At 50.2% G+C, this 288,358-nt stretch overlaps 1 protein-coding gene across 1 annotated transcript; it reads right to left on the bottom strand.

The window, feature by feature from the left end:
- Positions 1-69,945: 69,945 nt before the first annotated feature.
- On the bottom strand, positions 69,946-273,218 carry LOC138480684 (ras-related protein Rab-38-like). Its single transcript, XM_069612361.1, has 4 exons — positions 272,104-273,218; positions 110,859-111,091; positions 100,908-101,188; positions 69,946-76,105 (listed from the first exon to the last, which is right to left on the bottom strand). The coding sequence occupies exons 2-4, from the start codon at positions 111,058-111,060 to the stop codon at positions 75,956-75,958; spliced, it is 633 nt and encodes a 210-aa protein (XP_069468462.1). The 5' UTR covers positions 111,061-111,091; positions 272,104-273,218; the 3' UTR covers positions 69,946-75,955.
- Between the last annotated feature and the right edge of the window lie 15,140 nt (positions 273,219-288,358).

Here is a 288,358-nt window from a genome sequence, read left to right as displayed (position 1 = left end):
CACAGGCGAACCCTGCCTCCCCCAAGGTTCTGTCCAACACCCTTTTGAACTGAAACAGGCTTAGTGCTGTTCCATCGTTGTGCATCAGGAAGGGGGCCTCTTCCCCCGTGAGGCACCTGTGGGTCAGGTACCTGCTCACGCATCCTACTGGGCAGACCGGGCTGTCTTGCACCCCCCCCAATGTGATCATTCTGCCTTTTCCCATCTGATCGGTCTTGGACCTCCTCAGATATAAGCATAACTGCTCCCCCTGTACCCTTACATCACAGTTCCTCAAGAAACCCGCACCTTTCCCTTTTTTGTTGGCAGGCACCAGCTCGCTTACCCTCAACGCCCCAAAAAATGCAAGAGAGAAGGCTGCTGTGAACAATCTTGTCTCGTACTCGTCCATGCACACCACCCCCAAGCTCCTGATCAGTTTGTGCAATTTCCCCACATCTATGGGCCGTCTCTCGTCGGGCTTTGGCAATACCTGTTTAGCCCAACCTTTCATTGCCATGACAATATAATGCTCCCTCGTGGGATCAGGCATGCCCCTTAATTTGTAGAATTGAGCAATCGCCGCCAAGTGATATGCCACCCACGCCCTGGACCGTCCTTGGCTCCAGCACCAACCCACAAAGGCGCGCACCGGCCGGCCCTTTTCGCTCTCGGGCAGAATATTACTCTGAAAGGCCCTGAACCGTTCCCAGCAAGCCTTGTATCTCCGCATGGTGCCTGGTGCGAGAGCCGTGTCGATCAGTGCGCTCAGATCTCCCCAACCAGTCCCCACCACTGTGACTGAAAGGGCGTCATCCTTGCGCTCGCCTCCGGATGGTGCTCCCGGAACTTTCCCCACTGCAAACGAGAAAGAGAATCAGCGGCCCCATTCTTAACCCCAGGTATATGACGTACCCTGACTTCCGCATTCAGTTGCAGTAAGCACCTAGTCAATTCCCTGAGCAGCCCCAGTGCTCTCCCGTTTTTGCTTGTTCCCTGGTTGATAATCTGGACCACTGCCAGATTGTCTGACCAAACTAGCACCTTCTTGTCTTGCATCTGTCCTGGCCAGAGCTTGAATGCCACCACTATCGGGAACAGCTCCAGTACCGTAATGTCCCTAGTGATCTCCCTGGACCGCCATTCCGCCGGCCAAGCCTGCCCGCACCACCTAGAGCCCAAGATAGCACCAAAACCTAGGGCCCCTGATGAATCGGTAATCAGGTTCGGTCCATCTCCCTTCCCCAGAGGTTCCTTCCACACCAATACCCCGTTAAAATGTTCCAGGAAGGTGTCCCACATTTCTAGATCTTTCTTAACCTCTCTCCCTAGGCGCACGTGTTGGCCTGCGTGCTTCAAGCCCACTGTCTTCAACTCTATGCTTCTAGCGAATGCTTTACCTGGGGGGATCACTTTGCCTGCAAAATTTAAGCTGCCTGCTAAGGACTGGAGCTCTTTCAAAGTGGCTTTCTCCTTGCCCAACAATCCCGCAATCACTTCCTTCAACCTCAGTACCTTGTCACCCGGGAGCCTGCACACCCCCGCTACCGAATCAATTTCAATCCCCAAAAACACAAGTGATGTCACCGGACCCATCGTTTTTTCCTCCGCCAGAGGTACACCAAATTCCTTCATTAACCCCTGAAATACCGCCATGAGGTTCTTGCAATCCTGGGTCCCTTGGCCCCCCACAAACATGAAATCATCAAGGTAATGCACCATCCCCCCAACCTTGCTTCTACGCCTGACTGCAAATTCCAGGAATCTGCTAAACCTTTCAAAATACGCACATGAAATTGCACACCCCATCGGTAAACATTTGTCGTAGAAGTAATCCTGCAACACCTTGAACCCCAGCAAATGATGGCTGTCTTTGTGAATTGGTAGCAACCGGAAGGCTGATTCAATATCCGCCTTCCCCATGAGGGCCCCCACCCCCGCTGCCTTTACCAAGTCCACTGCGTCTTCAAATGTTGCATAATGCACCCTGCATTCTTCCCCCGAAATGCCATCGTTCACCGACTCCCCTTCGGGGAAGGACAAATGTTGGATCAGTCTGTACTGCCCCTTATCCTTTTTAGGTACCAAGCCCAATGGTGAAACCACCAGGTTTCCCAGTGGGGGAGTGCGGAAGGGGCCCGCCACCCTCCCCAATTGTACCTCTTTCCCCACTTTTTGTGCCAATATTTCGGGCATAGCTAGCGCTGATTTTAAATTGCAAGCCTCCTTAGTTCCTAACTGCCCCTGAAAGGGAATCTTAAATCCCCACCTGAAACCCTCCCATAACAGTTTTGCGTCACCCCTCTCGCTGTATGCATTCAAGAAAGGAATCATGGCCTGTAAACGTATGGGTGTGGGCAGCTCTGTTTCACTCATGCTTGTTTTTCTCTTTGCCCTTCGCGCTGCCCCTTGACTTGCCCTCTCGGCTGGAGGGGCTGTGTCTCCCCGTGCTCGCTGACTTTGTGTGTTTGAACCTACACGCATTACCATACGTGCACCTCCCTTCGGCGAACAACCAACATTCTGGCAACTCCCCTTGGTAACTGGGCCGGTTGGTCCAAGAGGAGTTCCCACGAAAGGACCCCCTCCCTTTCGCATATGCCCCCCTGCCCCTGCTATGCGCTGTTCTTTCACTTGCAATGCTCTCCTCCACTGGCCTGGCTGGGACCGATTTCGTGTCTATGCGACCCCCCACGTCTACTTCATCCCATGTCATTCCCGGCCATACCTGCATCTTAAGTCTAAAACCTTTATCGTAGTTGCTCCATGTATCCCCCCCATGCTTCAAGTATTGCTCGTGAATATACTGCTCATAAGCCATCAATGCCACGCCATCTTGTGGGAATTTTTCTAACATGATCGTGGCATAAACCCTGAACGCCCTCAACCACGTATGTATGTTGAGTTCTATCTTTGGCCTCTCCCTCTCCTTCTTCTCCCTTTCCCTCTCTGTGGGTTCGCTGAAGCCTTGTCCCGAGGGGGCCATCCCCAACAATTCCATAATGTCCATAAATTCCTTCCTCCAAACCCTCTCTTTGTATGCCAACGGGATATGCCATGCCAATGCATTGATCGCCACTCTGGCCGGTGCAAACCCTGGCATGGGCCTCCCGTATATTGTGTTGCTACTGGCCAGTTCCTGCCCCTGTACCTGTGCGGAGGCCTGAGCCCCCCACCAAGGTGTCCCCCCAATTTGTGGCGTGTAGATGGTGTTTGCCCCCTGCGTCGCCATCTGCACCGGGTTCCCTCCCATTACTGGCTGTCCTGCACCTGTCATTGGCTGACTCGCCCCCGAGCCCAGTTGCTCCGTGTTCCCATTCTCTCCTTGTATTCCTTTACCCCCATGTTCAAAGCATTCTTATTAACAGGCAACTGACAATTTGTACCCGTCACCCAAGCTTCCATGCATTCCTTGAACATACCTTTCACCATCTCCAAGGTGGTTGGCGCCTCCGCTGCTACCGCCGGTGTGGCTACAGGTGTGCTGCGTGGACCTCCCACTGGTCTTGGAGCCTCAGCAGGGACAGGTGCCGGGATGGCCTCAACCTCCTGCGCCCTCCCCTTTCCCTTGGGGTTGGTTTTTCTTTTCTGTGCTGCCGCCGCTTGCTGCTGGCTGTCCCTCGCTTTCTTGGTCATCACTCGTTTCCTTTTGGTGACCGGCTCATCCTCCTCCTCGAGCTCCTCGATGTCCAGCTCTTTCTCTTCCTGCGAATGCACCTCCACCCATGCCTCCTCGATGGGTGTAGGTGGGAACAAGAGTGGTGACCCTGCCCTCTGGCTGCGCCCCGCAACCTCAGCTCCCACCTGTGCTGCCATTAACTGCATCCAGTTGGTGCCATATTTGTCCCCTGCCCTCCTTGCCATCATTAAAAAAGCCTCCAGCTCTTCTTTCTGCTGGTCCTCTTGACTTTTTCCTTGCCTCTGCATCCTTTTTTTCCTTTAAGCACCGACCTTGCCAATAATGAATGACCCACCTACTGTGGGATTAGAACTCGAGTCGCCTGCCTTGCCAGGCCAAGTACTTTTCGTTTGTGCCACGGACTCCCCGCACGTGACTGCTTAATATTGCCCCTGAAAGGCCCTGCCGCCAGGAGCCGTACTACAGGAATGTCCCTCTGCTGCGGGATTAGCGCTCCTGTTGCCTGCCTTGGCAAAAACTTGTGCCCTCCTTGAGGCTCGAACTCGGGACCTTCAGATTATGAGACTGACGCGCTGCCTACTGCGTTACGAAGGCAACGTCCCTCGCCTCCTGCCGGCTGTGAGCGTGTAGCTCTCTGCTGGCTTTCAGCCCGGTGGATGGCCCCGCCTGCTTCCGGATCTTCTTACCGCCGAAGGCAACGTCCCTCGTCTCCTGCTGGCTGTGAGCGTGTAGCTCTCTGCTGGTTTTCGGCCCGATGGATGGCCCCGCCTGCTTCCGGACCTTCTGCCGCCGAAGGCAACGTCCCTCTTCCCCTGCCGGCTGCAAGCGTGTAGCTCTCCGCTGGCTTTCGGCCCGATGGATGGCCCCGCCTGCTCCCGGACCTTCTTCGCTGCCTCAGGATGTCGGCCGCTCCCACCTTCGTCGGCGCCGCTGCTTCTTCCCAGGAGTTGCCGTCTCGGTAGAAGCACGCCGCGGGGACCTCCGCTCTCCGTCGAAGCCTCCTTCCAGCGCCGCGCGTTTGCAGATAAAAAGCTCCCGCTCAACGATGATGAAGTCGATCAAACGAAGTCCTCCTCTCTTGGCGGGCGCCCGGCTGCTGGATGAGCTGCAAGTGCTCCCCAGCCGGGCGCCCGCCGTACTTAAGCGCCAAGCCACGCCCTCTTTCTTTGTTCCCCTTCGCGGGCTTTCGGGGGCTCTTGGCGCCCTTTCCTCTGCTCTTTCGCCCTCCTCTCGGGGGGGGAGGGGTAAGAGCGTGAAAAGGAGTAAGGCCCCTGCCCCGGTTATCGGGGTGCCTCCTCCACTCGCTGCTCTCCCCCTCGTCACCTTCAGAAATCTTCCTTGATCTCTAACCTACAGCGTTCGCTACACTGGCTAACCATAACGGGCAGAATCGATTTTAAAGTCTTGTCTTTAGTTTTTAAATGCGTTAAGAAACTGGCCCCATCACACTTATCTAAAAATAAATCCAGTTACCAACCAATCCGTCGGCTGTGGTCAAGTGTTAAATTGCTGCTGGAAATCCCGCCCTCCAATTCTGTGTCCAGGGGGGCCGCAGATTTGGAGTATATGGACCAGAAATGTGGAACAGTCTCCCCCTGAAGATCTGGGCCCTCTCTCCTTGAATTTCGTAAGGTCCTAAAAACCCACCTGTTTAAGTAAAACATGGCCGGGAACTCAAGGTTGAGACTCTTTGAATATAGGTGAGATTTGGAATGAACCTGGAAGCCTTTGCGCATCGAACTGGAGCCAAATCAAGCCCCTTATAAGCCAGAGAACAAGGGACCTGCTCCTCTTCGAAGCTTCAGAGCTAAGGGTGGGTTCTGCTCCTCCTCGAAGCTTCAAAGCTAAGCTTGGGTCCTGCTCCTCTTCGAAGCTTGAAAGCTAAGGTTGGGTTCTACTCCTCATCGAAGCTTGAAATCTAAGGTTGGGTCCTGCTCCTCCTCGAAGCTTCAAAGCTAAAAGCTAAGGTTGGGTTCTGCTCCTCCTCGAAGCTTCAAAGCTAAGGTTGGGTCCTGCTCCTCCTCGAGGCTTCAAAGCTAAGGTTGGGTCCGGCTCCTCCTCGAAGCTTCACAGCTAAGTTTGGGTCCTGCTCCTCCTCGAAGCTTCAAAGCTAAGCTTGGGTCCTGCTCCTCCTCGAAGCTTGAAAGCTAAGGTTGGGTTCTGCTCCTCCTCGAAGCTTGAAAGCTAAGGTTGGGACCTGCTCCTCCTCGAAGCTTCAAAGCTAAGGTTGGGACCTGCTCCTCCTCGAAGCTTCACAGCTAAGTTTGGGTCCTGCTCCTCCTCGAAGCTTCAAAGCTAAGCTTGGGTCCTGCTCCTCCTCGAAGCTTGAAAGCTAAGGTTGGGTTCTGCTCCTCCTCGAAGCTTGAAAGCTAAGGTTGGGTTCTGCTCCTCCTCGAAGCTTGAAAGCTAAGGTTGGGTTCTGCTCCTCCTCGAAGCTTCAAAGCTAAAAGCTAAGGTTGGGTTCTGCTCCTCCTCGAAGCTTCAAAGCTAAGGTTGGGTCCTGCTCCTCCTCGAGGCTTCAAAGCTAAGGTTGGGTCCGGCTCCTCCTCGAAGCTTCACAGCTAAGTTTGGGTCCTGCTCCTCCTCGAAGCTTCAAAGCTAAGCTTGGGTCCTGCTCCTCCTCGAAGCTTGAAAGCTAAGGTTGGGTTCTGCTCCTCCTCGAAGCTTGAAAGCTAAGGTTGGGACCTGCTCCTCCTCGAAGCTTCAAAGCTAAGGTTGGGACCTGCTCCTCCTCGAAGCTTCACAGCTAAGTTTGGGTCCTGCTCCTCCTCGAAGCTTCAAAGCTAAGCTTGGGTCCTGCTCCTCCTCGAAGCTTGAAAGCTAAGGTTGGGTTCTGCTCCTCCTCGAAGCTTGAAAGCTAAGGTTGGGTTCTGCTCCTCCTCGAAGCTTGAAAGCTAAGGTTGGGTTCTGCTCCTCCTCGAAGCTTGAAAGCTAAGGTTGGGACCTGCTCCTCCTCGAAGCTTCAAAGCTAAGGTTGGGTCCTGCTCCTCCTCGAAGCTTGAAAGCTAAGGTTGGGTCCTGCTCCTCCTCGAAGCTTCAAAGCTAAGGTTGGGGCCTGCTTCTCCTCGAAGCTTCAAAGCAAAGGTTGGGATCTGCTCCTCCTCGAAGCTTCAAAGCAAAGGTTGGGATCTGCTCCTCCTCGAAGCTTCAAAGCAAAGGTTGGGTTCTGCTCCTCCTCGAAGCTTCAAAGCTAAGGTTGGGACGTGCTCCTCCTCGAAGCTTCAAAGCTAAGGTTGGGTTCGGATTATTTAGATCAGAGATAGAGACATATATGCAAGATCTCTTTATATGAAGCTTAGTCTTGGCATCCTGCCGATTACCGCTCTTACTTCCAAATGGAATGGCTCTGATTCAGCTAGTTGCCCCATGTGCGGTGTCACCGAGGAGACAATTGCACAAGCCCCCTCAGCGGCTAAGGCAGTTATATTTGAGACCCGTACTGTTGGAGGCAGGTATTAAGACATGGGGTCACGCCGTAGAACTTTTGGTCCAAAGCCTCATCCCCTCAACGGCATGCTCGGTGGTCAGCTATTTGCACAGCGCATGGTTGCTGAGGAGAAAGAAAGCAGCTGGAGTATCTCCCTCCTGCTGTCCTCGGTGCTTTTAGGCATGCTAATGTCTACTAGTCTACGATCATCCAGGCCCTGTGTTCTTGTCACAGCCCTTTTTAGTGTTACATTTTAGCCTTTTATCTAAAGTTTGTTAACTGTGTTATTTTAACTGTGTGATTTAATGCATTTTATATATTGTGTAATGTATTCAAACCTGATGACTGAACATCGAATAAAGGTTTTGAAAATGGAATACTATTTTGTTTAATGTTTAACGAAGCTAAACATGAAAAAGGTAATTTACTATGGCGTCCCATAAAACACTTTAACAGTAAATACTAAATAGAGAAAACCTAAATGAAAATATTGGGACGAGAAGTGCCATTGTAGCAGGTAAGAATGGGCGCAGGTGTGGAAGGAGGGTGTCCTGCTCTTTTCTAAACACATTTTCACAGATGCATTTAGAGAATTCATTAGGAAGGGGCTGAGTTAGGCTGAGTTAGGCTGGTGGCTATTGAGCTCCCACTTGTAAAACAAAATACACACATTTGACACACAAGCTTCTTTTAAAAAAAACGTATTTTTACTTTCCTCTATAAAAAAATGCCTTTACATGTTTTTCCCCAAATAACCCAAGATTCTTGTGAGCTCTTTATTATCAGCCAGTGTTGTTATTACACTGACGTTTACACACAGCGGACGCCTGAGTATGTGCTCCCACAGGGGCAGAAACAGGGAGACGCTTGGAGGTGATGACACAGGGTATGTATGTAGGGGAAATGTCCCACAGTGAGGAGTTTCTCGACCTTCAAATGCTGACCGCTCGCTGCAGTCGAACCTTGGAGGCCTTAGTCTCTGGAAAGGTTGAATACGATCTGCGCAGGAGCAGCCCCGTGTACCCCCATACATAGTTACTCTTTATGCTGGCCAAGCTTCCGGAGTAGCGCCTCAGTGCCCGGGACCCTTCCCTCTATTGCCCACAGCCTCCTCGAGGATCATCGTTTCCACACAGAATCTTCAAGGAGAAGGTTTTGGGGGGCTGCTGTCACTAGATAGCAGATGGCCGGAGCCCTGGATGGACACTGCAGGCCCCTCCACTGATATCCTGTTTGAGAGTTAGGGGCACATTCTGAAGAAGGGGCGCAATGTGGGCTTCTCCAACCCTCATTGCATCGAGGGACACGTGCCTACCATGTATTCATCTCTTAGGAATGTTACTGAGTCGCTGCCTGTTTTGCCAGCCTGGGCAGGCAATCAGCTGAGGTCTTCTATATCCCTGCTATGGGATGCGCCTCGGGGTCTGTTGCGGCTGCGGGGGGTGCATGATGTGCGAGCAGGGTGCATAGACCGGCCACTCCTTTTCTATGGCCAGCAGTTCTTTTCTCTGTGTGCACCGCCATCTATTGCAATAGAAGTAATTAGGTCAGGCTTTGGCTAGAATGCTCATTGGGGATCATCGCCCCAGTTGTCAACGTCCCCCTTTTTTTTTAACTCTTTCCTGAGTAATGCTTAGAATGCCTCATAAAAGACTTCAACTGATGCTTTCTTCAGGATGGGGAGACTTTCTTATGGTCTTTAGTACACAAAGGAGGCCAGGTATTCCACATCCTTTGCAGAACCTGCAAAATGTAAGACCCTTATTATGATGTTTTATTGTTTCTCCATAAATAAATATATACGCGAGAAAGTATGCAACTTTCTTGAACCTTTCTCAGTATGTGATCTATGATCAGAAGTGGGCAAGAATATATCAAACTGCATTCTCTTATATTGATAAATTAGGAACACAGTGCTAAATGCGATTAACTGCTTAGATTCTGCAAACACCCGTATCTGATGGAGAGCATTCTTCATATGTAGTTTTGAAAGAAATATGGCCTTGTCCAGCGTTGGTATTAACTCAGAAATACTTCGTATTGGGGAATTATCTCCCAGTATTCCACTATGAAGACTTCTCATGTCTACACAAAGTCTCGGTGTGTGTGTATCTCTCTTTTGGGTGAGTACTACTGGATTTAGCCATTCAACCACTTCTATGGGTGCTATGAAGAAATGTGCTAGTTCTTCCGGAAGGTTCTTCAAAGTGTCCTGCGTGATAGCAGGTACATCACACACCTTGTATTTCATGGGCTTGGTTCCTTAACATAATATAGACCCTGCGTGAATACCCCTGAACACATCCAGGGATCGCGCTGATCAAAGCTTGACTTCCGATAATGTGCCGTCTGTTAGAGTCATGACTTGTTCATCCATGCACAGGTGTATTCATTGCATTCGTTACAACGGACTTCTGGCAGGGAAGCATTCTCTTTCACAGTGCATTGTAAGGACACACATTTCACAGAACTTGTGCTGTATGCACGCAGACCATCGGTGTGACCTTTCAAGTTCCCTAACCTGTGGATTTCTGTTTGTTTTTACAGTCCATTCTTTTCCTACTTTATTAGGCTTCATCACATGTATTATCTTGGGCATCTAGTTAATTGTATTTGGCAGGTTTTTAAACACCCTTTCTGCTTAAATGCCAGGACTAGTTACTAATTATGCTCGTTTCCTTGTACACCATCCATCCAGTCTTTGCATGGATGAAACATGATCTCGCTTTGGCGCCACTGTATTTGTGAGTCCTTTTGGTTTTGCGCAGCATTAATCCATCCCAGCTCGCCGCCATTGTTATGCCTTGTTTCCATGAACAAAGAGAATGGTGTGTAAGTGCAAGTGCAGAGCATGTGTTCCTCTTCTCAAACCAAGGGAGTTATTATACATCTTATATTTTGCTTCATTAGCTGAGAACCAATGTTGTAATTAATTAATAATGCAGTATTTTATCAGCTTCCTCACAGGTCCTCCTAGTGAAAAATTACTTGGAGTTCATGGAAATAAAAACACATCTAGCTCCCCCTGGTGACCAATTACATGAACTTCATGGCTGGAAAATAACAGCTCCCCCTTGTGAAGAATTAGATGAAGTGCATGGTCATAAAATTACTTCTAGCTCCTCCTTGTGACCAATTACATGAACTTCATTGCTGGAAACTATCTAACAGCTCCCCGTTGTGAAGAATTACATGAAGTGCATGGTCATAAAGTTAATTCTAGCTCCTCCTTGTGACCAATTACATGTACTGCATGGCTAGAACCAATCTCACAACTGCTCTCTGTACACATTTACATGAACTATATGGCCCGAAACATTCCCTCAGTGCCTCCGAGTGAGCATTTACACAAACTGCATGGCTAGAAAAAATCCCAGAGTGCCTCTGTGTAAGCATTTACAGGAACTGCATAGCTAGAAACTTTTCCACAGTGCCTCTGTGTGAACATTTACAGGAACTGCATAGCTAGAAACTTTCCCACAGTGCCTCCGTGTGAACATTTACAGGAACTGCATGGCTAGAAAAAATCCCAGAGTGCCTCTGTGTAAGCATTTACAGGAACTGCATAGCTAGAAACTTCCCTGCAGTGCCTCTGTGTGAACATTTACAGGAACTGCATAGCTAGAAACTTTCCCACAGTGCCTCCGTGTGAACATTTACAGGAACTGCATGGCTAGAAAAAATCCCAGAGTGCCTCTGTGTAAGCATTTACAGGAACTGCATAGCTAGAAACTTTCCCACAGTGCCTCTGTGTGAACATTTACAGGAACTGCATAGCTAGAAACTTTCCCACAGTGCCTCTGTGTGAACATTTACATGAACTGCATGGCTATAAAAAATCCCAGAGTGCCTCTGTGTAAGCATTTACAGGAACTGCATAGCTAGAAACTTTCCCACAGTACCTCTGTGTGAACATTTACAGGAACTGCATAGCTAGAAACTTTCCCACAGTGCCTCTGTGTGAACATTTACAGGAACTGCATAGCTAGAAACTTTCCCACAGTGCCTCTGTGTGAACATTTACAGGAACTGCATGGCTAGAAAAAATCCCAGAGTGCCTCTGTGTAGGCATTTACAGGAACTGCATAGCTAGAAACTTCCCCACAGTGCCTCTGTGTGAACATTTACAGGAACTGCATAGCTAGAAACTTTCCCACAGTGCCTCTGTGTGAACATTTACAGGAACTGCATGGCTAGAAAAAATCCCAGAGTGCCTCTGTGTAAGCATTTACAGGAACTGCATAGCTAGAAACTTTCCCACAGTGCCTCTGTGTGAACATTTACAGGAACTGCATAGCTAGAAACTTTCCCACAGTGCCTCTGTGTGAACATTTACAGGAACTGCATAGCTAGAAACTTTCCCACAGTGCCTCTGTGGGAACATTTACAGGAACTGCATAGCTAGAAACGTTCCCACAGTGCCTCTGTGTGAACATTTACAGGAACTGCATAGCTAGAAACTTTCCCACAGTGCCTCTGTGTGAACATTTACAGGAACTGCATAGCTAGAAACATTCCCACAGTGCCTTTGTGTGAACATTTACAGGAACTGCATGGCTAGAAACGACCTCACAGCTCCCTCTTGGTAACAATTACATGAACTTCATGGCTGTAAACTGTCTAACAGCCCCCATTGTGGACAATTACATGAACGGCATGACTAGAAACCCTCACAGCACCACTTTGTGAAGACTTAGATGGACTGCATGGCTAGAACCTAGCTCACGCGGCTTCCTTGTGAACATTTCATTGGACCAGTTCGCTGTAGGAAACCTTAGAGAGTTCTGTTATGATCTGCTACGTGAACCTTTGCTCAGCTTACATTCTGATTGGCAGTGAACTGTCACTGGGCCCCCACCTGCCCTCCTCCTCATGATTAATTTAAAGAATGATGGACTGTAGATGAAACCACTTCAGCACTGGGTTTGGGGGGTAACACCGCCCTGAGCTTAGGTTACGGAATGGACACTACGGTGCTGACCTGCACTGTCAAACAGGGGAGGGGTCCCCCAGCTTTACCAGAGTGCTTAAATAACAGTAAAGAAAACATGTTGAACTCTACATGGACTTTGGAGTAAAAAGACCTTCACCTACCAATTTACCACAGGGACGCGCCTACCAATTTACCACAGGGACGTCTTGATGTAATATACAACATTAATAACAAAACCAAGACTGACTCATGGGGTTCTAAAGCCATTTTATGTATTGATTAAACAGAAGGGATAATTATCAAGTTACATCATGACACGTGCACCACAGGAAAGAGAGGACGCCCATGGATATATTACTGTTTGCCTGAATCCATTAAACTGGAGGATCTGTGTGCAGAAGTGTTTTGTCTATAGGCCTATGGGGCAGGCAGTGTGTACTATTAAGAATCATGTATGCATTCCCAGGTGATACACGACCCGCCACATAGCGCCTGGTAGGAAACTTCCAGTCTCATACTACCAGAGAACACGGAGTAGAACTAGAGAAAGGGTCTCCCTCTGGGGGGTCAGAGGTATACATGCGCCCCCCACGCTTCGAGCAAACACTACCAATTCCAGCCAGCACCTGTGTGGCTGTGCTAGGTGGTACGCTAGCGCTCCCAGCAAACACTACCAATTCCAGCCAGCACCTGTGTGGCAGTCATAGGGACTATGCTAGCACTTGGCTAAACACTACCAACTCCAGTCAGAATCCGCGGGGCGGCAATAGGTGCTACGCTAGTGCTGCCAGCAAACACTACCAATTCCAGCCAGCACCTGTGTGGCTGTGCTAGGTGGTACGCTAGCGCTCCCAGCAAACACTACCAATTCCAGCCAGCACCTGTGTGGCAGTGATAGGGACTATGCTAGCACTTGGCTAAACACTACCAACTCCAGTCAGAATCCGCGGGGCGGCAATAGGTGCTACGCTAGTGCTGCCAGCAAACACTACCAATTCCAGCCAGCACCTGTGTGGCTGTGCTAGTTGGTACGCTAGCGCTCCCAGCAAACACTACCAATTCCAGCCAGCACCTGTGTGGCAATGATAGGGACTATGCTAGCACTTGGCTAAACACTACCAACTCCAGTCAGAATCCGCGGGGCGGCAATAGGTGGTACGCTAGTGCTGCCAGCAAACACTACCAATTCCAGCCAGCACCTGTGTGGCTGTGCTAGGTGCTACGCTAGTGCTGCCAGCAAACACTACCAATTCCAGCCAGCACCTGTGTGGCAGTGATAGGGACTATGCTAGCACTTGGCTAAACACTACCAACTCCAGTCAGAATCCGCGGGGCGGCAATAGGTGGTACGCTAGTGCTGCCAGCAAACACTACCAATTCCAGCCAGCACCTGTGTGGCTGTGCTAGGTGCTACGCTAGTGCTGCCAGCAAACACTACCAATTCCAGCCAGCACCTGTGTGGCAGTGATAGGGACTATGCTAGCACTTGGCTAAACACTACCAACTCCAGTCAGAATCCGCGGGGCGGCAATAGGTGGTACGCTAGTGCTGCCAGCAAACACTACCAATTCCAGCCAGCACCTGTGTGGCTGTGCTAGGTGCTACGCTAGCGCTCCCAGCAAACACTACCAATTCCAGCCAGCACCTGTGTGGCAGTGATAGGGACTATGCTAGCACTTGGCTAAACACTACCAACTCCAGTCAGAATCCGCGGGGCGGCAATAGGTGGTACGCTAGTGCTGCCAGCAAACACTACCAATTCCAGCCAGCACCTGTGTGGCTGTGCTAGGTGCTACGCTAGCGCTCCCAGCAAACACTACCAATTCCAGCCAGCACCTGTGTGGCAAACGCCCGATCGTTACCTCTTCCTCGTTTGCATCTTGGTAGTGTAAGGCGCATCGAGTCCTTGGATCGTGTAACCTTAGTTACATTTTCCAGGGTCAATCTTTCTTTTAAATATTGTGGCAGTTTTCCATGTAACCACTTCTGTACAATAGTGTTTATTTTGAAATATACTCTAGCTTCTACTGGAAGCCAGTGGAGCTCTCTTCTATGTATGGATACTGAGTCCTGTCTTCTGATCCCCTTAATGATACGTACCGCATAATTCTGGAGTATCTGCAATCTGTTTACACATCCCTTATGTGCTCCAGCCAAATGGGCATTGCAGCTGTCCAATCTGGGCTTATAATTGCTCTCACCAGTGTGGTGCAATTAGCTGTCGATACATAAAGCTTCACTAGCCGAAGCAGCCTGGTGTGATGTTGGGCTTTCCGAACTACACTGCTGACATGCGCTTCAAAGCCCATCTATGGTTCGAACGTCATCCCCAGGGTCTCGACTTTGAGTGCTACTTTAATGTACTGATTTTCTATAGAAAAGCCCTCATACATGGTGGAGAGTTTAGCGCGCGACTGTGTAGATCCAAAGATCAGAAATTCTGTCTTATTTGCATTTAGACATAGACCGTTTGCGATCATCCAATCTTGTATGGCCTCATACCCTTTTTAATGCTTTCTAAATATTTTTCGTAGACATCCCTCAGTTACAAAATCAACTGGGTATCATCGGCGTAGTTGGTAAAGCCCTCTCCCTGTGCATCCAAAGTGTGACATAAGGTACGACAAAATATATTGAACAATATCGGGGATAGACACGCTCCTTTTGGGACAGCACATTTGATGGACTCAGACTGAGAGCATGCCTCAACCCAGTCTACTCTAGAAATCCTCTCAGAGAGGAAGGGCCTAATCCAATCAACAGCTCCCTTCGAGCACCCTCCATATTCTGCAAGTTTAGCCAGAAGCGTTTCCTGATGCACAAGGTCAAAAAGGCTGCCGACTAATCTAACAGCATCAGTGTCCCGCCTTACTCCTGTCCACGATGTTAAGCATTTCTGACTGTAAATGCAGGAGCGCCGTCTCTGTGCCATGAGAAGATCTGAACCCTGATTGTCTCGGGTGCAGGATATCGTAACTTTCCACAGGTTCTTGCAGCTGCTTAGTAGCAACTTTATAAACCATTTTCAATACAAAAGGTGAGTTCGTTATTGGTCTGAGGTTCTTGCAGTCTTTATAGTCCTGCCCTGGTTTCTTTAGCAGAGAGGTGACCGTCACCTTCTTCACTAATGCTGGTACATAATTATTAGTAAAAGTGTCATTAGCAAAGCGTAATAAAAAAGGAGTAAAAATGTCCATATTTTGAAGGATAATTCTTCAGGGGATAACGTCCTGTGAACAAGTCGTGGGATGCATAGTTCGAAGAACCTTCTCTAATTCAGATCTAATAATAGTTTTGAAAGTAAAAGGGGGAGTATTCGTCTGCCTTATGGTTTCCACACCTGCAGGCACCGACTTAGATGCAAGCCTAGCTTGGTTTTGTACAATACTAGCCTGAGCGATCCTTATTTTTCTGGCGAAGGCCCTTGGAACTCTGCCACATTCTTCCTGTCAGGGGTCTGGATTATTTGTTTGAGGCTGAGGTTTTTCAAAGGTCCACAGAACTTCAAACAGTTTCTTTTTCTCATTCTTTGCATTCAGGATTTGAGTATTAAAATGTTCCTGTTTCGCTTTTACGATTTCCTTCCGATATACTTTGTCTATCTCTTTCCTTTTCTCCTTACTCTCCTGTGTCTGTACCTTTTGCCATATTCTCTCTGCTTTCCTTTTTATTTCTTTATACTCTGCCAGATCAGCTGTATACCATTTCTTCCTATTGGATCTTTTTCTAGCAATCTTCAGTTTGAGCGGAGCAGTCTTATCCAATAGCTTAGTTATTTATTTATTACATGTATATAGCGCGCAGACAGCCCGGGGGCATTGTGGCACTGTTACTTGTAAGGAAAGCTTAGTTACAATGGATACAGGTTGTGCCTTGGGTTAACAGTGAGGCAGTGACCTGTGATCAGATATAGGTGGTGTCATACCACGTAATGCATCATACATGAACATTCATGAAGGCTAGGCATATGTTTGTTAGGTGAACAGGGTCTTTTTCATGGCTTTCCGAAAGGCGGCCAGTGAGGGTTCAGAGCGCAAGGAGCTAGGGAGGGTGTTCCAGTGTACGGCAGCGAGGTACGGGAAGCTAGAGCCCCCTGCTCTGGCTCTTTTTACCCTGGGTACTGAGAGCATGCTGGCATAGGGTGACCTGGTGGGTCTTGTGGAGGAGACCGGGTGGATCCTCTGGGAAAGGTACATTGGGGCGGCAAGATAGACGCATTTGTGGGTGATGCTTAGAGCTTTGAATAAGATCCTTTCCTTTATGGGGAGCCAGTGGGATGCTTTTCTGGCAGCGGTGATGTGCTCTCCCTTGGCAATGCCTTGTGCAGCACGCAGGGCATTGTTCTGTATTGGAGCTTCTCAAGGTTTTTGTTGGAGGTCCCTAGGAAGAGACTATTGCAATAATCAAGCCGCGAGCCAGTTATGGCCCTGGCTATGTTAGTGCATGTTTCTTTTGACAGATAAGGTCTGATTGCGTTAAGGAGTTTTGCCTGGTAAGCAGCAGAGGAGGCAATGGCGTTTACTTGTCTGGTCATGGATAGGTCGGAGTCTAAGTAGACGCCTAGTGTTTTTACTGTGTCTAGTACTGGGATCCTGATTGAGTCAATAGTGAAGTGACTAAACTGTGCGTCAAGTTTTTTGATGGTGTCAGGGGAGCCTACGAGTAGGAGCTCAGTTTTGTCGGAGTTAAGGCAGAGGCCGTTGATAGCCATCCACATTTGGATTGTGTTGTAGATGTTGTTGAGGGTGGCAGAGTCCGTGTCATAGTCTCCTGTCAGGGTGAAAAGGATCTGTGTATCGTCGGCATAGTTGGTGTAAGAGATGCCCATGGCATCAAGGATGAGGAAGAGGGGGCGGGTGAAGATGTTATAGAGGGTGGGGGAGAGGCAGGAGCCTTGGGGCACCCCACATAGCATGATGGAGGGTGATGTCGTGGCTAGGTCAGAGAAGACCTGCATGGTCCTGCCTTGGAGGAAGGAGGTGATCCATGTGGTGGCTTCTTGAGAGAAGTTGGCTGTGGAGGAGAGGTGGTGGTAGAGGATGTCGTGGGATACAAGATCAAAGGCTGCCGACAGGTCCAGGAGAAGGAGCAAGACAAGTTTGCCTTGGTCCCTTAGTTATGCTTTGTTTATATTTCGCTGCTAATGTGTCTGAAGTATCTTCGTCTGCGGTAGAATCCAGAAGCTTTTAAAGGCAAATGTCTACATCAGATGCCTTACTGTTGTTAAGGTTTCTACTCATCACTTTTTCTATCGCATTTTTTCTTTGAGCGAGAAAGGTGGGGAGTTTCATAGGAAAATTAACAAAAAAGTGGTCAGACCATATACATGGTTCGACAGTCAAAGGGGCAATCGCTACGTTTGTTACCACCACCCAGTCCAGGGTATTCCCCTGTATATTGGTGGGTTCCTTACTCAATATCATAAAGTGGTTATTCTGCAACAACTGTTCCAGCCCCGGGGCACCCACATCAGATTCCTTCCCAAATGCCTATTAACGTCGCCCAATGGAACAGAGGAGCCATTCGGTTTATTCATAGTGGTTACAATTTGAGACATTTCCTCTATAAAGTTTGCCATATCATGGGGGATGACTATATAATTATATAATATTTAAACAATTGTTGGGTGTGGGTGTCATGTTTATGCACATCATTTCACAGGCTGCGCAACACCTTGGCGTCTGGAAGAACGCTAGCTAACGTTTGACTATGATGGCCACTCCTCCACCCCTGCCCAATGCCCTGTTTTGGCCAAAGAATCTACATCCTTCGGGAGTGGCTTGATCAATAATAGGGCCACTAGAATCTCGCAACCAAGTCTCTGTGGTGCACATCGTGCACCCCCTCACTATTCCTTCACAGTTTCCACATAACAAAAGAGTACCACCCCTTGATATTAAGGAATACTTTTTTGTAATTATTGGCGTGTAATTGCTGATTGTTTTAGGTATAGTGCTGAACGTCATACGTTACAGGGTGAAGCAAAATCAAATTGCACAAAAACGCAACAGCAAGTCGAAATTCTTGCATGTCCAGCTACACAAATAACATAACACATTTACTACTGTCGATACACCAAAAAACCGACAGGGGTCATTAGGCATGAAGAAGTGGAACAAGGATACAGAATGTATATCGGTACAAAACTGTGAAAGAACATTTGTGACACTGTGGTTGGAAAACAGTTTGTCTACACCAGGGTGTTTCGGCCATATAAAAGGGCTATGTGGGCCTTTTCCTTCTTATGGCCTTCATCAGGACGGGGAAGACAATGTTGTCAGTGATGTTCAGATATAGCTGAAAAGATGAATGAAATAACGTGAGGGAGTACTCAAGGCGTGATTGCAGTGTGTGAATAAATCATTCAGTGACTCATAAGTAGCCAGTAGACACAGCTTACCTGTGGCACTTAATTGAGGCCACAGGCGTAATCGAAAAGGGAAATATTCAGGGACCTGTAGTGTCTCATAAATCACAGTCACATTGGACACCTATTGGGAAAAGGGGAAATGTTTGAATAGGGGAGCTGTATCCTCTAGGATTCCCCAAAGATTATATATGGGCACTGATAGGTAGTGCATCAGAAACGATGTGGCGGACCCGCACAGAAAAATGTGCATGCATACCTATATGTAGGTAGCGCTGAAGGTGCGGTCACATCGGGTATGTCACTGGACTAGATCCAGGTGAACGGTCTCCTAAATGGAGGGCACAGTGTCAATAGAACTGACTGCTAAAGCACCGTACAGTCCGTACATGCAACCAATAGTAAAAACAGAAGTCACTAAGTACCTGTTGCGGCATTAGTCCATGTCTGGGTCTGGGAGGACAGAGGATCCCCCGAGATCTCGTTAAGTAACGGAGGAGAACTGGTGCAAGATGGTTAAAGCTCTCTCGCTCCAGTGGCAAGCACGGCAGAATCGCGATGCGGACGCCGTTGCTAGGCCACGTTGCTATTAAATACCGGCAGCCATCTTGGAGTGGGGTACCCCGTAGGCTGCGTACAACTGGACATATCTGCCAAAAACGTGTGCCATAACACAAGTATATTCATTATAGTGAGTTGTGTATTCAAATGTATAATTGTAGTGGTTTAAAAACTGGGTGTATACACCCGTTGCCATGGTAACTGTACAGCGTTGCATCCCGCTGTCATTTACAATAATGGGCAGATGTCTGTCTAATAAGTGTAAACCATTATGTATGCACAGATGGATAGACGTGGTGAGCACAGAGCCAGTGTGTATGTGCGGGGCCATAGTGATGGGAAAAACCCTTCGGTCGTGTACAACTGGGCACACCTGCCAGAGGCGTGTGACATGACACAAGTTTAATAATTGTAGTGAGTTTTATACTTAAATATATAGTTGTAGAGGTTGAGGCCCGGGTGCATACGACCGCTACCATGGTAACAGTACAGCTTTGCAACCTGCAGTCAACTACAATAGTGGGCAAAGGTCTATCTAGTGAATGCGAGTGAGTGTAAAACATTATGTGTGCTTGAATACACTGGCTCTGTGCTCACCACGTCTAGCCATCTGTGCATACATAATGGTTTACACTTATTAGACAGACATCTGCCCATTACTGTAAATGACCGCGCGATGCAACGCCATACCGTTACCATGGCAACGGGCGTATACACCCGGTTTTTAAACCACTACAATTATCCATTTGAATACCTGTGTGGCAGCACTAGGTGGTACGCTACCGCTTCGAGCAAACACCACCAATTCCAGTCAGCACCTGTGTGGCAGCACTAGGTGGTATACTACCGCTTCGAGCAAACACTACTTATTTCAGTCAGTATATGTTTGGTAGTGATAGGTGCTACTCTGGCGCTTCCAGCAAGCACTACCAATTCCATTTGACCCCTGTGGGGCAGCGATAGCTGGTTCGCTAGCGCTTCGAGCAAACACTTACAATTCCAGTCATCACCTGTGGGGCAGCAACAGGTGGTACACTAGCGCTTCCAGCAAACACTACCAATTCCAGACAGCACTTGTGAGGCAGTTGTAGGTGGGACGCTAGCACTTCAAGCAAACACTACCAATTCCAATCAGCACCTGTGTGGCAGCGATTAAAGATCAACAATACCAAAAAAAAGAGAGTCGGTCAGAGGAACCCTCTTCCTAACCCCACTAGTATTTCACGACCGCTAATCAAAGGTGGCCTGATCAATGAAAGATCCTTGATAGCACACGCTACGGACGTAGCCGACCTGATCACTTCCAATCAATTAGACTTCTTGGCAATAACTGAGACGTGGCTCCATGCAGCTGCTGGTCCTTCTCTCTTACTTGCTATACCTGATAAGTACATTATCTTGAGATTAGATAGAGAACCCTCCAGAGGCGGTGGCATTGCCTTCATTGCCAAGTCTAGTCTGGGACTCAGAGTATCCATACAACCTCATGTCATGTCATGTGAATTGCTCACAGTGAAACTACCCCTCACGAACTTGCGTGCCTTAACCTCGCACCTGATATATAGACCTCCTGGTCCCATTGACTCCTTTGTAGAAAACATTACAATTATACTATCTGCGAATACTAAACTCACCTCGCAAATTCTAGTATGGAGACTTCAACCTTGGTCTGAACGACCCTAATGATCAGCATGCCTTGGCACTGACCAACACCCTCACAGAACTAGGCCTTACGCAAAGGGTCAATCAGCCCACTCACGTAAAAGGCAGAACCCTAGACTGGGTGGCGGATCTCAATTGCGAGACAACAATTACGTCCATCGAACTTCACACTTGGACAGACCATTATCTACTGACGTTCACCATCCAAGCTAGCCCACTACCCATCAAGAATGACCTGATAGCTCCTCCACTCCTCACCAGAAATAAGCTAATGCCTCATCTACGTCCCCTCTGCCCGTCATCTGAGACCCAGCAATGCCAGTAGATTTATACAACTCTACTATCACACAAGCCATAGACAGCATTGCACCGCTCACACTGTGCAAAGGCAAACCTAGAGCCCACCTGAATTCTTGGTGTACACCTCAACTCAAAGCCCTTCGAGCAGAAAAAAGGAAAGTTGAAGCCTTGTGGAAAAACTTCCCTACAGTGCATAGCAAAGATAACTTACTGAAAATGACAGCCAGAGGCAAAGCTGAAATACTACAACCCAAACGCGACACCTACATCCACAGGTTTAACAAAGCTAACTCTAGCCCTAGAGAACTCTTTGTCGTCCTTAGAGAACTGGAAGCCCCTATCCCCCCTACGGACACCTGTAATAAGGATCAAACATGGAGTACCAATATCCAAAATGCATTGTCTAATAGGATCTCCCTCCTCCAAACTAAAATAGCTGATGAGAAATGGAACCTTCCTAAATGAGGCACCTATCAGAGAATCCAAGTTAACACCCCTAAAGCAGCCTAGCGTTTCAAATTTACCCAAGTCACTACCCAAGAGGTTGAAGATATCATAGCTGTGCTCAAACCTTCAAGATGCCAGGGAGACACGTGCCCGGCCCCTTTAATCAAAGAAGCTGCCAGAGACTTGGCTCCCTTCATTACCACTCTAATCAATGCCTCATTCCTAATGTGTACCGCCCCTACTAACCTTAAGGATGCTTGGGTCCTACTACTGTTAAAAGAAACCTCATTGGACCCTAGTATCCCAACTAACTATAGACCTATTACAACAGTCCCTTTTCTATTAAAGATTATAGACAAAGCAGCCTATCCCCAGATACAATCGTACCTGGAGACCAACAACCTTCTAGGGCTTCGGCAATCTGGATTTAGACCGCAACATGGCACAGAAACAGCTCTGATTGACCTGAAGAACCAAATTGATGAACTTAAAGACAATGGGAAACCTGCCCGCTTTCTCTTACTAGACCCATCAGCCGCATTTGATCCAGTGGATCAGAGTGTTATGTAAGCATCTGTCCACAGCGGTCCATTTCTCCCAGGAAGCAACAGCTTGGATTCAATAGTTTCTGAATAATAGGCCAATGGGAGTGTTTTCACATTCGGCCTCAGCAGTCCCCACACCAATAACTTGTGCAGTACCGCAAGGATCTTGTGTATCACCGATGATGTGCAATGTCTTCACCAAGCCACTGTTTGATGACCTAGACCATCTGGGTGTCACCTACACGAATTACGCAGATGACACCCAGATCCTCATACCACTAACTGGAGACTACGATACGGACCTGGCCCTAGTTAGCAACATCTATCCTATCATTCAGGCTTGGATGGCCTCACATGGCCTGTGCCTGAATGATGATAAGACTGAGCTCTTGCTCCTAGGAGCATCGGCCAATCTTAATAAGCTTAGTAATCACTACACATCATTCAACATCGACGGTATTGACATTAAGGTGACAAAGGAGGTAAAAACCTTTGGTTTCTACCTACACTCAGCACTAAACGTGCGCAAGTAAGTTAACGACAGGGCCTCAGCAACAGCATACACCTGCAAGCTGATCCATGCCTGTAAACCTTTCTTATCTACAGAGAGTTGCATTACCCTAGCGAGAGCACTTATTCTCTCAAAACTCGACTATTGCAATGCACTCTAGCTAGGTGCTAGCAAATACATTGTCAACAAACTGCAAATACTACAAAACAATGCACTTGGAACGGTGCTAAGTATTCCCAGAAGGCAACATATCTCGGAGGCCAGGAGAAGAACAACTGCCTCTCAGTTAAGGACAGAATTTAGTTTAAAACTTTCTCACTCACCCATTTGTGTCTAACCAATTCAGCGCCCAAATACTTAATGGAGAAAATTATCAAAAGTTCGTCAACACGACCTTTCTGCCTAAACATCCCCAGCTTTAAACTGAAAAAAGCAAGGGATAGCCGTTTTCCGGTTATGGCCGCCCACTTATGACACCCTTAAGAACAGACCAGTCCTTCCTTAGCTTTAGGAAAAGTACCAAAAGTTGGCTATTTACAAAGGACTCTTGATGAACTCTAGGATGCCCACTGATTACTCATCACACCAATACACTGCTTTATCTATGTAATCTATACTTATTGTCTATTCCCTGTGTTATAATGTAATGATGTGACTGTAACTACTCTTATGTGCAACGTGTACATTGAAAATGATCTGTAATACACCGAGATACCCCTGGGTTTGGTGCGCTATATAAATAAATAAACAAACAAACCAATTCCAGTCAGCACCTGTGTGGCAGCGATAGGTGCTACGCTAGCGCTTGGACCAAACACTACCAATTCTAGTCAGCACCTGTAGTCCACTCACATCAAGGTGCTACTATAGATCTTTAAAGCATACATCAACAATTCTAGTGAGCATCTGGGCGGCTGTAATAGTTAAGCACTTCACTGGCAGTTACAGGAAGCACCACCAATTCCATTGGGCACCTGCAGGGCACTCATTATTAGGCTTTACACTACAAGAAGCAGATCCCAGTAATTCCACTGAGCGCCCGTGGGGCACTCACAGTTTGGCACTTAACATGCACTTCGTGGTGCAGACGCCACCAATTTCAGGCAGCACTAGTGGGAACCCACAAGTATGAAGGGACGGTTTATAGTGAAAATGTTGACTGGAAAAAAGGCGAAAAAAAGAACGCAGAAAAAAAAAAAATCGAATTTTTAAAAAAAAATGTTTTTAATGGGGGGTTCCCCCCCAACCCCCTTTTTATTTTTACTACCTAAACCCAAAAAAACATACAAATTTACAAAAAAAACATTCAGATTTTTTTTTCGACATTTTTGTCGACATTTTTGCATTCTGTTTTTTCTCTCCATATTATCACTGGATAAGGGACTACTGAAGTGCTTTGACGCAAACAGCAACACATGCCATGAGCACCTGTGGGCACTCATACGAAGGCGCTACTAGCTGTTAGGAAACACTGGTAGGTAGTGGTCCTCTAAAGACTGGCCAGCACGCCACCAGAAAGCAACCTGACTCGATGTATCATGTAGAATGCCTCTGGGAGCATTGGTGAGGCTACTCCCTGATGCCAGTTGCTCTGCACAGGTGAAACCCCTTGAGAGGTCTTCCTGTATGTCAGGGAGTGACATGTACACATGCTTCAGGTCCTCCCATCAAAGAGTAGAGGGGCACCACTGGTGCTTTCATAAGGAGCCCCTCGGGCTCTGGGGCATTGAGCTCTCCTCACCGCGAACACCCCCAGGCTACGGTCACCACCCCTTGCCCCCCAAAGGGGTGGTTCTTCCCTGTTCCAAATGCCAACTTTCCAAAGCTAACCTCCCTCAGCAGCTATTTGCACACACAGCTGTCACTCAATCATAGGTCTTCCCTCTCATACGCCATTGTGAATACAATGCTGCCCCCTGCTGTTCAGAATGGTCCCTTATCTCTGTGAAGATCCATGAAAGGGCACCGACTTCAAGGAAAGGCCCACTTCCCATGGGAAACCAGGGGGCTAGCCCACAGCACCCCTTGTGGGCGCAGACTGGAACTGCAAGATTGCAACCCAGCAAGGCTTTGTTGGCTAGTTACAACTGCATCACCACACATCAGAAACGGAACAAGTGCGTGCTGCTTATTGCCCCAAACCGCTCATCATTGGTTTCAAGTATTTTAAAACACCAAAGCCAGTTTCAGAAGCACTCAGGACCTCTTACTTCCGCGAGTTGTGCTAAAAAACCTACGCGACAACATTAATAGTGTCTCCATACGTCAATTCATTTTGTGGAAAGGCTCTTATAGTGAATTAGAGATCATTTTTTTAATGTATTGACTTATCTATTTATATTGCGCCGAAGCCCGCGGGCAATTAATCTTGTACACAAATATTCAATGTGTTGTTCAGGTGCTCCGGGGCCCACCTGAAAAAATCTTCTGCTGTTATGGGCGACAGCCTTAAATATTTTACCAACCAAGATTATTTCTACTCTTAAATTCCAAAATGGAAGGTCTAGTTCTGATAACAAAACATGGAGAGAGCACCATCAGGTGGCACCAAACAAGTCTCTAGGAAAGCAACACAGGCAGCCGAAGCCGCCACTTACAACTCCAGGGGAGCTGACGCCAAATGTGATACCAGGAACTCTTCTCCATCCTGCGAGAACTCGAACCCCCACCCGCTCCCCGCTGACTTCTCGAAAGACAACACTTGCTGCTCCAGGGTACAAGAATCCCTGCGTGGAAAAAATGAAAACTCTACAAGATGAAATCCAGGCCAAACAGCTCGCCGTTCGCTCTACACCTAAGTGCCCCTCATGCCCCCCACCCGAACATCCCTCTCACCCCTTCCCCTGTTTAACTTCCAGCCCCACACTGAGCAGGAAGTATCCAACAAAATAAAAGGCTGCCCGCCCCGCTCCGCTCCTATTTTATATTTGTATTTTATTTTATATAGCGCTTTACCCCAAAGCGCTATACATAAGAAAAAAACAGTGCAAATAATGAAGTCAATATTTAAAACACAAAGTATTTCAGCAATTGAAAAATATCCTCATTAACCAGATAAAAGAAGATGGGATCGTAGAGAGACCCGAAAGGATTAATAGGCAGTGATAGAAAGAACAGGGAGAGAGAGAGAGAGAGAGAGAGAGAGATAGAAAGAGAAAGAGAGAGAGAGAGAGAGAGAGAGGGACAGAGAGAGAGAGAGAGAGAGAGAGAGATAGAAAGAGAGAGAGAGAGATAGAAAGAGAGAGAGAGAGAGAGAGAGAGAGAGAGAGAGAGAGAGAGAGAGAGAGAGAGAGAGAGAGAGAGCATTCCAATTTAAAGGTGCTGGGAGAGAAAAAGACAGAAAACGAGATTGAGTACAAGGAGGAGAGGGAACTACAAGACGGTTTTGAGAAGCAGAATGAAGGAACGAGAGGGAAGACAAGTGAAGAAAGAGAAGGAGGAGCAAAACCATAGAGAGCTTTGAAAACCAAACACAAATGTTAAACTTTTTAACGGTGATGAAAAGAAAGCCATCCAAGTTGAACCAAAGAGGACGAAATAGAGTCACAAGGAGCCAATTGGCAAAGGACATGAATAGAATCGTGAAATACAGATTTCAGCGGAGCTAAACGAGACATAGGAAGTCCAAAGAGTGCAGAAGAACAGGAAAAAAGTTATGGCAGACACCAGTAGCTTAGTGGCTATGTAAGTCATAAAGAAACAAGCTTTCCAGATGTTGTACAAATGAAATCGACAAGAACGAGCAAATAGTGAAATATGATGACATGCTGAATATACAGAGTCCAGAACAGAAAGAAGAGCCGTCACAGTAGAATATCCTGGACGAAACCTAGATTGAAAACGAGGGAGAATAGAATTTTGAGAGATGAAAGTAGAAACTTGTGTATAGACTATGCTCTCAAGACTTTTAGAAAGATATGGAAGTAGTGAAATCGGACGAAAATTAGAAGCAGAAGATACATCAGCAGAAGGTTTTTTCAAGATAGGAACAGTAGTAGCATGCCGGAATGACGACGGAAAAATAGAAGACAATAAGCAAGAATCAAATAAAAGTGTAAGATAAGAGCCAAGTGAAGGGTAGATCTTAGATATAAGTGCAGATGGTATAGGATCCAGAGGGGAAGAAGTAGGGTGAGCATGAGCAAGAAGACGAGTATCTTCATTAGTAATAGGAGTGAACCCTGTAAAGGTTACCGTAGCAGATTCCAAAAGAGGAACAGAAGATAGAGAATTATCCTGAGTACGAGAGAATTCAATAGCCGATCGAAAAGAAGAGCCTTTAGCAGTAAAGTAAAGCGCAAGATCTGTGGCAGTGAGAGAAGAGTTGATTGAGGGATCAGGAATAGGAGAAGAAAGCAGTCGAGAAAGAGTTTGAAAGAGACGTATAGGGTGAGAAGACTGTGAGTGAAGTAGGTCGGAAAAGTAAGTCTATCATCAAAGACCGTGCTGAAGCGCTCGCGCTCTTCATCACCGCAATCATCAACACCTCACTTTCCTCAAGTTGAGTCGCAGCCAGCCTCAAAGATGCTAGGATCCTCACTCTACTCAATAAACCTTCTCTAGACCCAGCCATTCCAACCAATAACCACCCCATCACCACCATCCCACTCATCTTAAAAATCCTAGATTGAGCCGCCTACCTCCAGATCCAACTCTACTTAAAAGGAAACAAAATCCTCGGACTCCGACAATCAGGCTTCTGCCCAAGACATGGACCAGAGACCGCCCTGCTTGACCTAAATAAACAGCTGGATGATATCAGAGACTCTGGCAAACTACCCCTTCTCCTCTTGCTGGACCTTTCCGCAGCCTGTGGCCTTCACCATCATTGATTACCAAAACCTCTGCCATCACCTCACTACAACTGCCAATTGTTCCCCTGCTGCTACCAACTGGTTTGCCTCCTTCCTTGCTGCAAAAAAAACCACCCATGTCTTCACCGATCATCATGCAGACCCCCACCCATGCAACGTGCGGTATCCCGCAAGGATCCTGCACATCGCCCACCCTCTACAACATACACACGAAACCCCTCTTTGACCACCTTCATGCACTTGGCATTTCATACACAAACTATGCGGACGACACCCGAATCCTCCTCCCACTCTCAGGAAACTACCAGCAAGACACCGCAACCATCAATTCCATCTACGACATCATACAAGAATGGATGGCATCACATCTCCTCTGCCTCAATGACGACAAGACAGACATCCTCCTTGTTGGCACACATGCCACTATCCGCAGACTTGATCCAGGCTACAAAGCCTTCACTATTGATGGGAAGTCTATCCCCATTTCTGCCTCTGTCAAAGTGTAGGCATCTACCTAGATGCCACCCTTGACTTGTCACGTAAAGTAGATGCTATCGCCTCCTCCGACGCCCGCACTTCCAAACTCTTGAATGTCAGTGGACCCTTCCTCTCCATGAACAATCACCTCACTATAGCCAGAGCCGTTATTAGAGTGAAACTTGACTACTACAATGCTCTCCTAGCAGGCAGCTCTGCACGAAACCCGTGCAGACTCCAAATCATTTAGAATAACGCCCTACGCTCTGCCCTAGGGTTTTCTAAATACAACCACATCCCTGAAGCCAGAGGAAAAGTGCACTGGCTACCAATACGCAAACAAATCAAATTCAGTACCCTCCCCATCGTTCACCGATGCCTCACCAACATACCACCAGCCTACCTACCACAACGCATTGAAAAATACCACCCGTCACGCCTGGCATGATCCTTGAACGCTCACCTCATTAAAGTGCCCACCTTCAAACGTAGAAGAGCTGATGGCGCTAGCTTTCCAGTCACAGCTGCCAAATTCTGGAACGATCTCCCCCTGACCCTCAGAAATGAACCCTCTTACTGGGCGTTCAGAAAGAACCTAAAACCCGGCTCTTCCCCTGTTAGGCAGAATCCAGTGCAGTTCCCTTTAGGGATCACTACACCAGATTAGGACTACAGGTGAGAGCACTAAATCCCCATTTGGTATCAGTCTGTACCACAAAGATATAGTTGGTAGCCGTGGCTGAGCAGTCAGACTTATCTCAAGAGGGAGATGAGCAGTATTCAGGGTTTACACAATAGGCCCATTAGACTATAGAATAAGGAAACACTGACCAAAGCTTTGTATTTAAAAAGTATATATATATTTATTTTATACACTTCTAATAAAACACATGTATCACAAGTATCAAGCAAGTTAAGTTAAGTCAAGGAAAAATATACACACTCCCTATATGAATTGTAGACCAAGTGAACCAGAGTGAAAACTGAGCAAAACGGCACAGTGAAAACGACACAAAAGGGATCCTCTAACAATTCCTCACAAGGGAGGGAAAGCACAAGTTATTCAGAAATAGGTTCTTATACACCCTAGCAACTCTTCCCATCAGTTGTGAACCAGTTCAGCAAGTCAGTGCATCAATATAAGCAATACTTAAAATGAATACTGAGCAAAATGGCATTTCACAATGGTTATGCAGTGGGAAGAAAGAGAAGTTATAAGAAAGGGGTGCACCACACAGTTTGAATGGAGAATCAATCTCGAGAAGGCAGATCTAACAAATGTGACCAGAGTCAGTAGGCCTGTGCCAGAGTTAGTGGCATAGGGCAAGGGCCCAGGAGCAAAATGTTCTTGTAGCTGCAGTCAAGTCTTTGGTTAACGATATTTGAAAAAGTGGTTGCAAAGGTTGAAAAGACAATGTTAAGAGAGAGGGGCGCCAACCCAACAGGTAGGTAAAGGATTTAAAACACCTTTAGCACTACCGCGAAGAAAGGGCGGCCTGGCGGAACAATGTACCTTAAAATGAAGAAGTGGCTCCTGCGGTGGCGGTTGTTCCTGGTAGTTCCTGCAGTTCGGGAGATCCAGCAGAGGAAGAGATGCTCTCGTCGTGGAGGAAGGTTCGAGTTACTGCACTACCCAGGGATGAAACCAGCCACGGTGCTGCTCGACGAATAAAAGGTACGCTCCTTTAAATCGTGGTACGGGTGGACTGGTGCCTGGCTAGCAGGCCCTTGAGTACAGGGTACGGGAGATTCGACCAAGGCAGGTCCGGGAAGGCGATTGGCAAACTGGTTGGCCCCACCAGCTCAAGGGAAGAAGGCTCTTGCAGGTGAAGATCTCTCGTCGTGTGGAGAAGAAGTGGTGAGACGCTGCAGCAGGGCTTCACCGGTGGTTTAGTCGTTGCAGATGTCTTTGGCTTCTCTCCTCTACGGCTTCTTAGTTCCAGCGGCGATGTCTTGCTCTTTTAGTCCGCAGGACCCTGCTTTTATGCAAAAAGATCCCCATTCATACAGCTTAGCTGTCACTCACACAGTGGAGTGGTCATCTTGGCGGGAGACCCTCCAGCCTATCAGGATAGAGTGCGACATGGGTTGCTGAGGCAACCCTGTCCAGGGGTCCTACCCCCCCTCCCACACAATGGACCCACTCCAGACTCAGTGGCGCCGGAAGGAGGGCTTCTGGGCAGAAGCCCGCCAAACTGACGAACAAAGGATCCCCGACCTGGGTTAGGATTGTAGAGAAAGACACGAGAAAGAAGTTATATTAAAGTTCTGGCAAATAAAACCTACCGGGAGCAAAGTTAATATTAAAATGCACCGGCTTATGTTAGAGGCTGTCAGAAAAAGTGGTAGCCTCGAACAATGGGAAAATCCCATAGAGAAATATTTGCAGTCGAATATTTATGGTAGTAACCACTGCCACCAGCCAGAAACTTTTGAGAGAGGTACTGTAGGGTACACTCTCGAAAATGAACATAGGGGAAAAACGATTAACCCCTTCCAGTACCTGACCAGGCGTTCCTTAGCGGGACCCACTGCAGACCTCGTAATATGGCAGCCCGGAATGAACCGTGCCAGTCCCACCGGCACCGTTCATTCCGGGGCCGCCAGGGTCCTAATGAGGCCCACAAAGCTTTGGCAATAAAAAAACAACACTATTTATGTTGCCTCAAGTGGCTTCACCGCTGCTTTCGACAAGGTCGATCAGAACAGATTGTGGCACAAACTTTCACTGTGAGAAATTGCATTTATTTATTTATTTATCCATCAGGGCACAGAAGAGGGACAAGAGGGAGACAAGAGCACAGGATCATGGTTGCGGCGGTGTACTGTGGGTTACTTGAATAGGACCATTTTCAGCCATTTCCTAAAGCTCAAAAGGTTAGATTTTGCACAGAGCTCTTTTGGGCGTTTATTCCAGGCTTGGGCTGCCTGGACCGGGAACAATCTACCATACCCTCTGACTCGACTACTACTAGGGACGGCCATACATATACCGTTGCTTGACCTAGTTACTCTCCCAGGTATGTGAACCTTAATGCCATCTGTTAGGTATCCTGGGGCTTGTCCGAAAAAAAAATTTATGAACAATAGTAAGGGCCTTAAAGGGAGTCCCAGCTTCTACTGAGAGCCAGCGCAAATTTATCCTATGGCCAGAACCAGGTGTGTGTCTAGGCACGCTTTTCACAATGCATACGGTATCATTTTGCAACGCCTGTGGGCGCCCCAAATCTCCCTTATAGCGCAAATGTGCAGCGCGCTGCAATTGTCAATCCTCTGCATGATGAGCGCTCTGACCCGAGTGGTGCAGTTAGCGCCGGAGACATAGGGTGTGGGTAGTCGCAACAATCTAAGGTGGTATTGAGTTTTATTAATAACATTCGTAATGTGGGCGTCCGAGCTCAGTGATGCTTCAAAGACAACCCCCAGGCTCTTTACTTTGGCGACTGTAGGGATGAAGCGTTTGTCAATAGTCAATCCAGCGTACATATGCTCAAGTTTCCCTCGAGCTTGAGAAGAGCCGAAGAGCAACAACTCGGTCTTAGCTGCATTCAAAAACATTCCAATGCTTGCCATCCAGTTCTGGATTGAGTTGTAAATCAGAGATACTGTAACGCTCACCTGACTCCCACGGGGGCGCTGGCCTGGTTCGCGCTGCTGCGACCTCGTCTAAGGTGATGCGCAGGGTTCGGAAGACGGACTGGACCGGGACCCAGATCTGGCTTGTCTGACTCGCAGAAGTATCCTTCTGTAGGTGAGAATAGGGGGTTAACTGTCTGCGGGGTAATGCAATCGGCCTCCCCCTTACCCCTCTCACCCTCCTCAAAACCCTTCTGTGCTTCCCCGTAGCATCTCACCTTAGGGTCTGGAAGGACGAGCTCTCCATCCTGCTTCTGATGCAGGGGCGCGTTGGTATCCAGTTACGTCACTGGATTTTCGGATGGGTGAGAACCAAACTTGCTTGGCTTCCAGGTAAGTTTTTCTATAAGTGGTTCCCCTTGTGTCCATGCATTAATGTTCTAATGCTAGTGTCTTTTTCCGCATAGGGGCCGGGGTACGGAATGCCGGGGAACAGGCACCGACCCTAGGTGAGCGGTGAAATCCTTGTGGAAATCAGGTAAGTCTTTAATGAGTGTTTTGGTAATGTCTTTTCATTCACTCATTAACGTTGATGTCTTTTTCCCCTTAGGGGCCGGGGTCCGAAAATGCCTGGATGCGGCGCGTACCCGAAATGAAAAGGGAATGACCCAACAGGTAAGTCTTGACATTGAGTTTTAGCTTCCCTTTTCTCTTCTTTCTCTCACCTTTGTTCTTGTCTTTTTCTCCCTAGGCGCGGGGGCGCGACTGCGAATCTGGATGGTCGCTGCTGAACATGGAGGCGCCCGGTAAAGGTGAGTAGAATGCGGCGCTGCAGCGATCGATGCGATGTGCTTTTAAAAATAAATGTCTTCCTTTTCAGGATTGTCGGCGAAATGTCTCTGGGATGCAGTTTTAGCAGGTGAGGCCTTTTCCTTCTTCTGTTCTCTTGTTCCCTTCCTTTGCAGGTGATTCAGGATGCTGGCAGGTGTAGCAGAAGTCAAGATGCAGGAGCAGATACGGTGAGCGTCCAGCTGCTAGATGCAGAACAACGCGAAGCACGTGTGGCTGATCGGGTGTGGTTTAAATAGCCTTGGAAGAAGTTCCTAGAATGTGTCCTTCCTCCAATCAGGTATGTATCCTTCCCCGACCACGCCCGGGTGGTAAATGAGTCCCACAGGTAAAGTAGTTCCTTTCAGGCCTCAAGGAGGCCGGGGTTCTGCAGCATGGTCTGCATCAGGTAAGTGCACCCAAACACTTTCATAATGAGCCTGGCGCCTATGGTGCCAGGACTGACGTTTTCTATGAGCCTGGCGCCATAGGCGCCAGGACGCTGTCCAAAGGGCCCCTATAAGGGGTTGCAGGGACCTTCCCCGGGGACTTGATGTCCGCTTTCGGGGACGCAGGGTCTGAGCCGGCTCCCCGGGAGCGGGCATCGTGACAGCACTCCCCCCCAAGGCCCCTCCCAAGGTTGTTCCCTCCGGGGGTTTTGGTTTGTTTGGGAAGAGTCGGTGGAATTTCCTGACTAATCGAGGTGCATGCACATGGTCACTGGGTTCCCATGACCTCTCCTGAGGTCCCTACCCCTTCCAATCAATTAGGTAGAAAAGCTTAGACCTAAACATTTTTGAATCTAAAATGTTCTTCACTTCGAATTCGGGTTCACCATCTATTTGAATAGGTTCTGGAGGTTTGAGTAGTCGGGTTCCGGGTACCACTGGTTTCAGAAGTGACACATGAAAAACAGGGTGAATTCGCATATTAGCTGGTAAATCAAGTTTAACCGCTACTGGGTTAATTATTGCCGTAATAGAATAAGGTCCCAGATATTTTGGGTTAAAAGTTCGAGGCCCTTTGAGCGGTAAATGTCTGGTAGCTAACCACACTTGATCCCCAATCTGATACGGAGGTGCTTCACTCCGATGTAGGTCAGCATTCTCCTTGTATTTTCTCTTGGCTTGTTGTAAATGCGTGGTTGCCTCTTTGAAGGCTCGGGTAATGGTAGAATGCAGATGTTCTACTGCAGGCATTCCGAGGTTCTGAGGTGAGTCAAGGTTTGAGGTTCGAGGGTGATTATTATATGCGTATTCGGCTATCCAAAGAATGTCTTTCCAGTTGCTTTCAGATTGCTGTAACATACACCATAAGTATTGCTCAAGGGTCTGATTTGTCCTCTCGGTCTGACCATCGGTCTGAGGGTGATGACTGGTCGATAATCTTACGTCGATTTGTGCCATTTGACAACATTTGCGCCAGAAGTGGGAAATGAATTGGCTTCCCCGGTCAGAGATTAGTATAGATGGGAATCCATGTAGCCGAACAATATTTTCAAGGAATTCTTTGGCTAGGACAGAAGCTGAAGGTAAACCTTTCAAAGGAATGAAGTGGGCCATTTTGGAAAACAAATCCACAATTACCAGAATGGTATTGTATCCCGAACAAGGAGGCAAGTCCGTAATAAAATCCATTGATAGGGTGTGCCAGGGTGCTGGCGGTATGTCTAGAGGTTGAAGGAGACCGGCTGGTCTTTTCTTTTGACCTTTATTTTTGGCGCAAACACCACAGGACATTACAAAAGATTTAACAGCTTTTCGCCAAGAGGGCCACCAGAATTGTCGTTTCACCTTTTCCATTGTCTTGGCAATACCGGGGTGTCCTTCTATTAATGTATCATGATAACCTGAAATAACTAGTTCGTGTAAATCCTTGTGCGGCAGGAATAAGCGTCCTTGGTAATAAGGTAAACCATTATCTATGGTAAAGTCTGATCCCTTTTGTATCCAATCCTGTAGGACTGTAGGGTCCAGGAGTTGTTTCACTCTGACTTGAATGTCTTCAAGCGTCTGTAACGAAGTCATACCTAGAATTCTCTGTTCGGGAATTATTGGTACTGGTTCTGAGTTTGTATCAGATTCTCCCATTCCAATTCGGGATAAGGCGTCTGCTTTGCCGTTCTTGCAGCCAGGTCGATAGGTAATCACGAAATCAAATTCGGCGAAAAACAGAGCCCATCGGAGCTGCCGTGATGACTGAGCCTTGGCGGTTTTCAAATACTGTAAATTCCGGTGATCAGTGATCACTGTGATGGTATGTCGAGCGCCAAGCAGGTAATGCCGCCAGGCTTTAAAAGCGGACTTTATGGCTAAGAGTTCTTTGTCAGTGATTGCGTAATTAATCGCTGGTGCCGAGAATTTTCTGGACCAAAATGCTACGGGATGCAGTTGGCTGGTTTCAGGATCTCTTTGAGACAGAACTGCTCCCATGGCTAGGCTTGATGCGTCAGTTTCAACGACATACGGGAGATCTGGACGTGGGTGTTTCAATATAGGTGCGGAGGTAAAGTTAGCTTTTAAATCCTGGAAGGCCTGCTCGGCTTCTTCAGACCATTCAAAACGTTTATTTTTCCTCAAGAGTGCAGTAATGGGTTGTACTATGCGTGAAAATTCCGGGATACACCTGCGATAGAAATTGGCAAAGCAGAGCATGCTTTGAACCCCTTTTACAGAGCTAGGTGATGGCCATTTGAGGATGGCATCCACTTTTCTTGAGTCCATTCGGACTCCTTTGGGTGTCACGATGAAACCGAGAAACTCAACTTCTGTGGTATGGAAAACACATTTCTCCAGTTTAGCAAATAGTTTGTGATGGCGCAGTTTTTCCAGAACTGCCCTAACGTGTTTTCTGTGATCAGATTCCGAAGAGGAGTACACTAGAATATCATCGATATAGACGACAACACAAACATCGATGAGTTCCCGAAGGACATCATTCATGAAGAATTGGAAGGCAGCAGGCGCATTGCACAACCCGAAAGGCATTACCTGGTATTCGAATAATCCATATTTTGTACGGAAGGCTGTTTTCCATTCGTCGCCTTCTTTTACTCGCACCAGATGATATGCCCCCCGGAGATCTAACTTGGTGTATATGCAAGCGTCCTTCACCTGGTCAAGGAGTTCAGGAATCAGAGGCAGAGGATAACGGTTTCTAACTGTTATCTGGTTCAATGCGCGGTAATCGATACAAGTTCTAAGGTCGCCTTCTTTTTTAGGCACGAAGAACAAAGCCGAGGATGCCGGGGACTTTGACGGGCGAATAAAACCATTGGCGAGGTATTGATCCAAATATTGTCTCAAATGCAGGTTCTCGGGTTCGGTAAGGGCATAAATCCTGCTACAAGGGGGTTGTGCACCGGGCACCAGATCGATTTGGCAATCGTACGATCGGTGAGGAGGTAATGTGTTGGTAACGAAGACGTCCTGAAAGTCCTGGTATTCCGGAGGTAATTGCATGGAGGCAGAGGTTACAGATGCTAGATTAATCTTCAGGTTTTCTGGGTAGCAGGTTTGTGCACAATCCGGGAAGGTTATTCTCTTAGCTCGCCAATCAATTCGAGGATTATGTGTCTCTAACCAAGGAATTCCAAGAATAACCTGAAACTGTGGAGCCTTGATTACATCAAACACAACTGCCTCCCGATGGCCGTCAGGACCAATAAGAGTCACCTCAGTAGTGGAATGTGTTACCGGTCCAGAGGCAATTTCAGTTCCATCGACTGTGGTGATGACATCTTTGCTGGTTTTAGGACGGAGAGGGCGGTTAATCCTAGAGACCAATTCATGATCCACATAGTTTCCAATAGCCCCACTATCGATGTATGCCTTTATTGCATGCAACCGCTTAGGCTTTTCTGGATCTACGAGAACCATTGGCACAATGAAATGCGAGGTCTGAGAGTTAGTTTTCAAGCTCGGCAAGCGGACCCCTATGCTTGTCGGGCTGAGTCGTTTCCCGAAACAGAGTCTTCATGGTTTTTATCAGCCGCTCCTACCGCTTTTCGGGGCGGGTTTGCCGGGCAATCTCGTAGAAAGTGTCCAGAGTTCCCACAATAAAGACATCATTTTAACTGCCGCCTCCTTTCACGTTCCTTTTGAGTTAAGGGTTCTTTAACCCCTCCAATTTGCATAGGCTCAGAGACATCAACTCCCTTGGGGTTAGCGTGGGTCTTGACCAACACCCGGGTCCCAAACCTGGACCGATCTGTTTTTCTGTTTTGAAGTCTGTGATCCAATTGGACCACTAAGTCTATATATTCTGTGCATTCTTGGGGCGGATTTACAACTTGGGCCAAGACATCTTTAAATTCTCCGCGTAGACCTCGATAAAATAACGTGACTCTTTTATCCTCTGGCCATCCCGTTTCCACAATTAGTCTATTAAAGGTTGCAATATAGGATAGGAGGTCCTGATTGCCCTGTCGCAGGGATAGAAGTTCGTCATCCAGAGCCTGCCCCTGTGAATGTCGAGCAAATAACCTTTCCATGCTTGCTTGAAATCCTTGAAAATCACGGAGAATCGGGTCATCTTGAGTAACCAGTGGAACTGACCAATCGGCAGCGCAGCCGCTGAGATATGACAATACAAAGGCTACTTTGGTCTGATCATTAGGGAAGGCCCCAGGTCTGCATAGGAAGTGCAAACGACACTGATTCATGAATACGGCGAATCGTTTGGGGTACCCAGCAAAGCGTTCAGGTGGGGCCAGCGGCATGTTTCCAGGTAGATTAATCTGCACAGGGTTACTGGGAACCACAGGAGTGGGGTTCCCTCTGGAACAGGGTAGAGGAGTTTGTCCAGCTTGACCTTGCAAAAGCTGTCTGGCCAGGCCATCAGTTCTTCCCTTTTCTCTTCTTTCTCTCACCTTTGTTCTTGTCTTTTTCTCCCTAGGCGCGGGGGCGCAACTGCGAATCTGGATGGTCGCTGCTGAACATGGAGGCGCCCGGTAAAGGTGAGTAGAATGCGGCGCTGCAGCGATCGATGCGATGTGCTTTTAAAAATAAATGTCTTCCTTTTCAGGATTGTCGGCGAAATGTCTCTGGGATGCAGATTTAGCAGGTGAGGCCTTTTCCTTCTTCTGTTCTCTTGTTCCCTTCCTTTGCAGGTGATTCAGGATGCTGGCAGGTGTAGCAGAAGTCAAGATGCAGGAGCAGATACGGTGAGCGTCCAGCTGATAGATGCAGAACAACGCGAAGCACGTGTGGCTGATCGGGTGTGGTTTAAATAGCCTTGGAAGAAGTTCCTAGAATGTGTCCTTCCTCCAATCAGGTATGTATCCTTCCCCGACCACGCCCGGGTGGTAAATGAGTCCCACAGGTAAAGTAGTTCCTTTCAGGCCCCAAGGAGGCCGGAGTTCTGCAGCATGGTCTGCATCAGGTAAGTGCACCCAAACACTTTCATAATGAGCCTGGCGCCTATGGCGCCAGGACTGACGTTTTCTATGAGCCTGGCGCCATAGGCGCCAGGACGCTGTCCAAAGGGCCCCTATAAGGGGTTGCTGGGACCTTCCCCGGGGACTTGATGTCCGCTTTCGGGGACGCAGGGCCTGAGCCGGCTCCCCGGGAGCGGGCATCGTGACAGATACCCTCTCTGTGTCTGTCTCATTCACTCTTTGCTGCAATCTAGATTTCTGCGCTGTATACTTTTTCCAGGGATTTCCACGTATCCTTGTCAGCCTGTGACTGATTTTTTCCCCCTCGGTCTTCTTTTTTCGGTTAGTCAGAGCTGCAGTATACCATTTCTGATTATTGGTCTTTTCTCTAAGGGTCTTTGCTGTGATAGGCGCCACCTGGTCCAATAGGCTGGTTATTGCCCTATCGTATTCTAATACCAAGAGGACCAGGGAGTCCAGATCAGATGTAGAATCCATAAGCCCTTTGAGGCATTGCGCTATAATAAATGTTATTATAATTCCTACTGATAACTTGTCTCAAAGTAATTTTTTTGTCTGCTATAAGTCGGAAGGGTCAAATTAAATGTAACAAAAGAGTGATCTGACCAGATACAAGGACCGATGTTCAAAGGACTTCAGATCAGGTTTTTACTTGCAACCCAGTCTAACGCATTGTCCAATTTATGTGTTGGTTCTTTACTTTGAATTTCGAACCCACTTGTCTTAAATTATTGTGCCAGTCAGGTGGCTTCCGTGTCTTGGAGGTTGCCATACCAGTTGTTAAAATCGCCTAGCACAAGTGTAGAATTATTTGCTTTATTAAAGGATGACAAACGGTCATCAACAAATAGCGGCATATCATTGGGGGGCAATATGATATGATATGATATGATAGGTTCTTTATAACGCGCTTAATACCCAGAGTGCGGACCCGGGGATCGAACCTGTGTGACTCTGTGTCGTCTTGCTTCCGAGGCAAGCATGTTGCCCCTGAGCTATCCTTCCGCTAGACAAGGATAATGTCCATACAGTTATTTAGGGTAGGGGTAATCTTCAGTAAGATGATTTCACAATGTTTACAGCTGATGGGTGCTTGAAAGAAATTCAGGTCCTCACGAACCACAATAGCTACTCCCCCCTTACCAACATCTCTATTCTGGGCAAAGAAGATATAGCCTGGAGGTATCTCACTAGGGTTTATTCTAACACTAGGATCCAAATGTGATTGAACTCACATGGTGCCCTTTCCCAGCCTATCAACCCCATAAAAAGATTGAAACAGGAGTGCATCTCACCCCCACCCCCCACTGCGCTTGCTCAATCTATACTTGGCCAATCTTGATCTTACTATGAAGAAAACGAAAAACTTCCCAGTGAAAATTTGCCGGTATTGATACCGCTGGGTTTCTGAAGATGACAATCTCATTCTTATGGATCACACTCAATATTGGTCTGCAGAGAAGCCGAGATCCGGCTTGGAATTACATATTCGCTAATGGATTAACAATTAACTCTTCTAAGTCATATATAATGCAATTCTCAAGAATCTCCCCGAAGATTACGACTATTAAATGGCGCATGAATGGGTCGACTTTACTGGTGCTCAAAGAATCCACTTATCCGGACTTCAACTTAAATAATTCTGAAGCCTCTATCGGCTTCAGCAAACCATAAAAGAATACATTGCTACCATTCATTCTGAAAATGTGTAAAACATATGAGGACGATAGTGGTTTTTCAACTTCTCCTTTACTTGACTTGTAATTACAGTACTTTTATATGGTACAGAACCAGTACCTAGGCTGTCCCGGGATATACTGAACACTTGGAAAGGTCTGATTTGGTGCCCATTTTTGCTACAAGGTGCCTGCCTAGTCTGGCCACCAGGGCTGGACTTGGTGTAGCATCTGTTTGCATAGTGGCTGTCTTGACAAGGTTGAAACTGTACATTTGTATGTTACGCACAGAAAAGAACAACTCATTGCCAATTTGGAGATTTGCTCCATAGGGCAATAGCTACTTTTTGACACTCTTCAAGAAATATTGTAATTTCTGAATGTGAAAATGTGATCTTGAAGTTAAAGAACCAAATGATACCAGCTACACACCACTCGCGGGGTTGAGAATGGAATACATTCATTAGGAAAAATATGAGGAAGTACAAAATAAACTAAAGATCATTGAAAAAGCGATGTTAATTAATGCACCATGTTACTTTTTGGAGCACAACTTCTCAACTTTGATCACATCCTGAAATCCAGCAAGAGGTTATTTTAGCTTCAAAATCATAAAAGATGGGTTTGCAAGATGGCAGCCTGCAGGAGAGGACGTGCGTGAGCGTCTCTCCCCGCCGGGCTGCAGCATAAGATAGATATAGAAGCTACGTGGCACAGCATTTAAAAAACTTCTCCACAATGAAAGGGGGAAACAGAGGAAGAACCTCACCGGGGGATACGGAAATACACAGTGGCGCAGCGTGTCTGCAAAAACCTCCGCCCAATGGAACACAGTGATATGCGGGAACCCATGCCAGCAAAGGGATACCAAGAGAGAAGGTAGGCGACGCCAGACAAAGAAATGCTCAGTTGGGGAGCAGGGGCAGCAGGTGCCAAGGCGAAAGAACAGAGGGGAAGCGGGAGCACGCTGGAGGTGAAGCGGAAATACGCGGCGGCCACAAAGTAGTGAAGAAGAGCCCATCCGAACTGAGGCACGGTCGCCTCACCCAACAAACAACCCCATATCCGGGAAGCAAAGCACCAGAGAAAAAAGCAGAGCTACCATTACCCCTACAACCCCCCCACCCCATGTGGGAAGGGAGCAAAGCAACCAGTGAGTGGGGGAATCTCAAGGAAACGCCCCGGGTGCGGAGGGGGGAAGAAGATGTGCTCGGTAGCAAAGGTGAGGGGCAGGGGGGGCCGACTTATGAATTTCCCGGGGGGGGTGGCACAAATACAGGAAGTGACATCACTGGCAGTTATATGACCGCAAATTTGCATGTAGTCGTCCACCTGGTGCAACGGCGCACAGGGAGGGAGGTGGGGGTGCCGCGCACAGCGCAGAACAGTGGAAACATTGGCTAGCATGCACTGCATATACTAAAGTCAAGTAAGAAGGAGATTTAAGCCACCGGGTTGCATTCCAGTAAGACATCACTACCCCTACTCCACCCCTCTATAATCGTCCAGGTTGTAGTAGCCCTCCCTCAAAAGGCAGAGCAACACAACTAGGATGGGAGAATGAAATGCTTGCTAAACAGAAGGTACAGTTGCAAGGTGGAGTACCACCACCACCAAGGAGAAGTTCCCAATTCAAGGGAAATGAGAAGTAAAGACGTGTGTGGTGCCATAGTTCAGTAAAACATCAACAATTCAAACTTACAATAGTGCTGCTGTAGATTAGCCAGCCACAAGTGACATTTGCTAAGATGTTACCTCTGGGTAACCAGATAGAGTTAGGGATGTAGCTTAATCTTAAACCTTTCAGTGGACACATCAGATGTGCTGCTGCAGTATAATGCAATCCTGGCTGAAGTATAATGCATTCCTGGCTGAAGTATAATGCAATCCTCGTTGAAGTATAATGCAATCAAGTGTGGTTTCAGACTTGGGGGGGAAGAGTATTAACTGCTTTTAACATTATAGTTTACCAGAAATTCTGGTAAAGTAGTGTACAATGTTAAAAAGCAGTTACCCAGGCTCACCCTGCACCCAGGTAATGTTTGGGATTGATAGAAGCACTTGCGTCTAAATGTTGTAGCCATGGTTGTCTCCATGTTTTACAAATTCCCACTTTCCTGGTTTTCAACATTCATTTGAAACACCCCTTATCCAAAAAATGAAGGAGTCAGTAAAAAAAGTACACTCCACTTATGCTTAATAACGTCTTACCTTCCAAGAAACGAGCAGACACCTCATTTGTCAGGGACTGCTATTAGAGGCCCTGGCAGGGCCAGTGCTATCACTAGGCAAGGTTGGGCGCTTGCCTATATGTTGGAAATGTTAGAGCTGCAAAATGCTTTTTTTATCACCCCCCACACTACTGCCTTGCCTGGTGATAGCACCGGTCCTGTTTTTAGTTACTGTTTGCAGTAAGGCTGGCTGCAGCAGCAGACCAGGTGGCGCAGTGAAGGTTGGGACTTGGCGCCGGGTCAGGGTCACGGTGGGTGAATGGACGTGGTGGCAGCGCTGGCACCTGTGCAATGTGCATTAGCATGCCACCAAGCACCACAAGTGCCCCCTTGACCAATCCGATCGTCAACTCAATGGTATGAATGCTGCAGTGCAGTGCGACGACCACGACGCAGGAGTCTGGACAGGTGAGGAGGACCCCTGGACCGAGGTGCCGTGCCGACTACACTGCCAACCAAATAAGTAGATGTACCCGTGCGCAAACCCACGTTAAACGCGCTCACTTACTTGCAGAACACACATGCTGAAAAACTACGTTGAAGGGACATGTGGCGGCTCAAGAATGGGTTCCACATCAAGCCCCAAGCAGACTATTCAAATCAACAAAGCCAGAGTCAGTGCCTGCGAGATATCTCAGCAAGATTGGGGGTGGGGGACTGGGGTGTGGTTGCTGAAGATGGCAGTGTGTCGGTGACGAGCAGCGCCGCCGCCAGCGACTGCATCTCTCTGGCACTGAAATCCCTTCACTGGCTCCCTGTGGCTGCAAGGATCAAGTTGTAGCCCTTCTGCATTGTCCACAAGGCTTTCTGGAGCCTTGAACCTACCTATCTGCAACGTTGCCTACCTAAATACTGTCCCTCACGAGCCCTCTGCTCATCTACCGCTAACCATCTGTGAGTGAGCCGGTTCTGCAAGCGGAGATTTGGATGGAAATCCTTATCCTCAGCAGGGGCCTCCCTCTGGAATAGCCCCCTGCCACCCTCTGTCTTGAGCCTGATCTCCTTAAGTTCCGGAAACTCCTTAAGACCTTCCTTTTCTCCTCTTCCTTCTCTCTCCCTCTCTCCCTCCTTTTCTCTACAGCTTGCTGACTGGCCGCCTGGTGTACCTCAAAGTCTCACAGGTCCCTGGCACCCCACCATTCCTCTCTTGCACTTGCCTCAGCGCTCTGCACTTACCTCACCCTCAATGCACTTGAGAAAGGACCCAAGAGAGTGGGTCTCTCTGCACTTACCCTAGTATCCACCGACTGGGTGCACTTGGACCCCCCCCCCCGGAACTGTCTGTGCACTTCCACGATCCGAATGCACCGTGTTTGAAGATTGTCTGTCTGTTCTCCCCTGTCTACCCCCCTTAATTACACTTGGTAAAACTGCAGAATTGCCGGCAGGCCTATTTGCTGTGTCTCAACTGTTAATTGTGTTATTTGCACTTACTCTGCCTGTGAAGACTATTATCGTCTCAGAATTTCAAGGGCTCTGAACGACTGTTGTTTTGTCCCCATGTTCCCACCCTCCTTGAGCGCTTTGAAGCACTTGCCTTGTATATAGGCGCTTTATAAATAAACATTACCATACCATACCATGACTTTGAGCGTGCTTTAGTCAAGCCTTACCATACAACTTTGTACTTGTAGTGGCTGCAAATGTTTTTTCAAAGCAGTCTTCTGAGAGTTATTCACTTAATTTGAGCTGTACGTGCTACTGATATAATAAGAATGTCTTACCAGGCGTGCCCACAGCCACTCAATTTATAAGCACTATGGTGTCCTTCAATGAAGTCCTGTTAAAACAAGCCTTGGCAAAGCCAACAGTTTTGACTTGTATATAGGTACTAGGCATTTGCCAGGCACGGCAGTTATATGCCCAGGTCGCCGCACCATTTGCACCTGCTACCATCAATGGCCAGTTTATACCACTACAGCAGGGCCTGGCAAATGCCTTTCCCATGTCTACAAAAAGGCCCAAACCATTGGCATTGCCAATGCTTGTTTCTTTTGTTTTCGTGGTATGGTGCCAAATCTGTCAGGGCACTTGGAGCTGCTGTTTTGAGCTGCCCCACATTCGTTTGTTGATTTCTTTTTATGCATGCTGGCCTAGAAGTCACCCCCTCCTGCAGGGCAATACACATCTCGTGAACACAAGGCTGTGGGGGCGCAGGGGTAGGTGGGAGGACGGTTCATTGAGAACGGTTAGAATCTGGAGTGGGGCGGCAATCTGACAGTTTGCCTAGGGTGGCAAAATTCTTGCACCAGTCCTGGGCCCTGGTACTCGCACCATTTTGCACCTGCTACAATCAATGGTCAGTTAATACCACTATGGCTGTGCTTGGCAAGTGCCTTTCCCCTGCCTGGACAAAAGCCCAAACCGTTGGCATTGCCAATGCTTGTTTGAGGTTACTGTAGATGGATGAAGAGAGAATTAAAGTGTGCAAAATAAAAAACAGCATTCACCGAAATATTCCAAATTGTGAACACTTGGGCAGTTCCACACCACTGCTGCCACCCAGGCCTGTTTCTTGGCCCGGGCAAGGCGGGCAGCTGCCCGGGGCGCAATTGCCCCGGGGGCGCAATTGCCCCAGTCCCTGCCCCTGGCTAGAGGGGTTCACATGTCTGGGTTTGTGGCGGCGATTGCCAAGGGCAGAGTTCGGCAGCGCCATAGCAGGTGCTGGCGCTGCCTCTTCTGACTGTAATGTCACGTAGTACAGAAGTACTACGTGACATTACGGAAGTCAGAGCAGGCTCCCAGCCCACCCCCACTGGTCCCTGTGCCCCAATGTGGTGCCCCCACTGGTCCGGTCCCTGTGTCCCAATGTGTGCCCCCACTGGTCCCCATGTCCCACTGTGTCCCAATGTGTGCCCCCACTGGTCCCTGTGCCCCAATGTGGTACCCCCACTGGTCCCTGTGTCCCAATGTGTGCCCCCACTGGTCCCCATGTCCCACTGTGTCCCAATGTGTGCCCCCACTGGTCCCTGTGCCCCAATGTGGTACCCCCACTGGTCCCTGTGTCCCAATGTGTGCCCCCACTGGTCCCCATGTCCCGCTGTGTCCCAATGTGTGCCCCCATTGGTCCCTGTGCCCCAATGTGGTACCCCCACTGGTCCCTGTGTCCCAATGTGTGCCCCCACTGGTCCCCATGTCCCGCTGTGTCCAAATGTGTGCCCCCACTGGTCCCTGTGCCCCAATGTGGTACCCCCACTGGTCCCTGTGTCCCAATGTGTGCCCCCACTGGTCCTCATGTCCCACTGTGTCCCAATGTGTGCCCCCACTGGTCCCTGCGTCCCAATGTGTGCCCCCACTGGTCCCCGTGTCCCAGTGTGTGTCCCCACTGGTTCCCTGCCCCACTGGTCCCCTTTTCACACTGTGTGCCCCCACTGGTCCCTGTGTCTCAATGTGTGCCCCCACTGGTCCCTGTGTCCCAATGTGTGCCCCCACTGGTCCCCGTGTCCCACTGTGTCCCAATGTTGTGCCCCCACTGGTCTCCGTGTCCCAATGTGTGCCCCCACTCGTCCCCGTGTCCCACTGTGTCCCAATGTGGTACCCCCACTGGTCCCTGTGTCCCATTGTGTGCCCCCACTGGTCCCCGTGTCCCACTGTGTCCCAATGTGTGCCCCCACTGGTCCCTGTGTCCCATTGTGTGCCCCCACTGGTCCCCGTGTCCCACTGTGTCCCAATGTGTGCCCCCACTGGTCCCTGTGTCCCACTGTGCCCCAATGTGTTCCCCCACTGGTCCCCGTGTCCCACTGTGTGCCCCCACTGGTCCCCGTGTCCCACTGTGTCCCAATGTTGTGCCCCCACTGGTCTCCGTGTCCCAATGTGTGCCCCCACTCGTCCCGGTGTCCCACTGTGTCCCAATGTGGTACCCCCACTGGTCCCTGTGTCCCATTGTGTGCCCCCACTGGTCCCCGTGTCCCACTGTGTCCCAATGTGTGCCCCCACTGGTCCCTGTGTCCCATTGTGTGCCCCCACTGGTCCCCGTGTCCCACTGTGTCCCAATGTGTGCCCCCACTGGTCCCTGTGTCCCACTGTGCCCCAATGTGTTCCCCCACTGGTCCCCGTGTCCCACTGTGTGCCCCCACTGGTCCCCGTGTCCCACTGTGTCCCAATGTGTGCCCCCACTGGTCCCTGTGCCCCATTGTGTGCCCCCACTGGTCCCCGTGTCCCACTGTGTCCCAATGTTGGGCCCCCACTGGTCCCTGTGTCCCAATGTTGTGCCCCCACTGGTCCCAATGTTGTGCCCCCACTGGTCCCTGTGTCCCAATGTGTGCCGCCACTGGTCCCCATGTCCCAATGTGTGCCCCCACTGGTCCCCGTGTCCCACTGTGTCCCAGTGTGTGCCCCCACTGGTCCCCGTGTCCCACTGTGTCCCAGTGTGTGCCCCCACTGGTCCCTGTGTCCCAATGTGTGCCCCCACTGGTCCCCATGTCCCACTGTGTCCCAATGTGTGCCCCCACTGGTCCCCGTGTCCCAATGTGTGCCCCCACTGGTCCCCGTGTCCCAGTGTGTGCCCCCACTGGTTCCCTGCCCCACTGGTCCCCTTTTCACATTGTGTGCCCCCACTGGTCCCTGTGTCTCAATGTGTGCCCCCACTGGTCCCAGTGTCCCAATGTGTGCCCCCACTGGTCCCCGTGTCCCACTGTGTCCCAATGTTGTGCCCCCACTGGTCTCCGTGTCCCAATGTGTGCCCCCACTCGTCCCCGTGTCCCACTGTGTCCCAATGTGGTACCCCCACTGTTCCCTGTGTCCCATTGTGTGCCCCCACTGGTCCCTGTGCCCCATTGTGTCCCAATGTTGTGCCCCCACTGGTCTCCGTGTCCCAATGTGTGCCCCCACTGTGTCCCAATGTGTCCCATTGTGTGCCCCCACTGGTCCCCGTGTCCCACTGTGTCCCAATGTGTGCCCCCACTGGTCCCTGTGCCCCATTGTGTCCCAATGTTGTGCCCCCACTGGTCTCCGTGTCCCAGTGTGTACTCCCACTGTGTCCCAATGTGTGCCCCCACTGGTCCCTGTGTCCCATTGTGTGCCCCCACTGGTCCCCGTGTCCCACTGTGTCCCAATGTGTGCCCCCACTGGTCCCTGTGCCCCATTGTGTCCCAATGTTGTGCCCCCACTGGTCTCCGTGTCCCAATGTGTACTCCCACTGTGTCCCAATGTGTGCCCCCACTAGTCCCTGTGTCCCACTGTGCCCCAATGTGTTCCCCCACTGGTCCCCGTGTCCCACTGTGTGCCCCCACTGGTCCCCGTGTCCCACTGTGTCCCAATGTGTGCCCCCACTGGTCCCTGTGCCCCATTGTGTCCCAATGTTGTGCCCCCACTGGTCCCTGTGTCCCAATGTGTGCCCCCACTGGTCCCCATGTCCCACTGTGTCCCAATGTGTGCCCCCACTGGTCCCTGTGCCCCAATGTGGTACCCCCACTGGTCCCTGTGTCCCAATGTGTGCCCCCACTGGTCCCCATGTCTCACTGTGTCCCAATGTGTGCCCCCACTGGTCCCTGTGCCCCAATGTGGTACCCCCACTGGTCCCTGTGTCCCAATGTGTGCCCCCACTGGTCCTCATGTCCCACTGTGTCCCAATGTGTGCCCCCACTGGTCCCTGTGCCCCAATGTGGTACCCCCCACTGGTCCCTGTGTCCCAATGTGTGCCCCCACTGGTCCCCATGGCCCACTCTGTCCCAATGTGTGCCCCCACTGGTCCCTGCGTCCCAATGTGTGCCCCCACTGGTCCCCGTGTCCCAGTGTGTGCCCCCACTGGTTCCCTGCCCCACTGGTCCCCTTTTCACACTGTGTGCCCCCACTGGTCCCTGTGTCTCAATGTGTGCCCCCACTGGTCCCTGTGTCCCAATGTGTGCCCCCACTGGTCCCCGTGTCCCACTGTGTCCCAATGTTGTGCCCCCACTGGTCTCCGTGTCCCAATGTGTGCCCCCACTCGTCCCCGTGTCCCACTGTGTCCCAATGTGGTACCCCACTGGTCCCTGTGTTCCATTGTGTGCCCCCACTGGTCCCAGTGTCCCACTGTGCCCCAATGTGTTCCCCCACTGGTCCCCGTGTCCCACTGTGTGCCCCCACTGGTCCCCGTGTCCCATTGTGTCCCAATGTGTGCCCCAACTGGTCCCTGTGCCCCATTGTGTGCCCCCACTGGTCCCCGTGTCCCACTGTGTCCCAATGTTGGGCCCCCACTGGTCCCTGTGTCCCAATGTTGTGCCCCCACTGGTCCCAATGTTGTGCCCCCACTGGTCCCTGTGTCCCAATGTGTGCCGCCACTGGTCCCCATGTCCCAATGTGTGCCCCCACTGGTCCCCGTGTCCCACTGTGTCCCAGTGTGTGCCCCCACTGGTCCCTGTATCCCACTGTGTCCCAATGTGTGCCCCCACTGGTCCCGTGTCCCAATGTTGTGCCCCCACTGGTCTCCGTGTCCCACTGTGTCCCAATGTGTGCCCCCACTGGTCCCCCTGTGTCCCAGTGTGTGCCCCCACTGGTCCCCGTGCCCCACTATGTCCCAGTGTGTGCCCCCACTGGTCCCTGTGTCCCAATGTGTGCCCCCACTGGTCCCCATGTCCCACTGTGTCCCAATGTGTGCCCCCACTGGTCCCTGCGTCCCAATGTGTGCCCCCAGTGGTCCCTGTGTCCCACTGTGCCCCAATGTGTTCCTCCACTGGTCCCCGTGTCCCACTGTGTGCCCCCACTGGTCCCCATGTCTCACTGTGTCCCAATGTGTGCCCCCACTGGTCCCTGTGCCCCAATGTGGTACCCCCACTGGTCCCTGTGTCCCAATGTGTGCCCCCACTGGTCCTCATGTCCCACTGTGTCCCAATGTGTGCCCCCACTGGTCCCTGTGCCCCAATGTGGTACCCCCCACTGGTCCCTGTGTCCCAATGTGTGCCCCCACTGGTCCCCATGGCCCACTCTGTCCCAATGTGTGCCCCCACTGGTCCCTGCGTCCCAATGTGTGCCCCCACTGGTCCCCGTGTCCCAGTGTGTGCCCCCACTGGTTCCCTGCCCCACTGGTCCCCTTTTCACACTGTGTGCCCCCACTGGTCCCTGTGTCTCAATGTGTGCCCCCACTGGTCCCTGTGTCCCAATGTGTGCCCCCACTGGTCCCCGTGTCCCACTGTGTCCCAATGTTGTGCCCCCACTGGTCTCCGTGTCCCAATGTGTGCCCCCACTCGTCCCCGTGTCCCACTGTGTCCCAATGTGGTACCCCACTGGTCCCTGTGTTCCATTGTGTGCCCCCACTGGTCCCAGTGTCCCACTGTGCCCCAATGTGTTCCCCCACTGGTCCCCGTGTCCCACTGTGTGCCCCCACTGGTCCCCGTGTCCCATTGTGTCCCAATGTGTGCCCCAACTGGTCCCTGTGCCCCATTGTGTGCCCCCACTGGTCCCCGTGTCCCACTGTGTCCCAATGTTGGGCCCCCACTGGTCCCTGTGTCCCAATGTTGTGCCCCCACTGGTCCCAATGTTGTGCCCCCACTGGTCCCTGTGTCCCAATGTGTGCCGCCACTGGTCCCCATGTCCCAATGTGTGCCCCCACTGGTCCCCGTGTCCCACTGTGTCCCAGTGTGTGCCCCCACTGGTCCCTGTATCCCACTGTGTCCCAATGTGTGCCCCCACTGGTCCCGTGTCCCAATGTTGTGCCCCCACTGGTCTCCGTGTCCCACTGTGTCCCAATGTGTGCCCCCACTGGTCCCCCTGTGTCCCAGTGTGTGCCCCCACTGGTCCCCGTGCCCCACTATGTCCCAGTGTGTGCCCCCACTGGTCCCTGTGTCCCAATGTGTGCCCCCACTGGTCCCCATGTCCCACTGTGTCCCAATGTGTGCCCCCACTGGTCCCTGCGTCCCAATGTGTGCCCCCAGTGGTCCCTGTGTCCCACTGTGCCCCAATGTGTTCCTCCACTGGTCCCCGTGTCCCACTGTGTGCCCCCACTGGTCCCCGTGTCCCACTGTGTCCCAATGTGTGCCCCCACTGGTCCCTGTGCCCCATTGTGTGCCCCAACTGGTCCCTGTGTCCCAATGTGTGCCCCCACTGGTCCCCATGTCCCACTGAGTCCCAATGTGTGCCCCCACTGGTCCCTGTGCCCCAATGTGGTACCCCCACTGGTCCCTGTGTCCCAATGTGTGCCCCCACTGGTCCCCATGTCCCACTGTGTCCCAATGTGTGCCCCCACTGGTCCCTGTGCCCATTGTGGTACCCCCACTGGTCCCTGTGTCCCAATGTGTGCCCCCACTGGTCCCCATGTCCCACTGTGTCCCAATGTGTGCCCCCACTGGTCCCTGTGCCCCAATGTGGTACCCCCACTGGTCCCTGTGTCCCAATGTGTGCCCCCACTGGTCCCCATGTCCCACTGTGTCCCAATGTGTGCCCCCACTGGTCCCTGCGTCCCAATGTGTGCCCCCACTGGTCCCCATGTCCCACTGTGTCCCAATGTGTGCCCCCACTGGTCCCTGCGTCCCAATGTGTGCCCCCACTGGTCCCCGTGTCCCAGTGTGTGCCCCCACTGGTTCCCTGCCCCACTGGTCCCCTTTTCACACTGTGTGCCCCCACTGGTCCCTGTGTCTCAATGTGTGCCCCCACTGGTCCCTGTGTCTCAATGTGTGCTCCCACTGGTCCCTGTGTCCCAATGTGTGCCCCCACTGGTCCCCGTGTCCCACTGTGTCCCAATGTTGTGCCCCCACTGGTCTCCGTGTCCCAATGTGTGCCCCCACTCGTCCCCGTGTCCCACTGTGTCCCAATGTGGTACCCCCACTGGTCCCTGTGTCCCATTGTGTGCCCCCACTGGTCTCCGTGTCCCACTGTGTCCCAATGTGTGCCCCCACTGGTCCCTGTGTCCCATTGTGTGCCCCCACTGGTCCCCGTGTCCCACTGTGTCCCAATGTGTGCCCCCACTTGTCCCTGTGTCCCACTGTGCCCCAATGTGTTCCCCCACTGGTCCCCGTGTCCCACTGTGTGCCCCCACTGGTCCCGTGTCCCACTGTGTCCCAATGTGTGCCCCAATGTGTGCCCCCACTGGTCCCTGTGTCCGATTGTGTGCCCCCACTGGTCCCCGTGTCCCACTGTGTCCCAATGTTGGGCCCCCACTGGTCCCTGTGTCCCAATGTTGTGCCCCCTCTGGTCCCAATGTTGTGCCCCCACTGGTCCCTGTGTCCCAATGTGTACCGCCACTGGTCCCCATGTCCCAATGTGTGCACCCACTGGTCCCCGTGTCCCACTGTGTCCCAGAGTGTGCCCCCACTGGTCCCTGTATCCCACTGTGTCCCAATGTGTGCCCCCACTGGTCCCTGTGTCCCAATGTGTGCCGCCACTGGTCCCTATGTCCCAATGTGTGCCCCCACTGGTCCCCGTGTCCCACTGTGTCCCAGTGTGTGCCCCCACTGGTCCCTGTATCCCACTGTGTCCCAATGTGTGCCCCCACTGGTCCCGTGTCCCAATGTTGTGCCCCCACTGGTCTCCGTGTCCCACTGTGTCCCAATGTGTGCCCCCACTGGTCCCCGTGTCCCACTGTGTCACAGTGTGTGCCCCCACTGGTCCCTGTGTCCCAATGTGTGCCCCCACTGGTCCCCATGTCCCACTGTGTCCCAATGTGTGCCCCCACTGGTCCCTGCGTCCCAATGTGTGCCCCCACTGGTCCCCGTGTCCCAGTGTGTGCCCCCACTGGTTCCCTGCCCCACTGGTCCCCTTTTCACACTGTGTGCCCCCACTGGTCCCTGTGTCCCAATGTGTGCCCCCACTGGTCCCCGTGTCCCACTGTGTCCCAATGTTGTGCCCCCACTGGTCTCCGTGTCCCAATGTGTGCCCCCACTCGTCCCCGTGTCCCACTGTGTCCCAATGTGGTACCCCCACTGGTCCCTGTGTCCCATTGTGTGCCCCCACTGGTCCCCGTGTCCCACTGTGTCCCAATGTGTGCCCCCACTGGTCCATGTGTCCCATTGTGTGCCCCCACTGGTCCCCGTGTCCCACTGTGTCCCAATGTGTGCCCCCACTGGTCCCTGTGTCCCACTGTGCCCCAATGTGTTCCCCCGCTGGTCCCCGTGTCCCACTGTGTGCCCCCACTGGTCCCCGTGTCCCACTGTGTCCCAATGTGTGCCCCCACTTGTCCCTGTGCCCCATTGTGTGCCCCCACTGGTCCCCATGTCCCACTGTGTCCCAATGTTGGGCCCCCACTGGTCCCTGTGTCCCAATGTTGTGCCCCCACTGGTCCCAATGTTGTGCCCACACTGGTCCCTGTGTCCCAATGTGTGCCGCCACTGGTCCCCATGTCCCAATGTGTGCCCCCACTGGTCCCCGTGTCCCACTGTGTCCCAGTGTGTGCCCCCACTGGTCCCTGTGTCCCAATGCGTGCCCCCACTGGTCCCTGTATCCCACTGTGTCCCAATGTGTGCCCCCACTGGTCCCGTGTCCCAATGTTGTGCCCCCACTGGTCTCCGTGTCCCACTGTGTCCCAATGTGTGCCCCCACTGGTCCCCGTGTCCCACTGTGTCCCAGTGTGTGCCCCCACTGGTCCCTGTGTCCCAATGCGTGCCCCCACTGGTCCCTGTATCCCACTGTGTCCAAATGTGTGCCCCCACTGGTCCCGTGTCCCAATGTTGTGTCCCCACTGGTCTCCGTGTCCCACTGTGTCCCAATGTTGTGCCCCCACTGGTCCCTGTGTCCCATAGTGTGCCCCCACTGGTCCCCGTGTCCCACTGTGTCCCAATGTGTGCCCCCACTGGTCCCTGTGTCCCACTGTTGTGCCCCCACTGGTCCCCGTGTCCCAATGTGTGCCCCCACTGGTCCCCGTGTCCCACTGTGTCCCAATGTGTGCCCCCACTGGTCCCTGTGTCCCACTGTTGTGCCCCCACTGGTCCCTGTGTCCCAATGTTGTGCCCCCACTGGTCCCTGTGTCCCACTGTTGTGCCCCCACTGGTCCCTGTGTCCCAATATGTGCCCCCACTGGTCCCCGTGTCCCAATGTTGTGCAGTGTTATATTGAGTTTGGGAGTGGCGCGCGGGGTGCGGTGGGAGTGGGGCGCGAGGTGGGGGGCGCATTCCTAGTGTTTCACCCTGGGCACCAAATGGGCTAGAAACTACCCTGCTGCCACCACCCATAGTGTGACAGAGGCTGGGCCTTTGTGGGGCCTCAGGCTCTATTAGGAGCGTATTCGTAAAGAAAATAAAAAGCACACCCCTTCTTTTGTCTTTATAAATAGGCTCCTAATGGAGCCTGAGACCTCACAAAGGCCCGGCCCCTGTGGCACTAAGCATGTGTGGCAGGGGCCGTGGATCGGGTAATGCGAGCCTGAGACCCCACAAAGGCCCGGCCCCCGTGGCACTAAGCATGTGTGGCAGGGGCCGTGGATCGGGTAATGCGAGCCTGAGACCCCACAAAGGCCCGGCCCCCGTGGCACTAAGCATGTGTGGCAGGGGCCGTGGATCGGGTAATGCGAGCCTGAGACCCCACAAAGGCCCGGCCCCCGTGGCACTAAGCATGTGTGGCAGGGGCCGTGGATCGGGTAATGCGAGCCTGAGACCCCACAAAGGCCCGGCCCCCGTGGCACTAAGCATGTGTGGCAGGGGCCGTGGATCGGGTAATGCGAGCCTGAGACCCCACAAAGGCCCGGCCCCCGTGGCACTAAGCATGTGTGGCAGGGGCTGTGGATCGGGTAATGCGAGCCTGAGACCCCACAAAGGCCCGGCCCCCGTGGCACTAAGCATGTGTGGCAGGGGCCGTGGATCGGGTAATGCGAGCCTGAGACCCCACAAAGGCCCGGCCCCCGTGGCACTAAGCATGTGTGGCAGGGGCCGTGGATCGGGTAATGCGAGCCTGAGACCCCACAAAGGCCCGGCCCCCGTGGCACTAAGCATGTGTGGCAGGGGCCGTGGATCGGGTAATGCGAGCCTGAGACCCCACAAAGGCCCGGCCCCCGTGGCACTAAGCATGTGTGGCAGGGGCCGTGGATCGGGTAATGCGAGCCTGAGACCCCACAAAGGCCCGGCCCCCGTGGCACTAAGCATGTGTGGCAGGGGCCGTGGATCGGGTAATGCGAGCCTGAGACCCCACAAAGGCCCGGCCCCCGTGGCACTAAGCATGTGTGGCAGGGGCCATGGATCGGGCTGCTGGCACTAAGCATGTGTGGCAGGGGCCGTGGATCGGGCTGCTGGCACTAAGCATGTGTGGCAGGGGCCGTGGATCGGGTAATGCGAGCCTGAGACCCCACAAAGGCCCGGCCCCCGTGGCACTAAGCATGTGTGGCAGGGGCCGTGGATCGGGTAATGCGAGCCTGAGACCCCACAAAGGCCCGGCCCCCGTGGCACTAAGCATGTGTGGCAGGGGCCGTGGATCGGGTAATGCGAGCCTGAGACCCCACAAAGGCCCGGCCCCCGTGGCACTAAGCATGTGTGGCAGGGGCCATGGATCGGGCTGCTGGCACTAAGCATGTGTGGCAGGGGCCGTGGATCGGGCTGCTGGCACTAAGCATGTGTGGCAGGGGCCGTGGATCGGGTAATGCGAGCCTGAGACCCCACAAAGGCCCGGCCCCCGTGGCACTAAGCATGTGTGGCAGGGGCCGTGGATCGGGTAATGCGAGCCTGAGACCCCACAAAGGCCCGGCCCCCGTGGCACTAAGCATGTGTGGCAGGGGCCGTGGATCGGGTAATGCGAGCCTGAGACCCCACAAAGGCCCGGCCCCCGTGGCACTAAGCATGTGTGGCAGGGGCCGGGGGTCAGGTAATGCGAGCCTGAGACCCCACAAAGGCCCGGCCCCCGTGGCACTAAGCATGTGTGGCAGGGGCCGTGGATCGGGTAATGCGAGCCTGAGACCCCACAAAGGCCCGGCCCCCGTGGCACTAAGCATGTGTGGCAGGGGCCATGGATCGGGCTGCTGGCACTAAGCATGTGTGGCAGGGGCCGTGGATCGGGCTGCTGGCACTAAGCATGTGTGGCAGGGGCCGTGGATCGGGTAATGCGAGCCTGAGACCCCACAAAGGCCCGGCCCCCGTGGCACTAAGCATGTGTGGCAGGGGCCGTGGATCGGGTAATGCGAGCCTGAGACCCCACAAAGGCCCGGCCCCCGTGGCACTAAGCATGTGTGGCAGGGGCCGTGGATCGGGTAATGCGAGCCTGAGACCCCACAAAGGCCCGGCCCCCGTGGCACTAAGCATGTGTGGCAGGGGCCGGGGGTCAGGTAATGCGAGCCTGAGACCCCACAAAGGCCCGGCCCCCGTGGCACTAAGCATGTGTGGCAGGGGCCGTGGATCGGGTAATGCGAGCCTGAGACCCCACAAAGGCCCGGCCCCCGTGGCACTAAGCATGTGTGGCAGGGGCCATGGATCGGGCTGCTGGCACTAAGCATGTGTGGCAGGGGCCGTGGATCGGGCTGCTGGCACTAAGCATGTGTGGCAGGGGCCGTGGATCGGGTAATGCGAGCCTGAGACCCCACAAAGGCCCGGCCCCCGTGGCACTAAGCATGTGTGGCAGGGGCCGTGGATCGGGTAATGCGAGCCTGAGACCCCACAAAGGCCCGGCCCCCGTGGCACTAAGCATGTGTGGCAGGGGCCGTGGATCGGGTAATGCGAGCCTGAGACCCCACAAAGGCCCGGCCCCCGTGGCACTAAGCATGTGTGGCAGGGGCCGGGGGTCAGGTAATGCGAGCCTGAGACCCCACAAAGGCCCGGCCCCCGTGGCACTAAGCATGTGTGGCAGGGGCCGTGGATCGGGCCGCTGCTTGTTGAGGAAGCAACAGCCCGACCCTTTGGTCATTTATCCTCTTTTTTTTTTCTTTTTTCAAAACTGTGGATGCGCGCCCCCCTGGGCATGAGGCTGCGGCCCACCAGAGGGGCGCGCCCCACAGTTTGAATACCGCTGCCCTAAGCCATCCCCTCCAGGACCATACACCAATGAGTCCTAGAGGGGAGGGCTTAATAATCGCACATTTCCGCGATTATAACCGGCCGGAGGGAAGTGATGCAGTGATGGAAAGGGCCATCGATGCTGCATCACTTCTCTCCGGCCCGGGGGGGAGGGAGTGGGGGGCTCAGCTCCGACTTTATTTTGCGGGGGGGGGGCTCGGGCCCGGAGCCCCCCGTACTCGGCACCCCTGCTGTGGGGCCCAAGCATATACTGGCAAAAGAAAAGAAGGAGGAGGAGGAGCAACGAAACAATAAGAAGGCCCCAGCCACCAAGGAAAGAGGAGAACGTGGGGAGGCAAAAGTATCCCCCACAAAGGCAACTAGATTTAACAGGAGGATAAGGACTAAATAGCAAGACGAACTGGGAGACGGCAATAAAGGGGAAAAGAGACTCCAGGTGGGGGAAGCAAAGCAAAAACAAAAGCAGAGGAGGATCCGCCCCCGCACTCATCACCCTCCCCCCATGCACCAAATAGAAACAGGAGAAGAATGCCAGCGGGGGCAGGGACCAAGAGAGATGGGGGAAGCAGATCACCCATAATAAGAATAACCCCCCCCCTCACGGAGCCTTCGGAAGAGGCCCCCACAGCACTCACATGTCCAAGACAAGGGCGAAAGCGGCGTCAACATCTCAACAAAGCCCCCAACCAAGACAAGAGGCAAGTAGCCCAGGGAATATAGCAAACCCCAGAAGAGGGGAAACCCCCCAAAAACCAACTACAAGAGAAGAAGGCACCATGACGAGTAAAGAAGATATGCCGGGTTGGTTCAAAGAATCCCAAACTCAGCTTATGTCATCCTTTCAAACACAATTCAAGTCTCTGAAAGATGAAATGAGACAATCACCACAAGAACTCAAAAAAGATGTGGCCAAGCTGGAAGAAAGGACGGACACATTGGAAAAAGCTGGACAGAGCATAGAGGAAGATACACACAAATATGACGAAACACTGGACCACCTGGCACGCCTAACACATAATCTAGAAATCCAAAGTAAGGATTTGGGAAATCGCTCAAGGCGATCGAACATTCGGATAAAACACCTCTCAGAAGCGGTGGAGGACAAAGACTTAAAAAGCACAGCTCAACCACTTTTTGCAGAAATACTGGAAACGGACAAGGAGGAACTAACCCAAGTGGATATAATACATCAAGTAGGACCAAGAAGGACAGGAGAACCAGGAACCCGCCCAAGAGATGTCCTATTAGCAAAGACATTTTATGGCCAGAAAGAACATATCCTAAGGAAAGCAAGAGTGGCGGGGCAGGTGCGAATAAACGGAAACGACGTACACCTATAGCAAGACCTAGCACAGACCACGCTCCAATAAAGGAGACAGATGGGGCCAGTGGGGAAATTCCTAATGTCGAAGCAGATAAGATAAAAGTGGATGTTTCCCTTTGGCTTACTGTTCACATGGGAGGGGAGAAACCACAGGATTACAAAGTGTGAGGAAGGCGAACAGATTTTAAACATGCAAAGGGAAGATGGAGGGAACATAAGGGAACAATGAAGTGGTGAGGTAATCCGCAGGAAATCATGGGAATGGAAAACAGTAACAAGGAAAGGCAAAAGTTGGACATAGACGCACAGACGTGAGAGGAAGAGGACACTTGGAACACGAGCATACCGGCTGGAAGGTTACAAGAACAGGAGGAGATGTGGACATGGAAAATACCCAGGAAGAATGGGTAACACAATAACAGGTAACATATTATTGTGGCCCAGGAGGAAGGGGAGAGGGGGCACACCTTGGAACTGCTCATCGGGTTTAGTAATCCCCACGATGATCTCTCTGGGAAGGCACGAGGGCCAGGCACAACTGACACTCTGTCCGAGCATTCATACGAACCTGGACCCACCTCCGGGAAAGGGAGGGAGTGAGGGGGTAGTTCAAGTTGGGAGTTGATGTCGGGAGGTTGGGGAGTGGGGAGAGGGAAGGGGAGGGTAGGGAGGGGATCAGAAATGGGGTAAACAAAAACCACGGAATGGTAGACAGAAGGGAGGGGACAAAGGAAATCCATATGAAGGACCTTAAAGTACATATCATGCAAAAAAGGATAAGATGGTAGACTTTCTCTACTCATTCCCTCACTCCCCCTCAATTAGGAACCTCTGATGGTTTTTCCGGGCAGTACAGATCTTGACAACATAGATTGCGTGCAACATTCCAATTTTCCAAAAGCATTCTTGTTTATTCAAAATATTTAAATTAAAACATAAAATACTACCCTCACCTAACACAGTGTAAATGCTAACACTAACACCTACAGGATCTAAAAAAGTAGGCTTCAAATTATACACATACCCAAGACACAAACGAAATCATATAACAAAATACAAAATAGGTCTTGAGGACATAAGGGAGGATGAGGTAAGAAAAGCCATAAAGGATCTACCAGAAAAGAAACCCCCGGCCCCGGATGGATACCCGGCCCCGGATGGATACCCGGCCCCGGATGGATACCCGGCCCCGGATGGATACCCGGCCCCGGATGGATACCCGGCCAGCTTCTACAAAAAATACAGTGACATTCTGATCCCAATTCATACAAAATGATTTAATACATTTAAAACTAAGAGAAATATAACCCCCTCTATGAACGAAGCAAAACTAGTAGAATTCCGCAAACAAGGGAAAGACCCAACAACACCAGGGTTATAGCGACCAATAATTTAGATGCTAAATTATACACCAAAATACTCACTAAGAGATTGACTCATCTCCTGCCGAATTGAATTGGCCAGGACCAATTGGGCTTCATACCATCCAGACAAACATTGCACAATACTCGTAGTATTAGTCATCTAATAGACAAAACGGGAATAACCCAACACCCAGTAATTCTGGTGTCGCTAGACGCAGAAAAAACATTCAACATGGTCGAATGGTCAATGTTATTTAACGCACTGAAACATATGGGGTTTGGGATAACGTTTCTCAACATGGTACAGGCTAACTATGTGACACCATCAATTTGCATAACTCTAAACGGCATCGTAGCATTAGGATGAGGAACCAAACAAGGGTGCTCACTATCCCTGCGGCTCTACGCTATATATTTTGTACCCTTATTAATTAAGCTACGAGAATTAGATCAGCTGACGGGACTAGAAATGGCAGGAGAAGTACATAAAATGATAGAATTTGCAGACAACATGCTAGTAGCCCTGTCAAATCCGGAAAGCTCGCTACCGGTATTAATGAGAGAACTGGAGGAATTTGGGATGGTATCAGGACTAAAAATGTATAGGCAAAAATCTGAGATGCTAAATTTAACAGACGACCCAGAGGTAATGAACAGGTTGGAATCGAACACGCAGCTGAAGCAAGCGGAAAAGGGCATAGCGTACTTGTGCATAAATCTTACAAAAAAAGATTGAACATACGTATGGAGCGAATTATCTGCAGCTACTGGAAAAAATGAGAACAGACCTGATGAAATGGAACCCGCTCACATTAACATGGTGGGGGAGAATGACGACAGTAACGATGGCGACACTACCAAGACTAATGTATTACTTTCAGGCATTACCTATTAGTGTCCCAAAAACCTTTTTCCGCTCTCTGAATACGGCCATCATTTCATACATATGGAAGAGAAATCCTCCAAGGGTAGCAATGGGCACACTCACGGCACCAAGGAATAATGGGGGCATGGCATTAACTTCCTGCACTTCTCCATATACTACGAGGTGGCACAATTACAGGTCATGAAGGAATGGCTAAGGGGTGACCAACATGAAATTTGGGCAAGACAGGATAGGGCGGTCTTGGGAACCCTCCTCCAGGGAATCCTGGGGATCGACAAAAAGAAGAGACACCCGAATGCTAGGATCAGTGAGATACTGGGGATAGGAGTTGAGACTTGGGGCAGGGTAACGGAAGGGGGAGCACTTTCGTTGAAACCATCCCCATTTTGCCCAATGTTTGGAAACCTGGAATTTGAACCAGGAATGGACAAAGAGGCATTTGGGAAGTGGGAAAGAGTAGGTTGCCAGAAAATAAGGAACATGTTTCTGGGACAGTCACTTAGAATGTTCGAGGAGTACGTGCGAAATAGGTCTGATGGAGGGAAACTGATTTAAATATACCCAACTGAAACGCTGGCTAAGCTCCCTGACAATCAAAGAGGTAGCCACAAGACATTTGACGGCCTTTGAACAATTTATAACCACAAACACAGGATCAAAAAGCTTAGTATCCAATATTTACAAATACTTGATTGATCAAGAAGAGTGGGTTCAATGGACCTATATTAGGAAATGGGGGAAAACATTGGGAGAAATCATACCAGGAAGACAGTGGTAATATCTGTGGGGAACTATCCTCAAACGAACTTGCTCTATACAACTAAGGGAGATGTGGATTAAGCTACTTCTGCAATGGCACTATACGCCAGAGAGGATCCACACAATGTTTCCCCAAACACTGTCGGAGGGGATTTAAGGCTGTGGGAGACTGGCGACCCATATGGAAGAATTGTCCAACAATACAACCATTCTAGGGGAGATCAAGAAACAGATGCAAGAAGTATACCAGGGAACAGAACATATGGGGGACAAGATCTGGTTGTGTACGATGTGGGACTGGGATCTAAAACACCCACAAAAACTTAGAAAAGAGGGCTAATGACCCTGTTGATAGCGGCGTGGCTGGCGATAGCACAAAAATGGAAACAACAGACAGCTCCCACGATACAGGACTGGCTACAAAAAGTGTGGAACTTTGTGGCACTGGAATGGGTAACATACACAATCCAAGGGGACAAGGAGAAATTCAAACAGGAATGGGGCCCAGTCTTGACATACCTGAAAAGTGAGTATATGGTACAATGGTGCCCGCACAAGATCAGAATCATGGAATATTGTGATCTACTATGACCATTCAAAGAACAGATATCCCTTCTGGGGGGGAGGAGGGGGTGGAGGGAGTGGAGGGGAAGTTGGGAATTTTAAATGGTACGGTGCTATGTTGGGAGATGTAGTTGAAAATAATCACAATATTTGGAGAAAAATAACCACTAAAGATGGATTAATCCCTAGGAGCAGACACACTCCCTATCAATGTATTTAAGACCGAGCCAAGTATTAAAAGTTGTTTCATTTGATTAAAGAAACAGAGCCTCATTACGAGTAGCACGGTGAAAACAGGGTCATTACTGGCATGGAGGTACGAGCGGGTCCGTGCTTGTATGATGCCGCTAATAGCGGGTGATTACGAGTGCGTGAGCACGCACGAACCCCCAGGCCGGTAATGACCATATCGCATGTCGCTAAAAGCCCTCCAACCCCCCGATAGCGCCATCACGGCACCCGCCGATACCGCCACCGCCTAGGAGGAACCCCTTAATACCGATCCAGTAATAACAACATGCTAATACCGGGCTCGTAATACCGGACCCGGAAGTAACGTCATCGCGTCGGAACGGGAAATGCGCCGGCGGCCATCTTTAAAAACACAATCCATTGGAATCCTCCCAAACCACCAGTTGTTTCCAGGAGAGCTCAGTGGCAATACATTCATTATGTCTAAGGCAACCCGGAAAACCACCCCCCGCCTACGGAAACAGCACTTTTCAGATGTTGAATTAAACATGCTTGCGGACACCTTTGCCGCACATGCTGATGTGATCAAATCACAGAACCTGAAGCGTGAGGTGCAGCAGCAGAAGAAGGACATCTGGCAGGAGGTCGCCTGCAATGTCTCCGCTGTTGGAACCACCCCACGGAGTGTCAAGGATTGCAGGAAGAGGTGGGATGACCTCCGCCTCAGGGTCCGTAACATCCTTGCAAGCAACAGGAGGGAGGCCATGGCCACAGGCGGGGGTCCCCATTCTCCTGCCAAACTGACCACCTGGGAAGAGACGGCAAGCATCTTCATAAATCCGGAGTCCATCGAGGGATTTGGGGAGATGGAGACGGGTGTGGCAACATCACCAGAAGGAGGTGAGTGACCCTGCAGGTCCCTGTAGGGGAAACCATGACGTAGCACAAGTGATGTGGAAGAGAGTCTAGGCAAGGCAATGCATGTCCCATCACCCACATGATCATATTCAAGTACAGATGGAGGGCCAAACCCTGCCAGGCAGAAATGCATGCTGAGTGCCAATCCCATAACCAACACACAGCCAACACACATGGACCGTGCCTATGTAATACATCACACAAACCCCAATACAACGGCATGCCACCTGCCATGCAGTAAATGCCAAGATGCCCCCTCATACTACCCTGTATGACACACCTGTAAGACATGAATGCATGAATAATGAAATACTGCACAGCACCATAGAATGCATCTGGCATGTAACACCATCACTGATGCCCTGCATCTCTTCTACCCCCCACCCCCAGGCACTGATGGAGAAGATGCCAGCCAGGATACCACCACAAGGGCATCCACGTCCCGGCCACAGAAAACGGCAACCGACACCACCACATCCGGGGCAGCCTCGCAGCTCACACCTACAGCCAGTGCGCCTGACACCATCGACACTCAGCTGCCCACACCCACACCAGTGGAAGGGGAGGCCCTAGAAGCACTGGCCACCACCGAAGATGACTTGGAGGACAATGTGGACCAGGAAGGAGTCACGGATGTGGCATGTCCACGCACCCCAAGCCCCGTGTCCACCCCCAGCCCCAAACTCAGCCCTCATCCACCTACAGCAGTGCTGATCCCTGCCTGCACGATTCCGACCTGAGCCCCTTCCCCGAAGACAGCACTGATAATGCAGGCCCCGTGACAGAGCCACCCACCACTCCTGCTCCCACCAACAGCCTTGAGTCACGGCTGGTGAGGGTGGAGGCCCGACAGGAGTCGATGTTGGAGCTCCTGCACCAATACATAGCGGATGGCGAGGACACCAGGCGGGAGATAGCCACAGCTATAGCGGGGACCACAGCCAACACAGCCGCAGTCACTGCCACGTCAGTGCTAATGAGAGACTGTCTGGGGGCCATCACACAGGTACTGACATCAATCCTGCTGCACATGCAGCGGCCACGACTTGCAGCAGGCGTGGGAATCCCCACCGACTCCTCATCAGCCACCACACCTGCTTCCTCTGTCCCCACCAGCCCTGTGCGTCCTACGAGAAGGAGTGCGAGGCACACTGAAATGCTGCCCCCGGAAAGCAAGAAGTCCCGCAAATAGTATGGGAGGACAATGGGAGTGGCTCACATGGTGTTGGGGTGAATGGGGCGTTGGGGGAGTTTATTGGGGGGTTTGGGAGTTCACTGGGGGGGTTTGTAGTTTACTGGGGGGTTTGGGAGTTCATGGGGGGGTTTGGGAGTTCACTGGGGGTTTGGGAGTTCACTGGGGGTTTGGTGGGGGTTGTCACATTTTTGCAGTTTGAACCAATACACCCGTTGTGAGAAAAAACATTCAATGCCTGGACTTTGTTCATTTCGTGTGTATCCATTTAATGTATGACGGTGTTCAGTGCCCAACTCCCAACATTCCCTATGTGCATGTCCACATGGACCCAGTGTGTCACTGACACATGTCTATCAAAGTCCCTGTGGTTCAGAAGTATTCGTGAATCAGTGATTGGCGTGCTGCATGGCCATCCTGTGCATCACGTACTGGCAGGGGTGCTGCTTCACCTCCATCTCCATCCTCATCATCCTTACCCGGTGCATGCATGTCAATGTCAGTGGTACATTTCTCCGGATGCACATGTTGTGCAGCATGACACAGGCCATGGTGATCTTTGCCACCTTCTCAGACCTATAAAGGAGTGCTCCACCAGACCTGCTTAGGCAGCGGAACCGTGACTTCAACAGGCCAAAGGTCTGCTCAATCACAACACGGGTACGGGTGTGCACACGATTGTACTCCTCCTCATGGCTGTTCTTCGGGTTCCGCACAGGGGTAAGTAGCCACGGCCTCAAGGGATATCCTCCATCACCTGCAAGCAGATTCAAATAGGTGTGTGACACTCTGAACTGCCACATTCAGGGAGCACGGTCATGGCAGCAGCTATTTGGTTCTGGACATGCACATGTCCCTGTACGTATGCACGAATGTTACCTAGATGCATTCTATACTGCTATGAGGTGTGGTAGTCTGGATGGCGTTCAATAGATGATGCAGGGTGAAATCATGCATGCTGAGGCGGATGTACTGTGCTAGTGCAACAATGTTTAGCCTCCCATTAATGCTGTGTATACTACACTGTGCATGGTCACACTAGCCACATTGGCACAGTAGCGATCCTGTTTATTCATGCATTGCTTGACATACACATGGTGGTTAGGTTGTGATTGATTGATTGATATTTTATTTCTATCGCGCTCGTACACAAGTGTTTCAGAGCGCAACAAGGCAAGGGAGGGGAACAGGGGAGAACAAAACAGCGATCTTACTAGGCCCCGTGACATTGAGAACGCGCAAGTGCATGGGAGAGGGGGATGGGAAAAATGCATGGAAGGGGGGAGAGGTGGAAAGTGCGAAGTAGAGGAGAAACAGAAAAATAACAATAAATAAATGATAAAGGCAACAAACAGTGGTAGTGCTTATTTCTTTGAAAAACGACTGACCCTGAGTTTGTGCGTCTTACATACGTTAATTATCAGATGTGTGCCAATGATGTGTCATGTTGGGGTTGGGAGGTTCAGGTCAGGTGTCATTAGCTCTGCGTGCATTCTCCACTCACCGGCCATTCCCAACCAGGTGGGGTATGCATCCCCCCCATTCCCACCCAGGTGGAGTATGCACCCGCCCCATTCCCACCCAGGTGGAGTATGCATCCCCCCCAATCTCACCCAGGTGGAGTATGCATCCCCTCCCCAATCTCACCCAGGTGGAGTATGCATCCCCTCCCCCATTCCCACCCAGGTGGAGTATGCATCCCCTCCCCCATTCCCACCCAAGTGGGGTATGCGTCCCCCCATTCCCACCCAGGTGGAGTATGCATCCCCCCATTCCCACCCAGGTGGAGTATGCATCCCCCCATTCCCACCCAGGTGGAGTATGCACCCCCCCCATTCCCACCCAGGTGGGATATGCATCCCCCCCATTCCCACCCAGGTGGGGTATGCATCCCCCCATTCCCACCCAGGTGGGGTATGCATCCCCCTATTCCCACCCAGGTGGAGTATGCCCCCCCCATTCCCACTCAGGTGGGATATGCATCCCCCCATTCCCACCCAGGTGGAGTATGCACCCCCCCATTCCCACCGAGGTGGGGTATGCATCCCCCCCATTCCCACCCAGGTGGAATATGCACCCGCCCCATTCCCACCCAGGTGGAGTATGCATCCCCCCCAATCTCACCCAGGTGGAGTATGCATCCCCTCCCCAATCTCACCCAGGTGGAGTATGCATCCCCTCCCCCATTCCCACCCAGGTGGAGTATGCATCCCCTCCCCCATTCCCACCCAGGTGGGGTATGCAATCCCCCCATTCCCACCCAAGTGGGGCATGCATCCCCCCATTCCCACCCAGGTGGAGTATGCATCCCCCCATTCCCACCCAGGTGGAGTATGCTTCCCCTCCTCCATTCCCACCCAGGTGGGGTATGCATCCCCCCATTCCCACCCAGGTGGAGTATGCACCCCCATTCCCACCCAGGTGGGATATGCATCCCCCCCATTCCCACCCAGGTGGGATATGCATCCCCCCATTCCCACCCAGGTGGAGTATGCACCCCCCATTCCCACCCAGGTGGGGTCTGCATCCCCCCATTCCCACCCAGGTGAAGTATGCATCCCCCCCATTCCCACCCAGGTGGGGTCTGCATCCCCCCATTCCCACCCAGGTGGAGTATGCATCCCCCCCATTCCCACCCAGGTGGAGTATGCACCCCCCCATTCCCACCCAGGTGGGGTCTGCATCCCCCAATTCCCACCCAGGTGGAGTATGCATCCCCTCCCCCATTCCCACCCAGGTGGGGTATGCATCCCCCCATTCCCACCCAGGTGGAGTATGCATCCCCCCACCATTCCCACCCAGGTGGAGTATGCATCCCCCCACCATTCCCACCCAGGTGGAGTATGCATCCCCCCCATTCCAACCCAGGTGGAGTATGCATCCCCCCCACCATTCCCACCCAGGTGGAGTATACATCCCCACCATTCCCACCCAGGTGAGTATACATCCCCCCCATTCCAACCCAGCTGGAGTATGCACCTGCCCCATTCCCACCCAGGTGGAGTATGCATCCCCCCCACCATTCCCACCCAGGTGGAGTATGCATCCCCCCATTCCCACCCAGGTGGAGTATGCATCCCCCCCAATCTCACCCAGGTGGAGTATGCATCCCCTCCCCAATCTCACCCAGGTGGAGTATGCATCCCCTCCCCCATTCCCACCCAGGTGGAGTATGCACCCCCCCATTCCCACCCAGGTGGGGTATGCATCCCCCATTCCCACCCAGGTGGAGTATGCATCCCCCCATTCCCACCCAGGTGGAGTATGCATCCCCCTCATTCCCACCCTGGTGGAGTATGCATCCCCCCCATTCCCACCCAGATGGGGTATGCATCCCCCATTCCCACCCAGGTGGAGTATGCATCCCCCCATTCCCACCCAGGTGGAGTATGCATCCCCCCATTCCCACCCAGGTGGGGTATGCATCCCCCATTCCCACCCAGGTGGAGTATGCATCCCCCCATTCCCACCCAGGTGGAGTATGCATCCCCCACATTCCCACCCAGGTGGGGTGTGCATCTCCCTATTCCAACCCGGGTGGGCTATGCATCCCCCCATTCCCACCTAGGTGGGGTATGCACCCCCCATTCCCACCCAGGTGGGGTATGCATCGCAACACATCCCTACCCCAATGCACTGCCATGGCCCACTCAGGCAACTCACCAAGCAGCCAGGCACGTGGTCCGGCATGTCGCTCCATGTGACGGGGTAGCGTGGAGTTACGCAGCACCATGGCATCATGTGTTGATCTGGGAAAATCTCGCGCAGCAATGTGTGATGATCTTGCTGGAGTCACATATCCTCTGCACATTGATGGAGTGGTATTGCTTGCGATTGCGGTACACCGCCTCTACGGCATGGGGGACTACCAATTCCACATGGGTGCAGTCGATGGCACCGACACACTTGGGAATAAGAAATACCAGAGAGTGAGTCTGATTACCCCTCTTTCCGTTGCCCTAATGTGTCAGCGTAACGCTCACAGACTAGACACAGCCCAGCTTACTACTATAGGACATCATGAACCCAAAGCAGACACTTAATTAGAAAAAATAAGTTCACTTTTAATATTTGTGTGGATAAAAGCAGGGGGCGACAAATGCCCTACAAACAACATGACACAATTAAACAATTGAACAAGACATAGTTTGTTAAAAAACTTTGTTTCACTGTGACTAAACAAGGCACAAAAGTACTCATCGAACACGGGGGTGCAAACAGACACAAAATGCTTTGTTTGTATATGAATCCCACAGTTAAATCATGAGGGTATTACAGATAGATGTCGACATGTTTCGGCCGGTTTTTTGTTTCAGACACTATCTCTAGTGTCTTAGATCTCTCTTTTCTTAGGCCATCTTCAGGACGCGATTCCTTCAAAAGGTCAACAAAGACTTTATACCCCAGAGTTGATCAGCATAACCACTTTCCCACTCTGATGGCAAGTGACTGCAATGCAAGAAGAGGGATAATGATTGCCCTAGTTCAAGTGGGTGGTTTAAACACACACTGTGCGTTTTTCCGCACTGTCTCCCATGCTCAGTATCAGGAAGCTATAAATCCATTAGCAGTCCAGGGAAATGCAGAAATCATTTCACGAAGCGGCTATTATTAATTCTCAAATGCCGAGTGTTTCAGTGTGAATACTGGAATGTTTCTTGCCCCAGTTGCGAGGAAAAGCTTAGTCACACCCTGTTGAATTGGTGCTGACTGCCATTCGCAGAGTCAAGAGACTCAAGTGAATACAAGTCCTCTTCACGGAGCTACAGGGCATGCCGGCCAGTGCATGGAAGCCTACTTTGGTTGCGGCTATCTCCTGGGAAGTCCGTGGTAGGGATATGTGGGTGCTTGCGTGCTTCAGGAGGGCATCCAGCACTTGGGTCAGCATGCGTGAAAATAGTGGTTGCGATATGCCATGCAGCTGGCCCACTGTGTGCTGGTAGGTGCCTGTGGTCAGGAAGTGGAGCACAGATACCACCTTTAGTAGAGGGGGGATGGCAGTGTGTATTTCTATCAGGCTCACAATTTCATTGTGTATCATGTCCACTATGACGGTGATGGTGTCCCGGTCCAACCGGTACAGGGTTTGGATCTGCTTTGGGGTTAGATTGAATGGACTGGGTCTGATGCGAGGGATTGGTGGCTACCTACGTGGTACAAATGGCTGCACTGGTGGTAATTGCTGGGCCAGTCTCACCCTCCTTCTCCTGCTGCGTCTCCTCTGTGCTGCCTGTTGTTGCTGCTGTAGTTGTTGCTGTAGTTGCTGTTGTTGTTGTAGTTGCTGTTGTTGCTGCAGTTGTAGCAGTATAGGCATGTCCTGCAGTGCCATGATTGCAACAGCTAGTGGTAGCATTTTGGTGTAGGAAGGGGTGTGGTGTATGGGTGTACTCCTTTTATACTGGGCCAGACTCCATTGAGTCCACCTGTGGTGATTGTGTGCACCTGTGGCAGTTGGCTTGATTGCTGATTGCTGATTGCTGTTTGCGGGTGGTCCGCGATGCCTGTATGGCTGGCATCGTGCAGCCCCTAATTACCGCCTTCGGGATGCCGGTATTTACATGCCCGCATGGGTTGTGATGTCCTCCAGTTACCGCCATGCCAGTATTTGCTCCCTGAAGGGGCGCGTGTACGTGCCCATGCCGGTATGAGGGCGCACGGTACAGGCGGTGGCGGTATTGGCAGTTCGTCGGGTCGTAATGACCCAGACCCGTTAACGATGCCGCTATGACCATTCCGCCTTCCTTTTCTCATTACCTCCATTCTCGTAAGGAGGACCACAGAATATATCCGCCCAAGCTGGAAACAGACAGTTCTAGTTCTCATATTTAAGAAAAGGTGGCATATCGCAACCCCAAATTATAGACCAAGTTCTCTAATAAATATCATGTCAAAAGTATATGGGACTGTTTTGCTGAATACATAGAAAGCAGGGTTTATGAACACAAATAACAACTTCCGGAGAAGCTGACGTCCGAAAGGATTTGTCCATCGCTGATCAGGCTTACTACTTGTATCCAATATTATATAAATCTGTGCTCTTAAAGGATGAAACCATTTATATTGCCTTCATTGACTCCTGTACTGCTTTTCGTAAGGTAGATAGGCAAATATTATGGGATATTTTAGCACAAATTGGGGTGCTGCCACATTCAATTAATGTAGTTGGGAGGCTGTATGCGGACAATATGGCAATGGTAAGATGCAGCTGCTGTGGGGAGACTACGGGCCTGATTCATTGAATTATTTGCACGTAAAATCGGGATCTTGTGCGTCAAACTGTGTATGGAACGCTGCTCGTCGATTCATGTAACCGACTGCGCAGGACTTCTCCGGGACTTGCGTGGAGTTTGCGCATGCTTGGCACAGCTCTGTGAGCGATTGAGTGTCTTGCGTGTGACTCCACGCAGGGGATGAGCGTGGCCTGTATAAGGGGCCGAACACACAAAATTGGGAAGAACAAGCCAGAAAGTGGGCGTAACGAGGAATGGATCGCAGGCAGGCCATAGCACATCCACAAATGTGCACGGCAAAGCATATTTATGGATGTGACTGCGCAACATCCCACCTGCGAAAAGCCCAATCCCCGCCACCCGGAAGCAGGCGTATGGACTTCGGCCGAGTACTTGCAACTCTGGAGGTGAGTATGCATGTCGGATTTAGGGGTGCGTGCATACAAATGGGGTTTCGATCGGGGTGGGCGTATGCAGCGTAGCAGGATGCATGGACTTTTTACGGGAGTTCGCACACAGTTTGACCGGGTTTGTACATGCTTTCTGTGAAACTGTATGCATGTCCTTGGGGTTCCGGTTACAGGGCTGTTCCGGGAGCGACTTGCGTATACGGTTACTTTGCAGAACCAATTCTATGAATACGCGGGACGCGCATTTTCCATTCTGCACGCAGGCTCACGCAGTGTCGTTCTCGGCATGCAGCAATTGTGCAAGAAATGTGCACTTTTCCATGAATCGGCCCCTGTATCATTTTTTACTATGAAGAATTGCTTTTGCCAGGGCTATGTCTCAGCCACTCTTGTATTTCTTTTATGTACCAATGGTGTGTTAGAAAAAATGTCATATTAGACACCGACGCAACAATGATAGGCAATCAAAGACGGGCCTCTTTGTATATGCAGAATAAGCCGCTGTATTTCCGAGACGCCCCTCTTGGCCTAATAGGCAACTGGAGGTGGTCCCGGCCTTCTGCAAGGAGCGAGATTAGCCAAACCAAAACTACTTTTATCATGTAATGCTCTGAGGCAGGAACAATGTTACTGGAAGCTGAGGGTTAAGGGGAGGAGTTATACAGAAGAAAAGAAATAGAAGAAGGTCCTGTGCCGGAGGCGGGGCCTCGTGAAGTAAGTACTGGGACGAGGAAGAGTGGACAGCATCTAAACCCCAAACTCTTTCTATGGAGGTTCCCGACTGTCACAAGTCAAGTGGTTTGACGATCTGGTTAAATAATATAACTACAGGGTTGTGTCCAAGCAATGCTTTTCTGGAGCATTACAACACAGTCGAAACATCACCACACATTAGAAACTTGTTTTCAAACATTTATTCTTTGTTAAGACTTTACACACATTAACAGCATTTCGAAAAACAACACGTTAAGCAGCTGCGGGCATTAATGCACAGGAAGTCGTTTCAGAATAGTAACCACGTGCCCAGAAATGTGCTTATCTCGCCATATTATTTCCCAACCCAAGTGGTATGCAAGGGCTTTGCAGAAAAGGCCATAGACACGTAGACACTACAACATCAACACAAACACTCTGGGGTGGGAGGGTCTGATGCAGGGGGGGACACTCACACCCACTTTCCATCAGGCAGAGTAATCACTGAATGCCCCCCCTCTTACAGGACATGACCTTCCTGAAACCCCTAAAATACTAGAGACCTCTCGGGTTTCCCGGGGCAGGCCTGAGAGGCCCCCCAGGTCTAATTCTGTTTCCCTTTAGATCCTGGGACTTCTTGTTTATTCGCACCCATCAAATATGTAGGAAAACTACAATTCCCAGAATTCCAAGCAAAAAACGGGACTGTGCAGCCTTCTCACGCAGGTCCCCGGGAAACTGGAGACATTTAATATTATTTTTAATATTTAATGATACCTGCCCTTGCAGCTAAAACCAAGGGATATCGGGGAGGGGGGCTTAATCCCCCATAAGGACTCCTGCTCCCACACTCTTAACCAGTGGCAGCGTTCCTGAAACACTGACCTGCTTCCATTCTCACAGAAATAGAAGTATTTATTCACTAAGAGTAATGCCATAAACTATCCCAGTGCTCCACCTTGTGGTCATTTACCCGAACTGCTTGTCTTTAAACTACACAGCTCCAGTTGTGATCACAAGTATTAGAATGATTTGACTGTAAACTACCCCATAGCGCCTCCTTGTGATTGTTACCAGAACTGCATGACAGAAGCCCATTTTACAACAACCCCGTGATCACTTTACCTACTAGACCTGACCTTCAGGACTGCAGGGGCCACAATGGACTCATAGTCCTCCAGCCTTCACCATGGGGTAATCTAGAATAATTACAAGACTGTCCACTAACTCACAGCGCCCCCTTGTGACCAGTGACAACAACTCCAGGCTGTAAGTTATTGCATCTCTTCCAATCCTTATCGCTGTAGGAACTACTTTACTCTTGAACCCCTTGTGATATGCTACTTAAACTGAATGACTGAGAACTATTGCACAACTCTTGTGATCATCACTAGAACTGCCTAACAGCACACAGTCAGACAGCGCCTCTTACGGCCATTAGCAGAACTGAATGTCTGTAAAGTATTGTACAGCTCCCCCTGGTGATCATCACTAGAACTGCATAACAGCACACAGTCCCACAGCTCCTCTTCTGGCCATTAGCAGAACTGAATGTCTGTAAAGTATTGTACAGCTCCCCCTGGTGATCATCACTAGAACTGCATAACAGCACACAGTCCCACAGCTCCTCTTCTGGCCATTAGCAGAACTGAATGTCTGTAAAGTATTGTACAGCTCCCCCTGGTGATCATCACTAGAACTGCATAACAGCACACAGTCCCACAGCTCCTCTTCTGGCCATTAGCAGAACTGAATGTCTGTAAAGTATTGTACAGCTCCCCCTGGTGATCATCACTAGAACTGCATAACAGCACACAGTCCCACAGCTCCTCTTCTGGCCATTAGCAGAACTGAATGTCTGTAAAGTATTGTACAGCTCCCCCGGTGATCATCACTAGAACTGCATAACAGCACACAGTCCCACAGCTCCTCTTCTGGCCATTAGCAGAACTGAATGTCTGTAAAGTATTGTACAGCTCCCCCTGGTGATCATCACTAGAACTGCATAACAGCACACAGTCCCACAGCTCCTCTTCTGGCCATTAGCAGAACTGAATGTCTGTAAAGTATTGTACAGCTCCCCCTGGTGATCATCACTAGAACTGCATAACAGCACACAGTCCCACAGCTCCTCTTCTGGCCATTAGCAGAACTGAATGTCTGTAAAGTATTGTACAGCTCCCCCGGTGATCATCACTAGAACTGCATAACAGCACACAGTCCCACAGCTCCTCTTCTGGCCATTAGCAGAACTGAACGGCTGTAACCTATTGCACAGCTCCCCCTGGTGATCATTAATGCCAATAAGACTGAGATTCTACTCATCGGCACTCCCACTCCCTCCTTCCCTGCTGCTCTCTGGCCGGCCTCTCTGGGCCCTCTTCCTGCTCCTACCTGCAAGGCAAAAAACCTTGGGGTCATCTTCGACTCCACACTCTCCTTCTCTCCTCACATATCCGACGTATCTAAGAAGTCACACTACCAGCTACACCTCCTCAGAGGTATCCTTCCTTTCCTCTCCTTCCCCCAGAAGCTCACTGTCTCTAGAGCCCTGGTTCTCTCTAAGCTGGACTACTGTAACAGCCTCTATCTTAATCTGCCCTCCTCTACTCTCCGCCCTTTGCAACTCATCCAGAACAGGACTGCAAGACTTGTCCTTGGCCTCAAGCCCAGGGACCGTATCTCTCCAGGACTGAAATCACTACACTGGCTTCCAGTGACTGCGAGGATCAAGTTCAAAACCCTCTGCATTGTCCACAAGGCCGTCTGGGGCCTTGGGCCAAAATACCTTCAACTCTCTCTTCCTAAATATCTTCCTTCTTGAGCTCTTCGCTCATCCGCCTCCAACTCCCTCAGGGTCAGCCGCTTCTCCAAACAACGCGTTGGGGGCAGATCTCTTTCCACTGCAGGGGCCTCCCTCTGGAACAGCCTTCCTACCTCCCTGAAACTTGAGGAGAACCACCTCCGGTTCCGGAAGCACCTCAAAACCTTCCTCTTTGCCTCCGCTTTCTCTCCCCCTCTAATACTACTGAAACTGCACTGAATCTGCAACTGGGCCATTCACCGTTCTCGGCCCAGCCACTCTCCCCTGCACTGCCTCCACGGCAACCCCTGCACTACGGGACTGTGTCTGTATCCATACAGCCCCCGTTCCCAGCACTTGTCTGCACTTACCTCGCACTTGCCACCAGCTGGCCCTTGTTATTTATCCTGTATGCTGTATGCTAATAACCCTGTACTGCACTTTCCCCTCTCCCTTTCCCCCATGCACTTTTCCCTTCCCCTCTACCCTTGCACTTGCGCGATCTGAATGACACCTGGCCTAGTAAGATCGTTGTCTGTCTCCCCTTTCCCCCCCCCCTGCCTCGTCGCGCTTTGAAACACTTGTGTATAGGCGCGTTACAAATGCCTTATCATATCATATCATATCATATCATATCATATCATATCATATCATATCATATCATATCATATTACTAGCATTGCATAACAGCACACAGTCCCACAGCTCCTCTTCTGGCCATTAGCAGAACTGAATGTCTGTAAAGTATTGCACAGCTCCCCCTTGTGATGAGTACTAGAACTGCATAACAGCGCACAGTCACACCGCTCACCTTATGGCCATTAGTAGAACTGAATGGCTGCAAAGAAATTGCACAGCTCCCCCTGGTGATCATTACTAGAACTGAAAGCCTGTAAACTTTCTGAAAGCACCATCTGGTGTCCATCTGACTATTGTTCTATGAGCTGTCTCATAGCGCCACCTTGTGATCATTTCTAGAACTTCTTGACTGTAAACTCATCTGACACTTATTTGTATTTACTAGGATCAATGCCCTGCAAATAGTGTCTCTTGTTAACCAGGACTGTTCGTTTGTGACCTACCAAGCCAGCTCCCAGTGGTGACCATTAGTGCATCTGCAGGACTGTAAACTAACAATATCCCCTTGTGTTCGTTACTACAGAAGGGCAACAGTTAACTCGCTCACAGCCGCTACCCGCCTCCCACTTGTGACTAATGTCTTAACTTGCAGGACCGTGCGTTATCTCTCAGCTCCCCCTAGTGATACATGTGTAGAACTGCAGGTCTGAAAACTATCCCACAGCTCCCCCTGGTGGCCATTTACTGGAACTGCATGCATTTGTTTTATTACCAATAACTTCTATCTTTGTGCCACTCTTGGATAATACAAAACACATTGGCACTGCCATGATTTCTGATTGTTCGCTGCACATAAACATTCCTAGCCCATTTTGGTGCCGCTATCCAACAGATATAAACAATTAAATGCGCACACATTAAAATGTAGACGACATCAACCCAGTTGTGTTGGTGTGTCATTGATGCGTCCCACCAGACACACTGTGTTCTTACTAGCTGTACACAGTTCACAGTTGCTAAGATTCCTGTAAATATCAGAGTAATATCCTTATCTTTATATAGACCGATGGCAGATAACTGGATGGAGAGAGACAGGTCTGGCCCTGGTATGTGTGTCGTGCCAGCAGATCAGCCGCAAGTAGAATCAGGACTAGTCCTAAGAATGATATCCGTCCTTCACAATTTACTGAGATATTTACCCTTTCACTTGGATAAAAGTACAGTTCACACAGTCAGGTTAAAAATGTTACAACTCAGATTGTACCGGAACTTTGAACCCCAGTCTTTGATAAAATGGGGAACCGGCCCAGAGGTGTCACTCTGCTGTAGGCCATAGCGCTGAAGCGCAATGCCAGGCGCTCCTGGTAGCCCACTCTTCTGCGCTCTCTCGGTGATGGCTGGATATGCATTGTATACTGGACGCCTTAGAATAAGTTACATAACAGACACTCTGGAAAGATCCTATACAGAAAACCTTGCATTCTGGGCTCATCTTTAGGACCTGCGTCGAGTACTTTACATCCTCATGAATTGGTGGTATTAGGGGACTACCCTTGCACCAAGACCCCCACACAATATTTTATACGTCTATACTCTGTTACACTGAGGCTTCTGCCTCCCAGGCTGTGGAGGAAGGTGCGAGAGCACCGCCTTCCTGCTGTCAATTGGACCTTTCATTCTGACCAAAGTCTGACAGCCATTGCTCTCAATAGACCAGTTATTTATTTATTAACATTTATAAAGCACGCATCAGCCCACCATTTTACACAGGTCCAGGTCCCATTCACCCAATTAGCTGCTTTGCTGCCACTCGCCTGTGCATTAAATCTGGCCTGTTACTCATAGAGTCCACATGGTCTCCAGCTTTACCCTTGCTTATAAAGCCCAGTGAGCTATCCATGGCCCTGGCCTTTGCTGTCGCGCCCTCACAGAGGCTCACGCAGGCGTATCCCTCTGCACCAGCACGTGGCACGTGGCACAGCGTAGATTGCAGAGAGCCTCATGCTGCAATAAGCAAAGGACACAATGAGACACAATTCCAAAGCCGTTTGGATATTCTGAGTGAAAGCACAAAATGTGAAAACGCAACAATGGGTACATTCATGTGAAAAAAAGCTTCAAAATATAGTGGGCGAGAGGGAAACACCCCCCTGCGCTCCCAGTGGAACAGGACCAGTTTGAAAGTGTCAGTTCATGATGACGTCAGGAGCAAGGCTTTATTCTGGTGTTAGCTCCTGAAGCTGAGAGAAGCTTCTAGAACATGTTCCACTGATGTTACTTTATTGTGCTCCTCTGAAGCCCTGCGGCTGCGCGCAGAGCTCTACTGCCACCACACTTGCTGAACACCCACCTGCAATGTCCAGGAGAAAGGGTTGGAGGTCAAAGGGCGCATATTGTACTGCAGGACAGAGGTCAGAGGGCTGGGGGTCAGAGATCACAGGCACCGTGGATGTCAGAGGGAATGGCTAGGGCGTTTGGGCCTAGAGGCTGGATAAGAGATGCCAGGTCTAAGAAGAGAGGAGGTAGGGATAGAAGTCATGGGTCTCTGTGCTGTGATTGGAGGATACGGGGTTAAAGGTCAGAGGTCACCAGGATGGAGGTCAGAGGTCACCTACCTGTTGCTGAGGTGAGGTAGTGATTGAAGGATGGGGAGCAGGGGGCACGGGGCTGGAGGGCAGATGTTTAAAGAGCTAAGGCTTGAGGTCGTGGGACAGAGGCCAGGGGGGCATTGAGAATGCCGGAGAATCGAAGAGTGTAGGGTTGGAGGTCAGAGGTCACAGGGCTGGAGTTCAGAGGGCACAGAGCATCAGGTCCGAATGCTTCTGCGCTGTGGCTCAGAACTTTCCACAGTCGGAGCAGTGCTGGCTCTTGGTTTTCACGGTGTTGAGGGCGATGTTGGGGTCGCGCCTGGAGTCGGTCCCCTCCTCATTGGCGATCATGTTCTTTATCAGGCAGCCCACCGCCTCCTCGATATTCAGGTTTTCCTGGACAAAAGAGAGAAAAAAAGAGGATCTTTTAACCAGCAGAACCGGAAGTACAGGGATCAGCTTCCTGTGGGGGACAGAGGATGGGACGGAATTACTATTGCTCTGCAGGAGTGCAGCCCCACACTACTACTAAACCAGCAGTGATCAGGCCCAACGTGAAGGCTGCCCCTCCCCCCCGCCTCATCAAGGCCGCGCAGGGCCGGCTGTACTCCTCAGCAACCCGTACATATACTGCTAATGACCATGTAACTAAGTAACTAAGCTTAGCACTGTAACAAGTGCCACGATGTCCTCGGGCTGTTGCGCGCTATATAAATACGAATAAGCCAGCCAGAAAGCAACCATAGTCCTGGGGCATCAAAATACAAGAAATGTCCAATCAAGTTTCTATAAGACAATAGGACTGAACCAAACGGATACTCCCTTAAAAGCACTAGCAACCCACCCCCCTAAGGAAACACACGGACCATGCAGGCGTTTGGGTGACAAGGGACCTCCGGGGAGAGAAGAGCAAGGGTGTGCAGACAAAGAGGCTTCGCAGCAACTTCAGATTCAAGCATTTGCCTTCTGAGATATAAAGGGGGGCTCTAATGTGACGTGGGCACATGGAACAAGGTGAGAGGAACAGGGCCACTGTTTTATACCTTCCATCTTCTCTCAGGGCCTCAACAGCGTCCTGCCAGAATTCGTGGCGCTTTCTGGTAAATATGCTGGATTCAAGTTGCTCGTGCCACTTCGATGAGATACAGAAATGCGGCAACTCAAAGAGTTGGCAGTGACTGGGGGCTTCAAGATGCTCCGGGCAAGCAGTGATGTGCAGAACCACATGGTCCTAAGGCCTCACAGACTTCACCCCAACAAGGCCCAGTGAAATCTCCTTTAGAGGGCTTTCTTCAGGATGCCTCTTCAAGAGGAAGCCAAAGATGATTCAGTCAAGGGTGGGGGTGGGGGGGGGCATCTCACCCACTTATATAGTCAACTTGGCACGCTGATTGGTCCGTTCCAAGGCTTCTGTAAGGTGCCAGTCAGTCGCTAGGGTGTCACCGGCTGATGTGAGCTCCCAGAGTGCTTTGTCTGCAGGAAGTGAGGAGGGCTCACAGGAAGGACGTGTAGCCTAATCATTTTCAAGATGGTGGGCCCCCTCTTTTGGGCTCAGCCCCGCCCCTAAGCCGCACTGCGCTGCTCCCCTCCCCCGCCAACCTTAGAAGAAATAGACAATTGCAGTAAATGTCCCCCGGGGATCAGCAGATGCTGTCATCTGTCGGGCGGACTTTCCACAGGGAGAAGAAGTAGCAGAGGGAGAAGAAGTAGCAGAGGGAGAAGAAGTAGCAGAGAGATGAAGTAGCAGAGGGAGAAGAAGTAGCAGAGGGAGAAGAAGTAGCAGAGAGAGATGACGTAGCAGACGTAGCAGAGGGATATGAAGTAGCAGAGAGATGAAGTAGCAGAGGGAGAAGAAGTAGCAGAGGGAGAAGAAGTAGCAGAGGGAGATGAAGTAGCAGAGAGATGAAGTAGCAGAGGGAGAAGAAGTAGCAGAGGGAGAAGAAGTAGCAGAGAGAGATGACGTAGCAGACGTAGCAGAGGGATATGAAGTAGCAGAGAGATGAAGTAGCAGAGGGAGAAGAAGTAGCAGAGGGAGAAGAAGTAGCAGAGGGAGAAGAAGTAGCAGAGGGAGATGACGTAGCAGAGAGAGATGACGTAGCAGACGTAGCAGAGGGATATGAAGTAGCAGAGAGATGAAGTAGCAGAGGGCGAAGAAGTAGCAGAGGGAGAAGAAGTAGCAGAGAGAGATGATGTAGCAGAGAGATGAAGTAGGAGAGGGAGAAGAAGTAGCAGAGGGAGAAGAAGTAGCAGAGAGAGATGATGTAGCAGACGTAGCAGAGGGAGATGAAGTAGCAGAGAGATGAAGTAGCAGAAGGAGATAAAGTATCAGAGGGCGATGACGTAGCAGAGGGAGATGACGTTGCAGAGAGAGATGAAGTAGCAGAGGGAGATGACGTATCAGAGGGAGATGACGTATCAGAGGGAGATGACGTAGCAGAGGGAGATGAAGTAACACTGTTGGGTGTTGTGAAGACATTGAAATCAGCTTCGTCTCTTCTCTGAGACCCTTTCACAGCTCCGCAGTAAAACCAGTTCCTACCGGCGTTTGCTCCATGTTGGCCCAACATTATAAATACTTCTTCAGTTTGCTTCCATTCCTTCTAGTCTCAAATGGGGGCAACCCCGGCTCTGCTAAAAGGCCCCCCTCTGCACACTGATGCCCTGATGCCCTGCCCAGGAGAAGCCGCTGAAGGGCGCTTGGCAGGGCTACATGCATGTGGTGTGGTCCATGTGGAGGGCTTCTGAAGTGTGTACCAGCCGGAGAGCCGCACTGAGGGGGTAACAGAGAAACTCGGAGGCAGAGAGTGGGGGGTGAACTGGGCTGGGAGGGGCGATGCCACCTGTGCACCATTCCTTCAGGAGCAGCACCTGCAGGGCACCCCCCAATCGCGGTGCCAACTGGCCATTGCATGAGGTCATTTATACAACCTCGGGCAATAGGTGTTTGGCGAGTGTGCCCTCGGCGAGGAGTGGCCATCCACCCAGAGCCTCTGGCGATGCCCTGTGCCTGGCAATGAAGTGCCAATGGCATTCGCCTGGCATCTGCATGTCATACATTTAGTCATCAGGGAATACTCGATTATAGACGATAATATGGTGCATGGTCGGAAAGGCCCACTTAGTAATGAACTCTGGAGGCCACATGATTCTGTTTCATTCCTTTTAGGAGGAAATAGGGTCGATTTTTTTTTTACTAAATGTGGAGCTTTGTAAATATTGTATTTATAGTAGTTAAAGATTTTGTAAGTGTTCTACTTTTCGTGTAGAAAGTTTCCTCTAAACTAAAATACATGCTAATAAAAAAAATAATTCGGAAAGTGCTGTTATAGAGCAAGTGTCCCCATTAATGTGGGGGTTGTGGGGTGCAGGTGATAACACAGAGGGAGGCCAGGAGATGCCAACAGGTCGAGGGCACCCAGGTGAGCGTCTGGCAGCTCATCATGAGGTTGGGGGGTGCTCAGGGGCAATCCGCTTGTCTTGGAAGCAAGACAACGCAGCGCACTGCGCTTAGAAACCAAGCTCTCGGGTATTAGGCGCGTTATGAAAGAACAATTATACAAATGATAACATAGCATGGACCGGTAAGGAGTGGGGAGCAAGTCACAGTCATGGTTCGACAGAGGTAAATAAGGACTGAACCCCCAGCTTCTAAAGCACCTCTTTGGGAACCGCATCGACCAATGGGTTATTCTGCTCTGGGGGGTGTTGGGTCTAATATGGGGCGACCTTTTCCCTTTGTATGGCCTCTTGACTTTTCCTGGCCCAAGTCTTGCCCATTACCTAAGCACGCGAGTCTACCAGGGCAGGTGCTTCCAATGCCCTCACACAGAGCTAGGGCCAAGACCAGCTTGCATGCCAATAAGGGCCCCGCGCCCACTGGGTTCCTGCGTACAAATGACGTAGGAAGTGGGGAGCCCCCACCATGCCGCCCCTTTCTAAAATCAGCCGGGGGTTATGTCATTGCTCTGACACACGTGACCCCCAACCCAGGCCACACGCCTCTTTCATTCCCAAGGTAGCCACAAGCCAACCCCTCACCCCCCCCCGCCGTCCCCCAATGTCAATGGGACACGAACAGCATCCGTCTGAGTAGATCCCCTTAGTTCAGGTTTTAGGGGTGATCCCGGGGCTCCAGGAGACGCCCCTGTGCGGGCTTCTTTCATATGGCCTGCATCCCCAGCCGAGCAGCCCCCGCAGGGAGCCTGGGGGAAAAGCTCGTGGCTCACCCCCAGTCTCTGGAGCGACCGCGCATGCTGGGTGGGGTCAGTCCCACGGTGCCACCCATGGGTCTGCGCAACCACTGTGCACCGGGACAGCACCCGTGTGCCTCCATGCTCACGGTCACACGGTGCTTCATCAGCCCGACCAAACATCAGGCCAGAGGTGACCACACAGCTAGGCTAACAGTACCCAAAGGCCTCACACGCTGCCACAACATGGCCAGCCCAGGCCAAGGACACAGGCCACACAACCACCATTCAGGAATCCAACCTTTCAACGGGGAATGTGAACGTGGAGGTTACAATGATGTTACAGCAAGAAGGACTCAACTGCAGGCCCCCCGATAAGCAGTGTACAATGCTTTCAACAACAGCGGCTAACAGCTGGACAGGTGTCTGCCAGGTGCCTCTGACTGCCCTGCTGGATGCCGATAACAGCTGCACAGGTGTCTGCCAGGTGCTTCTGACTGCCCGGTGCTTCTGACTGCCCTGCTGGATGCCAATAACAGCTGGACAGGTGTCTGCCAGGTGCCTCTGACTACCCTGCTGGATGCCAATAACAGCTGGACAGGTGTCTGCCAGGTGCTTTTGACTGCCCGGTGCTTCTGACTGCCCTGCTGGATGCTGATAACAGCTGGACAGGTGTCTGCCAGGTGCTTCTGACTGCCCTACTGGATGCTGATAACAGCTGCACAGGTGTCTGCCGGGTGCTTCCGACTGCCCGGTGGTTCTGACTGCCCGGTGCTTCTGACTGCCCTGCTGAATGCCGATAACAGCTGGACAGGTGTCTGGCAGGTGCTTCTGACTGCCCTACTGGATGCTGATAACAGCTGCACAGGTGTCTGCCAGGTGCTTCTGACTGCCTGGTGCTTCTGACTTCCCTGCTGGATGCCGATAACAGCTGGACAGGTGTCTGCCAGGTGCTTCTGACTGCCCTGCTGGATGCCGATAACAGCTGGACAGGTGTCTGCCAGGTGCCTCTGACTACCCTGCTGGATGCCGATAACAGCTGGACAGGTGTCTGCCAGGTGCTTCTGACTGCCCGGTGCTTCTGACTGCCGTGCTGGATGCCGATAACAGCTGGACAGGTGTCTGCAAGGTGCTTCTGACTGCCCTACTGGATGCTGATAACAGCTGGAGTGTTGTCTGACAGGTGCCTCTGACTGCCCGGTGCTTCTGACTGCCCTGTTGAATGCCGATAGCAGCTGGACAAGTGTCTGGATTCTGATAACAGCTGGACAGGTGTTTGCCCTGTGCTTCTGACTGCCCTGCTGAATGCCGATAACAGCTGAACAGGGGTCTGGATGCTGATAACAGCTGTACAGGTCTCTGCCAGGTGCTTCTGGCTGCCCTGCTGAATGCTGATAACAGCTGGACTGGTGTATGACAGGTGCTTCTAACTGCCCGGTGCTTCTGACTGCCCTGCTGAATGCCAATAACAGCTGGACAGGTGTCTGCCAGGTGCTTCTCACTGCCAAGTGCTTCTGACTGCCCTGCTGAATGCCGATAGCAGCTGGACAAGTGTCTGGATTCTGATAACAGCTGGACAGGTGTTTGCCCAGTGCTTCTGGCTGCCCTGCTGAATGCCGATAACAGCTGAACAGGGGTCTGGATGCTGATAACAGCTGGACTGGTGTATGACAGGTGCTTCTAACTGCCCGGTGCTTCTGACTGCCCTGCTGAATGCCGATAACAGCTGGACAGGTGTCTGCCAGGTGCTTCTCACTGCCAAGTGCTTCTGACTGCCCTGCCGAATGCCGATAGCAGCTGGACAAGTGTCTGGATTCTGACAACAGCTGGACAGGTGTCTGCCAGGTGCTTCTGGCTGCCCTGCTGAATGCTGATAACAGCTGGAGTGTTGTCTGACAGGTGCTTCTGACTGCCCAGTGCTTCTGACTGCCCTGCTGAATGCCGATAACAGCTGGACAGGTGTCTGCCAGGTGCTTCTCACTGCCAGGTGCTTCTGACTGCCCTGCTGAATGCCGATAGCAGCTGGACAAGTGTCTGGATTCTGATAACAGCTGGACAGGTGTTTGCCCAGTGCTTCTGGCTGCCCTGCTGAATGCCGATAACAGCTGAACAGGGGTCTGGATGCTGATAACAGCTGGACTGGTGTATGACAGGTGCTTCTAACTGTCCGGTGCTTCTGACTGCCCTGCTGAATGCCGATAACAGCTGGACAGGTGTCTGCCAGGCGCTTCTCACTGCCAGGTGCTTCTGACTGCCCTGCCGAATGCCGATAGCAGCTGGACAAGTGTCTGGATTCTGACAACAGCTGGACAGGTGTCTGCCAGGTACTTCTGGCTGCCCTGCTGAATGCTGATAACAGCTGGAGTGTTGTCTGACAGGTGCTTCTGACTGCCCGGTGCTTCTGACTGCCCTGCTGAATGCCGATAACAGCTGAACAGGGGTCTGGATGCTGATAACAGCTGTACAGGTCTCTGCCAGGTGCTTCTGGCTGCCCTGCTGAATGCTGATAACAGCTGGACTGGTGTATGACAGGTGCTTCTAACTGCCTGGTGCTTCTGACTGCCCTGCTGAATGCCGATAACAGCTGGACAGGTGTCTGCCAGGTGCTTCTCACTGCCAGGTGCTTCTGACTGCCCTGCTGAATGCCGATAGCAGCTGGACAAGTGTCTGGATTCTGATAACAGGTGGACAGGTGTTTGCCCGGTGCTTCTGACTGCCCTGCTGAATGCCGATAACAGCTGGACAGGTGTCTGCCAGGTGCTTCTCACTGCCAGGTGCTTCTCACTGCCAGGTGCTTCTGACTGCCCTGCTGAATGCCGATAACAGCTGAACAGGGGTCTGGATGCTGATAACAGCTGGACTGGTGTACGACAGGTGCTTCTAACTGCCCGGTGCTTCTGACTGCCCTGCTGAATGCTGATAACAGCTGGACAGGTGTCTGGATTCTGATAACAGCTGGACATGTGTCTGCCCGGTGCTTCTAACTGCCCTGCTGGGTGCTGATAACAGCTGGACAGGTGTCTGCCGGGTACTTCTGACAGTCCTGCCAGAATCCACATCTCTCCAGAAGGAGAGAGGTGGATGCAGGGATCAGGAGAGAGGTGGATGCAGGGATCAGGAGAGAGTTGCAAGCAGGGAGCAGGGGAGAGGTGCAATCAGAGAGCAGGGGAGAGGTGCAAGCAGAGAGCAGGGGAGAGGTGCAAGCAGAGAGCAGGGGAGAGGTGCAAGCAGAGAGCAGGGGAGAGGTGCAATCAGAGAGCAGGGGAGAGGTGCAAGCAGAGAGTAGGGGAGAGGTGCAATCAGAGAGCAGGGGAGAGGTGCAAGCAGAGAGCAGGGGAGAGGTGCAAGCAGAGAGCAGGGGAGAGGTGCAAGCAGAGAGCAGGGGAGAGGTGCAAGCTGGGAGAAGGAGAGGCTAGCTTCAGTTCGTTGTGCAGTTCCAGAAGAGCAGGAGCTCTTAACCACTGGTGGAGCAGGGCCCCCCTTCTCTCAGACGTCTACCAATCTGAGGTAAGCCATTGGAGAATATTGCATTATAAATGCTTCCCGCGACCTGCAATCCGCCTTCAGAAGGAGAATCGCACCCTAATTTGCTTGGGCAAACAGTGGCTTGTATCCGACACACGGCCGCTCCATTTATGAGCATAAGTGAAGAAAGTGCCTGCTGCCAAACAGCGGGATGCATTGGCACTCACGAGGCACGGACCCCTTCCAAGATGGCCGCCCTGCACTGCAGGCCCAAGCTCCCTTCCTGTGCGTGTCCCTCTTCCACTCAGGCCACCTCCTCCGATTGGCCAGTGGCTACATGTATTGGCCAATCACACGCGGCCGGCAGGGCGTTAGCCGGCCCCACTGAATGAAGGACATTACCCTGTCCTGCACCTGTCCACAACCCTCGCCTACTATCCCCCCCTGCCCCCACACCCCCCTGCCCCCCCAGCAGCACTGCCTTCATTGGGCCTACAAGCCTCTGAGACCAGCATGCCCGCGCTCATGCCCAAGTACACGACTTAGCATGTCTTGCAAGGACGCCATGTGCACATGATTGCAATGATTCAGTAACATACACTGCCTTAGAGCTCCTCACTACAACGTGGCAAGCCCTGGGGTATGCCTGCTCCTCCCTATTCATTCTGCTCCTAGGTAATGCATATTTAATGTTTTGAATTTAGGAATACTAAGAGTGATAGCTACTAATCTGGGAACATGTCTCCAGCCCATAGAACTTAACCCACACGCACCAATAATCTAGCAGTGCCTGCCCTAGTACCCATGTGTGCCTCTAGCATCAAAACGTTATGGTACACTAACCCATCAGAACAATACATTGCTAAAGCAATCTAATCCCAGACTGCCTACTCGAAGCTGTGCTATTATTGACTAGGCCACCATATTGCATATTGTTACCCTGCACAGTGGCAAGACTTGCCTAATTTGATCTAGCCAGCCCAGGTCTAACAGCACCAGCTCCAGTAACCACCTACACTGCACCTTTCAAATGCACCCTCCCATGCACTGGCCAACGTCTCCACCATATCTATGCACCTCAACCTACCCCATCCATTCTTATACCATAATCATTACACTCGCCTTCTGGTCCATCAACACCATGTCACATACTCTCTTAGGCCTCACGCTGCCTCCAATTCACCACCCCACCACACTCTGTTCTTCACCGAACACCCAACCTAATACACATGCCACACTACTATTTGACCACTCCCTCTTCATCTCCAGGCTCTGCAGACTCAGAGCCTGCACCAAGCAACAAATCACTCTCCGCAGCACCCCATCTAGCATTAACAACAGAAACAACAGACTTAGCTCTCACACACCACCCATTCACTCACTACCACCACACCATAAGACTCTCATCACCTACTGCATTTCTCAATACATCTCACATATCACCCATCTCACTCATACACACAATCCATCTCCCATCTCACCACCCAGCCCAAACACCATCACTCCCACCCATCCTCTCATAACCACACCTAAACCACCACACATAGACTTGAACTGCGCACTCATCAACGCCCGGTCCATCCCTGCACATGCGCTAGAGCTCATCCATCTCATCACCACCCTCAAACTAGACTTACTAGCTATCTCAGAAACCTGGTTACATGAGGCATCAGGCCCATCACTGACCCTCGCTCTCCCCCAAGGATACACCATCCTCAGACAGGATCGCAAAACATCCAAAGGTGGAGGTGTAGCCCTCATCTTCAAGGACTCCCTCTCCATCAGACTCTGCAACCAACAATGGAAAAACAACGCGGATCTCCTCTTTGCTAAACTCTTCCTCTCCCCCAACTGTACAATAAATATTATTGTCACCTACAGACCTCCAGGAACAGCACTATACTACCAAAAACACCTCCTCCAAATCCTAGGGAATAATATGAAAAGTTCTACCAAAACTATCCTCCTTGGCAACCTCAACCTGGGCCTACTTGATCCCAAGGATAAAGCTTCCCCCCCCCTAGCCAAATAACTCCCCCACATGGAATTCATACACAAAATCGCCAGTTCCACTCACTGCAAAGGGCGAACCTTAGACTGGATCACAGATCACAACTGCACCTCATCCATTTCCAACATTTCAGCCCTCCCATGGACGGACCACCACTTCATCCAGTTCACCATTACCACACACTAACCGCAATCCACCCTCCTGCGCACCACCTTCCAAAGCCAGAAGCTCAAAAAAATGAACCAAAAGCAACCTTGCACCACTCCTTAATACCCCAGAACTTAAACCACCTTTTAGCAATGATCCAACTATTCTGGCTATCACCAATGCTAAAGTGCTCAACCAAGCCATCAAAGCCATAGCCCCACTAGAAAACAAAAAAGAAAAAAAATCCATGCACTCTAACTCCTGGTTCACAGAAGAACTTGCCTCCCTATGCATCAAGAAGTGCCAAGCTCTATCCAACTGGCAATCCTCGCCCAGCCAATCCACTCTAATTGAATTCAAAAAAATATCAACTGCATATAAAAAAGCTATTTTCCATGCAAAATCTGGATCCTTCAACCAAAGAATCACCCAAGCTAATTCTAAATCCAGAGAAATCTTTAAGATGTTCAAAGATCTTACCTCCCCAACCACCACCCCAGATGACATCATCAAAGACAAAACCTGGTGCACCAATATTCAGGATGCCCTCATCAACAAGGTAAAAATGCTCAAATAAAAAATATCTGATCAACGCTCAGCCCTTCCTAAATATCATGACCCACCTCATCCCACATCTCCTAAACCTAAACTCTCGCAAACACCCCTCTTTGATTTTCAAAGAAGTCACAGAGACTGAGGTTACCAACCTCATCAAACACATTAAACCCCCCACTTGCAAAGGGGACATGTGTCCCCTTACTATCATCAAAGAATGCACAGACTCACTCACGCCTATCATAACAGCTTTCACTAATGCGTCGCTCTCATCAGGAGTTTTACCACAAAATCTAAAAGCAGCCTGGGTTTGCCCTCTCATAAAAAAAACAACTCTAGACCTCACCTGCCCCAACAACTACCGCCCATCACAACGCTTCCCTTCCTTCTTAAAATCCTGGATAAAGCGTCCCACATACAAATCCAACAATACCTGGAAGACAATGCCATCTTAGGTAAAAGACAATCTGGCTTCCACAAAGGACATGGGACTGAAACCGCCTTCTTAGATCTTAAGAACCAAATAACCAAAATAATGGACACAGGCTAACGTGCACTCCTGCTCCTCCTAGATCTCTCCGCTGCGTTTGATCTTGTTGACCATGATATTCTCGCCTCCCACCTCACCAACGCAGCCCAATTCTCTGACAAGGCCACCTCATGGATAACCTCCTTCCTAGAAGGAAGGGCAATGAAAGTCTACTCTGACCAATCCAATGCAGATCCCATCACCATCAGCTGTGGAGTATCCCAAGGATCCTGTACAGCACCCACACTCTATAACCTGTTCACCAAACCCTTATGATCAAGATGAAACAGCCCTCCACCAAATATACACCACCATTCAAACTTGGAGGGCAATCAATGGCCTCTGCCTAAACGGGGACAAAACTGAGATTATCACCCGGGGTCCCAACGAAATCCTCGCCAAACTAAACAAAAAATACACCCATTTCTCCATTGACAACACAATCATACCATTCTCTACCTCGGTAAAGACGCTTTGTGTCTAATTAGACTCTACTCTCTCAATGACTAGACAGGTCAGTGCCATTTCCTCTGCCTCTGCCCACACCACTAAACTCATAACGTCAATTAAACCTTTCTTAACCACTCAAAACTACTTAAAACCCTCATATCTGGAAATACACCTTAGGTTTACCACTATCTATGCCAAATGCTATTGTCAGACACGAATTGGGTCTCAATTCGTTATCCACTAGATACAACTGGCGTTTACTATTGAATTTTGCAAAAATGATGTTTCCAGCCAAAAACTCATTATACATGGGGTTAAACAGAATGTTAGTGAGTAATAATCCACCTTCTATGGTTCAATTTAAAAAACGTATGTTGTTGTTGGAAAAGATTAACCTCCCTGCTGAAGATCTGGAGCTTTTTCAAGGGAAGATTAAGACAAAAATATTGCAATATGATTGGGCTGAAAGACATTCCTCATTTGCTGAATATTCTAAATAAATGTATTCATAAGCAATTACCACGCATGTCTTATATAACACTGTGCCCTTGCTCTAATGTCCGTCGAACTTTTATGTTGTTCCGATTTCATCTATTCCAAACACGAGTCCGAAGAAAATACTGGCATGAAAATGCATCTGACCATAGTAATGAATTGTGACGCTTATAGACTATAAAACACCTCTTTATTTACTGCATTCACTTTGAAAACGATCGTTGTAATGTAATGAATTCTTTTCTACAAGCAAATACGATCTTAGCTAGAGAATGGATTTGGATAAAATGTATGTGGGGATCCACTAACGCTTCTATAATCAAAACAACAAAGCTGGCAAAGATTATTGAGAGCGAAATTGAAAGAGTTATTTAACTATCCATATGTATGGGTACAGTTTTATACGGGTGTATGTTGTTTTTTGGATAATGTATAATACATCATATATGTTGTTTCTGTTGTTTATGGATTATTTTGTTTTTATTCTTTAATTGTAATCTATTTATGAATTGGACTATGAATTATTTGTAAAGGTCTTTTTGACTAAAAACAAAGTTTTATAAAAAAAAAACCTGCTTGTCCATAGCCAGGGCCACAGTTGGAGCCAGACTTGACTATTGCAATGCCCTTCTGGCAGGCACCTCCACTAAGATCATTAACAGGCTCCAAATCACACAAAACAACACTCTCAGGGCAGCTCTAGAAATCCCCAAATACGACCACATATCCCATGCCAGATGCGACGCTCACTGGCTCTCAGTCAAGGAAAGGATCCATTTTAAAATCCTCACGCATAAATGTATCAATCTTTCCGCCCCATCATACCTCACTGATACACTATCCAAAAACACTTCCACACGACCCACAAGAAGTCACCGTGCTAACCAACTCTGCGTCCCATCCATAAAAAGAGCCAATGCCGGAGGCATCAGCTTCCCCCCCGTAGCTCCGAAACTCTGGAATGCCCTCCCTAACACACTCAGAGCAGAGCCTTCCCTTCTAACATTCCGCAAATCACTTAACACCACACTCTTCACATAACCTCCCTTACTCTGACGTCTTGTCTATCACTCTGAAGAACCTAACCACCGTGACATATCTGCCAGCGTACTACCTAGAGTTGCTCCGTTAACCCCAAGATAAGAGTATAGAATGCAATCTATGCCTGCTTATACTATGTAACCGCAAAATGTATCACAAACTTGTAAGAATCTATGTAACCACTATGAATTCCTTTGTATCCAGAAATGCTCTCATGTAACAGCGCCACGATGGCCCTGGGCTGAGGCACACTTTAAAAATGCGAATACATAAGTAAATAAATAAGGTGCAAGCAGAGAGCAGGTGAGAGGGGCATGCAAAGAGCAGGAGATAGGCGCATGCAGGGAGAAGGAGAGAGGTGCAGGCAGGGATAAGGAGAGAGGTGGATGCAGTGAGCAGGAGATAGGTGCAAGCAGAGAGCAGGAGAGAGGTGCATGCAGAGAGCAGGTGAGAGGTGCACACAGAGAGCAGGTGAGAGGTGCTTGCAGAGAGCAGGAGAGAGGTTCATGCAGGGAGCAGGAAAGAGGTTCAAGCAGTGAGTAGGAGAGAGGTGCAAGCAGGGAGAAGGGGAGAGGTGCAAGCAGAGAGCAGGAGAGAGGTTCAAGCAAAGAGCAGGAGAGACGTACATGCAGGGAGAAGGGGAGAGGTGCAAGCAGAGAGCAGGAGAGAGGTGCAAGCAGAGAGCAGGAGAGAGGTGCAAGCAGAGAGCAGGAGAGAGGTTCAAGCAGAGAGCAGGAGAGAGGTGCACGCAGAGAGCAGGAGAGAGGTGCATGCAGGAGGAAGGAGAGAGGTGCAAGCAGAGAGTAGGAGAGAGGTGCAAGCAGAGTGCAGGAGAGAGGTGCATGCAGGGGGAAGGAGAGAGGTGCAAGCAGGGAGCAGGAGAGAGGTGCAAGCAGAGAGCAGGAGAGAGGTGCAAGCAGAGAGCAGGAGAGAGGTGCACGCAGAGAGCAGGAGAGAGGTGCATGCAGGGGGAAGAAGAGAGGTGCAAGCAGAGAGTAGGAGAGAGGTGCAAGCAGAGTGCAGGAGAGAGGTGCATGCAGGGAGAAGGAGAGGGGTGCAAGCAGGGAGCAGGAGAGAGGTGCAAGCAGAGAGCAGGAGAGAGGTGCATGCAGGGGGAAGGAGAGAGGTGCAAGCAGGGAGCAGGAGAGAGGTGCAAGCAGAGAGCAGGAGAGAGGTGCATGCAGGGGGGAGAGAGGTGCATGCAGATGGAAGGAGAGAGGTGCACGCAGAGAGCAGGAGAGAGGTGCAAGCAGGGGGAAGGAGGGAGGTGCAAGCAGGGAGCAGGAGAGAGGTGCACGCAGAGAGCAGGAGAGAGGTGCATGCAGGGGGAAGGAGAGGGGTGCACGCAGAGTGCAGGAGAGAGGTGCATGCAGAGAGCAGGAGAGAGGTGCATGCAGGGGGAAGGAGAGAGGTGCAAGCAGGGAGCAGGAGAGAGGTGCAAGGAGAGAGCAGGAGAGAGGTGCATGCAGGGGGAAGGAGAGTGGTGCACGCAGAGAGCAGGAGAGAGGTGCATGCAGGGGGGAGGAGAGAGGTGCATTCAGGGGGAAGGAGAGAGGTGCACGCAGAGTGCAGGAGAGAGGTGCACGCAGAGAGCAGGAGAGAGGTGCATGCAGGGGGAAGGAGAGAGGTGCACGCGGAGTGCAGGAGAGAGGTGCACGCAGAGAGCAGGAGAAAGGTGCATGCAGGGAGAAGGAGAGAGGTGCAAGCGGAGAGCAGGAGAGAGGTGCACGCAGGGAGAAGGAGAGAGGTGCAAGCTGGGAGCAGGAGAGAGGTGCAAGCTGGGAGCAGGAGAGAGGTGCAAGCAGAGAGTAGGAGAGAGGTGCAAGCAGAGAGCAGGAGAGAGGAGGAAGTGGGAGCAGGAGAGAGGTGCATGCAGAGAGCAGGAGAGAGGTGCAAGCAGAGAGCAGGAGAGAGGTGCAAGCTGGGAGCAGGAGAGAGGTGCAAGCTGGGAGCAGGAGAGAGGTGCAAGCAGAGAGTAGGAGAGAGGTGCATGCAGGGGGAAGGAGAGAGGTGGAAGTGGGAGCAGGAGAGAGGTGCATGCAGAGAGCAGGAGAGAGGTGCAAGCAGAGAGCAGGAGAGAGGTGCAAGCTGGGAGCAGGAGAGAGGTGCAAGCTGGGAGCAGGAGAGAGGTGCAAGCAGAGAGTAGGAGAGAGGTGCATGCAGGGGGAAGGAGAGAGGTGCAAGCAGAGAGCAGGAGACGAGAGAGGTGCATGCAGAGAGCAGGCAAGGGGGCTGATCCAGGGGAAGAGCTGATCTGAGGGCAGATCTACCAAGGCAGTGTCCTCATGAGAAGAGACACAGGCGTGTGAGCATCCAGGTGTGATGACGGAAGAGAGGTTTTACAGGAATAACTCTGTACACGCACATAGAACGACAAGAAATAATAACAGATATAATTAGACATGAAATTCCAAGTAGTGTGAAAGGCGCGAGACATGACTCCTTCACTGTTTCTGGGAGCATTTACTTGGCCTGAGTGAGGGCTGTTTGCAAGCGCCCCCTCCAGATGGCGCGTTCCGGGGGTCGGTGCTCGGCAGCGTGTGTGCACGTCATGGAGGGGATCTCCAGCGCCCTATGTTCTGTTAGAGTAAAGGTCGCAGAGGACCCACAAAGTTGGAAAATCATGGGCAAAAGACACGTGCTTCTTGCGTGTAGCATTTGCCACGCACTGCACTGCCTGCAACGCTCTCGCTATCTAAAAGTGATGACGGAAGGGCGAAGGAAATGGAGGAGGCACCCCAATAACCAGTGGTCGAAGTGTACAAAAAGAAGTAGTGGAACTATGTTTCCGGGCCTGCACCCGCTCCCCGCAAACCCCATCAACCCACGTCCCCTCCCACACACAATACACACCCCCAAACACTTGCGCCTGCTGGTTAAGGGAACGTTCAGTGCAGTGCACTGAAAGTGCAAGTTTCAACTTCTTCCTACACATTTATTTTAAAATTAAACCATTCCGGAACGGTTTCTTTTTAAAATAAAAGTAGAGGAGCACCGCTCCCGACAGCTCCCGCTCACTTCGACCGCTGCCAATAACCTGTGTGAGGTCCTTCTCCTCCTCCCTGCCCCACCCCCTCTCTGGGTAAGGGGGCGGGTGCCCGCCAAAGCGCGGCAAGTCAGGCAAAAGCCCGAAGGGCAAACAAAGGAAAGGGGCGGGGGATGCCCCATATAACGGGCGCCCCCCCCTCCGCAGCAGGCAGTTCTTACAGCCCCAGGGCCCTGCCAAGGGACGCCCGCCTGAGACAAAGGAAGGACGCCTGCCGGAGACAAAGGAAGGACGCCCGCCGGAGACAAAGGAAGGATTGCAGCCAAGGGACGCCGGCCGGAGAAGGGAAGGATTGCAGCCAAGGGACGCCGGCCGGACACAAGGGAAGGATTGAAGCTAAGGGACGCCCGTCGGAGACAAAGGAAGGATTGCAGCTGAAGGACGCCGGCCGGAGACAAGGGAAGGATTGCAGCCAAGGGACGCCGGCCGGAGACAAGGGAAGGATTGCAGCCAAGGGACGCCGGCCGGAGACAAGGGAAGGATTGCAGCTGAAGGATGCCGGCTGGAGACAAAGGAAGGATTGCAGCTGAAGGATGCCGGCCGGAGACAAGGGAAGGTTTGCAGCCAAGGGAGGCCGGCCGGAGACAAGGGAAGTATTGCAGCAAGGGACGCCGGCCGGAGACAAGGGAAGGATTGCAGCCAAGGGACGCCTGCCGGAGACAAAGGAAGGATTGCAGCTGAAGGACGCCGGCTGGAGACAAAGGAAGGATTGCAGCTGAAGGACGCTGGCCGGAGACAAGGGAAGGATTGCAGCCAAGGGACACCGGCCGGAGACAAGGGAAGGATTGCAGCCAAGGGATGCCGGCTGGAGACAAGGGAAGGATTGCAGCCAAGGGACGCCGGCCGGAGACAAGGGAAGGATTGCAGCCAAGGGACGCTGGCCGGAGACAAGGGAAGGATTGCAGCCAAGGGACACCGGCCGGAGACAAGGGAAGGATTGCAGTCAAGGGACGCCGGCCGGAGACAAGGGAAGGATTGCAGCCAAGGGACGCCGGCTGGAGACAAGGGAAGGATTGCAGCCAAGGGACGCCAGCCGAAGACAAAGGAAGGATTGCAGCCAAGGGACGCCGGCCGGAGACAAGGGAAGGATGCAGCCAAGGGACGCCGGCCGGAGACAAGGGAAGGATTGCAGCCAAGGGACGCCGGCCGGAGACAAGGGAAGGATTGCAGCTGAAGGACGCCGGCCGGAGACAAAGGAAGGATTGCAGCTGAAGGACGCCCGGCCGGAGACAAGGGAAGGATTGCAGCCAAGGGACGCCGGCCGGAGACAAGGGAAGGATTGCAGCCAAGGGACGCCGGCCGGAGACAAGGGAAGGATGCAGCCAAGGGACGCCGGCCGGAGACAAGGGAAGGATTGCAGCCAAGGGACACCGGCCGGAGACAAGGGAAGGATTGCAGCCAAGGGACGCCGGCCGGAGACAAGGGAAGGATTGCAGCCAAGGGACGCCGGCCGGAGACAAGGGAAGGATTGCAGCCAAGGGACGCCGGCCGGAGACAAGGGAAGGATTGCAGCCAAGGGACGCCGGCCGGAGACAAGGGAATGATTGCAGCCATGTGAAGCCTGCCAGAGACAAGGGAAGGATTGCAGCCAAGGGACGCCGGCCGGAGACAAAGGAAGGATTGCAGCCAAGGGACGCCGGCCGGAGACAAAGGAAGGATTGCAGCTGAAGGACGCCGGCCGGAGACAAAGGAAGGATTGCAGCTGAAGGACGCCGGCTGGAGACAAAGGAAGGATTGCAGCTGAAGGACGCCCGGCTGAAGGACGCCCGCCGGAGACAAAGGAAGGATTGCAGCTGAAGGACGCCGGCCGGAGACAAAGGATAGACTGCAGCTGAAGGACACCGGCCGGAGACAAAGGAAGGATTGCAGCTGAAGGATGCCCGCCAGAGACAAAGGAAGGATTGCAGCTGAAGGACGCCCGCCGGAGACAAAGGAAGGATTGCAGCTGAAGGACGCCCGCCGGAGACAAAGGAAGGATTGCAGCTGAAGGACGCCGGCCGGAGACAAAGGAAGGATTGCAGCCGAAGGACGCCGGCCGGAGACAAAGGAAGGATTGCAGCCGAAGGATGCCCGCCGGAGACAAAGGAAGGATTGCAGCTGAAGAACGCCCGCCGGAGAAAAAGGAAGGATCGCCGGAGACAAAGGAAGGATTGCAGCTGAAGGACGCCGGCTGGAGACAAGGGAAGGATTGCAACCAAGGGACGCCCGCTGGAGACAAAGGAAGGATTGCAGCTGAAGGACGCCGGCCGGAGACAAAGGAAGGATTGCAGCTGAAGGATGCCCGCCAGAGACAAGGGAAGGATTGCAGCTGAAGGACGCCGGCCGGAGACAAGGGAAGGATTGCAGCCAAGGGACGCCGGCCGGAGACAAAGGAAGGATTGCAGCCAAGGGACGCCGGCCGGAGACAAAGGAAGGATTGCAGCCAAGGGACGCCGGCCGGAGACAAGGGAAGGATTGCAGCCAAAGGACGCCGGCCGGAGACAAGGGAAGGATTGCAGCCAAAGGACGCCGGCCGGAGACAAGGGAAGGATTGCAGTCAAGGGACGCCGGCCGGAGACAAGGGAAGGATTGCAGCCAAGGGACGCCGGCCGGAGACAAGGGAAGGATTGCAGCCAAGGGAAGCCTGCCGAAGACAAAGGAAGGATTGCAGCCAAGGGACTCCGGCTGGAGACAAAGGAAGGATTGCAGCTGAAGGACGCCGGCCAGAGACAAAGGAAGGATTGCAGCCGAAGGACGCCCGCCGGAGACAAAGGAAGGATTGCAGCTGAAGGACGCCGGCCGGAGACAAAGGAAGGATTGCAGCCGAAGGACGCCCGCCGACAAGGGAAGGATTGCAGCCAAGGGACGCCGGCCGGAGACAAAGGAAGGATTGCAGCTGAAGGATGCCCGCCGGAGACAAAGGAAGGATTGCAGCTGAAGGACGCCGACCGGCCCCTCACCGCAGAAGAGTTTCCTGCTCCAGAGTTGGTTGCTGAGCCCAGGCGCGGAAGGGCCAGGTTCCAGTTGGGGTCCTGCTCACTATGGCCAGCAAGGAGTTTCCAGTTCTTGTGGCGTTTTGTAGGAGGTTTTCAGTCGCGGAAAGGGAGAGAGAAGGTCTGGCTGGAGGGAAAGTAACTAATCCGGCGTTGGTGGGGCTGTGGGAGTGGTGTCACAGGGCGCTGGGCCGTGTTTAAGTTCAGGGGTCCAGGGTCCCAGGCGGTCAATGCAGGACAATATAATCGGGTTGCGCTGCAGAAGTGACCTCAAGCAGTGAAGGGAGTGTAAGGTGCACCACCGGCTAGGTGTGATTGCAGACAGGAAGCGGGTCAAGGGCCCCTAGGCTGGCAGCACGTCAGGCACATGTCCGTTATCTGCTGGGTGGACCAACCCCCCCCAGCAATGTTGGAAATCATGTGGCCAAGGTTCTTCAGCAACAGGGGTCATTTACATGCGTTTCCCAGGTATGTTGGAAGGGGGGTGAAAATGTTGCACATTGGTTGCTGTGCTTTCAAGCAAGTCAACAGCGGCGCAGCTTTGTCTTAAAGCTAGAAATACCAATCGGCAGGTGAGATAGCTCAGCACGTTACTGTGCCTGCTGGGTAGCGTCAGCGGTTTGGGCAAAAGCGCCACGGCCCATGAAAACATGGCCCAAGTTAAATGGAATTATTGAATGTAGCGGTTGCCCTCTGTTGGATAAGTTGGTGTCGTTGAAGAAAGGAAGCGGTTTATCGGGCGCACCTAACTTCCACCCTCAGCACTGGATTTAAGATTGTGTCGGGCACCGGGGTTGTTTTGGCTGGTACGGATGGCCCACGAGTGTTTGCAGGGGTTGCTCTTCAGGGGGGATTATGCATTGGGAGGCATGTATGCCAGAGTTATGTTTTTATTGGCGCTAGCACAATGAGGGGAATTAACATTATGCGTATTGTTGGGTGAGCCGAATGTTGGATGACAGATTGAAAGAGGAACGAAGGTAGGGGTGAGAGTATGGACCCCGGCTCCCGCGAATCCTTGCATTGGGAGGAGGCCTCTGCTAGGTACTGTAATAGAGGTTTAACGTTTGGGGTAAATGCACGTGGAAGGACAGCCAACGATGGGGGCAGGCCTGGCACTAGGAAGGTTGTTTTGCGTTAATAAATGTTAATGTGTCTGCCAGTGGGATGTCTTTATTAGTGACCTGCGGGCCGGAAGGGAGTGTGCAGGCTTTTCTCAGGGCTGCTTTAGCCCCGGGGGCGCAAACTGGTGCGACTTGGCGCAGAAGATGGTATTTGTCGAGCCATGTTGCAAAGGCTTTACAGAATGAGAAGCCCAGTTTTCAAAATATTTTTGCACAGGAGGAAGATTAATGTGGCCGCGCACGCGCCGATATGCTTGTTTTGCACTGTGTTGGATGGTGAATGCATTGGAAACTTTAGCTTGGGGGCTGCTCTTCACTACTGCACAATGTGGCTAGCAGGCAGGATGTGTGTGTGCCAGAAATGCACGACGGAGGTGCCTGTGGGAACTGGCTGGTGAGATGCGGGCGCGGGCATAGTAGACGGACACTGGCGCATAGCTCGCACCCATTTGTGTCGCAAAGGTGGGTGACAACACCCGATTTTAATTTTGGCGGGTGAGAGGCCCATTGAAACGAATGGGCGTACATGAGGCTTGGCGGGTGAGTCAGCTGTTTACAAGGCGGGTGAGTGGAGAGCTATGCTAGCGGAATTACGGGAGGGGAAGTTAATAAGGTTAGTCCATGTTCCGCCCCATCCCACGGACTTCAAACACCATAATGCAGTGGTCATTCACTGGTAGATGGGGTGCAACTCGAGCATAAATAAATGGTTGGAACTTTGAGGGGAGAAGGGTATTGGCGGATTGTGTGCATCAGGGCAGCAATAATCACGCAGCCTTGCTTCCGGGTGAACTGCACTAGAGCAAGCACAGACATGCAGCACACAGCGTGCTGTGGCGGATTAGCCATGCAGCACACAGGCAGACTGGAACCAAAGCAGTGTGGGCATCAGTGGCAAAGCGGCCTACACGGAAGGAAGTTCTACCGAACGGGGAGGGTTGTTTTTCTGTTGGGAACCACTTTCTGAATAGTGACAAAGGGTGAGTTGTTGAGAGAATGAGGTACGAATTGTGGCTAAGGTGAACCCGGGGAGAGGAATTGGAGGCCTCCAGTACTACTTGGTGTGGGGGGAAAGAGAGTGGCCCAGGCTGGCAAAGGGCTAGTAATTTCTCTCTTGTGAACCCGTGAATATTAATGAAGGGTGAGTTTTTCATATAACGTGACGCGCATTGTGGTTTAGGTGAGGTAGGGGTGAGAAGTTGGAGGGCAGCCCCCAGCACTACGGGATGCAGGGGCACAGAAAGTGGGCCAGGTGGTACAGTCATCAGGGAGCAGGCTACTGTCGATTTCAATGGAGATGTAACTTGCAGATTTATTGCCGGGCATCCATTTTGCCCCTTTATGCTTTTGGGGGCGTGCCTGCATATGGCCACGTACAGTGCTCAGCTTCCCTCGTCGCAAATCGGAGTGAGGCCATGGGAGCCTTTATATCCCCCCCCAGTTCAACCCTGGGGAAGACAGGAGCCACGAACGTGTGTGTGGGGGGGGGGCGTGAATGCGACCCACCTGCCAGTATGCAGGTCAGGGGGTTAGTGGTACAGCACTCTCTCAAGCTACTGCTCTTAACCACCTAATTCACGAGAGGGCAAGTTCCCCAAAATGATGGCAGGGCTTGCGATGCCGGGGCGATAAGCTTTCTGCCTTACCATTGCGGTGCAGGGTGGGGTGCCGGTACCTATGTAGAACTGCCTTGCAAGAGTGAGCGCTCGCTTTGACATCTGTGCAGAACCGGTTGCCACAGGTTCGGGTCCCGGCGGGGCCAAACTCAGCCGTTCAGTAATAATAAGGAGCGCGCAGATACCTGATGGTTCGTAGCACTATACAAGTGCTGAGTTATATCTCGCCTGGTGAGCAAGACGACACGAAGCAGACCAGAGTCGAGCATCGGGTCCGCTCAGAGAAACTTCAGGGTATTAAGTATGTTATCAATAACTCATCATTTTATATACCAACGGGATTCATTTAATGGGGGAAGTGCATCAGCTTTCAGGGACCCCCCTGGGTATATCTGATTTGGCCGGGGGGGGGGTGCGGGGGTGAAGGTTCATGAGGGGCCCAGGTGAGTTACTGATCTGTCGAGGTGGATCTGCAAGGGGGTTCCCCCACAAGGCAGGTGTGCCAGGTGTGAGACATGGTGGGGTACCGCATCACTGCGAGGTCTGGTAGTTGTAGGGGCACTGAAGCACGGGAGAGTGCCCGGGCTACCCATTGAGCTGCAGAAGGGAACAGGAAGGCTATGAATACATGCTCAACTTGTTAGAGATTGGGCACTGGGGCCAATCAGTTACAAACCCCAGGGGCGCCAGGCCTATTAACATAGCACATGGGTACACATGAGAGGGAGGAGATGTCTAGAGATTTATTGGGGCCTGGGCTGGAGCAGCTTAGCAGGAAAGAAAGGAAAGACGGAGCTAGAAAGACACAGAAGCTGGCAATATGCTGGGAAAAGTGGTCTGCAACGTGGCCATCTGGTGATGTCACAGGGGTTAGTGACATCATCCACTGGGTGTTGATCATTACCCGCCGGCCTCCAACCACTGTGTGTTTATTACAGAAGAGGTGCGGAAGCTAAAAGGATAGGATGGAAGGACTCTACCGGTTTGAAGGGGACCAAGCTTTTTTGAGCAAAAGACTGCACCTAGTGCACTGGGGTTGAATTATGGAAGGTCTTCACGGTTTGTAGGCATAAATACTGGCCGGACCGGCTATTGGGAAGCAGAGATATTCACAGGGGTAAGCGCATTCTGCATGGGTGGCCCAGGGGGAAAAACCTTACCGCATTACAATTGCAGTACTGGGTCACAGGTTTTCGCAGGATGCTGGTTACCATGTAGAACTGCTTAAAAGGAGTGAGCGCTCGCTTTTGACATCGGTGCAGAACCTGCACACAGGTTCACATCCAGGAAGGGCCAAACACAGCCTTTCGGGAATAATGAGCAGTGCCCAGAGGCAGGAGGGTTCCTAGTCCTGTAAAGAGGCTGAATTATTATCTCACTTGGAGAGCAAGAGGGCACGAAGCAGCTCAGGGTCAACCGCTGGGACGGCTCGGTGAAACTTCTGGGTATTAAGCGGGTTTTAAGTAACCTAGCACCGCATATACCAGGGTATTCAATTACCCTGCAGTATATTAGGGTAGGGAGAGGGGCCGTACATGATAAGTAAACTGGAAAGGGGGAGCCTCTCTTTTAAAAAATTCAGAAGTGGCGCATACGGGACAAGTAAAAATTCGGCGGACAAGGGAGCAAGAATGCAGAGGTAAAATGCGAACAAAGGACTAAAAAACCGGCTTCACCCATCAAGAACGGCACTCCCCAGTCAGTAACTCCTGCAAGGGCAGGCAGAGCAAGGTTAAGTTGGGGGGGAGCCTTACTCTAATAAATGGGAGAAGAATTTCTATGGGTGGAGTATGTCGGGGAAAAGCGACCACAGAGGGGGTAAACTAGGAGCCGGTGGTTTGAGTTCATGCAAGGAAAGGTGGTAGGGGCTGAAGGCTCCCCAGGCCAGGTACAACGTGGTCGTAAGTGAAGCACCGGGTTGAATATGCAATAGAGCTGGTGCATGGGTCAAGCAGGGGGCATGGAACATTTTACAAAAATTGGGCGCAAAGTGCACTAAGCTCCTGGAGAGGTGTTTCGCAGTGCAGGCAGGGGCTGAGGTAGGGGCTGAAACTTCCCCAGAAGAGGCACAAAATGGTCAAAGTGAAGCCCCTGGTTGAAGTTACAAAAGAGTGAGTTTACTGGCCAACAGGGGGCATGGTAAAGTTTACAAAATTGGGGCAAAAAGTGCACTAAGCTCCTGGAGAGTTGTTTCACAGAGTGGGCATGGGCTGATTAACACAAATTCCCCAGAGTACGAGCTAGGGGAAGGCAGACAGTTGTCAGCAAAGGGGTTGGAGCTCCTTGGTTGGAATTCAGTACAAAACTCTTGGAAAGGTAAAATGAGGAAAGGGAGGAGCCACGGTGGACGGTAACCCACCTGTGGCGTGGCGGTGTTTGGGCGACCAAGCACAAGAGACAGACTCCGAATGAGCCAGGAGAAAGCTGGAAGGGTCTTCGCTCTTTTCGGACCAGCGCCTCTTGGGAGCCTAAACGGCACGGGCGTCTGGTGGTAACAATAAGGGCTCAGCTTCCCCCAAAGAAACGGCGCTCTCCCCACCCAAGAACACCTGCAAGGGCAGGCGAGGCACAGACACGAAGGGTTGGGAGAGTTGTGCCTACGGAGGACTTTGTGGAAAGAAAAGGGGGAAGCAGGTTGTTGGACACGGAGCAGTCGCCGCATCTTCAGATCTATTCTCACTAATGTGTACAGTGTTTTTTATGATGTTGTGAAAATAAATCTGCAGCCTTTTTATGCCAAAAAGAAGACAAGTCTCATTCTGCACGTTACTTGGGGGACAAAGAATGGGCATGTACAATGTTATTGGTGCAAAATGGACAGATACACGGGTTATTGTTTTTACATCTCTCCCCATTACCAACCCCAGAACCCCTCTTTTTCAGATATGCCAGAGGCCCAGAGGCCATGCAAAGGGCAACAGGTCATGGTGCAAAACACAATAACATAACTGAACATGATCATCACGTGGGCCACAACAGTGTCATCTTGTTTTCATTTCCACTAATTAAGACCTAAAATGAACAGCATATTCGGACCCTGCAAGGGTGCTCAGCCAATCAGGCGGCTGGAAATGCAGGCGAGAAGACACAGTGTACCACCCACATTTTTCAGCCACACAAAGCACTCCCCATCCTTCCCCCACCCCAAAGACATCCAGTTCCCTTTCGCCACTGCCTCCTTCCCACTTACCAGCTGGACAGCAGCTTTGCGCTCGGGTCCCAATGCTCCTTCCGCCCTAAGGCGGCGGCCATCCTGTTTTTTTAACGGGAGATTGAAAATTGGATCTTGAACTATTTTCAACCCGGGCAAATCCTGGGGTGCAAATAGATATCACCCCCTTGTCGGGGGCAGTACATGGCCGGTAATGGCCCACATTACGCTGGGGCCTGCCTAGGCTCGGGCTGCTGTGCCATTACTGGCCATGTACCCACACCGACGCGGGGATGATATGCTATATTTTTGGTAGCATTTGTAATAGTTATGCTAATACAAGGCAATGATAAGGCCCCGATTTACATCTCTGAGGTAAGTAGAGTAGAGGGTGTATAGTTTGTACCTTTGCTGAGGTCTCGAACCAGCCGCTGAAGCCGTTGTCGCGGCAGAAGTGGTCGAGTCTGGGTAGGTCGGTGCCGAGGCCTTCGGGCAGCTGGTCGCACTTGTTGGCCAAAAGGATAATGGGGATCGGCTTGCCACTCTGGAGGGAGACCTTGGCGTCCATATCTTCCTTCCACCTGGGCACGGCCTCAAAGGTGGATGCCCGGGTCACATCGAAGACGATGAACGCGCCGACGGCCTCGCGATAGTACAGCCGCGTCATGTTCCCAAAGCGTTCCTGACCTGTGAACCAAGAGAAGAGATGAGAACCCAGAAGAAGACCTACAGCTCAACAAGCCCATACACAATGTCACTGTTTCAAAAGGTTAATCAGGGCACGCGAAGACCACCTGCACCACACCTAGAGAGGCGACGTTCACCCACTCCACCGGCCCCCGTTGTGAGTTTGGCAGGTTTGCCACGTTACTGCGGCTCATTTGGGGGTTAGGGTCTCATTGGACTCCACTGGGGTTTGGAGGATTTATCCCAGGTGGCAACTCTGCCGGTGCTAAATCATTCTAGCCAAGTGCCTTCCCACCTCTGCTGTTACAGAGCGGAGCGGTAGGAAGGGCAGTCGTTCTGTTTTAATGCGCTGCGTACCCGTAACATTTCCCTAGACTAGCTGCAAAGGAGTAGATTCTAGAGGCATTGTGGAGCTGTCACCCTCTTTGGTGATCCTGTTGCTGCAATGTCTTTCTCTCAGCGGCACTGCGTAGTTCACCACCTAGGGCTTATCAGGCTGCTGAGTGGTGGTGGGGCCCAAGCACTCCAGGTAGCAGCAGCAGCCCTATTCCCTTTATCTGTTTTTTTTCCTTCCGGTTGATGAGGATCCGATAACCCAATGGTGCATAGACCTTGTGGGCGTGGATAGTTCTGCCACCCCATGTCAGTAGGGGCTTGGCTCTCCCATTGCGCACTGTGTTGAGTGGCCGTGCCGGAGAGATCGGGAAGGTTGGGTAGCGTTGACACACCGACGGCGGCCCGGTAGAGTAGCGGGATGAATGCTTTGTGACAGGGCTTTTTGGGCCCTCTCTTGCTTAGCCGTCGGCGAGCCACGCCCGAGGTGGTCTGGCTGTACACGGCTCATGTACACAGTAGGGGAATTCAACAGCAGTACGCCGCGTTCCCAGCAGCGGGACAGCGGATTCACGACCACGCGGAAATGGATCCGTGTAGCAACCGCCTGATCGGCAATGTTGCGGGGCAGAGCTTCGTCCAGATGAGGCCTACCCACCTGTAAATAAGGACACACACACACACACACAGTGCTGCTCGTTAGAGGTCCCTGTGCTCACTGAACCTTGTCACAGGAGCCGCCCCATTTATTAACTAACATAAACATTGCTATATTGCCAAAGAGCTACGTTCTAAATCAATAAAGGTCCTTATAATTGCAGTCACATATAATAACCACAATCACTCGTAACTTGGTGGTGCACATCTGTTTTAATAGGTAAACAGGTGTTTCGACCTGAACACCTCAGGTCTTCATCAGGACTTGCTTGTAAATATTATGTGTGGCCACTTTTAGATCCACTAAGCAAAGTTTAAATTGTATTGATCGGCCTGTATCTATAATGAATGTTTTCCACGCTGTCCTTTTAGGTCTTAATCTAGAAACTCAACTTCCACTTTTAAAGATATAGCATGGATTCCAAGAGCTAGAAGTGTGAGGAGAGAGTCAGAGTTTTAGAGTGAGAGTGAGTGTCATAGAATGAGTGAGAGAGTGGGACAGATGGGATAGAGTGTGGGAGAGAGGGTAAGGGAGAGAGAGAATGTGTGTGCGTATGTGAGAGATGGAGACTGAGGGAGTCAGAGTGTGAGAGAGAATGTGTGAGAGAGATCAAATGTGAGAGATTGAGTGTGAGAAAGAAAGAAAGAAAGAAAGAAAGAAAGAAAGAAAGAAAGAAAGAAAGAAAGAAAGAAAGAAAGAAAGAAAGAAAGAAAGAAAGAAAGAAAGAAAGAAAGAGTGAGAACGCTTGAGAGAGAGTGTGAGGCTGGTGGTCCAGTCCAGGATATTTACCATGGTTATTCATGGCCTTTCCATAGTTGGCAAGGGATAACCATGGGTGGTCCATGATTTCTACCACTGTTATCCATGGTAGATATCTCACCGCACACATGGTCTTCCCTATGCAACCACTGAGAGACCATGGATAATCATGGTAAATATCCTGTACCACCTGTGGTTATCGCTATTCAACCACAGCGATACCATGTATAACCATATATGCATACTGTATATAACTAGAAATATAAATGTAAATAACTTAACTATTGTACCCAGTATATATATTGCTGATGACTCTGTAACTAAGACTGTACCTGTAACAAGTGCCACGATATCCCTGGACTGCTGTGCGCTATATAAATGTTAATAAAACAAACAAACAAACAAACCATGGTAAATATCCTGGATAACCCATGGTCATCCATGACCAACCAGAGAGAAACCATGAATAACCATGGCAAATATCCTGTACCACCTGTGGTCATCGCTATCCAGACCCAGCAATACCATACATAACCATGGTAAATATCCTGTACCACCTGTGATCATCCGTATCCAACCACAGAGATACCATGCATTACCATGGTAAATATCCTGGATAATCCATGGTCATCTCTATCCAACCACTGAGAGACCATGGATAATCATGGTGAATATCCTGGACCACCCATGGTCACATGGTCATTCTCATCAGACCACTAAGAGATCATGGATAACCATGGTAAATATCCTGGACTTGACCATCATGGGTGGTCCTGGATATTTACCATGTTTATCCATTGCCTCTCTATGGTTGGCCATGGATGACCATGAGTGGTCCAGGATATTTAGCATGGTTATCCATGGTCTCGGTGGTTGGATAGGATTGACCTTGGGTGGTTAATGATTTTTACCACCGTTATCCAGGGTAGATATCACACCTCATCCATGGTGATCCCTATCCAACCACAGAGATACCATGCATAACCATGGCAAATATCCTGGACCACCCACGGTTATTCGTATTCAACCACTGAGAGACCTTGGCTAATAATGGTAAATCCCCTCGACCACCCATGGGCATTGTTATCTGACCACTGAGAGACCATGGATAACCATGGTAAATATCCTGGACAACCCATGGTCAACAGGGCCAACCATGTAGAGTCAATAGATATCACAGAAAGCTGGATCTCATGGTCCTTGCTGGACAACCATGGGGAGAACATAGTCAACTTAAGTAAATAACCACCCATGGTCATTTCTGGCTGACCACACCGAGACCGTGGGCAGCCGTGGCCAATAGCGTGGTTGTTCCTGGCTGCTTCCAGAGAAGCAACAGATAACGAGGCTTGCCAAGCGCCAAGAAAGCAGGGTTCTGTGAAGCACACCAGGCTAGTTTTGGGGTCTCTGGATGTATTAGGCCATCCCTGTTCTTTAAGAGCTGCTGCCTCCCCCCTCCCCCTCCGGTTCAAGGTTGCACCTGCTTTTCAGGCTTCCTGTACTTGCCCAGGCTCTGATAAGGAGCTGACGGCTGCAGCGGCCGAGGGTTGATAAGACCACAGGAAGTGCTGATGGCATCACAGGAAGTGGAGATGGTGCCACTGAAAGTGTTAAAGCGCTGAACTGTGGGAACTCCAGCCCTAAACCGGCGCGCGAGCTGCGCTGCTGCCAGTCAGGGTGGGGGCGCCACAGCTTTCTGCGGGCTGCTGTACTAGATTTTGCACCAATCAAGGGAAATCATGCTCTCAGGAGTAGACTCTGGCCAATCAAGGGAAAGCATGCTCTCAGGAGCAGACTCTGACCAATCACGGGACAGCAGGCTCTCAGGAGCAGACTCTGACCAATCACGGGACAGCAGGCTCTCAGGAGCAGACTCTGACCAATCAAGGGAAAGCATGCTCTCAGGAGCAGACTCTGACCAATCAAGGGAAAGCATGCTCTCAGGAGCAGACTCTGGCCAATCAAGGGAAAGCATGCTCTCAGGAGCAGACTCTGACCAATCACGGGACAGCAGGCTCTCAGGAGCAGACTCTGACCAATCAAGGGAAATCATGCTCTCAGGAGCAGACTCTGGCCAATCAAGGGAAAGCATGCTCTCAGGAGCAGACTCTGGCCAATCAAGGGAAAGCATGCTCTCAGGAGCAGACTCTGACCAATCACGGGACAGCAGGCTCTCAGGAGCAGACTCTGACCAATCAAGGGAAAGCATGCTCTCAGGAGCAGACTCTGACCAATCACGGGACAGCAGGCTCTCAGGAGCAGACTTTGTTTGGGGATCCACAAAACTTAAAAAAATACCAAATAGACTCATTGCAACGTTTCGCAAGGCTTCGTCAAGAATGGGGCGTGTCATGGTGGGAGGGGCGTGTCATGGGGGGGGGTGCATTTCCATTTGCACACAGGGTTCATGAACCCAGGTAGCAGATCTTCAAAAATGCCTGCACACCCCAACAAAGTGAGTGTGACATTTAGCCAGGAAAGGGGCTGTTTTGTGAAGCATATGTGCAGCCGAGGCAAGGTTCCTCCTGGGTATCACGTCAGGCTGTGCCCTGTAGGGCAATCGGTGTGCTTGGGGGGGTCTGGCGGGGCCAGGGGATCACACCACACAGAGATGTGGCAGTTATGGTTTATCTAGGAAATGTAACTGCCATGTTTTGCGGGTTTATTGTTTTGAGTGGCAGTGCTAGTGGAAACAGAGCCACTGGCTGCACCTATACAGCGGTGAAGCCTAGTGTTGGGGTGCCAATGATGTTGAGTGTTAAGGTGCAAACATCCGGCCCTAATAGACTTATTCCCTAGTGCACGCCGCCTGTCAGACACCACAGACGTGATCTTAACACACTGCACAACTTTCACAACAGTCGCTTGAAATGGCAGCTAGCTCCCATCCACGCCCCAGTAAATGGAGTCTTGTGCACTGTTATGTTTTGTTTCCCGGCCGATGCGTCGGCAGGAAACAGGAGAGAAAAGCCTCGGGCGGCAAAGCCCCACTGCGCAGCTCCAGTGGGAGCAGTGATGATACGGACACGTAGGTGTTGCTGTCCTGCCCCGGAACTGCCCCTGCGGAGTGGGGGCGGGGCTTTTATTGGTGACGCCTTACGTCACCACCTAGCGGGACGTAAGGCGGATAAAACATTCCTCCTTTTTTCCAACAAAACATTAACAAACAGTGATGTCTTTAACAGATGCTTCACACAGTGAGTTCGGTAGCCCCTCGGGCTGGTCTTCTACCACTCATAGTCTTTGAGTCTTTCAGGGGGTCTGGGCACAGTTCTTAGGGCATACTGTCCACCGCTGGGTGCTATCCCCTGACTCACATTGGGTTGCTCACCTTCATTGTTCGCCTCATCTACCTCTGGTTCGCTCGGCGGCTCTTCCCCTCTGCCGTCCATGGTCGCTTCGTCTTCCAGATGGTAGCGCTCCTCTTCTATTTGCGGGTCTTCTTCTTCCACTGGTTGCGGGTCGCCATCCGCCCACAGGTCTTTTGGTTCTGTCTTGAACCAAGACGCGTTTCTTGTGACTTGTCTCTGTCCCCTCTTGGCTGTTATCATGGTCCCGTGCCTTTGTGTTATGGTCCATGGGACGGAGTCGTACTGGGTGTCCAGCTGTGACTTGGATGGGTTTCTCACCATTACCACCTGGTCATCGACTCGGTGATGGGACCTCTTGGCGTTCCTCTTGATGCTCATGTGTTTGTTCGCCACGGTCCTTCTTTGTTCAGTGCGTGCCCTGTCATAATTGTCCGTACCCCTGCTCGGGTGGTGTGGAATGGATGAGATGATTATGGTTCCGTACATTATGTCCGCCGGTGGTATCCCTGTTGTGCTGTGGGGTGTTACTCTATAATTCCTCAGGAATCTGTATAAATCCACTCTCCAGGGGCTTGAGTTGACGCGAGACAGGCGTACAACTTTGTTGATTGTTTTCATAAATCGTTCCACGTCGTCATTGGCCTGCGGCCATCTAGGCATTATGTGATGGTAGTGAATGTTGAGGTCGGTAGGGTATTTCTTGAATTCCTCTCCTTGGAACGGTGGACCATTGTCACTCCGGATCTGCCGTGGAAGGCCCTGAGTGGCGAACATTTTTTCCATTGCGGGTATGACCACCTCTGCTGCCGTGGAGGTTACGATTTCAACTTCAGGGTACCTGGAGTGGTCATCAATTCCCACCAACAGGTACGTGCCCTCCTGTATCTTGCAGAAATCTATGCTGATGGCGTCCCATCTGGAGGACCCCCACTCTGCCGATAGTATGGGCTCGGGATTGGGCGGGGCCCACGTTATTTGCCATGGGAGGCATGATGTGATGAGCTGCTCCACTTTTTCATCGATGTGTGGGAACCAGATGCGGTGTCTTGGTTCTTACCATTCCCTGGTGACTTTCGTGCGTTAACGCTACGACTCTGTCCTGCATGCTTGCAGGGATGACAAATCGGGTCCCTCTTAGAATGAGCCCTTCTTCTGTGATTGATAGGTCTTGTAAAGATGCCAGCGAGGAATTCCTTGGCTTCAGCCGCGCGATTGTGGATATTCCGTAGGAAGGATTTCCATTCACCAGAGATGATTGTGTCTTTCACCAGGTCGCAGCATGGATCGGCTTGCGTGGCCTCTACAATGTCTTCGATGCCGATGGCTCTTGGTTTCATTGCATGGCCAAGCTGGCCGATGTGTTCTTCCGTTTCTTCCGCCACGTGTATCTCCCCCGGTGTGGCCGCTCTTGGGTGCCTGGACAGGAAATCTGCTGGGTTTCTACTGCCTGGTTGGTAAGCCAACTCAAAGTCATATTGTTGTAGGTGTAGTAGCCACTTTCCGATTCTGGCTGGGGGGGTGTGATGAGGAGCCAGTGAAGATGGGGAGGAGTGGTTTGTGGTCCGTGTAGGCCTTGAACTTTCGGCCGTACAGGTGTAGATAAAAATGGCGGCAGCCCCACAGCACTGAGATTGCTTCCTTTTCACTGTGGGAGTACCGTTGCTCCGTCGGTGTCAGGGTGCGGGAGGCATATGCGATCGGCATTGGCTCTCCTATGTTGGCCACTTGTATGAGGATAGCTCCTAAATCCACTGGGCTGGCGTCAACATACAGTTCAGTCGATAATGTGGGTCGTAATATGCCATGGTGGTGTCTGCCTAGAGTGACGCCTTGATTTGTTCGAATGCTTCTTGGCAGGTGGGGCCCCACACCCATTTCGTGCTGGCCTTCGTGAGTTCCCTTAGGGGTTCTGATAGTGTGGCCAGGTTGGGGATGAACCTTCCACAGTAGGTTGCCATCCCTAGAAAACTGCGTACCTCTGTTAGTGTGGTAGGGGGCGAGGCAGTCTGGATATCCGCTACTTTTTGAGGTTCTGCAGAGATGCCTGCGCCGTTAAATGTGTACCCAAAAAACGAGATCTCTTCCTTTAGGAACTCACACTTGTTCTTGTGGATTGTTAGACCAGCACTCTGTAGCCTGCTGAGTAGCATGTGGAGCCGTCGTACATGCTCTTCCTTACTCTCTGCGTGGATGAGGATGTCATCGCTGACCTTAAGTACCCCCGGGATGCCACGTATCACCTCCTGGATAGTTTGCTGAAACACTTCGGCCGCAGAGGAAATTCCGAAGCTGAGCCGTTTGTATCTGCGTAGGCCTATGTGAGTGGAGAACGTTGTGATGTACCTGGAATCCTGGTGGAGTTTCAGTTGGTGAGATCTGGCATTGAGGTCAACTTTGGAGAATATGTTGGATCATGTGAGGTCCGCTACTCTTTCATCGAGGGTTGGGGTGATGTGTTGCTTCCGTTTTATCGCCGAGTTGGGGAGGCGCATGTCAATGCATATCCTCACTTTTCCAGGTTGTTTGGGTTTCTTGGTGACGACAATGGGTGACACCCACGGTGTTGGTCCGGTCACTTCTTCAATGATGCCAGCTTTTTCAAGTGCACAGAGCTCTTTCTCCACCTGGTTTCGTATGTGGAATGGAGTCCTTCGGTGTCGCACTGCTCGTGGTTGGACGGACTCATCAATGGGAAGTTTGATGGACTTTCCTTTGAGGCACCCAATCCCCTTGAGGAGGTTCGGGTACTTTTCGAGAATGCTGTCAATGTCTCAGTAGACACTCAATTCATGCGTTCACGACATAGATTTTGGACTGCAGTGACCTGTCACTCTTGCTGAGTGTGGTCCGGAATCATCCGACTATGGGCAGTGGAATTTTGCACCCATACGCAAATAGTAGTGTGTCTTTTTTTTTCAGGACTGGTGGGGGCCGTAGTCTTCTGAATGCGGTTAGTGGCATGACGTTAACAGACGCCCCAGTGTCTATGGTCATTAGCGTATCTTGCCTTGGATGGCTACTTGGCATCTCTGTCTTCTCTGTTTTTTTCTGGGCATCATGTCTCTGTAGTTCAGTGCTGAGACCAGGTATACTTTTTTTCCTTTTCTCCATTGCTCGTTTGCGGCTTCTTGCTGGGTGTGTGTCACATCGCCCCCTTCCTCCTCGGTTGACGAATTGGCAGTCTCGACTCGCTGAGCACTGGCTTGTTTCTTCTTCTTTCCCGAGGTTTTTTTTGGGTGTTTGGGGTTGTTGTGGCATCCCAGATGACCTGCATACTTTCTCATAGTGGTCCTTTCTGCCACATGCTCTGCATGTGGTACTTTGAGCCGGGCAGTTACGTCTTCCGTGGCAAGGACCTCCGCACCACCCGCATTCCATGGGCCCCAGGGTTCTTTGTTGCCATCTGGGGTGTATGCTGTTTCCACTGGCCTTGTCCCTCGAGTATTGGCGGTTCGTGATTTGGGCCACAGTCACATCGTAAGTGCCGGCTGGAGTTTCTGCAGGGTCGTGCCCATGTGTGCTGCTCTGGCATGTGTCAACTCCCTCTGGTGGCCGAGTTCCAGGATTCTGGTCAGAGATATGCCTTTTTCGCTTATCACCATTCTCCTTAGCTTCTCTGAGTGTATCCCATTGATAATCTGGCATCGGATTTCATTTTCAATGTCAGTAAATTCACATGAGATCGCGAGTTTCCGGAGCCTGGTGTGATAGGCATCCATTGTCTCGTCCTCCAGCAGGACGTAAGGCGGATATAACATGCACTAGTGGTGAGTGTGACCTGCACGGCATCACAAGAGTCACAATATGATTCACTAAATTTATGCGGCATGCAGACCTACACACTGAGGGCTACGTGTGTGCAACACATCTTAAAACGTGAAACTGGACATTGTGGAGGCATGTGTCCCAAATGCATGCTTCCTGTGAGTCTTTGGAAAGCCCAGCTGGTCGACATCCTTTCTGTGCATGAAAGCACCCACGACGCGCCTCCACATTTGCCATGAGTGTTCGGGGATCGCTAGATGAGTTGCAGGCCCTATTTGGTTGAGTGTCATGGACGAGGTCAGAAGCTGCAGAGAAAACCCTTCTTTTAAGTGTTCCCTTTTCTTGCATCCTGACCAATCCAGTATTGGATGGTATGTGATTGTAAGGTGGGCCTGGCCTGTGACATCCCACAGCAGGACTGCTGTCCTCTATTCCAGCTGCATGGGTGGCACGGCTTGACTCACTGTGGTTTCCATCGCCTGTGTGTGTGTGGTGTGTGCTGCTGTGACTCCATCCTAGTTATAATGACGCAGTTGGGTGTAGTCCTTCCTTATGACCTGCAGTGTGCCTGGCAGTCCTATGTTCTCTTCTTGGTGCTTGCAGGGCACACCGCCTCCCTCTTTTCACACATGATGAAGCGCTGTCGCCTCTCACATGTGATGTGCCAGGTGTCTGCAGCACGCCCCCATTGTTGTGTCGCAAGGGCTACCTGTTTATCTCAGCAGTGAAGCACAGGTCATTACCATCCTCGTGTCATTGATGTTACTCCTTTTCACCCGGGCTTCCTGGTCTAAACCCTACCACAGCCCTCCCCAATGGTGTCCAAAGTGCCTCCCCTCCTCACCTGCAATGTCCCAGAGTTGGAGTCGAACGACCGTCTCCTGGTCCCACTTCAGAACCTTGAGTGCGAAGTCCACACCAATGGTAGCACGATAGTGCTGCGAGTAGACCTTGTGGACGTAGCGCTGGATGATGGACGTCTTGCCCACGCCGAGGTCCCCCACCACCAGCACTTTACACAGGTGCTCCTTCGAGGGGGACCCCATGACACTTGGAAGGCCTTTATTGCAGCAGGTCCTAAGTAGACAGACAAAAACCATGGTCAGTCTTTCTTTACTCATCAACTCAGTTCAGTAATCCTTCAAGACACTTCCCTTCTCAGAGTGGGACAACCTTACCCCAGGCCACCGATCCTTCTAGACACTGCCCTTCTCTGAGAGAGGATAACCTTTCCTCAGACAACCTTACCCCAGGCAACCAATCCTTCTAGACACGTCCCTTCTCTGAGAGAGGCTAAACTTTCCTCAGACAATCTTACCTCAGGTCACCAATCCTTCTAGACACTTCCCTTCTCTGAGAAAGGCTAGCCTTTCCTCAGTCAACCTTACCTCAGTTCACCAATCCTTCTAGACACTGCCCTTCTCTGAGAGAGGATAACCTTTCTCTCAGACAACCTTACCCCAGGCAACCAATCCTTCTAGACACGCCCCTACTCTGAGAGAGGCTAACCTTTCCTCAGACAACCTTACCCCAGGTCACCAATCCTTCTAGACACTGCCCTTCTCTGAGAGAGGCTAACCTTTCCTCAGACAACCTTACCCAGGTCCCCAATCCTTCTAAACCCTTACCCTCTCTGAGAGAGGCAAACCTTTCCTCAGACAACCTTACCCCAGGTCACCAATCCTTCTAAACACTTCCCTACTCTGAGAGAGGCTAACCTTTCCTCAGACAACCTTACCCCAGGCCACCAATCGTTCTACACACGTCCCTACTCTGAGAGAGGCTAACCTTTCCTCAGACAATCTTACCTCAGGTCACCAATCCTTCTAGACACTGCCCTTCTCTGAGAGAGGCTAGCCTTTCCTCAAACAACCTTACCCCAGGTCACCAATCCTTCTAGACACTGCCCTTCTCTGAGAGAGGCTAACTTTTCCTCAAACAACCTTACCTCAGGTCACCAATCCTTCTAGGCACTTCCCTTCACAGAGTGGGACAACCCAACCCCAGGTCACCAATCCTTCTAGACACTTCCCTTCTCAGAGTGGGATAACCTTACCCCGGGCCACCAATCCTTCTAGACACGTCCCTTCTCTGAGAGAGACTAACCTTTCCTCAGACAACCTTACCCCAGGTCACTAATCCGTCTAGACACTTCCCTTCTCTGGGAGAGGCTAACCTTTCCTCAGACAACCTTACCCAGGTCACCAATCCTTCTAAACCCTTCCCCTCTCTGAGAGAGGCAAACCTGTCCTCAGACAACCTTACCTTAGGTTGCCAATCCTTCTAGACACTCCCCTTCTCTGAGAGAGGCTAACCTTTCGTCAAACAACCTTACCTCAGGTCACCAATCCTTCTAGACACTTCTCTTCCCCGGGAGAGGCTAACCTTTCCTCAGACAACCTTACCCCAGGTCACTAATCCTTCTAGACGCTTCCCTTCTCTGACAGAGACTAACCTTTCCTCAGACAACCTTACCCCAGGTCACCAATTGTTCTAGACACTTCCCTACTCTGAGAGAGGATAACCTTTCCTCAGACAACCTTACCCCAGGTCACCAATCCTTCTAGACACTTCCCTTCTCAGAGTGGGACAACCTTACCCGGGTCACCAATCCTTCTAGACATGTCCCTTCTCTGAGAGAGGCTAACCTTTCCTCAGACAACCTTACCCCAGGTCACCAATTGTTCTAGACACTTCCCTACTCTGAGAGAGGCTAAGCTTTCCTCAGACAACCTTACCCCAGGTCACCAATCCTTCTAGACACTTCCCTTCTCAGAGTGGGACAACCTTACCCGGGTCACCAATCCTTCTAGACATGCCCCTTCTCTGAGAGGGGCTAACCTTTCCTCAGACAACCTTACCCCAGGTCACCAATTGTTCTAGACACTTCTCTTCTCTGAGAGAGGCTAACCTTTCCTCAAACAACCTTATCCCAGCTCACCAATCCTTCTAGACACTTCCCTTCTCTGGGAGAGGCTAACCTTTCCTCAGACAACCTTACCCCAGGTCACCAACCCTTCTAGACACTTACCTTCTCTGATAGAGGCTAACCTTTCCTCAGACAACCTTATCCCGGGTCACTAATCCTTCTAGACACTTCCCTTCTCTGATAGAGGCTAACCTTTCCTCAGACAACCTTACCCCAGGTCACCAATCCTTCTAGACACTTACCTTCTCTGATAGAGGCTAACCTTTCCTCAGACAACCTTACCCCAGGTCACCAATCCTTCTAGACACTTACCTTCTCTGATAGATGCTAACCTTTCCTCAGACAACCTTACCCCAGGTCACCAATCCTTCTAGACACTTACCTTCTCTGATAGAGGCTAACCTTTCCTCAGACAACCTTACCCCAGGTCACCAATCCTTCTAGACACTTACCTTCTCTGATAGAGGCTAACCTTTCCTCAGACAACCTTACCCCAGGTCACCAATCCTTCTAGACACTTACCTTCTCTGATAGAGGCTAACCTTTCCTCAGACAATCTTACCCCAGGCCGCCAATCCTTCTAGACACTTCCCTTATCTGAGAGAGGCTAACCTTTCCTCAGACAACCTTACCCAAGGTCACCAATCCTAGACACGTCCCTTCTCAGAGTGGGACAACTTTAACCCAGGTCACCAATCCTTCTAGACACTTCCCTTCTCAGAGTGCGACAACTTTACCCCAGGTCACCAATCCTTCTAGACACTTCCCTTCACAGAGTGGGACAACCTAACCCCAGGTCACCAATCCTTCTAGACACTTTGCTCATCAAAGCAGAGCCATCCTTTCTTCCAGAAACTAATCCTTCTGGTCAAAAACCTTCCCACAGAAAGTCTAATCTTTACTTAAGTCACCACTACTTCTATACACCATTCCTTTTACAGAGAGGGCCAGCTGAGGCCACCAATTCTTACAGACACCTACCGTCTTCGAGAGAAGCTAACCTTGCCTCAGGCCACTATTCCTTAAAGAATCTTCCCTTCTAAGAGCGAGAAGGCCTTTCCTCGGCCACCAATCTGATCCTAGACACCAACCTTCTCGGAGATGGACAAATCTTCTCAGATCACCAGGTCCTCCAGACACCAGCCTTATCAGTAAAGGGGCAAGCTTCATCAGGTGACGGACCCTTCTAGACTCTAGACTTCTTAGAAACTCTTCTTATGCATTCAATACTTGTTGACACTAGCCTTCTTGAATCCCTCTAGATACACTAGCCTTCTTAAATGTGCAGCCACACTTCTCAGGCCCCCAGTCCTTCTAGAAACACCAGCCTTCTTAAATGTGCAGCCACTCTTCTCAGGCCACCAGTCCTTCTAGAAACACTAGCCTTCTTACATGTAAATGTGCAGCCACTCTTCTCAGGCCACCAGTCCTTTTAGAGCCACTAGCCTTCTTACATGTAAATGTGCAGCCACTCTTCTCAGGCCACCAGTCCTTCTAGAGACACTGGCCTTCTTAAATGTGCAGCCACTCTTCTCAGGCCACCAGCCCTTCTACAAACACTAGCCTTCTTAAATGTGCAGCCACTCTTCTCAGGCCCCCAGTCCTTCTAGTGACACCAGCCTTCTTAAATGTGCAGCCACTCTTCTCAGGCCCCCAGTCCTTCTAGAAACACCAGCCTTCTTAAATGTGTAGCCACTCTTCTCAGGCCACCAGTCCTTCTAGAAACACTAGCCTTCTTACATGTAAATGTGCAGCCACTCTTCACAGGCCACCAGTCCCTCTAGAGACACTAGCCTTCTTACATGTAAATGTGCAGCCACTCTTCAAAGGCCACCAGTCCTTCTAGAGACACTAGCCTTCTTACATGTAAATGTGCAGCCACTCTTCACAGGCCACCAGTCCTTCTTAAATGTGCGCCACTCTTCTCAGGCCACCAGTCCTTCTTAAATGTGCAGCCACTCTTCTCAGGCCACCAGTCCTTCTAGTGACACTAGCCTTCTTAAATGTGCAGCCACTCTTCCCAGGCCACCAGTCCTTCTACAAACACTAGCCTTCTTAAATGTGCAGCCACTCTTCTCAGGCCATCAGTCCTCCAAGAAACACTAGCCTTCTTACATGTAAATGTGCAGTCACTCTTCTCAGGCCACCAGTCCCTTTAGTGACACTAGCCTTCTTAAATGTGCAGCCACTCTCCTCAGGCCACCAGTCCTTCTACAAACACTAGCCTTCTTAAATGTGCAGCCACTCTTCTCAAGCCACCAGTCCTTCTAGAAACACTAGCCTTCTTAAATGTGCAGCCACTCTTCTCAGGCCACCAGTCCTTCTAGAAACACAAGCCTTCTTAGATGTGCAGCCACTCTTCTCAGGCCACCAGTCCTTCTAGAAACACTAGCCTTCTTAAATGTGCAGCCACTCCTCTCTGGCCCCCAGTCTTTCTAGAGACACTAGCCTTCTTAAATGTGCAGCCACTCCTCTCAGGCCCCCAGTCCTTCTAGAGACACTAGCCTTCTTAAATGTGCCGCCACTCCTCTCTGGCCCCCAGTCCTTCTAGAGACACCAGCCTTCTTAAATGTGCAGCCACTCTCCTCATGCCACCAGTCCTTCTAGAAACACTAGCCTTCTTACATGTAAATGTTCAGCCACTCTTCTCAGGCCACCAGTCCTTTTAGAAACACAAGCCTTCTTAGATGTGCAGCCACTCCTCTCAGGCCACCAGTCCTTCTAGAGACACCAGCCTTCTTAAAAGTGCAGCCACTCCTCTCTGGCCCCCAGTCCTTCTAGAGACACTAGCCTTCTTAAATGTGCAGCCACTCTTCTCAGACCACCAGTCCTTCTAGAAACACCAGCCTTCCTAGATGTGCAGCCACTCCTCTCTGGCCCCCAGTCCTTCTAGAGACACTAGCCTTCTTAAATGTGCACCCACTCTTCTCAAGCCATCAGTCCTTCTAGAAACACTAGCCATCTTAAATGTGCAGCCACTCCTCTCTGGCCCCCAGTCCTTCTAGAGACACTAGCCTTCTTAAATGTGCAGCCACTCTTTTCAGGCCACCAGTCCTTCTAGAGAGACTAGCCTTCTTAAATGTGCAGCCACTCTTCTCAGGCCACCAGTCCTTCTAGAAACACCAGCCTTCTTAGATGTGCAGCCACTCTTCTCAAGCCACCAGTCCTTCTAGTGACACTAGCCTTCTTAAATGTGCAGCCACTCTTCTCAGGCCACCAGTCCTTCTACAAACACTAGCCTTCTTAAATGTGAAGCCATTCTTCTCAGGCCCCCAGTCCTCCTAGAAACACCAGCCTTCTTAAATGTGCAGTCACTCTTCTCAGGCCACCAGTCCTTCTAGAAACACTAGCCCTCTTACATGTAAATGTGCAGCCACTCTTCACAGGCCACCAGTCCGTCTAGAGACACTAGCCTTCTTACATGTAAATGTGCAGCCACTCTTCACAGGCCACCAGTCCTTCTAGAGACACTAGCCTACTTACATGTAAATGTGCAGCCACTCTTCTCAGGCCACCAGTCTTTCTAGTGACACTAGCCTTCTTAAATGTGCAGCCACTCTTCTCAGGCCACCAGTCCTTCTACAAACACTAGCCTTCTTAAATGTGCAGCCACTCTTCTCAGGCCACCAGTCCTTCTAGAAACACTAGCCTTCTTACACGTAAATGTGCAGCCACTCTTATCAGGCCATCAGTCCTCCAAGAAACACTAGCCTTCTTACATGTAAATGTGCAGTCACTCTTCTCAGGCCACCAGTCCTTCTAGTGACACTAGCCTTCTTAAATGTGCAGCCACTCTTCTCAGGCCACCAGTCCTTCTACAAACACTAGCCTTCTTAAATGTGCAGCCACTCTTCTCAAGCCACCAGTCCTCCTAGAAACACTAGCCTTCCTAAATGTCCATCCACTCCTCTCTGGCCCCCAGTCCTTCTAGATACACTAGCCTTCTTAAGTGTGCAGCCACTCTTCTCAGGCCACCAGTCCTTCTAGAAACACTAGCCTTCTTAAATGTGCAGCCACTCCTCTCAAGCCACCAGTCCTTCTAGAAACACTAGCCTTCTTAAATGTGCAGCCACTCTTCTCAGGCCACCAGTCCTTCTAGAGACACTAGCCTTCTTAAATGTGCAGCCACTCTCCTCGGGCCACCAGTCCTTCTAGAAACACAAGCCTTCTTAAATGTGCAGCCACTCTTCTCAGGCCACCAGTCCTTCTAGAGACACAATCCTTCTTAGATGTGCAGCCACTCTTCTCAGGCCACCAGTCCTTCTAGAAACACTATCCTTCTTAAATGTGCAGCCACTCTTCTCAAGCCACCAGTCCTTCTAGTGACACTAGCCTTCTTAAATGTGCAGCCACTCTTCTCAGGCCACCAGTCCTTCTACAAACACCAGCCTTCTTAAATGTGCAGCCACTCTTCTCAGGCCCCCAGTCCTTCTAGAAACACTAGCCTTCTTACATGTAAATGTGCAGCCACTCTTCACAGGCCACCAGTCCTTCTAGAGACACTAGCCTTCTTACATGTAAATGTGCAGCCACTCCTCTCAGGCCACCAGTCCTTCTAGAGACACTAGCCTTCTTACATGTAAATGTGAAGCCACTCTTCTCAAGCCACCAGTCCTTCTAGTGACACTAACCTTCTTAAATGTGCAGCCACTCTTCTCAGGCCACCGGTCCTTCTACAAACACTAGCCTTCTTAAATGTGAAGCCACTCTTCTCAGGCCCCCAGTCCTTCTAGAAACACCAGCCTTCTTAAATGTGTAGCCACTCTTCTCAAGCCACCAGTCCTTCTAGAAACACTAGCCTTCTTAAATGTGCAGCCACTCTTCTCAGGCCACCAGTCCTTCTAGAAACACTAGCCTTCTTACATGTAAATGTGCAGCCACTCTTCTCAGGCCACCAGTCCTTCTAGAGACACTAGCCTTCTTACATGTAAATGTGCAGCCACTCTTCTCAGGCCACCAGTCCTTCTAGAAACACTAGCCTTCTTACATGTGCAGCCACTCTTCTCAAGCCACCAGTCCTTCTGGAAACACTAGCCTTCTTACATGTAAATGTGCAGCCACTCTTCTCAGGCCACCAGTCCTTCTAGAAACACTAGCCTTCTTAAATGTGCAGCCACTCTTCTCAAGCCACCAGTCCTTCTAGTGACACTAGCCTTCTTAAATGTGCAGCCACTCTTCTCAGGCCACCAGTCCTTCTACAAACACCAGCCTTCTTAAATGTGCACCCACTCTTCTCAGGCCCCCAGTCCTTCTAGAAACACCAGCCTTCTTACATGTAAATGTGCAGCCACTCTTCACAGGCCACCAGTCCTTCTAGAGACACTAGCCTTCTTACATGTAAATGTGCAGCCACTCTTCACAGGCCACCAGTCCTTCTAGAGACACTAGCCTTCTTACATGTAAATGTGAAGCCACTCCAAACCACCAGTCCTTCTAGTGACACTAGCCTTCTTACATGTAAATGTGCAGCCACTCTTCTCAAGCCACCAGTCCTTCTAGTGACACCAGCCTTCTTAAATGTGAAGCCACTCCTCTCAGGCCCCCAGTCCTTCTAGAAACACCAGCCTTCTTAAATGTGCAGCCACTTTTCTCAGGCCACCAGTCCGTCTTGAGACACTAGCCTTCTTACATGTAAATGTGCAGCCACTCTTCACAGGCCACCAGTCCTTCTAGAGACACTAGCGTACTTACATGTAAATGTGCAGCCACTCTTCTCAGGCCACCAGTCCTTCTAGTGACACTAGCCTTCTTAAATGTGCAGCCACTCTTCTCAGGCCACCAGTCCTTCTACAAACACTAGCCTTCTTAAATGTGCAGCCACTCTTCTCAGGCCACCAGTCCTTCTAGAAACACTAGCCTTCTTACATGTAAATGTGCAGCCACTCTTCTCAGGCCATCAGTCCTCCAAGAAACACTAGCCTTCTTACATGTAAATGTGCAGTCACTCTTCTCAGGCCACCAGTCCTTCTAGTAAAACTAGCCTTCTTAAATGTGCAGCCACTCTTCTCAGGCCACCAGTCCTTCTACAAACACTAGCCTTCGTAAATGTGCAGCCACTCTTCTCAAGCCACCAGTCCTTCTAGAAACACTAGCCTTCCTAAATGTGCAGCCACTCCTCTCAGGCCCCCAGTCCTTCTAGAGACACTAGCCGTCTTAAATGTGCAGCCACTCTTCTCAGGCCACCAGTCCTTCTAGAAACACTAGCCTTCTTAAATGTGCAGCCACTCTTCTCAAGCCACCAGTCCTTCTAGAAACACTAGCCTTCTTAAATGTGCAGCCACTCTTCTCAGGCCACCAGTCCTTCTAGAGACACTAGCCTTCTTAAATGTGCAGCCACTCTCCTCAGGCCACCAGTCCTTCTAGAAACAGAAGCCTTCTTAGATGTGCAGCCACTCTTCTCAGACCACCAGTCCTTCTAGAAACACAAGCCTTCTTAGATGTGCAGCCACTCTTCTCAGGCCACCGGTCCTTCTACAAACACTAGCCTTCTTAAATGTGAAGCCATTCTTCTCAGGCCCCCAGTCCTTTTAGAAACACCAGCCTTCTTAAATGTGCAGCCACTCTTCTCAGGCCACCAGTCCTTCTAGAAACACTAGCCTTCTTACATGTAGATGTGCAGCCACTCTTCACAGGCCACCAGTCCGTCTAGAGACACTAGCCTTCTTACATGTAAATGTGCAGCCACTCTTCACAGGCCACCAGTCCTCCTGGAGACACTAGCCTACTTACATGTAAATGTGCAGCCACTCCTCTCAGGCCACCAGTCCTTCTAGTGACACTAGCCGTCTTAAATGTGCAGCCACTCTTCTCAGGCCACCAGTCCTTCTACAGACACTAGCCTTCTTAAATGTGCAGCCACTCTTCTCAGGCCACCAGTCCTTCTAGAAACACTAGCCTTCTTACATGTAAATATGCAGCCACTCTTCTCAGGCCATCAGTCCTCCAAGAAACACTAGCCTTCTTACATGTAAATGTGCAGTCACTCTTCTCAGGCCACCAGTCCTTCTAGTGACACTAGCCTTCTTAAATGTGCAGCCACTCTTCTCAGGCCACCAGTCCTTCTACAAACACTAGCCTTCTTAAATTTGCAGCCACTCTTCTCAAGCCACCAGTCCTTCTAGAAACACTAGCCTTCTTAAATGTGCAGCCATTCTTCTCAGGCCACCAGTCCTTCTAGAAACACTAGCCTTCTTAAATGTGCAGCCACTCTTCTCAGGCCACCAGTCCTTCTAGAGACACTAGCCTTCTTAAATGTGCAGCCACTCTCCTCAGGCCACCAGTCCTTCTAGAGACACGAGCCTTCTTAGATGTGCATCCACTCTTCTCAGGCCACCAGTCCTTCTAGAGACACTAGCCTTCTTAAATGTGCAGCCACTCCTCTCTGGCCCCCAGTCCTTCTAGAGACACTAGCCTTCTTAAATGTTCAGCCACTCTTCTCAGACCACCAGTCCTTCTAGGGACACTAGCCTTCTTAAATGTGCAGCCACTCTTCTCAGGCCACCAGTCCTTCTAGAGACACTAGCCTTCTTAAATGTGCAGCCACTCTCCTCAGGCCACCAGTCCTTCTAGAAACACAAGCCTTCTTAAATGTGCACCCACTCTTCTCAAGCCATCAGTCCTTCTAGAAACACTAGCCGTCTTAAATGTGCAGCCACTCCTCTCTGGCCCCCAGTCCTTCTAGAGACACTAGCCTTCTTAAATGTGCAGCCACTCTTTTCAGGCCACCAGTCCTTCTAGAAACACTAGCCTTCTTAAAAGTGCTGCCACCCTTCTCAGGCCACCAGTCCTTCTAGAGAGACTAGCCTTCTTAAATGTGCAGCCACTCTTCTCAGGCCACCAGTCCTTCTAGAAACACCAGCCTTCTTAGATGTGCAGCCACTCTTCTCAAGCCACCAGTCCTTCTAGTGACACTAGCCTTCTTAAATGTGCAGCCACTCTTCTCAGGCCACCGGTCCTTCTACAAACACCAGCCTTCTTAAATGTGCAGCCACTCTTCTCAGGCCCCCAGTCCTTCTAGAAACACCAGCCTTCTTAAATGTGCAGCCACTCTTCTCAGGCCCCCAGTCCTTCTAGAAACACCAGCCTTCTTAAATGTGCAGCCACTCTTCTCAGGCCACCAGTCCTTCTAGAAACACTAGCCTTCTTACATGTAAATGTGCAGCCACTCTTCTCAGGCCACCAGTCCTTCTAGAGACACTAGCCTTCTTACATGTAAATGTGCAGCCACTCTTCTCAGGCCACCAGTCCTTCTAGAAACACTAGCCTTCTTACATGTGCAGCCACTCTTCTCAAGCCACCAGTCCTTCTGGAAACACTAGCCTTCTTACATGTAAATGTGCAGCCACTCTTCTCAGGCCACCAGTCCTTCTAGAAACACTAGCCTTCTTAAATGTGCAGCCACTCTTCTCAAGCCACCAGTCCTTCTAGTGACACTAGCCTTCTTAAATGTGCAGCCACTCTTCTCAGGCCACCAGTCCTTCTACAAACACCAGCCTTCTTAAATGTGCACCCACTCTTCTCAGGCCCCCAGTCCTTCTAGAAACACCAGCCTTCTTACATGTAAATGTGCAGCCACTCTTCACAGGCCACCAGTCCTTCTAGAGACACTAGCCTTCTTACATGTAAATGTGCAGCCACTCTTCACAGGCCACCAGTCCTTCTAGAGACACTAGCATTCTTACATGTAAATGTGAAGCCACTCCAAACCACCAGTCCTTCTAGTGACACTAGCCTTCTTACATGTAAATGTGCAGCCACTCTTCTCAAGCCACCAGTCCTTCTAGTGACACCAGCCTTCTTAAATGTGAATCCACTCCTCTCAGGCCCCCAGTCCTTCTAGAAACACCAGCCTTCTTAAATGTGCAGCCACTTTTCTCAGGCCACCAGTCCGTCTTGAGACACTAGCCTTCTTACATGTAAATGTGCAGCCACTCTTCACAGGCCACCAGTCCTTCTAGAGACACTAGCGTACTTACATGTAAATGTGCAGCCACTCTTCTCAGGCCACCAGTCCTTCTAGTGACACTAGCCTTCTTAAATGTGCAGCCACTCTTCTCAGGCCACCAGTCCTTCTACAAACACTAGCCTTCTTAAATGTGCAGCCACTCTTCTCAGGCCACCAGTCCTTCTAGAAACACTAGCCTTCTTACATGTAAATGTGCAGCCACTCTTCTCAGGCCATCAGTCCTCCAAGAAACACTAGCCTTCTTACATGTAAATGTGCAGTCACTCTTCTCAGGCCACCAGTCCTTCTAGTAAAACTAGCCTTCTTAAATGTGCAGCCACTCTTCTCAGGCCACCAGTCCTTCTACAAACACTAGCCTTCGTAAATGTGCAGCCACTCTTCTCAAGCCACCAGTCCTTCTAGAAACACTAGCCTTCCTAAATGTGCAGCCACTCCTCTCAGGCCCCCAGTCCTTCTAGAGACACTAGCCGTCTTAAATGTGCAGCCACTCTTCTCAGGCCACCAGTCCTTCTAGAAACACTAGCCTTCTTAAATGTGCAGCCACTCTTCTCAAGCCACCAGTCCTTCTAGAAACACTAGCCTTCTTAAATGTGCAGCCACTCTTCTCAGGCCACCAGTCCTTCTAGAGACACTAGCCTTCTTAAATGTGCAGCCACACTCCTCAGGCCACCAGTCCTTCTAGAAACAGAAGCCTTCTTAGATGTGCAGCCACTCTTCTCAGACCACCAGTCCTTCTAGAAACACAAGCCTTCTTAGATGTGCAGCCACTCTTCTCAGGCCACCAGTCCTTCTAGAAACACTAGCCTTCTTAAATGTGCAGCCACTCTTCTCAAGCCACCAGTCCTTCTAGAAACACTAGCCTTCTTAAATGTGCAGCCACTCTTCTCAGGCCACCAGTCCTTCTAGAAACACTAGCCTTCTTAAATGTGCAGCCACTCTTCTCAGGCCACCAGTCCTTCTAGAGACACTAGCCTTCTTAAATGTGCAGCCACTCTCCTCAGGCCACCAGTCCTTCTAGAAACACAAGCCTTCTTAAATATGCAGCCACTCTTCTCAGGTCACCAGTCCTTCTAGAGACACAAGCCTTCTTAGATGTGCATCCACTCTTCTCAGGCCACCAGTCCTTCTAGAGACACTAGCCTTCTTAAATGTGCAGCCACTCCTCTCTGGCCCCCAGTCCTTCTAGAGACACTAGCCTTCTTAAATGTTCAGCCACTCTTCTCAGACCACCAGTCCTTCTAGGGACACTAGCCTTCTTAAATGTGCAGCCACTCTTCTCAGGCCACCAGTCCTTCTAGAGACACTAGCCTTCTTAAATGTGCAGCCACTCTCCTCAGGCCACCAGTCCTTCTAGAAACACAAGCCTTCTTAAATGTGCACCCACTCTTCTCAAGCCATCAGTCCTTCTAGAAACACTAGCCGTCTTAAATGTGCAGCCACTCCTCTCTGGCCCCCAGTCCTTCTAAAGACACTAGCCTTCTTAAATGTGCAGCCACTCTTTTCAGGCCACCAGTCCTTCTAGAAACACTAGCCTTCTTAAATGTGCTGCCACCCTTCTCAGGCCACCAGTCCTTCTAGAGAGACTAGCCTTCTTAAATGTGCAGCCACTCTTCTCAGGCCACCAGTCCTTCTAGAAACACCAGCCTTCTTAGATGTGCAGCCACTCTTCTCAAGCCACCAGTCCTTCTAGTGACACTAGCCTTCTTAAATGTGCAGCCACTCTTCTCAGGCCACCGGTCCTTCTACAAACACTAGCCTTCTTAAATGTGAAGCCATTCTTCTCAGGCCCCCAGTCCTTTTAGAAACACCAGCCTTCTTAAATGTGCAGCCACTCTTCTCAGGCCACCAGTCCTTCTAGAAACACTAGCCTTCTTACATGTAGATGTGCAGCCACTCTTCACAGGCCACCAGTCCGTCTAGAGACACTAGCCTTCTTACATGTAAATGTGCAGCCACTCTTCACAGGCCACCAGTCCTCCTGGAGACACTAGCCTACTTACATGTAAATGTGCAGCCACTCCTCTCAGGCCACCAGTCCTTCTAGTGACACTAGCCGTCTTAAATGTGCAGCCACTCTTCTCAGGCCACCAGTCCTTCTACAGACACTAGCCTTCTTAAATGTGCAGCCACTCTTCTCAGGCCACCAGTCCTTCTAGAAACACTAGCCTTCTTACATGTAAATATGCAGCCACTCTTCTCAGGCCATCAGTCCTCCAAGAAACACTAGCCTTCTTACATGTAAATGTGCAGTCACTCTTCTCAGGCCACCAGTCCTTCTAGTGACACTAGCCTTCTTAAATGTGCAGCCACTCTTCTCAGGCCACCAGTCCTTCTACAAACACTAGCCTTCTTAAATTTGCAGCCACTCTTCTCAAGCCACCAGTCCTTCTAGAAACACTAGCCTTCTTAAATGTGCAGCCATTCTTCTCAGGCCACCAGTCCTTCTAGAAACACTAGCCTTCTTAAATGTGCAGCCACTCTTCTCAGGCCACCAGTCCTTCTAGAGACACTAGCCTTCTTAAATGTGCAGCCACTCTCCTCAGGCCACCAGTCCTTCTAGAGACACGAGCCTTCTTAGATGTGCATCCACTCTTCTCAGGCCACCAGTCCTTCTAGAGACACTAGCCTTCTTAAATGTGCAGCCACTCCTCTCTGGCCCCCAGTCCTTCTAGAGACACTAGCCTTCTTAAATGTTCAGCCACTCTTCTCAGACCACCAGTCCTTCTAGGGACACTAGCCTTCTTAAATGTGCAGCCACTCTTCTCAGGCCACCAGTCCTTCTAGAGACACTAGCCTTCTTAAATGTGCAGCCACTCTCCTCAGGCCACCAGTCCTTCTAGAAACACAAGCCTTCTTAAATGTGCACCCACTCTTCTCAAGCCATCAGTCCTTCTAGAAACACTAGCCGCCTTAAATGTGCAGCCACTCCTCTCTGGCCCCCAGTCCTTCTAGAGACACTAGCCTTCTTAAATGTGCAGCCACTCTTTTCAGGCCACCAGTCCTTCTAGAAACACTAGCCTTCTTAAAAGTGCTGCCACCCTTCTCAGGCCACCAGTCCTTCTAGAGAGACTAGCCTTCTTAAATGGGCAGCCACTCTTCTCAGGCCACCAGTCCTTCTAGAAACACCAGCCTTCTTAGATGTGCAGCCACTCTTCTCAAGCCACCAGTCCTTCTAGTGACACTAGCCTTCTTAAATGTGCAGCCACTCTTCTCAGGCCACCGGTCCTTCTACAAACACCAGCCTTCTTAAATGTGCAGCCACTCTTCTCAGGCCCCCAGTCCTTCTAGAAACACCAGCCTTCTTAAATGTGCAGCCACTCTTCTCAGGCCCCCAGTCCTTCTAGAAACACCAGCCTTCTTAAATGTGCAGCCACTCTTCTCAGGCCACCAGTCCTTCTAGAAACACTAGCCTTCTTACATGTAGATGTGCAGCCACTCTTCACAGGCCACCAGTCCGTCTAGAGACACTAGCCTTCTTACATGTAAATGTGCAGCCACTCTTCACAGGCCACCAGTCCTTCTGGAGACACTAGCCTACTTACATGTAAATGTGCAGCCACTCTTCTCAGGCCACCAGTCCTTCTAGTGACACTAGCCGTCTTAAATGTGCAGCCACTCTTCTCAGGCCACCAGTCCTTCTACAGACACTAGCCTTCTTAAATGTGCAGCCACTCTTCTCAGGCCACCAGTCCTTCTAGAAACACTAGCCTTCTTACATGTAAATATGCAGCCACTCTTCTCAGGCCATCAGTCCTCCAAGAAACACTAGCCTTCTTACATGTAAATGTGCAGTCACTCTTCTCAGGCCACCAGTCCTTCTAGTGACACTAGCCTTCTTAAATGTGCAGCCACTCTTCTCAGGCCACCAGTCCTTCTACAAACACTAGCCTTCTTAAATTTGCAGCCACTCTTCTCAAGCCACCAGTCCTCCTAGAAACACTAGCCTTCCTAAATGTGCAGCCACTCCTCTCTGGCCCCCAGTCCTTCTAGAGACACTAGCCTTCTTAAGTTTGCAGCCACTCTTCTCAGGCCACCAGTCCTTCTAGAAACACTAGCCTTCTTAAATGCGCAGCCACTCCTCTCAAGCCACCAGCCTTCTAGAAACACTAGCCTTCTTAAATGTGCAGCCACTCTTCTCAGGCCACCAGTCCTTCTAGAGACACTAGCCTTCTTAAATGTGCAGCCACTCTCCTCGGGCCACCAGTCCTTCTAGAAACACAAGCCTTCTTAAATGTGCAGCCACTCTTCTCAGGCCACCAGTCCTTCTAGAGACACAAGCCTTCTTAGATGTGCAGCCACTCTTCTCAGGCCACCAGTCCTTCTAGAAACACTAGCCTTCTTAAATGTGCAGCCACTCTTCTCAAGCCACCAGTCCTTCTAGTGACACTAGCCTTCTTAAATGTGCAGCCACTCTTCTCAGGCCACCAGTCCTTCTACAAACACCAGCCTTCTTAAATGTGCAGCCACTCTTCTCAGGCCCCCAGTCCTTCTAGAAACACTAGCCTTCTTACATGAAAATGTGCAGCCACTCTTCACAGGCCACCAGCACTTCTAGAGACACTAGCCTTCTTACATGTAAATGTGCAGCCACTCCTCACAGGCCACCAGTCCTTCTAGAGACACTAGCCTTCTTACATGTAAATGTGAAGCCACTCTTCACATGCCACCAGTCCTTCTAGTGACACTAGCCTTCTTACATGTAAATGTGCAGCCACTCTTCTCAAGCCACCAGTCCTTCTAGTGACACTAACCTTCTTAAATGTGCAGCCACTCTTCTCAGGCCCCCAGTCCTTCTAGAAACACCAGACTTCTTAAATGTGTAGCCACTCTTCTCAGGCCACCAGTCCTTCTAGAAACACTAGCCTTCTTAAATGTGCAGCCACTCTTCTCAAGCCACCAGTCCTTCTAGAAACACTAGCCTTCTTACATGTAAATGTGCAGCCACTCTTCTCAGGCCACCAGTCCTTCTACAAACACTAGCCTTCTTAAATTTGCAGCCACTCTTCTCAAGCCACCAGTCCTTCTAGTGACACTAACCTTCTTAAATGTGCAGCCACTCTTCTCAGGCCACCGGTCCTTCTACAAACACTAGCCTCCTTAAATGTGAAGCCACTCTTCTCAGGCCCCCAGTCCTTCTAGAAACACCAGCCTTCTTAAATGTTACTCTTCTCAGGCCACCAGTCCTTCTAGAAACACTAGCCTTCTTAAATGTGCAGCCACTCTTCTCAAGCCACCAGTCCTTCTACAAACACCAGCCTTCTTAAATGTGCACCCACTCTTCTCAGGCCCCCAGTCCTTCTAGAAACACTAGCCTTCTTACATGTAAATGTGCAGCCACTCTTCACAGGCCACCAGTCCTTCTAGAGACACTAGCCTTCTTACATGTAAATGTGCAGCCACTCTTCACAGGCCACCAGTCCTTCTAGAGACACTAGCCTTCTTGCATGTAAATGTGAAGCCACTCCAGACCACCAGTCCTTCTAGTGACACTAGCCTTCTTACATGTAAATGTGCAGCCACTCTTCTCAAGCCACCAGTCCTTCTAGTGACACCAGCCTTCTTAAATGTGAAGCCACTCTTCTCAGGCCCACAGTCCTTCTAGAAACACCAGCCTTCTTAAATGTGCAGCCACTTTTCTCAGGCCACCAGTCCTTCTAGAAACACTAGCCTTCTTACATGTAAATGTCCAGCCACTCTTCACAGGCCACCAGTCCGTCTTGAGACACTAGCCTTCTTACATGTAAATGTGCAGCCACTCTTCACAGGCCACCAGTCCTTCTAGAGACACTAGCGTACTTACATGTAAATGTGCAGCCACTCTTCTCAGGCCACCAGTCCTTCTAGTGACACTAGCCTTCTTAAATGTGCAGCCACTCTTCTCAGGCCACCAGTCCTTCTACAAACACTAGCCTTCTTAAATGTGCAGCCACTCTTCTCAGGCCACCAGTCCTTCTAGAAACACAAGCCTTCTTACATGTCATGTAAATGTGCAGCCACTCTTCTCAGGCCATCAGTCCTCCAAGAAACACTAGCCTTCTTATATGTAAATGTGCAGTCACTCTTCTCAGGCCACCAGTCCTTCTAGTGACACTAGCCTTCTTAAATGTGCAGCCACTCTTCTCAGGCCACCAGTCCTTCTACAGACACTAGCCTTCCTAAAAGTGCAGCCACTCTTCTCAAGCCACCAGTCATTCTAGAAACACTAGCCTTCCTAAATGTGCAGCCACTCCTCTCTGGCCCCCAGTCCTTCTAGAGACACTAGCCGTCTTAAATGTGCAGCCACTCTTCTCAGGCCACCAGTCCTTCTAGAAACACTAGCCTTCTTAAATGTGCAGCCACTCTTCTCAAGCCACGAGTCCTTCTAGAAACACTAGCCTTCTTAAATGTGCAGCCACTCTTCTCAGGCCACCAGTCCTTCTAGAGACACTAGCCTTCTTAAATGTGCAGCCACTCTCCTCAGGCCACCAGTCCTTCTAGAAACACAAGCCTTCTTAAATGTGCAGCCACTCTTCTCAGGCCACCAGTCCTTCTAGAAACACAAGCCTTCTTAGATGTGCAGCCACTCTTCTCAGTCCACCAGTCCTTCTAGAAACACTAGCCTTCTTAAATGTGCAGCCACTCTTCTCAAGCCACCAGTCCTTCTAGAAACACTAGCCTTCTTAAATGTGCAGCCACTCTTCTCAGGCCACCAGTCCTTCTAGAAACACTAGCCTTCTTAAATGTGCAGCCACTCTTCTCAGGCCACCAGTCCTTCTAGAGACACTAGCCTTCATAAATGTGCAGCCACTCTCCTCAGGCCACCAGTCCTTCTAGAAACACAAGCCTTCTTAAATATGCAGTCACTCTTCTCAGGCCACCAGTCCTTCTAGAACCACAAGCCTTCTTAGAGGTGCATCCACTCTTCTCAGGCCACCAGTCCTTCTAGAGACACTAGCCTTCTTAAATGTGCAGCCACTCCTCTCTGGCCCCCAGTCCTTCTAGAGACACTAGCCTTCTTAAATGTGCAGCCACTCTTCTCAAGCCACCAGTCCTTCTAGAAACACTAGCCTTCTTAAATGTGCAGCCACTCTTCTCAGGCCACCAGTCCTTCTAGAAACACTAGCCTTCTTAAATGTGCAGCCACTCTTCTCAGGCCACCAGTCCTTCTAGAGACACTAGCCTTCATAAATGTGCAGCCACTCTCCTCAGGCCACCAGTCCTTCTAGAGACACTAGCCTTCTTAAATGTGCAGCCACTCTTCTCAAGCCACCAGTCCTTCTAGAACCACAAGCCTTCTTAGAGGTGCATCCACTCTTCTCAGGCCACCAGTCCTTCTAGAGACACTAGCCTTCTTAAATGTGCAGCCACTCCTCTCTGGCCCCCAGTCCTTCTAGAGACACTAGCCTTCTTAAATGTGCAGCCACTCTTCTCAAGCCACCAGTCCTTCTAGAAACACTAGCCTTCTTAAATGTGCAGCCACTCTTCTCAGGCCACCAGTCCTTCTAGAAACACTAGCCTTCTTAAATGTGCAGCCACTCTTCTCAGGCCACCAGTCCTTCTAGAGACACTAGCCTTCATAAATGTGCAGCCACTCTCCTCAGGCCACCAGTCCTTCTAGAAACACAAGCCTTCTTAAATATGCAGTCACTCTTCTCAGGCCACCAGTCCTTCTAGAACCACAAGCCTTCTTAGAGGTGCATCCACTCTTCTCAGGCCACCAGTCCTTCTAGAGACACTAGCCTTCTTAAATGTACAGCCACTCCTCTCTGGCCCCCAGTCCTTCTAGAGACACTAGCCTTCTTAAATGTGCAGCCACTCTTTTCAGGCCACCAGTCCGTCTAGAAACACTAGCCTTCTTAAATGTGCTGCCACCCTTCTCAGGCCACCAGTCCTTCTAGAGAGACTAGCCTTCTTAAATGTGCAGCCACTCTTCTCAGGCCCCCAGTCCTTCTAGAAACACCAGCCTTCTTAAATGTGTAGCCACTCTTCTCAGGCCACCAGTCCTTCTAGAAACACTAGCCTTCTTAAATGTGCAGCCACTCTTCTCAAGCCACCAGTCCTTCTAGAAACACTAGCCTTCTTACATGTAAATGTGCAGCCACTCTTCTCAGGCCACCAGTCCTTCTACAAACACTAGCCTTCTTAAATTTGCAGCCACTCTTCTCAAGCCACCAGTCCTTCTAGTGACACTAACCTTCTTAAATGTGCAGCCACTCTTCTCAGGCCACCGGTCCTTCTACAAACACTAGCCTCCTTAAATGTGAAGCCACTCTTCTCAGGCCCCCAGTCCTTCTAGAAACACCAGCCTTCTTAAATGTGTAGCCACTCTTCTCAGGCCACCAGTCCTTCTAGAAACACTAGCCTTCTTAAATGTGCAGCCACTCTTCTCAAGCCACCAGTCCTTCTACAAACACCAGCCTTCTTAAATGTGCACCCACTCTTCTCAGGCCCCCAGTCCTTCTAGAAACACTAGCCTTCTTACATGTAAATGTGCAGCCACTCTTCACAGGCCACCAGTCCTTCTAGAGACACTAGCCTTCTTACATGTAAATGTGCAGCCACTCTTCACAGGCCACCAGTCCTTCTAGAGACACTAGCCTTCTTACATGTAAATGTGAAGCCACTCCAGACCACCAGTCCTTCTAGTGACACTAGCCTTCTTACATGTAAATGTGCAGCCACTCTTCTCAAGCCACCAGTCCTTCTAGTGACACCAGCCTTCTTAAATGTGAAGCCACTCTTCTCAGGCCCCCAGTCCTTCTAGAAACACCAGCCTTCTTAAATGTGCAGCCACTTTTCTCAGGCCACCAGTCCTTCTAGAAACACTAGCCTTCTTACATGTAAATGTCCAGCCACTCTTCACAGGCCACCAGTCCGTCTTGAGACACTAGCCTTCTTACATGTAAATGTGCAGCCACTCTTCACAGGCCACCAGTCCTTCTAGAGACACTAGCGTACTTACATGTAAATGTGCAGCCACTCTTCTCAGGCCACCAGTCCTTCTAGTGACAATAGCCTTCTTAAATGTGCAGCCACTCTTCTCAGGCCACCAGTCCTTCTACAAACACTAGCCTTCTTAAATGTGCAGCCACTCTTCTCAGGCCACCAGTCCTTCTAGAAACACAAGCCTTCTTACATGTCATGTAAATGTGCAGCCACTCTTCTCAGGCCATCAGTCCTCCAAGAAACACTAGCCTTCTTACATGTAAATGTGCAGTCACTCTTCTCAGGCCACCAGTCCTTCTAGTGACACTAGCCTTCTTAAATGTGCAGCCACTCTTCTCAGGCCACCAGTCCTTCTACAGACACTAGCCTTCCTAAATGTGCAGCCACTCTTCTCAAGCCACCAGTCATTCTAGAAACACTAGCCTTCCTAAATGTGCAGCCACTCCTCTCTGGCCCCCAGTCCTTCTAGAGACACTAGCCGTCTTAAATGTGCAGCCACTCTTCTCAGGCCACCAGTCCTTCTAGAAACACTAGCCTTCTTAAATGTGCAGCCACTCTTCTCAAGCCACCAGTCCTTCTAGAAACACTAGCCTTCTTAAATGTGCAGCCACTCTTCTCAGGCCACCAGTCCTTCTAGAGACACTAGCCTTCTTAAATGTGCAGCCACTCTCCTCAGGCCACCAGTCCTTCTAGAAACACAAGCCTTCTTAAATGTGCAGCCACTCTTCTCAGGCCACCAGTCCTTCTACAGACACTAGCCTTCCTAAATGTGCAGCCACTCTTCTCAAGCCACCAGTTTCTAGAAACACTAGCCTTCCTAAATGTGCAGCCACTCCTCTCTGGCCCCCAGTCCTTCTAGAGACACTAGCCGTCTTAAATGTGCAGCCACTCTTCTCAGGCCACCAGTCCTTCTAGAGACACTGGCCTTCTTAAATGTGCAGCCACTCTTCTCAGGCCACCAGCCCTTCTACAAACACTAGCCTTCTTAAATGTGCAGCCACTCTTCTCAGGCCCCCAGTCCTTCTAGTGACACCAGCCTTCTTAAATGTGCAGCCACTCTTCTCAGGCCCCCAGTCCTTCTAGAAACACCAGCCTTCTTAAATGTGTAGCCACTCTTCTCAGGCCACCAGTCCTTCTAGAAACACTAGCCTTCTTACATGTAAATGTGCAGCCACTCTTCACAGGCCACCAGTCCCTCTAGAGACACTAGCCTTCTTACATGTAAATGTGCAGCCACTCTTCAAAGGCCACCAGTCCTTCTAGAGACACTAGCCTTCTTACATGTAAATGTGCAGCCACTCTTCACAGGCCACCAGTCCTTCTTAAATGTGCGCCACTCTTCTCAGGCCACCAGTCCTTCTTAAATGTGCAGCCACTCTTCTCAGGCCACCAGTCCTTCTAGTGACACTAGCCTTCTTAAATGTGCAGCCACTCTTCCCAGGCCACCAGTCCTTCTACAAACACTAGCCTTCTTAAATGTGCAGCCACTCTTCTCAGGCCATCAGTCCTCCAAGAAACACTAGCCTTCTTACATGTAAATGTGCAGTCACTCTTCTCAGGCCACCAGTCCCTTTAGTGACACTAGCCTTCTTAAATGTGCAGCCACTCTCCTCAGGCCACCAGTCCTTCTACAAACACTAGCCTTCTTAAATGTGCAGCCACTCTTCTCAAGCCACCAGTCCTTCTAGAAACACTAGCCTTCTTAAATGTGCAGCCACTCTTCTCAGGCCACCAGTCCTTCTAGAAACACAAGCCTTCTTAGATGTGCAGCCACTCTTCTCAGGCCACCAGTCCTTCTAGAAACACTAGCCTTCTTAAATGTGCAGCCACTCCTCTCTGGCCCCCAGTCTTTCTAGAGACACTAGCCTTCTTAAATGTGCAGCCACTCCTCTCAGGCCCCCAGTCCTTCTAGAGACACTAGCCTTCTTAAATGTGCCGCCACTCCTCTCTGGCCCCCAGTCCTTCTAGAGACACCAGCCTTCTTAAATGTGCAGCCACTCTCCTCATGCCACCAGTCCTTCTAGAAACACTAGCCTTCTTACATGTAAATGTTCAGCCACTCTTCTCAGGCCACCAGTCCTTTTAGAAACACAAGCCTTCTTAGATGTGCAGCCACTCCTCTCAGGCCACCAGTCCTTCTAGAGACACCAGCCTTCTTAAAAGTGCAGCCACTCCTCTCTGGCCCCCAGTCCTTCTAGAGACACTAGCCTTCTTAAATGTGCAGCCACTCTTCTCAGACCACCAGTCCTTCTAGAAACACCAGCCTTCCTAGATGTGCAGCCACTCCTCTCTGGCCCCCAGTCCTTCTAGAGACACTAGCCTTCTTAAATGTGCACCCACTCTTCTCAAGCCATCAGTCCTTCTAGAAACACTAGCCATCTTAAATGTGCAGCCACTCCTCTCTGGCCCCCAGTCCTTCTAGAGACACTAGCCTTCTTAAATGTGCAGCCACTCTTTTCAGGCCACCAGTCCTTCTAGAGAGACTAGCCTTCTTAAATGTGCAGCCACTCTTCTCAGGCCACCAGTCCTTCTAGAAACACCAGCCTTCTTAGATGTGCAGCCACTCTTCTCAAGCCACCAGTCCTTCTAGTGACACTAGCCTTCTTAAATGTGCAGCCACTCTTCTCAGGCCACCAGTCCTTCTACAAACACTAGCCTTCTTAAATGTGAAGCCATTCTTCTCAGGCCCCCAGTCCTCCTAGAAACACCAGCCTTCTTAAATGTGCAGTCACTCTTCTCAGGCCACCAGTCCTTCTAGAAACACTAGCCCTCTTACATGTAAATGTGCAGCCACTCTTCACAGGCCACCAGTCCGTCTAGAGACACTAGCCTTCTTACATGTAAATGTGCAGCCACTCTTCACAGGCCACCAGTCCTTCTAGAGACACTAGCCTACTTACATGTAAATGTGCAGCCACTCTTCTCAGGCCACCAGTCTTTCTAGTGACACTAGCCTTCTTAAATGTGCAGCCACTCTTCTCAGGCCACCAGTCCTTCTACAAACACTAGCCTTCTTAAATGTGCAGCCACTCTTCTCAGGCCACCAGTCCTTCTAGAAACACTAGCCTTCTTACACGTAAATGTGCAGCCACTCTTCTCAGGCCATCAGTCCTCCAAGAAACACTAGCCTTCTTACATGTAAATGTGCAGTCACTCTTCTCAGGCCACCAGTCCTTCTAGTGACACTAGCCTTCTTAAATGTGCAGCCACTCTTCTCAGGCCACCAGTCCTTCTACAAACACTAGCCTTCTTAAATGTGCAGCCACTCTTCTCAAGCCACCAGTCCTCCTAGAAACACTAGCCTTCCTAAATGTGCATCCACTCCTCTCTGGCCCCCAGTCCTTCTAGAGACACTAGCCTTCTTAAATGTGCAGCCACTCTTCTCAGGCCACCAGTCCTTCTAGAAACAGTAGCCTTCTTAAATGTGCAGCCACTCCTCTCAAACCACCAGTCCTTCTAGAAACACTACCCTTCTTAAATGTCCATCCACTCCTCTCTGGCCCCCAGTCCTTCTAGATACACTAGCCTTCTTAAGTGTGCAGCCACTCTTCTCAGGCCACCAGTCCTTCTAGAAACACTAGCCTTCTTAAATGTGCAGCCACTCCTCTCAAGCCACCAGTCCTTCTAGAAACACTAGCCTTCTTAAATGTGCAGCCACTCTTCTCAGGCCACCAGTCCTTCTAGAGACACTAGCCTTCTTAAATGTGCAGCCACTCTCCTCGGGCCACCAGTCCTTCTAGAAACACAAGCCTTCTTAAATGTGCAGCCACTCTTCTCAGGCCACCAGTCCTTCTAGAGACACAATCCTTCTTAGATGTGCAGCCACTCTTCTCAGGCCACCAGTCCTTCTAGAAACACTATCCTTCTTAAATGTGCAGCCACTCTTCTCAAGCCACCAGTCCTTCTAGTGACACTAGCCTTCTTAAATGTGCAGCCACTCTTCTCAGGCCACCAGTCCTTCTACAAACACCAGCCTTCTTAAATGTGCAGCCACTCTTCTCAGGCCCCCAGTCCTTCTAGAAACACTAGCCTTCTTACATGTAAATGTGCAGCCACTCTTCACAGGCCACCAGTCCTTCTAGAGACACTAGCCTTCTTACATGTAAATGTGCAGCCACTCCTCTCAGGCCACCAGTCCTTCTAGAGACACTAGCCTTCTTACATGTAAATGTGAAGCCACTCTTCTCAAGCCACCAGTCCTTCTAGTGACACTAACCTTCTTAAATGTGCAGCCACTCTTCTCAGGCCACCGGTCCTTCTACAAACACTAGCCTTCTTAAATGTGAAGCCACTCTTCTCAGGCCCCCAGTCCTTCTAGAAACACCAGCCTTCTTAAATGTGTAGCCACTCTTCTCAAGCCACCAGTCCTTCTAGAAACACTAGCCTTCTTAAATGTGCAGCCACTCTTCTCAGGCCACCAGTCCTTCTAGAAACACTAGCCTTCTTACATGTAAATGTGCAGCCACTCTTCTCAGGCCACCAGTCCTTCTAGAGACACTAGCCTTCTTACATGTAAATGTGCAGCCACTCTTCTCAGGCCACCAGTCCTTCTAGAAACACTAGCCTTCTTACATGTGCAGCCACTCTTCTCAAGCCACCAGTCCTTCTGGAAACACTAGCCTTCTTACATGTAAATGTGCAGCCACTCTTCTCAGGCCACCAGTCCTTCTAGAAACACTAGCCTTCTTAAATGTGCAGCCACTCTTCTCAAGCCACCAGTCCTTCTAGTGACACTAGCCTTCTTAAATGTGCAGCCACTCTTCTCAGGCCACCAGTCCTTCTACAAACACCAGCCTTCTTAAATGTGCACCCACTCTTCTCAGGCCCCCAGTCCTTCTAGAAACACCAGCCTTCTTACATGTAAATGTGCAGCCACTCTTCACAGGCCACCAGTCCTTCTAGAGACACTAGCCTTCTTACATGTAAATGTGCAGCCACTCTTCACAGGCCACCAGTCCTTCTAGAGACACTAGCCTTCTTACATGTAAATGTGAAGCCACTCCAAACCACCAGTCCTTCTAGTGACACTAGCCTTCTTACATGTAAATGTGCAGCCACTCTTCTCAAGCCACCAGTCCTTCTAGTGACACCAGCCTTCTTAAATGTGAAGCCACTCCTCTCAGGCCCCCAGTCCTTCTAGAAACACCAGCCTTCTTAAATGTGCAGCCACTTTTCTCAGGCCACCAGACCGTCTTGAGACACTAGCCTTCTTACATGTAAATGTGCAGCCACTCTTCACAGGCCACCAGTCCTTCTAGAGACACTAGCGTACTTACATGTAAATGTGCAGCCACTCTTCTCAGGCCACCAGTCCTTCTAGTGACACTAGCCTTCTTAAATGTGCAGCCACTCTTCTCAGGCCACCAGTCCTTCTACAAACACTAGCCTTCTTAAATGTGCAGCCACTCTTCTCAGGCCACCAGTCCTTCTAGAAACACTAGCCTTCTTACATGTAAATGTGCAGCCACTCTTCTCAGGCCATCAGTCCTCCAAGAAACACTAGCCTTCTTACATGTAAATGTGCAGTCACTCTTCTCAGGCCACCAGTCCTTCTAGTGAAACTAGCCTTCTTAAATGTGCAGCCACTCTTCTCAGGCCACCAGTCCTTCTACAAACACTAGCCTTCGTAAATGTGCAGCCACTCTTCTCAAGCCACCAGTCCTTCTAGAAACACTAGCCTTCCTAAATGTGCAGCCACTCCTCTCAGGCCCCCAGTCCTTCTAGAGACACTAGCCGTCTTAAATGTGCAGCCACTCTTCTCAGGCCACCAGTCCTTCTAGAAACACTAGCCTTCTTAAATGTGCAGCCACTCTTCTCAAGCCACCAGTCCTTCTAGAAACACTAGCCTTCTTAAATGTGCAGCCACTCTTCTCAGGCCACCAGTCCTTCTAGAGACACTAGCCTTCTTAAATGTGCAGCCACTCTCCTCAGGCCACCAGTCCTTCTAGAAACAGAAGCCTTCTTAGATGTGCAGCCACTCTTCTCAGACCACCAGTCCTTCTAGAAACACAAGCCTTCTTAGATGTGCAGCCACTCTTCTCAGGCCACCAGTCCTTCTAGAAACACTAGCCTTCTTAAATGTGCAGCCACTCTTCTCAAGCCACCAGTCCTTCTAGAAACACTAGCCTTCTTAAATGTGCAGCCACTCTTCTCAGGCCACCAGTCCTTCTAGAGACACTAGCCTTCTTAAATGTGCAGCCACTCTTCTCAGGCCACCAGTCCTTCTAGAGACACTAGCCTTCTTAAATGTGCAGCCACTCTCCTCAGGCCACCAGTCCTTCTAGAGACACAAGCCTTCTTAAATATGCAGCCACTCTTCTCAGGTCACCAGTCCTTCTAGAGACACAAGCCTTCTTAGATGTGCATCCACTCTTCTCAGGCCACCAGTCCTTCTAGAGACACTAGCCTTCTTAAATGTGCAGCCACTCCTCTCTGGCCCCCAGTCCTTCTAGAGACACTAGCCTTCTTAAATGTTCAGCCACTCTTCTCAGACCACCAGTCCTTCTAGGGACACTAGCCTTCTTAAATGTGCAGCCACTCTTCTCAGGCCACCAGTCCTTCTAGAGACACTAGCCTTCTTAAATGTGCAGCCACTCTCCTCAGGCCACCAGTCCTTCTAGAAACACAAGCCTTTTTAAATGTGCACCCACTCTTCTCAAGCCATCAGTCCTTCTAGAAACACTAGCCGTCTTAAATGTGCAGCCACTCCTCTCTGGCCCCCAGTCCTTCTAAAGACACTAGCCTTCTTAAATGTGCAGCCACTCTTTTCAGGCCACCAGTCCTTCTAGAAACACTAGCCTTCTTAAATGTGCTGCCACCCTTCTCAGGCCACCAGTCCTTCTAGAGAGACTAGCCTTCTTAAATGTGCAGCCACTCTTCTCAGGCCACCAGTCCTTCTAGAAACACCAGCCTTCTTAGATGTGCAGCCACTCTTCTCAAGCCACCAGTCCTTCTAGTGACACTAGCCTTCTTAAATGTGCAGCCACTCTTCTCAGGCCACCGGTCCTTCTACAAACACTAGCCTTCTTAAATGTGAAGCCATTCTTCTCAGGCCCCCAGTCCTTTTAGAAACACCAGCCTTCTTAAATGTGCAGCCACTCTTCTCAGGCCACCAGTCCTTCTAGAAACACTAGCCTTCTTACATGTAGATGTGCAGCCACTCTTCACAGGCCACCAGTCCGTCTAGAGACACTAGCCTTCTTACATGTAAATGTGCAGCCACTCTTCACAGGCCACCAGTCCTCCTGGAGACACTAGCCTACTTACATGTAAATGTGCAGCCACTCCTCTCAGGCCACCAGTCCTTCTAGTGACACTAGCCGTCTTAAATGTGCAGCCACTCTTCTCAGGCCACCAGTCCTTCTACAGACACTAGCCTTCTTAAATGTGCAGCCACTCTTCTCAGGCCACCAGTCCTTCTAGAAACACTAGCCTTCTTACATGTAAATATGCAGCCACTCTTCTCAGGCCATCAGTCCTCCAAGAAACACTAGCCTTCTTACATGTAAATGTGCAGTCACTCTTCTCAGGCCACCAGTCCTTCTAGTGACACTAGCCTTCTTAAATGTGCAGCCACTCTTCTCAGGCCACCAGTCCTTCTACAAACACTAGCCTTCTTAAATTTGCAGCCACTCTTCTCAAGCCACCAGTCCTTCTAGAAACACTAGCCTTCTTAAATGTGCAGCCATTCTTCTCAGGCCACCAGTCCTTCTAGAAACACTAGCCTTCTTAAATGTGCAGCCACTCTTCTCAGGCCACCAGTCCTTCTAGAGACACTAGCCTTCTTAAATGTGCAGCCACTCTCCTCAGGCCACCAGTCCTTCTAGAGACACAAGCCTTCTTAGATGTGCATCCACTCTTCTCAGGCCACTAGTCCTTCTAGAGACACTAGCCTTCTTAAATGTGCAGCCACTCCTCTCTGGCCCCCAGTCCTTCTAGAGACACTAGCCTTCTTAAATGTTCAGCCACTCTTCTCAGACCACCAGTCCTTCTAGGGACACTAGCCTTCTTAAATGTGCAGCCACTCTTCTCAGGCCACCAGTCCTTCTAGAGACACTAGCCTTCTTAAATGTGCAGCCACTCTCCTCAGGCCACCAGTCCTTCTAGAAACACAAGCCTTCTTAAATGTGCACCCACTCTTCTCAAGCCATCAGTCCTTCTAGAAACACTAGCCGTCTTAAATGTGCAGCCACTCCTCTCTGGCCCCCAGTCCTTCTAGAGACACTAGCCTTCTTAAATGTGCAGCCACTCTTTTCAGGCCACCAGTCCTTCTAGAAACACTAGCCTTCTTAAATGTGCTGCCACCCTTCTCAGGCCACCAGTCCTTCTAGAGAGACTAGCCTTCTTAAATGTGCAGCCACTCTTCTCAGGCCACCAGTCCTTCTAGAAACACCAGCCTTCTTAGATGTGCAGCCACTCTTCTCAAGCCACCAGTCCTTCTAGTGACACTAGCCTTCTTAAATGTGCAGCCACTCTTCTCAGGCCACCGGTCCTTCTACAAACACCAGCCTTCTTAAATGTGCAGCCACTCTTCTCAGGCCCCCAGTCCTTCTAGAAACACCAGCCTTCTTAAATGTGCAGCCACTCTTCTCAGGCCCCCAGTCCTTCTAGAAACACCAGCCTTCTTAAATGTGCAGCCACTCTTCTCAGGCCACCAGTCCTTCTAGAAACACTAGCCTTCTTACATGTAGATGTGCAGCCACTCTTCACAGGCCACCAGTCCGTCTAGAGACACTAGCCTTCTTACATGTAAATGTGCAGCCACTCTTCACAGGCCACCAGTCCTTCTGGAGACACTAGCCTACTTACATGTAAATGTGCAGCCACTCTTCTCAGGCCACCAGTCCTTCTAGTGACACTAGCCGTCTTAAATGTGCAGCCACTCTTCTCAGGCCACCAGTCCTTCTACAGACACTAGCCTTCTTAAATGTGCAGCCACTCTTCTCAGGCCACCAGTCCTTCTAGAAACACTAGCCTTCTTACATGTAAATATGCAGCCACTCTTCTCAGGCCATCAGTCCTCCAAGAAACACTAGCCTTCTTACATGTAAATGTGCAGTCACTCTTCTCAGGCCACCAGTCCTTCTAGTGACACTAGCCTTCTTAAATGTGCAGCCACTCTTCTCAGGCCACCAGTCCTTCTACAAACACTAGCCTTCTTAAATTTGCAGCCACTCTTCTCAAGCCACCAGTCCTCCTAGAAACACTAGCCTTCCTAAATGTGCAGCCACTCCTCTCTGGCCCCCAGTCCTTCTAGAGACACTAGCCTTCTTAAGTGTGCAGCCACTCTTCTCAGGCCACCAGTCCTTCTAGAAACACTAGCCTTCTTAAATGCGCAGCCACTCCTCTCAAGCCACCAGCCTTCTAGAAACACTAGCCTTCTTAAATGTGCAGCCACTCTTCTCAGGCCACCAGTCCTTCTAGAGACACTAGCCTTCTTAAATGTGCAGCCACTCTCCTCGGGCCACCAGTCCTTCTAGAAACACAAGCCTTCTTAAATGTGCAGCCACTCTTCTCAGGCCACCAGTCCTTCTAGAGACACAAGCCTTCTTAGATGTGCAGCCACTCTTCTCAGGCCACCAGTCCTTCTAGAAACACTAGCCTTCTTAAATGTGCAGCCACTCTTCTCAAGCCACCAGTCCTTCTAGTGACACTAGCCTTCTTAAATGTGCAGCCACACTTCTCAGGCCACCAGTCCTTCTACAAACACCAGCCTTCTTAAATGTGCAGCCACTCTTCTCAGGCCCCCAGTCCTTCTAGAAACACTAGCCTTCTTACATGAAAATGTGCAGCCACTCTTCACAGGCCACCAGCACTTCTAGAGACACTAGCCTTCTTACATGTAAATGTGCAGCCACTCCTCACAGGCCACCAGTCCTTCTAGAGACACTAGCCTTCTTACATGTAAATGTGAAGCCACTCTTCACATGCCACCAGTCCTTCTAGTGACACTAGCCTTCTTACATGTAAATGTGCAGCCACTCTTCTCAAGCCACCAGTCCTTCTAGTGACACTAACCTTCTTAAATGTGCAGCCACTCTTCTCAGGCCCCCGGTCCTTCTAGAAACACCAGACTTCTTAAATGTGTAGCCACTCTTCTCAGGCCACCAGTCCTTCTAGAAACACTAGCCTTCTTAAATGTGCAGCCACTCTTCTCAAGCCACCAGTCCTTCTAGAAACACTAGCCTTCTTACATGTAAATGTGCAGCCACTCTTCTCAGGCCACCAGTCCTTCTACAAACACTAGCCTTCTTAAATTTGCAGCCACTCTTCTCAAGCCACCAGTCCTTCTTGTGACACTAACCTTCTTAAATGTGCAGCCACTCTTCTCAGGCCACCGGTCCTTCTACAAACACTAGCCTCCTTAAATGTGAAGCCACTCTTCTCAGGCCCCCAGTCCTTCTAGAAACACCAGCCTTCTTAAATGTGTAGCCACTCTTCTCAGGCCACCAGTCCTTCTAGAAACACTAGCCTTCTTAAATGTGCAGCCACTCTTCTCAAGCCACCAGTCCTTCTACAAACACCAGCCTTCTTAAATGTGCACCCACTCTTCTCAGGCCCCCAGTCCTTCTAGAAACACTAGCCTTCTTACATGTAAATGTGCAGCCACTCTTCACAGGCCACCAGTCCTTCTAGAGACACTAGCCTTCTTACATGTAAATGTGCAGCCACTCTTCACAGGCCACCAGTCCTTCTAGAGACACTAGCCTTCTTGCATGTAAATGTGAAGCCACTCCCGACCACCAGTCCTTCTAGTGACACTAGCCTTCTTACATATAAATGTGCAGCCACTCTTCTCAAGCCACCAGTCCTTCTAGTGACACCAGCCTTCTTAAATGTGAAGCCACTCTTCTCAGGCCCCCAGTCCTTCTAGAAACACCAGCCTTCTTAAATGTGCAGCCACTTTTCTCAGGCCACCAGTCCTTCTAGAAACACTAGCCTTCTTACATGTAAATGTCCAGCCACTCTTCACAGGCCACCAGTCCGTCTTGAGACACTAGCCTTCTTACATGTAAATGTGCAGCCACTCTTCACAGGCCACCAGTCCTTCTAGAGACACTAGCGTACTTACATGTAAATGTGCAGCCACTCTTCTCAGGCCACCAGTCCTTCTAGTGACACTAGCCTTCTTAAATGTGCAGCCACTCTTCTCAGGCCACCAGTCCTTCTACAAACACTAGCCTTCTTAAATGTGCAGCCACTCTTCTCAGGCCACCAGTCCTTCTAGAAACACAAGCCTTCTTACATGTCATGTAAATGTGCAGCCACTCTTCTCAGGCCATCAGTCCTCCAAGAAACACTAGCCTTCTTATATGTAAATGTGCAGTCACTCTTCTCAGGCCACCAGTCCTTCTAGTGACACTAGCCTTCTTAAATGTGCAGCCACTCTTCTCAGGCCACCAGTCCTTCTACAGACACTAGCCTTCCTAAAAGTGCAGCCACTCTTCTCAAGCCACCAGTCATTCTAGAAACACTAGCCTTCCTAAATGTGCAGCCACTCCTCTCTGGCCCCCAGTCCTTCTAGAGACACTAGCCGTCTTAAATGTGCAGCCACTCTTCTCAGGCCACCAGTCCTTCTAGAAACACTAGCCTTCTTAAATGTGCAGCCACTCTTCTCAAGCCACGAGTCCTTCTAGAAACACTAGCCTTCTTAAATGTGCAGCCACTCTTCTCAGGCCACCAGTCCTTCTAGAGACACTAGCCTTCTTAAATGTGCAGCCACTCTCCTCAGGCCACCAGTCCTTCTAGAAACACAAGCCTTCTTAAATGTGCAGCCACTCTTCTCAGGCCACCAGTCCTTCTAGAAACACAAGCCTTCTTAGATGTGCAGCCACTCTTCTCAGGCCACCAGTCCTTCTAGAAACACTAGCCTTCTTAAATGTGCAGCCACTCTTCTCAAGCCACCAGTCCTTCTAGAAACACTAGCCTTCTTAAATGTGCAGCCACTCTTCTCAGGCCACCAGTCCTTCTAGAAACACTAGCCTTCTTAAATGTGCAGCCACTCTTCTCAGGCCACCAGTCCTTCTAGAGACACTAGCCTTCATAAATGTGCAGCCACTCTCCTCAGGCCACCAGTCCTTCTAGAAACACAAGCCTTCTTAAATATGCAGTCACTCTTCTCAGGCCACCAGTCCTTCTAGAACCACAAGCCTTCTTAGAGGTGCATCCACTCTTCTCAGGCCACCAGTCCTTCTAGAGACACTAGCCTTCTTAAATGTGCAGCCACTCCTCTCTGGCCCCCAGTCCTTCTAGAGACACTAGCCTTCTTAAATGTGCAGCCACTCTTCTCAAGCCACCAGTCCTTCTAGAAACACTAGCCTTCTTAAATGTGCAGCCACTCTTCTCAGGCCACCAGTCCTTCTAGAAACACTAGCCTTCTTAAATGTGCAGCCACTCTTCTCAGGCCACCAGTCCTTCTAGAGACACTAGCCTTCATAAATGTGCAGCCACTCTCCTCAGGCCACCAGTCCTTCTAGAGACACTAGCCTTCTTAAATGTGCAGCCACTCTTCTCAAGCCACCAGTCCTTCTAGAACCACAAGCCTTCTTAGAGGTGCATCCACTCTTCTCAGGCCACCAGTCCTTCTAGAGACACTAGCCTTCTTAAATGTGCAGCCACTCCTCTCTGGCCCCCAGTCCTTCTAGAGACACTAGCCTTCTTAAATGTGCAGCCACTCTTCTCAAGCCACCAGTCCTTCTAGAAACACTAGCCTTCTTAAATGTGCAGCCACTCTTCTCAGGCCACCAGTCCTTCTAGAAACACTAGCCTTCTTAAATGTGCAGCCACTCTTCTCAGGCCACCAGTCCTTCTAGAGACACTAGCCTTCATAAATGTGCAGCCACTCTCCTCAGGCCACCAGTCCTTCTAGAAACACAAGCCTTCTTAAATATGCAGTCACTCTTCTCAGGCCACCAGTCCTTCTAGAACCACAAGCCTTCTTAGAGGTGCATCCACTCTTCTCAGGCCACCAGTCCTTCTAGAGACACTAGCCTTCTTAAATGTACAGCCACTCCTCTCTGGCCCCCAGTCCTTCTAGAGACACTAGCCTTCTTAAATGTGCAGCCACTCTTTTCAGGCCACCAGTCCGTCTAGAAACACTAGCCTTCTTAAATGTGCTGCCACCCTTCTCAGGCCACCAGTCCTTCTAGAGAGACTAGCCTTCTTAAATGTGCAGCCACTCTTCTCAGGCCCCCAGTCCTTCTAGAAACACCAGCCTTCTTAAATGTGTAGCCACTCTTCTCAGGCCACCAGTCCTTCTAGAAACACTAGCCTTCTTAAATGTGCAGCCACTCTTCTCAAGCCACCAGTCCTTCTAGAAACACTAGCCTTCTTACATGTAAATGTGCAGCCACTCTTCTCAGGCCACCAGTCCTTCTACAAACACTAGCCTTCTTAAATTTGCAGCCACTCTTCTCAAGCCACCAGTCCTTCTAGTGACACTAACCTTCTTAAATGTGCAGCCACTCTTCTCAGGCCACCGGTCCTTCTACAAACACTAGCCTCCTTAAATGTGAAGCCACTCTTCTCAGGCCCCCAGTCCTTCTAGAAACACCAGCCTTCTTAAATGTGTAGCCACTCTTCTCAGGCCACCAGTCCTTCTAGAAACACAAGCCTTCTTAAATGTGCAGCCACTCTTCTCAAGCCACCAGTCCTTCTACAAACACCAGCCTTCTTAAATGTGCACCCACTCTTCTCAGGCCCCCAGTCCTTCTAGAAACACTAGCCTTCTTACATGTAAATGTGCAGCCACTCTTCACAGGCCACCAGTCCTTCTAGAGACACTAGCCTTCTTACATGTAAATGTGCAGCCACTCTTCACAGGCCACCAGTCCTTCTAGAGACACTAGCCTTCTTACATGTAAATGTGAAGCCACTCCAGACCACCAGTCCTTCTAGTGACACTAGCCTTCTTACATGTAAATGTGCAGCCACTCTTCTCAAGCCACCAGTCCTTCTAGTGACACCAGCCTTCTTAAATGTGAAGCCACTCTTCTCAGGCCCCCAGTCCTTCTAGAAACACCAGCCTTCTTAAATGTGCAGCCACTTTTCTCAGGCCACCAGTCCTTCTAGAAACACTAGCCTTCTTACATGTAAATGTCCAGCCACTCTTCACAGGCCACCAGTCCGTCTTGAGACACTAGCCTTCTTACATGTAAATGTGCAGCCACTCTTCACAGGCCACCAGTCCTTCTAGAGACACTAGCGTACTTACATGTAAATGTGCAGCCACTCTTCTCAGGCCACCAGTCCTTCTAGTGACAATAGCCTTCTTAAATGTGCAGCCACTCTTCTCAGGCCACCAGTCCTTCTACAAACACTAGCCTTCTTAAATGTGCAGCCACTCTTCTCAGGCCACCAGTCCTTCTAGAAACACAAGCCTTCTTACATGTCATGTAAATGTGCAGCCACTCTTCTCAGGCCATCAGTCCTCCAAGAAACACTAGCCTTCTTACATGTAAATGTGCAGTCACTCTTCTCAGGCCACCAGTCCTTCTAGTGACACTAGCCTTCTTAAATGTGCAGCCACTCTTCTCAGGCCACCAGTCCTTCTACAGACACTAGCCTTCCTAAATGTACAGCCACTCTTCTCAAGCCACCAGTCATTCTAGAAACACTAGCCTTCCTAAATGTGCAGCCACTCCTCTCTGGCCCCCAGTCCTTCTAGAGACACTAGCCGTCTTAAATGTGCAGCCACTCTTCTCAGGCCACCAGTCCTTCTAGAAACACTAGCCTTCTTAAATGTGCAGCCACTCTTCTCAAGCCACCAGTCCTTCTAGAAACACTAGCCTTCTTAAATGTGCAGCCACTCTTCTCAGGCCACCAGTCCTTCTAGAGACACTAGCCTTCTTAAATGTGCAGCCACTCTCCTCAGGCCACCAGTCCTTCTAGAAACACAAGCCTTCTTAAATGTGCAGCCACTCTTCTCAGGCCACCAGTCCTTCTAGAAACACAAGCCTTCTTAGATGTGCAGCCACTCTTCTCAGGCCACCAGTCCTTCTAGAAACACTAGCCTTCTTAAATGTGCAGCCACTCTTCTCAAGCCACCAGTCCTTCTAGAAACACTAGCCTTCTTAAATGTGCAGCCACTCTTCTCAGGCCACCAGTCCTTCTAGAAACACTAGCCATCTTAAATGTGCAGCCACTCTTCTCAGGCCACCAGTCCTTCTAGAGACACTAGCCTTCATAAATGTGCAGCCACTCTCCTCAGGCCACCAGTCCTTCTAGAAACACAAGCCTTCTTAAATATGCAGTCACTCTTCTCAGGCCACCAGTCCTTCTAGAACCACAAGCCTTCTTAGAGGTGCATCCACTCTTCTCAGGCCACCAGTCCTTCTAGAGACACTAGCCTTCTTAAATGTGCAGCCACTCCTCTCTGGCCCCCAGTCCTTCTAGAGACACTAGCCTTCTTAAATGTGCAGCCACTCTTCTCAGACCACCAGTCCTTCTAGGGACACTAGCCTTCTTAAATGTACAGCCACTCTTCTCAAGCCACCAGTCCTTCTAGAAACACTAGCCGTCTTAAATGTACAGCCACTCCTCTCTGGCCCCCAGTCCTTCTAGAGACACTAGCCTTCTTAAATGTGCAGCCACTCTTTTCAGGCCACCAGTCCGTCTAGAAACACTAGCCTTCTTAAATGTGCTGCCACCCTTCTCAGGCCACCAGTCCTTCTAGAGAGACTAGCCTTCTTAAATGTGCAGCCACTCTTCTCAGGCCACCAGTCCTTCTAGAGACACTAGCCTTCTTAAATGTGCAGCCACTCTCCTCAGGCCACCAGTCCTTCTAGAAACACTAGCTTTCTTACATGTAAATGTGCAGCCACTCTTCCCAGGCCACCAGCCCTTCTAGAGACACTAGCCTCCTTAAATGTAAATGTGCAGCCACTCTTCTCAGGCCACCGGTCCTTCTAGAAACACTAGCCTTCTTACATGTAAATGTGCAGCCACTCTTCTCAGGTCACCAGTCCTTCTAGAGACACTAGCCTTCTTAAATGTGCAGCCACTCTCCTCAGGCCACCAGTCCTTCTAGAAACACTAGCCTTCTTACATGTAAATGTGCAGCCACTCTTCTCAGGCCACCAGTCCTTCTAGAGACACTAGCCTTCTTAAATGTGCAGCCGCTCTCCTGAGGCCACCAGTCCTTCTAGAAACATTAGCCTTCTTACATGTAAATGTGCAGCCACTCTTCTCAGGCCACCAGTCCTTCTAGAGACACTGGCCTTCTTAAATGTGCAGCCACTCTTCTCAGGCCCCCAGTCCTTCTAGAAAAACCAGCCTTCTTCAATGTGCAGCCACTCTTCTCAGGCCACCAGTCCTTCTAGAAACACTAGCCTTCTTAAATGTGCAGCCACTCTCCTCAGGCCACCAGTCCTTCTAGACACACTAGCCTTCTTACATGTAAATGTACAGCTACTCTTCTCAGGCCACCAGTCCTTCTAGAGACACTAGCCTACTTACATGTAAATGTGCAGCCACTCTTCTCAGGCCACCAGTCCTTCTAGAGACACTAGCCTTCTTAAATGTAAATGTGCAGCCACTCTTCTCAGGCCACCAGTCCTTCTAGAAACACTAGCTTTCTTACATGTAAATGTGCAGCCACTCTTCTCAGGGACCCAGTCCTTCTAGAGACACTAGCCTTCTTAAATGTGCAGCCACTCTCCTTAGGCCACCAGTCCTCTAGAAACACTAGCCTTCTTACATGTAAATGTGCAGCCACTCTTCTCAGGCCACCAGTCCTTCTAGAGACACTAGCCTTCTTAAATGTGCAGCCACTCTCCTCGGGCCACCAGTCCTTCTAGAAACACTAGCCTTCTTACATGTAAATGTGCAGCCACTCTTCTCAGGCCACCAGTCCTTCTAGAGACACTAGCCTTCTTAAATGTGCAGCTACTCTCCTCAGGCCACCAGTCCTTCTAGAAACACTAGCCTTCTTATATGTAAACGTGCAGCCACTCTTCTCAGGCCACCAGTCCTTCTAGAGACACTAGCCTTCTTAAATGTAAATGTGCAGCCACTCTTCTCAGGCCACCAGTCCTTCTAGAAACACTAGCCTTCTTACATGTAAATGTGCAGCCACTCTTCTCAGGCCACCAGTCCTTCTACAGACACTAGCCTTCCTAAATGTGCAGCCACTCTTCTCAAGCCACCAGTCATTCTAGAAACACTAGCCTTCCTAAATGTGCAGCCACTCCTCTCTGGCCCCCAGTCCTTCTAGAGACACTAGCCGTCTTAAATGTGCAGCCACTCTTCTCAGGCCACCAGTCCTTATAGAAACACTAGCCTTCTTAAATGTGCAGCCACTCTTCTCAAGCCACCAGTCCTTCTAGAAACACTAGCCTTCTTAAATGTGCAGCCACTCTTCTCAGGCCACCAGTCCTTCTAGAGACACTAGCCTTCTTAAATGTGCAGCCACTCTCCTCAGGCCACCAGTCCTTCTAGAAACACAAGCCTTCTTAAATGTGCAGCCACTCTTCTCAGGCCACCAGTCCTTCTACAGACACTAGCCTTCTTAAATGTAAATGTGCAGCCACTCTTCTCAGGCCACCAGTCCTTCTAGAAACACTAGCCTTCTTACATGTAAATGTGCAGCCACTCTTCTCAGGTCACCAGTCCTTCTAGAGACACTAGCCTTCGTAAATGTGCAGCCACTCTTCTCAGGCCACCAGTCCTTCTAGAGATACTAGCCTTCTTAAATGTGCAGCCACTCTCCTCAGGCCACCAGTCCTTCTAGAAACACTAGCCTTCTTACATGTAAATGTGCAGCCACTCTTCTCAGGCCACCAGTCCTTCTAGAGACATTAGCCTTCTTAAATGTACAGCCACTCCTCTCTGGCCCCCAGTCCTTCTAGAGACATTAGCCTTCTTAAATGGGCAGCCACTCTTTTCAGGCCACCAGTCCGCCTAGAAACACTAGCCTTCTTAAATGTGCTGCCACCCTTCTCAGGCCACCAGTCCTTCTAGAGAGACTAGCCTTCTTAAATGTGCAGCCACTCTTCTCAGGCCACCAGTCCTTCTAGAGACACTAGCCTTCTTAAATGTGCAGCCACTCTCCTCAGGCCACCAGTCCTTCTAGAAACACTAGCTTTCTTACATGTAAATGTGCAGCCACTCTTCCCAGGCCACCAGCCCTTCTAGAGACACTAGCCTCCTTAAATGTAAATGTGCAGCCACTCTTCTCAGGCCACCGGTCCTTCTAGAAACACTAGCCTTCTTACATGTAAATGTGCAGCCACTCTTCTCAGGTCACCAGTCCTTCTAGAGACACTAGCCTTCTTAAATGTGCAGCCACTCTCCTCAGGCCACCAGTCCTTCTAGAAACACTAGCCTTCTTACATGTAAATGTGCAGCCACTCTTCTCAGGCCACCAGTCCTTCTAGAGACACTAGCCTTCTTAAATGTGCAGCCGCTCTCCTGAGGCCACCAGTCCTTCTAGAAACATTAGCCTTCTTACATGTAAATGTGCAGCCACTCTTCTCAGGCCACCAGTCCTTCTAGAGACACTGGCCTTCTTAAATGTGCAGCCACTCTTCTCAGGCCCCCAGTCCTTCTAGAAAAACCAGCCTTCTTCAATGTGCAGCCACTCTTCTCAGGCCACCAGTCCTTCTAGAAACACTAGCCTTCTTAAATGTGCAGCCACTCTCCTCAGGCCACCAGTCCTTCTAGACACACTAGCCTTCTTACATGTAAATGTACAGCTACTCTTCTCAGGCCACCAGTCCTTCTAGAGACACTAGCCTACTTACATTTAAATGTGCAGCCACTCTTCTCAGGCCACCAGTCCTTCTGGAGACACTAGCCTTCTTAAATGTAAATGTGCAGCCACTCTTCTCAGGCCACCAGTCCTTCTAGAAACACTAGCCTTTTTACATGTAAATGTGCAGCTACTCTTCTCAGGGACCCAGTCCTTCTAGAGACACTAGCCTTCTTAAATGTGCAGCCACTCTCCTTAGGCCACCAGTCCTTCTAGAAACACTAGCCTTCTTACATGTAAATGTGCAGCCACTCTTCTCAGGCCACCAGTCCTTCTAGAGACACTAGCCTTCTTAAATGTGCAGCCACTCTCCTCGGGCCACCAGTCCTTCTAGAAACACTAGCCTTCTTACATGTAAATGTGCAGCCACTCTTCTCAGGCCACCAGTCCTTTTAGAGACACTAGCCTTCTTAAATGTGCAGCTACTCTCCTCAGGCCACCAGTCCTTCTAGAAACACTAGCCTTCTTATATGTAAACGTGCAGCCACTCTTCTCAGGCCACCAGTCCTTCTAGAGACACTAGCCTTCTTAAATGTAAATGTGCAGCCACTCTTCTCAGGCCACCAGTCCTTCTAGAAACACTAGCCTTCTTACATGTAAATGTGCAGCCACTCTTCTCAGGCCACCAGTCCTTCTAGAGACACTAGCCTTCTTAAATGGAAATGTGCAGCCACTCTTCTCAGGCCACCAGTCCTTCTAGAGACACTAGCCTTCTTAAATCTGCAGCCACTCTCCTCAGGCCACCAGTCCTTCTAGAAACACTAGCCTTCTTACATGTAAATGTGCAGCCACTCTTCTCACGCCACCAGTCCTTCTAGAGACACTAGCCTTCTTAAATGTAAATGTGCAGCCACTCTTCTCAGGCCACCAGTCCTTCTAGAAACACTAGCCTTCTTAAATGTAAATGTGCAGCCACTCTTCTCAGGCCACCAGTCCTTCTAGAGACACTAGCCTTCTTAAATGTAAATGTGCAGCCACTCTTCTCAGGCCACCAGTCCTTCTAGAGACACTAGCCTTCTTAAATGTGCAGCCACTCTCCTCAGGCCACCAGTCCTTCTAGAAACCCTAGCCTTCTTACATGTAAATGTGCAGCCACTCTTCTCAGGCCACCAGTCCTTCTAGAGACACTAGCCTTCTTAAATATAAATGTGCAGCCACTCTTCTCAGGCCACCAGTCCTTCTAGAAACACTAGCCTTCTTACATGTAAATGTGCAGCCACTCTTCTCAGGCCACCAGTCCTTCTAGAGACACTAGCCTTCGTAAATGTGCAGCCACTCTTCTCAGGCCACCAGTCCTTCTAGAGATACTAGCCTTCTTAAATGTGCAGCCACTCTCCTCAGGCCACCAGTCCTTCTAGAAACACTAGCCTTCTTACATGTAAATGTGCAGCCACTCTTCTCAGGCCACCAGTCCTTCTAGAGACATTAGCCTTCTTAAATGTGCAGCCACTCTCCTCAGGCCACTAGTCCTTCTAGAAACACTAGCCTTCTTACATGTAAATGTGCAGCCACTCTTCTCAGGCCACCAATCCTTCTAGAAACACTAGCCTTCTTAAATGTGCAGCCACTCTCCTCAGGCCACCAGTCCTTCTAGAAACACTAGCCTTCTTACATGTAAATGTGCAGCCACTCTCCTCAGGCCACCAGTCCTTCTAGAAACACTAGCCTTCTTACATGTAAATGTGCAAACACTCTTCTCAGGCCACCAGTCCTTCTAGAAACACTAGCCTTCTTAGATGTGCAGCCACTCTTCTCAGGCCACCAGTCCTTCTAGTGACACTAGCCTTCTTAAATGTGCAGCCACTCTTCTCAGGCCACCGGTCCTTCTAGAAACACTAGCCTTCTTACATGTAAATGTGCAGCCACTCTTCTCAGGTCACCAGTCCTTCCAGAGACACTAGCCTTCTTAAATGTGCAGCCACTCTCCTCAGGCCACCAGTCTTTCTAGAAACACTAGCCTTCTTACATGTAAATGTGCAGCCACTCTTCTCAGGCCACCAGTCCTTCTAGAGACACTAGCCTTCTTAAATGTGCAGCCGCTCTCCTGAGGCCACCAGTCCTTCTAGAAACATTAGCCTTCTTACATGTAAATGTGCAGCCACTCTTCTCAGGCCACCAGTCCTTCTAGAGACACTAGCCTACTTACATGTAAATGTGCAGCCACTCTTCTCAGGCCCCCAGTCCTTCTAGAAAAACCAGCCTTCTTCAATGTGCAGCCACTCTTCTCAGGCCACCAGTCCTTCTAGAAACACTAGCCTTCTTAAATGTGCAGCCACTCTCCTCAGGCCACCAGTCCTTCTAGACACACTAGCCTTCTTACATGTAAATGTACAGCTACTCTTCTCAGGCCACCAGTCCTTCTAGAGACACTAGCCTACTTACATGTAAATGTGCATCCACTCTTCTCAGGCCCCCAGTCCTTCTAGAAAAACCAGCCTTCTTCAATGTGCAGCCACTCTTCTCAGGCCACCAGTCCTTCTAGAAACACTAGCCTTCTTAAATGTGCAGCCACTCTCCTCAGGCCACCAGTCCTTCTAGACACACTAGCCTTCTTACATGTAAATGTGCAGCCACTCTTCTCAGGCCATTAGTCCTTCTAGAGCAGTGGTCTTCAAACTTTTTTGGCCAGGGCCCCCCTGAGCAAAATTTGGGCAGGTCGGGACCCCCCAGAAATGCCAAATGGACAGTATATATTGCGCGCCGTCACCTGCTCCCATCAAAGTCGCTGGACTCCCTCATCCCACTCCTACCCAGTCGCTGGTCTCTCCCCACCCCATCACACACCCAGGGCTCTCCCCACTCTGCTCCCATCACTATCCCATGGTTCCCGCCCATTGTGCTCCCACCATAGTCCCTCGGTTCCCCCATCCCGTTCCCAACACAGTCTGAGGGCCAGTGGCGGCTGGTGAATCTTTTTTAAGTGGAGGGGCATTAAGGGGAGGTTCGGGGGGGTTTCCCCCTGTGAATTTTTTTTTAAATAATAGGTTAAAATGTTGCATTGTAGAGCATACTTTTAACAAAAAATGGGTAAATAGCCAAACAGTTTGCAATTGTTGCTGGGAGTCCAGGGGGCAGGCATTGATATTTTATTTCTATCGCGCTCGTACACAAGTGTTTCAGGGCGTGACAAGGCAAGGGAGGGGAACAGAGGAGAATAAAACAGCGATCTTACTAGGCCCAGTGACATTGAGAACGCGCAAGTGTGAGGGGAAAAGTGCATGGAAGGGGGGAGAAGTGGAAAGTGCGAAGCAGAGGAGAAACAGATAAATAACAATAAATAAATAATAAAGGCAACAAACAGTGGTAGTGCAGCCAGCAATTTGCAAGTGCTACGTTTAAGGCAGCAGACAGGGTAGGTCTGATAAGTGCAGGAAGAAAGATGGTTCTCCTCAAGTTTTAGAGTGACAGGGCGCTGTTCCAGAGGGAGGCCCCAGGCGAAGACGGAGATCTACCCCCAGCTCGTTTCTTTGATAAACGACTGACCCTGAGGGAGTTGGAGGTAGAGGAGTGAAGAGCTCGAGAGGGGAGGTATTTGCGGAGGAATAGCTGAAGGTATTTTGGACCCAGGCCCCAGAAAGCCTTGTGGACAAGGCAGAGGGTTTTGAATGATAGATGTCCGGTAAAAAGATACCATCCCTGTCCCCTGGGCCCCACTGGTCCTAACACAATGAACATGATTATGTGTATATGCAAGGCGCTGCACATTCATACAGCAATCACTCTATCATTCACATGAGCATCCATCACCATACACTCACTCATAACGCATCCATACACATGTTTAAATAAAAACAATGAACATAAACGTACCTTCTGCATTGGCCTGTGTGTGGGTGCTGAAACGGCCTGCTCCAGCTGCTCTGTCCGTATGTGCGAGGAGGCGCAGGAGCTCCCCCTCGGACATACAGACATGCAGTGCCCCAGTCAGCATTTCCAATGAGCTATGCAATGCTGGCGAAGCAAAACGCCCCAGCACTTGCATGGCTCAGTGAGCATGTGCGGCTGGGGAACTAAACTGAACTGTCAAAGGGAAACAGTGTTTCCCTTTGACAGTTCAGCCAGCCCAGGAGCACTCCATTAGCTGGATAAAGCAGCTGAGGGAGTGCTCACTGTTTCACTGGGCTGGCTCCTTAGCTCCTCCATAATGGGTGAGGGGCCACTGGGTGGGCGCCTCTTGCCATTATGGATGAGCCGCCAGGCTCGGACAGGCCTATAGGGCAATGCCTGTACCAAAAATGTAAAATGCTAGTTTGGGCCAATCAAAATGGGCCACCATTTTGGCCAATGTGGACCATTTTGATGAGTTACTTAACTATGCAGTTAGTAATGTTGACCATTGTTGCTGAATATATCACAATTTACTTACATTTTAACACAAAGCACCCCTTTGGGTACTATTGAAACAGTGGGCTTCATAACTACTCTGGCGGTAGCTGTGCCGGTAAAACCGGCACGGCTGCCACTGGAGTTGCATCCGGGTCTGGCACCCGCGAATGGGCAATTACTAGGTCATGCCGAGTTAGGCGGACATGATAATTGCCCTTTCGAAGGTGCCGGTAGATCCCCATTCCCATTTGAGCCCCATATGGCTCAAATGGGAATGGGGAGCTCGGATGCACCGGCACCGTTAATAACGGTGCTGGTGCATCCGACGAGCTGAGGTCAGACCTGGCGGGGGCTGTCAAGCACCCACGAGCACAACTCTTACTATGGGGGAACGGTAGCAACGGTGCCGGTAGCTTACCAGCACTGTTGTTACTGGTCCGCCATAGTAGTAATGAGGCCAAGTCTGTGACTAAAGGAATGAATATCCATTTACAACTGTGGGCCACTTTTTCATTGTTGCCTGAGACAGTTTCATGCTTCAGCCCGCCCATGTGGGCCACCCCTGCCCATTTCTTCCAATCTAAAAAAACAAAAAAAAAAAAAAACAAATCATTTTTCATGCTGAGCTCTCAGGGCCCCCCTGGGATGCACCCGCGGACCCCTAGGGGGTCGCGACCCACAGTTTGAATACCACTGTTCTAGAGACACTAGCCTTCTTAAATGTAAATGTGCAGCCACTCTTCTCAGGCCACCAGTCCTTCTAGAAACACTAGCCTTATTACATGTAAATGTGCAGCCACTCTTCTCAGGGCACCAGTCCTTCTAGAGACACTAGCCTTCTTAAATGTGCAGCCACTCTCCTTAGGCCACCAGTCCTTCTAGAAACACTAGCCTTCTTACATGTAAATGTGCAGCCACTCTTCTCAGGCCACCAGTCCTTCTAGAGACACTAGCCTTCTTAAATGTGCAGCCACTCTCCTCGGGCCACCAGTCCTTCTAGAAACACTAGCCTTCTTACATGTAAATGTGCAGCCACTCTTCTCAGGCCACCAGTCCTTCTAGAGACACTAGCCTTCTTAAATGTGCAGCTACTCTCCTCAGGCCACCAGTCCTTCTAGAAACACTAGCCTTCTTACATGTAAACGTGCAGCCACTCTTCTCAGGCCACCAGTCCTTCTAAAGACACTAGCCTTCTTAAATGTAAATGTGCAGCCACTCTTCTCAGGCCACCAGTCCTTCTAGAAACACTAGCCTTCTTACATGTAAATGTGCAGCCACTCTTCTCAGGCCACCAGTCCTTCTAGAGACACTAGCCTTCTTAAATGGAAATGTGCAGCCACTCTTCTCAGGCCACCAGTCCTTCTAGAGACACTAGCCTTCTTAAATCTGCAGCCACTCTCCTCAGGCCACCAGTCCTTCTAGAAACACTAGCCTTCTTACATGTAAATGTGCAGCCACTCTTCTCACGCCACCAGTCCTTCTAGAGACACTAGCCTTCTTAAATGTAAATGTGCAGCCACTCTTCTCAGGCCACCAGTCCTTCTAGAAACACTAGCCTTCTTAAATGTAAATGTGCAGCCACTCTTCTCAGGCCACCAGTCCTTCTAGAGACACTAGCCTTCTTAATTGTAAATGTGCAGCCACTCTTCTCAGGCCACCGGTCCTTCTAGAGACACTAGCCTTCTTAAATGTGCAGCCACTCTCCTCAGGCCACCAGTCCTTCTAGAGACACTAGCCTTCTTAAATGTAAATGTGCAGCCACTCTTCTCAGGCCACCAGTCCTTCTAGAAACACTAGCCTTCTTACATGTAAATGTGCAGCCACTCTTCTCAGGCCACCAGTCCTTCTAGAGACACTAGCCTTCGTAAATGTGAAGCCACTCTTCTCAGGCCACCAGTCCTTCTAGAGATACTAGCCTTCTTAAATGTGCAGCCACTCTCCTCAGGCCACCAGTCCTTCTAGAAACACTAGCCTTCTTACATGTAAATGTGCAGCCACTCTTCTCAGGCCACCAGTCCTTCTAGAGACATTAGCCTTCTTAAATGTGCAGCCACTCTCCTCAGGCCACTAGTCCTTCTAGAAACACTAGCCTTCTTACATGTAAATGTGCAGCCACTCTTCTCAGGCCACCAGTACTTCTAGAAACACTAGCCTTCTTAAATGTGCAGCCACTCTCCTCAGGCCACCAGTCCTTCTAGAAACACTAGCCTTCTTACATGTAAATGTGCAGCCACTCTCCTCAGGCCACCAGTCCTTCTAGAAGCACTAGCCTTCTTACATGTAAATGTGCAAACACTCTTCTCAGGCCACCAGTCCTTCTAGAAACACTAGCCTTCTTAGATGTGCAGCCACTCTTCTCAGGCCACCAGTCCTTCTAGTGACACTAGCCTTCTTAAATGTGCAGCCACTCTTCTCAGGCCACCGGTCCTTCTACAAAAACTAGCCGTCTTAAATGTGAAGCCATTCTTCTCAGGCCCCCAGTCCTTCTAGAAACACCAGCCTTCTTAAATGTGCAGCCACTCTTCTCAGGCCACCAGTCCTTCTAGAAACACTAGCCTTCTTACATGTAGATGTGCAGCCACTCTTCACAGGCCACCAGTCCTTCTGGATACACTAGCCTACTTACATGTAAATGTGCAGCCACTCTTCTCAGGCCACCAGTACTTCTAGTGACACTAGCCTTCTTAAATGTGCAGCCACTCTTCTCAGGCCACCAGTCCTTCTACAGACACTAGCCTTCTTAAATGTGCAGCCACTCTTCTCAGGCAACCAGTCCTTCTAGAAACACTAGCCTTCTTACATGTAAATATGCAGCCACTCTTCTCAGGCCATCAGTCCTCCAAGAAACACTAGCCTTCTTACATGCAAATGTGCAGTCACTCTTCTCAGGCCATCAGTCCTTCTAGTGACACTAGCCTTCTTAAATGTGCAGCCACTCTTCTCAGGCCACCAGTCCTTCTACAAATACGAGCCTTCTTAAATGTGCAGCCACTCTTCTCAAGCCACCAGTCCTCATAGAAACACTAGCCTTCCTAAATGTGCAGCCACTCCTCTCTGGCCACCAGTCCTTCTAGAAACACTAGCCTTCTTACATGTAAATATGCAGCCACTCTTCTCAGGCCATCAGTCCTCCAAGAAACACTAGCCTTCTTACATGTAAATGTGCAGTCACTCTTCTCAGGCCAGCAGTCCTTCTAGTGACACTAGCCTTCTTAAGTGTGCAGCCACTCTTCTCAGGCCACCAGTCCTTCTAGAAACACAAGCCTTCTTAAATGTGCAGCCACTCCTCTCAAGCCACCAGTCCTTCTAGAAACACTTGCCTTCTTAAATGTGCAGCCACTCTTCTCAGGCCAGCAGTCCTTCTAGAGACACTAGCCTTCTTAAATGTGCAGCCACTCTCCTCGGGCCACCAGTCCTTCTAGAAACACAAGCCTTCTTAAATGTGCAGCCACTCTTCTCAGGCCACCAGTCCTTCTAGAGACACAAGCCTTCTTAGATGTGCAGCCACTCTTCTCAGGCCACCAGTCCTTCTAGAAACACTAGCCTTCTTAAATGTGCAGCCACTCTTCTCAAGCCACCAGTCTTTCTAGTGACACTAGCTTTCTTAAATGTGCAGCCACTCTTCTCAGGCCACCAGTCCTTCTACAAACACCAGCCTTCTTAAATGTGCAGCCACTCTTCTCAGGCCCCCAGTCCTTCTACAAACACTAGCCTTCTTACATGTAAATGTGCAGCCACTCTTCACAGGCCACCAGTCCTTCTAGAGACACTAGCCTTCTTACATGTAAATGTGCAGCCACTCCTCACAGGCCACCAGTCCCTCTAGAGACACTAGCCTTCTTACATGTAAATGTGAAGCCACTCTTCACATGCCACCAGTCCTTCTAGTGACACTAGCCTTCTTACATGTAAATGTGCAGCCACTCTTCTCAAGCCACCAGTCCTTCTAGTGACACTAACCTTCTTAAATGTGCAGCCACTCTTCTCAGGCCACCGATCCTTCTACAAACACTAGCCTTCTTAAATGTGAAGCCACTCTTCTCAGGCCCCCGGTCCTTCTAGAAACACCAGCCTTCTTAAATGTGTAGCCACTCTTCTCAAGCCACCAGTCCTTCTAGAAACACTAGCCTTCTTAAATGTGCAGCCACTCTTCTCAGGCCACCAGTCCTTCTAGAAACACTAGCCTTCTTAAATGTGCAGCCACTCTTCTCAAGCCACCAGTCCTTCTAGAAACACTAGCCTTCTTACATGTAAATGTGCAGCCACTCTTCTCAGGCCACCAGTCCTTCTAGAAACACTAGCCTCCTTAAATGTGCAGCCACTCTTCTCAAGCCACCAGTCCTTCTAGTGACACTAGCCTTCTTAAATGTGCAGCCACTCTTCTCAGGCCACCAGTCCTTCTAGAGACATCAGCCTTCTTACATGTAAATGTGCAGCCACTCTTCACAGGCCACCAGTCCTTCTAGAGACACTAGCCTTCTTACATGTAAATGTGCAGCCACTCTTCACAGGCCACCAGTCCTTCTAGAGACACTAGCCTTCTTACATGTAAATGTGAAGCCACTCCAAACCACCAGTCCTTCTAGTGACACTAGCCTTCTTACATGTAAATGTGCAGCCACTCTTCTCAAGCCACCAGTCCTTCTAGTGACACCAGCCTTCTTAAACGTGAAGCCACTCTTCTCAGGCCCCCAGTCCTTCTAGAAACACCAGCCTTCTTAAATGTGCAGCCACTTTTCTCAGGCCACCAGTCCTTCTAGAAACACTAGCCTTCTTACATGTAAATGTCCAGCCACTCTTCACAGGCCACCAGTCCGTCTTGAGACACTAGCGTACTTACATGTAAATGTGCAGCCACTCTTCTCAGGCCACCAGTCCTTCTAGTGACACTAGCCTTCTTAAATGTGCAGCCACTCTTCTCAGGCCACCAGTCCTTCTACAAACACTAGCCTTCTTAAATGTGCAGCCACTCTTCTCAGGCCACCAGTCCTTCTAGAAACACTAGCCTTCTTACATGTAAATGTGCAGCCACTCTTCTCAGGCCACCATTCCTTCTAGTGAAACTAGCCTTCTTAAATGTGCAGCCACTCTTCTCAGGCCACCAGTCCTTCTACAAACACTAGCCTTCGTAAATGTGCAGCCACTCTTCTCAAGCCACCAGTCCTTCTAGAAACACTAGCCTTCCTAAATGTGCAGCCACTCCTCTCTGGCCCCCAGTCCTTCTAGAGACACTAGCCGTCTTAAATGTGCAGCCACTCTTCTCAGGCCACCAGTCCTTCTAGAAACACTAGCCTTCTTAAATGTGCAGCCACTCTTCTCAAGCCACCAGTCCTTCTAGAAACACTAGCCTTCTTAAATGTGCAGCCACTCTTCTCAGGCCACCAGTCCTTCTAGAGACACTAGCCTTCTTAAATGTGCAGCCACTCTCCTCAGGCCACCAGTCCTTCTAGAAACACAAGCCTTCTTAAATGTGCAGCCACTCTTCTCAGGCCACCAGTCCTTCTAGAAACACAAGCCTTCTTAGATGTGCAGCCACTCTTCTCAGGCCACCAGTCCTTCTAGAAACACTAGCCTTCTTAAATGTGCAGCCACTCTTCTCAAGCCACCAGTCCTTCTAGAAACACTAGCCTTCTTAAATGTGCAGCCACTCTTCTCAGGCCACCAGTCCTTCTAGAAACACTAGCCTTCTTAAATGTGCAGCCACTCTTCTCAGGCCACCAGTCCTTCTAGAGACACTAGCCTTCTTAAATGTGCAGCCACTCTCCTCAGGCCACCAGTCCTTCTAGAAACAAAAGCCTTCTTAAATATGCAGCCACTCTTCTCAGGCCACCAGTCCTTCTAGAAACACAAGCCTTCTTCGATGTGCATCCACTCTTCTCAGGCCACCAGTCCTTCTAGAGACACTAGCCTTCTTAAATGTGCAGCCACTCCTCTCTGGCCCCCAGTCCTTCTAGAGACACTAGCCTTCTTAAATGTGCAGCCACTCTTCTCAGACCACCAGTCCTTCTAGGGACACTAGCCTTCTTAAATGTACAGCCACTCTTCTCAGGCCACCAATCCTTCTAGAGACACTAGCCTTCTTAAATGTGCAGCCACTCTCCTCAGGCCACCAGTCCTTCTAGAAACACAAGCCTTCTTAAATGTGCACCCACTCTTCTCAAGCCATCAGTCCTTCTAGAAACACTAGCCGTCTTAAATGTGCAGCCACTCCTCTCTGGTCCCAAGTCCTTCTAGAGACACTAGCCTTCTTAAATGTGCTGCCACCCTTCTCAGGCCACCAGTCCTTCTGGAGAGACTAGCCTTCTTAAATGTGCAGCCACTCTTCTCAGGCCACCAGTCCTTCTAGAAACACCAGCCTTCTTAGATGTGCAGCAACTCTTCTCAAGCCACCAGTCCTTCTAGTGACACTAGCCTCCTTAAATGTGCAGCCACTCTTCTCAGGCCACCGGTCCTTCTACAAACACTAGCCTTCTTAAATGTGAAGCCATTCTTCTCAGGCCCCCAGTCCTTCTAGAAACACCAGCCTTCTTAAATGTGCAGCCACTCTTCTCAGGCCACCAGTCCTTCTAGAAACACTAGCCTTCTTACATGTAGATGTGCAGCCACTCTTCACAGGCCACCAGTCCGTCTAGAGACACTAGCCTTCTTACATGTAAATGTGCAGCCACTCTTCACAGGCCACCAGTCCTTCTGGAGACACTAGCCTACTTACATGTAAATGTGCAGCCACTCTTCTCAGGCCACCAGTCCTTCTAGTGACACTAGCCGTCTTAAATGTGCAGCCACTCTTCTCAGGCCACCAGTCCTTCTACAGACACTAGCCTTCTTAAATGTGCAGCCACTCTTCTCAGGCCACCAGTCCTTCTAGAAACACTAGCCTTCTTACATGTAAACATGCAGCCACTCTTCTCAGGCCATCAGTCCTCCAAGAAACACTAGCCTTCTTACATGTAAATGTGCAGTCACTCTTCTCAGGCCACCAGTCCTTCTAGTGACACTAGCCTTCTTAAATGTGCAGCCACTCTTCTCAGGCCACCAGTCCTTCTACAAACACTAGCCTTCTTAAATGTGCAGCCACTCTTCTCAAGCCACCAGTCCTCCTAGAAACACTAGCCTTCCTAAATGTGCAGCCACTCCTCTCTGGCCCCCAGTCCTTCTAGAGACACTAGCCTTCTTAAGTGTGCAGCCACTCTTCTCAGGCCACCAGTCCTTCTAGAAGCACTAGCCTTCTTAAATGCGCAGCCACTCCTCTGAAGCCACCAGTCCTTCTAGAAACACTAGCCTTCTTAAATGTGCAGCCACTCTTCCCAGGCCACCAGTCCTTCTAGAGACACTAGCCTTCTTAAATGTGCAGCCACTCTCCTCGGGCCACCAGTCCTTCTAGAAAAACAAGCCTTCTTAAATGTGCAGCCACTCTTCTCAGGCCACCAGTCCTTCTAGAGACACAAGCCTTCTTAGATGTGCAGCCACTCTTCTCAGGCCACCAGTCCTTCTAGAAACACTAGCCTTCTTAAATGTGCAGCCACTCTTCTCAAGCCACCAGTCCTTCTAGTGACACTAGCCTTCTTAAATGTGCAGCCACTCTTCTCAGGCCACCAGTCCTTCTACAAACACCAGCCTTCTTAAATGTGCAGCCACTCTTCTCAGGCCCCCAGTCCTTCTAGAAACACTAGCCTTCTTACATGTAAATGTGCAGCCACTCTTCACAGGCCACCAGTCCTTCTAGAGACACTAGCCTTCTTACATGTAAATGTGCAGCCACTCCTCACAGGCCACCAGTCCTTCTAGAGACACTAGCCTTCTTACATGTAAATGTGAAGCCACTCTTCACATGCCACCAGTCCTTCTAGTGACACTAGCCTTCTTACATGTAAATGTGCAGCCACTCTTCTCAAGCCACCAGTCCTTCTAGTGACACTAACCTTCTTAAATGTGCAGCCACTCTTCTCAGGCCACCGGTCCTTCTACAAACACTAGCCTCCTTAAATGTGAAGCCACTCTTCTCAGTCCCCCAGTCCTTCTAGAAACACCAGCCTTCTTAAATGTGTAGCCACTCTTCTCAGGCCACCAGTCCTTCTAGAAACACTAGCCTTCTTAAATGTGCAGCCACTCTTCTCAAGCCACCAGTCCTTCTAGAAACACTAGCCTTCTTACATGTAAATGTGCAGCCACTCTTCTCAGGCCACCAGTCCTTCTAGAAACACTAGCCTTCTTAAATGTGCAGCCACTATTCTCAAGCCACCAGTCCTTCTAGTGACACTAGCCTTCTTAAATGTGCAGCCACTCTTCTCAGGCCACCAGTCCTTCTACAAACACCAGCCTTCTTAAATGTGCACCCACTCTTCTCAGGCCCCCAGTCCTTCTAGAAACACTAGCCTTCTTACATGTAAATGTGGAGCCACTCTTCACAGGCCACCAGTCCTTCTAGAGACACTAGCCTTCTTACATGTAAATGTGCAGCCACTCTTCACAGGCCACCAGTCCTTCTAGAGACACTAGCCTTCTTACATGTAAATGTGAAGCCACTCCAAACCACCAGTCCTTCTAGTGACACTAGCCTTCTTACATGTAAATGTGCAGCCACTCTTCTCAAGCCACCAGTCCTTCTAGTGACACCAGCCTTCTTAAATGTGAAGCCACTCTTCTCAGGCCCCCAGTCCTTCTAGAAACACCAGCCTTCTTAAATGTGCAGCTACTTTTCTCAGGCCACCAGTCCTTCTAGAAACACTAGCCTTCTTACATGTAAATGTCCAGCCACTCTTCACAGGCCACCAGTCCGTCTTGAGACACTAGCCTTCTTACATGGAAATGTGTAGCCACTCTTCACAGGCCACCAGTCCTTCTAGAGACACTAGCGTACTTACATGTAAATGTGCAGCCACTCTTCTCAGGCCACCAGTCCTTCTAGTGACACTAGCCTTCTTAAATGTGCAGCCACTCCTCTCTGGCCCCCAGTCCTTCTAGAGACACTAGCCTTCTTAAATGTGCAGCCACTCTTCTCAGACCACCAGTCCTTCTAGGGACACTAGCCTTCTTAAATGTACAGCCACTCTTCTCAAGCCACCAGTCCTTCTAGAAACACTAGCCGTCTTAAATGTACAGCCACTCCTCTCTGGCCCCCAGTCCTTCTAGAGACACTAGCCTTCTTAAATGTGCAGCCACTCTTCTCAGGCCACCAGTCCTTCTAGAGACACTAGCCTTCTTAAATGTGCAGCCACTCTCCTCAGGCCACCAGTCCTTCTAGAAACACTAGCTTTCTTACATGTAAATGTGCAGCCACTCTTCCCAGGCCACCAGCCCTTCTAGAGACACTAGCCTCCTTAAATGTAAATGTGCAGCCACTCTTCTCAGGCCACCGGTCCTTCTAGAAACACTAGCCTTCTTACATGTAAATGTGCAGCCACTCTTCTCAGGTCACCAGTCCTTCTAGAGACACTAGCCTTCTTAAATGTGCAGCCACTCTCCTCAGGCCACCAGTCCTTCTAGAAACACTAGCCTTCTTACATGTAAATGTGCAGCTACTCTTCTCAGGCCACCAGTCCTTCTAGAGACACTAGCCTTCTTAAATGTGCAGCCGCTCTCCTGAGGCCACCAGTCCTTCTAGAAACATTAGCCTTCTTACATGTAAATGTGCAGCCACTCTTCTCAGGCCACCAGTCCTTCTAGAGACACTGGCCTTCTTAAATGTGCAGCCACTCTTCTCAGGCCCCCAGTCCTTCTAGAAAAACCAGCCTTCTTCAATGTGCAGCCACTCTTCTCAGGCCACCAGTCCTTCTAGAAACACTAGCCTTCTTAAATGTGCAGCCACTCTCCTCAGGCCACCAGTCCTTCTAGACACACTAGCCTTCTTACATGTAAATGTACATCTACTCTTCTCAGGCCACCAGTCCTTCTAGAGACACTAGCCTACTTACATGTAAATGTGCAGCCACTCTTCTCAGGCCACCAGTCCTTCTAGAGACACTAGCCTTCTTAAATGTAAATGTGCAGCCACTCTTCTCAGGCCACCAGTCCTTCTAGAACCACTAGCCTTCTTACATGTAAATGTGCAGCTACTCTTCTCAGGGACCCAGTCCTTCTAGAGACACTAGCCTTCTTAAATGTGCAGCCACTCTCCTTAGGCCACCAGTCCTTCTAGAAACACTAGCCTTCTTACATGTAAATGTGCAGCCACTCTTCTCAGGCCACTAGTCCTTCTAGAGACACTAGCCTTCTTAAATGTGCAGCCACTCTCCTCGGGCCACCAGTCCTTCTAGAAACACTAGCCTTCTTACATGTAAATGTGCAGCCACTCTTCTCAGGCCACCAGTCCTTTTAGAGACACTAGCCTTCTTAAATGTGCAGCTACTCTCCTCAGGCCACCAGTCCTTCTAGAAACACTAGCCTTCTTATATGTAAGCGTGCAGCCACTCTTCTCAGGCCACCAGTCCTTCTAGAGACACTAGCCTTCTTAAATGTAAATGTGCAGCCACTCTTCTCAGGCCACCAGTCCTTCTAGAAACACTAGCCTTCTTACATGTAAATGTGCAGCCACTCTTCTCAGGCCACCAGTCCTTCTAGAGACACTAGCCTTCTTAAATGGAAATGTGCAGCCACTCTTCTCGGGCCACCAGTCCTTCTAGAGACACTAGCCTTCTTAAATCTGCAGCCACTCTCCTCAGGCCACCAGTCCTTCTAGAAACACTAGCCTTCTTACATGTAAATGTGCAGCCACTCTTCTCACGCCACCAGTCCTTCTAGAGACACTAGCCTTCTTAAATGTAAATGTGCAGCCACTCTTCTCAGGCCACCAGTCCTTCTAGAAACACTAGCCTTCTTAAATGTAAATGTGCAGCCACTCTTCTCAGGCCACCAGTCCTTCTAGAGACACTAGCCTTCTTAAATGTAAATGTGCAGCCACTCTTCTCAGGCCACCAGTCCTTCTAGAGACACTAGCCTTCTTAAATGTGCAGCCACTCTCCTCAGGCCACCAGTCCTTCTAGAAACACTAGCCTTCTTACATGTAAATGTGCAGCCACTCTTCTCAGGCCACCAGTCCTTCTAGAGACACTAGCCTTCTTAAATATAAATGTGCAGCCACTCTTCTCAGGCCACCAGTCCTTCTAGAAACACTAGCCTTCTTACATGTAAATGTGCAGCCACTCTTCTCAGGCCACCAGTCCTTCTAGAGACACTAGCCTTCGTAAATGTGCAGCCACTCTTCTCAGGCCACCAGTCCTTCTAGAGATACTAGCCTTCTTAAATGTGCAGCCACTCTCCTCAGGCCACCAGTCCTTCTAGAAACACTAGCCTTCTTACATGTAAATGTGCAGCCACTCTTCTCAGGCCACCAGTCCTTCTAGAGACATTAGCCTTCTTAAATGTGCAGCCACTCTCCTCAGGCCACTAGTCCTTCTAGAAACACTAGCCTTCTTACATGTAAATGTGCAGCCACTCTTCTCAGGCCACCAATCCTTCTAGAAACACTAGCCTTCTTACATGTAAATGTGCAGCCACTCTTCTCAGGCCACCAGTCCTTCTAGAGACACTAGCCTTCTTAAATGGAAATGTGCAGCCACTCTTCTCAGGCCACCAGTCCTTCTAGAGACACTAGCCTTCTTAAATCTGCAGCCACTCTCCTCAGGCCACCAGTCCTTCTAGAAACACTAGCCTTCTTACATGTAAATGTGCAGCCACTCTTCTCACGCCACCAGTCCTTCTAGAGACACTAGCCTTCTTAAATGTAAATGTGCAGCCACTCTTCTCAGGCCACCAGTCCTTCTAGAAACACTAGCCTTCTTAAATGTAAATGTGCAGCCACTCTTCTCAGGCCACCAGTCCTTCTAGAGACACTAGCCTTCTTAAATGTAAATGTGCAGCCACTCTTCTCAGGCCACCAGTCCTTCTAGAAACACTAGCCTTCTTACATGTAAATGTGCAGCTACTCTTCTCAGGGACCCAGTCCTTCTAGAGACACTAGCCTTCTTAAATGTGCAGCCACTCTCCTTAGGCCACCAGTCCTTCTAGAAACACTAGCCTTCTTACATGTAAATGTGCAGCCACTCTTCTCAGGCCACCAGTCCTTCTAGAGACACTAGCCTTCTTAAATGTGCAGCCACTCTCCTCGGGCCACCAGTCCTTCTAGAAACACTAGCCTTCTTACATGTAAATGTGCAGCCACTCTTCTCAGGCCACCAGTCCTTTTAGAGACACTAGCCTTCTTAAATGTGCAGCTACTCTCCTCAGGCCACCAGTCCTTCTAGAAACACTAGCCTTCTTATATGTAAACGTGCAGCCACTCTTCTCAGGCCACCAGTCCTTCTAGAGACACTAGCCTTCTTAAATGTAAATGTGCAGCCACTCTTCTCAGGCCACCAGTCCTTCTAGAAACACTAGCCTTCTTACATGTAAATGTGCAGCCACTCTTCTCAGGCCACCAGTCCTTCTAGAGACACTAGCTTTCTTAAATGGAAATGTGCAGCCACTCTTCTCGGGCCACCAGTCCTTCTAGAGACACTAGCCTTCTTAAATCTGCAGCCACTCTCCTCAGGCCACCAGTCCTTCTAGAAACACTAGCCTTCTTACATGTAAATGTGCAGCCACTCTTCTCACGCCACCAGTCCTTCTAGAGACACTAGCCTTCTTAAATGTAAATGTGCAGCCACTCTTCTCAGGCCACCAGTCCTTCTAGAAACACTAGCCTTCTTAAATGTAAATGTGCAGCCACTCTTCTCAGGCCACCAGTCCTTCTATAGACACTAGCCTTCTTAAATGTAAATGTGCAGCCACTCTTCTCAGGCCACCAGTCCTTCTAGAGACACTAGCCTTCTTAAATGTGCAGCCACTCTCCTCAGGCCACCAGTCCTTCTAGAAACACTAGCCTTCTTACATGTAAATGTGCAGCCACTCTTCTCAGGCCACCAGTCCTTCTAGAGACACTAGCCTTCTTAAATATAAATGTGCAGCCACTCTTCTCAGGCCACCAGTCCTTCTAGAAACACTAGCCTTCTTACATGTAAATGTGCAGCCACTCTTCTCAGGCCACCAGTCCTTCTAGAGACACTAGCCTTCGTAAATGTGCAGCCACTCTTCTCAGGCCACCAGTCCTTCTAGAGATACTAGCCTTCTTAAATGTGCAGCCACTCTCCTCAGGCCACCAGTCCTTCTAGAAACACTAGCCTTCTTACATGTAAATGTGCAGCCACTCTTCTCAGGCCACCAGTCCTTCTAGAGACATTAGCCTTCTTAAATGTGCAGCCACTCTCCTCAGGCCACTAGTCCTTCTAGAAACACTAGCCTTCTTACATGTAAATGTGCAGCCACTCTTCTCAGGCCACCAATCCTTCTAGAAACACTAGCCTTCTTACATGTAAATGTGCAGCCACTCTTCTCAGGCCACCAGTCCTTCTAGAGACACTAGCCTTCTTAAATGGAAATGTGCAGCCACTCTTCTCAGGCCACCAGTCCTTCTAGAGACACTAGCCTTCTTAAATCTGCAGCCACTCTCCTCAGGCCACCAGTCCTTCTAGAAACACTAGCCTTCTTACATGTAAATGTGCAGCCACTCTTCTCACGCCACCAGTCCTTCTAGAGACACTAGCCTTCTTAAATGTAAATGTGCAGCCACTCTTCTCAGGCCACCAGTCCTTCTAGAAACACTAGCCTTCTTAAATGTAAATGTGCAGCCACTCTTCTCAGGCCACCAGTCCTTCTAGAGACACTAGCCTTCTTAAATGTAAATGTGCAGCCACTCTTCTCAGGCCACCAGTCCTTCTAGAGACACTAGCCTTCTTAAATGTGCAGCCACTCTCCTCAGGCCACCAGTCCTTCTAGAAACACTAGCCTTCTTACATGTAAATGTGCAGCCACTCTTCTCAGGCCACCAGTCCTTCTAGAGACACTAGCCTTCTTAAATGTAAATGTGCAGCCACTCTTCTCAGGCCACCAGTCCTTCTAGAAACACTAGCCTTCTTACATGTAAATGTGCAGCCACTCTTCTCAGGCCACCAGTCCTTCTAGAGACACTAGCCTTCTTAAATGGAAATGTGCAGCCACTCTTCTCAGGCCACCAGTCCTTCTAGAGACACTAGCCTTCTTAAATCTGCAGCCACTCTCCTCAGGCCACCAGTCCTTCTAGAAACACTAGCCTTCTTACATGTAAATGTGCAGCCACTCTTCTCACGCCACCAGTCCTTCTACAGACACTAGCCTTCTTAAATGTAAATGTGGAGCCACTCTTCTCAGGCCACCAGTCCTTCTAGAAACACTAGCCTTCTTAAATGTAAATGTGCAGCCACTCTTCTCAGGCCACCAGTCCTTCTAGAGACACTAGCCTTCTTAAATGTAAATGTGCAGCCACTCTTCTCAGGCCACCAGTCCTTCTAGAGACACTAGCCTTCTTAAATGTGCAGCCACTCTCCTCAGGCCACCAGTCCTTCTAGAAACACTAGCCTTCTTACATGTAAATGTGCAGCCACTCTTCTCAGGCCACCAGTCCTTCTAGAGACACTAGCCTTCTTAAATATAAATGTGCAGCCACTCTTCTCAGGCCACCAGTCCTTCTAGAAATACTAGCCTTCTTACATGTAAATGTGCAGCCACTCTTCTCAGGCCACCAGTCCTTCTAGAGACACTAGCCTTCGTAAATGTGCAGCCACTCTTCTCAGGCCACCAGTCCTTCTAGAGATACTAGCCTTCTTAAATGTGCAGCCACTCTCCTCAGGCCACCAGTCCTTCTAGAAACACTAGCCTTCTTACATGTAAATGTGCAGCCACTCTTCTCAGGCCACCAGTCCTTCTAGAGACATTAGCCTTCTTAAATGTGCAGCCACTCTCCTCAGGCCACTAGTCCTTCTAGAAACACTAGCCTTCTTACATGTAAATGTGCAGCCACTCTTCTCAGGCCACCAATCCTTCTAGAAACACTAGCCTTCTTAAATGTGCAGCCACTCTCCTCAGGCCACCAGTCCTTCTAGAAACACTAGCCTTCTTACATGTAAATGTGCAGCCACTCTCCTCAGGCTACCAGTCCTTCTAGAAACACTAGCCTTCTTACATGTAAATGTGCAAACACTCTTCTCAGGCCACCAGTCCTTCTAGAAACACTAGCCTTCTTAGATGTGCAGCCACTCTTCTCAGGCCACCAGTCCTTCTAGTGACACTAGCCTTCTTAAATGTGCAGCCACTCTTCTCAGGCCACCGGTCCTTCTAGAAACACTAGCCTTCTTACATGTAAATGTGCAGCCACTCTTCTCAGGTCACCAGTCCTTCCAGAGACACTAGCCTTCTTAAATGTGCAGCCACTCTCCTCAGGCCACCAGTCTTTCTAGAAACACTAGCCTTCTTACATGTAAATGTGCAGCCACTCTTCTCAGGCCACCAGTCCTTCTAGAGACACTAGCCTTCTTAAATGTGCAGCCGCTCTCCTGAGGCCACCAGTCCTTCTAGAAACATTAGCCTTCTTACATGTAAATGTGCAGCCACTCTTCTCAGGCCACCAGTCCTTCTAGAGACACTGGCCTTCTTAAATGTGCAGCCACTCTTCTCAGGCCCCCAGTCCTTCTAGAAAAACCAGCCTTCTTCAATGTGCAGCCACTCTTCTCAGGCCACCAGTCCTTCTAGAAACACTAGCCTTCTTAAATGTGCAGCCACTCTCCTCAGGCCACCAGTCCTTCTAGACACACTAGCCTTCTTACATGTAAATGTACAGCTACTCTTCTCAGGCCACCAGTCCTTCTAGAGACACTAGCCTACTTACATGTAAATGTGCAGCCACTCTTCTCAGGCCACTAGTCCTTCTAGAGCAGTGGTCTTCAAACTTTTTTGGCCAGGGCCCCCCTGAGCAAAATTTGGGCAGGTCGGGACCCCCCAGAAATGCCAAATGGACAGTATATATTGCGCGCCGTCACCTGCTCCCATCAAAGTCGCTGGACTCCCTCATCCCACTCCTACCCAGTCGCTGGTCTCTCCCCACCCCATCACACACCCAGGGCTCTCCCCACTCTGCTCCCATCACTATCCCATGGTTCCCGCCCATTGTGCTCCCACCATAGTCCCTCGGTTCCCCCATCCCGTTCCCAACACAGTCTGAGGGCCAGTGGCGGCTGGTGAATCTTTTTTAAGTGGAGGGGCATTAAGGGGAGGTTCGGGGGGGTTTCCCCCTGTGAATTTTTTTTTAAATAATAGGTTAAAATGTTGCATTGTAGAGCATACTTTTAACAAAAAATGGGTAAATAGCCAAACAGTTTGCAATTGTTGCTGGGAGTCCAGGGGGCAGGCATTGATATTTTATTTCTATCGCGCTCGTACACAAGTGTTTCAGAGCGGGACAAGGCAAGGGAGGGGAACAGAGGAGAATAAAACAGCGATCTTACTAGGCCCAGTGACATTGAGAACGCGCAAGTGTGAGGGGAAAAGTGCATGGAAGGGGGAGAAGTGGAAAGTGCGAAGCAGAGGAGAAACAGATAAATAACAATAAATAAATAATAAAGGCAACAAACAGTGGTAGTGCAGCCAGCAATTTGCAAGTGCTACATTTAAGGCAGCAGACAGGGTAGGTCTGATAAGTGCAGGAAGAAAGATGGTTCTCCTCAAGTTTTAGAGTGACAGGGCGCTGTTCCAGAGGGAGGCCCCAGGCGAAGACGGAGATCTACCCCCAGCTCGTTTCTTTGATAAACGACTGACCCTGAGGGAGTTGGAGGTAGAGGAGTGAAGAGCTCGAGAGGGGAGGTATTTGCGGAGGAATAGCTGAAGGTATTTTGGACCCAGGCCCCAGAAAGCCTTGTGGACAAGGCAGAGGGTTTTGAATGATAGATGTCCGGTAAAAAGATACCATCCCTGTCCCCTGGGCCCCACTGGTCCTAACACAATGAACATGATTATGTGTATATGCAAGGCGCTGCACATTCATACAGCAATCACTCTATCATTCACATGAGCATCCATCACCATACACTCACTCATAACGCATCCATACACATGTTTAAATAAAAACAATGAACATAAACGTACCTTCTGCATTGGCCTGTGTGTGGGTGCTGAAACGGCCTGCTCCAGCTGCTCTGTCCGTATGTGCGAGGAGGCGCAGGAGCTCCCCCTCGGACATACAGACATGCAGTGCCCCAGTCAGCATTTCCAATGAGCTATGCAATGCTGGCGAAGCAAAACGCCCCAACACTTGCATGGCTCAGTGAGCATGTGCGGCTGGGGAACTAAACTGAACTGTCAAAGGGAAACAGTGTTTCCCTTTGACAGTTCAGCCAGCCCAGGAGCACTCCATTAGCTGGATAAAGCAGCTGAGGGAGTGCTCACTGTTTCACTGGGCTGGCTCCTTAGCTCCTCCATAATGGGTGAGGGGCCACTGGGTGGGCGCCTCTTGCCATTATGGATGAGCCGCCAGGCTCGGACAGGCCTATAGGGCAATGCCTGTACCAAAAATGTAAAATGCTAGTTTGGGCCAATCAAAATGGGCCACCATTTTGGCCAATGTGGACCATTTTGATGAGTTACTTAACTATGCAGTTAGTAATGTTGACCATTGTTGCTGAATATATCACAATTTACTTACATTTTAACACAAAGCACCCCTTTGGGTACTATTGAAACAGTGGGCTTCATAACTACTCTGGCGGTAGCTGTGCCGGTAAAACCGGCACGGCTGCCACTGGAGTTGCATCCGGGTCTGGCACCCGCGAATGGGCAATTACTAGGTCATGCCGAGTTAGGCGGACATGATAATTGCCCTTTCGAAGGTGCCGGTAGATCCCCATTCCCATTTGAGCCCCATATGGCTCAAATGGGAATGGGGAGCTCGGATGCACCGGCACCGTTAATAACGGTGCTGGTGCATCCGACGAGCTGAGGTCAGACCTGGCGGGGGCTGTCAAGCACCCACGAGCACAACTCTTACTATGGGGGAACGGTAGCAACGGTGCCGGTAGCTTACCAGCACTGTTGTTACTGGTCCGCCATAGTAGTAATGAGGCCCAGTCTGTGACTAAAGGAATGAATATCCATTTACAACTGTGGGCCACTTTTTCATTGTTGCCTGAGACAGTTTCATGCTTCAGCCCGCCCATGTGGGCCACCCCTGCCCATTTCTTCCAATCTAAAAAAAAAAAAAAAAAAAAAAAAAAAAAAAAATCATTTTTCATGCTGAGCTCTCAGGGCCCCCCTGGGATGCACCCGCGGACCCCTAGGGGGTCGCGACCCACAGTTTGAATACCACTGTTCTAGAGACACTAGCCTTCTTAAATGTAAATGTGCAGCCACTCTTCTCAGGCCACCAGTCCTTCTAGAAACACTAGCCTTATTACATGTAAATGTGCAGCCACTCTTCTCAGGGCACCAGTCCTTCTAGAGACACTAGCCTTCTTAAATGTGCAGCCACTCTCCTTAGGCCACCAGTCCTTCTAGAAACACTAGCCTTCTTACATGTAAATGTGCAGCCACTCTTCTCAGGCCACCAGTCCTTCTAGAGACACTAGCCTTCTTAAATGTGCAGCCACTCTCCTCGGGCCACCAGTCCTTCTAGAAACACTAGCCTTCTTACATGTAAATGTGCAGCCACTCTTCTCAGGCCACCAGTCCTTCTAGAGACACTAGCCTTCTTAAATGTGCAGCTACTCTCCTCAGGCCACCAGTCCTTCTAGAAACACTAGCCTTCTTACATGTAAACGTGCAGCCACTCTTCTCAGGCCACCAGTCCTTCTAGAGACACTAGCCTTCTTAAATGTAAATGTGCAGCCACTCTTCTCAGGCCACTAGTCCTTCTAGAAACACTAGCCTTCTTACATGTAAATGTGCAGCCACTCTTCTCAGGCCACCAGTCCTTCTAGAGACACTAGCCTTCTTAAATGGAAATGTGCAGCCACTCTTCTCAGGCCACCAGTCCTTCTAGAGACACTAGCCTTCTTAAATCTGCAGCCACTCTCCTCAGGCCACCAGTCCTTCTAGAAACACTAGCCTTCTTACATGTAAATGTGCAGCCACTCTTCTCACGCCAGCAGTCCTTTTAGAGACACTAGCCTTCTTAAATGTAAATGTGCAGCCACTCTTCTCAGGCCACCAGTCCTTCTAGAAACACTAGCCTTCTTAAATGTAAATGTGCAGCCACTCTTCTCAGGCCACCAGTCCTTCTAGAGACACTAGCCTTCTTAAATGTAAATGTGCAGCCACTCTTCTCAGGCCACCAGTCCTTCCAGAGACACTAGCCTTCTTAAATGTGCAGCCACTCTCCTCAGGCCACCAGTCCTTCTAGAGACACTAGCCTTCTTAAATGTAAATGTGCAGCCACTCTTCTCAGGCCACCAGTCCTTCTAGAAACACTAGCCTTCTTACATGTAAATGTGCAGCCACTCTTCTCAGGCCACCAGTCCTTCTAGAGACACTAGCCTTCGTAAATGTGCAGCCACTCTTCTCAGGCCACCAGTCCTTCTAGAGATACTAGCCTTCTTAAATGTGCAGCCACTCTCCTCAGGCCACCAGTCCTTCTAGAAACACTAGCCTTCTTACATGTAAATGTGCAGCCACTCTTCTCAGGCCACCAGTCCTTCTAGAGACATTAGCCTTCTTAAATGTGCAGCCACTCTCCTCAGGCCACTAGTCCTTCTAGAAACACTAGCCTTCTTACATGTAAATGTGCAGCCACTCTTCTCAGGCCACCAGTACTTCTAGAAACACTAGCCTTCTTAAATGTGCAGCCACTCTCCTCAGGCCACCAGTCCTTCTAGAAACACTAGCCTTCTTACATGTAAATGTGCAGCCACTCTCCTCAGGCCACCAGTCCTTCTAGAAGCACTAGCCTTCTTACATGTAAATGTGCAAACACTCTTCTCAGGCCACCAGTCCTTCTAGAAACACTAGCCTTCTTAGATGTGCAGCCACTCTTCTCAGGCCACCAGTCCTTCTAGTGACACTAGCCTTCTTAAATGTGCAGCCACTCTTCTCAGGCCACCGGTCCTTCTACAAACACTAGCCGTCTTAAATGTGAAGCCATTCTTCTCAGGCCCCCAGTCCTTCTAGAAACACCAGCCTTCTTAAATGTGCAGCCACTCTTCTCAGGCCACCAGTCCTTCTAGAAACACTAGCCTTCTTACATGTAGATGTGCAGCCACTCTTCACAGGCCACCAGTCCGTCTAGAGACACTAGCCTTCTTACATGTAAATGTGCAGCCACTCTTCACAGGCCACCAGTCCTTCTGGAGACACTAGCCTACTTACATGTAAATGTGCAGCCACTCTTCTCAGGCCACCAGTACTTCTAGTGACACTAGCCTTCTTAAATGTGCAGCCACTCTTCTCAGGCCACCAGTCCTTCTACAGACACTAGCCTTCTTAAATGTGCAGCCACTCTTCTCAGGCCACCAGTCCTTCTAGAAACACTAGCCTTCTTACATGTAAATATGCAGCCACTCTTCTCAGGCCATCAGTCCTCCAAGAAACACTAGCCTTCTTACATGTAAATGTGCAGTCACTCTTCTCAGGCCATCAGTCCTTCTAGTGACACTAGCCTTCTTAAATGTGCAGCCACTCTTCTCAGGCCACCAGTCCTTCTACAAATACTAGCCTTCTTAAATGTGCAGCCACTCTTCTCAAGCCACCAGTCCTCATAGAAACACTAGCCTTCCTAAATGTGCAGCCACTCCTCTCTGGCCACCAGTCCTTCTAGAAACACTAGCCTTCTTACATGTAAATATGCAGCCACTTTTCTCAGGCCATCAGTCCTCCAAGAAACACTAGCCTTCTTACATGTAAATGTGCAGTCACTCTTCTCAGGCCAGAAGTCCTTCTAGTGACACTAGCCTTCTTAAGTGTGCAGCCACTCTTCTCAGGCCACCAGTCCTTCTAGAAACACAAGCCTTCTTAAATGTGCAGCCACTCCTCTCAAGCCACCAGTCCTTCTAGAGACACAAGCCTTCTTAGATGTGCAGCCACTCTTCTCAGGCCACCAGTCCTTCTAGAAACACTAGCCTTCTTAAATGTGCAGCCACTCTTCTCAAGCCACCAGTCCTTCTAGTGACACTAGCTTTCTTAAATGTGCAGCCACTCTTCTCAGGCCACCAGTCCTTCTACAAACACCAGCCTTCTTAAATGTGCAGCCACTCTTCTCAGGCCCCCAGTCCTTCTAGAAACACTAGCCTTCTTACATGTAAATGTGCAGCCACTCTTCACAGGCCACCAGTCCTTCTAGAGACACTAGCCTTCTTACATGTAAATGTGCAGCCACTCCTCACAGGCCACCAGTCCTTCTAGAGACACTAGCCTTCTTACATGTAAATGTGAAGCCACTCTTCACATGCCACCAGTCCTTCTAGTGACACTAGCCTTCTTACATGTAAATGTGCAGCCACTCTTCTCAAGCCACCAGTCCTTCTAGTGACACTAACCTTCTTAAATGTGCAGCCACTCTTCTCAGGCCACCGGTCCTTCTACAAACACTAGCCTTCTTAAATGTGAAGCCACTCTTCTCAGGCCCCCAGTCCTTCTAGAAACACCAGCCTTCTTAAATGTGTAGCCACTCTTCTCAAGCCACCAGTCCTTCTAGAAACACTAGCCTTCTTAAATGTGCAGCCACTCTTCTCAGGCCACCAGTCCTTCTAGAAACACTAGCCTTCTTAAATGTGCAGCCACTCTTCTCAAGCCACCAGTCCTTCTAGAAACACTAGCCTTCTTACATGTAAATGTGCAGCCACTCTTCTCAGGCCACCAGTCCTTCTAGAAACACTAGCCTTCTTAAATGTGCAGCCACTCTTCTCAAGCCACCAGTCCTTCTAGTGACACTAGCCTTCTTAAATGTGCAGCCACTCTTCTCAGGCCACCAGTCCTTCTAGAGACATCAGCCTTCTTACATGTAAATGTGCAGCCACTCTTCACAGGCCACCAGTCCTTCTAGAGACACTAGCCTTCTTACATGTAAATGTGCAGCCACTCTTCACAGGCCACCAGTCCTTCTAGAGACACTAGCCTTCTTACATGTAAATGTGAAGCCACTCCAAACCACCAGTCCTTCTAGTGACACTAGCCTTCTTACATGTAAATGTGCAGCCACTCTTCTCAAGCCACCAGTCCTTCTAGTGACACCAGCCTTCTTAAATGTGAAGCCACTCTTCTCAGGCCCCCAGTCCTTCTAGAAACACCAGCCTTCTTAAATGTGCAGCCACTTTTCTCAGGCCACCAGTCCTTCTAGAAACACTAGCCTTCTTACATGTAAATGTCCAGCCACTCTTCACAGGCCACCAGTCCGGCTTGAGACACTAGCGTACTTACATGTAAATGTGCAGCCACTCTTCTCAGGCCACCAGTCCTTCTAGTGACACTAGCCTTCTTAAATGTGCAGCCACTCTTCTCAGGCCACCAGTCCTTCTACAAACACTAGCCGTCTTAAATGTGCAGCCACTCTTCTCAGGCCACCAGTCCTTCTAGAAACACTAGCCTTCTTACATGTAAATGTGCAGCCACTCTTCTCAGGCCACCATTCCTTCTAGTGAAACTAGCCTTCTTAAATGTGCAGCCACTCTTCTCAGGCCACCAGTCCTTCTACAAACACTAGCCTTCGTAAATGTGCAGCCACTCTTCTCAAGCCACCAGTCCTTCTAGAAACACTAGCCTTCCTAAATGTGCAGCCACTCCTCTCTGGCCCCCAGTCCTTCTAGAGACACTAGCCGTCTTAAATGTGCAGCCACTCTTCTCAGGCCACCAGTCCTTCTAGAAACACTAGCCTTCTTAAATGTGCAGCCACTCTTCTCAAGCCACCAGTCCTTCTAGAAACACTAGCCTTCTTAAATGTGCAGCCACTCTTCTCAGGCCACCAGTCCTTCTAGAGACACTAGCCTTCTTAAATGTGCAGCCACTCTCCTCAGGCCACCAGTCCTTCTAGAAACACAAGCCTTCTTAAATGTGCAGCCACTCTTCTCAGGCCACCAGTCCTTCTAGAAACACAAGCCTTCTTAGATGTGCAGCCACTCTTCTCAGGCCACCAGTCCTTCTAGAAACACTAGCCTTCTTAAATGTGCAGCCACTCTTCTCAAGCCACCAGTCCTTCTAGAAACACTAGCCTTCTTAAATGTGCAGCCACTCTTCTCAGGCCACCAGTCCTTCTAGAAACACTAGCCTTCTTAAATGTGCAGCCACTTTTCTCAGGCCACCAGTCCTTCTAGAAACACTAGCCTTCTTACATGTAAATGTCCAGCCACTCTTCACAGGCCACCAGTCCGTCTTGAGACACTAGCGTACTTAGATGTAAATGTGCAGCCACTCTTCTCAGGCCACCAGTCCTTCTAGTGACACTAGCCTTCTTAAATGTGCAGCCACTCTTCTCAGGCCACCAGTCCTTCTACAAACACTAGCCGTCTTAAATGTGCAGCCACTCTTCTCAGGCCACCAGTCCTTCTAGAAACACTAGCCTTCTTACATGTAAATGTGCAGCCACTCTTCTCAGGCCACCATTCCTTCTAGTGAAACTAGCCTTCTTAAATGTGCAGCCACTCTTCTCAGGCCACCAGTCCTTCTACAAACACTAGCCTTCGTAAATGTGCAGCCACTCTTCTCAAGCCACCAGTCCTTCTAGAAACACTAGCCTTCCTAAATGTGCAGCCACTCCTCTCTGGCCCCCAGTCCTTCTAGAGACACTAGCCGTCTTAAATGTGCAGCCACTCTTCTCAGGCCACCAGTACTTCTAGAAACACTAGCCTTCTTAAATGTGCAGCCACTCTTCTCAAGCCACCAGTCCTTCTAGAAACACTAGCCTTCTTAAATGTGCAGCCACTCTTCTCAGGCCACCAGTCCTTCTAGAGACACTAGCCTTCTTAAATGTGCAGCCACTCTCCTCAGGCCACCAGTCCTTCTAGAAACACAAGCCTTCTTAAATGTGCAGCCACTCTTCTCAGGCCACCAGTCCTTCTAGAAACACAAGCCTTCTTAGATGTGCAGCCACTCTTCTCAGGCCACCAGTCCTTCTAGAAACACTAGCCTTCTTAAATGTGCAGCCACTCTTCTCAAGCCACCAGTCCTTCTAGAAACACTAGCCTTCTTAAATGTGCAGCCACTCTTCTCAGGCCACCAGTCCTTCTAGAAACACTAGCCTTCTTAAATGTGCAGCCACTCTTCTCAGGCCACCAGTCCTTCTAGAGACACTAGCCTTCTTAAATGTGCAGCCACTCTCCTCAGGCCACCAGTCCTTCTAGAAACAAAAGCCTTCTTAAATATGCAGCCACTCTTCTCAGGCCACCAGTCCTTCTAGAAACACAAGCCTTCTTAGATGTGCATCCACTCTTCTCAGGCCACCAGTCCTTCTAGAGACACTAGCCCTCTTAAATGTGCAGCCACTCCTCTCTGGCCCCCAGTCCTTCTAGAGACACTAGCCTTCTTAAATGTGCAGCCACTCTTCTCAGACCACCAGTCCTTCTAGGGACACTAGCCTTCTTAAATGTACAGCCACTCTTCTCAGGCCACCAGTCCTTCTAGAGACACTAGCCTTCTTAAATGTGCAGCCACTCTCCTCAGGCCACCAGTCCTTCTAGAAACACAAGCCTTCTTAAATGTGCACCCACTCTTCTCAAGCCATCAGTCCTTCTAGAAACACTAGCCGTCTTAAATGTGCAGCCACTCCTCTCTGGTCCCCAGTCCTTCTAGAGACACTAGCCTTCTTAAATGTGCAGCCACTCTTTTCAGGCCACCAGTCCTTCTAGAAACACTAGCCTTCTTAAATGTGCTGCCACCCTTCTCAGGCCACCAGTCCTTCTAGAGAGACTAGCCTTCTTAAATGTGCAGCCACTCTTCTCAGGCCACCAGTCCTTCTAGAAACACCAGCCTTCTTAGATGTGCAGCAACTCTTCTCAAGCCACCAGTCCTTCTAGTGACACTAGCCTTCTTAAATGTGCAGCCACTCTTCTCAGGCCACCGGTCCTTCTACAAACACTAGCCTTCTTAAATGTGAAGCCATTCTTCTCAGCCCCCCAGTCCTTCTAGAAACACCAGCCTTCTTAAATGTGCAGCCACTCTTCTCAGGCCACCAGTCCTTCTAGAAACACTAGCCTTCTTACATGTAGATGTGCAGCCACTCTTCACAGGCCACCAGTCCGTCTAGAGACACTAGCCTTCTTACATGTAAATGTGCAGCCACTCTTCACAGGCCACCAGTCCTTCTGGAGACACTAGCCTACTTACATGTAAATGTGCAGCCACTCTTCTCAGGCCACCAGTCCTTCTAGTGACACTAGCCGTCTTAAATGTGCAGCCACTCTTCTCAGGCCACCAGTCCTTCTACAGACACTAGCCTTCTTAAATGTGCAGCCACTCTTCTCAGGCCACCAGTCCTTCTAGAAACACTAGCCTTCTTACATGTAAATATGCAGCCACTCTTCTCAGGCCATCAGTCCTCCAAGAAACACTAGCCTTCTTACATGTAAATGTGCAGTCACTCTTCTCGGGCCACCAGTCCTTCTAGTGACACTAGCCTTCTTAAATGTGCAGCCACTCTTCTCAGGCCACCAGTCCTTCTACAAACACTAGCCTTCTTAAATGTGCAGCCACTCTTCTCAAGCCACCAGTCCTCCTAGAAACACTAGCCTTCCTAAATGTGCAGCCACTCCTCTCTGGCCCCCAGTCCTTCTAGAGACACTAGCCTTCTTAAGTGTGCAGCCACTCTTCTCAGGCCACCAGTCCTTCTAGAAGCACTAGCCTTCTTAAATGCGCAGCCACTCCTCTGAAGCCACCAGTCCTTCTAGAAACACTAGCCTTCTTAAATGTGCAGCCACTCTTCCCAGGCCACCAGTCCTTCTAGAGACACTAGCCTTCTTAAATGTGCAGCCACTCTCCTCGGGCCACCAGTCCTTCTAGAAAAACAAGCCTTCTTAAATGTGCAGCCACTCTTCTCAGGCCACCAGTCCTTCTAGAGACACAAGCCTTCTTAGATGTGCAGCCACTCTTCTCAGGCCACCAGTCCTTCTAGAAACACTAGCCTTCTTAAATGTGCAGCCACTCTTCTCAAGCCACCAGTCCTTCTAGTGACACTAGCCTTCTTAAATGTGCAGCCACTCTTCTCAGGCCACCAGTCCTTCTACAAACACCAGCCTTCTTAAATGTGCAGCCACTCTTCTCAGGCCCCCAGTCCTTCTAGAAACACTAGCCTTCTTACATGTAAATGTGCAGCCACTCTTCACAGGCCACCAGTCCTTCTAGAGACACTAGCCTTCTTACATGTAAATGTGCAGCCACTCCTCACAGGCCACCAGTCCTTCTAGAGACACTAGCCTTCTTACATGTAAATGTGAAGCCACTCTTCACATGCCACCAGTCCTTCTAGTGACACTAGCCTTCTTACATGTAAATGTGCAGCCACTCTTCTCAAGCCACCAGTCCTTCTAGTGACACTAACCTTCTTAAATGTGCAGCCACTCTTCTCAGGCCACCGGTCCTTCTACAAACACTAGCCTCCTTAAATGTGAAGCCACTCTTCTCAGTCCCCCAGTCCTTCTAGAAACACTAGCCTTCTTAAATGTGCAGCCACTCTTCTCAAGCCACCAGTCCTTCTAGAAACACTAGCCTTCTTACATGTAAATGTGCAGCCACTCTTCTCAGGCCACCAGTCCTTCTAGAAACACTAGCCTTCTTAAATGTGCAGCCACTCTTCTCAAGCCACCAGTCCTTCTAGTGACACTATCCTTCTTAAATGTGCAGCCACTCTTCTCAGGCCACCAGTCCTTCTACAAACACCAGCCTTCTTAAATGTGCACCCACTCTTCTCAGGCCACCAGTCCTTCTAGTGACACTAGCCTTCTTAAATGTGCAGCCACTCTTCTCAGGCCACCGGTCCTTCTAGAAACACTAGCCTTCTTACATGTAAATGTGCAGCCACTCTTCTCAGGTCACCAGTCCTTCCAGAGACACTAGCCTTCTTAAATGTGCAGCCACTCTCCTCAGGCCACCAGTCTTTCTAGAAACACTAGCCTTCTTACATGTAAATGTGCAGCCACTCTTCTCAGGCCACCAGTCCTTCTAGAGACACTAGCCTTCTTAAATGTGCAGCCGCTCTCCTGAGGCCACCAGTCCTTCTAGAAACATTAGCCTTCTTACATGTAAATGTGCAGCCACTCTTCTCAGGCCACCAGTCCTTCTAGAGACACTGGCCTTCTTAAATGTGCAGCCACTCTTCTCAGGCCCCCAGTCCTTCTAGAAAAACCAGCCTTCTTCAATTTGCAGCCACTCTTCTCAGGCCACCAGTCCTTCTAGAAACACTAGCCTTCTTAAATGTGCAGCCACTCTCCTCAGGCCACCAGTCCTTCTAGACACATTAGCCTTCTTACATGTAAATGTACAGCTACTCTTCTCAGGCTACCAGTCCTTCTAGAGACACTAGCCTACTTACATGTAAATGTGCAGCCACTCTTCTCAGGCCACTAGTCCTTCTAGAGCAGTGGTCTTCAAACTTTTTTGGCCAGGGCCCCCCTGAGCAAAATTTGGGCAGGTCGGGACCCCCCAGAAATGCCAAATGGACAGTATATATTGCGCGCCGTCACCTGCTCCCATCAAAGTCGCTGGACTCCCTCATCCCACTCCTACCCAGTCGCTGGTCGCTCCCCACCCCATCACACACCCAGGGCTCTCCCCACTCTGCTCCCATCACTATCCCATGGTTCCCGCCCATTGTGCTCCCACCATAGTCCCTCGGTTCCCCCATCCCGTTCCCAACACAGTCTGAGGGCCAGTGGCGGCTGGTGAATCTTTTTTAAGTGGAGGGGCATTAAGGGGAGGTTCGGGGGGGTTTCCCCCTGTGAATTTTTTTTTAAATAATAGGTTAAAATGTTGCATTGTAGAGCATACTTTTAACAAAAAATGGGTAAATAGCCAAACAGTTTGCAATTGTTGCTGGGAGTCCAGGGGGCAGGCATTGATATTTTATTTCTATCGCGCTCGTACACAAGTGTTTCAGAGCGTGACAAGGCAAGGGAGGGGAACAGAGGAGAATAAAACAGCGATCTTACTAGGCCCAGTGACATTGAGAACGCGCAAGTGTGAGGGGAAAAGTGCATGGAAGGGGGAGAAGTGGAAAGTGCGAAGCAGAGGAGAAACAGATAAATAACAATAAATAAATAATAAAGGCAACAAACAGTGGTAGTGCAGCCAGCAATTTGCAAGTGCTACATTTAAGGCAGCAGAGAGGGTAGGTCTGATAAGTGCAGGAAGAAAGATGGTTCTCCTCAAGTTTTAGAGTGACAGGGCGCTGTTCCAGAGGGAGGCCCCAGGCGAAGACGGAGATCTACCCCCAGCTCGTTTCTTTGATAAACGACTGACCCTGAGGGAGTTGGAGGTAGAGGAGTGAAGAGCTCGAGAGGGGAGGTATTTGCGGAGGAATAGCTGAAGGTATTTTGGACCCAGGCCCCAGAAAGCCTTGTGGACAAGGCAGAGGGTTTTGAATGATAGATGTCCGGTAAAAAGATACCATCCCTGTCCCCTGGGCCCCACTGGTCCTAACACAATGAACATGATTATGTGTATATGCAAGGCGCTGCACATTCATACAGCAATCACTCTATCATTCACATGAGCATCCATCACCATACACTCACTCATAACGCATCCATACACATGTTTAAATAAAAACAATGAACATAAACGTACCTTCTGCATTGGCCTGTGTGTGGGTGCTGAAACGGCCTGCTCCAGCTGCTCTGTCCGTATGTGCGAGGAGGCGCAGGAGCTCCCCCTCGGACATACAGACATGCAGTGCCCCAGTCAGCATTTCCAATGAGCTATGCAATGCTGGCGAAGCAAAACGCCCCAGCCCTTGCATGGCTCAGTGAGCATGTGCGGCTGGGGAACTAAACTGAACTGTCAAAGGGAAACAGTGTTTCCCTTTGACAGTTCAGCCAGCCCAGGAGCACTCCATTAGCTGGATAAAGCAGCTGAGGGAGTGCTCACTGTTTCACTGGGCTGGCTCCTTAGCTCCTCCATAATGGGTGAGGGGCCACTGGGTGGGCGCCTCTTGCCATTATGGATGAGCCGCCAGGCTCGGACAGGCCTATAGGGCAATGCCTGTACCAAAAATGTAAAATGCTAGTTTGGGCCAATCAAAATGGGCCACCATTTTGGCCAATGTGGACCATTTTGATGAGTTACTTAACTATGCAGTTAGTAATGTTGACCATTGTTGCTGAATATATCACAATTTACTTACATTTTAACACAAAGCACCCCTTTGGGTACTATTGAAACAGTGGGCTTCATAACTACTCTGGCGGTAGCTGTGCCGGTAAAACCGGCACGGCTGCCACTGGAGTTGCATCCGGGTCTGGCACCCGCGAATGGGCAATTACTAGGTCATGCCGAGTTAGGCGGACATGATAATTGCCCTTTCGAAGGTGCCGGTAGATCCCCATTCCCATTTGAGCCCCATATGGCTCAAATGGGAATGGGGAGCTCGGATGCACCGGCACCGTTAATAACGGTGCTGGTGCATCCGACGAGCTGAGGTCAGACCTGGCGGGGGCTGTCAAGCACCCACGAGCACAACTCTTACTATGGGGGAACGGTAGCAACGGTGCCGGTAGCTTACCAGCACTGTTGTTACTGGTCCGCCATAGTAGTAATGAGGCCCAGTCTGTGACTAAAGGAATGAATATCCATTTACAACTGTGGGCCACTTTTTCATTGTTGCCTGAGACAGTTTCATGCTTCAGCCCGCCCATGTGGGCCACCCCTGCCCATTTCTTCCAATCTAAAAAAAAAAAAAAAAAAAAAAAAAAAATCATTTTTCATGCTGAGCTCTCAGGGCCCCCCTGGGATGCACCCGCGGACCCCTAGGGGGTCGCGACCCACAGTTTGAATACCACTGTTCTAGAGACACTAGCCTTCTTAAATGTAAATGTGCAGCCACTCTTCTCAGGCCACCAGTCCTTCTAGAAACACTAGCCTTATTACATGTAAATGTGCAGCCACTCTTCTCAGGGCACCAGTCCTTCTAGAGACACTAGCCTTCTTAAATGTGCAGCCACTCTCCTTAGGCCACCAGTCCTTCTAGAAACACTAGCCTTCTTACATGTAAATGTGCAGCCACTCTTCTCAGGCCACCAGTCCTTCTAGAGACACTAGCCTTCTTAAATGTGCAGCCACTCTCCTCGGGCCACCAGTCCTTCTAGAAACACTAGCCTTATTACATGTAAATGTGCAGCCACTCTTCTCAGGGCACCAGTCCTTCTAGAGACACTAGCCTTCTTAAATGGAAATGTGCAGCCACTCTTCTCAGGCCACCAGTCCTTCTAGAGACACTGGCCTTCTTAAATGTGCAGCCACTCTTCTCAGGCCCCCAGTCCTTCTAGAAAAACCAGCCTTCTTCAATGTGCAGCCACTCTTCTCAGGCCACCAGTCCTTCTAGAAACACTAGCCTTCTTACATGTAAATGTGCAGCCACTCTTCTCAGGCCACCAGTCCTTCTAGAGACACTAGCCTTCTTAAATGGAAATGTGCAGCCACTCTTCTCAGGCCACCAGTCCTTCTAGAGACACTAGCCTTCTTAAATGTGCAGCCACTCTCCTCAGGCCACCAGTCCTTCTAGAAACAAAAGCCTTCTTAAATATGCAGCCACTCTTCTCAGGCCACCAGTCCTTCTAGAAACACAAGCCTTCTTAGATGTGCATCCACTCTTCTCAGGCCACCAGTCCTTCTAGAGACACTAGCCCTCTTAAATGTGCAGCCACTCCTCTCTGGCCCCCAGTCCTTCTAGAGACACTAGCCTTCTTAAATGTGCAGCCACTCTTCTCAGACCACCAGTCCTTCTAGGGACACTAGCCTTCTTAAATGTACAGCCACTCTTCTCAGGCCACCAGTCCTTCTAGAGACACTAGCCTTCTTAAATGTGCAGCCACTCTCCTCAGGCCACCAGTCCTTCTAGAAACACAAGCCTTCTTAAATGTGCACCCACTCTTCTCAAGCCATCAGTCCTTCTAGAAACACTAGCCGTCTTAAATGTGCAGCCACTCCTCTCTGGTCCCCAGTCCTTCTAGAGACACTAGCCTTCTTAAATGTGCAGCCACTCTTTTCAGGCCACCAGTCCTTCTAGAAACACTAGCCTTCTTAAATGTGCTGCCACCCTTCTCAGGCCACCAGTCCTTCTAGAGAGACTAGCCTTCTTAAATGTGCAGCCACTCTTCTCAGGCCACCAGTCCTTCTAGAAACACCAGCCTTCTTAGATGTGCAGCAACTCTTCTCAAGCCACCAGTCCTTCTAGTGACACTAGCCTTCTTAAATGTGCAGCCACTCTTCTCAGGCCACCGGTCCTTCTACAAACACTAGCCTTCTTAAATGTGAAGCCATTCTTCTCAGCCCCCCAGTCCTTCTAGAAACACCAGCCTTCTTAAATGTGCAGCCACTCTTCTCAGGCCACCAGTCCTTCTAGAAACACTAGCCTTCTTACATGTAGATGTGCAGCCACTCTTCACAGGCCACCAGTCCGTCTAGAGACACTAGCCTTCTTACATGTAAATGTGCAGCCACTCTTCACAGGCCACCAGTCCTTCTGGAGACACTAGCCTACTTACATGTAAATGTGCAGCCACTCTTCTCAGGCCACCAGTCCTTCTAGTGACACTAGCCGTCTTAAATGTGCAGCCACTCTTCTCAGGCCACCAGTCCTTCTACAGACACTAGCCTTCTTAAATGTGCAGCCACTCTTCTCAGGCCACCAGTCCTTCTAGAAACACTAGCCTTCTTACATGTAAATATGCAGCCACTCTTCTCAGGCCATCAGTCCTCCAAGAAACACTAGCCTTCTTACATGTAAATGTGCAGTCACTCTTCTCGGGCCACCAGTCCTTCTAGTGACACTAGCCTTCTTAAATGTGCAGCCACTCTTCTCAGGCCACCAGTCCTTCTACAAACACTAGCCTTCTTAAATGTGCAGCCACTCTTCTCAAGCCACCAGTCCTCCTAGAAACACTAGCCTTCCTAAATGTGCAGCCACTCCTCTCTGGCCCCCAGTCCTTCTAGAGACACTAGCCTTCTTAAGTGTGCAGCCACTCTTCTCAGGCCACCAGTCCTTCTAGAAGCACTAGCCTTCTTAAATGCGCAGCCACTCCTCTGAAGCCACCAGTCCTTCTAGAAACACTAGCCTTCTTAAATGTGCAGCCACTCTTCCCAGGCCACCAGTCCTTCTAGAGACACTAGCCTTCTTAAATGTGCAGCCACTCTCCTCGGGCCACCAGTCCTTCTAGAAAAACAAGCCTTCTTAAATGTGCAGCCACTCTTCTCAGGCCACCAGTCCTTCTAGAGACACAAGCCTTCTTAGATGTGCAGCCACTCTTCTCAGGCCACCAGTCCTTCTAGAAACACTAGCCTTCTTAAATGTGCAGCCACTCTTCTCAAGCCACCAGTCCTTCTAGTGACACTAGCCTTCTTAAATGTGCAGCCACTCTTCTCAGGCCACCAGTCCTTCTACAAACACCAGCCTTCTTAAATGTGCAGCCACTCTTCTCAGGCCCCCAGTCCTTCTAGAAACACTAGCCTTCTTACATGTAAATGTGCAGCCACTCTTCACAGGCCACCAGTCCTTCTAGAGACACTAGCCTTCTTACATGTAAATGTGCAGCCACTCCTCACAGGCCACCAGTCCTTCTAGAGACACTAGCCTTCTTACATGTAAATGTGAAGCCACTCTTCACATGCCACCAGTCCTTCTAGTGACACTAGCCTTCTTACATGTAAATGTGCAGCCACTCTTCTCAAGCCACCAGTCCTTCTAGTGACACTAACCTTCTTAAATGTGCAGCCACTCTTCTCAGGCCACCGGTCCTTCTACAAACACTAGCCTCCTTAAATGTGAAGCCACTCTTCTCAGTCCCCCAGTCCTTCTAGAAACACTAGCCTTCTTAAATGTGCAGCCACTCTTCTCAAGCCACCAGTCCTTCTAGAAACACTAGCCTTCTTACATGTAAATGTGCAGCCACTCTTCTCAGGCCACCAGTCCTTCTAGAAACACTAGCCTTCTTAAATGTGCAGCCACTCTTCTCAAGCCACCAGTCCTTCTAGTGACACTATCCTTCTTAAATGTGCAGCCACTCTTCTCAGGCCACCAGTCCTTCTACAAACACCAGCCTTCTTAAATGTGCACCCACTCTTCTCAGGCCACCAGTCCTTCTAGTGACACTAGCCTTCTTAAATGTGCAGCCACTCTTCTCAGGCCACCGGTCCTTCTAGAAACACTAGCCTTCTTACATGTAAATGTGCAGCCACTCTTCTCAGGTCACCAGTCCTTCCAGAGACACTAGCCTTCTTAAAGGTGCAGCCACTCTCCTCAGGCCACCAGTCTTTCTAGAAACACTAGCCTTCTTACATGTAAATGTGCAGCCACTCTTCTCAGGCCACCAGTCCTTCTAGAGACACTAGCCTTCTTAAATGTGCAGCCGCTCTCCTGAGGCCACCAGTCCTTCTAGAAACATTAGCCTTCTTACATGTAAATGTGCAGCCACTCTTCTCAGGCCACCAGTCCTTCTAGAGACACTGGCCTTCTTAAATGTGCAGCCACTCTTCTCAGGCCCCCAGTCCTTCTAGAAAAACCAGCCTTCTTCAATTTGCAGCCACTCTTCTCAGGCCACCAGTCCTTCTAGAAACACTAGCCTTCTTAAATGTGCAGCCACTCTCCTCAGGCCACCAGTCCTTCTAGACACATTAGCCTTCTTACATGTAAATGTACAGCTACTCTTCTCAGGCTACCAGTCCTTCTAGAGACACTAGCCTACTTACATGTAAATGTGCAGCCACTCTTCTCAGGCCACTAGTCCTTCTAGAGCAGTGGTCTTCAAACTTTTTTGGCCAGGGCCCCCCTGAGCAAAATTTGGGCAGGTCGGGACCCCCCAGAAATGCCAAATGGACAGTATATATTGCGCGCCGTCACCTGCTCCCATCAAAGTCGCTGGACTCCCTCATCCCACTCCTACCCAGTCGCTGGTCTCTCCCCACCCCATCACACACCCAGGGCTCTCCCCACTCTGCTCCCATCACTATCCCATGGTTCCCGCCCATTGTGCTCCCACCATAGTCCCTCGGTTCCCCCATCCCGTTCCCAACACAGTCTGAGGGCCAGTGGCGGCTGGTGAATCTTTTTTAAGTGGAGGGGCATTAAGGGGAGGTTCGGGGGGGTTTCCCCCTGTGAATTTATTTTTAAATAATAGGTTAAAATGTTGCATTGTAGAGCATACTTTTAACAAAAAATGGGTAAATAGCCAAACAGTTTGCAATTGTTGCTGGGAGTCCAGGGGGCAGGCATTGATATTTTATTTCTATCGCGCTCGTACACAAGTGTTTCAGAGCGTGACAAGGCAAGGGAGGGGAACAGAGGAGAATAAAACAGCGATCTTACTAGGCCCAGTGACATTGAGAACGCGCAAGTGTGAGGGGAAAAGTGCATGGAAGGGGGAGAAGTGGAAAGTGCGAAGCAGAGGAGAAACAGATAAATAACAATAAATAAATAATAAAGGCAACAAACAGTGGTAGTGCAGCCAGCAATTTGCAAGTGCTACATTTAAGGCAGCAGAGAGGGTAGGTCTGATAAGTGCAGGAAGAAAGATGGTTCTCCTCAAGTTTTAGAGTGACAGGGCGCTGTTCCAGAGGGAGGCCCCAGGCGAAGACGGAGATCTACCCCCAGCTCGTTTCTTTGATAAACGACTGACCCTGAGGGAGTTGGAGGTAGAGGAGTGAAGAGCTCGAGAGGGGAGGTATTTGCGGAGGAATAGCTGAAGGTATTTTGGACCCAGGCCCCAGAAAGCCTTGTGGACAAGGCAGAGGGTTTTGAATGATAGATGTCCGGTAAAAAGATACCATCCCTGTCCCCTGGGCCCCACTGGTCCTAACACAATGAACATGATTATGTGTATATGCAAGGCGCTGCACATTCATACAGCAATCACTCTATCATTCACATGAGCATCCATCACCATACACTCACTCATAACGCATCCATACACATGTTTAAATAAAAACAATGAACATAAACGTACCTTCTGCATTGGCCTGTGTGTGGGTGCTGAAACGGCCTGCTCCAGCTGCTCTGTCCGTATGTGCGAGGAGGCGCAGGAGCTCCCCCTCGGACATACAGACATGCAGTGCCCCAGTCAGCATTTCCAATGAGCTATGCAATGCTGGCGAAGCAAAACGCCCCAGCCCTTGCATGGCTCAGTGAGCATGTGCGGCTGGGGAACTAAACTGAACTGTCAAAGGGAAACAGTGTTTCCCTTTGACAGTTCAGCCAGCCCAGGAGCACTCCATTAGCTGGATAAAGCAGCTGAGGGAGTGCTCACTGTTTCACTGGGCTGGCTCCTTAGCTCCTCCATAATGGGTGAGGGGCCACTGGGTGGGCGCCTCTTGCCATTATGGATGAGCCGCCAGGCTCGGACAGGCCTATAGGGCAATGCCTGTACCAAAAATGTAAAATGCTAGTTTGGGCCAATCAAAATGGGCCACCATTTTGGCCAATGTGGACCATTTTGATGAGTTACTTAACTATGCAGTTAGTAATGTTGACCATTGTTGCTGAATATATCACAATTTACTTACATTTTAACACAAAGCACCCCTTTGGGTACTATTGAAACAGTGGGCTTCATAACTACTCTGGCGGTAGCTGTGCCGGTAAAACCGGCACGGCTGCCACTGGAGTTGCATCCGGGTCTGGCACCCGCGAATGGGCAATTACTAGGTCATGCCGAGTTAGGCGGACATGATAATTGCCCTTTCGAAGGTGCCGGTAGATCCCCATTCCCATTTGAGCCCCATATGGCTCAAATGGGAATGGGGAGCTCGGATGCACCGGCACCGTTAATAACGGTGCTGGTGCATCCGACGAGCTGAGGTCAGACCTGGCGGGGGCTGTCAAGCACCCACGAGCACAACTCTTACTATGGGGGAACGGTAGCAACGGTGCCGGTAGCTTACCAGCACTGTTGTTACTGGTCCGCCATAGTAGTAATGAGGCCCAGTCTGTGACTAAAGGAATGAATATCCATTTACAACTGTGGGCCACTTTTTCATTGTTGCCTGAGACAGTTTCATGCTTCAGCCCGCCCATGTGGGCCACCCCTGCCCATTTCTTCCAATCTAAAAAAAAAAAAAAAAAAAAAAAAAAAAAAAAAAATCATTTTTCATGCTGAGCTCTCAGGGCCCCCCTGGGATGCACCCGCGGACCCCTAGGGGGTCGCGACCCACAGTTTGAATACCACTGTTCTAGAGACACTAGCCTTCTTAAATGTAAATGTGCAGCCACTCTTCTCAGGCCACCAGTCCTTCTAGAAACACTAGCCTTATTACATGTAAATGTGCAGCCACTCTTCTCAGGGCACCAGTCCTTCTAGAGACACTAGCCTTCTTAAATGTGCAGCCACTCTCCTTAGGCCACCAGTCCTTCTAGAAACACTAGCCTTCTTACATGTAAATGTGCAGCCACTCTTCTCAGGCCACCAGTCCTTCTAGAGACACTAGCCTTCTTAAATGTGCAGCCACTCTCCTCGGGCCACCAGTCCTTCTAGAAACACTAGCCTTATTACATGTAAATGTGCAGCCACTCTTCTCAGGGCACCAGTCCTTCTAGAGACACTAGCCTTCTTAAATGGAAATGTGCAGCCACTCTTCTCAGGCCACCAGTCCTTCTAGAGACACTGGCCTTCTTAAATGTGCAGCCACTCTTCTCAGGCCCCCAGTCCTTCTAGAAAAACCAGCCTTCTTCAATGTGCAGCCACTCTTCTCAGGCCACCAGTCCTTCTAGAAACACTAGCCTTCTTACATGTAAATGTGCAGCCACTCTTCTCAGGCCACCAGTCCTTCTAGAGACACTAGCCTTCTTAAATGGAAATGTGCAGCCACTCTTCTCAGGCCACCAGTCCTTCTAGAGACACTAGCCTTCTTAAATGTGCAGCCACTCTCCTCAGGCCACCAGTCCTTCTAGAAACAAAAGCCTTCTTAAATATGCAGCCACTCTTCTCAGGCCACCAGTCCTTCTAGAAACACAAGCCTTCTTAGATGTGCATCCACTCTTCTCAGGCCACCAGTCCTTCTAGAGACACTAGCCCTCTTAAATGTGCAGCCACTCCTCTCTGGCCCCCAGTCCTTCTAGAGACACTAGCCTTCTTAAATGTGCAGCCACTCCTCTCTGGCCCCCAGTCCTTCTAGAGACACTAGCCTTCTTAAATGTGCAGCCACTCTTCTCAGACCACCAGTCCTTCTAGGGACACTAGCCTTCTTAAATGTGCAGCCACTCTTCTCAGGCCACCGGTCCTTCTACAAACACTAGCCTCCTTAAATGTGAAGCCACTCTTCTCAGTCCCCCAGTCCTTCTAGAAACACTAGCCTTCTTAAATGTGCAGCCACTCTTCTCAAGCCACCAGTCCTTCTAGAAACACTAGCCTTCTTACATGTAAATGTGCAGCCACTCTTCTCAGGCCACCAGTCCTTCTAGAAACACTAGCCTTCTTAAATGTGCAGCCACTCTTCTCAAGCCACCAGTCCTTCTAGTGACACTATCCTTCTTAAATGTGCAGCCACTCTTCTCAGGCCACCAGTCCTTCTACAAACACCAGCCTTCTTAAATGTGCACCCACTCTTCTCAGGCCACCAGTCCTTCTAGTGACACTAGCCTTCTTAAATGTGCAGCCACTCTTCTCAGGCCACCGGTCCTTCTAGAAACACTAGCCTTCTTACATGTAAATGTGCAGCCACTCTTCTCAGGTCACCAGTCCTTCCAGAGACACTAGCCTTCTTAAATGTGCAGCCACTCTCCTCAGGCCACCAGTCTTTCTAGAAACACTAGCCTTCTTACATGTAAATGTGCAGCCACTCTTCTCAGGCCACCAGTCCTTCTAGAGACACTAGCCTTCTTAAATGTGCAGCCGCTCTCCTGAGGCCACCAGTCCTTCTAGAAACATTAGCCTTCTTACATGTAAATGTGCAGCCACTCTTCTCAGGCCACCAGTCCTTCTAGAGACACTGGCCTTCTTAAATGTGCAGCCACTCTTCTCAGGCCCCCAGTCCTTCTAGAAAAACCAGCCTTCTTCAATTTGCAGCCACTCTTCTCAGGCCACCAGTCCTTCTAGAAACACTAGCCTTCTTAAATGTGCAGCCACTCTCCTCAGGCCACCAGTCCTTCTAGACACATTAGCCTTCTTACATGTAAATGTACAGCTACTCTTCTCAGGCTACCAGTCCTTCTAGAGACACTAGCCTACTTACATGTAAATGTGCAGCCACTCTTCTCAGGCCACTAGTCCTTCTAGAGCAGTGGTCTTCAAACTTTTTTGGCCAGGGCCCCCCTGAGCAAAATTTGGGCAGGTCGGGACCCCCCAGAAATGCCAAATGGACAGTATATATTGCGCGCCGTCACCTGCTCCCATCAAAGTCGCTGGACTCCCTCATCCCACTCCTACCCAGTCGCTGGTCTCTCCCCACCCCATCACACACCCAGGGCTCTCCCCACTCTGCTCCCATCACTATCCCATGGTTCCCGCCCATTGTGCTCCCACCATAGTCCCTCGGTTCCCCCATCCCGTTCCCAACACAGTCTGAGGGCCAGTGGCGGCTGGTGAATCTTTTTTAAGTGGAGGGGCATTAAGGGGAGGTTCGGGGGGGTTTCCCCCTGTGAATTTTTTTTTAAATAATAGGTTAAAATGTTGCATTGTAGAGCATACTTTTAACAAAAAATGGGTAAATAGCCAAACAGTTTGCAATTGTTGCTGGGAGTCCAGGGGGCAGGCATTGATATTTTATTTCTATCGCGCTCGTACACAAGTGTTTCAGAGCGTGACAAGGCAAGGGAGGGGAACAGAGGAGAATAAAACAGCGATCTTACTAGGCCCAGTGACATTGAGAACGCGCAAGTGTGAGGGGAAAAGTGCATGGAAGGGGGAGAAGTGGAAAGTGCGAAGCAGAGGAGAAACAGATAAATAACAATAAATAAATAATAAAGGCAACAAACAGTGGTAGTGCAGCCAGCAATTTGCAAGTGCTACATTTAAGGCAGCAGAGAGGGTAGGTCTGATAAGTGCAGGAAGAAAGATGGTTCTCCTCAAGTTTTAGAGTGACAGGGCGCTGTTCCAGAGGGAGGCCCCAGGCGAAGACGGAGATCTACCCCCAGCTCGTTTCTTTGATAAACGACTGACCCTGAGGGAGTTGGAGGTAGAGGAGTGAAGAGCTCGAGAGGGGAGGTATTTGCGGAGGAATAGCTGAAGGTATTTTGGACCCAGGCCCCAGAAAGCCTTGTGGACAAGGCAGAGGGTTTTGAATGATAGATGTCCGGTAAAAAGATACCATCCCTGTCCCCTGGGCCCCACTGGTCCTAACACAATGAACATGATTATGTGTATATGCAAGGCGCTGCACATTCATACAGCAATCACTCTATCATTCACATGAGCATCCATCACCATACACTCACTCATAACGCATCCATACACATGTTTAAATAAAAACAATGAACATAAACGTACCTTCTGCATTGGCCTGTGTGTGGGTGCTGAAACGGCCTGCTCCAGCTGCTCTGTCCGTATGTGCGAGGAGGCGCAGGAGCTCCCCCTCGGACATACAGACATGCAGTGCCCCAGTCAGCATTTCCAATGAGCTATGCAATGCTGGCGAAGCAAAACGCCCCAGCCCTTGCATGGCTCAGTGAGCATGTGCGGCTGGGGAACTAAACTGAACTGTCAAAGGGAAACAGTGTTTCCCTTTGACAGTTCAGCCAGCCCAGGAGCACTCCATTAGCTGGATAAAGCAGCTGAGGGAGTGCTCACTGTTTCACTGGGCTGGCTCCTTAGCTCCTCCATAATGGGTGAGGGGCCACTGGGTGGGCGCCTCTTGCCATTATGGATGAGCCGCCAGGCTCGGACAGGCCTATAGGGCAATGCCTGTACCAAAAATGTAAAATGCTAGTTTGGGCCAATCAAAATGGGCCACCATTTTGGCCAATGTGGACCATTTTGATGAGTTACTTAACTATGCAGTTAGTAATGTTGACCATTGTTGCTGAATATATCACAATTTACTTACATTTTAACACAAAGCACCCCTTTGGGTACTATTGAAACAGTGGGCTTCATAACTACTCTGGCGGTAGCTGTGCCGGTAAAACCGGCACGGCTGCCACTGGAGTTGCATCCGGGTCTGGCACCCGCGAATGGGCAATTACTAGGTCATGCCGAGTTAGGCGGACATGATAATTGCCCTTTCGAAGGTGCCGGTAGATCCCCATTCCCATTTGAGCCCCATATGGCTCAAATGGGAATGGGGAGCTCGGATGCACCGGCACCGTTAATAACGGTGCTGGTGCATCCGACGAGCTGAGGTCAGACCTGGCGGGGGCTGTCAAGCACCCACGAGCACAACTCTTACTATGGGGGAACGGTAGCAACGGTGCCGGTAGCTTACCAGCACTGTTGTTACTGGTCCGCCATAGTAGTAATGAGGCCCAGTCTGTGACTAAAGGAATGAATATCCATTTACAACTGTGGGCCACTTTTTCATTGTTGCCTGAGACAGTTTCATGCTTCAGCCCGCCCATGTGGGCCACCCCTGCCCATTTCTTCCAATCTAAAAAAAAAAAAAAAAAAAAAAAAAAAAATCATTTTTCATGCTGAGCTCTCAGGGCCCCCCTGGGATGCACCCGCGGACCCCTAGGGGGTCGCGACCCACAGTTTGAATACCACTGTTCTAGAGACACTAGCCTTCTTAAATGTAAATGTGCAGCCACTCTTCTCAGGCCACCAGTCCTTCTAGAAACACTAGCCTTATTACATGTAAATGTGCAGCCACTCTTCTCAGGGCACCAGTCCTTCTAGAGACACTAGCCTTCTTAAATGTGCAGCCACTCTCCTTAGGCCACCAGTCCTTCTAGAAACACTAGCCTTCTTACATGTAAATGTGCAGCCACTCTTCTCAGGCCACCAGTCCTTCTAGAGACACTAGCCTTCTTAAATGTGCAGCCACTCTCCTCGGGCCACCAGTCCTTCTAGAAACACTAGCCTTATTACATGTAAATGTGCAGCCACTCTTCTCAGGGCACCAGTCCTTCTAGAGACACTAGCCTTCTTAAATGGAAATGTGCAGCCACTCTTCTCAGGCCACCAGTCCTTCTAGAGACACTGGCCTTCTTAAATGTGCAGCCACTCTTCTCAGGCCCCCAGTCCTTCTAGAAAAACCAGCCTTCTTCAATGTGCAGCCACTCTTCTCAGGCCACCAGTCCTTCTAGAAACACTAGCCTTCTTAAATGTGCAGCCACTCTCCTCAGGCCACCAGTCCTTCTAGACACACTAGCCTTCTTACATGTAAATGTACAGCTACTCTTCTCAGGCCACCAGTCCTTCTAGAGACACTAGCCTACTTACATGTAAATGTGCAGCCACTCTTCTCAGGCCACCAGTCCTTCTAGAGACACTAGCCTTCTTAAATGTAAATGTGCAGTCACTCTTCTCAGGCCACCAGTCCTTCTAGAAACACTAGCCTTCTTACATGTAAATGTGCAGCCACTCTTCTCAGGGACCCAGTCCTTCTAGAGACACTAGCCTTCTTAAATGTGCAGCCACTCTCCTTAGGCCACCAGTCCTCTAGAAACACTAGCCTTCTTACATGTAAATGTGCAGCCACTCTTCTCAGGCCACCAGTCCTTCTAGAGACACTAGCCTTCTTAAATGTGCAGCCACTCTCCTCGGGCCACCAGTCCTTCTAGAAACACTAGCCTTCTTACATGTAAATGTGCAGCTACTCTTCTCAGGCCACCAGTCCTTCTAGAGACACTAGCCTTCTTAAATGTGCAGCTACTCTCCTCAGGCCACCAGTCCTTCTAGAAACACTAGCCTTCTTATATGTAAACGTGCAGCCACTCTTCTCAGGCCACCAGTCCTTCTAGAGACACTAGCCTTCTTAAATGTAAATGTGCAGCCACTCTTCTCAGGCCACCAGTCCTTCTAGAAACACTAGCCTTCTTACATGTAAATGTGCAGCCACTCTTCTCAGGCCACCAGTCCTTCTAGAGACACTAGCCTTCTTAAATGGAAATGTGCAGCCACTCTTCTCAGGCCACCAGTCCTTCTAGAGACACTAGCCTTCTTAAATCTGCAGCCACTCTCCTCAGGCCACCAGTCCTTCTAGAAACACTAGCCTTCTTACATGTAAATGTGCAGCCACTCTTCTCACGCCACCAGTCCTTCTAGAGACACTAGCCTTCTTAAATGTAAATGTGCAGCCACTCTTCTCAGGCCACCAGTCCTTCTAGAGACACTAGCCTTCTTAAATGTAAATGTGCAGCCACTCTTCTCAGGCCACCAGTCCTTCTAGAGACACTAGCCTTCTTAAATGTGCAGCCACTCTCCTCAGCCCACCAGTCCTTCTAGAAACACTAGCCTTCTTACATGTAAATGTGCAGCCACTCTTCTCAGGCCACCAGTCCTTCTACAGACACTAGCCTTCTTAAATGTAAATGTGCAGCCACTCTTCTCAGGCCACCAGTCCTTCTAGAAACACTAGCCTTCTTACATGTAAATGTGCAGCCACTCTTCTCAGGTCACCAGTCCTTCTAGAGTTACTAGCCTTCGTAAATGTGCAGCCACTCTTCTCAGGCCACCAGTCCTTCTAGAGATACTAGCCTTCTTAAATGTGCAGCCACTCTCCTCAGGCCACCAGTCCTTCTAGAAACACTAGCCTTCTTACATGTAAATGTGCAGCCACTCTTCTCAGGCCACCAGTCCTTCTAGAGACATTAGCCTTCTTAAATGTACAGCCACTCCTCTCTGGCCCCCAGTCCTTCTAGAGACACTAGCCTTCTTAAATGGGCAGCCACTCTTTTCAGGCCACCAGTCCGTCTAGAAACACTAGCCTTCTTAAATGTGCTGCCACCCTTCTCAGGCCACCAGTCCTTCTAGAGAGACTAGCCTTCTTAAATGTGCAGCCACTCTTCTCAGGCCACCAGTCCTTCTAGAGACACTAGCCTTCTTAAATGTGCAGCCACTCTCCTCAGGCCACCAGTCCTTCTAGAAACACTAGCTTTCTTACATGTAAATGTGCAGCCACTCTTCCCAGGCCACCAGCCCTTCTAGAGACACTAGCCTCCTTAAATGTAAATGTGCAGCCACTCTTCTCAGGCCACCGGTCCTTCTAGAAACACTAGCCTTCTTACATGTAAATGTGCAGCCACTCTTCTCAGGTCACCAGTCCTTCTAGAGACACTAGCCTTCTTAAATGTGCAGCCACTCTCCTCAGGCCACCAGTCCTTCTAGAAACACTAGCCTTCTTACATGTAAATGTGCAGCCACTCTTCTCAGGCCACCAGTCCTTCTAGAGACACTAGCCTTCTTAAATGTGCAGCCGCTCTCCTGAGGCCACCAGTCCTTCTAGAAACATTAGCCTTCTTACATGTAAATGTGCAGCCACTCTTCTCAGGCCACCAGTCCTTCTAGAGACACTGGCCTTCTTAAATGTGCAGCCACTCTTCTCAGGCCCCCAGTCCTTCTAGAAAAACCAGCCTTCTTCAATGTGCAGCCACTCTTCTCAGGCCACCAGTCCTTCTAGAAACACTAGCCTTCTTAAATGTGCAGCCACTCTCCTCAGGCCACCAGTCCTTCTAGACACACTAGCCTTCTTACATGTAAATGTACATCTACTCTTCTCAGGCCACCAGTCCTTCTAGAGACACTAGCCTACTTACATGTAAATGTGCAGCCACTCTTCTCAGGCCACCAGTCCTTCTAGAGACACTAGCCTTCTTAAATGTAAATGTGCAGCCACTCTTCTCAGGCCACCAGTCCTTCTAGAACCACTAGCCTTCTTACATGTAAATGTGCAGCTACTCTTCTCAGGGACCCAGTCCTTCTAGAGACACTAGCCTTCTTAAATGTGCAGCCACTCTCCTTAGGCCACCAGTCCTTCTAGAAACACTAGCCTTCTTACATGTAAATGTGCAGCCACTCTTCTCAGGCCACTAGTCCTTCTAGAGACACTAGCCTTCTTAAATGTGCAGCCACTCTCCTCGGGCCACCAGTCCTTCTAGAAACACTAGCCTTCTTACATGTAAATGTGCAGCCACTCTTCTCAGGCCACCAGTCCTTTTAGAGACACTAGCCTTCTTAAATGTGCAGCTACTCTCCTCAGGCCACCAGTCCTTCTAGAAACACTAGCCTTCTTATATGTAAGCGTGCAGCCACTCTTCTCAGGCCACCAGTCCTTCTAGAGACACTAGCCTTCTTAAATGTAAATGTGCAGCCACTCTTCTCAGGCCACCAGTCCTTCTAGAAACACTAGCCTTCTTACATGTAAATGTGCAGCCACTCTTCTCAGGCCACCAGTCCTTCTAGAGACACTAGCCTTCTTAAATGGAAATGTGCAGCCACTCTTCTCGGGCCACCAGTCCTTCTAGAGACACTAGCCTTCTTAAATCTGCAGCCACTCTCCTCAGGCCACCAGTCCTTCTAGAAACACTAGCCTTCTTACATGTAAATGTGCAGCCACTCTTCTCACGCCACCAGTCCTTCTAGAGACACTAGCCTTCTTAAATGTAAATGTGCAGCCACTCTTCTCAGGCCACCAGTCCTTCTAGAGACACTAGCCTTCTTAAATGTAAATGTGCAGCCACTCTTCTCAGGCCACCAGTCCTTCTAGAGACACTAGCCTTCTTAAATGTGCAGCCACTCTCCTCAGGCCACCAGTCCTTCTAGAAACACTAGCCTTCTTACATGTAAATGTGCAGCCACTCTTCTCAGGCCACCAGTCCTTCTAGAGACACTAGCCTTCTTAAATATAAATGTGCAGCCACTCTTCTCAGGCCACCAGTCCTTCTAGAAACACTAGCCTTCTTACATGTAAATGTGCAGCCACTCTTCTCAGGCCACCAGTCCTTCTAGAGACACTAGCCTTCGTAAATGTGCAGCCACTCTTCTCAGGCCACCAGTCCTTCTAGAGATACTAGCCTTCTTAAATGTGCAGCCACTCTCCTCAGGCCACCAGTCCTTCTAGAAACACTAGCCTTCTTACATGTAAATGTGCAGCCACTCTTCTCAGGCCACCAGTCCTTCTAGAGACATTAGCCTTCTTAAATGTGCAGCCACTCTCCTCAGGCCACTAGTCCTTCTAGAAACACTAGCCTTCTTACATGTAAATGTGCAGCCACTCTTCTCAGGCCACCAATCCTTCTAGAAACACTAGCCTTCTTACATGTAAATGTGCAGCCACTCTTCTCAGGCCACCAGTCCTTCTAGAGACACTAGCCTTCTTAAATGGAAATGTGCAGCCACTCTTCTCAGGCCACCAGTCCTTCTAGAGACACTAGCCTTCTTAAATCTGCAGCCACTCTCCTCAGGCCACCAGTCCTTCTAGAAACACTAGCCTTCTTACATGTAAATGTGCAGCCACTCTTCTCACGCCACCAGTCCTTCTAGAGACACTAGCCTTCTTAAATGTAAATGTGCAGCCACTCTTCTCAGGCCACCAGTCCTTCTAGAAACACTAGCCTTCTTAAATGTAAATGTGCAGCCACTCTTCTCAGGCCACCAGTCCTTCTAGAGACACTAGCCTTCTTAAATGTAAATGTGCAGCCACTCTTCTCAGGCCACCAGTCCTTCTAGAAACACTAGCCTTCTTACATGTAAATGTGCAGCTACTCTTCTCAGGGACCCAGTCCTTCTAGAGACACTAGCCTTCTTAAATGTGCAGCCACTCTCCTTAGGCCACCAGTCCTTCTAGAAACACTAGCCTTCTTACATGTAAATGTGCAGCCACTCTTCTCAGGCCACCAGTCCTTCTAGAGACACTAGCCTTCTTAAATGTGCAGCCACTCTCCTCGGGCCACCAGTCCTTCTAGAAACACTAGCCTTCTTACATGTAAATGTGCAGCCACTCTTCTCAGGCCACCAGTCCTTTTAGAGACACTAGCCTTCTTAAATGTGCAGCTACTCTCCTCAGGCCACCAGTCCTTCTAGAAACACTAGCCTTCTTATATGTAAACGTGCAGCCACTCTTCTCAGGCCACCAGCCCTTCTAGAGACACTAGCCTTCTTAAATGTAAATGTGCAGCCACTCTTCTCAGGCCACCAGTCCTTCTAGAAACACTAGCCTTCTTACATGTAAATGTGCAGCCACTCTTCTCAGGCCACCAGTCCTTCTAGAGACACTAGCCTTCTTAAATGGAAATGTGCAGCCACTCTTCTCGGGCCACCAGTCCTTCTAGAGACACTAGCCTTCTTAAATCTGCAGCCACTCTCCTCAGGCCACCAGTCCTTCTAGAAACACTAGCCTTCTTACATGTAAATGTGCAGCCACTCTTCTCACGCCACCAGTCCTTCTAGAGACACTAGCCTTCTTAAATGTAAATGTGCAGCCACTCTTCTCAGGCCACCAGTCCTTCTAGAAACACTAGCCTTCTTAAATGTAAATGTGCAGCCACTCTTCTCAGGCCACCAGTCCTTCTATAGACACTAGCCTTCTTAAATGTAAATGTGCAGCCACTCTTCTCAGGCCACCAGTCCTTCTAGAGACACTAGCCTTCTTAAATGTGCAGCCACTCTCCTCAGGCCACCAGTCCTTCTAGAAACACTAGCCTTCTTACATGTAAATGTGCAGCCACTCTTCTCAGGCCACCAGTCCTTCTAGAGACACTAGCCTTCTTAAATATAAATGTGCAGCCACTCTTCTCAGGCCACCAGTCCTTCTAGAAACACTAGCCTTCTTACATGTAAATGTGCAGCCACTCTTCTCAGGCCACCAGTCCTTCTAGAGACACTAGCCTTCGTAAATGTGCAGCCACTCTTCTCAGGCCACCAGTCCTTCTAGAGATACTAGCCTTCTTAAATGTGCAGCCACTCTCCTCAGGCCACCAGTCCTTCTAGAAACACTAGCCTTCTTACATGTAAATGTGCAGCCACTCTTCTCAGGCCACCAGTCCTTCTAGAGACATTAGCCTTCTTAAATGTGCAGCCACTCTCCTCAGGCCACTAGTCCTTCTAGAAACACTAGCCTTCTTACATGTAAATGTGCAGCCACTCTTCTCAGGCCACCAATCCTTCTAGAAACACTAGCCTTCTTACATGTAAATGTGCAGCCACTCTTCTCAGGCCACCAGTCCTTCTAGAGACACTAGCCTTCTTAAATGGAAATGTGCAGCCACTCTTCTCAGGCCACCAGTCCTTCTAGAGACACTAGCCTTCTTAAATCTGCAGCCACTCTCCTCAGGCCACCAGTCCTTCTAGAAACACTAGCCTTCTTACATGTAAATGTGCAGCCACTCTTCTCACGCCACCAGTCCTTCTAGAGACACTAGCCTTCTTAAATGTAAATGTGCAGCCACTCTTCTCAGGCCACCAGTCCTTCTAGAAACACTAGCCTTCTTAAATGTAAATGTGCAGCCACTCTTCTCAGGCCACCAGTCCTTCTAGAGACACTAGCCTTCTTAAATGTAAATGTGCAGCCACTCTTCTCAGGCCACCAGTCCTTCTAGAGACACTAGCCTTCTTAAATGTGCAGCCACTCTCCTCAGGCCACCAGTCCTTCTAGAAACACTAGCCTTCTTACATGTAAATGTGCAGCCACTCTTCTCAGGCCACCAGTCCTTCTAGAGACACTAGCCTTCTTAAATGTAAATGTGCAGCCACTCTTCTCAGGCCACCAGTCCTTCTAGAAACACTAGCCTTCTTACATGTAAATGTGCAGCCACTCTTCTCAGGCCACCAGTCCTTCTAGAGACACTAGCCTTCTTAAATGGAAATGTGCAGCCACTCTTCTCAGGCCACCAGTCCTTCTAGAGACACTAGCCTTCTTAAATCTGCAGCCACTCTCCTCAGGCCACCAGTCCTTCTAGAAACACTAGCCTTCTTACATGTAAATGTGCAGCCACTCTTCTCACGCCACCAGTCCTTCTACAGACACTAGCCTTCTTAAATGTAAATGTGGAGCCACTCTTCTCAGGCCACCAGTCCTTCTAGAAACACTAGCCTTCTTAAATGTAAATGTGCAGCCACTCTTCTCAGGCCACCAGTCCTTCTAGAGACACTAGCCTTCTTAAATGTAAATGTGCAGCCACTCTTCTCAGGCCACCAGTCCTTCTAGAGACACTAGCCTTCTTAAATGTGCAGCCACTCTCCTCAGGCCACCAGTCCTTCTAGAAACACTAGCCTTCTTACATGTAAATGTGCAGCCACTCTTCTCAGGCCACCAGTCCTTCTAGAGACACTAGCCTTCTTAAATATAAATGTGCAGACACTCTTCTCAGGCCACCAGTCCTTCTAGAAATACTAGCCTTCTTACATGTAAATGTGCAGCCACTCTTCTCAGGCCACCAGTCCTTCTAGAGACACTAGCCTTCGTAAATGTGCAGCCACTCTTCTCAGGCCACCAGTCCTTCTAGAGATACTAGCCTTCTTAAATGTGCAGCCACTCTCCTCAGGCCACCAGTCCTTCTAGAAACACTAGCCTTCTTACATGTAAATGTGCAGCCACTCTTCTCAGGCCACCAGTCCTTCTAGAGACATTAGCCTTCTTAAATGTGCAGCCACTCTCCTCAGGCCACTAGTCCTTCTAGAAACACTAGCCTTCTTACATGTAAATGTGCAGCCACTCTTCTCAGGCCACCAATCCTTCTAGAAACACTAGCCTTCTTAAATGTGCAGCCACTCTCCTCAGGCCACCAGTCCTTCTAGAAACACTAGCCTTCTTACATGTAAATGTGCAGCCACTCTCCTCAGGCTACCAGTCCTTCTAGAAACACTAGCCTTCTTACATGTAAATGTGCAAACACTCTTCTCAGGCCACCAGTCCTTCTAGAAACACTAGCCTTCTTAGATGTGCAGCCACTCTTCTCAGGCCACCAGTCCTTCTAGTGACACTAGCCTTCTTAAATGTGCAGCCACTCTTCTCAGGCCACCGGTCCTTCTAGAAACACTAGCCTTCTTACATGTAAATGTGCAGCCACTCTTCTCAGGTCACCAGTCCTTCCAGAGACACTAGCCTTCTTAAATGTGCAGCCACTCTCCTCAGGCCACCAGTCTTTCTAGAAACACTAGCCTTCTTACATGTAAATGTGCAGCCACTCTTCTCAGGCCACCAGTCCTTCTAGAGACACTAGCCTTCTTAAATGTGCAGCCGCTCTCCTGAGGCCACCAGTCCTTCTAGAAACATTAGCCTTCTTACATGTAAATGTGCAGCCACTCTTCTCAGGCCACCAGTCCTTCTAGAGACACTGGCCTTCTTAAATGTGCAGCCACTCTTCTCAGGCCCCCAGTCCTTCTAGAAAAACCAGCCTTCTTCAATGTGCAGCCACTCTTCTCAGGCCACCAGTCCTTCTAGAAACACTAGCCTTCTTAAATGTGCAGCCACTCTCCTCAGGCCACCAGTCCTTCTAGACACACTAGCCTTCTTACATGTAAATGTACAGCTACTCTTCTCAGGCCACCAGTCCTTCTAGAGACACTAGCCTACTTACATGTAAATGTGCAGCCACTCTTCTCAGGCCACTAGTCCTTCTAGAGCAGTGGTCTTCAAACTTTTTTGGCCAGGGCCCCCCTGAGCAAAATTTGGGCAGGTCGGGACCCCCCAGAAATGCCAAATGGACAGTATATATTGCGCGCCGTCACCTGCTCCCATCAAAGTCGCTGGACTCCCTCATCCCACTCCTACCCAGTCGCTGGTCTCTCCCCACCCCATCACACACCCAGGGCTCTCCCCACTCTGCTCCCATCACTATCCCATGGTTCCCGCCCATTGTGCTCCCACCATAGTCCCTCGGTTCCCCCATCCCGTTCCCAACACAGTCTGAGGGCCAGTGGCGGCTGGTGAATCTTTTTTAAGTGGAGGGGCATTAAGGGGAGGTTCGGGGGGGTTTCCCCCTGTGAATTTTTTTTTAAATAATAGGTTAAAATGTTGCATTGTAGAGCATACTTTTAACAAAAAATGGGTAAATAGCCAAACAGTTTGCAATTGTTGCTGGGAGTCCAGGGGGCAGGCATTGATATTTTATTTCTATCGCGCTCGTACACAAGTGTTTCAGAGCGTGACAAGGCAAGGGAGGGGAACAGAGGAGAATAAAACAGCGATCTTACTAGGCCCAGTGACATTGAGAACGCGCAAGTGTGAGGGGAAAAGTGCATGGAAGGGGGAGAAGTGGAAAGTGCGAAGCAGAGGAGAAACAGATAAATAACAATAAATAAATAATAAAGGCAACAAACAGTGGTAGTGCAGCCAGCAATTTGCAAGTGCTACATTTAAGGCAGCAGAGAGGGTAGGTCTGATAAGTGCAGGAAGAAAGATGGTTCTCCTCAAGTTTTAGAGTGACAGGGCGCTGTTCCAGAGGGAGGCCCCAGGCGAAGACGGAGATCTACCCCCAGCTCGTTTCTTTGATAAACGACTGACCCTGAGGGAGTTGGAGGTAGAGGAGTGAAGAGCTCGAGAGGGGAGGTATTTGCGGAGGAATAGCTGAAGGTATTTTGGACCCAGGCCCCAGAAAGCCTTGTGGACAAGGCAGAGGGTTTTGAATGATAGATGTCCGGTAAAAAGATACCATCCCTGTCCCCTGGGCCCCACTGGTCCTAACACAATGAACATGATTATGTGTATATGCAAGGCGCTGCACATTCATACAGCAATCACTCTATCATTCACATGAGCATCCATCACCATACACTCACTCATAACGCATCCATACACATGTTTAAATAAAAACAATGAACATAAACGTACCTTCTGCATTGGCCTGTGTGTGGGTGCTGAAACGGCCTGCTCCAGCTGCTCTGTCCGTATGTGCGAGGAGGCGCAGGAGCTCCCCCTCGGACATACAGACATGCAGTGCCCCAGTCAGCATTTCCAATGAGCTATGCAATGCTGGCGAAGCAAAACGCCCCAACACTTGCATGGCTCAGTGAGCATGTGCGGCTGGGGAACTAAACTGAACTGTCAAAGGGAAACAGTGTTTCCCTTTGACAGTTCAGCCAGCCCAGGAGCACTCCATTAGCTGGATAAAGCAGCTGAGGGAGTGCTCACTGTTTCACTGGGCTGGCTCCTTAGCTCCTCCATAATGGGTGAGGGGCCACTGGGTGGGCGCCTCTTGCCATTATGGATGAGCCGCCAGGCTCGGACAGGCCTATAGGGCAATGCCTGTACCAAAAATGTAAAATGCTAGTTTGGGCCAATCAAAATGGGCCACCATTTTGGCCAATGTGGACCATTTTGATGAGTTACTTAACTATGCAGTTAGTAATGTTGACCATTGTTGCTGAATATATCACAATTTACTTACATTTTAACACAAAGCACCCCTTTGGGTACTATTGAAACAGTGGGCTTCATAACTACTCTGGCGGTAGCTGTGCCGGTAAAACCGGCACGGCTGCCACTGGAGTTGCATCCGGGTCTGGCACCCGCGAATGGGCAATTACTAGGTCATGCCGAGTTAGGCGGACATGATAATTGCCCTTTCGAAGGTGCCGGTAGATCCCCATTCCCATTTGAGCCCCATATGGCTCAAATGGGAATGGGGAGCTCGGATGCACCGGCACCGTTAATAACGGTGCTGGTGCATCCGACGAGCTGAGGTCAGACCTGGCGGGGGCTGTCAAGCACCCACGAGCACAACTCTTACTATGGGGGAACGGTAGCAACGGTGCCGGTAGCTTACCAGCACTGTTGTTACTGGTCCGCCATAGTAGTAATGAGGCCCAGTCTGTGACTAAAGGAATGAATATCCATTTACAACTGTGGGCCACTTTTTCATTGTTGCCTGAGACAGTTTCATGCTTCAGCCCGCCCATGTGGGCCACCCCTGCCCATTTCTTCCAATCTAAAAAAAAAAAAAAAAAAAAAAATCATTTTTCATGCTGAGCTCTCAGGGCCCCCCTGGGATGCACCCGCGGACCCCTAGGGGGTCGCGACCCACAGTTTGAATACCACTGTTCTAGAGACACTAGCCTTCTTAAATGTAAATGTGCAGCCACTCTTCTCAGGCCACCAGTCCTTCTAGAAACACTAGCCTTATTACATGTAAATGTGCAGCCACTCTTCTCAGGGCACCAGTCCTTCTAGAGACACTAGCCTTCTTAAATGTGCAGCCACTCTCCTTAGGCCACCAGTCCTTCTAGAAACACTAGCCTTCTTACATGTAAATGTGCAGCCACTCTTCTCAGGCCACCAGTCCTTCTAGAGACACTAGCCTTCTTAAATGTGCAGCCACTCTCCTCGGGCCACCAGTCCTTCTAGAAACACTAGCCTTCTTACATGTAAATGTGCAGCCACTCTTCTCAGGCCACCAGTCCTTCTAGAGACACTAGCCTTCTTAAATGTGCAGCTACTCTCCTCAGGCCACCAGTCCTTCTAGAAACACTAGCCTTCTTACATGTAAACGTGCAGCCACTCTTCTCAGGCCACCAGTCCTTCTAGAGACACTAGCCTTCTTAAATGTAAATGTGCAGCCACTCTTCTCAGGCCACTAGTCCTTCTAGAAACACTAGCCTTCTTACATGTAAATGTGCAGCCACTCTTCTCAGGCCACCAGTCCTTCTAGAGACACTAGCCTTCTTAAATGGAAATGTGCAGCCACTCTTCTCAGGCCACCAGTCCTTCTAGAGACACTAGCCTTCTTAAATCTGCAGCCACTCTCCTCAGGCCACCAGTCCTTCTAGAAACACTAGCCTTCTTACATGTAAATGTGCAGCCACTCTTCTCACGCCAGCAGTCCTTTTAGAGACACTAGCCTTCTTAAATGTAAATGTGCAGCCACTCTTCTCAGGCCACCAGTCCTTCTAGAAACACTAGCCTTCTTAAATGTAAATGTGCAGCCACTCTTCTCAGGCCACCAGTCCTTCTAGAGACACTAGCCTTCTTAAATGTAAATGTGCAGCCACTCTTCTCAGGCCACCAGTCCTTCCAGAGACACTAGCCTTCTTAAATGTGCAGCCACTCTCCTCAGGCCACCAGTCCTTCTAGAGACACTAGCCTTCTTAAATGTAAATGTGCAGCCACTCTTCTCAGGCCACCAGTCCTTCTAGAAACACTAGCCTTCTTACATGTAAATGTGCAGCCACTCTTCTCAGGCCACCAGTCCTTCTAGAGACACTAGCCTTCGTAAATGTGCAGCCACTCTTCTCAGGCCACCAGTCCTTCTAGAGATACTAGCCTTCTTAAATGTGCAGCCACTCTCCTCAGGCCACCAGTCCTTCTAGAAACACTAGCCTTCTTACATGTAAATGTGCAGCCACTCTTCTCAGGCCACCAGTCCTTCTAGAGACATTAGCCTTCTTAAATGTGCAGCCACTCTCCTCAGGCCACTAGTCCTTCTAGAAACACTAGCCTTCTTACATGTAAATGTGCAGCCACTCTTCTCAGGCCACCAGTACTTCTAGAAACACTAGCCTTCTTAAATGTGCAGCCACTCTCCTCAGGCCACCAGTCCTTCTAGAAACACTAGCCTTCTTACATGTAAATGTGCAGCCACTCTCCTCAGGCCACCAGTCCTTCTAGAAGCACTAGCCTTCTTACATGTAAATGTGCAAACACTCTTCTCAGGCCACCAGTCCTTCTAGAAACACTAGCCTTCTTAGATGTGCAGCCACTCTTCTCAGGCCACCAGTCCTTCTAGTGACACTAGCCTTCTTAAATGTGCAGCCACTCTTCTCAGGCCACCGGTCCTTCTACAAACACTAGCCGTCTTAAATGTGAAGCCATTCTTCTCAGGCCCCCAGTCCTTCTAGAAACACCAGCCTTCTTAAATGTGCAGCCACTCTTCTCAGGCCACCAGTCCTTCTAGAAACACTAGCCTTCTTACATGTAGATGTGCAGCCACTCTTCACAGGCCACCAGTCCGTCTAGAGACACTAGCCTTCTTACATGTAAATGTGCAGCCACTCTTCACAGGCCACCAGTCCTTCTGGAGACACTAGCCTACTTACATGTAAATGTGCAGCCACTCTTCTCAGGCCACCAGTACTTCTAGTGACACTAGCCTTCTTAAATGTGCAGCCACTCTTCTCAGGCCACCAGTCCTTCTACAGACACTAGCCTTCTTAAATGTGCAGCCACTCTTCTCAGGCCACCAGTCCTTCTAGAAACACTAGCCTTCTTACATGTAAATATGCAGCCACTCTTCTCAGGCCATCAGTCCTCCAAGAAACACTAGCCTTCTTACATGTAAATGTGCAGTCACTCTTCTCAGGCCATCAGTCCTTCTAGTGACACTAGCCTTCTTAAATGTGCAGCCACTCTTCTCAGGCCACCAGTCCTTCTACAAATACTAGCCTTCTTAAATGTGCAGCCACTCTTCTCAAGCCACCAGTCCTCATAGAAACACTAGCCTTCCTAAATGTGCAGCCACTCCTCTCTGGCCACCAGTCCTTCTAGAAACACTAGCCTTCTTACATGTAAATATGCAGCCACTTTTCTCAGGCCATCAGTCCTCCAAGAAACACTAGCCTTCTTACATGTAAATGTGCAGTCACTCTTCTCAGGCCAGAAGTCCTTCTAGTGACACTAGCCTTCTTAAGTGTGCAGCCACTCTTCTCAGGCCACCAGTCCTTCTAGAAACACAAGCCTTCTTAAATGTGCAGCCACTCCTCTCAAGCCACCAGTCCTTCTAGAAACACTTGCCTTCTTAAATGTGCAGCCACTCTTCTCAGGCCAGCAGTCCTTCTAGAGACACTAGCCTTCTTAAATGTGCAGCCACTCTCCTCGGGCCACCAGTCCTTCTAGAAACACAAGCCTTCTTAAATGTGCAGCCACTCTTCTCAGGCCACCAGTCCTTCTAGAGACACAAGCCTTCTTAGATGTGCAGCCACTCTTCTCAGGCCACCAGTCCTTCTAGAAACACTAGCCTTCTTAAATGTGCAGCCACTCTTCTCAAGCCACCAGTCCTTCTAGTGACACTAGCTTTCTTAAATGTGCAGCCACTCTTCTCAGGCCACCAGTCCTTCTACAAACACCAGCCTTCTTAAATGTGCAGCCACTCTTCTCAGGCCCCCAGTCCTTCTAGAAACACTAGCCTTCTTACATGTAAATGTGCAGCCACTCTTCACAGGCCACCAGTCCTTCTAGAGACACTAGCCTTCTTACATGTAAATGTGCAGCCACTCCTCACAGGCCACCAGTCCTTCTAGAGACACTAGGCTTCTTACATGTAAATGTGAAGCCACTCTTCACATGCCACCAGTCCTTCTAGTGACACTAGCCTTCTTACATGTAAATGTGCAGCCACTCTTCTCAAGCCACCAGTCCTTCTAGTGACACTAACCTTCTTAAATGTGCAGCCACTCTTCTCAGGCCACCGGTCCTTCTACAAACACTAGCCTTCTTAAATGTGAAGCCACTCTTCTCAGGCCCCCAGTCCTTCTAGAAACACCAGCCTTCTTAAATGTGTAGCCACTCTTCTCAAGCCACCAGTCCTTCTAGAAACACTAGCCTTCTTAAATGTGCAGCCACTCTTCTCAGGCCACCAGTCCTTCTAGAAACACTAGCCTTCTTAAATGTGCAGCCACTCTTCTCAAGCCACCAGTCCTTCTAGAAACACTAGCCTTCTTACATGTAAATGTGCAGCCACTCTTCTCAGGCCACCAGTCCTTCTAGAAACACTAGCCTTCTTAAATGTGCAGCCACTCTTCTCAAGCCACCAGTCCTTCTAGTGACACTAGCCTTCTTAAATGTGCAGCCACTCTTCTCAGGCCACCAGTCCTTCTAGAGACATCAGCCTTCTTACATGTAAATGTGCAGCCACTCTTCACAGGCCACCAGTCCTTCTAGAGACACTAGCCTTCTTACATGTAAATGTGCAGCCACTCTTCACAGGCCACCAGTCCTTCTAGAGACACTAGCCTTCTTACATGTAAATGTGAAGCCACTCCAAACCACCAGTCCTTCTAGTGACACTAGCCTTCTTACATGTAAATGTGCAGCCACTCTTCTCAAGCCACCAGTCCTTCTAGTGACACCAGCCCTCTTAAATGTGAAGCCACTCTTCTCAGGCCCCCAGTCCTTCTAGAAACACCAGCCTTCTTAAATGTGCAGCCACTTTTCTCAGGCCACCAGTCCTTCTAGAAACACTAGCCTTCTTACATGTAAATGTCCAGCCACTCTTCACAGGCCACCAGTCCGGCTTGAGACACTAGCGTACTTACATGTAAATGTGCAGCCACTCTTCTCAGGCCACCAGTCCTTCTAGTGACACTAGCCTTCTTAAATGTGCAGCCACTCTTCTCAGGCCACCAGTCCTTCTACAAACACTAGCCGTCTTAAATGTGCAGCCACTCTTCTCAGGCCACCAGTCCTTCTAGAAACACTAGCCTTCTTACATGTAAATGTGCAGCCACTCTTCTCAGGCCACCATTCCTTCTAGTGAAACTAGCCTTCTTAAATGTGCAGCCACTCTTCTCAGGCCACCAGTCCTTCTACAAACACTAGCCTTCGTAAATGTGCAGCCACTCTTCTCAAGCCACCAGTCCTTCTAGAAACACTAGCCTTCCTAAATGTGCAGCCACTCCTCTCTGGCCCCCAGTCCTTCTAGAGACACTAGCCGTCTTAAATGTGCAGCCACTCTTCTCAGGCCACCAGTCCTTCTAGAAACACTAGCCTTCTTAAATGTGCAGCCACTCTTCTCAAGCCACCAGTCCTTCTAGAAACACTAGCCTTCTTAAATGTGCAGCCACTCTTCTCAGGCCACCAGTCCTTCTAGAGACACTAGCCTTCTTAAATGTGCAGCCACTCTCCTCAGGCCACCAGTCCTTCTAGAAACACAAGCCTTCTTAAATGTGCAGCCACTCTTCTCAGGCCACCAGTCCTTCTAGAAACACAAGCCTTCTTAGATGTGCAGCCACTCTTCTCAGGCCACCAGTCCTTCTAGAAACACTAGCCTTCTTAAATGTGCAGCCACTCTTCTCAAGCCACCAGTCCTTCTAGAAACACTAGCCTTCTTAAATGTGCAGCCACTCTTCTCAGGCCACCAGTCCTTCTAGAAACACTAGCCTTCTTAAATGTGCAGCCACTTTTCTCAGGCCACCAGTCCTTCTAGAAACACTAGCCTTCTTACATGTAAATGTCCAGCCACTCTTCACAGGCCACCAGTCCGTCTTGAGACACTAGCGTACTTAGATGTAAATGTGCAGCCACTCTTCTCAGGCCACCAGTCCTTCTAGTGACACTAGCCTTCTTAAATGTGCAGCCACTCTTCTCAGGCCACCAGTCCTTCTACAAACACTAGCCGTCTTAAATGTGCAGCCACTCTTCTCAGGCCACCAGTCCTTCTAGAAACACTAGCCTTCTTACATGTAAATGTGCAGCCACTCTTCTCAGGCCACCATTCCTTCTAGTGAAACTAGCCTTCTTAAATGTGCAGCCACTCTTCTCAGGCCACCAGTCCTTCTACAAACACTAGCCTTCGTAAATGTGCAGCCACTCTTCTCAAGCCACCAGTCCTTCTAGAAACACTAGCCTTCCTAAATGTGCAGCCACTCCTCTCTGGCCCCCAGTCCTTCTAGAGACACTAGCCGTCTTAAATGTGCAGCCACTCTTCTCAGGCCACCAGTACTTCTAGAAACACTAGCCTTCTTAAATGTGCAGCCACTCTTCTCAAGCCACCAGTCCTTCTAGAAACACTAGCCTTCTTAAATGTGCAGCCACTCTTCTCAGGCCACCAGTCCTTCTAGAGACACTAGCCTTCTTAAATGTGCAGCCACTCTCCTCAGGCCACCAGTCCTTCTAGAAACACAAGCCTTCTTAAATGTGCAGCCACTCTTCTCAGGCCACCAGTCCTTCTAGAAACACAAGCCTTCTTAGATGTGCAGCCACTCTTCTCAGGCCACCAGTCCTTCTAGAAACACTAGCCTTCTTAAATGTGCAGCCACTCTTCTCAAGCCACCAGTACTTCTAGAAACACTAGCCTTCTTAAATGTGCAGCCACTCTTCTCAGGCCACCAGTCCTTCTAGAAACACTAGCCTTCTTAAATGTGCAGCCACTCTTCTCAGGCCACCAGTCCTTCTAGAGACACTAGCCTTCTTAAATGTGCAGCCACTCTCCTCAGGCCACCAGTCCTTCTAGAAACAAAAGCCTTCTTAAATATGCAGCCACTCTTCTCAGGCCACCAGTCCTTCTAGAAACACAAGCCTTCTTAGATGTGCATCCACTCTTCTCAGGCCACCAGTCCTTCTAGAGACACTAGCCCTCTTAAATGTGCAGCCACTCCTCTCTGGCCCCCAGTCCTTCTAGAGACACTAGCCTTCTTAAATGTGCAGCCACTCTTCTCAGACCACCAGTCCTTCTAGGGACACTAGCCTTCTTAAATGTACAGCCACTCTTCTCAGGCCACCAGTCCTTCTAGAGACACTAGCCTTCTTAAATGTGCAGCCACTCTCCTCAGGCCACCAGTCCTTCTAGAAACACAAGCCTTCTTAAATGTGCACCCACTCTTCTCAAGCCATCAGTCCTTCTAGAAACACTAGCCGTCTTAAATGTGCAGCCACTCCTCTCTGGTCCCCAGTCCTTCTAGAGACACTAGCCTTCTTAAATGTGCAGCCACTCTTTTCAGGCCACCAGTCCTTCTAGAAACACTAGCCTTCTTAAATGTGCTGCCACCCTTCTCAGGCCACCAGTCCTTCTAGAGAGACTAGCCTTCTTAAATGTGCAGCCACTCTTCTCAGGCCACCAGTCCTTCTAGAAACACCAGCCTTCTTAGATGTGCAGCAACTCTTCTCAAGCCACCAGTCCTTCTAGTGACACTAGCCTTCTTAAATGTGCAGCCACTCTTCTCAGGCCACCGGTCCTTCTACAAACACTAGCCTTCTTAAATGTGAAGCCATTCTTCTCAGCCCCCCAGTCCTTCTAGAAACACCAGCCTTCTTAAATGTGCAGCCACTCTTCTCAGGCCACCAGTCCTTCTAGAAACACTAGCCTTCTTACATGTAGATGTGCAGCCACTCTTCACAGGCCACCAGTCCGTCTAGAGACACTAGCCTTCTTACATGTAAATGTGCAGCCACTCTTCACAGGCCACCAGTCCTTCTGGAGACACTAGCCTACTTACATGTAAATGTGCAGCCACTCTTCTCAGGCCACCAGTCCTTCTAGTGACACTAGCCGTCTTAAATGTGCAGCCACTCTTCTCAGGCCACCAGTCCTTCTACAGACACTAGCCTTCTTAAATGTGCAGCCACTCTTCTCAGGCCACCAGTCCTTCTAGAAACACTAGCCTTCTTACATGTAAATATGCAGCCACTCTTCTCAGGCCATCAGTCCTCCAAGAAACACTAGCCTTCTTACATGTAAATGTGCAGTCACTCTTCTCGGGCCACCAGTCCTTCTAGTGACACTAGCCTTCTTAAATGTGCAGCCACTCTTCTCAGGCCACCAGTCCTTCTACAAACACTAGCCTTCTTAAATGTGCAGCCACTCTTCTCAAGCCACCAGTCCTCCTAGAAACACTAGCCTTCCTAAATGTGCAGCCACTCCTCTCTGGCCCCCAGTCCTTCTAGAGACACTAGCCTTCTTAAGTGTGCAGCCACTCTTCTCAGGCCACCAGTCCTTCTAGAAGCACTAGCCTTCTTAAATGCGCAGCCACTCCTCTGAAGCCACCAGTCCTTCTAGAAACACTAGCCTTCTTAAATGTGCAGCCACTCTTCCCAGGCCACCAGTCCTTCTAGAGACACTAGCCTTCTTAAATGTGCAGCCACTCTCCTCGGGCCACCAGTCCTTCTAGAAAAACAAGCCTTCTTAAATGTGCAGCCACTCTTCTCAGGCCACCAGTCCTTCTAGAGACACAAGCCTTCTTAGATGTGCAGCCACTCTTCTCAGGCCACCAGTCCTTCTAGAAACACTAGCCTTCTTAAATGTGCAGCCACTCTTCTCAAGCCACCAGTCCTTCTAGTGACACTAGCCTTCTTAAATGTGCAGCCACTCTTCTCAGGCCACCAGTCCTTCTACAAACACCAGCCTTCTTAAATGTGCAGCCACTCTTCTCAGGCCCCCAGTCCTTCTAGAAACACTAGCCTTCTTACATGTAAATGTGCAGCCACTCTTCACAGGCCACCAGTCCTTCTAGAGACACTAGCCTTCTTACATGTAAATGTGCAGCCACTCCTCACAGGCCACCAGTCCTTCTAGAGACACTAGCCTTCTTACATGTAAATGTGAAGCCACTCTTCACATGCCACCAGTCCTTCTAGTGACACTAGCCTTCTTACATGTAAATGTGCAGCCACTCTTCTCAAGCCACCAGTCCTTCTAGTGACACTAACCTTCTTAAATGTGCAGCCACTCTTCTCAGGCCACCGGTCCTTCTACAAACACTAGCCTCCTTAAATGTGAAGCCACTCTTCTCAGTCCCCCAGTCCTTCTAGAAACACTAGCCTTCTTAAATGTGCAGCCACTCTTCTCAAGCCACCAGTCCTTCTAGAAACACTAGCCTTCTTACATGTAAATGTGCAGTCACTCTTCTCAGGCCACCAGTCCTTCTAGTGACACTAGCCTTCTTAAATGTGCAGCCACTCTTCTCAGGCCACCAGTCCTTCTACAAATACTAGCCTTCTTAAATGTGCAGCCACTCTTCTCAAGCCACCAGTCCTCATAGAAACACTAGCCTTCCTAAATGTGCAGCCACTCCTCTCTGGCCACCAGTCCTTCTAGAAACACTAGCCTTCTTACATGTAAATATGCAGCCACTCTTCTCAGGCCATCAGTCCTCCAAGAAACACTAGCCTTCTTACATGTAAATGTGCAGTCACTCTTCTCAGGCCAGAAGTCCTTCTAGTGACACAAGCCTTCTTAAGTGTGCAGCCACTCTTCTCAGGCCACCAGTCCTTCTAGAAACACAAGCCTTCTTAAATGTGCAGCCACTCCTCTCAAGCCACCAGTCCTTCTAGAAACACTTGCCTTCTTAAATGTGCAGCCACTCTTCTCAGGCCAGCAGTCCTTCTAGAGACACTAGCCTTCTTAAATGTGCAGCCACTCTCCTCGGGCCACCAGTCCTTCTAGAAACACAAGCCTTCTTAAATGTGCAGCCACTCTTCTCAGGCCACCAGTCCTTCTAGAGACACAAGCCTTCTTAGATGTGCAGCCACTCTTCTCAGGCCACCAGTCCTTCTAGAAACACTAGCCTTCTTAAATGTGCAGCCACTCTTCTCAAGCCACCAGTCCTTCTAGTGACACTAGCTTTCTTAAATGTGCAGCCACTCTTCTCAGGCCACCAGTCCTTCTACAAACACCAGCCTTCTTAAATGTGCAGCCACTCTTCTCAGGCCCCCAGTCCTTCTAGAAACACTAGCCTTCTTACATGTAAATGTGCAGCCACTCTTCACAGGCCACCAGTCCTTCTAGAGACACTAGCCTTCTTACATGTAAATGTGCAGCCACTCCTCACAGGCCACCAGTCCTTCTAGAGACACTAGCTTCTTACATGTAAATGTGAAGCCACTCTTCACATGCCACCAGTCCTTCTAGTGACACTAGCCTTCTTACATGTAAATGTGCAGCCACTCTTCTCAAGCCACCAGTCCTTCTAGTGACACTAACCTTCTTAAATGTGCAGCCACTCTTCTCAGGCCACCGGTCCTTCTACAAACACTAGCCTTCTTAAATGTGAAGCCACTCTTCTCAGGCCCCCAGTCCTTCTAGAAACACCAGCCTTCTTAAATGTGTAGCCACTCTTCTCAAGCCACCAGTCCTTCTAGAAACACTAGCCTTCTTAAATGTGCAGCCACTCTTCTCAGGCCACCAGTCCTTCTAGAAACACTAGCCTTCTTAAATGTGCAGCCACTCTTCTCAAGCCACCAGTCCTTCTAGAAACACTAGCCTTCTTACATGTAAATGTGCAGCCACTCTTCTCAGGCCACCAGTCCTTCTAGAAACACTAGCCTTCTTAAATGTGCAGCCACTCTTCTCAAGCCACCAGTCCTTCTAGTGACACTAGCCTTCTTAAATGTGCAGCCACTCTTCTCAGGCCACCAGTCCTTCTAGAGACATCAGCCTTCTTACATGTAAATGTGCAGCCACTCTTCACAGGCCACCAGTCCTTCTAGAGACACTAGCCTTCTTACATGTAAATGTGCAGCCACTCTTCACAGGCCACCAGTCCTTCTAGAGACACTAGCCTTCTTACATGTAAATGTGAAGCCACTCCAAACCACCAGTCCTTCTAGTGACACTAGCCTTCTTACATGTAAATGTGCAGCCACTCTTCTCAAGCCACCAGTCCTTCTAGTGACACCAGCCTTCTTAAATGTGAAGCCACTCTTCTCAGGCCCCCAGTCCTTCTAGAAACACCAGCCTTCTTAAATGTGCAGCCACTTTTCTCAGGCCACCAGTCCTTCTAGAAACACTAGCCTTCTTACATGTAAATGTCCAGCCACTCTTCACAGGCCACCAGTCCGTCTTGAGACACTAGCGTACTTACATGTAAATGTGCAGCCACTCTTCTCAGGCCACCAGTCCTTCTAGTGACACTAGCCTTCTTAAATGTGCAGCCACTCTTCTCAGGCCACCAGTCCTTCTACAAACACTAGCCGTCTTAAATGTGCAGCCACTCTTCTCAGGCCACCAGTCCTTCTAGAAACACTAGCCTTCTTACATGTAAATGTGCAGCCACTCTTCTCAGGCCACCATTCCTTCTAGTGAAACTAGCCTTCTTAAATGTGCAGCCACTCTTCTCAGGCCACCAGTCCTTCTACAAACACTAGCCTTCGTAAATGTGCAGCCACTCTTCTCAAGCCACCAGTCCTTCTAGAAACACTAGCCTTCCTAAATGTGCAGCCACTCCTCTCTGGCCCCCAGTCCTTCTAGAGACACTAGCCGTCTTAAATGTGCAGCCACTCTTCTCAGGCCACCAGTCCTTCTAGAAACACTAGCCTTCTTAAATGTGCAGCCACTCTTCTCAAGCCACCAGTCCTTCTAGAAACACTAGCCTTCTTAAATGTGCAGCCACTCTTCTCAGGCCACCAGTCCTTCTAGAGACACTAGCCTTCTTAAATGTGCAGCCACTCTCCTCAGGCCACCAGTCCTTCTAGAAACACAAGCCTTCTTAAATGTGCAGCCACTCTTCTCAGGCCACCAGTCCTTCTAGAAACACAAGCCTTCTTAGATGTGCAGCCACTCTTCTCAGGCCACCAGTCCTTCTAGAAACACTAGCCTTCTTAAATGTGCAGCCACTCTTCTCAAGCCACCAGTCCTTCTAGAAACACTAGCCTTCTTAAATGTGCAGCCACTCTTCTCAGGCCACCAGTCCTTCTAGAAACACTAGCCTTCTTAAATGTGCAGCCACTTTTCTCAGGCCACCAGTCCTTCTAGAAACACTAGCCTTCTTACATGTAAATGTCCAGCCACTCTTCACAGGCCACCAGTCCGTCTTGAGACACTAGCGTACTTACATGTAAATGTGCAGCCACTCTTCTCAGGCCACCAGTCCTTCTAGTGACACTAGCCTTCTTAAATGTGCAGCCACTCTTCTCAGGCCACCAGTCCTTCTACAAACACTAGCCGTCTTAAATGTGCAGCCACTCTTCTCAGGCCACCAGTCCTTCTAGAAACACTAGCCTTCTTACATGTAAATGTGCAGCCACTCTTCTCAGGCCACCATTCCTTCTAGTGAAACTAGCCTTCTTAAATGTGCAGCCACTCTTCTCAGGCCACCAGTCCTTCTACAAACACTAGCCTTCGTAAATGTGCAGCCACTCTTCTCAAGCCACCAGTCCTTCTAGAAACACTAGCCTTCCTAAATGTGCAGCCACTCCTCTCTGGCCCCCAGTCCTTCTAGAGACACTAGCCGTCTTAAATGTGCAGCCACTCTTCTCAGGCCACCAGTCCTTCTAGAAACACTAGCCTTCTTAAATGTGCAGCCACTCTTCTCAAGCCACCAGTCCTTCTAGAAACACTAGCCTTCTTAAATGTGCAGCCACTCTTCTCAGGCCACCAGTCCTTCTAGAGACACTAGCCTTCTTAAATGTGCAGCCACTCTCCTCAGGCCACCAGTCCTTCTAGAAACACAAGCCTTCTTAAATGTGCAGCCACTCTTCTCAGGCCACCAGTCCTTCTAGAAACACAAGCCTTCTTAGATGTGCAGCCACTCTTCTCAGGCCACCAGTCCTTCTAGAAACACTAGCCTTCTTAAATGTGCAGCCACTCTTCTCAAGCCACCAGTCCTTCTAGAAACACTAGCCTTCTTAAATGTGCAGCCACTCTTCTCAGGCCACCAGTCCTTCTAGAAACACTAGCCTTCTTAAATGTGCAGCCACTCTTCTCAGGCCACCAGTCCTTCTAGAGACACTAGCCTTCTTAAATGTGCAGCCACTCTCCTCAGGCCACCAGTCCTTCTAGAAACAAAAGCCTTCTTAAATATGCAGCCACTCTTCTCAGGCCACCAGTCCTTCTAGAAACACAAGCCTTCTTAGATGTGCATCCACTCTTCTCAGGCCACCAGTCCTTCTAGAGACACTAGCCTTCTTAAATGTGCAGCCACTCCTCTCTGGCCCCCAGTCCTTCTAGAGACACTAGCCTTCTTAAATGTGCAGCCACTCTTCTCAGACCACCAGTCCTTCTAGAGACACTAGCCTTCTTAAATGTGCAGCCACTCTCCTCAGGCCACCAGTCCTTCTAGAAACACAAGCCTTCTTAAATGTGCACCCACTCTTCTCAAGCCATCAGTCCTTCTAGAAACACTAGCCGTCTTAAATGTGCAGCCACTCCTCTCTGGTCCCCAGTCCTTCTAGAGACACTAGCCTTCTTAAATGTGCAGCCACTCTTTTCAGGCCACCAGTCCTTCTAGAAACACTAGCCTTCTTAAATGTGCTGCCACCCTTCTCAGGCCACCAGTCCTTCTAGAGAGACTAGCCTTCTTAAATGTGCAGCCACTCTTCTCAGGCCACCAGTCCTTCTAGAAACACCAGCCTTCTTAGATGTGCAGCAACTCTTCTCAAGCCACCAGTCCTTCTAGTGACACTAGCCTTCTTAAATGTGCAGCCACTCTTCTCAGGCCACCAGTCCTTCTAGAGACACTAGCCTTCTTAAATGTGCAGCCACTCTTCTCAGGCCACCAGTCCTTCTAGAAACACTAGCCTTCTTAAATGTGCAGCCACTCTTCTCATGCCACCAGTCCTTCTAGAGACACTAGCCTTCTTAGATGTGCAGCCACTGTTCTCAGGCCACCAGTCCTTCTAGAAACGCTAGCCTTCTTAAATGTGCAGCCTCTCTTCTCAGGCCATCAGTCCTCCAAGAAACACTAGCCTTCTTAGATGTAAATGTGCAGCCACTCTTCTCAGGCCACCAGTCCTTCTAGAGACACTAGCCTTCTTAAATGTAAATGTGTAGCCACTCTTCTCAGGCTGACGGGGAGCAGGTGCAAGTGGATCTCGGTCACCTGGCCTAAGCCCCCGCACCTTGTTCATTACAGGTTGCTGCTCTTTTTCACCAATTAGCAAAACCCGCCCACCTGGCACCTTCCAGGTCGTCGCTCTTTTTCCCTACTTAGCAAGCCCGTCCACCTGGCGCCTTCCAGGCCACCAGTCCGTCTTGAGACACTAGCGTACTTACATGTAAATGTGCAGCCACTCTTCTCAGGCCACCAGTCCTTCTAGTGACACTAGCCTTCTTAAATGTGCAGCCACTCTTCTCAGGCCACCAGTCCTTCTACAAACACTAGCCGTCTTAAATGTGCAGCCACTCTTCTCAGGCCACCAGTCCTTCTAGAAACACTAGCCTTCTTACATGTAAATGTGCAGCCACTCTTCTCAGGCCACCATTCCTTCTAGTGAAACTAGCCTTCTTAAATGTGCAGCCACTCTTCTCAGGCCACCAGTCCTTCTACAAACACTAGCCTTCGTAAATGTGCAGCCACTCTTCTCAAGCCACCAGTCCTTCTAGAAACACTAGCCTTCCTAAATGTGCAGCCACTCCTCTCTGGCCCCCAGTCCTTCTAGAGACACTAGCCGTCTTAAATGTGCAGCCACTCTTCTCAGGCCACCAGTCCTTCTAGAAACACTAGCCTTCTTAAATGTGCAGCCACTCTTCTCAAGCCACCAGTCCTTCTAGAAACACTAGCCTTCTTAAATGTGCAGCCACTCTTCTCAGGCCACCAGTCCTTCTAGAGACACTAGCCTTCTTAAATGTGCAGCCACTCTCCTCAGGCCACCAGTCCTTCTAGAAACACAAGCCTTCTTAAATGTGCAGCCACTCTTCTCAGGCCACCAGTCCTTCTAGAAACACAAGCCTTCTTAGATGTGCAGCCACTCTTCTCAGGCCACCAGTCCTTCTAGAAACACTAGCCTTCTTAAATGTGCAGCCACTCTTCTCAAGCCACCAGTCCTTCTAGAAACACTAGCCTTCTTAAATGTGCAGCCACTCTTCTCAGGCCACCAGTCCTTCTAGAAACACTAGCCTTCTTAAATGTGCAGCCACTCTTCTCAGGCCACCAGTCCTTCTAGAGACACTAGCCTTCTTAAATGTGCAGCCACTCTCCTCAGGCCACCAGTCCTTCTAGAAACAAAAGCCTTCTTAAATATGCAGCCACTCTTCTCAGGCCACCAGTCCTTCTAGAAACACAAGCCTTCTTAGATGTGCATCCACTCTTCTCAGGCCACCAGTCCTTCTAGAGACACTAGCCTTCTTAAATGTGCAGCCACTCCTCTCTGGCCCCCAGTCCTTCTAGAGACACTAGCCTTCTTAAATGTGCAGCCACTCTTCTCAGACCACCAGTCCTTCTAGGGACACTAGCCTTCTTAAATGTACAGCCACTCTTCTCAGGCCACCAGTCCTTCTAGAGACACTAGCCTTCTTAAATGTGCAGCCACTCTCCTCAGGCCACCAGTCCTTCTAGAAACACAAGCCTTCTTAAATGTGCACCCACTCTTCTCAAGCCATCAGTCCTTCTAGAAACACTAGCCGTCTTAAATGTGCAGCCACTCCTCTCTGGTCCCCAGTCCTTCTAGAGACACTAGCCTTCTTAAATGTGCAGCCACTCTTTTCAGGCCACCAGTCCTTCTAGAAACACTAGCCTTCTTAAATGTGCTGCCACCCTTCTCAGGCCACCAGTCCTTCTAGAGAGACTAGCCTTCTTAAATGTGCAGCCACTCTTCTCAGGCCACCAGTCCTTCTAGAAACACCAGCCTTCTTAGATGTGCAGCAACTCTTCTCAAGCCACCAGTCCTTCTAGTGACACTAGCCTTCTTAAATGTGCAGCCACTCTTCTCAGGCCACCAGTCCTTCTAGAGACACTAGCCTTCTTAAATGTGCAGCCACTCTTCTCAGGCCACCAGTCCTTCTAGAAACACTAGCCTTCTTAAATGTGCAGCCACTCTTCTCATGCCACCAGTCCTTCTAGAGACACTAGCCTTCTTAGATGTGCAGCCACTCTTCTCAGGCCACCAGTCCTTCTAGAAACGCTAGCCTTCTTAAATGTGCAGCCTCTCTTCTCAGGCCATCAGTCCTCCAAGAAACACTAGCCTTCTTAGATGTAAATGTGCAGCCACTCTTCTCAGGCCACCAGTCCTTCTAGAGACACTAGCCTTCTTAAATGTAAATGTGTAGCCACTCTTCTCAGGCTGACGGGGAGCAGGTGCAAGTGGATCTCGGTCACCTGGCCTAAGCCCCCGCACCTTGTTCATTACAGGTTGCTGCTCTTTTTCACCAATTAGCAAAACCCGCCCACCTGGCACCTTCCAGGTCGTCGCTCTTTTTCCCTACTTAGCAAGCCCGTCCACCTGGCGCCTTCCAGGTTGCCGCTCTTTTTCCCCACTTAGCAAGCCCGCCCACCTGGTGCCTTCCTGCTTGTCGCTCTTTTTCCTACTTGAGGAGCCCTCCAGCCTCTTTTCCTTTGCAGATGGGGAGCAGGTGCAAGTGGATCTAGGTCACCTGGCCTAAGCCCCGCCCACCTGGTGCCTTCCTGCCTGCCGCTCTTTTCACCACTTAGTAAGCCCAGCCCCCCTGGTGACTCCCTGCTTGCCGCTCTTTTTCACCACTTAGCAAGCCCCGCCCACCTGGTGCCTTCCTGCTTGCCGCTCTTTTTCCTACTTAAGGAGCCCTCCAGCCTCTTTTCCTTTGCAGATGGGGAGCAGATGTAAGTGGATCTAGGTCACCTGGCCTAAGCACCACCCACCTTCTTAGCCCTGCCTCTTCCTTCCTGATCAAGGACGTTTCTCGCGTCTGAAGCGAAGGGCAGATGAAGAAAAGGCCAATTCCTGTTTGGACCTGATAGAACCAGGAGAACCCAGGGCCCGACCCCCTGCTCAGACAGCAGGTAAGCATGCACCAACATATGTGTACCCCCTCAGTCCCCACAGGCCATTCCCAACCCCCGTTGATGTTCCCTTGTGCCTCCCACCCTTCACGCACAGGTGTTGCCTGTTTTGCTTGATTCTTCTACCCTGCTCCCCCTCCGCCCCTCCAGCCTACTTCTGCAGGAGTCTGTCCTGATACATTCTGGTTTCACTATCACCGTCTTGTGGCAAATGCTGGATTTGACTTTTATGGACTTAATTCATTCACGGTGCGTCACCCTTTCTCAACTCCCATGCTGGACTTCCTTTGCATCTTGTCCTCATGGTGGCCCTGAATCATGCTGTTCCCATCTGCATCTTGTATCCTGGCTTGCAACATTATGTGTTACTACTGACTTCTGCAGTTGTATTCGCTCTCCCCTCTTGTTTCTCCACTCTTTTTGACTGCTTACTCTCTGTTCTCTCCTCCTCTCCGTTTCTCCCTTTTCCTATCTCCTCCCCTCCTCCCCTTACTTTCTTCGATGCACTTGCTCTATCAGAATTGTCCCTGGATCTAGTATGATAGCAACCTCGTCTGTCTCCTCCCCGACCCCTTACTTCACCCCCACCCTCCAGCACTATCTGAAACGTTGTCAGGCCTAGTACGATAGTCGCATGTTTTGTTCCTCCCCTACCTTTCTGCACCCCTCTCCCTACCCTCTTGTTTTTCTCCGGCTCTACCAGAAATGTTGTCAGGCCTAGTACGGTAGTCGCCTGTCTGTTTCCATTTCCTTCCCACTCTCCCCCTCCCTTCCTTATCTATGTCTTAGCTCTTGCACTATCTGAAATGTCATCAGACCGAGTATGATAGTTAATTTCACATCCTTACTCTTCATGGCCTGTAAGAATGTCATTGCATTTCCCCTTGTTCCCTCCCTTGCCTTGAAGCGCTTTGAATCACATGTGTATAGGCGCTATATGAATAAACTATCATATCACCAGTCCTTCATGGCACTAACATTTTCAGTTAGTGACCAGCCTTTCTTAGGTAAAGTACCTCTTGACACCACCCTTGCTAGCATGGGACCAGACCATCCTCGTGTCACCGATTCCTTTGGGCACTAACCTTCTTGGCTAGGGATCAACCCTTGACTGGATCTTCAACCCTTCTGCATTTGTCTTGTATTTATTTATTCGGAACACCCCAAAGAAAGGGTTCATATAGTAATCAGGGTACCCCTGGCATCCTTCCAGGTGGTACATGAGAATTGCTCGTGAAGCGGTGGTGAGGAATATACCGGGGAACCGCACAGATCCAAAGGGAGAAGAGGGGGCGGGCAGCGAGGCGGTGCTGCAGCAACCATGACCATGGCAGAGACATATCCGGTGGAGCACACGGAACCGGAAGGGGAGGGGTGTATTTTCAAGGAGCAGGAGACAGTGTTTGAGTGCTAATTTAAATATGGGAACATTGGTAATATTTTCAATATCCGAATGTACAGGTGTAGGGGGTAACAGGAAGAAGGACCGGCAACGAGAGGGTGCAGGGGGAGGGCGAGGACCGGAAGCGTTGATGAGTTGATCGAGTGCAGGGTCTGGGGTGGAGAAGTAACAGGAGAACCAGTCGGAGACCAACAGTGGGGGAGGGTGTAGAAGAAGAGGATGATGTGACGTGCGAGTCACTTTGCGCGCATGCGTGAGCCTCGTTCGGGCTACGCGCATGCGCAGTTAAATAAAGTGCGCCCGTGCCGACAGTTACGGCCGGGACGCGAAACGGAAAACACTGTGTCACGTGTGTTCCTGTGTGAATGTGCGCAGGAGTGCATGCAGGCCCGCCCAAGGCACGGGCGGCCACACAACCTCGTGGCGACGAGGCGGGACACCAGCGGGGCGCAGAGTGAATGCTTTTATTTTCACAATGCTGCACCGCGGTATGTTACGAACCCGGCGCGAACACAACAGAGGTGTTTTCATGCTGCGTAGACAGCAGTAGCGGCCTGAAAAGGTGCTTGTGTGCTGCTTTTTACCTGAAAAGCCTCTCACAACCGAATTTTTGGAAACCCTGCAGTCTTCACCAAACAAGAGGACTGTACCTCAACTAGCCGCCACCACCCAGGGGCAGCTGGTGCAATATTCAGGCAACTTGGAGGTTCAAGGACCGCGCAGTGTTTCAAGATACGTCCACTAGTCATCCAAGGCAGGTTTGCGGCCTCGAACCCACCACGAGGTGCCTGTGCGACCTGTGACCATGGCAGAGAGCGACAGCGAACAAGAGGCTGCGAGAGTGGTGGTAAGGAGGCAACAAGGGGCGTTACTTCCCATGCAAGAGTTCGACACGACGGGCCCCCCTTCCAAACTAGGCCCGAAGTGGCTGCTGTGGATCAAGAAATTAGACATGTACTTTACTGCGACGGGGGAAACCGATGACGACGCAAAGAGAGCCACCCTGTTGTACTCGGCGGGCATGGACATATTACGCATCTATGAGTCCCTGAATCTACAGGTAACAACCTATGACGCCATCAAAGCTGCTCTTGAGAACTACTTTATCCCGTTATCCAACGTGGACTATGAGAGATTCCTGTTCTGCGGCGAAAAGCAGCGGGAAGAGGAGTCACTCGACCAGTTTTGCGCTCGCCTGCGTCAAATGGCTACAACTTGTCGGTGGGACAATGAGGAATCCATGGTTTGAAATCAGGTCCTCCAAGGCTGTGGCTCAGGCAAGTTACGCAGGCAAGTTTTGAGGGAGCCGGGTAGGACTCTACAACAAATTTTGGACAGCGGCAGGACTTATGAGTTAGCGGAGTCAAGAGCGGCCAAAATGGATGCCGCAGTGCACCCGGGAAAAGTGGAGGAGGCTTTTGCCATTGGCAAACAGGGGGCGTCGAAGGCTAAGTGGGTCCAAAGGCGCCAGGACACAGGGTCGGTGTAAGGGGCGTCATCTGTGTGCCAATACTGTGGATATGACCTTCCACACTCCGAAGAGTGTCCGGCCAAGTCGAGAACATGCGGCAAATGCAACAGTCCTGGTCATTATGCACGGATGTGTCGTGCTCCTGCCCCGGTGACCGTACAGAGGGGCCCCGCCAGGGCATTTGGTGGAAGTTCAAGGAGGCAGAGGAGCGTTGCCGTACTAGAGCAGGAAATGCAGAGGCTCAACTTGGCAGAGGAAGAGGAAGAGGAGGAAGAGGAGGTGTTCTTCATTTCAAGTTTGGCCACGGGGGCGAGGAAGAAGAGGCAACCGAAGTGTGTCGTGGACATTCAAGGGGTGCCGACACAGGTACTGGTAGACACGGGAGCCTTGGTGTGTGTACTGGCGTCCGACCACTACCAGTCCATTCCGGGCCCACCGGCGCTGGACGTTTCAACGGCGAAAATATTCACGTTCGGAGGAGATACACCGCTCCCCATCAAGGGCGTTTTCGTGGCACCGGTGTCCAGAGGAGTCAAGACCATCAAAGCTTGTTTCTTTGTCACAGACGTGAGCCCTCACTCTCTACTCAGTTGTGCAGTTTCTGAGGCCCTCGGCCTGGTGCATTTCGCATGGGAAGTCTATCAAGTCGACATAGAGCAGTTACTGGGCAAGTTCCCAGGCATTTTCAAAGGCATGGGGAAACTGAAGGCTCCTCCGGTACGTCTGCACATAGATGACACCGTCAGGCCTACGGCGCTCAAGCATCATAGAATGCCGTTCCACCTCAGGGAAAAGGTTGAAGAGGAGCTTCGGTCGCTGGTGCAGATGGACATCATTGAGAGGGTGGAAGGCCCTACGCCCTGGGTCTCACCCATTGTGGTAGCCCCCAAGCCGAAGCAGCCTGGAGCGGTGCGTATATGCGTGGATATGCTTCTCCCCAACGCCGCCATCAAGAGGGAGAGACACATCACACCCACTCTGGATGACATTATAGGCGAACTGCAAGGCGCAAGAGTGTTCTCAAAATTAGATTTGCGAGCGGGCTAACATCAGCTTGAACTCCACCCAGACTCCAGATTCATTACGACATTCACGACGCATGAAGGCCTGTGCCAGTTTAAGCAACTGAGCTTCGGCATTTCCTCAGCTGCCGAAGTCTTCCAGAACACCATCAGGGGGGCGCTGGCGGGCCTAAAAGGTGTTTTGAACATGAGTGATGCCATTCTAGTGTTCGCAGAATCTGAATCGGAACACATGAAGAGGCTGGAGGGCACACTAAAGAGGTTGGATGATTTGGGACTCACCTTACATCGCGAAATGTGCAAATTTTTCAAGGACAGGATCAGGTTCTTCGGTTTCATCTTCCAATCCAGCGGTGTGTCTCTGGATCCGGCAAAGATTAAAGACATTCGTGAGGCCGACGCGCCCCAATCCCCTACCGAGGTGAGGAGTTTCTTGAGGATGGTCAATTACTGTGGGCGCTTTATCAGAGGGTTGGCCTCCCTGTCGGAACCTCTCAGGGCGTTGACTAGGAACGATGCCGTGTAGACATGGGAGAGGGAGGAGCAAGAGGCCTTTCAGCGCCTCAAGAATGCCCTGTCGGATGATGACACCACGGAGTATTTCAACCCATCCGTTACATCAGAAATTGTTGTAGATGTGAGTCCCATGGGTGTTGGTGCAGTGCTACTACAAGCAGAGAAAAGAGGGGAAATGAGACCCATCGCGTTTGCGAGCAAGGCACTCTCTGACACTGAAAGGCGATACTCGCAAATTGAAAGAGAGGCTCTAGCTATTCTGTGGGGCTGTCGCCACTTTCGGCTATACATTCTGGGCAAACCAGTGGTGGTCGTGACTGACCATAAGCCGTTACTGCCCATCCGGGCGAGAGTATCGTCTAAGCCGCATCCCAGAATTGAGCGGTGGAGGCTGGCCCTGATGGAGTATGGGGTGAGGCTTGTGTACAGGCCAGGCACCAACAACCCGACGGACTATCTGTCGCGCCACCCCAACAAGGGGAGTGGAGACCTGAACGAGGAAGTGTCGGAATGCCAAGGACTACTCTGCCACGTCGTGGAAGGGGCATTGCCAGTGGCGCTATCGAGACTCACCATTGCAACTGAGTCATCCAAGGATGAGGTGTTCCACATCATCAAGGCGGCGGTGAGGAGTGGTGACTGGAAAGCTGTGCTAAGGGGCAACTCCAGGCGGCAGCTAGAAGCCCAGAAGGACCTTCAGGCCCTCTGGAAGGTGAGGGATGAGTTGTCCATTTCGGATGATGGGCTGCTAGTGAGAGGGAGACAAATTGTGATTCCGCAAGCCTTGAGGAATCGCGTCCTGGAGTTAGCACACATCGGGCACCAAGGGGTCGTCAAGACCAAGGCAAGGCTCCGTCCGAAGGTGTGGTTCCCCGACCTTGAGGGGATGGTAGAGCGCTTTGTGGGAAGGTGTCTGCCGTGTCAAGCCGCGGCTCCCGGGGACAAGGCCCCACCGATTAGGTCGATGGAACGAAGCGAGAAGCCCTGGGGAACTGTACACGTGGATTTCGGATCGACTGGTCGGGGCATGTACTTTTTAGTGGCTGTGGACCAATGGTCGCGATACCCGGAGGTGGAGGTGTTGGAACACACCGCGACTGAATACACCACCAGGGCCCTGGACAAAATGTTCGTGACCCATGGGTTCCCGGAAATATTATGCTCGGACAATGGGCCCCCGTTCACAGGCAGTATTTTCGCCCAGTACCTCAAAGACAGAGGCATTCACCACCAGAGAGTATCCCCTCTGTGGCCTTGCGCCAATGGGGAGGCCGAAAGGTTAATTCGCACTTTGAACAAAGTGCTAAGAATTTCCGCTCACGGAGGGGAGGACCTTCCCAAGAAGTTAGTGGAATTCTTAAGAGAGTACAGAACCACCCCACACCAGTCCACGGGGGTAGCCCCCGCTAAAGCGCTGTTTGGACGCTGCCCCAGAGGCATGATACCGGAGATCGAGGGCCGCAGGCCAGGCGTCATTGACAACGAGAAGGTCCGAGAGGATCGCATGGCACGAAACCAGCGAGAAAGTGAAAGAAGGGGGCTACAAGACAAAGAGGTACGTGTGGGGGATGCGGTGCTGGTCCGTAACCGCCACCCCGAGGGCAAGTTGTCATTGCCTTACGAACCCCACCCGTGGAGGGTCACACATGTAAAAGGGACCATGGTGATGGCAGCCTGTGCCCGTGGCACAGTCACTCGCAACAGGTCCTTGTTTAAGCGAGTCGACACCTCAGCGGATACGAGTGAGCCGAGCGAGAGAAGGGTTTCCGAGGAAACCCCGGAGGGTCGAATGGAGGACATCCAGAGGGAGCCTGGCCCAGCTGAGGATGGTCTACGTGGAGCTGCGCCAGAGATGTCCAGGTACCCGATGAGGAGGGGTCGCCGACCGCCCTCATACCTCAAGGACTATGTCCTGGACTCGGGAGACTGAGCCGGGGTGTGTGAAGCTGTTTTCTCTGGGAGTAAGAAAATGTTGGGGGATGTTCCAAGTTTGAACTGTTATTTCCAAATATGTTGGGTTTGTGTTTTCGTTAAAGAAAAAAATGGATGTGACGTGCGAGTCACTTTGCGCGCATGCGCGAGCCTCGTTCGGGCTACGCGCATGCGCAGTTAAATAAAGGGCGCCCGTGCCGGCAGTTACGGCCGGGACGCGAAACGGCCAACACCGTGTCCCGTGTGTTCCTGTGTGAATGTGCGCAGGAGTGCATGCAGGCCCGCCCGAGGCACGGGCGACCACACAACAGATGAGAAGATGCTAGATGTGTTAGGGTAGAATTCCAATTTTTGAAGTTTCTGCTGTTCCTTTTATGTGACCCCCTAAACGTTTTGTTGCAGTTTCCTCGAAGACCTGAGGGCTCACTAGACTAACCCCCATCCCCGTCCCGCTCCTCTTTGTCTTTGGGAAGAGGAGCTGGCCATCCTTGGTCACTGGGGGTGGGGGGTGGTCCCAAGACTGAGGGCTGTGGTGCCCCTGAAACTAGTTCTGGCTGGGCTACTCAGAGACCTTTCTGGGAGAGTGTGGATTCACTCCGTTATGTGAGAACCCTTCCTGGGCGCCTGGGTGTGCCTAGAGGGATGGCTGGCCATTGGCTGACCGGGCCACTGTTTGAATGATACCTCACATGTCAGTGGGTGCTGTGTTCCCTCACTGATGTATGAGGGGGATCAAAGCAGACCTCCTTGTCCACTCACCTTGTTCACAGCTGGATCTCTGAGCCTGCACTCTGGAGGTCCTGCCGCTTAAGGATTGACCAAAGCTTTTCACCAGAATACTTTGATGCCTCGTATATTCATATGGTGAAGCCCCGCCCCCCAGGATGACCAGAAGGAGCTCTCTGTGGTGCTCCTTTGCCCTGCTCTGGTGGGGACAGTGGGATACCAGCTCCTGCGTGAATGATGTGTCTCGCAGGAGCTCCTGGCCATGCTGGCGTCACCAGACGCAGGTTCCTCTCCCCTGCCTGGACTCTGAAGACTCTCTGTGTAGAACTGAGTAGATAATCCCAGTAACTCAGGCAAGATTCCTGGCTCAATGCCCTCCAGCTAGGAATCCCAGGGGCCGGGGCTGCCTCTGACCACGCAGCACCACTGCGGCACCGCTGCGGCACTGCCCGGCCCTTCTTCCATGGCTGGCTACTCTCTGTGTAGAACTGAGTAGATAATCCCAGTAACTCAGGCAAGATTCCTGGCTCAATGCCCTCCAGCTAGGAATCCCCCGGGCCGGGGCTGCCTCTGACCACGCAGCACCGCTGCGGCCCCGCTCGGCACTGCCCGGCCCTTCTTCCATAGCTAGCTACTCTCTGTGTAGAACTGAGTAGATAATCCCAGTAACTCAGGCAAGATTCCTGGTTTAATGCCCTCCAGCTAGGTATCCCAGGGGCCGGAGCTGCCTCTGATCATGCGGCACCGCTGCGGCACCGCTGCGGCACTGCCCGGCCCTTCTTCCATGGCTGGCTACTCTGTGTAGAACTGAGTAGATAATCCCAGTAACTCAGGCAAGATTCCTGGCTCAATGCCCTCTAGCTAGGAATCCCCCGGGCCGGCGCTGCCTCTGACCACGCAGCACCACTGCGGCACCGCTGCGGCACTGCCCGGCCCTTCTTCCACGGCTGGCTACTCTCTGTGTAGAACTGAGTAGATAATCCCAGTAACTCAGGCAAGATTCCTGGCTCAATGCCCTCCAGCTAGGAATCCCAGGGGCCGGGGCTGCCTCTGGCCACGCAGCACCACTGCGGCACCGCTGCGGCACTGCCCGGCCCTTCTTCCATGGCTGGCTACTCTCTGTGTAGAACTGAGTAGATAATCCCAGTAACTCAGGCAAGATTCCTGGCTCAATGCCCTCCAGCTAGGAATCCCCCGGGCCGGGGCTGCCTCTGACCACGCAGCACCGCTGCGGCCCCGCTCGGCACTGCCCGGCCCTTCTTCCATAGCTAGCTACTCTCTGTGTAGAACTGAGTAGATAATCCCAGTAACTCAGGCAAGATTCCTGGTTTAATGCCCTCCAGCTAGGTATCCCAGGGGCCGGAGCTGCCTCTGATCATGCGGCACCGCTGCGGCACCGCTGCGGCACTGCCCGGCCCTTCTTCCATGGCTGGCTACTCTGTGTAGAACTGAGTAGATAATCCCAGTAACTCAGGCAAGATTCCTGGCTCAATGCCCTCTAGCTAGGAATCCCCCGGGCCGGCGCTGCCTCTGACCACGCAGCACCACTGCGGCACCGCTGCGGCACTGCCCGGCCCTTCTTCCACGGCTGGCTACTCTCTGTGTAGAACTGAGTAGATAATCCCAGTAACTCAGGCAAGATTCCTGGCTCAATGCCCTCCAGCTTGGAATCCCCCGGGCCGGGGCTGACTCTGACCACGCAGCACCACTGCGGCACCGCTGCGGCACTGCCCGGCCCTTCTTCCATGGCTGGCTACTCTCTGTGTAGAACTGAGTAGATAATCCCAGTAACTCAGGCAAGATTCCTGGCTTAATGCCCTCCAGCTAGGAATCCCAGGGGCCAGAGCTGCCTCTGACCATGCGGCACCGCTGCGGCACTGCCCGGCCCTTCTTCCATGGCGGGATACTCTGTGTAGAACTGAGTAGATAATCCCAGTAACTCAGGCAAGATTCCTGGCTCAATGCCCTCCAGCTAGGAATCCCCCGGGCCGGGGCTGCCTCTGACCACGCAGCACCGCTGCGGCCCTGCCCCCCGGCCCTTCTTCCTTGGCTGGCTACTCTGTGTAGAACTGAGTAGATAATCCCAGTAACTCAGGCAAGATTCCTGGCTCAATGCCCTCCAGCTAGGAATCCCCCGGGCCGGGGCTGCCTCTGACCACGCAGCACCACTGCGGCACCGCTGCGGCACTGCCCGGCCCTTCTTCTATGGCTGGCTACTCTCTGTGTAGAACTGAGTAGATAATCCCAGTAACTCAGGCAAGATTCCTGGCTCAATGCCCTCCAGCTAGGAATCCCCCGGGCCGGGGCTGCCTCTGACCACGCAGCACCACTGCGGCACCGCTGCGGCACTGCTTGGCCCTTCTTCCATGGCTGGCTACTCTCTGTGTAGAACTGAGTAGATAATCCCAGTAACTCAGGCAAGATTCCTGGCTCAATGCCCTCCAGTTAGGAATCCCCCGGGCCGGGGCTGCCTCTGACCACGCAGCACCGCTGCGGCCCTGCCCGGCCCTTCTTCCATGGCTGGCTACTCTCTGTGTAGAATTGAGTAGATAGTCCCAGTAACTCAGGCAAGATTCCTGGCTCAATGCCCTCCAGCTAGGAATCCCAGGGGCCGGAGCTGCCTCTGACCACGCAGCACCGCTGCAGCACCGCTGCGGCACTGCCCGGCCCTTCTTCCATGGCTGGCTACTCTCTGTGTAGAACTGAGTAGATAATCCCAGTAACTCAGGCAAGATTCCTGGCTCAATGCCCTCCAGCTAGGAATCCCCCGGGCCTGGGCTGCCTCTGACCACGCAGCACCGCTGCGGTCCTGCCCGGCCCTTCTTCTATGGCTGGCTACTCTCTGTGTAGAATTGAGTAGATAATCCCAGTAACTCAGGCAAGATTCCTGGCTCAATGCCCTCCAGCTAGGAATCCCAGGGGCCGGAGCTGCCTCTGACCACGCAGCACCGCTGCGGCACCGCTGCGGCACTGCCCGGCCCTTCTTCCATGGCTGGCTACTCTCTGTGTAGAACTGAGTAGATAATCCCAGTAACTCAGGCAAGATTCCTGGCTCAATGCCCTCCAGCTAGGAATCCCCCGGGCCGGGGCTGCCTCTGACCACGCAGCACCGCTGCGGCCCTGCCCGACCCTTCTTCCATGGCTGGCTACTCTGTGTAGAACTGAGTAGATAATCCCAGTAACTCAGGCAAGATTCCTGGCTCAATGCCCTCCAGCTAGGAATCCCAGGGGCCGGAGCTGCCTCTGACCACGCAGCACCACTGCGGCACCGCTGCGGCACTGCCCGGCCCTTCTTCCATGGCTGGCTACTCTCTGTGTAGAACTGAGTAGATAATCCCAGTAACTCAGGCAAGATTCCTGGCTCAATGCCCTCCAGCTAGGAATCCCCCGGGCCTGGGCTGCCTCTGACCACGCAGCACTGCTGCGGCCCTGCCCGGCCCTTCTTCCATGGCTGGCTACTCTCTGTGTAGAATTGAGTAGATAATCCCAGTAACTCAGGCAAGATTCCTGGCTCAATGCCCTCCAGCTAGGAATCCCAGGGGCCAGAGCTGCCTCTGACCACGCAGCACTGCTGCGGCACCGCTGCGGCACTGCCCGGCCCTTCTTCCATGGCTGGCTACTCTCTGTGTAGAACTGAGTAGATAATCCCAGTAACTCAGGCAAGATTCCTGGCTCAATGCCCTCCAGCTAGGAATCCCAGGGGCCGGAGCTGCCTCTGACCACGCAGCACCACTGCGGCACCGCTGCGGCACTGCCCGGCCCTTCTTCCATGGCTGGCTACTCTCTGTGTAGAACTGAGTAGATAATCCCAGTAACTCAGGCAAGATTCCTGGCTCAATGCACTCCAGCTAGGAATCCCCCAGGCCTGGGCTGCCTCTGACCACGCAGCACCTCTGCGGCCCTGCCCGGCCCTTCTTCCATGGCTGGCTACTCTCCGGTGGGACTTTTCAGCGTGTCTGCACTATCCGGTCTTCCTAGGGGTCACTCCGAGTGAACCCTATCTTTAGAAGCCTAATCCTGTGTCCGCGGACAGCATGGGAGCCCTGGATCACCGGCCACAGGCAACCAGAGATGACCTGACGTTCTGCTCCTCTGGGCCTGACCCCTAACCTAGGGGTCACTGGGTCAAGAATAATCGCTCTTTCCAAGAGTCTTGGAATCCCACCTTCACTAGTCTGATTGCTGGGACCATCGCCAGGCAGGGACCACATCTGGAAACCGCTGGCCACCTTCTGCAGAAGTACAGGGGATTTTCTCTCTTGGCTCTCTGGGGCTGCTGGTAAGTCTTTTCCCCATACATTTCTTCAACCCTGGCCCTCTTCTTCATCTTCAATGGACTTTTGAGGGCTTCCCTGCAACAGAACCTCTCCTTGGGGCACTTTTGCACAAAGGTAACTCTTTCCCGCCAAATACTGCCCCAATACAGCCTACTGGCCTCCCTTGGCTTCCTCTTGTGCTTGCCAACACAGAAAGTATGCCTTTACTTACCTTTTACTTAGGTCTCCATGAACTGCAGAACTGCAACCTCATCAACTGCAGCGGATCCGAAACTGCAGCCGATACACACGCAGGTCTCCATGAACTGCAGACCTGCAACCTCATCAACTGCAGCGGATCTGAAACTGCAGCAGATACACACGCAGGTCTCCATGAAATGCAGACCTGCAACCTCATCAACTGCAGCGGATCCGAAACTGCAGCCGATACACACGCAGGTCTCCATGAACTGCAGACCTGCAACCTCATCAACTGCAGCGGATCCGAACTGCAGCCGAATAACACACAGGTCTCCATGAACTGCAGAACTGCAACCTCATCAACTGCAGCGGATCCGAAACTGCAGCTGATACACACGCAGGTCTCCATGAACTGCAGACCTGCAACCTCATCAACTGCAGCGGATTCCTCTTGTGCTTGCCAACACAGAAAGTATGCCTTTACTTACCTTTTACTGCCTTTTTCTTTATAGGGGGGACTGCAACTGTTGCTTTCCTGATAAATTGGGGCATCTTCTATTTTGACAGTCGCTTACCTGGGAGTGAATTGCTTGATTTCTTGGCCTTGGTGTGGTTCTCGACAGCACCTTGTCCTTTATACAGCAAATCCATGAAATCTCAAAAAATCACTCCTCCAACTCACTCCTCTTGCTGAAGCGCTCTTCCCACTTTTGAACATGACGACGCATATTATACAGGTAACTGCAGTCAGGGTCACAACTCTCCTGCAGCCGATACACACACAGGTCTCCATGAACTGCAACTGCAGACCTGCAACCTCATCAACTGCAGCGGATCCGAAACTGCAGCCGATACACACGCAGGTCTCCATGAACTGCAGACCTGCAACCTCATCAACTGCAGCGGATCCGAAACTGCAGCCGATACACACACAGGTCTCCATGAACTGCAACTGCAGACCTGCAACCTCATCAACTGCAGCGGATCCGAAACTGCAGCCGATACACACGCAGGTCTCCATGAACTGCAGACCTGCAACCTCATCAACTGCAGCGGATCCGAAACTGCAGCCGATACACACACAGGTCTCCATGAACTGCAACTGCAGACCTGCAACCTCATCAACTGCAGCAGATCCGAAACTGCAGCCGATACACACGCAGGTCTCCATGAACTGCAGAACTGCAACCTCATCAACTGCAGCGGATCCGAAACTGCAGCCGATACACACGCAGGTCTCCATGAACTGCAGACCTGCAACCTCATCAACTGCAGCGGATCCGAAACTGCAGCCGATACACACGCACGTCTCCATGAACTGCAGAACTGCAACCTCATCAACTGCAGCGGATCCGAAACTGCAGCCGATACACACACAGGTCTCCATGAACTGCAACTGCAGACCTGCAACCTCATCAACTGCAGCGGATCCGAAACTGCAGCCGATACACACACAGGTCTCCATGAACTGCAGAACTGCAACCTCATCAACTGCAGCGGATCCGAAACTGCAGCCGATACACACGCACGTCTCCATGAACTGCAGAACTGCAACCTCATCAACTGCAGCGGATCCGAAACTGCAGCCGATACACACGCAGGTCTCCATGAACTGCAGACCTGCAACCTCATCAACTGCAGCGGATCCGAAACTGCAGCCGATACACACGCACGTCTCCATGAACTGCAGAACTGCAACCTCATCAACTGCAGCGGATCCGAAACTGCAGCCGATACACACACAGGTCTCCATGAACTGCAGACCTGCAACCTCATCAACTGCAGCGGATCCGAAACTGCAGCCGATACACACGCAGGTCTCCATGAACTGCAGACCTGCAACCTCATCAACTGCAGCGGATCCGAAACTGCAGCAGATACACACGCAGGTCTCCATGAAATGCAGACCTGCAACCTCATCAACTGCAGCGGATCCGAAACTGCAGCCGATACACACGCAGGTCTCCATGAACTGCAGACCTGCAACCTCATCAACTGCAGCGGATCCGAACTGCAGCCAAATAACACACAGGTCTCCATGAACTGCAGAACTGCAACCTCATCAACTGCAGCGGATCCGAAACTGCAGCTGATACACACACAGGTCTCCATGAACTGCAGTCCTGCAACCTCATCAACTGCAGCGGATCCGAAACTGCAGCCGATACACACGCAGGTCTCCATGAACTGCAGACCTGCAACCTCATCAACTGCAGCGGATCCGAAACTGCAGCCGATACACACGCAGGTCTCCATGAACTGCAGATCTGCAACCTCATCAACTGCAGCGGATCCGAAACTGCAGCCGATACACACGCAGGTCTCCATGAACTGCAGACCTGCAACCTCATCAACTGCAGCGGATCCGAACTGCAGCCGAATAACACACAGGTCTCCATGAACTGCAGAACTGCAACCTCATCAACTGCAGCGGATCCGAAACTGCAGCTGATACACACACAGGTCTCCATGACCTGCAGACCTGCAACCTCATCAACTGCAGCGGATCCGAAACTGCAGCCGATACACACGCAGGTCTCCATGAACTGCAGACCTGCAACCTCATCAACTGCAGCGGATCCGAACTGCAGCCGAATAACACACAGGTCTCCATGAACTGCAGAACTGCAACCTCATCAACTGCAGCGGATCCGAAACTGCAGCTGATACACACACAGGTCTCCATGAACTGCAGACCTGCAACCTCATCAACTGCAGCGGATCCGAAACTGCAGCCGATACACACGCAGGTCTCCATGAACTGCAGACCTGCAACCTCATCAACTGCAGCGGATCCGAACTGCAGCCGAATAACACACAGGTCTCCATGAACTGCAGAACTGCAACCTCATCAACTGCAGCGGATCCGAAACTGCAGCTGATACACACACAGGTCTCCATGAACTGCAGACCTGCAACCTCATCAACTGCAGCGGATCCGAAACTGCAGCTGAATAACACACAGGTCTCCATGAACTGCAGAACTGCAACCTCATCAACTGCAGCGGATCCGAAACTGCAGCCGATACACACACATATCTCCATGAACTGCAGAACTGCAACCTCATCAACTGCAGCGGATCCGAAACTCCAGCCGATACACACACAAGTCTCCATGAACTGCAGAACTGCAACCTCATCAACTGCAGCGGATCCGAAACTGTAGCCGATACACACACACGTCTCCATGAACTGCAGAACTGCAACCTCATCAACTGCAGCGGATCCGAAACTGCAGCCGATACACACACACGTCTCCATGAACTGCAGAACTGCAACCTCATCAACTGAAGCGGATCCGAAACTGCAGCCGATACACACACACGTCTCCATGAACTGCAGAACTGCAACCTCATCAACTGCAGCGGATCCGAAACTGTAGCAGATACACACACACGTCTCCATGAACTGCAGAACTGCAACCTCATCAACTGCAGCGGATCCGAAACTGCAGCTGATACACACACAGCTCTCCATGAACTGCAGAACTGCAATCTCATCAACTGCAGCGGATCCGAAACTGTAGCCGATACACACACACGTCTCCATGAACTGCAGAACTGCAACCTCATCAACTGCAGCGGATCTGAAACTGCAGACGATAAACACACAGGTCTCCATGAACTGCAGAACTGCAACCTCATCAACTGCAGCGGATCCGAAACTGCAGCCGATACACACGCATGTCTCCATGAACTGCAGACCTGCAACCTCATCAACTGCAGCGGATCCGAACTGCAGCCGATACACACACAGGTCTCCATGAACTGCAGAACTGCAACCTCATCAACTGCAGCGGATCCGAAACTGCAGCTGATACACACACAGGTCTCCATGAACTGCAGAACTGCAATCTCATCAACTGCAGCGGATCCGAAACTGTAGCCGATACACACACACGTCTCCATGAACTGCAGAACTGCAACCTCATCAACTGCAGCGGATCTGAAACTGCAGACGATAAACACACAGGTCTCCATGAACTGCAGAACTGCAACCTCATCAACTGCAGCGGATCCGAACTGCAGCCGATACACACACAGGTCTCCATGAACTGCAGAACTGCAACCTCATCAACTGCAGCGGATACGAAACTGCAGCTGATACACACACAGCTCTCCATGAACTGCAGAACTGCAACCTCATCAACTGCAGCGGATCCGAACTGCAGCCGAATAACACACAGGTCTCCATGAACTGCAGAATTGCAGTGGATCCAAAACAAGACTCTCACTTGGTCCTCAGTTGAAAGCCACACCTGAAGACCCTCGCCACGGGGTTTACGGGCCTAATAACCACGCACTGGCTCCTCCTCAGACCCTCCTGGGCACTGGATCTGTCTAGCTCATCTCTGAGACCAAGGGATTTAGTTATTACACCTGGTAATACCTCCAAATTCATTTAACGCTACCACATGTGTTTGCATGAGAATGAGTCGGACCATGCAGCTATTCTCCATTCTGGAGACACATAGGACTCAATGAGGACTGGTCATTTTTGCATGAGGTAAAACTGCACCCATTAATTCCCGCAAACCGGGTTATGGCTATTAATGCGTGTTTTCCCACACCACACAAACTTGCAATCATGCTCTAAGAAGTGTTTTCAAGGTGGGTCAGTGAGATCGTCCTTTTGCAACCAGCAGGCAGCTACTCTTGAGTTAGCCGTCTAGGGGGCTGCCCTGGCACTTATCTTGTGGTGTGTAGCACTCACGCGCCTGCAGCATCTGTGTTTGATTGGACGCCTTACACATGTAATATTATTTCTGGCCTCCCTGCTCTTCTGCTAGGAGCACGTTTCTGCATTGACACGTTTTTCACTTCATTTGAAGCATTTAAGGCAGATGGGTGGAGAGGAGAGAGCAGATGAGCACTACTCAGCAGTGTATGTCTAGTACAGCTCAACACTCCCAGTACAATACACATGCCTCCCAGTACAGTTCCTGCAGTCCCGGTATTGTCCCTGTACTACCCAGTAGCCTTCTTATTCCCAGTATAGCCCATGAAGACCCGTGTACAGTACACATGCTCCCAGTACTGTCTGCCTTCTCCCCTGTAGTCCTCTTACTCCCAGTACAGACCCTATACTCGCCAGTACAGTCCATGTACTCATACAGTACACATACTCCCAATACTGTCCGCCTTCTCACCAGTACAGTCCTCTTACTCCTAGTACAGACCATATACTCGCCAGTACAGCCCATGTACTCCCTGGTACAGTACACATACTCTCAGTACCGTCCGCCTTCTTCCAAGTACAATCCTCTTACTCCTCGTACAGACCATATACCCGCCAGTGCAGCCCATGTACAGTACACATGCCCACAGTACTGTCCCCCTTCTCCCCTGTACAGTCCTCTTACTCCTAGTACAGACCATATACTCGCCAGTTCAGCACATGTGCTCCCTAGTACAGTACACATGCTCCCAGTACTGTCTGCCTTCTCCCCAATACAGTCCTCTTACTACTAGTACAGACCATATACTCGTCAGTACAGTGCATGCACTCCCTAGTACAGTACACATACACCCCAGTACTGCCCATCTTCTTCCGAGTACAGTCCTCTTACTCCTAGTACAGACCATATACTCGCCAGTACAGCTCATGTACTCCCCAGTACAGTACACAAACTCCCAGTACTGTCTTCCTTCTCACCAGTACAGTCCTCTTACTCCTAGTACAGATCATATACTCGCCAGAACAGCCCATGTACTCCCTAGTACAGTACACATACTCCCCAGTACTGTCCGCCTTCTCCCGAGTACAGTCCTCTTACTCCTAGTATCGACCATATACTCGCCAGTACAGTCCATGTACTCCCCAGTACAGTACACATACTCCAAGTACTGTCTGCCTTCTCACCAGTACAGTCCTCTTACTCCTAGTACAGACCATATACTCGCCAGTACAGTCCATGTAATCCCTAGTACAGTACACATACTCCCCAGTATTGTCCACCTTCTCCCGAGTACAGTCCTCTTACTCCTAGTACAGACTATATACTCACCAGTACAGTGCATGCACTCCCTAGTACAGTACACATACTCCACAGTACTGTCCGCCTTCTTCCGAGTACAGTCCTCTTACTCCTAGTACAGACCATATACTCGCCAGTAAAGTCCATGTACTCCCCAGTACAGTACACATATTCCCAGTACTGTCTGCCTTCTCCCGAGTACAGTTCTCTTGCTCCTAGTAGAGACCATATACTCGCCAGTACAGTCCATGTACTGCCTAGTACAGTACGCATACTCCCAGTACTGTCTGCCTTCTGACCAGTACAGTCCTCTTACTCCTAGTACAGACCATATACTCGCCAGTACAGTCCATGTACTCATACAGTACACATACTCCCAATACTGTCCGCCTTCTCACCAGTACAGTCCTCTTACTCCTAGTACAGACCATATACTCGCCAGTACAGCCCATGTACTCCCTGGTACAGTACACATACTCTCAGTACTGTCCGCCTTCTTCCAAGTACAATCCTCTTACTCCTCGTACAGACCATATACCCGCCAGTGCAGCCCATGTACAGTACACATGCCCACAGTACTGTCCCCCTTCTCCCCTGTACAGTCCTCTTACTCCTAGTACAGACCATAAACTCGCCAGTTCAGCACATGTGCTCCCTAGTACAGTACACATGCTCCCAGTACTGTCTGCCTTCTCCCCAATACAGTCCTCTTACTCCTAGTACAGACCATATACTCGTCAGTACAGTGCATGCACTCCCTAGTACAGTACACATACACCCCAGTACTGCCCATCTTCTTCCGAGTACAGTCCTCTTACTCCTAGTACAGACCATATACTGACCAGTACAGCTCATGTACTCCCCAGTACAGTACACAAACTCCCAGTACTGTCTGCCTTCTCAAGAGTACAGTCCTCTTACTCCTAGTACAGATCATATACTCGCCAGAACAGCCCATGTACTCCCTATTACAGTACACATACTCCCCAGTACTGTCCGCCTTCTCCCGAGTACAGTCCTCCTACTCCTAGTATCGACCATATACTCGCCAGTACAGTCCATGTACTCCCCAGTACAGTACGCATACTCCAAGTACTGTCTGCCTTCTCACCAGTACAGTCCTCTTACTCCTAGTACAGACCATATACTCGCCAGTACAGTCTATGTACTCCCTAGTACAGTACACATACTCCCCAGTACTGTCTGCCTTCTCCCGAGTACAGTCCTCTTACTCCTAGTACAGACTATATACTCACCAGTACAGTGCATGCACTCCCTAGTACAGTACACATACTCCACAGTACTGTCCGCCTTCTTCCGAGTACAGTCCTCTTACTCCTAGTACAGACCATATACTCGCCAGTACAGCCCATGTACTCCCTGGTACAGTACACATACTCTCAGTACTGTCCGCCTTCTTCCAAGTACAATCATCTTACTCCTCGTACAGACCATATACCCGCCAGTGCAGCCCATGTACAGTACACATGCCCACAGTACTGTCCCCCTTCTCCCCTGTACAGTCCTCTTACTCCTAGTACAGACCATATACTCGCCAGTTCAGCACATGTGCTCCCTAGTACAGTACACATGCTCCCAGTACTGTCTGCATTCTCCCCAATACAGTCCTCTTACTCCTAGTACAGACCATATACTCGTCAGTACAGTGCATGCACTCCCTAGTACAGTACACATACACCCCAGTACTGCCCATGTTCTTCCGAGTACAGTCCTCTTACTCCTAGTACAGACCATATACTCACCAGTACAGCTCATGTACTCCCCAGTACAGTACACAAACTCCCAGTACTGTCTGCCTTCTCACCAGCACAGTCCTCTTACTCCTAGTACAGATCATATACTCGCCAGAACAGCCCATGTACTCCCTAGTACAGTACACATACTCCCCAGTACTGTCCGCCTTCTCCTGAGTACAGTCCTCTTACTCCTAGTATCGACCATATACTCGCCAGTACAGTCCATGTACTCCCCAGTACAGTACACATACTCCAAGTACTGTCTGCCTTCTCACCAGTACAATCCTCTTACTCCTAGTACAGACCATATACTCGCAAGTACAGTCCATGTACTCCCTTTTACAGTACACATACTCCCCAGTACTGTCCACCCTCTCCCGAGTACAGTCCTCTTACTCCTAGTACAGACTATATACTCACCAGTACAGTGCATTTACTCCCTAGTACAGTACACATACTCCACAGTACTGTCCGCCTTCTTCCGAATACAGTCCTCTTAATCCTAGTTCAGACCATATACTCGCCAGTAAAGTCCATGTACTCTCCAGTACAGTACACATACTCCCAGTACTGTCTGCCTTCTCCCGAGTACAGTTCTCTTGCTCCTAGTAGAGACCATATACTCGCCAGTACAGTCCATTCACTCTCTAGTGCAGTACACATGCTCCCAATACTGTCCGCCTTCTCACTAGTACAGTCTTCTTACTCCTAGTACAGACCATATACTCGCCAATTCAGCACGTGCACTCCCTGGTACAGTACACACACTCCCCAGTACTGTCCACCTTCTCCCGAGTACAGTCCTCTTACTCCTAGTACAGGCCATATACTCGCCAGTACAGCCCATGTACTCCCCAGTACAATACACATATTTGCAGTACTGTCCGCCTTCTCCCCAGTACAGTCCTCTCACTCCCAGTATAGACCATCTACACGCCAGTACAGCCATTGTACTCCCCAGTACCATACACATACTCCCAGTACTGTCCGCCTTCTCACCAGTACAGTCCTCTTACTCCTAGTACAGACCATATACTCGCCAGTACAGCCCATGTACTCCCCAGTACAATACACATATTCCCAGTACTGTCCGCCTTCTCCCCAGTACAGTCCTCTCACTCCCAGTATAGACCATATACACGCCAGTACAGCCCATGTACTCCCCAGTACCGTAAACATACTCCCAGTACTGTCCGCCTTCTCACCAGTACAGTCCTCTTATTCCTAGTACAGACCATATACTCGCCTGTTCAGCACGTGTACTCCCCAGTACAGTACACATATTCCCAGTACTGTCCGCCTTCTCCCCAGTACAGTCCTCTCTCTCCCAGTATAGACCATATACTCGCCAGTACATCCCATGTACTCCCCAGTACCGTACACATACTCCCAGTACTGTCCGCCTTCTCACCAGTACAGTCCTCTTACTCCAGTACAGACCATATACTCACCAGTTCAGAACATGCACTCCCTAGTACAGTACACATATTCCCAATACTGTCTGCCTTCTCACCAGTACAGTCCTCTTACTCATAGTACAGACCATATACTCGCCAGTACAGTGCCTGCACTCCCTAGGACAATACACATATTCCCCAGTACTGTCCACCTTCTCCCGAGTACAGTCCTCTTACTCCTAGTACAGACCATATACTCGCCAGTACAGCCCATGTACTCCCTAGTACAGTACACATACTCCCAGTACTGTCCACCTTCTCACCAGTACAGTCCTCTTACTCCTAGTACAGACCATATACTCACCAGTTCAGCACATGCACTCCCTAGTACAGTACACATGCTCCCAGTACTGTCCACCTTCTCACCAGTACAGTCCTCTTACTCCTGGTACAGACCATATACTCGCCAGTTCAGCACGTGTACTCCCCAGTACAGTACACATATTCCCAGTACTGTCCGCCTTCTCCCCAGTACAGTCCTCTCACTCACAGTATAGACCATATACTCGCCAGTACATCCCATGTACTCCCCAGTACCGTACACATACTCCCAGTACTGTCCGCCTTCTCACCAGTACAGTCCTCTTACTCCAGTACAGACCATATCCTCGCCAGTTCAGCATATGCACTCCCTAGTACAGTACACAAACTTCCCAGTACTGTCCGCTTCTTCCGAGTACAGTCCTCTTACTCCTAGTACAGACCATATACTTGCCAGTACAGCTCATGTACTCCCCAGTACAGTACACAAACTCCCAGTACTGTCTGCCTTCTCACCAGTACAGTCCTCTTACTCCTAGTACAGATCATATACTCGCCAGAACAACCCATGTACTCCCTAGTACAGTACACATACTCCCCAGTACTGTCTGCCTTCTCACCAGTACAGTCCTCTCACTCCCAGCATAGACCATATACTCGCCAGTACAGCCCAAGTACTCCCCAGTACCGTACACATACTCCACAGTACTGTCCACCTTCTCCCCAGTACAGTCCTCTTACTCCTAGTACAGACCATATTGTAACGCTCACCTGATTCCCGTAGAGGCGCCGGTCTTGACTGGGCGTATACCGTATCTTCAAAGGTGATGTGTAACACACGGCTGGCTCTTTGGGCTGGACCTCTGTGCACTGTATGTCTGACTCGAAGGGTAAGATGTCTGCAGATAGAAAATATGGGATTAATGAACTGGGTTATTGAATGTCTCTCTCTTCTTCCCTTTCTCTTCTCCTGTAGAACCCCAAAGGTTAACGCTCTCACCTTAGGTAAGTGAACGCCGTGCTCTCCATCTGCCTCGGGGCAGGGCGCTGTAACCAGTTTCTTCACTGGATAAGGGGAGCAGGCCTCTTGACTTCAGAGGACTGCTGTCCGTCGTTTACTGAACGAACGGTAAGTTTCGAGTAATTCTAATGTCTTTAAAAGTCTTTAGTAATGATGTCTCGAGTAATTCTAATGTCTTTAAAAGTCTTTAGTAATGATGTCTCTTGTTTTGCAGGGTTCCGGCGATGGCGGATGACGGGCTGAAGTGAGTTGAAGATGGAGCCCGTGTGATGAATAGAAGCGCCTGGAAGCACGTAAGTAAGCGCTTGTTGCCTGCTTCACGATGCGCTCTAACTGTCTTTTTATTTTGCAGGTAAAAGTTCGGAGCGGCTGCAGGGTGCCGGAATACCCACTGAGTTAGATGTGGAAAGGAGTAATGGCACGTGAGTATTAAAGTTCCCCAATGTCTTTAAACGCACCTTGTTTTGTCTTTCAGATGCGGGATGCAGCGCCGAAGGCCTCCGGAGCGTGCGAAGAGTTGGTAAGCTTTTGTCTTTCAGATGCCGGAATGCAGTGCGAAGACCTCCGGAGTGCACGAAGAGTAGGTAAGCCTTTGTCTTTCAGATGCCGGAATGCAGCGCGAGGCGTTGGTGACAGCCGATGGACCAGGTAAGTGAAGCGCTGTCACTGAAGACCGTAATGCTAACCTGTTCTTTCTTGTCTTTATAGGTGTTACTGAAGACTGAATTCAGGATGGTAAGCCTTTTTCCTTAGACCCAGGATCAGATGCAGAAGACACGATGAGCGTTCTGCTGCAGAGGATGCAGAATAACGCAAAGCAAGATTCATCCATCGGGTGTGGTTTAAATAGCCTCCTGTAGTGCTTAGGTGTCTCCTTCCACAGCCACGCCTGGGTAAGAAAAGAGTTCCTGCTTTCCAGAAGAGTTCCAGTGTTCTGAACTAGGGAGTGGCTCCTGCCCCACCCAACAGGAAAAGTAGTTCCAAACAGAAGAGGATCAGAGGCTCAACTGGCAGGCAAATAAGCAGCATGGTCTGCTGCAGGTAAGTCCACCCAAGCATTATGAGCCCGGCGCTTCCAGCGCTGGGACTGGGCATGTTTATGAGGCTGGTGCCACTGGCGCCAGGACTGGGTCCAAAAGGTCCCAATTGGGACTGGTTGGCACTCGGAACCTGGGTTATGGATCTGCTTCCAAGGGAGTTGGGAAAACCCTGACCTTTTGGAAGCAGAGATCATGACAGTACCCCTACCTCAAGGCCCCTCCCAAACCGGGCTTCTCCGGGGGTTTTGGCTTGTCAGGAAATGTTCGGTGAAATCTTTTGATTAGGCGAGGAGCGTGGACATATTCAGCAGGTTCCCAGGATCTCTCTTGGGGGACGTAGCCTTTCCAGTCAATTAGGTAAAATAGTTTAGATTTGGAGATCTTGGAGTCCAGAATGCTTTTGGCATCAAACTTGAGTTCTCCATCAACTAGGATGGGTTTTGGAGATTTAGTTAGTCGGGTTTGAGGTTGCACGGGTTTTAATAGAGAGACGTGGAAGACCGGATGTATCTTCATGTGCGGGGGCAAGTCCAACTTGACCGCTACTGGGTTTACTATGGTAGTGATGGAATAGGGACCAAGGTATCTTGGGTTGAATGTGCGTGGCCCTTTTAGAGGTAGATATTTGGTGGATAACCAGACTTGATCCCCTACTTGATATTGAGGGGCTTCCTTCCGATGTTGATCTGCTCCTTTTTTTGTATTGTTCTTTAGCCCTTTGAAGGTGAGAAACAGCTTCCTTAAAGGCTTGGGTGATTGTAGAATGCAGGTAGTCTACTGCTGGTGTTTCAAGATCTTGGAGGGGATCCAACTCCGAGGTTCGAGGGTGGCTGCCGTATAAAAGAAAAAACGGGGTTTTCCCAGTTCCCGAATGGACAGAGTTATTGTAGGCATATTCGGCTATCCAAAGGATGTCTTTCCAAGTTTTTTCAGTTTGTTGCAGCATGCAGCGTAAATACTGTTCCAGAGTTTGATTGGTCCTCTCGGTTTGTCCGTCGGTCTGAGGGTGGTGACTGGTCGATAGTCTCACATCAATTTGAGCCGACCAACAGCAACTTCGCCAAAAATGAGAAATAAATTGACTACCTCGATCCGAAATTAGAACCGAAGGAAAACCGTGCAGTCGGATGATGTTTTCGAGAAATTCTCGGGCCAGAGTTGCTGCTGTTGGCAAGCCTTTGAGCGGAATGAAATGCGCCATCTTGGAGAATAAGTCCACGATTACTAGAATCGTATTGTATCCGGAGCATGGAGGTAGATCGGTGATGAAGTTCAATGGAAAGCGTATGCCAAGGGCGAGGTGGGATGTCAATAGGGCGTAAGAGGCCTGCTGGTCTTTCCTTTTGACTCTTGTTTTGGGCGCATACTCCACAGGACATTATAAAGTCTCTGATATCTTTTTTCCAAGACGGCCACCAGAAGTAGCGCTTGATCTTTTCTGAGGTCTTGGCCATACCGGGATGTCCTTCCATTAAAGAATCGTGATAACAAGAGATTACTTTTTTCTGTAAATCTGTGCTGGGCAGGTATAATCGTTCTTGGAAATACAATAAGTTGTCCTTTACTGCAAAGTCCTTTCCCTGCAGATGCCAATTCTGTATGTCTGCTGGAGTTACAAGTTGCCTGGCTTTATCCTTAACTTCCTCTATGGATTGTGTGGCGATTACACCCAGAATTCTTTGTTCGGGAATGATTGGTACAGGTTTAGGGTTGATCAAGTGTTCTTCCACTCCCATCCGAGAAAGGGCATCAGCTTTACCGTTTTTTGTACCAGGTCGATAGGTAATTATGAAGTCAAACTCGGCAAAGAATAATGCCCAACGGAGTTGTCTAGAGGATTGGGCTTTTGCGGTTTTCAAATATTGCAGGTTTCGGTGATCCGTAATCACAGTAACGGTGTGTCGGGCCCCCAGCAGATAATGCCGCCAAGCCTTAAAGGCAGACTTGATAGCCAGAAGTTCCTTGTCAGTAATCGTGTAATTGATTTCAGGAGGCGAGAATTTGCGGGACCAAAATGCCACGGGATGCAACTGATTGGTTACCGGGTGCTTTTGTGATAGAACTGCCCCCATGGCAAGGCTTGAAGCATCAGTTTCCACGATGTAGGGGAGTTCGGGGCGAGGGTGTTTTAAGATTGGCGCAGAGATAAATTTAGTCTTCAAATCCTGGAAAGCTTGTTCCGCCTCGGTAGACCATTCAAAACGTTTGTTTTTCTTTAACAAGGCAGTGATGGACTGGACTATTCGAGAAAATTCGGGGATAAACCTGCGGTAAAAGTTAGCGAAGCCTAACATGCTTTGCACACCTTTTACGGAGGATGGTGATGGCCATTTGAGAACTGCATCGACCTTCTTTGAATCCATACGCACTCCGCTAGGTGATAATATGAATCCCAAGAATTCAACTTCAGTCACGTTGAAAACACATTTTTCCAACTTAGCGAAAAGTTTGTGTTGACGCAATCTTTCGAGGACCATTTACACGTGTTTCCGATGTTCAGATTCCGATGAAGAATAAACGAGGATGTCGTCAATGTAAACAACAACACACACATCTATGAGCTCTCTGAGGACATCGTTCATAAAATATTGAAAGGCGGCTGGGGCATTGCAAAGTCCGAAGGGCATGACCTGATATTCAAATAGCCCATATTTGGTGCGGAAGGCCGTCTTCCATTCATCGCCCTCTTTTACTCGTACCAAGTGGTAGGCTCCTCTAAGATCCAGCTTTGTATATATGCATGCTTTTCTGACTTGGTCCAGGAGTTCAGGGATCAAAGGTAACGGATATCTATTCTTGACGGTGATCTGGTTCAGGGAGCGATAATCTATACAAGTTCTAAGGTCTCCTTCCTTTTTTGGAACGAAGAACAAAGCTGAAGAAGCAGGGGACTTGGAAGGACGAATAAACCCATTTGCCAGGTATTGATCCAGGTATTGTCGAAGGTGAAGGTTCTCAGGCTCGGTGAGGGCATAAATCCTACTACAAGGAGGAGTAGATCCAGGTATCAGGTCTATCTGGCAGTCATAAGACCTATGAGGAGGTAGAGAGTTAGCCTGATCCTTCCGGAAAACATCTTGGTATTCTAGGTATTCGGGAGGTAACTGGGGAGTCTCTGAAGAAATTGCTGCCAGTGCAACACCAGGTGGAGGGTGACAAGTAGAGACACATTCTGGAAACTGGACCGTTCTTGCTCGCCAATCGATCAGAGGATTGTGTTTCTCTAACCAAGGTATTCCTAGAATAATCTGAAACTGAGGAGCCTTGATCACATCGAACACGATCTTCTCATGGTGTCCATCTTGACTTACTAGCGTCACTTCTTGAGTGGTATGCGTTACTGGTCCGGAGGCTATCTCCGTTCCATCCACCGTAGTAATGACGTCCTTTACAGCCTTGGGACAAAGTGTTAGATTCATCCTCAAAACCATTTCATGATCCACATAATTGCCGATGGCACCGCTGTCGACGTAAGCTTCAATTGCATGTAATCGATCCGGATTATCAGGGCTAATGAGGACCATAGGTATCACGAAATGCGAGGTCACGGAACTGGTTTTCACGCTCGGCAAGAGGACCTCTATTCTTGTCGGGCGAGGTCGTTTCCCTGCTCAGAGTTTGTAACTTTGGTAACTGCAGCTCCTACTGCCTTCTTGGCAGGTTTCACCGGACAGTCTCGAAGAAAGTGCCCTGAGTTTCCGCAATAGAGGCATAATTGCAACTGTTTTCTCCTTTCCCGCTCCTTTTGTGTTAGAGGACCTTTCAGGCCCCCTATTTGCATGGGTTCCCCGGAGTCTACTCCTTTGGAAGGAGTTGGCGGTTTGGAAAATACTCGAGCATCAAACTTGGAACGATCGGCCTTCCTGTTCTGCAGTCTGTGATCTATTTGAACGACTAAGTCTATATAGTCCGAACAATCTCGTGGGGGATTCACTACTTGGGCTAACACATCTTTGAGCTCTCCACGTAGACCTCTATAAAACAGCGTAATCCTTTTGTCCTCAGGCCATTGAGTTTCCACTATCAGTCTGTTGAAAGACGCAATATAAGCCAAAAGGTCTTGATTACCTTGTCGCAACGAAAGAAGCTCATTGTCCAAGGCCTGCCCCTGTGAATGTCTTGCGAACAGTTTTTCCATACTGAGCTGAAAAGCTTGAAAATCATGGAGGACCGGATCATCTTGATTTACTAGAGGGATCGACCAGTGCCGCATTGCCACTAAGGTACGAAAGCACGAAAGCTACTTTAGCTTGATCAGTTGGAAAGGCTGCTGGCCGGCATAAGAAATGCAACCGGCACTGATTGATAAATACTGCAAACCTCTTTGGGTCACCAGAAAATCGTTCGGGCGGAGCCAGAGGTACATTCCCAGGTAGGTTGATCTGCACTGGATTCATAGAGGATGTAGAAGGAAGATTTCCCCCAGATGCGGGTAACGGGGTCTGTCCGGCTTGTGACTGTAGCAATTGTCTAGCAAGATCATCTGTTCGCTCCTTGGAAATAATCAGTTCCCTTCTTAGAGCGTTCGTTTCCTGACGGGTTGCATGCACTTCTGCCCTTAGTTCCCCAAGTAACTGGGCTAGCTGGTCGGTATCCGAGGTTTCCATAGCGCCTGGACGGGAGTTTTGCGGTAGGCTTTGCGTTCTGTAACGCTCACCTGATTCCTGTAGAGGCGCCGGTCTTGACTGGGCATATACCGTATCTTCAAAGGTGATGTGTAACACACGGCTGGCTCTTTGGGCTGGACCTCTGTGCACTGTATGTCTGACTCGAAGGGTAAGATGTCTGCAGATAGAAAATATGGGATTAATGAACTGGGTTATTGAATGTCTCTCTCTTCTTCCCTTTCTCTTCTCCTGTAGAACCCCAAAGGTTAACGCTCTCACCTTAGGTAAGTGAACGCCGTGCTCTCCATCTGCCTCGGTGCAGGGTGCTGTAACCAGTTTCTTCACTGGATAAGGGGAGCAGGCCTCTTGACTTCAGAGGACTGCTGTCCGTCATTTACTGAACGAACGGTAAGTTTCGAGTAATTCTAATGTCTTTAAAAGTCTTTAGTAATGATGTCTCGAGTAATTCTAATGTCTTTAAAAGTCTTTAGTAATGATGTCTCTTGTTTTGCAGGGTTCCGGCGATGGCGGATGACGGGCTGAAGTGAGTTGAAGATGGAGCCCGTGTGATGAATAGAAGCGCCTGGAAGCACGTAAGTAAGCGCTTGTTGCCTGCTTCACGATGCGCTCTAACTGTCTTTTTATTTTGCAGGTAAAAGTTCGGAGCGGCTGCAGGGTGCCGGAATACCCACTGAGTTAGATGTGGAAAGGAGTAATGGCACGTGAGTATTAAAGTTCCCCAATGCCTTTAAACGCACCTTGTTTTGTCTTTCAGATGCGGGATGCAGCGCCGAAGGCCTCCGGAGCGTGCGAAGAGTTGGTAAGCTTTTGTCTTTCAGATGCCGGAATGCAGTGCGAAGACCTCCGGAGTGCACGAAGAGTAGGTAAGCCTTTGTCTTTCAGATGCCGGAATGCAGCGCGAGGCGTTGGTGACAGCCGATGGACCAGGTAAGTGAAGCGCTATCACTGAAGACCGTAATGCTAACCTGTTCTTTCTTGTCTTTATAGGTGTTGCTGAAGACTGGATTCAGGATGGTAAGCCTTTTTCCTTAGACCCAGGATCAGATGCAGAAGACACGATGAGCGTTCTGCTGCAGAGGATGCAGAATAACACAAAGCAAGATTCATCCATCGGGTGTGGTTTAAATAGCCTCCTCTAGTGCTTAGGTGTCTCCTTCCACAGCCACGCCTAGGTAAGAAAAGAGTTCCTGCTTTCCAGAAGAGTTCCAGTGTTCTGAACCTAGGGAGTGGCTCCTGCCCCACCCAACAGGAAAAGTAGTTCCAAACAGAAGAGGATCAGAGGCTCAACTGGCAGGCAAGTAAGCAGCATTGTCTGCTGCAGGTAAGTCCACCCAAGCATTATGAGCCCGGCGCTTCCAGCGCTGGGACTGGGCATGTTTATGAGCCTGGTGCCACTGGCGCCAGGACTGGGTCCAAAAGGTCCCAATTAGGACTGGTTGGCACTCGGAACCTGGGTTATGGATCTGCTTCCAAGGGAGTTGGGAAAACCCTGACCTTTTGGAAGCAGAGATCATGACACATATACGCGCCAGTACAGCCCATGTACTCCCCAGTACAGTACACATACTCACAGTACTGTCCGTCTTCTCACCAGTACAGTCCTCTCACTCCCAGTATAGACCATATACTCGCCAGTACATCCCATGTACTCCCCAGTACCGTACACATACTCCCAGTACTGTCTGCCTTCTCACCAGTACAGTCCTATTACTCCTAGTACAGACCATATACTCGCCAGTACAGCCATGTACTCCCCAGTACAGTACACATACTCCCAGTATTGTCCGCCTTCTGACCGGTACAGTTCTCTCACTCCCAGTACAGACCATATACTCGCCAGTACAGCACATGTACTCCCCAGTACAGTACACATACTCCCAGTACTGCCCGCCTTCTCCCCAGTGCAGTCTTCTTGATCCCAGTACAGACCATATACTCTTCATTACAGTCCATATAATCCCCAGTACAGTACACATACTCCCAGTACTGTAACCTTCTCCTCAGTGCAGTCTTCTTGATCCCAGTACAGACCATATACTCTCCATTACAGTCCATATAATCCCCAGTACAGTACACATACTCCCAGTACTGTCCGCCTTCTCCCCAGTGCAGTCTTCTTGATCCCAGTACAGACCATATATTCTCCACTACAGTCCATATGATCCCAGTACAGTACACATACTCCCAGTACTGTCCGCCAGTAAAGACCATATACTCTCCATTACAGTTCATATAATCCCCAGTACAGTACACATACTCCCTGTACTGTACGCCTTCTCCCCAGTGCAGTCTTCTTGATCCCAGTACAGACCATATACTCTTCATTACAGTCCATATAATCCCCAGTACAGTACACATACTCCCAGTACTGTACCCCTTCTCCCCAGTGCAGTCTTCTTGATCCCAGTACAGACCATATACTCTCCATTACAGTCCATATAATCCCCAGTACAGTACACATACTCCCAGTACTGTCCGCCTTCTCCCCAGTGCAGTCTTCTTGATCCCAGTACAGACCATATACTTGCCAGTACAGCCATGTACTCCCCAGTACAGTACACATACTCCCAGTACTGTCCACCTTCTCACCAGTACAGTTCTCTCACTCCCAGTACAGACCATATACTCACCATTACTGTCCATATAATCCCCAGTAAAGTACACATACTCCCAGTACTGTCCACCTTCTCCCCAGTGCAGTCTTCTTGATCCCAGTACAGACCATATATTTGCCAGTACAGCCCATGTACTCCCTGGTACAGTACACATACTCCCAGTACTGTACGCCTTCTCCCCAGTGCAATCTTCTTGATCCCAGTACAGACCATATACTCTCCATTACAGTCCATATAATCCCCAGTACAGTACACATACTCCCAGTACTGTCCACCTTCTCCCCAGTGCAGTCTTCTTGATCCCAGTACAGACCATATACTCTCCATTACAGTCCATATAATCCCCAGTACCGTACACATACTCCCAGTACTGTCTGCCTTCTCACCAGTACAGTCCTATTACTCCTAGTACAGACCACTTACTCGCCAGTGCAGCAATGTACTCCCCATTACAGTACACATATTCCCAGTACTGTCCGCCTTCTCACCAGTACAGTTCTCTCACTCCCAGTACAGACCTCGTACTCTCCATTACAGTCCATATAAACCCCAGTACAGTACACATACTCCCAGTACTGTCTGCCTTCTCCTCAGTGCAGTCTTCTTGATCCCAGTACAGACCATATACTCTCCATTACAGTCCATATAATCCCCAGTACAGTACACATACTCCCAGTACTGTCCGCCTTCTCCCCAGTGCAGTCTTCTTGATCCCAGTACAGACCATATACTCTCCGTTACAGTCCATATAATCCCCAGTACAGTACACATACTCCCAGTACTGTCCGCCTTCTCCCCAGTGCAGTCTTCTTGATCCCAGTACAGACCATATACTCTCCATTACAGTCCATATAATCCCCAGTACCGTACACATACTCCCAGTACTGTCTGCCTTCTCACCAGTACAGTTCTTTCACTCCCAGTACAGACCATATACTCGCCAGTACAGCACACATACTCCCAGTACTGTATGCCTTCCCCCAGTGCAGTCTTCTTGATCCCAGTACAGACCATATACTCTCCATTACAGTCCATATAATCCCCAGTACAGTACACATACTCCCAGTACTGTACGCCTTCTCCCCAGTGCAGTCTTCTTGATCCCAGTACAGACCATATACTCTCCATTACAGTCCATATAATCCCCAGTACCGTACACATACTCCCAGTACTGTCTGCCTTCTCACCAGTACAGTCCTCTTACTCCTAGTACATACCATATACTCACCAGTGCAGCGATGTACTCCCCAGTACAGTACACATACTCCCAGTACTGTCCGTCCTTCTCAGCAGTATAGTTCTCTCACTCCCAGTACAGACCATATACTCGCCATTACAGTCCATATAATCCCCAGTACAGTACACATACTCCCAGTACTGTCTGCCTTCTCCCCAGTGCAGTCTTCTTGATCCCAGTACAGACCATATACTCCCCAGTACAGCCCATGTACTCCCTGGTACAGTACACATACTCCCAGTACTGTACACCTTCTCCCCAGTGCAGTCTTCTTGATCCCAGTACAGACCATATACTCTCCATTACAGTCCATATAATCCCCAGTACCGTACACATACTCCCAGTACTGTCTGCCTTCTCACCAGTACAGTCCTATTACTCCTAGTACAGACCACATACTTGCCAGTGCAGCAATGTACTCCCCATTACAGTACACATATTCCCAGTACTGTCCGCCTTCTCACCAGTACAGTTCTCTCATTCCCAGTACAGACCACGTACTCTCCATTACAGTCCATATAAACCCCAGTACAGTACACATACTCCCAGTACTGTCTGCCTTCTCTCCAGTGCAATCTTCTTGATCCCAGTACAGACCATATATTTGCCAGTACAGCCCATGTACTCCCTGGTACAGTACACATACTCCCAGTACTGTATGCCTTCTCCCCAGTGCAATCTTCTTGATCCCAGTACAGACCATATACTCTCCATTACAGTCCATATAATCCCCAGTACAGTACACATACTCCCAGTACTGTCCGCCTTCTCCCCAGTGCAGTCTTCTTGATCCCAGTACAGACCATATACTCTCCATTACAGTCCATATAATCCCCAGTACCGTACACATACTCCCAGTACTGTCTGCCTTCTCACCAGTACAGTTCTTTCACTCCCAGTACAGACCATATACTCGCCAGTACAGCACACATACTCCCAGTACTGTATGCCTTCCCCCAGTGCAGTCTTCTTGATCCCAGTACAGACCATATACTCTCCATTACAGTCCATATAATCCCCAGTACAGTACACATACTCCCAGTACTGTACGCCTTCTCCCCAGTGCAGTCTTCTTGATCCCAGTACAGACCATATACTCTCCATTACAGTCCATATAATCCCCAGTACCGTACACATACTCCCAGTACTGTCTGCCTTCTCACCAGTACAGTCCTCTTACTCCTAGTACATACCATATACTCACCAGTGCAGCGATGTACTCCCCAGTACAGTACACATACTCCCAGTACTGTCCGTCCTTCTCAGCAGTATAGTTCTCTCACTCCCAGTACAGACCATATACTCGCCATTACAGTCCATATAATCCCCAGTACAGTACACATACTCCCAGTACTGTCTGCCTTCTCCCCAGTGCAGTCTTCTTGATCCCAGTACAGACCATATACTCCCCAGTACAGCCCATGTACTCCCTGGTACAGTACACATACTCCCAGTACTGTACACCTTCTCCCCAGTGCAGTCTTCTTGATCCCAGTACAGACCATATACTCTCCATTACAGTCCATATAATCCCCAGTACCGTACACATACTCCCAGTACTGTCTGCCTTCTCACCAGTACAGTCCTATTACTCCTAGTACAGACCACATACTTGCCAGTGCAGCAATGTACTCCCCATTACAGTACACATATTCCCAGTACTGTCCGCCTTCTCACCAGTACAGTTCTCTCATTCCCAGTACAGACCACGTACTCTCCATTACAGTCCATATAAACCCCAGTACAGTACACATACTCCCAGTACTGTCTGCCTTCTCTCCAGTGCAGTCTTCTTGATCCCAGTACAGACCATATATTTGCCAGTACAGCCCATGTACTCCCTGGTACAGTACACATACTCCCAGTACTGTATGCCTTCTCCCCAGTGCAATCTTCTTGATCCCAGTACAGACCATATACTCTCCATTACAGTCCATATAATCCCCAGTACAGTACACATACTCCCAGTACTGTCCACCTTCTCCCCAGTGCAGTCTTCTTGATCCCAGTACAGACCATATACTCTCCATTACAGTCCATATAATCCCCAGTACCGTACACATACTCCCAGTACTGTCTGCCTTCTCACCAGTACAGTCCTATTACTCCTAGTACAGACCACTTACTCGCCAGTGCAGCAATGTACTCCCCATTACAGTACACATATTCCCAGTACTGTCCGCCTTCTCACCTTCAGTTCTCTCACTCCCAGTACAGACCTCGTACTCTCCATTACAGTCCATATAAACCCCAGTACAGTACACATACTCCCAGTACTGTCTGCCTTCTCCCCAGTGCAGTCTTCTTGATCCCAGTACAGACCATATACTCTCCATTACAGTCCATATAATCCCCAGTACAGTACACATACTCCCAGTACTGTCCACCTTCTCCCCAGTGCAGTCTTCTTGATCCCAGCACATACCATATACTCTCCATTACAGTCCATATAATCCCCAGTACAGTACACATACTCCCAGTACTGTCCGCCTTCTCCCCAGTGCAGTCTTCTTGATCCCAGTACAGACCATATACTCTCCATTACAGTCCATATAATCCCCAGTACCGTACACATACTCCCAGTACTGTCTGCCTTCTCGCCAGTACAGTTCTTTCACTCCCAGTACAGACCATATACTCGCCAGTACAGCACATGTACTCCCCAGTACAGTACACATACTCCCAGTACTGTATGCCTTCCCCCAGTGCAGTCTTCTTGATCCCAGTACAGACCATATACTCTCCATTACAGTCCATATAATCCCCAGTACAGTACACATACTCCCAGTACTGTACGCCTTCTCCCCAGTGCAGTCTTCTTGATCCCAGTACAGACCATATACTCTCCATTACAGTCCATATAATCCCCAGTACCATACACATACTCCCAGTACTGTCTGCCTTCTCACCAGTACAGTCCTCTTACTCCTAGTACATACCATATACTCACCAGTGCAGCGATGTACTCCCCAGTAGAGTACACATACTCCCAGTACTGTCCGTCCTTCTCAGCAGTATAGTTCTCTCACTCCCAGTACAGACCATATACTCGCCATTACAGTCCATATAATCCCCAGTACAGTACACATACTCCCAGTACTGTCTGCCTTCTCCCCAGTGCAGTCTTCTTGATCCCAGTACAGACCATATACTCCCCAGCACAGCCCATGTACTCCCTGGTACAGTACACATACTCCCAGTACTGTACGCCTTCTCCCCAGTGCAGTCTTCTTGATCCCAGTACAGACCATATACTCTCCATTACAGTCCATATAATCCCCAGTACCGTACACATACTCCCAGTACTGTCTGCCTTCTCACCAGTACAGTCCTATTACTCCTAGTACAGACCACATACTCGCCAGTGTAGCAATGTACTCCCCATTACAGTACACATACTCCCAGTACTGTCCGCCTTCTCCCCAGTGCAGTCTTCTTGAACCCAGTACAGACCAGATTTTTTTTTTTTATTTTTTTTTTTTATTTGTTTTGGCTTAAGCCTTTACAAAAGGGAAAACAATACAAAACAATTTGCATTAAGTACAAAAAAAGACAAAACTTGTGTTAACATTTCTTACTGTCCACCAACCCTGCCAAATTTTTCTAGTCCTGTAAGTTCCATGCTTAGGTACATTTATCCTTTGGATCGTTGTGTTAGATTGTCAGACCACTTTCTATTAGCACCTGGGTTGCTGCAAACGTAAGTGCAGCATTTTTTCCTGAGATAATTCTGTCCCAGAGGAAGTCTGTAACTATGTCTTCCTCCCTCCGTACCAGATCTCTAAAGAATCTTAGTCGCTGAGGCCAGGTGCCTTCACAATCCATTAGGATATGCTTTAACGTTTGTTTGGCAGGGTTTGAGCAGATTGAGCATAGTTTTATTGCCATCTGCCCTTGATTACGTTTTACCAGAACAGCCCCACAGTGGACGAGATTCAGTCTCATTCTGAGGAAGTCTGAACGCAATTTTCTATTTGGAGATTTCAGTAGATAACATGAGAGAGATCCAAGTTTCTTTTCTCCCTTCAAAAATATGTTTTGAGTTGGGTCCTCTCTTACTTTCTCCACTGTTTCAATCCAGTCCCGTTCTTCTAGTCTGCATTTTACTTTAAGTGGATTTAGAGCCAGAGTCTCTTCATTTAGATCCAGTTTCTTTAGCATTTCCAACGTTTTCCTTTCCAGCGAAATGAGAATAGTGGATTTTTTCAATAGTGCTTCGTGTTTGAGGTCTCCATACAACGTCGAGTCCTTGCTTAGTGTTATTTCCCTGAACAGTGAAATGAGCTTCCAGTCGGCCATACAGTTTAGAGATTTTAGGCCTAGTTCAAATCTTAGGCTTTTTAAGGTTGCACAATTTGGGAGACCCAAAACTCTTGTCCAGAGGCGACCCTCGTAGTTGTCCCAGTTTATGAACCACAGATCCGGTTTTGCTTCTAGTACGTATAGAACAACTGGAACCACTTTGGCGAGATAGAACTTTACCAGAGGCAAAATGGAGAACTTACAAAATTTGTAATTTAACTTAATCATCTGTGATGTGAATTGTGTTATTTTAGCTAACACTTCATTTTCTACTTTGTATGTTGCTGGATGGGCATAGATGTTATATCCCAGATATTTTATGGTTTCTACTGTTTTAATCCGTTCTCCTCCCATGTTCCAGTTTATGTATTTTACTTTTGACAATGGGTGTTTGAAAATCAAAATGTTTGATTTAGATGGATTAACTGTCAATTTGTTTAGTCCTACATATTCGTTCAGTTTGTCAAGTAGGTGTTGTAGCCCAATTGGTGTTCTGTCGAGGAGAACTATGTCATCCGCATACGCCAACCAGCAGATTTTCCTCCCATTTAGTGTTGGGCTTATCAAGGCAGACGTTTCTAGAAAATGGCCCATATCTGCCAGGAACAAGTTGAAGAACAGAGGCGCCCCCAAACACCCTTGTCTTACACCTCTATTAACTTCAACTAGTCTAGACAGATGACCCATTGCGTCGAGCCGTATTCTTAGATTGGTGTTTTTATGAAGTTCCACTAAAATTGATAGAAGAGATTCTGGCATTCCCCAGTTCCGGAGTTTGTCCCACAATAGGACTCGTTCAACCTGATCGAAAGCTTTAGACAGATCTATCCAGGCTCCGTACAGCATTTGTTTTTTCCCCCCTCTCTTTTGCTCATTCAAGATGTTTAGAATCAGGCCATTAATAGATGTTGAGTGGCCTTTGCGGAATCCTGTTTGAAAGCGTGATAGAATATTAAAATCTTCGACCCATTTCGAGACATGAGACAGTAATAGTCTCATGAAGACTTTGCTTTCAATGTCCAGCAATGCTATCGGTCTATAGTTCATTGGTATACGACGATCCCCGGATTTAAAGAAAGGTACTATAAGGGCTGTTTTCCAAGATGCTGGAAAGGTTTGTTGCTTTAGTATTTCTTTAAAGAGAGCGGATAATAACTTTGACCACAATGTTGGTTCGCTTTTCAGTGCCTGATAGGTCAAGCCGTTTAGACCCGATGCTTTAGATGATGAGGAACTGGCTATAATTTCCCGTATGTCTTCTTCACAGAAATTAAGTTGCCAATGGATATCTGGTTTGGGTCTAAATTCGCGGGTGTCGTCGCTCTTATATGTCTCTGTCAGGTAGCTCACCCAGCCATCTTCTGAAACTAGGTTACATAATGATTGTGCGTGCGCCCCTTCGAACTGGTTCATTACTTCCCAGAAGTTCTTGCTGTTTTTTTCTCTGAGTGTTTTAAGTATGTGCTCGCTGTCTGTTTGTATCCGAAGAGCATTATGTGAGATCGACCATGATTTGTAATTGGCTTTTTGGGTTCTTATTTCAGTTTTCATATCCTCCACTGAAAGTCCTGCCTTTTTGATGTCTCTTAACGTTTTCCTATGCTCTCTTTTTCTTCTTTGTGTGGATTCGTCAAAGGCGTGCAGGTGTTTCTGTTTGGCTTCTCCCGCTAAGTATTTGGGTGCTAGAGTTGCCCATAGAAAGTTGGTAAATCGGTGTGGATCGCATTGTGATTTCCATATGTGTTCAGGAATCATTTTGAGTTTTCCATTTAAATTAGTTCCCCCATCTTTATATTTTACGACTCTAAGTTTTCCTTTCTTCCCCTCAAGCAACTGTAGTTCTCGTTCAGCTTCTGTTGTTAGAATATTTTCGAGTGACAACTCCAGTCTACTGTGGTCACTGCCAGACTCCTGTTTTATTTTTAATGTATAGGGCGAAGCATGCAGAGTTTTTGAAACAAAGATATAGTCTAAGGCTGAAGATGAGTTCCCTCTTCTCCAGGTTATATATGGTTCTTTTACACCCTCCTGTGAGCCCACTACCATATGGAGGTCCCATTGTTCCATAAAATCCTGCCATTGTTTTCCCAGAGTAATTTTCCTATGTGTTACTCGATCTCGGTCTCCTTTTAGGGGATATAGGCAATTCGTGTTGAAGTCTCCAGCTACCACGATCTTACTAGAAACTAGAGTTGTTTTTAATAGTTCGAATAGAGATGCTAAGTTCTCTAGAAAACAGTCTAGTTTCGATGTTGCAGGGTTCCAGTAAATGTTTACAAAGACCCAAGTTGTGGTGGTTTCTTGTATAGATACTTCAGCTCTGCATGCCTGAATGCCCTGGGGATTATTCCATATTTCCTTTACATTTTTAAAGACTTGGTTTTTTAGTGCTATTAGTAAGCCTCCTGAGGGCCGGCCCAGTGGTTTTTGTACGGCTGACAGACAATGAACCATATACCCTTCGATGTTTAGCGGATTAACCAACCAGGTTTCTTGTAAAAGAATCGCATCCCCCTGATTGAATAAGTATGACCTTGTTTCTTTGCCTCTGATGACACTAGAGCCTCTTGTGTTCCAACTAAAGATGTTAACATGGTTCTTTCTAAAGTCGTTGTGTGCCCAAGCCCAACTTCTTCAAAACTTCTGACAGTATGTCTGGTAGGAGCATAAGGGTGTTTTCTTTTGTTTTGAGATCTTTTTCTAAACTACCTTGCTTTGTGAGGATTGCCTCATTTTGATATATTGTTTCTTTGTTTGGGCATGGGAGAATGCAGTGTTTGGCCATAATGTTGTTTTTCTTATCATTGCATGAAACTTCCAGTCCATAGGATTCCAACTCAATTGAGTTTCGCAAGACATCATTTCTTGCGTTCGCTGAAGTCATAATGAGTTCAACCAGGAATGGATCACTTGACAACGGGAATTTCACGCTTTCAATGTCGTTGGATTTTAAAGAGTGGAGGTCTCCTATTTTTTGTATTATGTTCAGAATCACTCCCCGGTTTAAAGATTTATAGTGGCCTTGGTTTGAGCGCAATCTCAACCAAATCCTTTCATTGGCATTTCCCACTGATGTGTTTTCAGTTGGTTTATCGCATATTTCGGAGAGTGAGTGGATACCTGCAGCATTCTCCTCACGATGCATCTGGGTATCAAGTTTGACGAATTTCCCTTCTCCGTTTTTGATTTGGTTGTCATTTATTTCAGGTGTGTTTTTCCCCAGCATGTTTGCTGGAACAGTTACACCTGGAAGGGTTGTGCTTGGGTCCTTGAAAGCCAACGGCTTCTTTGTTAGAAAGATGGGGGCAATTTTCCTGTTTTCCTGTTGATTTGTGGCAGTGACATTCCCACAAGTTCTTTTTACTACAGACTGCCTTCTTTTTTGTGTGAAAATTGGGGCCCATTTGACTGCTTTGGCTATGTTCTCTTTTTGAGGTTGAGCGACTAGGTTTTTTTTTCTTGTTGTTTCCTCTAGATTTATCTGTTTTTCCAGATCCTTTCCAATCTCTATGTTTTTCTTTTTTAGATTGTTTTTTTGTCCTGTCAGCTCCTCTGTTTGTAAGCCAATGCTTGCTTTCGTTATTGGAACTATATCGTCCAATTGTTTATCTTTAGTTAAATTGGTCTTTGTAGAGATGTCAATTTTGGCCTTCTGGTTTCCTTTTCCTATTTTGAGTTTATTTTTTTTTGTGCCGATATGAGGGGTTTTAGAATCGCCCACAATGGTGTCCTGCTCCTCACTAATCCCAACGGATTGTATTTTTCCCTGGATCTTACCTTTTTCTTTTCCAATTTTGTTTTGCTTCAGCCCTTTGTTATGTTTACTTTTGTTTTTAGACTGTGAAGATTTAGAGCTCTTTCTCTTTGCCAAGTGATTTCTCCTTTTTCTTCTGCCTCTTGATGTTTGTTCCCCTTGTTCTTGCCATTCCTGAGGTTTTCCTACCTGATTGGCTTTTTGGTTATCAGATTTAGTTTCTTTTGTGTTTTTTCCAATATCTGCCTCTTCCTCTAGTACTGTAGCTAGTCTTAAGAATTCTTCCATTATTGAATCTGAAAGTGGGGTGTCCTCCAATGAGTATTCCTGAATTTTTTCTGGGGTTTCTTCTATTTGAACTGGGGGCAGTTGTCCCTTCAAGGTTGACAAAATCTCTTTCAAAAGTGTGTTGTTTTGGTTTTCAGTTTGATTTTTTTCTTTCAGTGATTGCTGGATAGAGGAGATGTCGAGTCCTTGTTTTACAATCTCAATATTCAGTGCCTGAATTGGGGTGCTCAGTTTTGTATTGATGGCATTTGCCAGGCCCACTAAAGTAGAGTCACAAAGAGAAATGTCTTTAGTCATTTCTAGCAATGTCCCATTTTGCAATTGGACCTCTCCTTTTAGCATCTCAAAGACTGAAACCAATGAGCTAAGAACAAAGTTCAGTGCTTTCAATGTGTCTGTATTTGGATGTGTTGTTATTTCTTCATCGTCTTTTCTTTCTGAGTCCCTTTGTTCCAGCATTAGCTGTACAACAGCTGATGAAGATTGTAGGTTTTGTGGGGTTGGGGTGAATGCGTTGTCTTCCTCAGATGAGGTACAGGTTTCTTTTTCCAGGTGTGCTGCAACAATGTGTATTTCTGTGCTAGAAGTCGGGGTTTGAGAGTGTCTTGGTTCTTCCCAAAGAATGAGGGATTCGCCTTCGATGTCACTGTGGCTTTTATGTCGTTTATTCCCAAAGTGATTTTCTATTTTGCTTTGTATTTTTCTTGTTGAGATAGTGTATTCCAACCCTTTTTTCCAATTATTCATTATAGCGATATTTGGATTTTTCTCTATCTGACTTTTTGTAGGAGTACTATGTTTTTCATCAGCATGTACCAGAACTTGGATTTCTTGTCCATTCATCAGATTAGCATTCTCCTGAGCGAGTTGAGCAGTTGGTATGATCACTTCACAGCTTTGATTTAAATACGATCCATTCCCTGCCCCTTCCATGTCTTTGGTGCTACGAAGTTTCATCAAGTTTTAGTTTAATCAACAATCTGTGATGTATACACCGTTTGTTGGTAGAAAGTGGTAAGCGATGTGTCTACACTTTAAATAAGTCTGGGGTAGTTAGTCACTTTACGTCAGAAGTGCTCACTACCAAGGGTGAAGATGTAGTGCTAAGTAGTCACTTTAGTTATATCAGACCCGAGGAAAAAGGTCTTTTATCGAGTCGTAATTAGACAAAACAGCGTGATCAAAGGATATAATTTCCCGCAGTCTCACGCTGTATGAACAAGTATTGTAAACGATGTAGACCTTACCTCAAGTTCACCTCAGCTGTTATTGGCTGCTGTTGGTTCTCATGCAAGTCACATGTAGATTTTTGCGCCAACTGCGCCAAACAGCCGCACAACAGTCACTGGGCTTTACTCCAGCCGGGCTTAACGCCACAAGGGTGGTTGCCTTAGTCCTTTGTAGGCGGCCGCGATCACGTGATCCAGTCACGTGCTGCTCCTACCCCGCCTCCTCCAGGAAGCACGCTGATGCGTTGGGAGGAGCGGCAAACACACAGTGCTGGATTGGATGCACTTCCCCCAAAACGAAATGCAGCTCTCTTCACGGGTGAGTTTTTCTTCGAACAGATAGCGCACTGAGCGGGCGGCTGCCTTAGTCCTTTGTAGGCGGCCGCGATCACGTGATCCAGTCACGTGTTGCTCCTACCCCGCCTCCTCCAGGAAGCACGCTGATGCGTTGGGAGGAGCGGCAAACACACAGTGCTGGATTGGATGCACTTCCCCCAAAACGAAATGCAGCTCTCTTCACGGGTGAGTTTTTCTTCGAACAGATAGCGCACTGAGCGGGCGGCTGCCTTAGTCCTTTGTAGGCGGCCGCGATCACGTGATCCAGTCACGTGTTGCTCCTACCCCGCCTCCTCCAGGAAGCACGCTGATGCGTTGGGAGGAGCGGCAAACACACAGTGCTGGATTGGATGCACTTCCCCCAAAACAAAATGCAGCTCTCTTCACGGGTGAGTTTTTCTTCGAACAGATACTCTCCATTACAGTCCATATAATCCCCAGTACAGTACACATACTCCCAGTACTGTCCGCCTTCTCCCCAGTGCAGTCTTCTTGATCCCAGTACAGACCATATACTCTCCATTACAGTCCATATAATCCCTAGTACCATACACATACTCCCAGTACTGTCTGCCTTCTCACCAGTACAGTCCTATTACTCCTAGTACAGACCATATACTCGCCAGTGCAGCGATGTACTCCCCATTACAGTACACATATTCCCAGTACTGTCCGCCTTCTCACCAGTACAGTTCTCTCACTCCCAGTACAGACCATGTACTCTCCATTACAGTCCAAATAAACCCCAGTACAGTACACATACTCCCAGTACTGTCTGCCTTCTCCCCAGTGCAGTCTTCTTGATCCCAGTACAGACCATATACTCTCCATTACAGTCCATATAATCGCCAGTACAGTACACATACTCCCAGTACTGTCTGCCTTCTCCCCAGTGGAGTCTTCTGGATCCCAGTACAGACCATATACTCTCCATTACAGTCCATATAATCCCCAGTACATTACACATACTCCCAGTACTGATGCCTTCTCCCCAGTGCAGTCTTCTTGATCCCAGTACAGACCATATACTCTCCATTACAGTCCATATAATCCCCAGTACCGTACACATACTCCCAGTACTGTCTGCCTTCTCACCAGTACAGTCCTATTACTCCTAGTACAGACCATATACTCGCCAGTGCAGCGATGTACTCCCCATTACAGTACACATATTCCCAGTACTGTCTGCCTTCTCACCAGTACAGTTCTCTCACTCCCAGTACAGACCATGTACTCTCCATTACAGTCCAAATAAACCCCAGTACAGTACACATACTCCCAGTACTGTCTGCCTTCTCCCCAGTGCAGTCTTCTTGATCCCAGTACAGACCATATATGATATGATATGATATGATATGGTATTTGTAACGCGCCTATACACAAGTGTTTCAAGGCGCGACGAGGCAGGGCGGGAGGGAAACAAGGGGAAAGACAGACAAACGATCCTACTAGGCCAGGTGTCATTCAGATCGCGCAAGTGCAGAGGTAAGGGGAAAAGGAGAAAGTGCAGGGGGAGGAGGTGGGGGGGAAAGTGCAGTACACGGTAAGTAGCGTAATAAAATAGTAATTAATAAATAATAAATAAAAGGGCCAGCTGGTGGCAGGTACGAGGTAAGTGCAGAGCAAGTGCTGGGAAGGGGGGCTGTAGGGATACAGTGACAGTCCCACAGTGCAGGGGGAGCCAGGGAGGCAGTGCAAGTGGAGAGTGGCTGGGCCCTAGACCGAGGTCGCTGAGAGTGGCCAAGATGCAGGTTTAGTGCAGAATTCAGAGGGGAGTTAAGCAGGTTTAGCAGGGGAGAGGGAGAGAGAAGGCAGAAGCGAAGAGGAAGGTTTTGAGGTGCTTCCGGAACCGGAGATGGTTCTCCTCCAGTTTCAGGGAGGCAGGAAGGCTGTTCCAGAGGGAGGCCCCTGCTGCGGAGAGAGATCTACCCCCAGCTCGTTGCTTCGAGAAGCGGCTGACCATGAGGGAGTTGGAGACGGATGAGCGAAGGGCTCGTGAAGGAAGATATTTAGGAAGAGAGAGTTGAAGGTATTTAGGCCCCAGGCCCCAGAAGGCCTTGTGGACAATGCAGAGGGTTTTGAACTTAATCCTCGCAGCCACTGGGAGCCAGTGAAGAGATTTCAGTCCTGGAGAGATACGGTCCCTGGGCTTGAGGCCAAGGACAAGTCTCGCAGTTCTGTTCTGGATAAGTTGCAGAGGGCGGAGAGTGGAGGCAGGCAGATTAAGATAGAGGCTGTTACAGTAGTCCAGCCTTGAGAGAACCAGGGCTCGGGAGACAGTGAGCTTCTGGGGGAAGGAGAGGAAGGGAAGAATACCTCTGAGGAGGTGCAGCTGGTAGTGTGACTTCTTAGAGACGTCAGATATATGAGGAGAGAAGGAGAGTGTGGAGTCGAAGATGACCCCGAGGTTTTTAGCCTTGCAGGTAGGGGCAGGAAGGGGGCCAAGGGAGGCCGGCCAGAGAGCTGCAGGGAAGGAGGGAGTGGGTGTGCCGATGAGTAGAATCTCAGTCTTACTGGCGTTAAGGCAGAGGTCATTGGCGGCACACCATTCCTGGATGGCAGACAGACAGTCGGAGATGAGGGAAGAAGAGGAGGAGGCCGAGGGTAGCCTGAAAATGAGCTGGGTATCGTCCGCATAGCACTGGAAGTGGGGGCAGAGAGCGGCGATGCGTTGGGCAAGGAGTGCCAGATACTGGTTGAAAAGCCAGGGAGAGAGGTTGGATCCCTGGGGGACACCACAGGTGGAGAAAAAGATGTCAGAGAGGAAGGAGCCCATTTGGACCTGGGAGGGTCGTCCGGAAAGGAAAGAGGTCAGCCATGCCAGAGCCTGACCAGTGATACCCAGGTTATCACGGAGACGGTTGAGCAGGATGGCATGGTTGACAGTGTCAAAGGCAGAGGAGAGGTCGAGCAGAATGAGAACACAGGGAGTGTTGGAATCGAGGTTCAGGAGCAGGTCCTCACGGATGTTCAGAAGAGCAGTTTCCGTGCTTCTGGCCGCTCTGAAGCCAGATTGATGGTCATGAAGATTACCCACATATTCAGCATGGAGGTTAAGCTGGGAGATGGCCAGTTTCTCCAGGAGCTTGCCCAGGAAGGGAGTAATGGAGATTGGGCGATAGTTGGCCGGGCAGGAGGGGTCGGAAGAGGGTTTCTTGAGGAGGGGGTGCACAAGGGAGTGCTTGAGGGGGGATGGGAAGACTCCAGAGGCGAATGAGTGGTTGCAAAAGTCAGCCAGGGCAGGAGCCAGGGAGTCGATGTGGTCCTTGATGGTTTTGGAGGAACAGGGGTGAACCTGTTTAGACGAGGCTTTCATAGATCGGACTTGTCTGGAAACCTCATCAGCAGAAAAAGGTGGAAAAGCAGAGAAGGAGGGCGGAGGGGCGGCTGCAAGAGAGCAAGAGGAAGAGACGGGAAGAGAGGGAGGGAGGAGAGAGGAGGAGAGCGAGGTCAGGATGTCCTGAGTTTTTGAGATGAAGTGCGAGGCCAGTGCAGTGCAGAGGGCCTGGGAGGGGACAGGAGAGGTAGAGACTGCAGCAGGGTTGGCCAGCTCCTTGCAGATTTTAAAGAGTTCGGCCGAGTTGTTAGATGCCTCAGAGATGCGGGCTTGGATAAGGGCTCTCTTCTTGGTGAGAACGGAGAGCCGGTATTGCCTTTGGAGCAGGCGGCAGGCCAGTTTGTCAGAGGATGAACATGAAGCACGCCATTTCCTCTCTGCCACCCTGCACTTGCGTTTTAGGGTGACGAGATCCGAGTCATACCAGGAGTTACATTTGGCTTTGGGCTTCAGGCGGATTCTCATGACGGGGGCAAGGATATCGAGAGTATCAGATATAGAGGAATAGAGCATGGAGAGGGCTGTGTCAGGGTGGGAGTCAGCCGAGGGGGGAGAAGGGGGCGAGAAGGTAGCAGCGAAAGCCTCAACTGACACGCGCTTCATGGGTCGGATGACCGAGAAGGTGGATGGCAGTGAAGAGGGTGGCTTTGCCTGTGGGTTAGGGAGGGAGAGGTGGGAGGATAGGAGAAAGTGATCGCTCCAGGAGAGAGGAGTGGAGAGAGGGAGGGAGAGGGGAAGGTCAGAAGAGATCAGAGCATCAAGAGTGTGCCCTGCAGAGTGAGTAGGCCCAGACGGGAGAATAGAGAGTGAGAGAGAGTTGCAGAGTTCGCGAAAGAGACCAGTGGGGGGACAGGAGGCATCGAGGTGGATGTTGAAGTCACCGAGAAAGAGGAGTTGGGTGGTTGAGGACAGGAGTGAGGAGGAGAGGTCAGCCCACTCAGAGAGGAAGGAGGAAATTTGACCAGGTGGCCGATAGATAGTAGCCACGGTAAGGGAATGGCTAGGAGAGAGAGAGAGTCGGCAGACAAGACATTCAAAAGAGGAGTAGGTCTGCGTAGGAGTGACAGTGGCAGGAATCCACTCAGGGAAGATAAGGGCAACACCACCCCCTGAGCGGTTGGGCCTGGGCACGGAGAGGATCTTGTAGCCGTCAGGTAGGAGTGTGTCGAAGCTGGTGGCAGAGCTGGCAGTGAACCAAGTCTCAGTGAGACCGAGGACGTCGAGGTCCAGTTCCTCAAGAAGGCGACAGATATCAGAGGAGTGCTTGATGGCAGAGCGAGAATTTAGAGTGGCAATGTGGAGAAGGTTGCCACCCTTGAAAAACTTCCGGGGAGGGGTACAGATCAGAGGTACGCCCTGCGGAGGTGTTGGAGAAGGAGTTGAAGAGGGAGCAAGAGAAGGGGCAGGGAGGGAGGGGAGAGGCAAGGTAGCCGAGGACAGAGGAGGGGGGACAGCGGGAGCGGAGAGGAAGTTGATGAGGCATGGGAAGCGTCTATCAAAGAGGTGAAGGTTGGCCTGAGGGCCTTGGACCAAGACGGTCCCGTTAGCATAGACATTAATGATGGCTTTAGAGGAGTGGAAAGGGGCCAAGAGGACATCCCAACGGGTGCCACCATTAATGGGAGAGGTGGAGAAAGGAGAGAGCACAGCAACCATGTGAAGGGTCCATAGTTCAGGTGAAGGCACGAAAAAGAGAATGTCAGTGAGAGTTTCCTTGGAGCAGGCGCTCGTGTAGGTGTCAGCGATAGGGAGGCCTGGGTTGGAGACCAGGATGTCCTTTTTAAACTTTTTCCTACCGGATTTAGTGAGGAGAGCAGGATAGTCAATGGAGAAGCAGTTAGAGTAGATAGGCGAGATAGAGAGCACCATGGAGTAGGAGGGGTGGCAGGCGACACGAGTATGCAGACAGGAAGTGAGTGGAGGGCACTAGTTTAACACAGTGCAGAGCAAACAGTAATGCGTAGTAGGTCAGGGCCACCTAAGTTTGAGAATCCTGCGAGGGGAGAAAAGCACCCTAGTTTAACACAATGCAGAGCAAACAGTAATGCGTAGTAGGTCAGGGCCACCTAAGTTTGAGAATCCTGCGAGGGGAGAAAAAGCACCCTAGTTTAACACAATGCAGAGCAAACAGTAATGCGTAGTAGGTCAGGGCCACCTAAGTTTGAGAATCCTGCGAGGGGAGAAAAGCACCCTAGTTTAACACAATGCAGAGCAAACAGTAATGCGTAGTAGGTCGGGGCCACCTAAGTTTGAGAATCCTGCGAAGGGAGAAAAGCACCCTAGTTTAACACAATGCAGAGCAAACAGTAATGCGTAGTAGGTCTGGGCCACCTAAGTTTGAGAATCCTGCGAGGGGAGAAAAGCACCCTAGTTTAACACAATGCAGAGCAAACAGTAATGCGTAGTAGGTCAGGGCCACCTAAGTTTGAGAATCCTGCAAGGGGAGAAAAAGCACCCTAGTTTAACACAATGCAGAGCAAACAGTAATGCGTAGTAGGTCAGGGCCACCTAAGTTTGAGAATCCTGCGAGGGGAGAAAAGCACCCTAGTTTAACACAATGCAGAGCAAACAGTAATGCGTAGTAGGTCAGGGCCACCTAAGTTTGAGAATCCTGCGAGGGGAGAAAAACACCCTAGTTTAACACAATGCAGAGCAAACAGTAATGCGTAGTAGGTCAGGGCCACCTAAGTTTGAGAATCCTGCGAGGGGAGAAAAAGCACCCTAGTTTACCATACACTTGGAATAGGGGGGCGAGGCATCATGCGGATGAGGTGAGCAGGGTGAGGAGGGGTGGGCCAGAGATCGGAGGAACTGGCACCTGGCGTCCCCTGCGGACACCTGCAGACACACAGGGAGCCGCACTGTGGGAGTCACCCTTGGCCTGGGGCCCTTAGCCGCAGGGGGCTGCCGGGCAGAGGGCTGCCCAGGAGGGGGGGGGTTATAGGCAGAGGGAGAGGAAGGGGGGGGTGTGGGCAGGCAGGGAGGCGGGGAGGGAGGGGAAGACCAGGAAGTGGGAGGGGGGAGCAGGAGCAGGCCAAACACCGCGCTAGGATCGCGAGGGAAAAACAAATTCAACTTTCTTTTTCCTAGTTTTAACAAGCACAGAAACAACACTCACGGAGGCCCAGGCAGGGCTTTCCAGGCCTGCTGATCCCCTCAGGCCACCGGCGACCGCTCTCCACGCTACAGTCCATATAATCCCCAATACAGTACATATACTCCCAGTACTGTCTGCCTTCTCCCCAGTGCAGTCTTCTTGATCCCAATACAGACCATATATTCTCCATTACAGTCCATATAATCCCCAGTACAGTACACATACTCCCAGTACTGTCCGCCTTCTTCCCAGTGCAGTCTTCTTGATCCCAGTACAGACCATATACTCTCCATTACAGTCCATATAATCCCCAGTACAGTACACATAAACTCCACTACAGTCCACAGACTCCCCGGTATGGCACGTGCATGGCCCAGTACAGCCCGTGACTCCGCTCAGCACCAGTACAGCCCGTGACTCCCCTCAGCACCAGTACACCCCGTGACTCCCCTCATTCACAAGTACAGCCCGTGACTCCCCTCAGCACCAGTACAGCCCGTGACTCCCCTCAGCACCAATACAGCCCGTGACTCCCCTCAGCACCAGTACAGCCCGTGACTCCCCTCAGCGCCCGTACAGCCCGTGACTCCCCTCATTCACAAGTACAGCTCGTGACACCCCTCAGCACTAGTACAGCCCGTGACTCCCCTCAGCACCAGTACAGCCCGTGACTCCCCTCATTCACAAGTACAGCCCGTGACTCCCCTCAGCACCAGTACAGCCCGTGACTCCCCTCAGCGCCCGTACAGCCCGTGACTCCCCTCATTCACAAGTACAGCCCGTGACTCCCCTCAGCACCAGTACACCCCGTGACTCCCCTCAGCGCCCGTATAGCCCGTGACTCCCCTCAGCACCAGTACAGCCCATGACTCCCCTCAGCGCCAGTACAGCCCGTGACTCCCCTCATTCACAAGTACAGCTCGTGACTCCCCTCAGCACTAGTACAGCCCGTGACTCCCCTGAGCACCAGTATAGCCCGTGACTCCCCTCAGCACCAATACAGCCCGTGACTCCCCTCAGCACCAGTACAGCCCGTGACTCCCCTCAGCACCAGTACAGCCTGTGCCTCCCCTCAGCGCCAGTACAGCCCGTGACTCCCCTCATTCACAAGTACAGCTCGTGACTCCCCTCAGCACCAGTACAGCCCGTGACTCCCCTCAGCACCAGTACAGCCCGTGACTCCCCTCATTCACAAGTACAGTTCGTGACTCTCCTCAGCACTAGTACAACCCGTGACTCCCCTCAGCACCAGTACAGCCCGTGACTCCCCTCAGCACCAATACAGCCCGTGACTCCCCTCAGCACCAGTACAGCCCGTGACTCCCCTCAGCGCCAGTACAGCCCGTGACTCCCCTCATTCACAAGTACAGCCCGTGACTCCGCTCAGCACCAGTACAGCCCGTGACTCCCCTCAGCACCAGTACACCCCGTGACTCCCCTCATTCACAAGTACAGCCCGTGACTCCCCTTAGCACCAGTACAGCCCGTGACTCCCCCCAGCACCAGTACAGCCCGTGACTCCCCTCATTCACGAGTACATGCCCGTGACTCCCCTCAGCACCAGTACAGCCCGTGACTCCCCTCAGCGCCCGTACAGCCCGTGACTCCCCTCAGCACCAGTACAGCCCGTGACTCCCCTTAGCACCAGTACAGCCCGTGACTCCCCTCATTCACAAGTACAGCCCGGGACTCCCCTCATTCACAAGTACAGCCCGTTTCTCCCCTCAGCACCAGTACAGCCCGTGACTCCCCTCATTCACAAGTACAGCCCGTGACTCCCCTTAGCACCAGTACAGCCCGTGACTCCCCCCAGCACCAGTACAGCCCGTGACTCCCCTCATTCACGAGTACAGCCCGTGACTCCCCTCAGCGCCAGTACAGCCCGTGACTCCCCTCAGCACCAGTACACCCCGTGACTCCCCTCATTCACAAGTACAGCCCGTGACTCCCCTTAGCACCAGTACAGCCCGTGACTCCCCCCAGCACCAGTACAGCCCGTGACTCTCCCCAGCACCAGTACAGCCCGTGACTCCCCTCAGCACCAGTACAGCCGTGACTCCCCTCAGCACCAGTACACCCCGTGATTCCCCTCAGCACCAGTACAGCCCGTGACTCTCCCCAGCACCAGTACAGCCCGTGACTCCCCTCATTCACAAGTACAGCTCGTGCACTCACCACAGGGTCCTCTGGATCTTTTATTGGGCGGAGGGGCGGGGGGGTTTCACTGGCAGTTCGAAGGCCCCCGGACTCTGCCTGTGCTCCCCCCGGCGGCTCTCGGTGCCTGTGAGCGGCCGGCCTCAGACCGCAGCGGCACCCCGAGTTTCTGGGGGTCCCATTGCTCACCAGGTGCTGGCAGCACCCCCTTGCTGGCAGTGTCCCGTCTCTTGTAGAGGTCGGCAGTCTCCTATATGTGCTCACACGTCTCCTATAGATGCGGACAGACTCCTGTAACTGCGAGCTGTCTCCCTGTATTGCTTTAGAGTCTCTTAGTGGCCGTCTCGTGCAGATGCTGGCAGTCTCGTGTACATGTGGACAGTCTCCTGCTGGCAGTGGCCGTCTCCTGTTGCGAGTGTCTGACTTCCTATATTGTTGGCGGTCTCTGTCGATACTGTCTTCCTGTTTTGTCAAAGCTTCTCTTGTTGGCTGTCTCCTGGAGATGCTGGCAGTCTCTTGCTGGGAGTTCTCCGGCTCCCGTGACTGTCTCTCTGTATTGCTGAAGTCTCTTGCTGGCTGTCTCCTGGAGATGCTGGCAGTCTCTTGCTGGGAGTCCTCCGGCTCCCGTGACTATCTCTCTGTATTGCTGAAGTCTCTTGCTGGCTGTCTCCTGGAGATGCTGGCAGTCTCTTGCTGGGAGTCCTCCGGCTCCCGTGACTGTCTCCCTGTACTGCTGAAGTCTCTTCCGTCTCCTGGAGATGCTGTCAGTCTCCTGCTGGGTCCTGGAGATGCTGACTGTCTCTCCGCACTGCTGACGTCTCTTGCTGGCCGTCTCCTGCAGATGCTGGCAGTCTCTTGCTGGGACCTCCCCGACTCCTGTGGCCGTCTCTCTGTACTGCCGAAGTCTCTTGCTGGCCGTCTACTGCAGTCTCCTGTTGGGCACTGTAAATGTTGACTGGTTCCCTGTACTGCTGAAGTCTCTTACGTCTCCTGTAAGTGCTGGCCGTCTCCTGCTGGGCCCTGTAGATGCTGACTGTCTCTCCGCACTGCTGACGTCTCTTGCTGGCAGCCTCCCTGTATTGCAGGAGATCTATGGTGCCCTCGTGGCAGTCTCCCGTCCACTCTGCTTCTCCGCCGTCCCCGTGAGCCCCCTAGACTCACTCTCAGCCCCTCCCTGTGTGCTGGGCGGGGCCCCGTGTGCTGGGGGGGGGGGGGGATGTGACGTGACAGGCACCTGTGAATAAAGCTTCCCCCCTGGGTGCAGACACACACTCACTCACTCACACCCGGGTGTGAGGGTGAGCCATCCCCTGGCAGGGCTGCCGACCCCTGTGTACATACTGCTGGACGCTGGCATGGGCCGGACTCTGCCCCAGCTCAACCGACCTCCCAGAGGTACTGGACTGCCATGTGGCTTAATTTGCCCAAGCTCAAATGGCATTTCTGGGGCATCCGTCACGTGGGGACAGGTGCTACCTGCCCAAGCAGGGGCACACTATGAACCCGCGGTGTGTCTGGTCTTTGCGGGTGTGTGTAGAGCCTCCTCTGTGGCCCAGGTGTCTCTGTACACGGGGCAGTGCAGGAGTGCAGGAGAAAGCAGCCCCCGGCCCCCCTGGGGTTCTCTATTGCCAGTCTGTGTTTGGTGAGCGCCTGCCCGTGGTTTGTGTGCCGATATCCTGCACGTTTGAGGTTTTGTGTGCGTGTAGCTTTCTAGCCCGAGCTGTGTTCCCAGAAGGCTTTGCGGGTGGCTCTCTGTGATCTGTTTTCTGGGGGACCCCTCTTTCTGTAGCTGGGGTCCAGTATACTGGCTGCTGATGTTGGGGGGGGGGGGGGGGTCGGGGGGGAGCCATTGCTGTGGGACCCTTTGCTGTGATTGGTCATTTATTCACGCACTGCCCAGTGGTGGGGAGGGGGAGGGGGGGGACGCGGGCCGTTTGGTTCACTCTTTTTAATGTGGCATTGCCGAAACCTCGTCTTAATTCCAGGCCAACTCATCCTTTTACAATCCCATGTCTCATTGTGTGAAGCGGCTCCAACGTTCACACGTGTGCTTCTGGATATTTAGTAGTAGAACTCTCCCCCAGAGGACCCCCCCCCCAGGGGCCAGTCCCGGATTAAACCCTGTGGAGGCCCCTAGGCAGTCGAAAGGTCGCCCCCCTCCCCCCTCGCAAATTATCGCCTAATAAGTTTAGAATTTTCTGCACCGCTTTATTTTGATGCGTTGTTGTGGGGCCCCTGAAAGCAGTGGGGCCCATAGGCCGGTGCCCACTTGGCCTAGTGGATAATCCGGCGCTCTGCGGGGTCTCTTCGGGTATTCTATCCCACGCCACATGCCCCTCGCTTAATGTTGGGCCCCCATTGCAAGTGTAAGGCTTCCCATGACACTTATGCTGAGTGCAGTCTGTGGTGCAGTCGACTTCCGTACCACTAAAAAGAAGGGTGAGTAGTAGACTCTTTGGGCCTATGTGCTGCACCAATCTTCCAGGAGGAGGTTGTGCTGGAGACACTCTTTGGGGGGGTTGCTAGAAGGACCAGTCATCTGCATATAAACAGCACTCATGTGTGTGCTATGCAGCCTCAGAGCTGATGCTCCAGATTTCTCAGGCAGGGTGCCCAGGTGTGGCAGAATGCCACCTGCGAGGGTGGGATAGCACGAGTTTTCTGATTTGAAAATGATGCAGGGAACTCTTTTTCTGAACGTGAGATCTGCTAATTTGATCCCCCTTTCACAATGCCCACATGAACCTTGCTGCAACCATCTGGCAGTGGCAGCAATAGGTCCGTTTTAAATGTCACATGTGCATCCCTGGACACAGCTGCTGAAGCTGGGAGCTCCAAATGGTAGAGCTGGCTTTTTAACCATCTTCACCTCTGGTTCAAAACATCATAATTGTGTACCCCAGATCCTGGTGGCACATTAATATATGAATATAAACATTGTCTACTAAAGACATGGTGGCTACTGAAATGACGCAGTTATACAGCCACTTGCATTGAATGTCATATTATTGTCAGCTTGGTGGGCAGTAACTCCTTCATGACAGGACCTGGTGTATATTAGCCGTCTGGCCTAGGCGTTCCGCCTCAACCATGTTGGATCCAGCCCCGAAAGCTTCTCTTTGATCCCTTTGAGGAGGGTTGATACCTTCCTCCAGGGTCCAGGAACACTCCATTGGGGGTCCCCTAGGAACCAGTGATTCAAATACAGTCTTTTCATTACAATGTTCACCTCCCCCCACGTTGCTGATTACTAGAGACCTTTTGATGTAGGCAGACAGAGGAAGAGGCAGAGTTAGAGTAGCCCAGAGGGGAGGCTCATTCCATGGAGGGCTCTCACCAGGTTGGATTTTGCGTAGACTTCCAAGCATCCTTTCGCTGTATATGGCATCAGCAGACAAAGGAGACCTGTGACAGCAATCAGTATTGGACCATGAACATCGGGCTTGCTGTCGACCAATTTGGTGTAGCATTGTGCCTATATTGGGGCACCCTGGTTCCCAATAGTTCATTCATTTTTGGACACTGCTTGAAGAAGGATTCCCTACAACCTGATTGGGAGTACAATTTACTCTAAGGTCTGATGCCAGAGAGGCAAAGAACAGGAGCTCCAAGGAAGGGAAAGCTTTTCGGCCTAACCATCCTATCGGGGGTTCCCAGATAGCTCGACGACGCCTACTGCACCTTAGACACTGCTACCTAGGACCCTACTCACTGGAGGAGCAGAACACGGAAAGAGCGCTCTACAAATCTTCCTGGTTGCGAAGAGCACAAGCTAGGACTTGCCCAGCTACCAGGATCCTGGACTGGACTGGATCTCCAGCGTCCAAAGTGCCAAGGAAGCAACCCCTGGCTTTCCCTGCATCTCTGAACCGCCTCGATGCCGGTTTGGGCACCTTCGACACCATCCAAGCTGCTGCAAGGAAACCGCTGGAGTCGTTTTTGACCTTGATGCTGAAGCACCTCTGCACCTCTGAGTTTCGCTCAACTGCAAATGCTGAAGCTCTACTGTCTCCACATCTGAGACCCACTGGATCGTGTAGCATCCCCAACTCGACCGCACCTGCCTGGTGACCAGCCTCTTTGACTGCCAGACCGTTGGCACTTCAGTATCACCAGGCTTTATTGAGGCAGTCGCGCCCACTTGGTGCTGAAGGAAAATCCCCACTTCTCTGTACCCGAGGCTGCTGAGTCTTCCAGCGCCACTGACCCAACAACCCCTGGAATCCCCAGCCCCAGTACTACTGTCGTTTGGTTTGCTTCTGCACCAGCTCACTCCCCTCCTGAAGACACAGCCTGCCCTCGGCCTGCGCTACAATATAAGAGCATACCTTTTGGACTGCGCCTGTTTCACCTTTATGATTGGGATCAATGCTGGAATAGTAGTAGTGTGGGGCTTAGTAGGCAGTAGTGTGGGGCTTAGTAGGCAGTAGTGTGGGGCTTAGTAGGTGATTTAGCCACTACTCATACCCATAGTCTTTGAACAAGTTGGGCTTGAAGCCACAACCGTCTGCACTCCCACATTCCTTTTTAAATGCACCAGATTTGCTGCCTCGCAGGCCTCCGAGGCCTAACATGCTCGACTCTGCCCCAGACATGCCAGCCATTCAGAGGTGCATCACTGGCATGTGACTGACTCTGCCCCACGCATGCCAGCCTTTCAGAGGCGTCACCTGGCATGTGACCGACTCTGCCCCAGACATGCCAGCCATTCGGAGGTGCATAACTGGCATGTGACTGACTCTGCCCCGCGCATGCCAGCCTTTCAGAGGCGTCACCTGGCATGTGACCGACTCTGCCCCAGACATGCCAGCCATTCAGAGGTGCATAACTGGCGTGTGACTGACTCTGCCCCACGCATGCCAGCCTTGCAGAGGCGCCACCTGGCACGTGACTGACTCTGCCTCAGGCATATTGACTTATTTGTATGAAAGGGGTGCTCAGGGTGTCACTTTGTGTAGTCTCCCCAACCCTGACTGGAGCTCAGATGTGCGCCTCCTTGAAGGTAAGGCAAGGCCCCGCAGAGGTTGCTGGGAAACCTGCGGGAAGGTGACGAAGGGCTTGTGTGTTTGAGGCTCTTTTCATGTAAAGGGGTGTCCTCAGGTCTCTCCCCATGAAGAGAAGGTTCCGGCTACTGCATCACATGGCCTGCTGGCATGAGAAGTGGACTGGCATCCCCAGGGGTCCACATTTCTTCTCCATCCTCAGGTGCCCGCATCTCTCCGTCCCAAGGTGCCCGCATCTCTCCGTCCCCAGGTGTCAACGTCTCTCCATCCCCAGGTGTCAACGTCTCTCCATCCCCAGGTGTCCACGTCTCTCCGTCCCCAGGTGCCCGCATCTCTCCGTCCCCAGGTGTCAACGTCTCTCCATCCCCAGGTGTCAACGTCTCTCCATCCCCAGGTGTCCACGTCTCTCCGTCCCCAGGTGCCGACATCTTTCCGTCCCCAGGTGTCAACGTCTCTCCATCCCCAGGTGTCAACGTCTCTCCATCCCCAGGTGTCCACGTCTCTCCGTCCCCAGGTGCCCGCATCTCTCCGTCCCCAGGTGTCAACGTCTCTCCATCCCCAGGTGTCAACGTCTCTCCATCCCCAGGTGTCCACGTCTCTCCGTCCCCAGGTGCCCGCATCTCTCTGTCCCCAGGTGTCAACGTCTCTCCATCCCCAGGTGTCAACGTCTCTCCATCCCCAGGTGTCCACGTCTCTCCGTCCCCAGGTGCCCGCATCTCTCTGTCCCCAGGTGTCAACGTCTCTCCATCCCCAGGTGTCAACGTCTCTCCATCCCCAGGTGTCCACGTCTCTCCGTCCCCAGGTGCCCGCATCTCTCCGTCCCCAGGTGTCAAAGTCTCTCCATCCCCAGGTGTCAAAGTCTCTCCATCCCCAGGTGTCAACGTCTCTCCATCCTCAGGTGCCCGCCTCTCTCCGTCCTCAGGTGCCCGCCTCTCTCCGTCCCCAGGTGTCAATGTCTCTCCATCCTCAGGTGCCCGCCTCTCTCCGTCCCCAGGTGTCAACGTCTCTCCATCCCCAGGTGTCAACGTCTCTCCATCCCCAGGTGCCCGCATCTCTCCGTCCCCAGGTGTCAACGTCTCTCCATCCCCAGGTGTCAACGTCTCTCCATCCCCAGGTGTCCACGTCTCTCCGTCCCCAGTTGCCCGCATCTCTCCGTCCCCAGGTGCCCGCATCTCTCCGTCCCCAGGTGTCAACGTCTCTCCATCCCCAGGTGTCAACGTCTCTCCATCCTCAGGTGCCCGCCTCTCTCTGTCCTCAGGTGCCCGCCTCTCTCCATCCTCAGGAGTCCACTTCTCTCCGCCCCCAGGTGTGCACCTCACTCCATCCCCAGATGTCCACCTGTCTCCATCCCCAGATGCCCACCTGTATCCATCCCCAGGTGCCCACCTGTCCCTGTCCCCAGATGCCCACCTCACTCTGCCCCCAGATGTCCACCTATCTCTGTCCTCAGGTGTCCACCTCACTCGGTCCCCAGGTGTCCACCTGTCTCCATCCCCAGGTGCCCACCTGTCTCCATCCCCAGGTACCCACCGGTCTCCATCCTCAGGTGCCCACCTGTCTCCATCCCCAGGTGCCCACCTGTCCCTGTCCCCAGATGCCCACCTCACTCTGCCCCCAGATGTCCACCTATCTCTGTCCTCAGGTGTCCACCTCACTCGGTCCCCAGGTGTCCACCTGTCCCTGTCCCCAGGTGCCCACCTGTCTCCATCCCCAGGTGCCCACCTGTCTCCATTCTCAGGTGCCCACCTGTCTCCATCCCCAGGTGTCCCTGTCCCCAGATGCCCACCTCACTCTGCCCCCAGATGTCCACCTATCTCTGTCCTCAGGTTTCCACCTCTCTCTGTCCCCAGGTGTCCACCTCACTCGGTCCCCAGGTGTCCACCTGTCCCTGTCCCCAGGTGCCCACCTGTCTCCATCCCGAGGTGTCCACATTTCGGTTCCATTTAATAATATCACTGCAAACATTTCGCCATACAAGAATGGTGCTGTTTTTTTTTTCTGCGATATTACCCCATGGAACCTGCTGGGGACAACCCCGCAACCCCCATATTTTTTTTAAGGGAGCGGGGGACACCCCACAAACCCCGCTCCCAATTACCCCATTAATTATCCCCATAAATAAATAAATGTCACCTATGTTTCCCGGCGACTATATGTATGACAACATTATTTATGGGGATAATATTACCTGATACCCACATTTCTCCATCCCCATGTGTCCACCTCTCTCTGTTCCCAGGTGCCCACCTGTCTCCATCCCCAGGTGTCCACATTTCTCCATCCCCAGGTGTCCTCTTCTATCTGGCCCCAGGTGTCCACCTCACTCAGTCTCTAAGTGTCCACCTCTCTCTGTCCCCAAGTGTCCAACTCACTCTTCCCCAGGAGGCGTCCATTTCTGTCCGTCTCCATATGATCCCATGTCTCCATCATTAGGTGTCCACGTGAACCCTAGAGGCCCTTTTACTCATGGTAACATGTCGTACTATGGATGGGATGGAGAATAACTTCTCAAACTAAATAATAAGAATGACTCAGGAAGTTGGCAAATAACTCTGTTTTAATATCAATTGCCTATAATAGGGAATAAAATGAATATACAAGCGGACGTCGCACAGCATAATCTCAAAACATTTAATAAAAAACAACACATGTTTACTAAAGGTTCGTCACAAGTGATATCATACTATGTGGCAAATTAGAAAAAACCTATGGGAAATTGTTGTTGGCTCAAGGGGAACATCTAAGTATAGTTTCTACATGGGAAAGGATTGTGATTGGGTCTCAACAGTCAGGTGGGCACTCATGCCCTACCCTAGTGCAAGTCATAGTTCAATTCATCTTCGACAGTAATTAGAAACACAACACTTCATTGGCTCTCAAACTATAAGTCTCTTCGTTATACAGCCTCCTATAATTGGTTGGCACGCTTCTAACCTTCTGGAAGATTCGATGCTCTAGCAGTACGTAAGATGGTACTCCAGGTGCTGGTGGGTGAGCTTGACCGTATCTCCCCGCCCAATGAGCCCAACATCTATCATCACTCATGCCATCTGCCATGCATATTGTCTTTGAACTCTGCCTTATAGTAGCTTCTCGTCTCTGGGAATATAAGGGTGTGTAAGCACTTATCTTCAATCTGGTGCATCATGCCCATCGTCTGTTTTCACCCTCAGCTCACGTGATCAGAGACCGTTAATTGGCTCGTTTTATAGCCTTAACTGTCTTTAATAAAGACACTTGGCACCCATGGTGTTCTCTCCTTGCAACGTATCAAGGGATGCCTCGGCTTCTCACGTTTTACTGTTCTTCGCAGCTGATAACCAGTTCTTGGCTGCTTCCAGTCTTGGACATCAAGCCAGACAGCTTCTTTGGTCTTGCTTCGAATTCAAGCCTATTCTTTGCTGCGACACACATAACTTTCAATCCATCTTCCTTCATGAAGACTTGCTTACTAAAATATGCCATTGAATGTCCAGAACTCTTATATACATATATGTTGGTGGCACTGCCTGCAGTATATAGACTACGCATAGCCAGCCTTATGATTACTTAGTCTACTTGCGTTGCAGCGTCTGTACAATTGTAAAACGACTTGTGTTTTCTGCAGTGCTCCTCACACGCGCAATCTTCAATACGCACATGATTCTTTGCTTCGCTATCAGATTCTATATCGCCTATGCATTCTCTTCTCTGGTCATACTTCTCAGTGCGTCACACTCATTTCTCGTGATGCCACCAGCTTCTTCTTCCTACATCTTCATACTTCTTCAGGCGCTTCTCTCAGGAGACCATCAGTCTTTCGGGGATACTTCTCATTGGGCTTTCTTAGTGGATACCTCACCTCAAATATTCTTTGTGGTATAGGTACCATTATTGGCATGGCACATGTCGCTATTTCTGGTCTACAGCATATAGGCAGAATCGTGGTGGGACATCCGGTAGAGGTACTCGGCTGCTCCTCTACACTCCCCCCTCTGGTCCATTCATCGACCACTCCTTCACCAGTTTCCACATCTCAACATCCTTGTTTGAAAAAGTGCTTCTTCAGAGTCTACATTTTCATTACTCCTTTCGGAGATCCTGCTGATTTTACATGTTCATCGATACTCCAGGTCCTATGTTTACATCGGCTATTCAGGTTGCAGTAAATCTATCATCCCACATACCTCTTGTGGTTTCTTGGATACACAAACTTCGTTCCCTCCGGTGCTAAGATACTGGCCTTTATGTAGTCTCTGATTTCTTCATCTATCAACTCCTTGGGTTCAAATCCTGACTCAACATCTATCATGATCTTCATTCCTACAGCTTTCTTTGCTGTCTTCTTGCGCTTCACAAGTATAGCTCCCAAGAGCTTGAGGATATTCACCATCCATTGTGGAACCCATGAGAAGATGGACACGAACCAGATGGCATCCACAATGTCTTCTGTCTCATCTTCCATCTTGTTGTGCAGGTTTGTTAGCAGTGTTATGGCCTCCATCAAAGTCCCCTTTGCGTCATCATGAAAAGGTGTGAACGTGCAACATGATTCTCCAAGGTTGGCGCAAACACCTCCATCCATTGCTGTGATCATATCAAGGACATATCTGTTCTGGAGGGTCATCAGCCTTATTGCCCTCAATTCCTCCTTGATTGCATTGAATCCCTTAATAGTGGTGTTGATCACCTGCAAATGTTCCCATCTGGTAATCTGTAGCCATTTGGCATTGGCCATCATCTGAATTCCTAGCATAGTCGTAAAGAACGCTGCAGTTTGACTGAACAACCTGTGCTCATAGGGAATAGCATCAAAGGCTTCTATTGTATTTGTATTTGTATTTTATTGAATTTATATATCCCTTTACTGCAAAGTGCTTTACATGAGAACAAGTAAACAACACAGCAAGCATGAGATGACAATTGAACCACAACCTGAAAACAATATAAATAACAACTTACAAAATTGCTGGGGTGAGGAGGGTGTAGGGATGGGAGAGGTGTGCAAGGGAGTAGTAGATGTTAGAGGAGGTAAGAACGGGGGAAAGAGGGAAGGCAGGAATGTGAAGGAAGAAGAGAGGAAAAGGAGAGGCTAGATGTGGGCATGGGGAAGGGAGGGAGGAGGTAGGTTAGATGGAAAGGGTAAAGAAAAGCAGGAGTGAGAGGTGAGAGTAGTGGGGAAGGGAGGAGGAAAGGAAACGTGGGGTGTTAGGGAGGTGAGTGGAAAAAATATGATTTTAGGGAAGAGCAAAAGGAAGGGTAGGAGGGAGTAGAGTGGATGTGAAGGGTGAGGCCGTTCCAGTGGAAGGGAGCAAGGAGTTGGAAGGAGCGGAAGCGGAGGGGGCGCGGGTGAAGGAGGAGGAGAGAGTAGGAAAAGATTAGCAGAGCGGAGAGAACGAGAAGGGGTGTAGAAAGAAAGAAGGGAGGAGAGGTGGGGGGGGGGCAAGACCATAGAGTGATTTGAAAACAAGACATGTGAAAACAAAATCAAAATATCGAGGCTGAGTACCCCAAAAGGAAATGCACCAAACACGGGTTACAAAGGAACATACAAAGATCTTTATTTTATACTGAACAGTTTTCCAAGAAAAGTAACAGATAGCTATCGGCCCTCAGTACAACACAACAAACTCCAGCGTGGTTCAGTGGGCTTAGTGAGAGACGCTGTACATTAGAATTCGTTGCTCTTTTATACCATTTGCGAACATGATGTCCAACCGTACTTCGGGTTAATATTGCTCTAATACATTACTGATCTAGGGTTCATGCCGAGTTCGCACATCTACATGCAACAAGTTTGCCTCTAATACTTACGTCAACAAGCCTACACGGCAACAGTGTATTTTAGGATTCCTCATAAAGGTCTTCTCAAACATTAATACAATGTAGTTAAACAAGTGCTCTTAGTTCAGTATTTGGATACTTTGTTCTTAACATATGCTCGCGGATTAGTTTCATTGGCGCGAGTAATCCTTTACACACAGGTCAGCGAAGGACAAGGTCTCAGTTCACGACCCCAACAAGTGGCCTGCAGGCAAGTTACATATTCGTTACATACAGAGGTCAAGACGGCCATGTTGTATTTCGGAATGACATCGTCCACCATTTTAACTCACAGGGTGACTTTACAGAGAGAACCTAAAATGGCGGATAGACCTAAAATGGTGGCTTACATTGATTCTAAGGTCAGGACCTTGCAACACCGATTTCTTCGCAAGTGGCTTATAAGCAGCTTGGCGTAGGCCAATATACATATATTCGTTGCAAATAGGAGGTACAATATAATTTCTCGTTTGACAAACCCTCCTTTTGGCCTATGCCAAGTGCTAAACTACTTCTGATCTCCTTGCAAATAACTCCATGCATCATCGTCCATGCACCCTGAATCTCTGTCAGAAATATCTATTGCCATCAGGTCATTCGCTAGAATTTCTTTTAACACGTATTCCTTGGAGGTTTTATCTGAGGCATACACTTTATGTCCTATTGTACCTATCGCTTGTGCGCAACATCCCCCTAGCATCGAACATATACTAGGTAGACACTGGATACAACAACAAAGGAACAACAGAATTCCCAAAATGATCAGTAAGACCAAAAGTACCTTCCAACCCCAAGATCGCAAGAAGTCCCAGAACCAAGTGCTAAGATCCCAATTTCCCTCGGGAACAGGCACTTCTGAACTAAGGACGTGCAGATTCTTTATTGCCTTGAAGATAGTTGAGGAGGAATCTGGTGCAAAAACACAGCAAGCGGACCCCACTAGTTTACACACTCCACCACGTTCAACCAGAATGACATCTAATGCCATCCGGTTCTGAAGCGCTACTAGTCTTATCGCTTTCTGTTCTAATGTCATATTATAGAGTATGTCTGTGGTCCGGTTGATGGTTCTCTCCAGTACTCTCGCTAGTCTCCTGATATCTTCAGAATTCGCTATCTGCCCCCAAAATGGCACAAATGATTTTGCTACATCTCCCAAGACTAGTACTGGAGTGTCACCATTCTCGTCCCGTCGTGGACGAGTCCTTGAAACCTCTACTGTACTAGCTATAAACACCCCAGGTAACAGGATCCCTAAATAACAGGTTCCCTGCCAATCCCTGGGCAACCATGGAAATGCTACATTACCGCAAAGAAAGTAGACAGGTTCGCCTACATACAAAGGTCTGTCTTCCCCAGTCAAATTTTCAACGTTGGCACAACCTCTAAAATCTCCCATTGACTGAGTACCATTCCTCTGTATGCAGAAAGAAACTGAATTGGGGCTATGGTTAACAGTGTAAGAAGGAGGCATGGCATCCTTATTGCCTATCAGAGCCATCTTGAGGGAAATCAAAGATTGGAAAGGACGAGACAGTCTATCAGAAGGCCTAATAGAAGCAACATTGAGCTTACTCCTATTTGCGAAAATCGAGCATCCCAGGGTAGTCAGAACACGTTTCTCAAAATTATTCAAATTAGTACCATCAAAATTCCCCGAGATGCTATCGTTCCAACGGCCAAAAAACAGTGCTCTAAGAGAAGCATAACAAGCAGTTGTCAAAGGTAAAGGATGAATATACCAACCTAGCCCCTTATCCCCGTGTTGCGGTAAATGTGAGCAGACCCAACAGTTGGACTTATTAAAAATGGCATGCGTAGCATTCATGATAAGTAACAGAGTATTATTGTGGTACCTTTGTCTATGCTGAGAGTCCCTAGGGGACAGAGTATGCAAATGTACAAAGGGAGTAGGAACAGTAGGTACATTTTCAGTCGGTAACAAGGACTTTAAAGGATGAGTTTCCTCGAGGTACCACAATCCTAAGACAGTGACTATTATAAAACCAAATATTATTATAAAAACACAGCAATACATTTTCGGGGCCCAAGTGCTTTGTCCATTATCCCGGCTGGTTACACAATCATTTACAAGTCCCATACGAGCGGTAGCGGTGGCAGGCATTGTAGTCTTCAAACGGAAACCCCCAATGTTCGTTGCTGGCGACCTCCCGGCCGCGCGACTTCTTAGTCCTTCCACAACCCTAGCCAACAGAATCCCCTTTCTCAAATTTGGGCAAAAACAAGCCCTCGATGATCTTTTCCTTCTCCGAATGCACAGCCGAACCGTGCCGTAAGTCTATCAGATGCTGAGCAAAACCGTGCTGTAAGTCTATTTTCTTGGACGCAGATTGTACCTTGCTTTTCCCGGTACTGATTGATCCAGAAACAATGTGTCGTCACTTTCCATTGGAAGCAACGTATCAGAAACAAGTGAAGATGCCGAATTTTAAACAACAGTTTCCGGAAGCAAAACTTTTGGAGAGTGTGGAGACAAAATGGCAGGTTTCCCAAGCCTCACAGGCTCAGAAAGATTCTCTGATACACTCTCAGCGCTATCTACTGCTTTGGGATCGTTGGTTGCAGCGTTAGCAAGGGGTTCTGTTTCTTCTGTAGCGTGTGGCACTGGGTGAGGAAGTTTCTTGACATGCGATGCGTGGATCCAGTTCTTTCTGCCAGAGACCCGCACCGCCGTCTGTGTGACCAACAGGACCTGGAATGGGCCCCGCCAGCGAGGTACAAGGCAGGCGGAACACTCAAATGCCTTGATGAGCACCCAGCTCCCAGGCCGTATGCTGTGGCTCGGGCCCTCGTATCGCACAGGTAAAGACTCTCGCACCTGGTGATAAATCTAATACAGGTTTTTAGTCAACTGGCTGCAATAATCTGAAAGTAATACATTTTCAACATTTCTCAAGGATCTACATTTAAGAAGGTTCCAGATATTGGTAGGTCTCCCCATTACCACCTCAAAAGGAGAGAACCCAGTCTTAGTTTGAGGGGTTGTACGCATGGCTAATAACACGATCGGTAAGGCGTCCGGCCATTTTAATTTAGTGCCGGCACACGTTTTAGCGAGCTTGTTCTTGATGATACCATTGTGTCTTTCTACTAGTCCGGCGCTCTGAGCGTGTCTGGCCGAATGGAACCGTTTGTCGATCTGTAATGCTGCACATATCTGCAGAATTATAGCAGAGACAAAATGTGGACCATTGTCCGACCAGATGACTCTTGGTAGCCCGAACCGTGGGAAGTATTCTTTTAACATGGTTTTCGCAGTAGTCATGGCTGTAGCATCTTTGACAGGGAAAGCCTCAACCCATTTACTAAAAGCACAGATGACCACTAATACGTACTTTATATTATTACACTGTTCCATTTCAATAAAGTCGAAATGGATGACTTCGAAGGAGACAGAGGGTGGCCCAAAACTTCCCCTTGGAGTTGATGTCCCCTTTCCCACATTGTGTTGCAGGCAAATCATGCAGTCCTGAACATAGCGCTGGGCAATTTTCGAAATTTTATCATTTGGCCAAACTTTCTCTAACATTTTCGTGACTTTCTGGGCACATATATGCGTAGGACCATGGGCCATGATCATCATCATTACATAAGCGTCACGGAGTAGCCATTTCCCTTCAACTATGTCCACCCAACACCCATCATCATCGAGTTTCCCCAAGCCTTCAGCCCACCTCTTGGATTCTTCTAACGTGGCATCAGCTTGGATATCCCGTACAGACACAACACCCTCGTCCATTGCATAGGCCTTTACAGTCTCCCTTGAGACATACATCTCCGTAAAGAGATCGGTAGCAGTTTGTCTAGCTATCTGATCAGCAAAAGCATTCCCTTTTCCTATGTCATCTGTAATCTTTTGATGTGCTGCACATTTTATGACAGCTAACTGAGTAGGGAGTGCAAGCGCTGAGAGCAGTTGTACTGTTAGGGAGCCATGTTGGATTTTGGTGCCATGAGAAGTTAAGAACCCTCTCTCTGACCAAAGTCTCCCAAAGTTGTGAACCACCCCAAAGGCATACTGACTATCAGTATATATGTTTACTGTAAGCCCTCCGGAAAGTTCACAAGCTCGGGTCAATGCTATAATCTCTGCGGCCTGCGTGGAATTATGCGTGATTCTCTTGGTTTCCACGACCGTGCTTAATGTGGTGATTGCATAAGCAGCTGTGGATGTACCATCCGGAAGTTTGAAGCAGGAGCCATCACAAAACAGCTCTCCTTGCGGATTATTCAAAGGAGTGTCTTTCAAATCAATTCTACCCTTTATCTCTTGTTCGGTAGTATACAGACAGTCATGTGACTCTTCATCGCCGCAAGCAGTACCTTGCGGGAAAGGTAGGAGTTCAGCCGGATTAAGAACACAACACCTCTTAATTTGGATGTGAGGAGCAAACAAGATCAATTCATATCTCGTCAACCGTGCAGAAGTGAGGTGTTGAGTTTGTGTTCGGTTCAGTAGAACATCTACAGAGTGAGGCACCATCAGGGTTAGATCATGGCCTAGGACCATCCCCTCACTCTATTTTACAGACGCAGCAGCAGCAGCGACAGCTCGCAAACATCTTGGCAAAGCGCATGCTACAGGATCAAGGACGGAAGAAAAGTAACCGCACGGCCTATTCTTCCCTCCATGTTCCTGCATTAATACAGCCAAAGCACATCCATCACATTCATGCACAAACAACACAAAGGCCTTTTCATAGTTTGGTGTGCCCAAAACTGGTGCCGAGCATAATGCAGTCTTGAGCAAGTCAAACGATTGCTGGTGCTCCATGTTCCACGGCAATGGCGAAGAAATGCCCTTCTTTGTCAAAGCCAACATCGGTTTGATCACTAGTGAGAAGTTTGGGATCCACAACCTACAGTAAGAAGCCATACCTATCAAGGCTCTAACTTCCTCCTGTGTATTCGGGACAGACATGCCAGAAATGTGTTTTATTCTTTCAGCTGTCAATCTTTTTCCCTCTTTTGACAGGAGATAACCTAAATAGGCGACCTCCTGGCAACAATATTTAAACTTTTTAAGCAAAGCTTTGTGACCATGTTTAGGTAGATGTATAAGCAACAACACAGTGCCCTCCTTACAGGCGCTCTGAGTCAGCAGCTAAAAGCAGGTCATCAACATACTGAAGCAATGTACAAGTGGAGGGCAATTCAAGGGTATCAAGCTGTTCTTTTAAAGCCCTACTGTAGATGCTAGGACTCTCTGTGTAACCTTGAGGTGCACAAGTAAATGGGAATAAGCGTCCCCCTAAGGTGAACGCGAACAAGTATCTACTGTCCTTGTCTATAGGAATACTAAAGAAAGCATTCTTCAGATCCACAACACTAAAGTAAGTAGCTGTAGCTGGAATCATGGACAATATTGTCGTCACATCAGGCACAATTGGAAATTGCGGAGCGACGACTTTATTAATGGCACGTAAATCAATTATGAAACGAAGTGGAAT

This window comes from Ambystoma mexicanum, chromosome 5p (genome assembly GCF_040938575.1).
Source record: "Ambystoma mexicanum isolate Mex_15411 chromosome 5p, UKY_AmexF1_1, whole genome shotgun sequence".
NCBI lineage: Eukaryota > Metazoa > Chordata > Amphibia > Caudata > Ambystomatidae > Ambystoma > Ambystoma mexicanum.
The sequence above is the reverse complement of the archived record's forward strand: the minus strand, read 5'-3'. Positions and strand labels throughout refer to the sequence as shown.

What these genes read in the sequence shown, in the direction of transcription:
- LOC138480684 (XM_069612361.1), bottom strand. Translation starts at nt 111,060, where the DNA reads ATGGGGTCCCCCTCGAAGGAGCACCTGTGTAAAGTGCTGGTGGTGGGG. An exon ending in CCAACTCTGGGACATTGCAG is followed by an intron (nt 101,189 to 110,858) that starts GTGAGGAGGGGA and finishes CTTGGTTCACAG; the next exon opens with GTCAGGAACGCTTTGGGAAC. An exon ending in GGTTCGAGACCTCAGCAAAG is followed by an intron (nt 76,106 to 100,907) that starts GTACAAACTATA and finishes TCTTTTGTCCAG; the next exon opens with GAAAACCTGAATATCGAGGA.